This window comes from Thalia democratica, chromosome 1 (assembly GCF_965202585.1).
Source record: "Thalia democratica chromosome 1, ktThaDemo2.hap1.1, whole genome shotgun sequence".
Classification (NCBI taxonomy): Eukaryota; Metazoa; Chordata; class Thaliacea; order Salpida; family Salpidae; genus Thalia; species Thalia democratica.
In genome coordinates, this window is record NC_139165.1 from 55,710,420 (window position 1) to 55,995,670 (window position 285,251).

General features: G+C 25.0%; 10 protein-coding genes across 22 annotated transcripts; 8 read left to right on the plus strand and 2 right to left on the minus strand.

Moving 5' to 3' along the window:
• Positions 1-11,434: 11,434 nt before the first annotated feature.
• On the minus strand, positions 11,435-26,416 carry LOC145846280 (rabphilin-3A-like). Its single transcript, XM_082953161.1, has 17 exons — positions 26,298-26,416; positions 25,989-26,126; positions 24,079-24,214; positions 23,499-23,638; positions 23,234-23,298; positions 22,963-23,103; positions 22,441-22,512; positions 20,543-20,611; positions 20,207-20,338; positions 19,025-19,117; positions 15,707-15,786; positions 14,988-15,062; positions 14,639-14,772; positions 14,428-14,527; positions 13,953-14,116; positions 12,144-12,358; positions 11,435-11,778 (listed from the first exon to the last, which is right to left on the minus strand). Exons 1-17 carry the CDS (start codon positions 26,378-26,380, stop codon positions 11,621-11,623), a joined length of 1,995 nt encoding a protein of 664 aa, XP_082809287.1. The 5' UTR covers positions 26,381-26,416; the 3' UTR covers positions 11,435-11,620.
• Positions 26,417-38,902: 12,486 nt separating this feature from the next.
• LOC145843855 (putative histone-lysine N-methyltransferase set-23) lies at positions 38,903-44,554 on the plus strand. Of its 2 annotated transcripts, XM_082951114.1 has the most exons (4): positions 38,903-39,214; positions 39,718-39,908; positions 40,197-40,589; positions 44,141-44,554. In XM_082951114.1, the coding sequence occupies exons 1-4, from the start codon at positions 38,936-38,938 to the stop codon at positions 44,361-44,363; spliced, it is 1,086 nt and encodes a 361-aa protein (XP_082807240.1). In that variant the 5' UTR covers positions 38,903-38,935; the 3' UTR covers positions 44,364-44,554. The 2 variants fall into 2 exon arrangements, with proteins under 2 accessions (XP_082807240.1, XP_082807233.1); XM_082951107.1 differs by having other exon boundaries at positions 39,718-40,589.
• Positions 44,555-52,623: 8,069 nt separating this feature from the next.
• LOC145837780 (mutS protein homolog 5-like) lies at positions 52,624-94,560 on the plus strand. The gene is made up of 13 exons (XM_082945227.1): positions 52,624-55,170; positions 69,534-69,588; positions 69,778-69,905; positions 71,755-71,800; positions 73,798-73,882; positions 75,272-75,342; positions 75,415-75,476; positions 78,279-78,359; positions 80,068-80,271; positions 80,938-81,036; positions 81,331-81,393; positions 93,154-93,238; positions 94,508-94,560. Exons 1-13 carry the CDS (start codon positions 52,624-52,626, stop codon positions 94,558-94,560), a joined length of 3,579 nt encoding a protein of 1,192 aa, XP_082801353.1.
• A 4,678-nt stretch (positions 94,561-99,238) lies between these two features.
• On the minus strand, positions 99,239-113,519 carry LOC145833726 (uncharacterized). Its single transcript, XM_082940885.1, has 15 exons — positions 113,346-113,519; positions 113,092-113,139; positions 112,424-112,576; positions 110,755-110,916; positions 109,454-109,614; positions 108,771-108,909; positions 107,659-107,794; positions 107,386-107,468; positions 107,021-107,111; positions 103,732-103,947; positions 103,408-103,644; positions 102,946-103,224; positions 100,401-100,616; positions 99,907-100,107; positions 99,239-99,585 (listed from the first exon to the last, which is right to left on the minus strand). The coding sequence occupies exons 1-15, from the start codon at positions 113,437-113,439 to the stop codon at positions 99,489-99,491; spliced, it is 2,313 nt and encodes a 770-aa protein (XP_082797011.1). The 5' UTR covers positions 113,440-113,519; the 3' UTR covers positions 99,239-99,488.
• A 12,435-nt stretch (positions 113,520-125,954) lies between these two features.
• On the plus strand, positions 125,955-152,107 carry LOC145845588 (osmotic avoidance abnormal protein 3-like). Of its 7 annotated transcripts, XM_082952760.1 has the most exons (21): positions 125,955-126,071; positions 126,910-126,961; positions 127,973-128,071; positions 128,896-129,054; positions 130,601-130,747; positions 132,766-132,867; positions 133,754-133,943; positions 135,746-135,886; positions 137,433-137,601; positions 137,785-137,927; positions 138,944-138,964; positions 140,086-140,267; positions 141,310-141,433; positions 143,012-143,058; positions 144,142-144,195; positions 146,188-146,271; positions 146,562-147,032; positions 147,753-147,863; positions 147,950-148,109; positions 150,602-150,823; positions 151,753-152,107. In XM_082952760.1, exons 3-21 carry the CDS (start codon positions 128,000-128,002, stop codon positions 151,959-151,961), a joined length of 2,808 nt encoding a protein of 935 aa, XP_082808886.1. In that variant the 5' UTR covers positions 125,955-126,071; positions 126,910-126,961; positions 127,973-127,999; the 3' UTR covers positions 151,962-152,107. The 7 variants fall into 7 exon arrangements, with proteins under 7 accessions (XP_082808886.1, XP_082808888.1, XP_082808887.1 ...); XM_082952762.1 differs by lacking the exon at positions 126,910-126,961; XM_082952761.1 differs by lacking the exons at positions 125,955-126,071; positions 126,910-126,961 and adding an exon at positions 126,976-126,982.
• Positions 152,108-157,799: 5,692 nt separating this feature from the next.
• Positions 157,800-185,068, plus strand: LOC145850023 (eukaryotic elongation factor 2 kinase-like). Of its 3 annotated transcripts, none has more exons than XM_082955173.1 (16): positions 157,800-157,961; positions 158,713-158,782; positions 161,390-161,584; positions 161,671-161,708; positions 163,793-163,964; positions 170,625-170,774; positions 171,309-171,412; positions 172,093-172,263; positions 172,605-172,732; positions 174,270-174,320; positions 174,921-175,066; positions 176,247-176,543; positions 176,716-176,889; positions 178,788-178,912; positions 184,317-184,504; positions 184,712-185,068. In XM_082955173.1, exons 1-16 carry the CDS (start codon positions 157,813-157,815, stop codon positions 184,810-184,812), a joined length of 2,259 nt encoding a protein of 752 aa, XP_082811299.1. In that variant the 5' UTR covers positions 157,800-157,812; the 3' UTR covers positions 184,813-185,068. The 3 variants fall into 3 exon arrangements, with proteins under 3 accessions (XP_082811299.1, XP_082811291.1, XP_082811306.1); XM_082955165.1 differs by having other exon boundaries at positions 172,093-172,252; positions 172,600-172,732; XM_082955180.1 differs by lacking the exon at positions 174,270-174,320 and having other exon boundaries at positions 172,093-172,252; positions 172,600-172,732.
• A 7,891-nt stretch (positions 185,069-192,959) lies between these two features.
• On the plus strand, positions 192,960-211,400 carry LOC145849178 (uncharacterized). 3 transcript variants are annotated; one of them, XM_082954298.1, is made up of 23 exons: positions 192,960-193,035; positions 195,410-195,516; positions 195,963-196,144; positions 196,274-196,343; positions 197,172-197,259; positions 197,973-198,151; positions 198,389-198,550; positions 200,193-200,267; positions 203,496-203,588; positions 204,104-204,275; positions 204,428-204,533; positions 205,612-205,769; positions 205,876-205,934; positions 206,484-206,634; positions 206,695-206,766; positions 207,154-207,386; positions 209,108-209,206; positions 209,320-209,414; positions 209,523-209,681; positions 210,002-210,088; positions 210,357-210,440; positions 210,950-210,986; positions 211,059-211,400. In XM_082954298.1, exons 2-23 carry the CDS (start codon positions 195,451-195,453, stop codon positions 211,089-211,091), a joined length of 2,460 nt encoding a protein of 819 aa, XP_082810424.1. In that variant the 5' UTR covers positions 192,960-193,035; positions 195,410-195,450; the 3' UTR covers positions 211,092-211,400. The 3 variants fall into 3 exon arrangements, with proteins under 3 accessions (XP_082810424.1, XP_082810407.1, XP_082810416.1); XM_082954281.1 differs by lacking the exon at positions 192,960-193,035 and having other exon boundaries at positions 194,065-195,516; XM_082954290.1 differs by lacking the exon at positions 192,960-193,035 and having other exon boundaries at positions 194,065-195,516; positions 210,011-210,088.
• A 10,126-nt stretch (positions 211,401-221,526) lies between these two features.
• On the plus strand, positions 221,527-256,590 carry LOC145831445 (integrator complex subunit 3-like). Of its 2 annotated transcripts, none has more exons than XM_082938709.1 (26): positions 221,527-221,658; positions 226,442-226,525; positions 226,838-226,921; positions 227,329-227,445; positions 228,043-228,133; positions 230,031-230,164; positions 231,241-231,318; positions 235,811-235,918; positions 236,312-236,431; positions 238,225-238,379; positions 238,458-238,680; positions 239,428-239,593; positions 243,633-243,731; positions 243,932-243,979; positions 244,511-244,595; positions 244,767-244,896; positions 245,493-245,602; positions 245,851-246,036; positions 246,193-246,355; positions 246,911-247,064; positions 250,478-250,640; positions 251,368-251,565; positions 252,975-253,075; positions 255,586-255,709; positions 256,016-256,091; positions 256,340-256,590. In XM_082938709.1, the coding sequence occupies exons 1-26, from the start codon at positions 221,590-221,592 to the stop codon at positions 256,439-256,441; spliced, it is 3,168 nt and encodes a 1,055-aa protein (XP_082794835.1). In that variant the 5' UTR covers positions 221,527-221,589; the 3' UTR covers positions 256,442-256,590. The 2 variants fall into 2 exon arrangements, with proteins under 2 accessions (XP_082794835.1, XP_082794843.1); XM_082938717.1 differs by having other exon boundaries at positions 243,935-243,979.
• A 16,555-nt stretch (positions 256,591-273,145) lies between these two features.
• Positions 273,146-274,718, plus strand: LOC145831634 (UBX domain-containing protein 6-like). The gene has a single exon (XM_082938947.1). It carries the CDS (start codon positions 273,172-273,174, stop codon positions 274,423-274,425), a length of 1,254 nt encoding a protein of 417 aa, XP_082795073.1. The 5' UTR covers positions 273,146-273,171; the 3' UTR covers positions 274,426-274,718.
• Positions 274,719-274,788: 70 nt separating this feature from the next.
• Positions 274,789-279,200, plus strand: LOC145836261 (small ribosomal subunit protein uS17m-like). Its single transcript, XM_082944083.1, has 3 exons — positions 274,789-274,988; positions 276,754-276,941; positions 278,678-279,200. Exons 1-3 carry the CDS (start codon positions 274,833-274,835, stop codon positions 278,847-278,849), a joined length of 516 nt encoding a protein of 171 aa, XP_082800209.1. The 5' UTR covers positions 274,789-274,832; the 3' UTR covers positions 278,850-279,200.
• Positions 279,201-285,251: the final 6,051 nt, after the last annotated feature.

The following is a 285,251-nucleotide window of genomic DNA, read 5'->3' on the forward strand; positions in this document are numbered from 1 at the left end:
AAATGTTCTGCAATGGATGAACGTTTAGATGCATTTAAAACATAGACTGGTACATCATCCTTCCTTTCTGAAAAGCAAACTCTACACTCTTAGGGACATGCTCTTTTATCCTTTTCCTTAGATGTCTTGTTGTCAACCCAATATAGTTTGCTTTAAAACAGCAGCTAAATTTTTAAATTACCATACTTTTATTTAAGACAGGGGTCGGCATGCAGTTGGTGCTCGCGGGCCGAATTTCAAGTTTCCAAAATCTTCGCGGGCCGCAGTTTTAGTGACACTAATAAAAAACTTTTAATTTTATTCAGTTTTTTTATCTTTTATGACATTTAGCTACACATAGATTACCCATTTAAATTGTACATATTTAGTGGAATAAAATTTACAAAGACTAATATACTCAAGACTTAATAAACTATATACTATCTTTAAAAGTTGAGAAGAAAATCTTAATATATTTTTTTGTTTTACTTAAAACCTAATTCTCTAAAAAACTAAGCTTGAAAACCATCTATAAGTCACTTTTATATATTTTCTGTATTGTCAACCACTTTTTCATAATTTTAAAAATGTTAACTGCTGAAAATAGTTTTTACGTTTTATATAATTTGCATTTAAAAAAAATTTCTGTAGCTAGCTAAAAAAATAAATAATTAATGCTTGAATACTTTAATAAAATACCCTATTAAAAATTAGTTAGTCTTTTAAATGGTTGCCACAAAAGCAAAAATGTCTGAATATCATAAAACCAGCCTGAGTTTATTGAAAGTTAAAAAAGCCAAAAACTTCCTTTGAAAAACAAAAGGTTTAATACTTTAATACTTAACAAAAGTATCATCATAAAAAAGTACAACATATTTAAAACGAAAAGTAAAAAATTATAATTAATAAACTTCACTGCAGTCATAAAAACTATTCTGAGAATTCAAAGATTTATTCAAAGTGCTTGAAATAAAAATTTCAAACCTAAGTTTTCTAAAATCTCTTAAATAGGTTTAACCAAGTGTGAGTTTTTCAACTAGTTGACTTTTTTGGCCACCCTGTTTTGAATAAAACTCACGAAATAAAGAAATAACGAAGTTTTTTGACAGTGAAATAAATATATACAGAAAAAAAAAATTGTAAGCCAGCTTGAATGGACAGTTAGTTAAGTTACTTAAATAGTGTTAACGATAGTATAAAAATTTTTTAAGCCATAAATGAAGTAGAAAAGCTTTTTTTATTGATAATTGTAGCAATTATTTATTGCTTTATCTGCAATGAAAATATTGCTTATAAAAAAGAGTAAACTAAAAGTATAAGACAATTTATAAGAATGACAAAACGTTAATTAGGAGTTGTTGCGAGAAACTAAAAAAACAAATCGCTTAAGTCAGTTTTAACAAAGCACATGATTATCTTCAGTAACTACAAACTTTACAGAAAAATTTGTCAAGGTAAGTTATAAAGTGGTAAAAGTAAATACTTAAAAGGCGTCACCGTTTAGATTTGAAAACTTTTTTAAAGAACTTGTGTTAGTGGTAGTAAAAGTTATTTGTTAATCTCTTCAGTGACAACAAAAAGTCCCTTTTAGGCAATTTCTGATATTTCAAAGTCAAATAAATCAATTTATGACTTTAAACGATCTATTAAGATGAAAACAACAACAAATTCTGCTCATCTGAGAATATTTGTTTGAGGTGTTTTTAATAACTTAAGTATTGTTTAAGATTTGGTTTAAAAATGAGCATCTCTGTACATTGGTGTGCGTAGAAATAAATTTAAGATAAACAGAAATTTTCTAAAAAAATCAAAATGAGTCAAAACCTAAATTAAATAAAAACTATTTCTTACTATTGTGTTATTTAAAAAATTTTGTACACTCAAATATAACATGTAGTGATAAAACATTTATAAGAGAAACTTAGGTATAAAATACATGTCAAACAAAGTACCTAAGTTGTAAAAAAATGATATTTAAATTAATTTTTGTGATTGAAATTATAACTATGATAATTTTTGTATAAGGATTTACATGCATTTATTAAGAAGGTTAAAAACATTTTACTGCGAAATCATATGAATCTGATTACCTACAAGGGCTGTTAAAGATAAGAAAATTAAAACAGTTGGTCATTATACTTAAAATTACCATTTTTAATTATTTTCTAAAAACAAACTCCTATGTTGTATATAAATAACATATGTCAAACAAAAAATACTTGTGCTATTTTTAACTCTTAGAAAGAATGTAAACAGTTTTAGGGTTGCTATAGGTTTTTAAGAAATTTTTTCCATGTTTTCTCAATTTCTTTCATGATATTAAAAATGCAAGTTTTTAGTCTATTTTTAGTATAAAATTAAGTTTACAGTAAAAAAAAACTGTCTAAAATAGTAAAGCAATATTTAAAAGATACTGTTAGGTGACTTTTTTGTGTTTTTAACTAAATAAAATTGTTGAGAACAAAAAATATATTTGTTTGATAGATCTTTTGTGTAAAGTCAAAGTTTCATTACTTTACGTGTAAAAATTGTTTAAAACTCAAGGTCTTTTTCGAAGTTTCTCAAGTTCCAGATTCTTTTAGCCTAAACTGTCAAATTTCAAGTTTTTTCAAAATTCAAGGGTTTTCGGCAACAATGATTGATTACATTTGTATGTAAACAATAATAAAAGTAATATTTCCAATTTTAGCAGCTGCAAAACTTAAAACTTAACATATATCATAATTAAAACTAAAACTGTAAAGTGAACAAAACATACATCATAAGTTTAATTCGCCACTCTTCAAAGCAAAAAATTTTGCCTGAGTGATCAAAAAAGTATCCTTACATTTAAGAATAAAAAGAAGTTTAAGTCAAAAACTGAAAAATTCCTAAATTGGCATGATTTTCAAAGAGTTAATAAATTAGCCTGAATTAGTCTGAGTGTATTGCAATGTTAAGTTGTTTATTTGCTTAAATTTAAACAACTTTGATTGGTAATACACGGACTAAACAAATTTATCATCCCTAAATCTAGTTTGTATTAATTAGGTTTTTCCAATAAAAACTTATTTACTTACAAAAAAAATTATACGTCTTTTTTAAGATTACTTAATTCTTATGTCTAAAACTGTTCAAAAACTTTTAAATAATATCTATAAAGTCATTTATTTTTATTACATAATATTATTTTTAATTGTTTGTTTATTATTTTTTTAGAAAAACTTAAATATTTTTTTTAAGTAAAATAATATTTCTATAAAAACTTTAAAATCTCAAATCTAAAAAGCAACGTTACAATTTCCATTACATAATTTATTGTAACATATGTGTACATTTTAGTCGTCTTATTTAAATAGTTCAATTGTCGTAGTTTAAATTATCCAAATTTGAGTTGTCGTAGTTTGGATTGTCCAAATTTGAGTTGTCGGAATTTAAATTGTCTGAATTTGAATTATCCAAATTTGAGTTGTCGGAATTTGAATTGTCCGAACTTGAGTTGTCGGAATTTGAATTGTCCGAACTTGAGTTGTCGGAATTTGAATTGTCCAAATTTGAGTTGTCGGAATTTGAATTGTCTGAATTTGAGTTGTCGGAATTTTAATTGTCCGAATTTGAGTTGTCGGAATTTGAATTGTCCAAATTTGAGTTGTCGGAATTTGAATTGTCTGAATTTGAATTGTCGAGTTTGAGTTGTCGGAAATTGAATTGTCCGAATTTGAATTGTCGGAATTTGAGTTGTCAGAATTTGAATAGTCGTGCACCCGGTATTAAAACAAATTTTAATTAATAAATTTAATGGTATTTGATTAGCATTTTTGGGTTATCTGTTTTTATCTTAAAATATCTTATAGCTGTTTGAAGAGTATAAAATCTATAATCAAAATGCATAACAGTTTAATTTATCTAACACAATAACATGAAAACCAAAAACTTTATAAATAACAATATCATTAATAAAAGTTTATGATAAAGATAGAAGTACTAACAAAACTAATAATACCTCTAATAACGAAATAATAACAAAAGTATTAGTGTTAGGGTAGAAAATGTTTAGGATGATTAATAATAACCTTTGTTCCATTATTATACGTGTAAATAGTTAAGCTAAGCCTTGTTCTTAAACTGACAATAAAGAAATTAATATATCATTAGAAAGTAATTTGGCAGATCTACTTTAACTTTATTTAATAAATTTAAATATCAAAAGTTTAGAGTTTCTTACAGTCTAATAAAGAAAATTACCTGCTGAGGATTAATAAATGATAAAATCAATTAAGTATTTTTTACTTACGTTAATCTTTACAACAATGTCAGTAGAAGTATTTGCATTCATTTGTCTTGAGGTCGTTTCAAAGAAAAGTATGCTTTTCGCGATTATAGATTTAATCATATTAACAAAAAAAGAAACAGTATTCGATTGTCGGATTTCATCTAAAATAATTTCAACAGATATATAGGATTTGAATATTTTTTATCATTGGTGGCGCGAAAAAGATTTGCTAAAATTGCAATCTTGAACGCACTGCAGTATTATATGAAAACTAAAACATTTAATCAAAAGCAAGAAATGTCAAACAACTGTTTACACAACTGCCGGTTCTTTTCAAGTAACATTTTGCGTTTTAAACTTTTACATTTAATGCACACACATTTAAATAATTCGTATACTGTTGTATATATAATTTACTATCTAAACTTCATACTTTTTTTTAAACTTTGTTCTCGCTAAATACTATGTTGCTTTATGTGTTAACTTTCAACTCAAACCTGTATTTAAATCACATAAAAGTAGTGGTGCAAACTTACTGCAGGCTTAATTAACACATAATATATACTTACTCTAATTTAACCACATTTAGAAAAACTTTGATACAATTATACTTGAGAATTAAAGTAAATATAATAGTTATATTGTTGCTTACTAATTATAATACCTTAAACAGTAAATCAGCAATAAATTTTTAGCTATATAATTTTTACCAAAATATTTTTTTTTAGTTTTTAAATATCGTTTTAAAAACATTGTAATTTTGTTCAGTTCATTACATCTTTATAAATTTAGTGAACCATAACAATTTTTTTTCGTTTTTGTTCAATAAACTGTTTAGTTGTTTTAAACTTTGTGCACTGTTGTTTGAAGTTTACACTACTGTAGTACAACTTTATTAGTTTCTAACATAAATATCATTCTTTATCTATGCAGTATCATTTTTGAAAATTAATGTACTGTAAACTCATTTTACATCGAAATAATAATTATAGTTTATATATGTTTGTACTTATAATTGCAAAAGCACATACTTTTATCTCCTTGTGTGTATTTACATTTTTTTAGAACTCAGTTAAACAGCTATTCGTAATACAGAGAAACGTTGTTATTTAATTATGTCAAATATTATTTAAAATAACTTTCATAGACCTTATAGCTTACTACTATTCTAAATTTATTAGTAAAATAAAAAAAAAGCTAAATACTGGCTTTAAAATACCTGTTTTTTTCTAATTTCAAAGAAAAAATTAAGAATGTAGGGAAAAAATACCTGCTGGAATTTTCAGAAGTTTTACAACCTCTGTTGAATGATATTTTTTTGCTGTGTTTCACAATATTATCTTTTCAAAAAAAAATTTATTTAGAATTCTGGCATATTAAGATATATCTCTAGTTGTAGTTTGAAAATATCATACTGACTAGTTTACTTTTGATCATTCGTTTTTTTTTGTGCTTTTAAATACTTTCTTTAATTCTCAACTACTGAAGCCTATTTTATGTGATATATTTTATTTTTCTATATAGTGACGGTGATTGAAGGATTTAAAAAAGTTTAGAGTCAAGTTCTAGGAGCAACTAGGTCCTTATGATTGTTTGATCTTATACATAGTATTTCGGAATATGCATACTTGAAAATGAAGTACTAAGTGGATGGTCGGATGAAAACTAATAGTATACCGTATTTAATATTTTAATTAACATATATTCTAAGCTAGAGGTAGGCAACGTTCGGCCCTCGGGCCAGATCATGCTCGTGAAAGGTAAAAATGCTTCCCGCGAGCATGTCGATTTTGAAACTGAGATTTGTTCTTACACTAGATAATCTTGGAACTGAAATGAAAAGCCAAAAAAATCTTAGGTACTGTTTACGGGAGACTTGAAAATTTGTAAAGATTTAGTAAAAAAAAATAATTTAGAGTTTGTGTTTTATCAAAATAATTTGGAAAATTGAGTAATTTTCGTAAACTATATGGAGCTTCATTATCTAGCCCACCAAAAACTATGTTTTTCAGACCTAGTCTGCCAACTAAAAACGTTACACAATCTTTTCTAAACATCATTATAATGTTGTTTATTGAACAATGAAAAAAAAGCGCTCAAAAAGTTTGTCTAAGGGCCTGGTGTACGAAGAAACCTTTCGGTTATCGAGTCGTACACCAATTATAGTTAATTAGTTAATTTGTTTTCAACCAAATTTATTTTTTATGAAAATTAGTTCTATTTAAATTCCTTTAGAACAATCTCACAATTATGGTTTTTTTTATTTGGAAACTTATAAAATTGTTATAATTTTAACTAATAATGCAGAGCATAAGAAATAATTTTTGTTGAATCAGTTCCTATGCAAAAGTTTTCCATTTAAATTTTTAAACCAATTACCACCCAATCACTCCATATAAAATTTGTCAATCTCCAAAAATATTTCTATATAAATAAAACATTTTCAAACTTTTTATCCAAACGGATTTCATGCAAACTACTTTTATGATTTATTTTTTTTATAATAACATTTTTACTCGAGTTATTTCGCAGCCTCGTTGGTTGTAACCTACTTTTATATAATAGTTATGTTTATTTTTTATTGAGAATATTTAAACTGACAATGCCAGTCATTCATTACAAACTGTCAGAGATACTGTAAACGTATTGGCAGCAATTATTATACCTTATTACTAATAAAATTTCTTCTAAGAAGAAATCGCAATAGATATAACAATTGTTAAAACAATTATTACTTCGCTGAAATTATAACATTGTAGCTTTCTTTGAAAACCTTGTTTGACACAATAAAACTTCAAAAACTCTAACAACATAAATTAAAATGTTGATTATCTGTTTTAGTTGATCAAATAATTTCAAGACAAACTATTTGATGTAAAACATTACTCAACTAAATTAAAAAATGAAATAAAACGCTATTTTCAGTACATTTTTTTGACTTCAAGGTGAATATCGACTATGAAAAGCCGGGTAAGTGTGGGTGCGTACCTCTTAAAGTGCGTACCCTACCGATGGCTTGACTTTTTTAAAAGCACACTGTAGAAACTTTTACCGGGTAGAAATATATATTGAATGTCCTATAAAATTGGAAAAAGTTCCTGCGAATAATGTTGAACATGGTGTGCCCGACTCGTGCGTATATTGTTTATTGAACAATAAAAAAAGTGCTCAAAAAGTTTGGTCTATGGACCTGGTGTACGAAAAAGCCTTTCGGTTATCGAGTCGTACACCACATATAAACGAAAAGTCTTAGAATCAAAAATCACTGGAGAATGCTATTAATAAAGTTTCAGTTTTAAAACATGCGTTTATGGTTTATCAAGGTTTTAAGCTCTTTTCTTAACTATAAACAACAGTTGGTCACAATTTGAACAAATAAAAATCTACTACTTACAACATAATTCTAAAACATAAAAGAAAACATGATTAAAAATACAACTTTTTTAACTATATATGAGGGGATAAAAACGTGCAGACATTATAGCTTAATTAGATATAGGTGATCCCGATAGAAAGTTTTAACAATATCTACAAATTAACGTGTTTACCTAGGCACTAGATAGGAGCTTAATTTTGATAGCACTGATAAATTATATTACAAAAAGTACAGATTGCAGAGATACTGTTGTAAACTTTCTAAAATTAAAGATTAACAGCTCATCAAGTAAAAAAAAAACTAAATAGGTTGATAAAAAAGAAAATCATTTAAACGCATTTACTTAAAAAGAAAGTTATTAGTATAACAAAAACGTACCATTAAATCACATGTATTTTGATTTGATTGGATAAAAAAAAAAGAACTGGTTATTATTTGATTGGATGAGAACTCTTTCAGATGATTATTGATCAGTTAAATTGTTTACAAAATGCTTAACTAGTTGTATTAATTTTATGATGTGTATAAACAAACTCTTTAAATTTTTTGAATTTAATACAATAGATTAAAGCAAATAGAAAAAGTAATGAAACTTCATTGGCTTGACTATACATATTGTAAAATAGCTTATAAGTTAAATAATTTTAAGGATACTCCTTAGGTTTTTTTTTTCTTTGAGTACCATCTGTAGGATCGTTAATTAGTCTTTTTGGATTTAAGTAAAGCGTTTGACAGTGTAGATCGAAATATTTTACTAAGAAAGTTGGAAAGTTATGGTGTGAGAGGAAATATGTATCTGTTAATCAGCTCATATCTAGATGGAAGGAAACAATTTGTTAGCTTTGGAGGATATGAGTCAACCTGTAAAGAATGTGAAATTGGGGTTCCACAGGGGTCAGTATTAGGGCCGTTATTATTCTTAATACATATCAATGACCTACAAAACAACACTGGTCTTAACATCCTCAACTTCGCAGATGACACAATGTTGTACAAAACATATACAAAAGACACATATCTAAATGACAGTAAAAATTTTAACATAGAACTTAAAAAGGTATCAGATTGGCTAATGGAAAATAAACTTAAATTAAATCTTAATAAAACCAGAAGCATGATTTTATATCAATCAAAAAATATTTTTTGGAAAAATAAAGATCCTAATGTAAAAATAGGTAAAACAGTTATATCAAACACAAATAGCTATAAATATTTGGGAATAATTATAGACAGAAATTTAAAATGGTCAGAACATATAGAAACTATAAAAACAAAATTACAAAAAACATTGGGTATATTATATAAAACCAGACACTTCTTAAATGAAAAAGCATTATATTTGATCTTTAATTCTTTGCTTATGAGCAATGTTAGATATGGCTTGTTGTGCTGGGGAAGAGCAAATAAAAAATGTATAAATGATATTAATGTTCTCATAAACAGAGCACTTAGATGCATACATTATAAGAAATATGATGACAGTGTAAGAGAATTAAAATCTCAGAAAAAAATATTAAATGTTGAGAGTCTGTATTTATATGAATTAGGTCTTTTTATGTTTAAGTTTAACAACAATTTGTTACCAGATAACTTTAAAAATTACTATAAAAGTGTAAAAAATGTACATAATTATCATACCAGGTCTTCAGAAACAAATTTTTTCCTACCTAGATTCAACAGCAAAATAGGTCATAAATCACTATCCTTCCAAGGTAGTAAGTTGTGGACTAAGTTGCCATTAAGTTTAAAAAGTATAAGTCATTTTGGAAAGTTCCAGCATGAACTTAAAAGTTATCTTTTAAATAGTAATTCTCAAGGTCATTAGTGATCATTCCTACTCCCTATTTACTTTGTTTAAGGAGTTAATAGTACTTGTCATTTGATATCCAAATTTTTATAATTTTTTTTATATTTTAGTTTTTTTTTTTGTCCGAAAGTTGGTTTGTTTGGTCACAGTAACATTGGTTTAGACTGGATTTTATCATTTTCTATCTAATTATTTCTAAGATTGTAGTTAAAGTTAACTATTTAGTAATTCATTTAATATCCAATTTTTTGTTTATTTTTTAATTTTTTGTTAGAAAGTAGATTTGTTTGGTTACATTAACATTGGTTTAGTTGAGATTTTAGCATTTTCTGTCCAGTTATTTTTAAGACTATTCCTTAAGATACTTTTTTTAATATATACTTTATTATTTTATATTTTTTATTGCATGAAAATGTAAAAAGAATAGTTATAGATGTTTATATTTTAGCAGAAAATAAAGTATTTAAAAAGCAAGCTGAGATAACTGTTTCAAGCAAATTTATATTGAAGAAAAATCTCTTTTTGAGCAAAGTAAAATTATTCTTTTTTATGTTTACAAATGTTGTTTTCTTTCTATAATTTCAGTTAAGACTTAGACAAGTTTTTCAAAGAGAAAAGAGTTTTTTTTTTTTTTTTTTTTTTTTGATTGATTTAGTGGAAAGAAATTTGTTGTTGTTAATATCATTGTTGTTAAAATTATTATTGTTTTTTTTTTTTTTTTTGTAATGTATCTTCATGTTTTTATTTATAAAAGTTAAGTTCAGTTATTGTAAAAATCACTTCTTTAATATTCTATAAAAAAAAAAAATTTTACAATAGTTTATGTAGCTATTCAAATGTGAAATATTTTTATTTTCAACTTAAATTATCAAAAGAAAAAGGAAAAACCTTTTTAGCAAAAAATACTTAATTAAAATGATATATTTATTCTTACTTTTTATCTAGGTTAAGCAATTTTTTTATGGATACAGCTTTATTTTACTTTGTTTGAATATTGCAGTTTTACGTTATTTTTATTTATTTTTTCTTCAATGTTATAGTTATATTTTACTGTTACTTACTTTTTGATAGGTTAAAATAAGTTGGTAGTAGAGTCGAAATTCTTAAACACACATAAAAAAAGGAAATAACTTAATATATATATATATTTTTTTCTTTTTAAATTATATAACAGGGTAATTTATTTGCAAAGTTCTGGATTAATTTTAAAATTGAAATTTCAGATAAAAACTTAACCTTTTAACGTAAAGTTAGATATATATTTATGTGTATATAGTGTTAGATATATGAGTGTGTAAAAGTTCTTTAATTTTTTGGAAAATTCTTTTTTTTTCTTTTTATTTTTCTTAAGAAAAATATTTAATGTTGTAAAATTTAATAGAATCTCTTTTTATAGAGCTTTTCGTTTTAGAGTTTAAATTTTTCATTTTTTTCATTTTTAGCTCATTATAATATTGATTAAGTTTGGGTATGCAACTCGATGACCGAGAGGTCTTTTTGCTATCCAGGTCATTGAACCAAAACATTTTTGAGCAAAAAATTTTTTTTTTTTTTCGCTTTTTGTTCAATAAACTATTATTATAAAAAAAAAAAAATTAAATGAGTAGTACTGTTTTATACTAAAACCTTAGTAGTAATAGTACACCTAAAAACATTTAACAAAATATTTAAAGTTTTAAAATTAAAAACTAACATAATAAAAACAGCTCTACCAGATTAATGCGACAAACTACAAATGATACTTATTGAAAATTTACCTACAAATAAATTTTGTGGTTAATCATTACTTTTATAATAAAGGTTATTGAGTAGTTAAATAATATTTGATTAGAACTAATATTATGCTTTGAATAAACCGTTGTAACAAAATAAACTATTTAGAGCATATAGTTGAATAAGAAAACCTTTAATTTTTTGTTGATAAAGTTTATTTTTTAACTTAAAAAAAAATATTATGCTCTAGTTGTCTCTATTGATAAAGTTATATGCTAAAATTATCATAAAGTACTAAAAACAGAGTTTATACAAACAAAAAAAATCAAAATTAAAAAAACTATAATAAATAAAATTAATGAGTTTGTTGTAAACCATGTAATATTTTAATTCATGCCATTTGAGTATTAAAAAGCTTATAAACAAATTTTTTATGAAAAACAGTATACAAATGCTTTTAGAGAAAGGAGGTCTGTAAATCTTAATCACATATTCACTTTCTGTTTTCATATAACAAGTTTGTCAACGAGGAGTTATCAACTTGCAGTAATTTATGCCAATGCTCTATGTTGGTGCAAGGAACCTCGGCGATAGATGTCCACTGACTAATTTGCTCTTCATATCGAGAGTTTATACTAAAATGTACCGTACCTAAACAAAACAATTTTTACATTTTAGTACTTAAAGGTCATAAAAATTAGAATCGTTTAAATATTTAACTTTTCTTCAACAGATTTTGATTTTAATTATCTTAAAACAGTTAAAAACATTATATCATGCTTTTTAAGAACTCTTAAGATGATTGTTTGCTATATAATATTTTTCTAACTCTATTGAAAGTTTTTGCCCTAGGTTTTTATCAATTTGCTATCTTTTAATTAAATAGTAGTTGTTTAAATATGTTAAGTATGTGTTCTATATGAAATATACTGTAGTGATACTTTTTTTTTACGCTTAGGTTATGACTAAAATAAAGTAAGAAAGTTATTTTTATTTTTAAAAATATTAGTAGACACCTATTAATATTTCTTTTCCAAAACTATCTTTGTCCCAGATAGCAATGTCTAAAGCGCATTTGTTTAGGTTTTTAAGGCTTTTGGAGGGTAAAGGCAGTTTTAACTCTTCAGCAAAAACTATTAAATTAGAATTTCTTCCAGTAGTTTTTCTTCGTTCGGTTTTAGAAGTTGAAACCATTCTTGGAAAACTTCTATCACCAATGATTGATAATACTCTGTAAATCGAATTTTTGAAGACTATCAATATTGAAGAGCTTATAAGAGTTATAAGTTTTTAAGGTTATAGTTATTTTAGTATTTAGTTTAAATGATAAGTAATATTAAGAAATTGAAAAATTAGTGTGCTATTTTCCTTTTACTCTAAACTATTCAAGGTAAATTAGATTTTTAGAATCATATTAAAGTTTAAAGTTACTTTATTGGTTTAAAGAAAATGTATCTCTGCTTACATTACAATGAAATAGTTAAAAAGTTTTTTTAACGTAGACAACTTCGTATTTCATCATAAATAAAATTTTACTTTCTGTTTTTTTATATTAAAAAAATTTCAAAATATTTAAATAACATAAACCAAAAAACATATTTAATACTTATAATACAAAATTGAGTATTTCTTACTAATTGTTTTTGACAACAAGTTCTCTCAAGAATTTTTTTTATAAAATCTGTTTATTTGTATACTTTTCGTTAAATTCTAAAGAAAAAAAATCAGTCAATTACGTAATTTCTTTTTTTAACTTCAAAAGTTTAACAAAGTTTGAAAAATAGATTTTTCTTTACGTCTATTATTTCTTTTTAAACAAACTTTAAATTACTATTTGCATAAAGTTTAGTTGCCGTCTTATTTGTAAATTGTTTACAAGGTTAAAATCTATACTTTGAAATAGTATGAAAAACTCTTGAAGCTAATATCATCAAGAATATAAAAGTAATAACTAACTATAATATCGCTGTAACCCAACTGAACTTAATATTAGTTGCTGTAAACAAAAAAAAATGTTCGAATTTAAAAATTACACTTAAGAAAAAATCAAAAACTTGTAAGGAAAATATTTTACAAAAAATAAATAAAATTTTAAGAAATCGAAGCTTTGCAATATTTTAGATTTTAAGTAACGAAATTTACATTCAATTAGTAAATGAAAACAGTACTTGTACGTTTAAAGTTAAAATGAGTTGTTGAACCATCAGGTGAAAAACCAAACTACTAAAGATTAAATTGTGAAAACGTGTTTCTAAAAACGAACTACTGATTTTTTTTAAGTTGAAGTAAAAGAGAGTAATATAAAAAACAGTATCCACACATTTATAGTAAAAAAAAATATTTTAGTCATAACTAAATTTAAAAATTATTATTTAAAAGTATACTGAACTATACTTTTACAACATATTTAATCTAACTATTTATTGGAAACTAAACACATGAAGTTCTCATCTCTTTAAGCGCTTTTGATTTGTTAAACTTTTTGATATTTCTTAAATTTTAAGTTATATATTTATCTAGTTTTGATATTTAAAATTTTTTACATAAATTATGTTTTAGAAACGGATAAAAAAAGAATATTTTATTTAAAAACATACATAAACCAAGTATAAAAGGTTTAAGTTCGACAAATTGTAAGTTAGCTGAAAGTTTCTTTAAAAAAATTGTCGATAGTTTTTAGAGTTATTTTATTTATACACTAATTTGCTTAGCAAAACCTTTTTTTTGTCTTAAGGGAGTGAAATTATTACACCTATATTTCTATCTTTTTCAACAAAATGTATTTAAAAAAAGTGGAAATTAATTAAAAATTTCTGCTAACATACGCTTGACACTGAAGATTTACGCTTTTCTTTCGCTTTCCTATTGCCAATCCTGTTAAAATGGGAACTCGTACTTCAATAAAATGAGTTTTATTGTTGTACATGAGGTTGATTAAACACCGTCCTCTGACTCTGGCGTCTTCTTCGGACTCAGGAAAAACTTGCACCTGTGGAGAAATGAAGTCTCTGCTTACATTAATTATAACCGGTAAAATAGATATGCGATATACATTTTATACAATAATTATAACTATCTATGGTATGTTTAATTATAAGCTATTATTTATACTAACAGGTTGTTGAATTTGGTGTTCAAATATGAAACAAACTAAGTGAAACTAATTTAGATAAATTCTAAAACATCATTAAATAAATACAAAGTATCAAAACTTTAACAATTTTCTTGTTTTGTTAATTTCCATTTTAAGATGTTTAAAACGAAAAAATATCAAAATATTTATAATATATGCTGAAATACCTTTTTTCTACCAAGTTCTAGATCAAAGTATCTTGGTCTTCCAGATTCTAGTTGACTAAGTGAAACTTCAAGTTCCCCTAAAAAATCATCTTTACCGATTCTATAAAGAATTTATTCATAAATTTCATGCGTTTACAACAAACTGATTAACTTTTTACTTAGATTAAGTTCTTTTTTTCATTTAGTTTAAAAAAAGCTTACGAGTATTTACCTATCATGATCTTTAACTGTTAGAACAACTCGTTTATTTTTTACATCACGTGAAGTGATGCCAGAGTAAACAAGTGTTTCATTGAATACAGGATTTACATTACGCCTAACTACTTTCGTTCGCTGCCTTGTAGACTGTTAAAATATGTAAGCTGTCAAAAAACAAACTTGAAAGGAATTTTGTTTTAAGTCTTGATAACTTTAATGTATATTATAAGTTTCTATAGATCTTAAAATTATCATTTTTGTAGTATTTATAACCTTGTTTAAAAACTCGGTAATACATATTAAAACACTTTGAATGAGTTTTAAACACAATTACCTATAAAGTAAATACTTTAAACACTAACTAGTTTGTTTCCAGGTACCAAGTATATTTTTACATATGGATCTGAGCTTCCTATTATATCCATAGCTTTTAGTTGCTGTAAAATAAGTTTAGGTACATTTGTCTTCTTGCATGTGTATCGATTGTTAAAAATATTTTATATCTAATGTATAATTTATATTATACAACATATTTGTATCAGATTATAATAAATATTTTAATAAGAATTTCTTTTAAATTATATTTTAACTTATGACTCTAATAATTTTTAGTTAAAATTTTTTTTTACTTACAAAAAACAATTAAATAAAGTTTATAATAAAAACTACTTCTGATGTAAGATTATGTTGTATATATTTATTAAAATCCTGAAAAAATAAATGAAACATAAAACTTGTGAAAGATTTATTTTATTAAGAAATCATTTATTGTTTTTCTTTAACAACTTGGTTTAGTTTTGTCGTTTATTTCTTTAACAACTTAGTACTAGTTTTTAAACTTAGAGCTTTTACTATGTTTAACGAGTATTTTAATGTATTTTCTTGATTTTGTTTTAAAGATCAATCAATAATATTAATTCGAAACTAATTTTATATTTATAAAGACTATATAAATATACGTATATAATAAAAAAACGTAACTATATTATGCAGGCATAGCTAACATCAAGAGTTTTATTTTTAAGTTCTAATCCTGCTCTTAAAAAATATACTAAAAATGTATGTAGTCAAAACAGTTTACCTTTGCCTTAATAACTTTGACTTGTAAAACACACTTTTCCTTATCGTACAAAAGTGAAAACACAAGGTACCCAAGTTTTTCTGCAATTTTTACAATACAAGTAAATATTAAATAAACAAGTTAGATTTCAATGTTTTAAAATGTTTAATAAAATTCATTTCAGTTAAATATTCAAATAAAATCTACTATTCTCATCTCCTTTAGATAGTGGGATTTTAGATATAAAAAATATATACATAAAAAAAGATATTTAATAAACAAGTTGTAAATTAAATTGTAAAAATAAGTTTAAGGTAAACAAACTAACCCTTACCTTAATGAGTAATCAGTTTTATTATCATAGCTCATCACTTAAATATTTTTGTCACTACATAAATATTTTATTTTAAAGATCAACATCTTTGTATTCGAAACTAACATGAATTTTTTTAATTGAGTGGCGTAAATTCGTTGCTAGACCTCTTAGAAAAAGTTAGATATTTTAAAACTAATTAACTGAAAAAATATACTTTTTGTAAACATTAAAATAGATAACTTTGTTCAACATTAATGCAGCTATGTTAAAAACATTATTTGTTAACAGCTAAAATTTCAAAATAAATTCAAAAAATAAATACTCAATAATAAAAGTTATTTTTGATATTTGAACTCAACACTTGTTTTATTGTACTTTATGCAATTTTGAGTACAAAAAGTTATGTGTGGTACGTAAGTAGGAAACAAAATCAACTATTATATTAAAATTAAAATTTGATGAAAGTAAACTACACAATTATGTATTTAAGCCCTGATTCATTTACTTAATGTCCTGGACATGACATTAAACTGTATCCTGGTGTATGACTCGATAACCGAAAGGTTTTTACGTACACCAGGTCCTTGAACCAAACTTTTGAGCGCTTTTTTTTTCGTTCAATAAACAATACATATTTTAATACTATTCTTTTATAATATTTCACTACTAATTTTTAATCTTTAATTTTAACTAAAACTAATTATGTAAAATTAACTTCTTTACTTACTACAACATTTTTACAGTGACAATCAAATAACAGATTTAAATAAAATATTGAATTGATTTTACAGTAAAACTTCATGGTTTTGGCTTTACAGCGTTTAAATATCTTTTAATAATGTAGCAATTTAATTCAAATTAAGTTGAAATGACATCTAAAATAAAAAGTTAAATAAATTATGGCAACTTCGTGGTCAACTAAACTTTAGTATATTTAATAATTTATAACTGTTAAGTTTTTAGTGAGCTTTTATGATTAAAAGCTCTGTAACACTAAAGTTTATAAAAAACAATATAAATTTAGAAATAAAAACAATTATAACTATGCGAGAAATTACTTAAATAAAGCTAAAAAATTAAGGAGGTAATAAGTTTCAAACTTCTTAGAGTTTTTTAATTACATACACCACAATATATTAGATAATTTAAAAATAAATCTTTATTGTAATATGCATATTTAAAACATTTAATAAGAGTAAAATAAATAATAAAAATATTTTTCTTTTTTATAATTAAAAACTTTGTTCTACGATATTCTAACGTTTAAAATACGTTTGATGGCTAAAAAAAAATTAAACTATATAATACAAATATATTTTGGTTTAACATTCATAAAACTATAAGGATATTATAATAAAACTAACTTATGAGAAGGTTAATCTCTCTAGTGATAGAAAATATGAAAATATCATTATCTTATTTTAAGTAAAAAAAGTGGAGTACTACTTGAATAAAAAAAATGTATAAGTGCACATACAATAAGTTGTGTATTTCTTGATTTTAAATAAAACTTAGTTTAAGTTATGAAAACTTTGTTTTCTAAAATACAATGTACTTTATTTAAACTAATGAAGATTTTTTAACCACAATTCAAATACGTTTGTTGCTATATTTAAAGGTTTTTTATAAACGCTACTTACATTTATTTTCTTAGGTTTATAAGTCGTTTTAGCTACAAGTAAGTATAAGCCTTTTTTACTTTGTTACTAGATAGAAACTACAAACTTTAAATTACTATAATATTTGTCAGTTAAAAAAAAAATTTTTATAAATTTTCAATTTCAGAAAGTTTTTTTTTTTATTTCAAACCATACGTTAAGAAATTAGGCAAACTTTATAGCTTAAGGTCAACAAGTTAACAATCATGATCTAAAGTTAGAAAATATTTAGCAGTATGATAAGTAAATTTGGTTGTAATTTTTAGTTTGAGTTTTATTTCTTTAATGTTATATTTCAATTTTTTTGTAAACCTACAAACGTCATTTGTCGAACTCTCGGAAAATTTATAAAGACCCTAAAGTTTAAAAAAATTGTTACCTTAGTAATGTGACTTAAAAACTTCGTAGTTAATTTACCTCAGCTAGACAAAAAACAAAATAATGAAACAGTTTTGTTCTTGAGTACAAAACATGCTAGATTACTATTTACGATGACTAAAAGCTCAACGTATAACTTATTTAAAACTTAAAGCAGGATAATTACAACTTGTAATTAAATTAATAAAATTGCTACAAATAAGTGAGACAAAAGGCACACCATAAAAAAAGTATTTCTTGTATATTTTTTGTTTAATATTACCAAAAACTATTAGTCAAAGCAAACTCATTCGCAAGGAAACGATTACCTTTTATAGCTTTGAAAAAACTATAATAATACTAAGAAAACATTTAAAAAAAAGCTTACCATAATTGAAGACTCTTGTTATTATTATTTACATAAACTGGTTTAAAATTAACAGTGTCTATTTTTTAATATTTTGTAAATTGTTACATCCTAAATTTGGTTTGTACGTTTTATATTTTTTTTTTATATAAGTTAAAATGACTTCTTTTTAAAAGTTTAGTTGACTTCGAGTTTTTTCTGAAATCTTTTTTTGTTAGAAAATAAAGTTATAATCATAGTTAGAATCTTATGTTTTTATTTAAGTTGTTTAAGTTGTATAAAATGACTTATAATGTTTTAGTTTTGCTTAAAGTTCATGGCTAATGGTTACTTTCGTGTACCATTTTTATTTATTTAAGTTACTTTTCGTTATGTTATATATCTCTTATTTAATTCTATTTCATTAGCCTTTAAATTACCATAAAAACGTTAATAGTTAAATGTTTAAAAAACAATCTGTCAACAAAATTTTTCATTTTCTTTGTACTTCAGTTTTACATTAATATTGTAAAACAAACATGTTTCATAATATATAGAAGATTAAAAATTTCAAAAATATATAAAAATACATAACTTACTATACTTAATAAAAACAATAAGCTAGTTTTATAAGTGTATTTTGTATTTAAAAAAAAATTTACCTTTTTTGCTTGATTGAGAAGAGTTGTCTGCAGAATCACATTTTAAAGATAAATTGCAGGCAGAACCATTGTCAGCGTCGTAATACATCATATCTGAGTATAAACACGCACCAGTTACTTTTATAATAAAATTAAGAGTTTTTATTAAACACTAGAAACACAAAATGATTGTTACAAAGCACTTTTTTTGCGAACTTTGCAGGTGTAAGTAAAGTAGTAGCTACTTTTTGTTCAAACTTTAAATTTTTAAAAATTCTCTAAAAGAATTTTACAATAACTAAACCTTAAAAAAATATATAGTATTACAGCATAAACACTACACTTAATTTCTTTAAATCCTAAAAAGACCACTATAAACTTACTTAATGTGTGCTAATTTTAGAAGTACAAGTTAAAAATCAAGATTACAGTGACTTTAATCATAAGGTCTACGAAAATATAATAGACATATATCTATAACATTCTATTTTACCGATAGAAATTAAATCCTACATTCAAAGTAGCTTATAACTTTTAAATTTCCAAAAGAATACTTTTAAATTCATATTTAAAGTTTTTTGTTGTTATGTTTTTTTTAAGTACAATCAAACACATGCTTTACGTATGATTTTCTATGAATATATTAAGAATCTTATTGATATTAAATCTTTCCCATAACAAATTTCAAACACAAACAAAACGTTCTACAGAAGCATTAAATACCAATTATACGATGAAAAAGAGGCAAGCGATTTTTATAGTTATGAGCCACAACTTTAAAACTAACTTCATCATTTAAGCAAGTTTTGTACTTCTGATAAAAAGTGAGAAGGGACGAAAATAAGTCTAAGATTAAATTTATAACATAAATTTTCTATGAGTATTTACCATATGTAAAAATATTAGAAAATTTAAGATACTTAAAATTTTTAGTTTATTCTAAAATAACCACCATTTGATATAGTGTTACTTAAAAGTCTCAATATTGTTTATTTAAACTCTATGTTTTTTGTAAACAGTTTAAAAATCTTAAAACTATTGAGTATATGATTAAAAAAAAATCTTTTTAAGGAATCAGTTCAAGCTAAACATTATTATATTGAATAACACTAATTGCATTTACTAAGTTTCACCACTAAACGGATTATCAAACTAGTTCAATATTAAAACTACTTACTAAACACATTAATGTTTAATGTTTACCATAATCACTCTCAAAAGAGCTAAGTGAAGACAAAGATATGTGGGATCCATGCTTGTGAGCAGACAGTAAGTTGCTGTTGTCTATTTTTTGAGAAAGCCTGTTATTTAGATGTCTTTCAGGTTGTACATTTTCTGTCATTTAAACATTAGTTTTTTCAATTTTAAAAGTAACGTTTTTTTCCGAAAAAAAAGTAACATATAATATCTGAAACTAAAATGAATATTTAATTTTAGTTAAATATGTATAGAACTAAGTATACCATTTTAGTTTTCTAATTAAAACAAAAACATGAAACCTATGTGAAATATTTAAAATTTTTCAATATTTATGTTTACCTGTTTCGTCTGGGCTTTCAGTTGTAATTTCAAATGAGGGCTGAACTCGCAAACTTTTTCGTTCCAGCGCTTATTAATATTATATTATTTTTAGTTTATTTCTATAACATACAGTAAGAATATACTTTATAGTTTGATCTAAAAATATTACTATAGAATAAAATATTCAAAAAAAATTTTTTAGTAATAACTATTTCAAATAATGCTTTACCTTATATACAATAACTATTTTTTTCATAAAAACTAAAGAAGTGTTCGTAAAAAAAAAAGTTAAAGTTTTAGCTTTGTTAAAAAGTTACTTATTTATAAAATTGACAACTACGAAGTTTTATTCGTACTGCATGTTAATTTTCACAAATATTTAGTATTTACAGGTTAATTTATATCTTTAAGCAAGTTGAAATTTAAGGAGAAAAACACAATGTTATTTTCTTTAAACAAAAAATTAATATTTCTTTTTAAAATATCTGTTATTGGTAGAAAAATTATTTTATTAACAAAAATATGCTCGAGATGTTTAATATTTTGCAACAAAATATTTATTAACATTGGACTAATTTGTCTAGTAAAATTTAGGAGTTAAAAATTTAAAAGATTTCACAGAATGAAGTTATCAATAGTGTTGCTTTGGATTAGCTCCAATATGAAAAGTACTTAAAGTAAAATTTAGAGTTTATAAGCCATCACATATCGTTTGCCTTGCAGCTAGAAATAAAAAATTTATGATATTTGTAATGTATAAAAAGCTATAAATTGGTTTTTACGTTTTTAATTATAATTTTTCGCATACAGTAAAAGTTCTAACTGCCGCTAATATAAATATAAAAATCGCTTAAGTTACAAAATGATCAAAATTACAAATATAAGTACAAATTCAAACAAGTTATTATAAATTAAAAAAAAAAAGAAAAAATAAGCTTAAAGTTTTATATCGAAGTTTTTTCTTACCAATGAAAAATAGCTATTTGTCTTCTTTTGCATATTGTTAAAATAAAGAAAAATGCCAGCTACTCTTTTGTTAAAAGTTAAACTTTAAAGCAATTATATAGATGTAAAGCCGCCCATTAAACAAATACATTAAAAGTATTGTTTTATTATAATTTTCTTATTTTGTTGTTTAATTGCACTAACTGTTAGTGCAATTAAACTACAAAATAAGAAAATTATTATTAGTGACTAACATATGTGATTGTTTGTTTAACTATATAACAATTTAAATATATTATATATCATTTAATAAGCTATTTCAAAAAAAAATGTTATAGTGAGTTGGGCATTTACAATAACTTTTTTAATTAACTAGTTTAACTTTTTGCATAATTTTTACATACGTATAAATAAGCAAACAATATAGAGAAAAAGAACAGGAAATGGATATAAACAAATCAGAAGTGCAGAGGGAATATTTTTTGGGTAATAATTTAATTTTACTAAGATAAGGATAAGTTGTTAGAAGTAAAGACAATGGTTTGGTTTTATGCTTACTAGAGTATTACTTCTACAAAAGCATTTAAGGATCAGGGTTATATGAGCAAAAGAGTTAACATTGAAAGAGATAAAATTGCACAAATGAAACTGCCTGTAAATCTACCCCTTACCTCAGACTACCAAATGTGTTATTCAACTATTTATTAAAAACAACCAAACCTTTAAAAAATATAAGTAACATACTTATATCTTTATGTGTAGAAAACGAGTGTTAAATAACAAATATATTCAAATTAGAAACAAAAATTGCAAGTTAGTAAATTTATTTGTTTATATTATCTTTTATATTTTACGATGTTTACTATGTTTTTATCTTGTAGATGTTTTTAAATAAATATAAATTAATTTCTTTTAATTTTTACGGTTAATTTTTTTTTTGTTAAACTACGTTTTATGTTTTTTATGCTTACCTTTTTTGAATTTAATCTTTTTTATAAGAGGAACCTCTACTTTACGCTTCCAAATTGAGCTTCTATTTTTTTCTAAAAATTCACTAAATTTATCTTCAAAGTATACATTTTAAAGTTTTAATTTACAATATAGTATCTGGAAATAAATTAAGCTAGGTTTTTTGTAAAGAATGACCTGGTTATACATATTTTGCAGTACCTAAACATGATAGTTAATATTATAAAAACATTAAAACAATAAATGATAACCAATCCAAACAAAATTCTTCTAGTCATTCGCGTGAAAACAAACGAACAAGAACAACTAACTGTTTACAACATTAATTTGATACATGCGTATAATATTAGAAAACAGTTGAGTATTATTGTTAGAATTTTTCAATAGCTCTGTTATATTAAAAACAGAAATAACAATCAAGGCATTTATTATTTTATAGTTAAAAAAAGAGTTTTAAAAACCCTAAAACTGTTTCAGAGATTTAGTTATTTCTTAACAAATAGTTTATTTATTTTAAAACTCACTGTTGCTAGATTTTTCTACAGACGAGTTTGTTTTAGTTACAGCATCTTCACTCAAACTTTCACTACTTGAAGATGATGAATAGCTTTCTAATAGATAGCTATTTCTATTATGGTGTTTTAAATGATGGTTATGGTGTCGGTCTAAAAAGCTAACAACAGTTAAACATTTTATTAAAATAACTTACTTTTATTGTTTATAGATTAAAACAACATTGTATATAAATTATATAAATTAAGACATTTAAAATTAAAATGTATTTAAAATACTAACAAGAACGTGTTTGAAGAAGTTTAACTGGAGACAAGCAACAATGAATTTCTTTTTCATGCAAAAACCTTATAAATTATTAACTATTATTATCAATAATAATTCTGCTGTGAAAACTTTTTTTTCATAGGTTTTGTTTAGTATTTTTAAGTATGTATTGAAGTCAATCAAAAATTAAATAATATAATTTTTAGATTCAATATTTAAGTAATTTTAGAAAGTTGAAGGTAGTTATAATTTAAATACATTACAACTGTTTTTAACAAACGGGGGAAGTCCTTTATAAAACCAAGCTCCACTTCGTTTTAAGAATTCCTTCTTTTCGCAACAAATTCTGCAAATATACTCCTCCTTTCTTAGCTGTCCGTCAATCACTAAGTTCTCGCTACAACACCTTTTGCAGAACCTCTAAAAAGTCAGATCAAATAAATGAGTATAACACAACTTATTTGTACAAAAACAGAGTTAAAGTTACTTTTTGTATATATATTAAAGCGTATTTTAAACTGGAAAATTGTTAAACTATTTAATATAATTCTTTAAAAATATATATCTAGAACGAAACAATTTAGCTTATTATCGAAGAAAATTTTGTAAAAAAAAATCGTGTTAATTTCATAATTGATTTTTAGTTTATCAGACTTTAAGAAGATTCGATCTATATCTTTAGGTTTACGTATGATAAAAATTATTATAAAATAGTTATCTACTTTGTAACATTTAAATTGTTATAATTGTTTTTATTAAGCTTTATTAACCGTCTTACTAATCAAAACTAGAAAGTCTTCATATTTTTGTAATAAAATAGATCACAACTCAAGATTAAATTGTGGTTGCTAAAAACAAACCAATTTGCAGTATTTGCAAACAGTCGGTATTTGGTTCATTGAGAACTTTTTAAACTCATCGCCACACAAATAACAATTTTTAATCCCCGAGCCATGATTTTTTTTCGTTTCGTTTTCGACTCTATTGATCATTGTACTGTTTTTTAATAAAAGGGAATTTTTAAATGGTTAACAAAAAGAAAAACATAAGCATTTAATTATTACTTTTTATTTGTATCAAATGTACAGGAACAATAGAAGAAACTGTTATAACTAAATGCAATAAATATTTTTTTTTTCAATTTATTTTTTTAAGTACTTCTAAATTTTGTTTTAATTTAAATTTTTAGTACTTACTATATTAAAAGATATTTAATATAAAAAAGCGAAAAGCAAAACAAGCTGTGAAGAACAGTTAGAATTTTTAAGTGACTAAGTTATGATGTATGTTGTTATCATTAAAAAATAATTTTAACCAAACAAATTCAGAGGGTCAGAAATCTACTGACTCTCCAGTTAAAACTTTTGTTAATAAATGTATTTTTGTTACTGATGTAAATCAACTATTTTATATAAATTTTACTTTTATATGAAATAAAGTTAATTCTTATGTTCAAAGTAATGAGAAAAAATCAATTACTTCTACATATTTTAACAGAAACTTAAGACTGCAGCTATGATTACTAAATGAAAATTGGAAAAAATATCTCGTGCATATAAAAATACTATCATTTTGATACTAAAATTATCACTTAATCCGAAATAGATAACCGACATTAGTAAAACTTAAATACTAAAAAATATTTTATAAGATGTAATAGTTAAATTATTTCAAATATGATTATTCTTATGACAGTAACAATAAAGTTTTAGTTTTAGTCATAGTACTAGTCGTTTAGTCAAAATTGTATCATTAACTATAATCCTAATTAATTTTTTTTTTAAATTCATAAGTGATATTTAAAAACTTTATTACATAAGAAGAAGTATATGATTTAGACTTCTATTTGTAATGGTTTATAAAATTTATCAAAATAAGAATATACCCTTGTATTATGAATACAATGCTGGTAGTTTTGTACAACTTAAAAGTTATATACATGTTTTATAGTTATAATTAAGTTTGATTAATATAGCTTTAACTAAAAAATATAAAAGTATATTAAAATGCGAGTGGTCAGTTGATTATTTTTCTGCTGTCTTAAATTTTTCTTTAATGTGTAAGAATAACTCTTTTAGTATAGTTTGCTTGCAGCATAATTTTGTCAATAGTGTCACAAAATTAAAGAAACTATCATGATTGTGTGGAGCCTAGTTGTTATACATGTTAGAGTTAGACAATATTTTTATTTTAATATGGTTGTAATGCTCAAAGTTCAGTTTTTAATGTTTTAGTTTTTCAAATATTTTATATTTTTAAATCACTTTAAGTAAAGTAATAAAAGTCATAATTAACAATACTTATTTATTTTTTATTTAGAAAAATACGTATGTTTTCTATGCGTTCACCTAATTATACTAGTTAAGTTTTTATACTATACTTATACTAAAAATGTGCCGTTGTGGGTCTTTGTTCAGTACTTAAGTTTTTGCTTACTGCATTAAGAAGCCGAAAAAAACGAATTACTAAAATAACAACAAGTACTTAAAATGTTTCTAAACTGTTTCAGTAAAATGATAAAAATAAACAATAACAACATATTTAAATTGAATGTTTAAATAAAAACAAAATTTTAATTTTTATCATCTAAACGGTTTTATAATCTAAAATAACTATTAATGTTAGTTAGCAAATTTGTATAAAAGTATAAAATCATAAAAACTAAGTAGCTTACGGATATTAACCAAAACATACTTACTTTATATTTTTAAAGATAGCTTACTAGGTTAAAAAATATTTTTCGAACTGCATTCGTCTATAAGAAACTAACCTAATTCTTTGTTTTTCTCTTAAATTAAGACGGTTAGCGCGTTGAAGAACGTGCTGTATGCTTTTTATCTCGTGCTTGTTGATCTTATTGTAGTTTGTTTGTTCGTAGCTATTTGTAGACAACGAAGACCAGCCAGAGCTAAAAGTATGTTTATAGAACTTCTAAAATAACACAATTTCTACAAATATATTTTTTACTACCACAAATAGTTATAAAAACTAAAAGTTTTATATTAAAGGCAGTTTTTTGTATATAAGTAGAAGTATAATATAAATGTAACATATTATAACTAATTTTACGAAAACTTACTTTAACTTCGCTCGCAATAATAGATTTCTATCTGTTGGGCAAACCCATCGAGATGAAATGCTCTGCTTTCGAGAAGACGCCATTATATAGATAAGAAATTAAAATTTGGAAACACTTATAAAATTTTGTTTAATCAGGTGATATTACTTTATCTTGTAATAATGATTATTTAGCTTAGGTAAAATTTAAAATTAATTTTTAGAGCATTTTATTTATAGGGTTTTATCTTTTATATATCACCGTCTTCATAAAAATATTAAAAGTGCGAAAAAAGAAACGTTACTTGTGAATTTTAATGTGAGCTACAAAGGTAAAAATGAACATAAATCGATTAAAAAGCTGAGCAATAGATTTTCTTTTTACTGCTTTAATGAAATAAAAACTGCATTTGTACCTTTTCACGTACATTAATAGCTGTTAATCAACTTTGAAAATCTCAAATATACTTTAAATAATCATAATTTATAATTTTGTTAGATTCAAATAGAAATTAGAATTTAATTCATTCTAGCTCAAACCTACAAACAATACAAAAACTTTTTTTGAAAACTTTATAATAATAACTATAATATATAACTACATCGTAAAAATAACGTTGAGTGTTTATAAAACTAATCAAAGCTTATATAACAAACGTTAATTTAAAAAAAGGTTTAATCAAACTTAAATTGCTTGATTTTTTTTCATTCTTTAACAAGCTTAAAGACATTGAGACACCGCAAAATTTTACTACATCAAATTATTACTTTGAAACTCTTTGCTAAGCAAACAGAAAAATTGCTGTAGAAAACTAAAAGTCTTCTCATTTTTTCTCTTCTTCTATTTGGCGTCAGGCTTTGTTCACTTTTTACTTTCAGCTTTCTCGTATGACGTAACTTGCTTGTTTTCACGTCACAATTAGGTGAAAAATCTGATATATTGGAATGTGAGGTTTTGTTTCAAACGAAGTTATTTTTTAATGACGAAATAAAAAGTATTTTGTAAAGTAAAACACAATATAAAATAGTTAATGACTAAAACTATAGATTAATGTATCAAAGTATTATTAAAATTATAGATAAAAGTGTTAGCGAAAGTCTAAATATTTTGTATTATATATAGCCGCTGCTTAAAAAGTAAATTAAACAAACTAAGATTTTCATCGATACCAAATTGCATTACATAAAACTAACAACTAAAGATAATTAGTTATGTTTTATTCTTTTTTGTATCTATAAAGATATATTATTAAATATTTGGATTTTTTAAAGCATTTTTTGTAACAAAACAATGTTTTTTTTTTTCCAATCATTGATCAGTTCAGTTGTATACAGTATAAAACTAGTTTTAAGTTTAATGGTTATTTCTACAAGTGTATATGTTTTTATAAGCAAATAAGTATTTTTTAAGTATTTTTAAGAATACAGACTTTTAATTCCCTAGCCCAAAATGTGTATACTTTAGTTAAAAAGTTTATTATTTATATGTAGAAATTTTCGTATAAGTGTTAATTTTACGTTTAATATGGATAAAATCAAATAAATAATGCATTCAAGATATGTTATGCTTACTTCAATGTAACGTGATTAATATTGTTCGAAAACATATAATTAACAATAAAAATAACAATTAATTGCCTACATGTAATATTTGTTCTAATTTAGCGTAAAGTATTCAGCTGGTGTCATATATAGCTTTACGGGGCTATCTATTGCCACAATATGTAAAGTTAGTAATAATTACTAAAGTCATCACCAATCTAGTCTTAGTGAAGAAAACATATCAGATATCTAATTAAGTGCCTAATATTTAATACTATCATTTCAAAGCTATTTTATTCATTTTAAAAAAGGTACACTACAATAACAACAAAAGTACATTAATTAAAGTATTTCAAAAATAATACTAAGTTATTTTGGTAATATCAAGCTTGTCTTAGTAAATAAGTAATATGAAAATTTCTAAAAACAATATACTAATAATTGGTATATTTTAAAACGTTGTTGTAATAAGATAAAAGATTATTGTTATAACGACTTAAAGCTGTTTAAAGTAAAGTTAAACCTACTGATGTATAAAAAAGATAAATAAAAATATTCTTTTAACAATAATAACTTTAGTTTCTGTAATAAGCAATTTTAATCGACAACAATTAGTAGTTAAATACTTAAAAGAAAAAACTTTATGTAGAATATGATTATTACTAAATAAAAGTTTATCATAAATGAAAGATTAAAAGTCTAACTCCAATATATATTTTTTTATAATTAATGAAAATTTTCCTTTAAGTTTAAAAGTACAAAGAAAAATAAGATAGTATTTAAATATAGTAACGTTGTCAACACTTAAAATTAAGCTACCTAAAGTTAAAAAACAAAATAAAATTAAATTGAATGCTTTAATTAAAAAATATCGCTTCTCAAAATTATACAAAAGTCAATTGAAAATCGTTTTAAGTTTTTATTAAATAACCTTTTAAATACCTACCTCTTAACTTGCTATTTTTTAAAATATATTAAAAGGACTTAACAGCAGTGTATTTGTAACTATAAAAAAACTTTTTGACACTCGTGTAATATGAATACATCGTTGATTTTAAATGTTGAATGAACAGAGCAAGATATTCGTTAGACCTGACTAGACTGTTTCTTTTTAGGGAATCAGGAAAATGAAGTATGGTACTTTAAAATAAAAACTTTTCATTGTGGTTGAAAACAATGATCTAATGTTTAGTTTTAAAACTTATAACGAACATTATTAATGATAGCTTTTAATGACATACACAAACAAGTTATGTCAACATTTTTAATGCACATTGTTATAATAAAACTTTTATATCGTTTATTTTTATTGTTCTTCACCACTTTTTAGAGTCTTTAAAGTATTTGTTAGTCGGTCTACAGTTTAAGTTTAAATCTAAATAAAAATTATTGGTTATTTTATCGTTGCAGTGTATTAAATATTATTACGAGAATTAAGTTGTCCTGAAAATGCTCTTAATGTCCTTTTAAATCTTAGTAATTAATACATTGATATTCAAATACAGCATTTATTTTTTGTTTATTATCATAACAACTACTTTGTACGCCAATGATTTATTAAACTGATGGCGTTTCACAGTATATAAAATAAAACAACTCTACAAAGCCTGTAAATATTAAGGTACATTGAAAAAGTACCCTAAAATTTAAGTACAACATATAGTTTTTATATAAGATATAACTTATCTACTAAAAGAATATACTTATAAAAGCAAACAAGATGCAAAATCTATGTAGATCAAGTTATTTAAGTTAAAAACTAGGTTTAAACATAATTAGTTTAACAATAGTAATAACAAATGTAAACAGTACTCTTTCTTTGCTTACAGTATTTAATATTCTATAGAGCCCCGTTGAAGTGTGTTAACTTGTTAACACACAGAAGCATATGTTAGTTTAATAAAGAAAGAGTATTGTTTAAATTTGTTATTATTACATATTCTAGTAAAATTGTTTCGCTAGGATCTTTATTAGCAAACTACTAACTTTAAATTTTTAATAGTTATAATAATAATTGTTAATTAAAATTACTACTATAACAAAACTTCTTCAGCAAAGTTTCTACTCACAGTAGATTAATTTCTATGTTTATTACTGTGCATAAGTGCCCACTTTTGGATAAAATTAATATAACAAATTGTTAAGAAAGTTATTATTTAAACTATATGTAGGATTTTCCTTCTTGGTCATCTAACAACATAACCTTTATCATATTTTGACTCTGCTTTATTTTATTGGAAAATTTTGTATTTTCGTTTGTGTTAATGAACTAGCTGTAAGCAAACTTTAGTTTTTTGCGTAGTTACTTTTTAATTCATTACTATGTACAGCTTTTGAAATGTTAGCGAACCGCTAACTTAACATAACACTTTACGTAAATCAGAGATAAGGTAAAAAGGCTTGGATCATAAAGATCCGAACAGACAGACCAGTCAGAAAATAAAAACAACTGATTCCATACAAACTAGTTGTTTCTAAATTAATTTAAAAGAAATCTTAAAACTTAAAAATCATTAATCATAAGACGGCAATCAAGGGCGAGATTCTGTTTATCAACTACAAACCTCCGGATTGCTACATATTTTTTGCTTCAAAACAAACGAGCTTGAGTTTTTTTTAAAACATAACTTACATATATAATTTTAATTCGAAACTGATAAAAGAGAGAGTAGTATTTTTTATGGTTATTGTACTACAATTTTGCTGTCGTGCTGTTTGTATTTTATAGCATGTTTTTTTCAAAACTACGGCACCACGCAATTTATTCTAACTAATGAAGCCTGTTTTACTGATAAAAGTTAGCAGACTATGTTATAAATAGAAAAATACTATTGAAATGCTAGTCATTTCCTAAAAATACTACCACTTTTGAACTAAAGTTAGTTGCTACGTTACAAAGTTTTACAAAAAGATTTTTATTATTATTTTTATGTTTTGTGTCTTTGTCCACGTGTTTGTCGTCGCTTTTTAAACTTAATATGGATGCCGAAGATTATGAGCAAGATTATATTGTTAACTATTACAAAGAGGATGACTGTCCCTACTGTGTTCTTCCTGACAATGTAGCAAGTTTTACTAGGCATGACAACGCTGCTAGAGGGACGTATGGAAGACACCAGCCAACTGCATTTCACTTGACAATTAACAGAGCAATCAGCTCACAAATGAAGTCTTCATCATTGGCAAATAAAAACGTTCCTGACTGGAGAAAATCTCTGAATAGAATTAAAGAGTGGTTAGTAGTATTTTAAGTAACAAAATGCACAACTTAATTAGCGATTTCATCATTTTAACAACAGCTCATTACAAATTTATAGAATATCGAGCACATTACAAACACAAAATTTATTGAAAACAACTAATTAATATTAAAGTATCAATCAATTTTTAGCATTGTTATTATGCTGTTATATCCAGCCACATAAAATAATTTGTCTGTTCTTATGATAATAAAAAGTTTATCCAAGGTGTAGATGTAAAAATTGCATTACGCGAGAGACAACAAATGAGAATGTCTGTTGCATGGAGTATTTAGATTGTAAAGAAAAGTTAAAAGAAGCAGACTCAAATGGAAGTTGTAAGTGCATAACTGAGCACCCAGCATTTAAAAGTTTATGCTTAAACGAATGGGTAATTCAAAGGTAAAATATTCGCAGTAACTATATCTTATAAAACGTATTATATTTTTTATACTATAATTTATTTATGTCATACATATTTACATAATTATATACAGTTTATATAACTTATAAACTATTAACTAGTTCTTGTGTAACTAGATTTAGTTTTAGATTATAAACCCTTAAATAAGGAACAAAAATAAATTCGTTTTACGATATTCAAATGTTAATTTAACGGATAAAATAAATCATCCGATATTGTACAAGATCTATTAAAAATTTAGTCGGAACTTCTACTTAGTTGTTTCATAAGTTCAAACTTTTAGTTTGTAATAAAAATATAATGCAACTTACTTAAAACAAAAGCTAAACGTTTCAGGCATCATGGTTTTGAATTTATCGAAATTTACAGTATCTGACAAAAAATCATTGTTTTAATCATTTGTTGATTTTTTTTTGTTGTTCAAAGTTATAAAACAAAGTGTTTGAAAGTTTACTAATATTTTAGAATGTAAAAGGAGTAAAAATTAAAAAGTTAAACTTAGAACAATTTATTATTCTTAAATACTGAATAAACAAGTTTTTATTTGATACCTGCTATAAATTTTGTCTATTTTTAAACACTAGTTTGAAATTTAGCACTTTTTAAGGGAAATGCATGGTAGATTTTTAAATATAATTTAGTAAATATTTATTGTTTGTAAAACATATGTGTACAACAAAAATATTAGTGATGATAGACTTTCAATTATATAAATAAACTGAAACTTTTGGTACTTTAGAGCGTGGAAACTTCATAAGCAGCAGTTTGATGACCACACTTTTAATGAGAGTTCAAACCAATCTCAACGCTACAATGTAATGTCTAGGCATCAGTTCATTACTTGGTACTGGGGATACCTTCGCAAAAATGTCCGGCTGCCTAGTTGTGTTCTCACCGCTATCGAAAAAAGATTTAATAATGATCTTATAAAGTCTCAATCTTTTCCAAATTTGAGTTGATAAAAGTAGATGTAGTATGTCATACTTAGTTTTTCTTTATATTTCATACAGTAAATAAATTTTAAAGGAAAAATAAAAAGAGATTTTTCTCTACATAAGCACTGATAATTTTTAAATTAAAGTATATTTTCTCAACTCTCAGAATATTTCGTTTATAAAGCTTAAGATTTTAGATAACTACTATTAACTTGTTTAAAACAAATGGTTTTTTTATAAATAAGCATTCAAAAGTAGAATTTAAAGTTGCTAGAAATTATTTTTTTTTAAATATACGTGCTATGCTAATTAGTTAGAGCAAGTCCAAAAACTCCAACATTAACAACCATCAATGTCTAATAAAAATAACTAACGTTAACATAAAAGTTTATTAGAAGTATTTTTTGTTCAAGTTTTTAAATTGTTCATTGCTTGGTTTTATAAATCTTTATAAACTGTAAACTCGCAAATAATATATGAAGTTGTTTTAAATTTTGCATTTTAAAGAAAATTGGTATACATGAATTTAAATTCGATGAACTTACCTTATTTTTAAGTTAACAAGTTATTAAAGTTAAATTGATGATCAAAAACTTTTTGTACTACCGGCCTTTTGATAATATATTTGTCGTAGGACCTGGCGTATTTGATATTTTAATAAACCTTGAAGTATAATAAACTTCTAAATTATAGATACTTAAACAATTTAAGGAACATAATCAGCTTCATACCCTATTTATTTTAAGGTTCTCGAAATATAAAGTTTTTTGTTGTTGGTAAAACAACGAGTTATACATTTTATAATGCAATTAATTAGGGTTGTTTAAAACAATTGTTTTAGATTAGATAAATAAAATCTTATTTTGACATTAGTACATTAAAAAAACAGGGATCGGCAAATCGTGGCCCGCAAAGCAATAATACGCGGTTTGCAATGTACCTTTCAGCAAAAAACATTCATTTTAAAAACAATAATCAAATTTTTTTTGTGTATTAGCTTACTATTATGCTTTTAGTTTATTGACTAGTTAATTGTTATTGCTTATGTTACTGCATTTTTGGTTAAAAGTTTTTTTATACAGATTACTACAATTTTTTAAGCCTGCGGATGACTATGATCTTTAGAGCGTCGGTTTTTATAGGAAAATCGACCCTCAAGTTACAAAGGCTTACGACCTCAGTGTTAGACTAAGCTTTAAAAAAAGCTATTAAACAAAAACATATACATTAATTGTTTTAGTTTATAGTTTTACAATTATAATGTTTAATTATAGTTACTAATATATTAAGAGTAAGATATTGCTTATGAAACCAACAACCACAATGGGCTTAAAAGCTGACATTGATAATATTAATGTTTTTATTTTGTGGCTCGTTGTGCAACATTAGACTCAATAATCAAAACTACTTGAGCAGCCACAAAATCAGAAAACACTTGAAGAGCAAATAAGACAAATGTTTGTTATCAAATAGACACTTATATCTTTAATTTAAAAATATTATATAATTTAAATTTGTGGTGTACGACTCGACAACCGAAAGGTTCCTTTGTACACCAGGTCATTAGACCAAACTTTTTGAGCGCTTTTTTTTATTGTTCAATAAACAATATAATTAAAGTTAAAGAAAAAAACAGAAACTCAAAAAACTCATATAACATATCTTATAGTTGTTTTTAATTGAAAACAAAAACTTAGTATACGGACGAAGAATAAAATTTCATAGGAATTAGATATTTATAGAAAATTATACACTTAGTAAAAATAAAATTCCAGCATAAATAGTTAAAACACTTTCAAGAAGTCTTAGAAGCTTTATATTTGAAACAAATTAGTTTTTATGGAACTTAATATAAATTTCATATTTTCAAAATTGATTTTTTTCAACTTTAGTATTTTAAAAGCTAGGTAAGTTTCAGTTCAGTCAATTTTGATTTAGTTTTCAAGTTAAAATTTATACAAAAAATAACATATACCTTCTCTTTAAACTTATAATCCTCTGCTGTTACAGTTATGCCTGATAACACATCGTGTTGGTCAGGAACTGCATCAAGCTCGGGATTACTTTTATGAATTTGCCTACTAGTAGCTGATGTCTTATCGGCCGGTTGGGCACGCGTAGCGTGCTAAGAAACTAGCTTTGTAAGGCTATTTGCCGAGATCTCCTTGAGCTTTTTACTGGTAGTACTCATAGCTTACTATAAATAAAAGATCTTATTTGTGACTAAACTAGACCGTATCTACGTTTAACTAGGTGTCTTGAGATGTTCTTAAAGAAACGTTTAATACAACTTTTAATATGAACTATCGAACTTGTTTAATTTAGCCTACGAAGATACTAATATTTACTAAATATATGATCTTAATATAGACTATAAAGTAAATCTTTAATTTAATCTTAGGTATTGCAACGTATACTTCACTATATAATTTTAATAGAGAACAAAATACGATACACTAATTAGATTAATATTACACTTACTTAACTACTTTATACTGTTAATACTAAAAGTATAGGTTCGGCACTCTAAGTTTATTTTACAATGTTTAACAACAAGCGATAAAAAATAATACTCACACACATGCAAGTCAGAGCTCGATGGTTTGTTTGCAAGGCAACTTTTATTCAATGTATTAGCGTTTGTTTACAATACTCAGCTATTCTTACTGAAGTCAGAGCCAAGCTAGGAGTTAAAGCGTATGAAACGTCTAAAAGTCCGCTTTGGTTGAACTACAATAGAAGTTTGTACTTGAGAAACGGTTGTTAAAAAAAACAACGAAAGCTGGAAATAAATACCGGTCAAATGTACACTTGCTTCCGTTTTTTGGCAATTCTTACAGGAAAATAGTTCACTTGAATTACACTTGCTTTCGTTTCTCAGCGGTGTTTATTAAAGTCTAAGGACTACAAAATAAGTGCAATGCTGAGTAACAGTTACTAAAAAACAATAAAAGCTGAACGTATATTAATCGCTAAAATACAATCTAAGTGACGTTCACAACTAGACCGAAATAACTTTTGGTAAACGTTTTTCGAGATTCAGTTTGTTACTAAGTCAGATAATGTGTGATTCTAACAAAAAATAGTCAAGTCTGGTTCACAAAGAATCTAAAAAGTGCCTGCTAAAACAAAAGAGCGTTTGCTTTAATTGTAACGAATTGTAACTATGCTTGCCAACAATCTTAGCTAGCTGAAACAAAAGCGACAAAAAATGACCCTGCAAATGCAAAGCGCACTCGCTTTAAACAAAAAGCTGCGACGCTTAACTACGACGGAAGTTTTAACATTCTACTCAAGAATATTAAAACTGTAAAACCACTCCCCTTTTAAGCCGCGCTCGGCTTTATATAGTGTTAAGCTAGAGTAAAAAAACTCATTTCTTTTTTATAAGTGTCTCGGAACAAGCAGGTAATGCTCACAAACTTAATATCTGCTACAACTTAACAAAATAACTAATATTATTATTAATTGTTTATTGAACGCGAAAAAAGCGATCAAAATGTTTTGTCCTAGGAACTGGTGCATGAAAAAACCTTTTGGTTATCGAGTCGCACACCATTTGGAATTTGGATACCTTTTAACGTCTTGTCCAGGACTAGTTGTTACATTTTTATTTTATTTACATATATTTATGGTTTCTTTTAACTTTTCCTTTTAGGTATAGTAAAAGGTTACGAGAAGTAAGAATTTTTTTAGAGAGATTTTCATTAAATTTTTTAGCATTTTTTTATTTTTTCTATTTTTTGAATACCAAATAGTGCTTTTAGGGCAATTTTGACGTACATAAATGGTAATATAGGTTATTAAAACTCATATTTACATAAAAAAATATTAAGTTTTGTTTAGAAATTTAAAAAAAATTACAAAAAAAGGTTTAAAAAAGCATACTTAAAAATAAAACAAAAAATACTTTTACGGGGAAGCTAAAGTTTTGCAGATATACAAAAATAGATAATAACATTTTTGAACACTTATTTGCAATAAACAAGTATAATAAGTATAAAAAGAAACTTTTAAAAATAAAAAGTTAAACATGTAGTAGTTGCATTGCTAAACAATTTATTTTTATTGACATACCTTAGAGTTAAACTTTAAATCAAAAAACATTTCTACTTACTAAATTAATTTGGGTCGGCTGCAGTTGTAAGTTTTTAGAAATGTTTTCATTCATAAAATTGTGCAAGTTTATGCAAATGAGGTAAATTGATAATTCAGCAGAATATTAAGAACATTAAAACCCTGCTTATCCTTAACCCAACTTAACCAAAAACTTTAATCTACAACCTTATCCCTAATCCACCTTACCCAAATATAAGAAAAATATATCGAAAAATTTCTTCATTAATTAAAACTTAAAAGAAAAATAAATAAAACATTAGTTATTCAGAAGCGACCTTATAACTGCAGCAGGCAGCCGACGCAATTAATTTAGTTACAATATGAACCCAACATAAAAGTAAGTTAATTTAAAAGGGAGTTACCCTACTACAAAAATGCTTTAGTATATCTAATTTTTGAAATTAAAAGGTCCACAATGCATAAACATTTGTGAGGCAGTGCAAATTTACAAAGGTGAAAATTGGTTTTTTAGATGTGAGGGAAAAGCTTATTATAACATAATTTAGCAGTTTTTAAACCGCTATTTATAAATTAAAGCATTCAAGATCAAGAAATGTGTTTTTCAATAATATTTACATATTTTGTGTAGTCTGGTGTGCACAGAGCTTATTTACAGTAATTTAGTGTGAACAGGTTGAAGACCACTGTTGTAGAGACACTGAAGCTAGTTGGAAATTGTACCAAAAATTAGAAATTGTACCAAAAATTGACTCAGGCTTTCTAAACTTGTTTGAGTTTTTTCAAAAACCCCCAGCTGATTCATTCTTATTTAAAGGCTTGTGCAAACTCAGGCTAGTTGAAGTTTTGGTAATTACCTAGCATAATGTTGCACCAATATCAAGCTGAAATTATATAATGTTTGTTGTCTTTTTAAGCATAATTTTAGATTAAAAATGCAATACTTTTTTATTTGATATAATATTATTAAATTTATTATCTGAAAGTCTATATTTATTTTTAGCCTAAAATAATTAGAAGTATCTGGTAAAACTTTTGGTAATTACCTAGCATGATATTGCATCAATATCAAACTAAAATTTTATTTTATTCAAAGTCTACTTAAAACATAGTTCATGGCTGAAAATTGATAATTTGTTATTACATAAATTATACAGAAATCTAAGACAGGATTCATTCAAAAAAATGTTTATTAAAACAAACAAAAAATAAAATCGATTTTGGCTAACGCTTATAAACTACTTTTTTTAGCAACTAATTTTAAGATTAAATTTTGAGTAAATAAATAGTTGGAGAATTCATCAGAAAAAAAATCAATTAACATATCATAATTTATAAGTACAAATGCAACTGTGACAGTGTGTACATCGGCAGAATGTCCCAGAGATTTCATATTGGAAGAGACCAACATGTTTATAAATTCCTCAGAAGTTGGATGGACACGGGTTTTAAAAAAACCATTTAACAGATCATTGGCGTCTGCTGAACACTTACTAAACAATTCAGATTGTGCAAGGAAATATATTGATAGTAATTTTTCAATTATAAGTAAAGCTCGTAATGATTGTTACCTGAGTAAAGACAAGCTAAAATGATTAGCATTAGACTTAAAGCATAAATTAAATGATTATAAATAAAATTTCAGTTTGATATTGGTGCAACATTATCCAAGTTAATTACCAAACTTTGTAGTTTGGCTTACAAATATATAATATACAAAAAAATTTAATTACTTTAAATTAAATCTATTTATGTACTTATATAGATTTTTTAAAACAAATTATCTTTTTGGACTTAACATATTAAGCTAAAAACATTGGTTTTTTAGCCTAAATTTATGGTTAAAAAAGACATAAAGTGTTCTACAATTTCAGTTTGATATTGTTGCAAAGTCATGCTAGGTAATAACCAATTTTTTTTTCTAAATCCAAGGCCAATACTTTTGATTTTGAATTATTATTTTTTAGTTTTTAATACTATAATACTTTATATATTCATCCTTAATAAACTTTATTACTCTAGTCTTTGGCTCTTGCTATTTTAATTTTATTTTTTTCTAAACTCAGGCTGCAATAAGCTAGTTTGGTGTAACTCAGAATTTTTGCTTAAAAGAGTGGTAACCTTGTTATATATAAATAAATTTTATGATTAGAACTATCACTTTGAAATTATCTTTACTCAAGTCACTAGTCTATAAATATTTTGTAAGCTTAATCACTTGATTAAGCCTAGTTTTTGTAACTGGCTAGTTTTAAAAAAGAGTCAATTACATTTTAGTTAAGTGTTTGTTAAACACAATAAGTAATATACTTGTATGTATCTGTTGATTTTAATTTATTGTTGACTTAAATATTGATTTTTTTAAACAAAACAAATTTATTAACAAAAAAAAACTGTTTTTATAGTAGTTTAAAAAATTTGAGTTATAGATAAGTTGACCATAATGGATGAAAGTATAAAATCATTAGATAAAAAAATCCTCCAAAAATGTAGTTCCTGTATCAAAACTCCATCACACCTGGTTGAGATATTAAAATCAAGACAAATAAAAATGACAAATCAGATACACCATTTCACTAAAAGTAAAAAAGATATGGAAAGCTTAAATTATTTGCATACCCAAATGGCTTGGAGTACCAGAGAAGAGTTTGATTCTGAAATTGAAGAATATTTGACAGTTAACGCTGAATTTATAAGAGATATATACTTAAAAGATAACAAAGTAAGATATTTTGAAACTGATTTATTTGATAAAGTTCAAAGTTAATTTCTAGTTTACAAATAAATTCATTCTTTTTTTAGCGGAATAAAGTCCGAGTAATTTATAAATTATGAATCAAACAACAACTGTTAATTATAATAACTAACATTTATATTAAAAATAAAGTTTGAAAAACAAAAATAGTTAGTTTACATTTACATCCTTATAACATAAAAGTCAGTTATACAATAATAATTGTAAATATTTTCAAATGATTTTAATTTGTTTTATAAATAGGATACTTTTTTTTTCAAAAATTCCTGATAAATTTTAAACCAATTATGTATTTTTGTTTTCAAGGAAATAATAATCTTGTTTTTTAAAATACTAATAATTTATGGATTAATTAAGAAATATATAGTTCTGATTTCATAAATACTAAAACTTATAATCAGCCTTTTTGAGTTTAATACAGATTAAAAAAAAATAGTTACCTTATTGTGTTTATTAATAATTTTTGTTAGGTTGTTTACAAAGTGAAAATGTGCGGTGATCCTCTGAACAAGTTTGAGTATCACCCAGAAACTCACCTTCCTCACGAGCTTCTCAAAAACTTTTATGATGACTGCTCTGAGCAATTAACTAATTTTTACAATGGAAATATGCATTCTTTGATCTCCCAAAGATCTTCTAAAAAGTTTAACAAATTTATTTGGTTAGTTGAAAGAGCAAAAAAAGATGGCTTCAAATACACACCAAATTATCTTGTAAAAAAATGGAAACAAAGAGAAAATATTGAAGCTGTGGCTCAAGAATTGAATCAAATGTTGGAAACTCCTATTCCTTTTGAAATTGAAAACAATGTAGACCTTGAATTATTTGAAATTAATTTTGAACCTTTAAATAAAAACAAGTTTAGTCCTGATTTACATGTAGACAAAAAAGCAAATAACAAAATAAGATGCACATGTAACCCGAATATTGAATGTAAAAATCAAAACAGGTGTTGTTTTACCCAGTATGGAGCTGCTTCAAATGAAAACTACACTGATGAGGGGCTTGTGACTTGTGTGCCAAAATCTCAATTGTTCGAGTGTCAGCCTGACTGCGGATGTGGTAAAGACTGTAAAAACAAAGTTGTACAAAAAAGATGTCAGTTTAGACTTTCAATTTTTCGAACTCCGGACTGCAGAGGCTGGGGAGTAAAAGCATTACAAAATATTCCAAAAGGAGCATTTATAAAAGAGTATGTAGGTGAAATAATTACAAACTCTGAAGTTACACGTAGAATGAACACCTACTATCAGAGCAATGTTACTTACTTCTTTGATCTAGACATGGTTGAAACTGAATTGGACTTGTCAATTGATGCAACTTGTCATGGTAACATATCTCGGTAAGTGCTAGTACTGAATATTTGTTAGTTGATATCTTCTATAAAATACCTAAGTACTATTTTTTGATAGTGAAATAGTCTTTAAATCAGGTTTGCCAAAAAAACTGGAAAAACCTGAAATTCGACAATATGGGAAAAAAAAACTAAAAAAACATGGAATTTAAGAAATTTTGAAAATAACCTGTAATTTTGAACAAAATTTTTTTAAAAACCTGAAATTTTAAACAAAAAATTCTAAAAAAAAACTGGTAAATACTGGAATTTTAAACAACATTTTTCTGTTAAGTATTACAATTTAAGTTTGACACAAAAAAATTATTGTATAAATAAAAATTTACTGTCATCAACAAAATAAAAAACACATTTAAAGAAGCTTTTTAATGTTGTTATACTATTAAACACAGTTTTTTACCTTATATTTAATTTTTAACTAAAATAGACCCTAAAACGTGTAATTTTAAAAACCTGGAGAAAATTTTCCAAAAACATTTGGCAACCCTGTTAAATGGTCTTAAATTTTGAATGTGCTTTTGTGATAATTTCCACATGTAAAACAATTTCAAGCTAAAAACTTAAAGTTTGCATTTTTTGGGTCCAATACATTTTGCAATGGGGTGGTTTTTAGAAAACTAAAATTTGCTAGCATAAAAGTTTCTTCAAATCAATAAAAATTTTGCTAAAACATATTTGTGCAAAGTGTAGAAATCTTTTGAGCTTAACACTCAAAGGTTGCTGTTTTTTTAAGCACCATAATATACAGTTTTCCTTTTTATTATCAAAAAAAATATTATGATGTATAAGTGGTTTGTGCCAGAGATGGGATTTTTTTAATTTAAAATACTCAAGATAGTTTTTTTTGTCAATCAAAATAGATTTTTGACTCAAAGAGTGAAAACCCTGTAAAAGATTATGGTTAAAGACATTTAATATCTGCTCCTAAATTTTTCACTAAATACTTATCAAATTTTGTTTGTGTAAAAGGTTTTCAATTAAAACCATAATATTAAGGTTATTCTTTTTTTTTTAAGTAAATAATTTTTTTTGTAATTAGCTGTTTATAACCTTTTGGAAAATAATACAATTTTTTTTGAATATATTTATGTTATTTTGTTCTATTTCGATAGAATTAAGTTTCTGGAATCCAGAAATGATCTTATTTTCAAAGTTAAAGTAAGTAAAAAATGAAAATATCCTCACCTTTGAAAACTGTTAAGACACTTAGCTCAGAACATAATAGCTCAGAAAAAAAATACTATTATTTTATAAAGCTGCTGAAGAGTAAAACAAAATATTCAAACTGTAAGTAATTGGTAGTTTTTTAGTATAGACTCCTTTTTTTAGGGCGTCATATGTGTAGTCTTTAGTTTTGCTTTAGACCTTAAATATTTCTCTTTACGTATTCGCCCTTAAAATGCTCTGGAAAACAACACATCATGTTTTTTTATTTAAAAAAAGTTAGGTTTGTTTATATTACATACCATTACAAGTGACTTTTGCATCTTAAAATTGCATATAGTATACCATTAATTAGAAAGATAATATTACTACCTTTACCCGAAATACCAAATAAATAAACTTATTTAACAGTATGCAACAACACTAAAATCATTAAAACAAAAGAAAGTTATAGTTTGTACAATTAAATGTATAATGTTTGGAGTTAGATAAATGTTTGCTATCTACAATTTTTAGTTTAATTTAAAATTTTAGTCATTACAAACTAGAATTTACCACTTTTATGGATGTTCTTAAGCTTATTTATAATTGCACATTTTGAATGTTTTCTTTAAAAAGTTAACATGAAAAAATGTTTTCTAATCAAAAACTTTAAATTATAAATATAACAATAGGCCTGCTACCAGCCGTAATGTGCATAACATAATAAAAATAATCTATATTATTAAATTGCAAACACAGTGAGGCAATAAATAATACATAAATCAAATGTAATTAGATATGTAATATTATAAAAAAGTGGGCCATATAACCCACTTTCGGAAACCTGGTCTACAATCTAACTTTGTGTTGGATAGTTAAAAAATAGATTACACTTTCAGCTTGTGAGTTCTACTGTTTTTCCATTTAATTACTGTGCCTACAAAATCTTTAAGACTTATTTAGCTTCTTAATCAGCATGATAGAAGTAAATATGGTGCTGAAATTATTTAGTTATATACTTTTACTGGTAGATAAAGCATTTTTATTTAAAAAATTTAAAATAAAGGTAATGTGATTTAAAAGCTGTTAATTGTGTTTAATAAAAAAGGCAAAATAATGTTAAATAAATTTTATTTAAGAGTTATAAAACTAATTTATTAACAATTTTACTTGTAGCTATTTGTAGAATTTTGTTATCATACCTTATTGAAGTAGTTAGCAGCCTTTTAATAACTGATAGGTCAAGTTTAAAAGAAAAAGTATATTGAAGAAACAATTTATGAGAAAAAGCCACTGCAGTTTTAACAATTATCCTTATAAAATAAAACATTACTCATTAAAAAATATTTTTACTGAATACTTGTTGAATAAACACTATTGTTTATTAAAAATACAAAGATACAATCTATAAATTAAGAAATAAAATTACTATTTACCATAAAAGTGCTTAACTTTGTTTTTTGTCCAATTTTTTTGATGCTTAATAATGTGTACTTTATCTGTTCTACGGGCTGTATTTTGCCTACCCCTGCATTATAAAGTTCTGTCTTCTTTAACTGGTATACTTACAACTCCCACCCGCACAATTCCTACCCAATAAAAAATATTTTCTTTTTTATACTATCACTGTTACCCCTTACCGTTGGTCAGTAAGCGGTTCTCACATTTGATCAGGTGGGAATTGTGCGCGGGTTGGAGCTGAGAGGCTCCCCTTTAACTAAAAGTGTTAAAATATTTTGAGAAATCTAGGAGAGATATCAAGTGTTTCTTTACTCTATCTAATACTGACAGTGCACGCTAATAATTTTTATATCATAGTTTTAGTTCTAAATATATAAAAAAACAGTTCACAACTTACGGCTTATTTATTGTGAAGACAATGAGCCAAATACTTGATATATTTTTCGTTATAAATTTTGCCTTGAATGCATACTAGTATTAAAAAGTTATGAATAAAAAACTGGTCTAACATCATATTACTAATATTTTACGGTTTAGTAAAAGCAAATAATATACTCATATCTACACAAAACAACGAAACACTTTGACAGAAAATTACAAAATATTTAAATTTATATTGTTTAATAACTCTATATTTATATTTTTTAGACATTTTACTTTAGAACTATTGTAGCTGGACATAAAATACTTAAACTTATTCTCAAAAAAAAAATCTTACTTATTTTACTATATCACTATCACTTACAGGCCCTATTTGCAAATTAGTAACTGCAAAGCCTGTTTTTTTTTACTAATTAGTTTAAATATAGTTGTCTTACGTTGTTATCCATCAAATTATGTTTAAATAATTAGTAATTAAAGTAAGTATACTAATGCTTTAATTATTTTGTTTTGATAAAGTTTTATTTTTAATCTACACCAAATTAATTTAGGTTCGTAAATCATTCTTGTGACCCAAATTTAGGAGTGTACTTCGTCAACTATGGAGTTTTAGAACCATCTATTCCTTGCCTAGCTCTATTTACTATCAAAGAGGTTGCAAAAGATGAAGAACTAACTCTTGACTATAATCTTGGAACAAATGAGCCAGATAAGCATAAAACTGTAAAATGTCTGTGCAAGAGCAGCAGATGTATAGGTTATATTAGATCTTAGTTATGAAGTTTTTGTTATAAGCATTTTTACATTAGTATGAAGTTTCAGTTTGTTCAATCATTTATTAGTAATTTTGTTTTATAAAAAGTAATAAAATATGTTGAAGCTTACTAGGTTTTTAGGTAAAAAAATGGTTGATAATATTTTTTTTCAAATTTTTTAAAACAAAGTAGATGTACATTCTTACTGATTGTTAAACAAAAAATGCAAACTCAATTAATTCTATTTTTTACTGTATTCGTAAAGTAATAAACTTTGCTTAATAGATTAGTGAATTAATTATTTTGTTTAGTATGAAACTTTTTAATATATATTTTAAAACATTTTGAAATATCGATAGACACTTAAATTATTCATAAACAAGTCTAATCGTTTATCAAGCTAATTTTATTTAATCAATTGTGCTTGTAATTTTTAAACAGTCATTTGTTCAAAAGTTTTTTTTTAATTCTTCTGCTATTTTTAAACATTATTAGTAGCAAATATATTCCTAAAATAAATTGTATGTTTTTTATTCGTTGCTAATAATTGATATTTAGATTTTTAAACTATATCTTTTAACTAAAAATACGAAGTTCCTAGGATTGTATAAACTCTTAAAACACAAAAAAATATTTCATTTTTACTAGACATAAGTGATTTTTTTTCACTTAGCAGTCTTAAAAGTTAGTTGTATGGTTAAAATTAAGATATTTTGTGCTTTGCTGACCGTCAACAAAACTCCACGTGCTTGCAGATGATTGGCAGAGTCATTACTTCTAATTTAATAGCCGTTAGAATTAAGCAAAAAGTGTTTATGCTTGAAATTTTTGATAAAAAATAAACAAGAATTCATAATTTTGTTACTGTTTGGTAAAAATATCTAAAAAATTGTCAATTATCTAGTATAATACTTAGTTAGTTTAAGGACATAAGTGGTAGATTGGGCTGAAATCGCGCTGAACTAGACGTAAAAACAAGGGTTGGGTTGTGCTTAAAGAGTTTAAGAAGAGGATATTGGTTCTATATAGATTTTGCGTACTTTTATACGAGTAACTAATAATTTTAAATAATAAACACTCAGTATGGTTGTCTTATTCTTTGTAAACAAGCACTGCTCTAACTACTAAAGTAAGTTTTAAAAGAACTGTTATAAAAACCTACACAAGATAAATCAGTATAAATACGTTATAACCCTCAGCTCTTGATACTAATGTTTTACCTTTATTGTCTGACATCAATTTGTGTCGGTTTGATATGTTAGTCGGCTCAGGGTTACTTGTTGGTATGTGGTTACTAGCATCCAAAACCTATTCAGCGTCTTGAGCACACGTTGCGTGCTCAGTAATTAACCTCGAGCGGTCATACTCATATATCAGTGATTAGTGTTACTAATCATGTTAATGAAAGTATCTTACAGTTAAACCTACTCTGTAAGAGGCCTAATATAATCTAGCCTATAAATAAATGCTAGAAGTATAACTTAAGTTTAACTAGGTTAAATGCTTATTTGTAAACAAATGCGTATTAACACTCAATTTTACTACGATCTTAGAAAAGAAACTAAGTTACACGCTAAATGAAAATTAGTTATTTTGTAAAGAATATAAATCAATGCCCGATAACAAATAATGCTTAGAAGGCGACTCAAAGATAATCAAACATAGTGCAGGAAAACTAAGCACATACGTCTACACACGTTTGACCTTACGGAAACACTAACGCCTTTTCTCTCGTGGTGTTCGGATTTTTATACCGTTTTTGCGTGTTTTATAAAACTCTTAAGAACGAGAGATAGCAGATATGCCTACAACGTTAAAATGATAAAATAGACTAGGACTTTTTAATTCTATGAAAGGTTTGTTAAAAGATCTCGCAATCTAATAATTCACTTATAATTTGTATTTAGACGCGTTTAGCTCCAAAATTTTTCTAAACAAGTGTTTTAGCTGGTAACTCTAACAATAAAAGATTCGATTGTCCACAAATCGAGATATAAATAAAACTTTGATATTCTCCGTGAATTAAAACTATTTCTAATTTTGTTTACTTAACTAGAATAACTTCATGAGTAGATATTGATAGCATTTGGTTTTGTAATAACTAACGCAATCAAAAGTCAAGGGCCATTTGATAGGGCTGTTTTTTTATTTCCAAGAATCGTTTAAATACAAAATTGTATATTTTTACAATAATTTATTTACGAATACTTCAAAGGGTAATTATTTTCATACATGTTTTTAACTTTATTTGCATTCTTTAAAACTAATTAGTAAAATATGCGAATTCGCTATATAGGCATTTATCAATTTACTTTTTTTGGAAACACTAGTAATTATGAATATTTATAAAATCAAACTTTAATTTAGCTTCATTTTATATTCAAAAATTCTTACAAAACAAGTAGAAAAATTACTTATTGAACAAAAGTTATCAGACTTATCTTCTGAAAAGTTTTTTTAAATTAAATATAGATTAATCTGAAAGTGAAAATGGGAAAATTATGTTTTATTTGTGTCGAAACAGCTGATAAAGTAAAACAAATCTTATCATAAAAAAGAATATGTTTTACCAAGTTTAATATGAAGGTTTTATACAATAATGTATACAAAAAAATATTTTTTATAACAAACATTGAATTAATCGTTTTTGGTTTTTTTTATTTTCTTTATATAACAGTAACTTAAATTTATCATTATAAATAAAGGTTAGTACCAAGCCTTTTTTAAAACAAGAACTATTGTTATCAATACTTATCATTATTTGTTTTAGTTGTATTATATATAGAATTGAAAAACAAATTTTACATGTAGTACAGAAAAGTATAATAAAAATAGTACAAGAAAGAACAAATGTTAGTATTATAAGACTTATTTTTTAGTTGAAATATCAAATCGTTTGTCCACGTTGTGCAGTTGTAATCATTCAAAAAAATTTTTAGTGTTATCTAAATTATTCTAAGTTCAGATACAACAAATAAGATATTTATGTTTTTTGGGTTTTTAACTCGTATAACTGTATTAATGATTCTAAAAATATTAATCTCTATGTAAATATGAAAAAGACAAAATTATCTTGGACGTATTGTCCTGGACATTAAGTTAAAAGGTATCCAAGTGGTGTACGACTAATAGGTTTTTTCTTGCACCAGGTCCTAGGACCAAATATCAATAAGCATTATATATATTTACATACAATAGTTTGATAACACCAACAGCAATTAATATACTAAAAGAATCCTTGCTAGTTATTGAAACAAAAACTTTAAAGAAACCTTCTAGAGAGCATTAAATATGTAAGTACACAGACAATAATGCAACTATAAAGACTAGATGCTGAAATTATAAAACGCCGCTGAGGCTGCTGGAAACAAAACTCTGACTTAAAAAGTGAAGTTTGGATGGAACTATGCTGACGAGCTCTTCTTACTCGGTGACAGTATTTTTTCTAGTTAAGTCCTGTCTTGAGTAAACATCTAAACTAAAATTAAAATTTTAAAGTTACAACAGTTTCTGTTTTAGTGCTGAGATATATTAAATAGAATCGACTCTTAGTATCGCTAACAAATTATTATACATTAGAAACCTATGGCATGAACCATGCAAATAAAAAGCATGAAATGATCTGACTTTTGATAGTTACCTTTCCTGGGCAGCTACAGCAAACATTAAAAACTATGGCTTGTTTTTTTTAATAGATATGGCTAAGGAAAATTTTAAAACTTAATAAATTTAGCTTATTTTTAGCAACTATGATTTACCATAAAATTTTATTCAATTTTTTACCATGGTGTTTTTGTTAATATGACAAAAAAAGCTTTATACTTTTAGTTTTGTCGTTAAAAAAACTATTATAACTAAATTTTGAAGATGTAAAACTTTAAAATGTTTATAAGAATTTATCTTAAAGATAACTTCTATTGGTTTTTTTTTAATTACTTATCTTAAAACTTGGTAAATAATAACTAAACTTCTTTAACTTAAAAAAATAATTAACTTAACACTTTTATAAGATTTTATTTGTGTTAATTAAATAGTCATATATTAACCGAACCAACGTTATGAAAAACATATAAAAAATAGTCGTTTTTAAATATTTTAAAACACTTTAAACCTAAATAAATTTAAAATAAACAGAAATCTAATTTTATCCAAATCGTCAGTTTTAATAAATTAAGAACTTAAAAAAAGTACTTGTAAGTGTATCTATAAAAAAACTTGATTTATTTCTATCGTTTTGTAAATAACATAGTACTTTTATTATTTATTTAGAAATCATTTATCTTTTTTATAGATTATATGGTGTTTAAGTTCACAGTGAGGGAAGTGAACTACTTTTTCCTCACTTTAAATGATAAAAAAAAGATTTGTCTTAAACGAAAATTTTCTTAATAATGCTGAAAAAGAATCGTTTTGTTATTTATTTAGTAACACAACAAAAAAAAAGTTAAAAACTGCGAACACTTTAAATGATTAGCTTTTAAGATTAAAATGTGCTTTACTTAGTGTATTATAAACAGTAAAAAAAAACTGCTTTGGCGGTCCATTTTTGAAATAGGGCGAAACATGAATACTTTTCTCTAAAAGCGTATGGTCTTTAAATATATAGTGAAACACTGTTAAAAATTATAATCAAAATAAAACAACAAAGAAGATTTATAAGATTAATTTTGAATAAAAATTGTTGTAAGTGATAAAACGTTTCCGTCAAACTATATTATTAGGAAAAACTTTAAGTTAATAATTTTTTAAGAAATATTATCACTTATATGTTATGTGCAATGTGTTATGAGATCTCAAGGAATGCACTTTGAATGTTAATGTATTTAAGACTAAGGATTATTTATTCGATAAAGCATTAAAAAATCACAAAGTAGTCTGACTGTGTATTGGATTTTTGAAAAAAAAAGTTTCATATAAGAAAAATTAACTGTATAAGTAAACTAAATAATACTGATTAGCATTATAATGTAAAGTATAAAATAATACTGTAATGAAATTAATTAACAATTAAGGGCATTACATTAAAAACATTAAAAAGATACTGTAAAGCTACTTTAAGGGCATAGGGGGGGGGGGGTAAACACCCTTCTTGGTTTTTGATCTTATTTTGTATAGTTTTTACTAAGCTATAAGATGCTTTTTACCGATTTTAAAAGTTCAAATTAATTTTTGAGATATAGCCAGTCAAAGTCAAAGGCAACAATAGGTTCCTTATGGGATGCGCAAACTAAAACGGCAAAAATAGACTATTTCACTATAAATCTATCTTCTAAGTTTTTTTAGATAACTACCTCAAATTTCCTAAAAATTTGAGGTAGTTATCTCAAAAAGCGTAGGAGAAGATATATTTTTAGTGATTTCTAGTTATTTGCTGTTTTAGTTTGTGCCTCCCATAAGGATCCTATTGTTGCCTCCGACTTTGACCGGCTATATCTCAAAAATTAATTTGAACTTTTAAAATCTGTAAAAAGCATCTTGTAGCTTAGTAAAAACTGTACAAAATAAGATCAAAAACCAAAAAAAGGTGTTTACTCCCCTATGCCCTTAAAGTACTAGTGAAAAATGTGAATAAACTAGTTTAAATTGCTCCTCAACCTCTATGATCCTCATGTGTGTAATTGGTACTGGATCTTCCTTTTGAATGGTAAACATAATTACAAAAGTTATTATTGAAAAATATATTAATTAAAACATTTCTTGTCCATTTTATTAGTAACATAAAAAAATTGTCCTAAAATAAACAAGTATTTGTATAATAGTAAAATCAGAAACATAAGGTTATCATATATTTTAAAGTTGATGTAGTGTACCAGTCACAGTGGCAACAAGTAATGATTTGTGAAGCAACCTAAACTACCTTTAGTATAGCTTTTTTTTTTAAGGTAGAAAATTATCAGAAAAAACTCACTCTCCCCTCTGCAACAATAAACATTTTCTGAAGGTCAAGCAAGTGAGTTTGAGCTCATTACGTGTTATTCCACCTACCCTATCTTTAAATTAACTACAAAAAAAAATTACTTTTTAACTAAAAATAAAACTAAAATGTCTATGTAACAAAAAAAAAATTAACTAACTGAAATAAAAACTAATCCTAACCCTTTATTGAAAAAAACCTTTGGTGACACGTCATTTGGAAAACATTCACAAGGTTAAAATCTCAACACTAAAAACCACAAAGTGTGGGAAAATTATGAAGCTCAAATCCCCAAGTAAGTATTTGCCAACCTACAACAAATTTATACTAATTACTCTTTCATTACCAGGACATTCATAAAATAAAGATCCACACATCACAATCTGATGCCCAAATAACATGAATCAGAGTTCAACACAAACATAACATACATGTAGAAGCACTCTAGATCTAATCCATGTATTTATTCAACAAAAAGATTTTATATCTAAATTTAAAAGGATCTTTTTTTAAGTTTTTAAAAGTTTCAGGGACACTAGACCAAAACTTGGGACCCAAATACCTAAAGCAGTTTAGACCAAGTCTCGTTCTAGGTCTTTCAGTTATCAAATTCATTTTCTTTGAAAATCTTGTATTGTGTGGGTGAACAGAGCTAACAAGTGTAAATCTATTGTGTTTTACATCAAACCCTGTTATAGTATTACGCATCAACTTACAAATTTGCAATTTGTACACATCCTTTAATTTCAGCACACCAGTTTTTTTAAACAAATGGTTTGTTGTGGTCAAGGCAGGCACACGACAAACATACCTAATCACTGTTTTTTGCATACAAACAATTGGTTTTAAGTAACAGTCAGCAGCACTACCCCAAACAGATATACAATATTGGATATGCAAATAAAACAAACTACAATATACCATTTTAAGTGTAAATGTGTCCAAATAATATCTCAATTTTGACAAAACATAACAACTCCTAGACAATTTTGATTTCAGAGAACTCAAATGTTTCTTCCAGTCGAGCTTATCATCCAAAACCACACCTAAGTATTTTATACTATCACTCTGCTCAATAAGAAAACCATTAACCTTAACACTAAATTCACAATTTTTTGAAGTTTTATTAAAAAGCAAACATTTAGTTTTTGAATAATTTTCTTATACTTTAAACTCATGTTTTACTGTATTTTGAAATTAATTACAAAATGACTTTATCATTTTAAAGACTATAAATATAATGTTGTTTGTACATTTATAAGATTAACAGTGCAAAATATTAAAAAAAATATTATAAGATCAAAGCAAATGAAAATTGATAATTTAAAGTGTGGTTATTACAAGTATTTTGTCTATTTTAAGGCCATAGGGGGGATAAGCCATGTTTTTTACAAGATGATCTTATTTCATAGATTTTTTTCTAAGCTTCAAGATGCTTTTTATTGTTTAAAAAAATTTAAATTGTTTTTTGAGTTATGACCAGTCAAAGTTAGGATGCACAATAGGTTCTTTTTAGGAAGGGAAAACTAAAACAATGTTCTACAGCAGGGGTAGGCAGCCTTTTGCAAGTTGTGGGCCAAATTTCCTCAAAAAGTGTTTGTGGGCCACAGTTATTTTTAAATAACTGTATTAACCACTATAAAAATACTATTTTAATCTAAAAATTTTGAAATGTAAGCAATAATAGAGCATTAGTGATTCAATAATTAAGAGCCTATTTGCAAAAATTTTACTAAAAATTTTAATTTAATTTTTTTCAATAAAATGATTTTCCAGCTGTTATCTACCTTATGGACGGAAAATTTGGCTATAAGGTTTCAACTAGTTAATTCCTGACCTTGAGCTTAAAAATAAGCTGTCTATTGAAATAAAATACCAAACTAATTTTAAAATCTTTCGCATTTTTTGAAATTTTCAATGAGTATAACAGCTTATTCAAATAGAATATAATCAAATATAGTTAAACTAAATCTATTTTCATAATAAAGTAGGTCTTGGTAACCTATGACCAGATCTGGCCTGATCCAGCATTTGGTTCTACTACATATACCTACCTAGAAATGTATAATTGTTATAAGGCTGTTTGTGATATTATGTGATTAAACTTACAGCAAAAGAGTTAATTTTTCGACATATTTACTTATTCAAAAAATCCTCTAAAGTTTTTATATGAAATTTTTTTCAAGTCAAATAAAACTTTAAATTAAGTGTTTTTATGTTACTTCCAAAGTTAGAAAGGTTACCAATGAAAACTTGAAGGTTACGTTTTTATTATCCGTCTGTACATGTTTTATTTTATTTGTATCTTACTTCCGCAGTATTTACTGTATTTCATAAAATCTTGCATATTAGAGTTTTAATTAAAATGACCGAACTAGAAGAGTTACCTGCTGTACTCCAAAAATTGCAAACAAGTAAAGAAACCAGTAGTTTATATTTGGATGATAACTCACAACTAGTCTATGCTACAATAATACACTTTGATGGCAAATTTAGTGTTTCTTTCTATGATGCTGAAAGTTCTAATATTGTAGTTCTTCTTGATACAGTTGGTTCACATCCGTTTAGTGTTGTTGAAAACTTATTTAATGAAATTAAACCTGATATTTTAATTACATGTAATAAAATAAATAGCCAAATGTTTGATTTTTGCAATGAGTATTGCAAAAAATTTCATGAAACATCAAGCTCTACTACTACAGAAACTTTCTTAACAAGTTCTAAAAGCAATATGGCAAGTACTTCTAAAGTAGCTTTAAATGTAACTGATTTTAATAGTATTTCAAGTACTGAAATACATGGTATACAAACCACTTTAGAATTATTACCATCATCTGATTTTAGTTTTGAACAATGCAAAAGAAATGTTCTAAACGTTACCCTCCCTGGTATGAGTAAGGATATGACAGATATTGAAAAAAAGTTTTACATGACTTCTATTTTACCGTTTGACTGTGCATGTGCAGTTAGATCTCTTGGAGGTTTGTTAAGATTTTTAGAAAAAAAACGAATTGGAATTGGTCTAGAAGGCAAGGAAGCTCAAACTCCAATAGCTTCAATAGAAACAGTAACTTTTGAAAATTTGCTTTTTGTTGACAAACTTACATTAGAATCGCTCCAAGTTTTTTATCAAGTTGCTCACCCATCTACAGTTAAGTCCTCTTACAAGGAAGGTTTAAGTTTATTTGGGATATTAAACAGAGCGGTTACTATAGCTGGTAAAAAACTTATGCGATCCTGGTTTTATCGTCCTACAAGTGATGAAAATGTTTTAAAACGCCGCCATGATGCAATTAAATTTTTTATTGATTCAAAAAACTATGAAATAACTCAAGTTTTTGATGATAATTTGAAACTAATATGTAATGTATCTAGAATAATATCTCGCCTTAAAAGTGCACGATTAACTGTTAGCAACTGGAAAAGTTTGTTTAAAACTTCATTAAGTGCATTAAAAATAGCTGATGTTTGTAGATCTCTTTTTTCAGAATCTGAAAGTGAGAACGACTTGCCTGAAATATTTATTGATGTTTGCAAATATTTTACTAGTGAATTGAATAATATTGTTCATATGATTGATAATACCATTGATTTTGAACAAAGTAGAATAGATGGTTGTATACAGATTCAAACAGGAGTTTCTAAAGATTTAGATAAACTGAGACAAAAGTATTTAAAGATTCCTGGTGTTTTACACACTATAGCTGAAATGGAGCTAAATAACTTTAGTGATTTTATTACAGAATGCCAAGTTGTGTATCTTAGGCGCATTGGTTATTTACTTTTCATAGTAAAAGCTAACAATTGGAAAGTTGTAAAGTCTAGTGATGGAGTTTATGAATTACCTGGTGCTTTTTTTATTGCAGAATCACCAGAAACTATTTATTTTAAGACTCCATTAACTACTAAGTTGGATGAAGAGTATGGTGATGTTTTAGAAGATATTTCTGATCTCCAAGTAGAAATTTTGTGTGATGTTCAAAACACTCTTTCCCAGTACTGTCATGTGCTCCAAAGTGTGTCTAAACTCACATCAGAGCTTGACTGTTTACTATCTTTTGCAGTTACAGCTAAGGAATTTGATTACAATCAGCCAAAAGTAAGTGAAAAAAGAGAAATTAAAATAGTAGAAGGGAGACATCCTTTGCAAGAACATACTGTATCTTTATTTGTAGCTAATAATACTAACTTAAATGAAACTGATGGTATTGTGCAAATCATAACTGGTCCAAATGCTTGTGGTAAAAGTGTTTATTTAAAACAGGTAGGTTTAATTGTCTACATGACTTTCATTGGTAGTTATGTTCCTGCTAAATCTGCTAAAATAGGAAAAATTAATAGAATTTTCTCCAAAATTAAGAGTGTTGATTCAATTTCCACAGGCTTATCTTCATTTGCAAGTGATTTAGCTCAAATGTCACAGGCAGTAAATAAAGCTACTGAAAATTCACTGGTATTAATTGATGAGTTTGGCAAAGGAACTTCTGCATTAGATGGTCAGAGTCTGTTTTTATCAGTTATTTCATATTGGTTAGATTCTCCTAATTCTCCATATATAATTGCTAATACTCATTACACTAAGGCCTGCAAATTACTAAATTCAACTTTATTAAAATTTTTGACAATGGAAACTATAACTAACGAGCTTGGTGAGCTAGTTTTTCTATATAAGTTAGTTGAAGGTGTGAGTAGTAGAGTTAACTCTTCAGAGATAGCAATTGAAACTGGTATACCAGAGCATATTGTAAAAAGAGGTCAGCAAGTTTCTAAGCTCTTAATAGAAGATGCTCCACTAGAAAAGTTTATTTACAAGAGCTCATCTTCATACCTTGATAAATGTGATAAAGTTGTTGAAAAAGCACTTGAATGTGATATGAATGATTTCAAGCAAATTGAAAAACTTTTAGAATTCGTAAAAAATACTTTAGGTGACACTTTGAAAAACTAAATTTTTTCTTCTGATCAGAAAACCTAAATATAGTTTTAATATCTTCATACCATAATAAAAAAGTATTTGTATATTTTAGGTTTTGAATTAAATTAAATTCTTGTATTAGAAAAGTTGCTGAAAGTTTAACTTTTAAATAAATAAATTGAAAAAAACTGTAGTATCAATAAGTTTCTTTAGATAGATATTGAATAATTTAAAAAGCTTTGTTTATTAGTGTGTATAATAAAAAAATATAGTTAATCTGTTTTGAAATAGTTTAAATTTTTGCATAAATTTAATTAAATTTTTATAACTATCTATAGTTAAAATAAAAATTTTAGCTTAAAATAGATTAAAAGCATAATTCAAAAAGACAGTTTTAGAGCCAGGAAAGAGTTCTGATAATATTATGACTTCAAATTCAAAGAATGTTCAGGTTTATTATTTACAAATTACTGAAATAAATTTTAATTTAGATTAAATTTTTTTTTTATAATTTTATATTTTTAAATAAACAATAACCTTTGAAGTAGTTTCAAATGCTTTCAAACCCCAGTAACATTATACTAGTCATCTTTGCTAAATATATTTTATCTATTTTCGTTTTGTTATAAACAAATCTGAAAAAGTTTTTGAACAAAATAAATGGAAGTTATGTAAACTTAAGTAAACATTTGTTACTTATGTTACTTTTCGAATAATATTTTGGTTTAAATGGTTGATTTAAAACAAATTAAAAATATAATTTATAGCTAAAATATTTATTATGGGAACCGCTCAGTTCCAATCTGGGCACAATTCCCACCAAATAAAATCTGAGAACCACTTACTGACCAATGGTAAGGGTTAGGGGTAAAAGCAATAGTAAAAAATAAAAAAAAATAAATAAAAAGGAATAAAAAAATGGGTAGGAATTGTGAGTATACCATTTATTATATCCTTTTCTAAGTCAAAATAAAGTTAAAAAATCTTTCCACATCATAACAAAATCTCCTCAAAAATTTTTCAGTAGTTTAAGTTTTAGAAAGTAAAGAAAAATGTTAAATTCACATTTTATTTCTACTGAACAAAGCTTACAATTTATTAATTAATTTTAATCTATGCAATAATTATAGCTTATAATACTGATATATTTTTCAAGTATTAAAAAAAAAATATGCTTCCACTCAAAACTTTTAACTTAAGTGTATTATTAACGTGCAATTTTTTTTTCATTAGAAACACTTTACAACTTGATTTATATTTTATACTAAAAAAGCATAAACAATTCTCACAATACTTATAGCTGGAAAAATTGCTGAGCAAACCAAATGGACTTGAAGAAATTGATATTTTTCTTAACTCTGCAGATGCTAGTCATTTTCAATGCTGTTCTATAAAGTTTGAACCATGTCTCAGAAGAAATGTTCTACAAGTAATTTGTAATTTAAACTTATTTTTTAGTGCGTATTTGTCATAGAGCCTGGTAAATTTGTAAATTTATTTTTCAATAAAACAGTTTAAACCAGTATTTATTTCACAGAGTTGCCACTTTACCTGGAATCGTTGAAAAAACCTGGAGTTTGACAATTTAGGCAAAAAAAAACTGGAATTTTGAACAAAAATTGCTTAAAAAACCTGCAAAAACCTAGAATTAAAACAATTTTCACATGTTCAGTAGTAAAATTTTGATTTGATTCAAAAAATTTTTCATATAAATAAAAAAAATTTGTCATCATCAAAATTTTTTTTATTAAAAAACATATTTGAAGTGCTTTACAGTATCTTTTCAATGTTTTTATATTATATAACAGTTTCTTACCTTAAACTTGACTTTAAACTAAAAATAGACCCAAAAATGTGTACTTTAAAAAACCTCCTTTTTGAATAAATTTGGAAAACCTAGAAAAATTTTTGAAAAAACGAGTGGCAACCCTGATTTCAGCCATAATCAACAAAGTTGAGATGTTTTGCGCCATCAATAAAAAATAATGAACTTCACCACACGACCAACAACAACAGTTTTTTCAACTTGACCCACAAGCGTTTGCTTAAGTACTTTGTATTTAAGCCTGCTTGGTATGATCTCAATACTGACTATGCCTGCCTGATGAGATTGTAGGTTATCTCGGATGCTGTTGTTTATAGTTATGTGGTCAAGTTCATTATTTATTAAAAAGTTTGTAATAGTAAGTTAATGCATTTTTTTTGTAAATCAGTCAGCATATTTTTTTGTACGTTTGTATTTGTAAATTATTATTTTTGTTCCATGTGAAAGTTAAAAAAAAGTATTACTTAAATTAACTATCTACCAAGAAATTTTATTTTTTATTTTATTTTTTTAAAATTTATTATTAGTAATTTGAGTTATTGAAAATTGAAACTGAACTACTTTGCTTAAGCCAAAAGACTATATTTGAATGATTTTGTATTAAAGAACTGATGTATTTATTTCATAATTTCGATAAGAAAAACTCTTACTAAATGTGTATATAAATTCAATATATGCTAAAAAAAATTATTACTAGTTCAGACTAGTTTTTTTGGTTACAGCATAAGCAAGTTTTTTAATTAAAATAAACACTCTAATAATAAATTTTCTCTGCTGGTTAAAAAGTTTTTAAAACTTTATCTTAGGTAATTTATATCAAACATTAAACTTAACATTCTGATAATACTAATTCATAAAATAATCCCACAAATTAAAAATCTTCCCTCTTCTTCCTAATGCTATTTATTGCCCACTGACCAGCTAAACTTCCTAAAAATGTAATAATATTTAAACCCTGAACTATACAAATTTGTAGTTAATGAGGAAAATAGCTATGATGTAGGATAAAAAATAGTATAACATAACTATTTAAAAAAAAATATTTAAATTTTAGTGCTAGTCTGTATTTTTCCTATTAGTGGGGTCATCAATAGAAATATATTTAATTTAATCATTTTCTAATCAACATCCCGTTTGGTTCACTATTGATTTCAAGAAAATTACTTACGGAATTACACTTTACTGTGTTTGATAAAATCTTATTCACACTTTTATTACAACTAGTAGTATATCTTGTACATAATTAAAAGCAATATTAAAACTGAAATTTGATTGTTTATAAACTTACTGAGCTGTTTCTTTGTGTTTAGAAAGTGGATAACTAAATATATTCTATCAAAAATCTTAATATCTTAAGCATGTTTAGCGTGCACCTCTTTATTTTAGAAGTAACATTCTGTTTAAGTTTTAAATTGAAGTTAATTTGTAGTAAATAATTTGTTTTTATAAACAGATCCTGAAGTCAAAGCAGTTGATGAGATTAAAACCAGTTTTTAGACTTATAATGCATTTATGTAACCAAAACAATCCAAAAGGGATTCAAAGATTAATAAATACCGGTCTTCTAAATGTAATTGGTTAATAAAAAAAAAATATATATTCCATTTTTATTGTACATTGATCTGTTATTTTAGTAAACTATTTATAGGTTGACTTAAATGTTTTTATTACTTTTTTGCTAAACACTTGGTTTTTGATAAGCAAGTAAATTGTAAAAAACTGTGCTTTAACCTAAATAAGAACTAAAAATAATTATTTTGCTAAAATAAAAAATATTGTATCCTTTCTTTTTATATTTTATTCAATTGTTTATTTAAGTTTATTTTATTCGTTTCATTAAGTTAGGTTTGTAACTTGTTGCCCTTTATTTTCTAAGTTATCTTATAGGTAATACTTTTAATTTAAAGTTCGAATAAAAAGCTATTAGTACCTGTCTATATTCATATAAATGTTTATACGTTTTAAAATACTTCCTCTTACTAATTAAATTAAAAAAAAAGTTTAATCATGCTAAGTTATAATTTTATCAATGGTGATTTAAATGTTTTTTTTTACACTATTTTTATTTTATTTAAAACATTAGTGCATTGTTTGTTTTAACTTACAATACAGTAAATTTCATTATAAAGCTATTTTGATATACAGTTTACACACATGAAAATTTTGAGAAACACAGTTTTTATACAAGTTCACTACATCAAAACTACCTTTGTACCTTATGGTTTTAATGTCTATAAAGTAAAAATACATTATCAGTATTTATAATGCTTGTATCTAATCAGTTGTTATTTTTCTTTGAAGTAAATGACTTCAATTTTTAGATAAATTAGTTTTAAGTTCATTATGTTGAAAATGTTAACTTTATGAAGTTTTTTCTGTCATCTTTTTAGTAAACAAATTTTTAAGTATGCAACTTATACACCCAATTGCTTGAAAAATAACATGATCGCTTATATATGTTTAAGTTTAAGTTGTCACTAACTTTTTAAAATATATAAGTTTTTACTTTAATTAATGTTAAGTTTTTGTTTTAATGATTTTTTTTTTTTGATTTTCGAAATACTTACATAAAATGAATAGTTTAAGTTATTAATTTATGCTTTTATTTTCAGTTTTAATTAATAATCGTTTTTCATACAGACCAGATTTTTTCCGTGATATACAACCGTCTAATAAAAGATGATCACGATGTCATTGAAGACCTTGAATTGCTAGAACTTTTTCTTCAAACAATGTGTGAAATAATACCTTTAGTAAAAGATAACTGCAAGTGGTTCATAGCCAAGCTGTCAAAATTTTTTAAGCTTGTACAGATGTGTTTTTCAGATAGTGATATTTGTTATGAGGTTATATTTTTTCGAGTTTAAATAAAAAAAGTGAACAAATAAACAACTAAAATTTTAGCTTTTAATTAAAGAAATATATGAAGTTTTGTTAAATCCCTAATAATCACTTGTTAGATTCTGAGCAATGTAAACTTTATTTTGTCAAGCATGCCCAAAGAACCTTCCTACATAGTTCGAGAACATTTTCAAAATAATCAAAACGACCTGTTAGTTTAAAACAGTAGTTTTTATTTAAATTGTAATGACCAATTTTTAAGATAAAACTTGTATAAACCTATCCAGAATAGTTTAAAAGTTATTAAATATGATGCAAAAATTATTTATTGTGTATAATTTGATTTAAAATAAGTATAGTATATGTAAGTTTTATTAATTCATTTGTGGTTTAAACACAACAAATGTTTAGACTTAATTTTTTAATTAAACAATGTATACTACTAATCAGAAAACATTTGGTATCGAATTTGCAACAAATGGGAGACTATGAGACGCAAAGCGAAATAGTAGAAGTCGTCATAAGATGTATACCTTCAGCAAAACGTCAACAGTGTGCGCTTAGTTTTAATAACAACAATAAGAAGTTGACTGAACTCTTTGTCCAAGTGTCTTGTAAAAACTTTCCAATAGTAAGTTATATTAATTTGTTTATATTTTTGTAATGTTAATTATTAAACAAATCCTTAACCTTTTTTTTTCAGGTGACACGTGCTTTTTTGATTGAGGTCAACAAACAAGCTCCAAACTGCAGGTTCTATTAAATGTTTAAAATTTTAAGTGTTTTAAAAGCTTAAACACAATTTCGTTTTTAAGTTTATCAACTTTTTAGTTATTCTGCAATTAAACTTATGCTAAACAATTGTGAATACAAAACTACATATATTGATAAATATAAATAGAATAAAACTCACTATATTTTAAAAATACAATAAGGGTATAGGAAATAAGTCACTAATATTTTATGTTCTTGTTTTTTCATAAATAACTAAGTTACCAGTTACTTAATACAACAAAAAAAAATTAAGTAGCTTTTGAGATGCAATCAAAGTTCTAGAGTTAATTTTGGTTCTTTTTGGAAGGTTCAAACAAAAATTAAAAATATAACTATTTCATTAAAATCTATCTAAATATTTATTAGAAATACTTTTTTAGTTTAATGCTTATTAAGTTTATAGAAATATGTCGGAAGTAGTTTTCAACTACAATTTTATTAAAAAAAACGTTTTTTACTTATGGTCATAAAATATTCAAAAAAACAGTTCCAACATGTTTTTATACATGTTGCAAAAACACTTCTTGTACCTCAAAAAATACTTAACATGATTAACAAGAAAAAAACTAACAATTTCTTAAATACTATATTAAGCAAGTGTTTTTTAAGCTCTCTAGCCATCATGTACGTTGTATTGTTTAAAACAGTGGTCGTAAAGCTAATAAAATTCTGTGTACACCAAGCTGCAAAAAATAAAATCGGTACACCCCAAGATCTAATTTTAATACGCGCCGCTAGTGGTGGGACTACGTAACAGTTTTTATTAGTGCATTTCTCCATAAAAGTCTTATTTTTACAATAATATTTTAGTTTTTTTGATTTGTTTTACATACTTATTAATTGAACACTTCTCCGCAGTTACTACAAAATCCCCAGTACAGGTTTCTTTAAATGCTTTATTAAATATTAACTACATACTTAATATAATTCTATGTATTTTTTGTGTAATCTCAAAGAATTATATAAATCTCACCCCAAAAAAAGTTTCGTGTACACTAGTGTGCACCAGTGTACACCTTGACGACCACTGGTTTAAAGTAAGGGCGACAATGTTACAGTTTTATGTCTACTTATTGTTACTAGTTGCTCTTCTTATGAGTATTATTTTCTGGAGTACTATGCTCAACAAGTTAAAAAATATTATTTGAAATTAAAATATTAAAAGCCCCTAGTATGTATATAAACGTTTAAAACTATAAATTTGAAATAAAAACTACTCTTCACAAATACACCTGCTATATTATCAAGGACTCTTATTAAAAAAAATTAATTTTGTTTTACTAATTTACTACAAAGTAAGGTTTTGTTTAATAGTTTAAAGTACAATTAAAATTTAAAAGAAAACTACTTTTTATGCATGTATCTTGAAAGCTTTGAATTTTTTTATATAAAATTTAGTACATATAAAATGTAACTTTATTCAAAATGTTTTATATTAGAATAAGTGTTGTTAAAAAATTGCTTAGACCTTCTATGTCACTAGTATCATTTAATTAAAAATTATTTTTTTAAGGGTTTTTTCGTTTAAATACACCAAGCTTCAGTTAGATAATAAAACTTTTCTCCAAGACGAATACTCCTGGATTGATTTCAGTTTTGGAAGTAAAAAAGTTTGCTTTCACACTTCAGCAAGTAATCAGGTATTAAATATTTAATGCTAGTTTTTGCAATGTTTATGTAAAAAATAAATTTCAGCTATTAAACTCACAAAATATTAATTGTATATTATTATTGTTTTTAGTTAGATATACCTTGACAATAATACCTAAAAAATAAACAATAAACTATCGGATATATTTCTTCAACATAAATATTTTTAATGTACATATATATATATATATATATATAAGTTGTTTGTTTAGTCAGATGGAAAATCAATTTTTGCACCGAATATTTGTAATGTAAAATATTCAATTCTTACGTCATATTGTCTTTTGTTTTTTTGTATAACTTTTGCATCTCTGTTTACCAAGTGCTTTTTATTTTAAATTGAACCAGCTAAAGATTAAAGACAATCATTTTTTGTCTTTATGAAACATATGTTCTGGAGTTTTCAAAATTGCATTTTCCTAATAAATTATTTAAAAGCCCTTAAAGTTGGCTCTGTAGAAAGTGATTAAGTTTAAATAATCACCTTAATTTTTATAGACACATATATATTTGTTTTAATTGAGATTTTTTACAGAAGCTAAGTATATTTAATATTCAAGATAATATTGTTATCAATAGCTATGTTATATAATTAAAATACTCTATGATATTGACAAGAGGTTGTAATATGAAATAAAAGTGACAGTTACCAACATATAAAGTTGCTGACGTTGTATTTAACATTTTAGAAAATAGTTGTAAAATTTGTTATCTTCTAGTCAGATCATTATTGTTAAATAGAAAAAAGCTTTAAAATTAGTATTTATTGCTACTAGCAACGCTGTTTATTTTATACCAATGCCAAGTGCTTAAATTAGATCTATAAAAATACTTAAAGAGATGAAATAAAAATATTTAAGTACGTTGCATTTAAATAAAAAAAATATGTTGAATAGATCTACAATATTTTCTAAGAAGTCTTAAATAATAAAATCTCATTTTTTATCTAAATTTAAAATTTAAACTAAAAAGGGACAAGTGAAGAAAATTAAAAAAACTGAAAAAATTCCAGAAATCTTTTGGTCTATTATATTAAGTATAATAAAAATTCTTTACTACAAATATTTTTGTAAGTTTCATTGAAATCTACTGCAGTATGTCAGCAGTATAAGTATGTATCTGAATATAAAAACTAAACAGTTAATGACTTTGTTAAGGTAGACTATTTTAATTTTCTTTGCAGCTTTGTAATTTTTGAAGCTTGTGGTTTTAACTTTTTTAATTAGTGCCTAAATAAATTAAATTTCATATTTTTGTTATAGTTTTCTAGAATTTTTTTAAAAAGTTTAGTTTTAAACTTTAGTGAACTAGTTTACTTTAACTTAGTTTAATTAAAAATGTACTTTAACTACTTTGTTATAATAAAAGTTGAGTAATTTCAATACTCCAAACTTAAAGAATATTTTATATAGTTTAACATCATCTATCTATCATCTATATATTAAGTTTATGTATTTAAAATTACTGATAATGTAGCTTAATATAGCTGGAGTTTACATCTTATGCTTTTTTTTTCAGGAAGATTCATTTGCGTTTTCACTGAAAAAGAATACAATAACAAAGCCTTTGATTAAAAGTTTGATTTATTTTTAAAGACTATTGTTTAAATAAATGAAAATTAATCATAATTTTGAATTTAATAACTTATTGTTAGAGTTACAAGTAAAATAGTTAATAAGGTAAAAATTTCAAATAATGTAATGTAGAAAAAAATAATTGGAATTTTAGTTTAAATCACGTTGTAAATAATTAAACCCTAAATAAACTTACTACTTATTTTAAAACGTTGTTAATACAATGTTCTATACAAGAATTAAAATATATTTGTATACATGATCAGAAAAATAGTATTGTACCTTAGAAATTTTTAACTGCAGAGTACGAAAAGGTTATCACTATTACATTAGAAATTGAACTTCCTTTAAAAGAGTATGATGAAAACTTACCAGATTGCGAAGGAAGATTAATTTATATAGAGTTTGAAAGAAGCCGAAATGATGCTAAAGAAATTGTTTCCTCTTTTATGAAGTTCTTTCAAATTAGACGAAAAAGCCGACATGTAGGTTACTTTGTAATTGAATTAAGTTTTTACTGTACAAGTGCAAGTCCTTTTTATATATAATTATGTTTTATAAGGTATAGTTACAAGTTTTTAAATTACAATGAAAAAATTTGACTTACTGATAAATGCATCGGATTTTACAACAATAATTTTAAGATCACTAGAAAACAACTCCAATGTAAATACCCAACTAATTACGTAATTAAATTTATTCTTTTGATATGTTTACTTTTCATATTTTAGAAATTAGTATTATTTTTGAAACTTTTTATGTTGATAATCTTAACAATTTTATTTTAGTATGCTTTTGCTTGTTTCTGCTGTAACTGGACAGAGCGTTAATAATTTTGAAAAAATAAAAAGTAAATTAACAAGCTATGATCAATAATGTTTTAAATTTTATATTTCAAAAATTAATTGAAAATTTTGTTATAATATAGTAGTTTATATAAAGTTTGTACAGGTTTAAAAACGTGACAGTTTTTGTGCTTTCATTTGATTTTGAAACTTAAAATCAATTGCTGTCAATGTAACAACAGTTTTAGTGTTTAAATTGAATTAGTAAGTTTTTTTTAAGTTGGTATTAATTTTGTAGTATTTTAACTCAATTTTGAAATAATTTTTACAGTTTTTAACCTAATTAAAGGATCCGTATAGAAGTCACAAACTAGTATAAAAAAAGAAAACTTTTTTATTTCTAACTTTTCTTTATTTTTTCTTTTTCAACCAATATTATTAAAATTTTCATTCTTTTCTTACTAAATATTTTGTTGATTAAGTATTATTTTTCATTTAAGAACAGAAAATAAAAAGCAAAAAGTTTTTTTTTTCAAAAAAAAAAAGAATTTTGGTGGAAATATTGACCAGAATATCCATTTTTTTGATTTTAAGTAATCTAATGAAGTAAAGTTTTAAGTCTATTAAAGGAGTATGTCTTGAAATTTAGTCTCTACTTCAAAAAAAGTGTTGACATTTAGTAAAACTTGAGTCTCCTATGAATTTGACAGTTACTTGATTATTCATACCAGAGGTGAGCAGCCTTTTTTAAGTTGCGAGCCATTTTTCTTAGAAAAAGTTGCTCGCGTGCCGCACTATATAAAAAAAGTTTTCGCTGGACGCAGTTTCTAAAATTATTGTAATAACTTTTATAAAAATAATTTCATAAAACAAAAATATCAAAAAATAAGCAATAAAAGAACAATGGTAAAGAGTAACTATTAACATTTGATCTAATTGTAAGTTTTTACTACAAACGTTTTTTCTTTTTATCGTTTAAATAAAATGCGTTTTTAGTTAAAGGTTCCACTGGGCTGCAGTTATTGATTTCTGATCTATACGTTTGTATTATTTTTTTTACAAAATTGATCTTTTTGCAAAACTTAGTTTAAACTTGTATGTTTTAAAAATATGACATTATAGTTCATGCTTCAAGTTTTTATACGTTGATTTGAACATTTTAATTTTTTTAAATATAATGCCTTGACTATTTTCATGACGTCTAATCATTAAAGCTTTTTATAAAACAATAGTTATAAAATATGATTTGTAAAGCGTAACGTACAACTATTTTATTTTACTATGTTATTTTTTAATATCTTTGTGTTTTCATTGAAACAACTATTTTAATAGTGTATTTTAAAAAGGTTTATAGGAGAATTCATGTTAACACAAAGAGTACTTTTGTAAATAATACCATATTCAGAGTTGATGTATACAATTAGACCTAATATAGGCTAGCTTGAAGTTTAAAATATTCAGGTCAATTGTGATAGAATGTGATTAGAATACCTAAACTCATTTGATCTTTTTTTACAAGACAATGCTTATTTTTTTTCAAGGTTTTAGGTTTTTTTTGAGTTCATTATCAAATTGTAATTTACTTTCTAAATAAGCATTTAGTTTTTATATCCTTAATTTTACTAAATATTGAAAAATGTTAGTTTTTTGTTGGTTCAAATGCTTGAAATTTTCTTAATTAAAAAAAACATTTTTTTTGTGTAGACAATTAAATTGTGAATTTCTTTTCTCAAAATTATTTGGTTTTTTGAAGGTAAAATGTTAAGTATAGTTGCATTTTAAAGTTTATGAATTATTAAAAGCAGTTTCGGATTTTTTAAATTTTGTGTAGATTTATTAACTTTCTTACTAGTAATGTACTTTTCAATTGGAGCGTTCAAGTATCATTTTCAAAGAGGTGAGTGAAGTTGTTAGTGAGAGTGGACTAACATAATGTGAGTGTATCACTATTGATGAAATCAAAGTTATTTTTAAAACTAAGAAGTAAGCTAGCACTCTGAAAAAATAATATAAAATATGTCCTTAGCAGTTATGTAACATTTCAATTTCCAAAAATTAAAATTTTTATGATATTTCCAAGGGTCATGTCTAACTAACTAATTTGCAAAAAAAAGACACTAGACTAGTTCTATTATTAGTAGGCTACGCAGTTACAACTAATCTTCGTTTCATCTGTCTATAAGCTAAAATGATCGCCTACCAACAATGATTAGGAAAATCTTAGTCTAAATTGAGGAATGTCTAAAGTTGCAAAATTTTGTGTTCGAATCTTGAATTATTACTGTTATTACTATTTTAATTATAACACTGTTGGCAGTGTTTGTGGTCGTTTGTAGGTCACCATTTCATTTGAATTTAGTTGTCTTTCCCTTTCTGCCAGTCTAAATAAGTTTGGAAAATTTACGTTCAAATGCTAAACTGTTTCATTACTTTTTTTTTTCTTGGTCGGTTGTCTTAATTGATATTTTACCTAATACATATATATAAGAATTAATGTAAAATTTTGTAGAAAAATGCTTTAATCATACTATGAGCTTAAGTAGATAACTAAAATGTTTTATTATAGAATAAAATAATTGTAAATTCCTTTTTTTCAATGTTGTTCGCACAGTTTTCAACTATTTTTTTGTATATACTTATATATGTAAAACAATAAGTTTATATTTTTAACAACGAATTCCAAAGGAAAGTTACTATTATGATAAAGTTTAGTAAAATATTAGTTTTTATTATTAATAATAGTTTTATTAAGTTTCTTATCCATGTAAATTCGTGTCCCTTTTGAAAATAACTTGCTATAAAATTCTATAAACTGAATCAATTAACGACTTTTAGAAATTATATACTTTGGTTTAAACCTATTTGACCAGTTGGCATTTTTAACATAGGAAAGCAAGATAAACAGTTCTCAACAAATTTGTTCATCCCAGCAAAGTTCTTCATTTTTTAGTGAGTCTCAAGTTTCTCACAATGGTATGCTATTTTATTACTAATATATTTGTTTTTAAATTGTTTTACTAGTAGTCAGCCATATATCATAAAATATCTATTTTTCTTAAGACAAATTTTAGAAAAACTTATTATTACTGAAAAGAAATATATTTTGATTATTTAGCTAAGCATTTGAAGCCCCTATTCTGCTTGAAATTAGCAGTTTAAAATTTTTGAATCTAAATACAAATTACATAAAATTGTTTTTGTATTGAAACTAGTCGTCTGTATCAGATGTTGAAAGATAAAACTCAAAAAAACATCCTGTTTGTATTGAAAAAGTTTGAAAAAATTGCTATAGTAATTATAAATTTTTTTAGTTTAAGTTAAATTAAAGTTGTCAAAAAAAAATCAACAAAGTAGAAAATGTAAAACTTATAGTCTAGCTTTTGATACCTTTTTGTTCAGACAATAGTTTATTTTCAATATTGCTCGATCCGATAACCAAATTAAAATTTAGCGAGCAGACAATAGCTTTAGACAGGTACTTAAAAACATCAGTTTTTTACTTTTTAAGTAAGTTTGTTTTTCTTTATGTTGGTTTAAAAAGACTAGAAAATTGTATTGCTCAATTGCAAAAATACAAACAAATAACAAAAATGTTGAAATAGGATTTCTTATGATATCCGAGATGCAGAGTTTTTATATAAAATATGATAATGTATCACTACACTTCATAAACGGAATTGACTTATTTATCAAAATTAATTTCAGAACTTTTTAAACTTAGTTTTAAACTTTGATAATTTGAAATTTTTGTTCTTAAAGAGTACTTCTAGTTTTTAAGTATATAGTGATAATTTGTCATTCTCAATTTAAAATTATTCTGTTTTCTGCTGCTGATTTATGCGAGAAAGTAGAGAAAGTCTACAGCATTAAAGTAGTAGAAAAATATCAAAATTATTCATATAAGTAAGAAAAAAATAATTAAGGTTTACATTGGCTATTTTAGCTTCATATTTATTTTAACTACAATTTGTTCATAAAAAGTTACGAAAGTTTGTATTTTTACATATTTTAACCTTAGTGACCTACTGAAAAATTTTGTTACGCAAAAAATAACTAAAAAAAGTCTAAGTTTGTTTAAACCAGAGAAATAAATTATTTAATCTACAAATATAATATACACGTATGCTAGAACAAAAGTATAGTTTTTGTTTACGTTTTGTCAAGCAAGTGATTTACTTGCTAAATTTTATTGTTGTTTAATAATTGATTATTTTCTTGTTCCTGATGTTGTTTTAACTAACATTACATCAAATTTATAGGTTCTTATAAAGTGAGCAAGCCAGTAAAAAGTAACATTTTAAATCAGAGTTACAGCACAGCTGAAGCAGTACCAGACAACACTTCTCTGATTTCTGCAAAAACAAGCACTACACTTACTGTAACTTTTATTTTAGTGTAATTTGTTACTCAAAGTATAAAAATTGTTTAGACTTCATTTATCTCAAATTTTATTAGAAAACATTTCTTTGATTAGTCTAGATCAGTGTTTTTCAAAATTGCCAAATTTTCGTAGTAGTGTGCAGTATATATTTATTGTTTTGCACAAAAAAATTAAGAAAAATAAATTAATCCAATAATTTGTATAAATTCAATTTTATTTGTTTTAAAAATAGTCTACTTTTTTTAGCTTTTATACTTTTTTTAGCTTTTATAATTTTTTTATTCGTTTTAAAATTTATACAGAAAACAATGAAAAAAATTAAAAAATTTGAATTATAAAGATATATGGTTGAATAATTTTTATTTATTTGCCAAATAGTTATTTAGCAGTGATCATTTAGACACGTTTTTCTAAAGTTTGATAACCCCTTGTCTAGTTTATTCTTAAATAAAATTAGAAGTAAATACTGTTTTTTTATGACTATGATTAAATTTCCGTAAAAAAGATTAATGATGAATATTTTAAAACAGGAAAGCGTTACAAGCAATTCTGTAATGAGAAAAATTAGTAAAACTTACGACCTTGGTTTGTTTGAAGAAATTTTATTTTATAAACAATTAAAAATAATTTCATTATTTCTATTATAACGTTAAAATTAAAAAAAAAGCTTATTTTTTTGTGTAATTTTTAATGGAACAATAATATTTTATAAAAATATAATAATTATTATTTCTGTAAGGTAGTTTTTGAAGTATTTTAAAATTTTTTTTTTAGAACTCACCAATAAATCTAAATTGATAAGGAAACCAACTAACCCGACTCGAGCTAAAATATACCAAGTAGTCGAAATCGACAAAAATGCTGAAGATGCTGATGTTGAAAGTATGGCAAGTAGCAAAAAGGTTATTTTTAGTTTTTGTTATTAATTTATTTAGTAAGGGAGGTTAAATTTCAATAAATTTGAATAAGTATTTTATGTAATATTGTCTACTTATAAAGATATAATTAAAAACAAATCTAAACAATTCGATTGTCATAAAGAATTTTTTTGTATTCGAATGGCATTTGCAACTTAAAAGCACTATATTCTGAATGTTATATAATATATATTGTAGTGTATTTCTAAATGAGTTTTAAATAAGAATAAAAAATTATTAACATTTTATTAATAATTTTTAATTTAAAATATGATACCTTTCTTCGTTAATAAATTGACGTTAACAAAAGTTTTTTTTTGCTTTTTGTACCTATAAAAAAATTTTTTAAATAAGAAACAACAACTTCAAAAACGAAAAACTTTTACTTTAAACTGTAGTTTATTGTTTTTTATAACCACGGAGTGTTCTCCCTCAGAAATTTAAACAATAAACAAACATTCAGTGAATTTGTTACCTGCTCTTTGTTCAATTATGTTGTGCAAAGTATTTTTCTATTTGATAAAGGCTAATAAGTAAAGTATAGTAACAATTAAGGTGTATGTTAATCAGGGTTGCACAAAGTCGGAAAAAGTCAGGAAAATGAGAGAAAATGACAAAAGTCAGGAAAAATAGGGTTTTTCAAAAAGTGTCAAAAATATATGATATAAATATGCTCTTAATAAGAAAGTTTATTATCACTATAAACTGCATTTTGCTAATGTTATTTAAAAAAAAATTGCTTCTTCAGTTCTTTTTTTTTTCAGCGTTTAATTGAATTTTTAGAATAATTTAAAATCCTATATGATCTTACGTGTGTATTTACTATGTGATAAATATAGAAGTATTTTATTAAGAAATTTTATTTATATAGAAATGCTGTTTATTGCATATAAATCGATCGTACACAGATGGTTCAAATGGTGCAATGGAATTTATATGAATGAATCCAGCAAAATAACTGTTGTTTTAATCTGTATAAAATTAAGATTGAAAACTTTACATAATTTCAAGTCTTCGTAATGTATTTTAGAATCGGTTTTAATTAGGAATTTGATCAAAAAGTCAAAAAGAAAAGTCAGGAAAAATCAGGAATTTTTTTTCAGCTCGATCTGTGGCAACCCTGGTTAGAACAAAATCACTATTTTTTCATACTTTTCGCCACGAAATATTTAAATCGCCTTAATCTGCAAAAATGCAAATATTTGTAGTGTAAATAAACTTGGTTAAATCTTAATTTAGTTTTTGTCGTAATTCTCTATAAAGAGTGCTCAAAAAAAAATGCAGTTCGTTAATTTTATTTGATTTGTATCTTGTTCTTTTTTTGTGAATAAAATAACTTGACAACAAATTAGTGCTAATAATTTTTCTATTGAATCAAATAAAATGATCTGTATTTAGCCTAGTTTTGAGAAAAAGTTATAAATACCTCTAAGTATTTTTATATTTGCAAATAAACTTGTCTTTACCGTGCGCTGAAAATATTTTCTATCAAAATATGTAGGCGGCTTTTATAGAGAAACATCAAAATATTAGCCTATTATAGTCACCGACAAAAGGATTTATTTTCCGTGCAAAACCCGTAACTTGATAGCCCATTAACAATTTTTTTGGATATATAAAAATAAGTTATCTGGTTGCTTACTAACTGCTTTGCTAAACATAAAATTTAAGTTGCAATTAATCGTATTTTAATGCGTTAATTTTAATGCAATCGTGTTTTAATTTTAAGCTTCACCTTATAATACATTTTACAAATGTTTTATAATTTACCGATTCTCATAAAAATGATAATTTATTACAACTGATACTTAGTAAAATGCATTTAAATTTTCAGAAATATTTCAAGATTCCCTCGAGACCTGCTGAAGGATTTGCTCATTGTTAGTTGTTAGCACTTTATAGGTAGTCAAAGTAAAGTTGTAAGGAATTTTAGAAAAAAATAGTAACTTAAAATTTCATTAAACTTTTAATGCCATAGAGGGGGAAATCATTTTTTATAATTTGATTATATTTTGTAGTGTTTTAGCTAAACTACGAGTTGCCTTTTTTATATTCTTACTATTCAAAGTAATTTTTGATATATAGCCCGTTAAACTCGGAGAGTAAAATAGGTTATTTATGGGAGGAGAAAACTAGAACAGCAAATAAATAGAAATCAATAAAAATCTATTCCCTCCTACGTTTCTTGAGATAAATTTTTTTTTTTGTCTTAAAGTTCTTATTTTTTACTTTTTTTAAATTTGTTACAACATTTTTTTAAATATATTACAAGGAAGATTTCATAAAAAATGTAGTATTTATCTCAAAAAATGTAGAAGGAGATATATTTTTTTATTGATTTCTATTTATTCGCTGTTCTAGTTTTCTCCTATGAGGAACCTATTGTATTCTTCAATTTTAACCGGCTATCTTAAAAGTTATTGTGAATTTAAAAAATCTGTAAAAAGCATTTTATAGCTTAGTTAAAACTCTATAAAATAAAATCAAGTTGTAAAACAAAGTGATTTACCTCTCTATGGTTTGAAATTTATAGGTTGAATATTGAAGTTTAAAGTTCACCTGAAACCTAATTAGCAAATTTCTAGTTTTTCACAATGCTTAAAGAAAAACTTTCTTTAGGTGTCGTATAACACACAACAACACGAATAACACTTGATAATCTTAATTAAAAGTTATTTGTAGTTTTATTTAGAATTAATGTGAAAAATAAACAACTAGATAGCAAATAAATTAATTTAATGTTCACAGAATACTTAGAAATAGGGTTGCAAAAAAGCCTGGAAAAACCGGGATTTTGAGAAATTTTGAAAAATAACCTGGAAAAACCTTGAATTTTTAACAATTTTAACATGTTTAGTAGTAAAATATAGATTTGACACAAAAAATCTATCATATAGATAATTTTTTTTTGTCATCATTAAAAGTTTTTTTTATTAAAGAACATATTTAAAGTAGTTTTACAGTATCTTTTCAATGTTTTCATACTACTTAACACAGTTTATTACCTTAAACTTAACTTAAAACTAAAAATAGACCCAAAAATGAGTACTTTTAAAAACCTGGTTAAAATTTTAAAAACCTGGAGAAAATTTGCCAAAAATCATTTGGCAACTCTGTGAAAAGCAACAAAAATATTTATTTAAGTATGCTTTAAGTTCAGTGCTTATGGAGCTTTTTCTAGTGGCGGAACCCTTTTCTAAAGTTCAACTTTTCCGCGGAACCCCTAATTTTAACTTAACATAAAATGTTTAATTAAATAAATATTTTTTTTTAAATTTCGAAAAGCTTCGTGTAACCCTAAGGTTCCGCGGAACCCCATTTCAGAAGCACTGCTTTAGTTTATTTTAGTTTCTAAATTTGGTTTGGGTACTTCATTACGATTTTTTACATATTTTCTAAAATTATTAATACACCCAAGTCATAGTAATAGTAGTTTTTGTGTATAGATAGTGAACATTTTTTTAGTGAACTACTGTGCACAGCTTTTTAAAAGTTAGAGAACAACTAATCTAGGCAGCAGTTTTTTGATTCTTCAAATTTATAACTATACTTTATAATATACTTAAAATATTATAACTAAAAAAGTTGTTTTTGATCATTAAAAAATACATTTTTTCTTGTCTGAACTTATCAAAAAATAAAATTTTACTAATCTTTCATACTTAACTTATATACATTATTTTAAAATTTAAACTGTACTTGATACTGTAAAAATTTTGAAGTACTAAAAATAAATTAAGAACTACTACTAAATTATCATTGTATGAATGATTAATGAATTTTTTTTTGTTATATAATCAAATAAATTTATTATTTTTATTTTTTAATATTTCTATAAAGATATTTATAATATAATGAAAATAATAAACTTGTTCAGTGAGATCTTCCAAAGATGTAATTCCTGAAACTCAAACTTTGAGTCAAATTTTCGGTGTACCCCAAAAGCAAAACAAAAAAACCAAGTTAGTATTTTTAAGCTTCTAATTGCAAATTGAAAAATACATTGAACTGAAGTAGCTGTTTTATCAAAGACAAATATTTAAGACTTATAAAAATTAATACATCAAATTAATAAGATTCTTATTAATCTGCTGTATAAATTTTTATAAGTTTTAAATATTTGTCTGTGATAAAACAGCTACTTTAGTTTAATGTTTACTTTGTTTATAAATCGATAAATAATAGTAAACAATTAATATTAGTAAGTAGTTGCCTAAAGGTTTAAACAAAATTCCTGGTGATTTTTAGGTTGTAGGTTTAAGTATAAGTTTTTTATACTTTTTAAAAGTTTTGAAAGATTAATTTGTTTACTAAAATAGATGCATAAATTCACTTAATTCAAAAGACTAATAGTTTTTAAGAAAGTTTGATGACGTTCTAGGTAAGTTTTCGTTAAAAATGGTTAATAGTTGTACACATTACTTATATTGGAATATGTTTTCGAATTTATTTTTTTTTTCAAGGAATTTTTGTTTAATGTATGTGTCAGAAATAGAAACAAATAGTTTTTTAGTTGCTAAAAAATATAACTGACCTAACACCAGCTAGTTCTTAAATTTGTTTTTTTAAACATCTTTGTTTATTTTAATATTTTTTATCGTCAAAATTTAAGAATTTTTATAGTTAAAAGTTATTTGTTTTATAGTATAAATATAATTTATAGAACAAATGAGTTACATGTATTTTCCTGTATAATAAACTAACAAATAGTTACTCACAAATAAATAAGCAAACATGAGTTAAAAAGTAAGGAAATAAAGCAAGTAAGGTGAAAACGCGGGATTAAATCTCGAGATAGCCATATAAAAATATATCAATATAAGACAAAATTAGTAAAAAATTGGTATTTTTACATGAAAAATAAATCCTGCTCAGTTAAGTAGCATTACATATAACTTGTTATTGTGTTCTGGTGCTTTCTGTGAGACTTAAATGTTCTTTTATTGCTGGACCCCTTTTCAGTTCAATGTTTAAAGATTTATAAATAATTCGCAAATCGGTCCAGGACACAAGTCAATTGTTTTTATTGGTGATTTTTTTCCCCTGCATCAGTAAATACAAAAAATAAGTTCAATGTTTGATATGTTTATATTTTTAACGCTTTGTTTATTTTAGATAGTACTTCAAGTTGTATAAGGTTAAGAAAATACTTTGAATAAGTATATCGAAATTAACTTGTTGTTTTATATTAAAATAGATAACAGTTTAAATAACAATATATATAATCGAATTGTATTTATTTCTCTCCTAATACATTTATAATGACGAGCCAACTTATTCAGTTCGTTTTTTAGCTAAGTTTTACAAGCAAAAACCAAGGTTTCATAAATTTTATATAATTTTTTTTTAAGTAGCAAAAAATCAATAATAAAAGAAACTGAGGATGTTAAAAAAGCTGTGCGAATCTCTAATTGTGCTACAGGTATGCTTATAACATGGTGATTTATTATTAACATTATTTAATTTACTTTAACTAGTTCTTAATTTATCTTAGTTGCTAAGGATGAAAAAGACACTAGAGCTACGAAAGTTAACACAAAAGTTTTGGAAAATAATGTTAGTTTCTGTTCTAGTTAATTAAAAAAATTTTAATTAGCATTTACAATAGAAATTAATAAAAAGGTTAAAAACTCAAAACGTACGACAAAAAGTCGCAGAGTAAGAAAATCAGAATTAGAAAGTGTCAAACCAGTTTCTTCTAGTAGTCACTGTAAAGAAAATATAAGCAACATTGGTTACTTATCTTTTTATACTGACATTGTGTTTAAATATGTTTTGAAGTATTAATTGATTTATGATAATATATATTTTCTTTCTTGTATATTTCTATTTATCTTTCTCCTAACTGTTTTAAATTAAAAAAAAGTTTAAATAAACCTAGTAAGAAAAAAAAAACAGACTTTTATTTTGGTAACAGGTAGTTCAGTTTTGACGGAACAGCACAAAAAACCTATAGTTCAACAAAGAACTCCAAAAAGTATTACTTATGATAAGTTAAACAAGCCAAAACCAAGCCCTTCATTGTATAAAGTCGATAAAGAAAATGTTCCTAAACAAGTTAATACTGCTCTCAATGTGTGTTACTTATGAATTTCTAAGTAGTCAAGTTTTTCATTGCATTTTAAGTACGAATCATAAGCCATATTTTAACTAAATTTTTATGAAACTTTTTAGAAGTGATACTTTTATATTGTCGAAAAAGTTTGAAATTTGAATAATTTCTATAGGAACTTCGCAACAGTTTTTCTCCACAAGTTAGATCTATAGTAAAAAACTCTGAAGTTTCTCAACATTTCAATCAGGTTACATTCTTAATTTTTTATTTTTTAATATGAGTATATATTATATATCATTCCTTTTGAATATTTTTGAATTTTTGAAAATAAATTGGTATTTTGTTTTTGTAAAATAATTGTTTTTGTTACATAATGTTTACATATATTTTATTTTTTTACAATAAAAATTTGAAAGTACTCAATTTATTGTACTTCAACGAGCTTGCTTCGTTGAGGACATTTATTAGAAAGTATTACTAAAATTAATTAAACATTTGTAAGTATTTTTAACTGGTTTTAGATATTCTGTTTGAAAATACTCAATAGCTAGATATGTTGTTTGAAAAAATATATTTTTTAGCTTTATATTGTGTTACTAGAATAAATATTGTAATTAACAAATAGTACATACTTAACAGACGACAAAACGTGGATCCGAAAATGAAAATAATTTCCAATTGTCAGTCAAGAACAATAATGATAATTCAAAAGAGCGATCTAAATTTGTTAAGAGTAAATGTTGTTGATAAATTTAATATAACTTATTTGTTCTTACTTAAAAGTAAAAATAGTTTAGTGACCTAATTATTTAATATAAAGTTCATACTTGTAGTTTTATTTTTTTAAGTTATAGATTACTTGTTATGTTCTCTTTCATTATTAAGATACTTTTAATTTCATTGTACTCAAAAATTAGTTTTTATAAAAAAGTGTTCAAGACAGAATATTTTATTTATTTAGTATCTTGAAGTGATCATTGTTTTAATCAAAATAATTCTAACAAAAACTAATTAATTTAAGTAAGTAAACGTTAGTATAAACAAATTAATTAAATGTCTTAAAAAATCTTTTATCATTTGAATACACTTGTATATTGTATAGTACTATAATTAGTATTTAATAGTTCATTTTATTTTACTGGCTACTAATGCATTTAAGGGTATTTAGTTACCGTTAAACTTTATTAAAATATTTATTACGAAACTTTATAACTTAAAAGTCTAGTAAAATAAAGTATTTCAAGAAAGTAATTACAGTGCATTGATTTGGAATTTTATATACATTTTTATCTTTAATAAAGTGTGTTTTTAGATATTATTTTTGTATTAAAACAGCTAATACCTTCCATTATGTTTATAATTTTTAATTAGTTAAATATAATAGAAGTTGCAAAATGTAAAGTATAAATATCTATGTATTCAACAAATAAAATGTTGAAATGTATTTTTTTAAATGAAACTATTAAAATTAAAAGTTGTTATGTTCAAAATATTTTTTTTTGCACCGTCACTAAATACTAAAGTGATATTATTAAAGTTTCAATTGATTAAGATATTAGTTGCTTTTTTAAAATAAAAAAGAAATTAAGTATTTAACTTTTGCAACAGATGAAGTATTAAACAAAACGTCCGAAACATATGAAAATAAAAAGGTACAATTGTTCGAATGTTAAATAAACTTTCTGTGTTGATAATTTTATTAATTAATATTTTTTATCAAGGACTCTAAGAATATAACAAATAGAAAAAGAAAAAACCCAAAGGTTTCTTTCAGTCCTTCCGCTGTTAATAAAAAATCACCAGGTTTAGCTTCTAATTCTAAAAACTATTCTTGTCTTTTATAACAGGGTTGTCGTAAAACCTGGAATTCGGAAAATTAAAACAACATGAATATTGATTAAAAACTACTACAAAACCTTGAGTTTTAAACAATTTTACAAGTAAAATAATTGAATTTTGAATAGATATAAACAAACTATGATCTGCAATAATTTTTTTTAGTTCTATTTAGAGTTTTGTTTATTATGAAACACATTTAAAGACGCATTACATTATCATTTCAATATTTTTATACTATTAAAGAAGTTTTTTACCTTGAATTTAATTTTATACCAAAAATTGACAAAAAATATTGTTTTATTAAAAACCTGCATTAGTTCAGAATTGGAATGCCCAAATTAAAGTATTGAATAATTGATTTTAGTATTTTATATTTTACAGTTTTTTTCTAAAAATTGCTCATACTAAAATCTAATTTTTTAATCTTTGTACTTTTTATTCAATTTTTTTTTGAATAAAAACAGATATCAGCAAAGTACGTAAGAACAGAAATAGATCCAAAACACACCAATCAGTTTTTGACTCTACTGATGGTTATTCATCTGGTTAGAACTTGATTCATTTTATTAACATATTAATTAATCATGTATGAATTTTTAGAACTATATTTCATGTTCAGTAAAAAAAGTATCGTCATTCTTTTTTATGAAATGTTTTTTTTTTATAATTCTTATGTCATTTCGGTATTTTCATTGGCAACGTAGGACTCAGGCATTAAAAACTAAGACTTTTAAACAGAAGACACACAAGATAAAAGGAGAACAATTAGAAACGTAATAGTGTATTCTATAAGTTTTTCATGCAATTAAATAAAAGTAAAAACTTAGTATTCAAAAAGAGCATAACATTTTCAAGTTGATATATTTATAAAAGTATAACTAAAAAATACATCAGACTTAGTCAAGACAATTTCTAGCTTAACTGGTAATTATATAACTACAGTAAAAAAAAAAGAAGTGTGAAACATCTAAATTTATAGAACATTTATAAAAGAATTACATATTTTAGGATGAAAAATTTAGTTTTTAATAGTATGCAATCATTAGAAATAGTAAATGTGTATAAAGTTAAGCTATTTAGAGAACTTTATTTCATTGTAATATTAATCTATTACATTTATCGAATTTTACTAATAACAGGTTTGCCATAAAACTTGGAAAAACCTCGAATTTTAAAAATAAAAAAGTAAAAACTTGAATTTTCGAAAAAAAAGTCACTAAAAAATGGGATTTTAAACAATTTTAACATGTAAAATAATTAAATTTAGATTGGATATGAAACATCTATGATATACTTTTTTGTTGTGTTTTTAAAGTTTTATTACTTATAAAACAAATTAAAAGTTGCATTACATTATCATTTCAATACTTTCATAATATTTAAAACAGTTTTTCACCTGAAATTTAGTTTTATACCAAAAATGGACAAAAAACTTGTCCTTTCAAAAACCTGGAAGAAATTCAAAAAAACTCCGAAAAAATTACAAAAATCTATGTCAACCGTGTAACAGCTATTCTTTTAAAGTTGAATAATTTGTCATTGAATACTTGTAATTACCAACATTTTTAGTAGTTTAATTGTTAACTCATTACCAAAGACTAAAGTTAAAAATTATTAAAAAAAAGTAAACATATGTTTTTTGTATACTTGCTTACATATACAACTAAACCTTTTATTTTGATTCACTAATCAGTTTGTTTATAAAACTATGTAGTTCATAGTAGTTAAAATTGAATTTTTTAGTTAGGATAATTTCATAATTAAGAAAGTCAGCTTACTTTCAAAACTTTGTTCTAAACTTTGGCAAGTTTAAATCTTTGATAAACTTAATGTATATTTTTAATAATTAAATGAATTTGTAAAAAAGTTTGTTTTGATTTTTTGAAGTAAATTATTTTGTATAAGCTCAACTCTAGTATTAAGCTTAATCTTCCAGCTTGCGACTTACATTACTCGTTTGTTAGCATTTTATAAGCTTAACATCCAACTCAAGACTATTTTTAAGCTTCAAAGAATGGCAAGCCGGATATTTAAAATTAAATCTATACTTGTTATATACTTGTTTTAATAAAAAAAAGTAATTTCTTGATATAAATCAGCATTCTTGTTATGTGTAAGTTTTCGAGTTTAGTATTTTGAAATTGTTTAATGTGTTTTTACTTGTTACAAACAGCAACGAATAGCTCAATAGGAGATCCAAGTTGGATAAAAGAGCATAAAAGAAAATTTTCTGATAAGCAGTTGAATATACAGAAAAAGGAAAAGAAAAAAATGATCGAGTTCACAGCAAAGTCAAACAGCGAAAAGAAAGGTTGTGTAATAAAAAGTAAGCAGTTGGCTAGTTATCAGAAAGGAAGCGTACGAGAATGGTTAGGTTCTGAGAACTATGAATTCAAGTCGGATTGTAATACTGAAGATGTTAAGATTGGTTCTAAAAAAGTTAAACCTGGTATTAAGGTAATAAAGAAATTAATTTAGTTCTTTTAAACGTTTGTAGTCTAAAAAAAGAGATTGAAACTTAAGGGTACATTTATAATATTAAAATGTGATTTTTATAGAATTAAGCAGGGTTGCCACAAAGTCGGGAAAATCAGTAAACGTCAGAAAAAAAAAGACAGTCAGCAAAAAATGGTGTCTTTCAAAAAAAAGTCAGGAAATTTGATATAAACATGATCTTAATAAGAAAGTTTATCATTACTAAAAACTGTATTTTGCTAATGCTTTTTCTAAAAATTTATTGCTTTTGCAAAGGAACTTTTGTTTTAACCTGTGTAAAAATAAGATTAAACATTTACATAATTTAAGTATTTCGTTATGTATTTTTAAATCGGTTTAATTAAGAGTTTTATTTAGTAAAATCAGGAAATTTTTTCAGCTTGATCTGTAGCAACCCTGATTAATTTTTTTGCAAATTTTATGTTAGCATGCCATAAATATATTTCCAAAAAAAGACTTAAATCACCCTAAAAGTTTTTTGTTAAGTTTACATAAGTTTTTAATAAATAATTAATAAATTATTTCTTTAAGTATTCTGCGGTATAGTTGAGATTTTAGAACTTAAATTGAATGTTTTTGTTTTATTCCTGTTGCATAACATAGTTTGAGTAATAACATACTGAACAGAAGCAAGCTGACAATACAGACTTGGACAGTACAGGTTGTGAAGAAAACTACAGTTTTGAAGAACGGCAAATTGCTCGAGAAACAATGGATTCTAGTTTGGTTTGTTTGTTATACACAAGTTCAAAGTTGAGTAATTTTTATAGAATTCAGTATAAATGTTCAATAAGTCTATTTTCTAAGGATTAGTTAATCGTTTAGTTTGTTAATAACATATTGTTTGTTAAATTTTGGTTAAGAGTTCTCGATACTTTATAGACAAAGTAGAACAACATATATTTGATTTAAACAAAAACCAGTTTATATATATTTGTTTTATATCAATTAAAGAAAAAATTTTTAGTTTAATCATTTATATAAAGTTTTAACTGAAAGTAACTTTTAATTTTTTTACAGCCAAACAAACTAAGATTGTCTGACGAAAGTTTTGAAAATGGGCAAATAGATGATTCTATTAGAGTAAGTAATTTAAACAATCGTTTCAATCTAGTAAATATATTAGTGATTTAAGATGAGATACAACTGGTTTGAAATGTTTTATTGCAAAGTATATGGTGTACTTATTGTAATGATGTTTAATAGTTTGCTATCAAGTTATAAAAAAACATTTTTCTACAATGATTTTAATAAAAACCAGCTATACATGCTTTACTCATTCTTAATAATTTTTGTTAAAAAATAATTAAATATACTTTCACAAATTTTATAAAAATGAATTTACTTTAAACTGGTATTTTAGCTAAAATATTGTTAATTTTTGAGGTTAAGTAGGTTAAGTATTAACAAATGTAAAACGGTGTACAATACTACATATCAATTATTTTACTACGCTCAAAAAATTTGTAGATTTGTGATAGAAATTTTAAAAATGTTTGTATTCTCCTCTAATTTTAGTTATATTATTTTTTTTGGTACTTCGTAAAAATTTTTAACATGTTTTATTACAGTATTTATTTATACTGATAAGTAGTTTGTATTAAATTATACAGTTTAAGTATTCTACTATTTACAGGACATATTACTTAATGACAAGATGTGCAATTTTGTTAGTTTGTTACTAAGCTTGATAATTTTTTGTAACTGCATAAGAATACCAATTCCTAGTTTGCCGGTTAATATTTTTATTAACTTTCAACTACATTTATTTATTCTTGTCGATTGCAAGATTTATACAACAAATATGCAGTGAATGATCTTTTAAAAGCTTAAAGACAATAAATTAAAGTTTTGATATTTTTTAAATTTAATTCCATAACTTATTCACCTCGTTTATATATAAATTAAACTGATATAATTATTTCAGTAAGTAATGTCTTTGCATTTTTACCTTACCTTGTTCTTTTAATCCATTAAAATGTTTTTAAGATTATATGTATTGTTTTATAAATAACAAAATAAAATAAGTAGATTTTATAACAAAAAATTTTATCAAATTCTCTTTGTTTGCATAATTCTGGCTTGTTTAATTGAATATAAATAGCTTCTATTTTAATTAAATCAAAAATGTTCGTGCAACTTCTTAAAACTTTGAACTTTGTCTCACTGTAATTATTACCACATTTAGGATTTTTTACTAAGTGCTCTGAAATTGATGATCTTTTTGTTGCGTTTAAGGTTGCATTACTCATTTTCTTCGGTTGATTTTTGATATGGTCTTTCACGCACTTAGGTACGTGCTCTTTTATTCTTGTTTCTAAATGCCTAGAAGTTTGTCCTATATAGCTGTTTGCGCAACAGCATTTATACGTGTATACCACGCAACTTTTGTGTTTGTAGGATATTAGATCTTTACCTCTAGGATTTAGGATAGCAGCAGATGTAAAAATTACTCTTGGTTTAGATGCATGGTAAACTTTTTCTGTCATATTCTTGATATCTCTTTCAACTTGTTTTGATTTTTCACCCACATAGGGCAAAATTAATAGAACAGGACATTTCTCTGGTCCATAAGGTTTTGTGTAATTTAGTCTTTTCAATTCAGTTTTGAATACCTTATCAATCAACGGATTAGGATATCCGTTCTTTATTAGTAATTCTTTTATAACCTTAAGTTCATTCTGAAATACTACTGGCGAACATATTTTATTTGCTCTATGAAATAGGGTTTTAATCAAACCAATTTTTCTTCTTTTACTGCAATATGATTGAAAGTTAAGGTATTGACCAGTAAATGGTTTTCTGAAAATAGACGTTATGAATTTATTATCCTTTCTTTTGATTAAAACATCTAAAAATGATATTTGATCATTTTCTTCATTTTCTTTTGTAAATTTAATAGCACTATGCAAAGAGTTTAACCTCAAACGCAACAAAAAGAAAAGTTGCAACCTTAAACCCAACAAAAAGATCATCAATTTCAGAGCACTTAGTAAAAAAATCTAAATGTGGTAATAATTACAGTGAGACAAAGTTCAAAGTTTTAAGAAGTTGCACGAACATTTTTGATTTAATTAAAATAGAAGCTATTTATATTCAATTAAACAAGCCAGAATTATGCAAACAAAGAGAATTTGATTTCTCATTATCCTTGTTTAAATTAGACTAATTTTGTTTTGTTTTAAAAAATTTTATACACATTTTTATCTAGTTAAACTTTTAGTTTTATACTTATGCAACCTTTTTACATTTAGCTTTTGATAAAAAACTAAAATGTAATATATTGTTGTTTTTTATTACTTAGGGATATATTATGCACATTGATAAATAAAAATATTTAAAATAATTTTTATAACTATTTTATATAAACGACTTTTCCGGTGCATAACATATTCAAAAAATAGATCAAAACACAATTTATTTTTTCTTAAATTTATTTGAGTATTTTCAAGTAAGTCTATTCAAAAATTGTATCTTACTAAATTAAACTGAATTGAAATGAAACTATTCTGTAGTTACAACGTTAAAGTTTAAAAAGTATAAAATGACGTAATAATCAAGTGTAAAAATTAACTAAATGTTAATACTAAAGAACTTTGTTGTACTAACAAAACTTGGTAGATTAAAATCAAACTAAAATAAACAAGCGATAAAAACTAATAATGAAAATAAAACTACGCTTTAAGAAACCAATTACTTTCAAGTTATTTAATTTAAGGATTTAAAAAGTCTAGTTTGATATACGAACTTTTCTGCTTACATAAACTGGGCCTTAAAGATTGAATGCATAAGGCTTCCTTTTTTGAATTGTTACAGGTCTCTAGTGTATCTTCAATGCGTAGATAACACTTTTTTTTTGTTTGTTTTGAAAATAAGCAAGAAAGTACCGGTTTTCTAATTACCTAGATAATCTTCAAAAAAACCTTAAGTTTACAAAAGAAGAAGAACACAGCAATTCATTAAACTTTTTAGATGTTTGTGTCCAACGATCAGTTGATGGGGAACTTTTAACTAAAATCTATCGAAAATTAAATTCAGAGGCATTATATGTTCCGTGGGTATCTTTTGGTACAGTCAAGCAGAAGTTAAAAGATTCAACGGGTATGGTGGAGCGTTTCACTAGACTTTGTTCTCCTTGCTATCTTGAAGGCGAGTTGAAAACACTTCAAAATTCTTTCCCTTGGTTATCCAGGTAACTTAGTTTCGAAAGTTTTAACAAGAGCAAGAAGTTTAACAGCTTTAAAATGATTGACCCTCAGAAGTCTCCAGTGTACTTAAAACTTCCGTATCTTGGAAATATTTCTGAGAGGTTTTCTAAGAAAATTTCTGAGGAAGTAAAGCAGGTTTTTGGCTCTGTTCATTTAAGAGCAGTTTTGTATACTGATCGACCTCTTAGTGAAATTTACAAAGATGTTTCTTCCACCCAAGAAAAAAAGTAACTTCATTTATAAGTTTAGTTGTCACTGTGGTAGTGACTACGTGGGAAAAACATCTCAAATATTTCACGTAAGAATCGATCAGTATGTACCGAAAGTCTTGAAAAGCTGGTTTGATGGTCGTTCGGAGAAACCTACAAAAAAATACTTCTCTGCGATTGGAAAATCATGAGTGTGCGAGAAATTATATAGAAGATAAGTTTTGAGTTTTAGTGAGAGTAGAGAACTCTTTTCAGCTACATATTCTGGAAGCCTTATGCTAGGACTGGGCAACGTTTTTCAATCAAGGGGCCGGATCCAGAAAATTTTAGTCTTTTGCGGGCCGGAGCAGTTCAAACAAGTGATTTACCGGATCCAGATTCCGGATCTAACCGAATAATGACTTTCCGACATATGACATATGAGTAACGACATAATAATGACAGGTCCGAATCCGACTGGATACTAATTTTAAGTCGAGATCTTTATTCGGTCGGATTAAAATTTAAATAAAAGTTTTGGTTCCGGCCGGAATCTAATATTATAGATGCAGCTGATCGCTTTTTTGAATCCTTCAAATTCACAAAATTTTTCAACTCTGAAAACTTTAGGTGTAGATTGAGACATATCAGATGTTTAAATAATGTCTACAAAATAGAATTGACATTGTAATTGACAAAGGTACGTATGTAAAATATCGTACTTAAAAAAACTTTGCTTGGGGTAATTTAACAAAAGATATTCCATATAAGTTAGAACAACACAAAGTATAAAGACAAAATGGTGTAACTATTAGTACACATTAATTTATTTAGTAATTTTTTCTTTATGTGTTTTCAAAGTTAGACTATTACAGTTTTGTTTTATAAAAGTATAATACAAAGTTTAATATAAATTTTGTAATACTGACCCTTTGCGGGCCTGTCACTTTAATCGCGGGTCGGTCAGTTTCATTTGGGGGCCGGATCCCATTAAAGATTTAAAAACAGTTGGGGGCCGGTCATTTTCACTCTGCGGGCTGGATCCGGCCCGCGGGCCATACGTTGCCCACCCCTACCTTATGCATTCGATTTTTAAGGCCCAGTTTATGTAAGCAGAAAAGTTCGTATATCAAACTAGACTTTTTAAAACCTTAAATTAAATAACTTGAAAGTTTCTTAAAGCGTAGTTTTATTTTCATTATTAGTTTTTATCGTTGGTTTATTTTAGTTTGATTTTAATCTAACAAGTTTTGTTAGTACAACAAAGTTCTTTAGTATTAACATTTAGTTAATTTTTACACTTGATTATTACGTCATTTTATACTTTTTAAACTTTAACGTTGTAACTACAGAATAGTTTCATTTCAATTCAGTTTAATTTAGTAAGATACAATATTTGAAAAGACTTACTTGAAAGTACTCAAATAAATTTAAGAAAAAATAAAATGTGTTTTGATCCGTTTTTTGAATATTTTATATAATAAAATACTGTCTCTGAAATATAAAACTTAGTTGAGGTATAAAAAAAATCTGTATGCTTTGGGTTCATTTTATATATATATTTTTTTAAAGATTCACTCGTCAATTGATGATTTAATTAAAAAGCCACCGACTCAATCCCAATTAACGCACATTTCTGATATAATCAATGAAAAGGATACAGAAAATGTAAGTAATCAACTTATGTTTGAATAATAGTCTATTGAGGTTGCCTCTTAATATTATGTAAAACATGAGTGATAAAATTTTTATCTTTAATCAATACTTTTAGTGCAAAAATAAATATCTGGTAATAACATTTAAAAGTTTGCTCATATAATTTAAGTTTTGCTTTAATTTTTTTTTGAAACGTTTCACATAAAAAAGTAAGTGAGTTTATTTACCATAGATGTTTTAAGTTTTATGTACAATTTGTTGCTTGTTTGACCCCTAAAATATATTAAGACAACACAAGTCAAATAAGTATATGGATAAGTTTGCGACTATCTACCAGTAACTGCGCACAAATACACTCTGAGTACTGTGTTTAATATAAATGAGCCCTTTTAATGCGAATCTTATGCTTGTGTACAGCGCTCTATAGTGGATGACATTACACTATTCTTCCTAACAGCTTTTATTTAATGCGTGTTGTCACCTTTTTAGTTGTCTTAAAAGCTCTTACAGGCTTGCCAAAAAACTTGGAAATCTCGAAAAACTTGGAATTGGAGAAATTTTGGAAAAACCTGGAGTTTTAAACAATTTTACATGTTAAGTAGAAAAATTTTGATTAGGCACAAAAAATCTACCACATCGATAAAACTTTTTTGTCATCATCAAAATTATTTTTATTAAAAAACACGTTTGAAATATATTTACTGTACCTTTTCAATGTTTTTATGCCATTGAACACAGTTTTTTACCTTAAACTTAACTTTATACTAAAAATAGTCCCAAAAATGTGTACTTTTGAAAAACCTGGAGGAAACTTTTAAAACCTGGACAAAACTCGCCAAAAACATTTGGCAACCCTGTCTTATTATCGGATTACGTTACACATTAAGTAGAGCTATTTTTAAACTTTAGCACATATGTTATACTACTCCCATTGTAACACTCCCAGAAAAGTTGGTTATTAAGCTAATGTGTCCACAACCTGAAAGATCGATTTAATTCTGCCACAAGGCAGTGAATTAGAATGTGCACTGCTTGTTACTTTTTAAATATTTTAATAAGTTGAGTAAAAGTGTTATGAAGTGATAACCTTTTTATGAAAAACTAACTAAAATAAATTTAACTTTAGTTTTAATAAAGTAAAACAAATAATTTATAAAAAAATATGAGTAAAGAATTTCTAGGTTTGTCATTTTTTTTTTAATTTTTGTAATTTATCATTTTAATTTTTTTGAAATGTCTTTTTTATGTCTCATTTATCGCATCTACTTTGTTTTCAATTGACTCATTGTTATGTTAATTCAATTTTTAGATTTTATCAAATTGTAGTTATATTTAACAAAATTGTTAATAAAAAACATATTAATGTAGTTAAGTAATGTATTTTACTTTATACACCAAGTTTTATAAGTTAAACTGCTACCAAAATGAAACCAGGATTTTTTAATTTAAAACAAAAAGTAATTATACATAAAATACTCATTTAGTTAAAATTATCTACAATAGTAACTATGAATTTACAAAATAATTTAACTGTGTATTGTTTTTTTTTAGAATGAAAAGTCTAAAATACGTTTACATAACACACCAAGGCAGCCTTCAGTTCACGAGAACAAAACAAAAAAGAAAATTAGATACATTGAAAAATCAAAACCTAAAACCTCGAAGAAAAAGCTTAATTTTTCATCAATACCAAAGTTTTTGTATTTTTATTATTGATTTAAAACAGTTTAAGTTGTTTTTCAACAATTTAGTTTTTATAATATGTCAATAGATATATTTGATATATTTTTATAATTTATAAAAAAAAACTGACTCAGAATCAAACTCAGAGTATAAAAGTTCTCATGAAATATGAAAATGTTTATTAACAAAAAAAAAGTTTAAACTAAATTAAAACAGCAGAAAAAGATCTAGAACCCCTTTAAGTGACTCATCAACTAGCGAAAATGTAAGATTTTTAATGTTGCTATTTTACATTATTTTTTAGGTTTTTACAAATTATAATTTCACTTGTAGTTTAATATATTTTGTCCATAATTTTTTTCAGGTGTTATATAGTTATTTTTAAATAATAATTCTGTTACTGTTTCAGGATGTTGTTTCCAGCCATACTCATAAAGAATACTTGAGGTGATTCTTTGAATGTACATTTAAATTTTTATAACCGTTTAGTTTTAAACTGTTTCTAATAAATTAACTCAAAAAACTCATACGTAAATTGAAAAAAGTTCAATAAGATGATATTGTTTTAGTACCAATGTTTTTTTATTTATTCAGATTTCATAAGGAATTTCAAAGTTAAATAGGTTTTCAAACTTTCAATATTGTTGGTACGAAAAAATACTTTTATATACGCATAACATATTAACTTAAACCATGTAAAGCTTGTATAATATTGATTCAGTATTCTATAAGAATGTTATGCTGTAATTACCATTATAAATAATAATCAGTAACAATTTATAATTTTTATTAACATAAAGCTTACTATTAAACTTTTTGGAAAAACACCATATATAAATAATTTTATACATTAATTAGTCTAATAAATTCGAAATAGAGTATCATTGAAATATACAGGTTTATATTCTATCTTAATTAGTAATTTAATTTTTTGTATAAAAAAAATATTTCTAGCAGAAAGAATAACAATAGAAAACATGTAAAAGTTTCCAGTAGATTGAAGAGGCTTACATCTAAATTAAACAAAAATATTGGAAAATTAAATAAGAAATCGTTAGTTTATATTATGTCAAATTTTCGGTTAAGTAACTCAGTATAATGAATAATATAAGTTTCATTAACTGTGCAAAAACATTAACATTAAATGTGCAAAACTTGAATTGTGAAACTTTTTGTAATCTGGATTATACTAGAAAGTTTCAAGAAGTTGTGAAGACATAAGATATACTCAAAAACGATGTATGTTTAAAATATTTACTCTGTTAAAATAAGTCTTATATGTAAAACTTGCGGCTACCACTATATGCAGTTAATCTATTAGTGTTTTGCAAGTTTCGTTTCTTTAAAAAGAGTCAAAGTCAACACTGTAGTAGTTTAATTATACTGTACTTTGGTATTTATTTATATAGCTGTAACACTACTTATAAACAAGATTAACATATTTTTACCAATGTAAGAAATACATTCAAACATTAATTGTAACCAAAGAATCGTTATTTCATTAAGAAATTTAATTGTTTGCTTCAAACAGTGGCAACCCTAGTATAGAGTAAAATACAAAATACCAAAAACAAGGGTTACAGAGTTAAACTTCAAAAGGTTTAGTAGAAGTATTAAAACATGTATCTAAAACTAAAATGATAAAGCCAATTAGTTAAACGTTGGATTGAAAAGTTTAAATATACAAAGTGCCGTGTGTTAACAATATAAAAAATCTATATAGCTAGGTGAAATCAAAAACATACTTGTTAAAAAATTTAAGTAAAAGAAAGAAAAATTAAATTTGTTCATGCATAACCAACAATTTAACCATACAAATTTTATCATTTAGTTCTGCAAATTAATATTTTCTTGTTTATTAGAGCTATCATTGTTAATCATCCATATTTAGGAGATAGTTATGTTTACGTCATTAAATAAATAAAAAACGTAATTATTTCAAAAAAAAATTTTCATAGCTGATCCATAAACCTCTGAATAGCATAATTTTTATAATAAGTTTTGATAGTCTTATTAACTTATGAAAGAAAAAAAAACTTTTGTTCTTAGAAATTTGAAATCCAAAATTTTTGAAAATTTTTTTGTAGGTTTTAAAAGTTACAAGTAAATTTGAAAAAAATGTGGAGTAGTTTAAAAAATATGGTGTTGGAGGGTCTAAAGTTGGTTAATATTTTAATGTACGTAAGACGCTTATTTCCATGAGGAAAGGGTCTCTATTATTCAATTAATCCTTTTTTGGCTGTCTTTTAAAAATGAGTTTTTTAAAGGTTTAGGTTTTAAAAGACTAATGTTCTTAATGAAGTGTAAGTTACTGTTGTGTGTAACTCCTACAAAGTCTGTATAGAAACTTAATATAGTTTTTATGTGAATTGGAAATAAGCAGTATTTTAAGGTACTAAAATGTAATTCGACTACTTTAATTTAATAAATAATAATAGGTTTGGCTAGTAAACTGTACTCTACTTATATTTTTTTATCTGTTAGAGATTCTTATCGTATGGCCCATATACAAAATGTGAATGAATTTGAAGGCGAACAAACAAAAATAGTAATGAAAATGAAACAGCTACAGAAAGGCGCAAATTCATTTTTGAAAATTTTTCATCAACAGTTTGATACCACTGTTCAAAAAACTATCAACAAGTAAATTTTATTAAATAAATAAAATCATAGTTTTTAGGACCACTAATGCGTTTTATGTCTTTCTAAATTTTCGTATACATTTATTAGCTTACTTCACTAAACATTCGTTTTTTTATATCCAATTTAAGATGGTTTTTCAATAACTAATAATTGAAACATCTTTTAGTATGGGAAGTATGATCGAAAAACAAGAAAAGTTTGTCAAAAATCAACGTAGTATAAACAATCGATATGATAAAAATCTTCAAAAGTACAATAAAGTCATTATGGAAGAAATAATGAAATGTGTGAAGCCAAAAAAATAATATTTTAGTATTAAGTTTAATAATGTTTTATCATTCTCGTAGGAAGACAATTTTTTGTTTTTTTCTTAGTTAAGTTTTAATTTTTTTATAGATTTGTTTTATTTAGTTTTATTTAGCAATATTTTTTTATATAAGCTTTACATAAAGCCTTATTCCTGTTTTAGTTCCAGTATTATGTTTATTGTTGTTTTGTAAATTGATACTAATAAATCTCCGAAAATATAGAGACTTTGAATGAATTATACAGATTGTTAAAGTGTATGAAGCTTGGTTTTTTTACAAGTTTGATGTTTTGACCTAATAGTATGATAAATATTTTAAGACTGTTTGACTCAAACAATTTAGCAAAATTCTTGGGAGACTTTGAATTGTAGGACTGCCTCATAAACATTCAGTTTTATATCGATAAATGAGTTTTGGTTAATTAAGTTTAAAGGAAGAGTTTAGGAAAGGGTTAGAAAATACTATATAATAAAATTAAATTAGCAAACTTTTTCTAGCATATTGGTATAAAACTGCATATTTATACAGCAGTCCTACAAATCCAAGCCAAGCTTTTTTTCAGCTTAATAGATAGTACTTTAGTAAAATTGTTAAACTAGCTTCGTATCTGAGTTAAATATATGTTTTTTAATGTCGTTAATGATTTTTTTCGCTTTCAATAACTTAATGAAAATTTTATACAATTAAAGAAATTCTAAAATATATTTCGGTTGTAATTTTTACTATTATGCTTGTTCATACCAACAAAAAGTTGAGTAACTATATAAGATATTTTTTCTTCATCAAATAGTTACCTACTAAGATAGTTTTTATCTTAAGGATTATATCGGAAAAGTTTTTATTTTCATTTCGTTTTACTTATACGTAAAAAATATCATTACATATCTTGTACTAAAAATCTAACCTTTTTACAAACTAATTATACACAGTTTTTAATTTTTACGTCATAATATATTTTTTCATTATTTTTAACTTATTTGCAAAATTGTATTTTTGTTATTAAAGTTAATTGACAAAGAGAGTAGAACTCCTGAAAACGTTTTGAATTTATATAAGTATTAAAAAATTGTATATTTTTTAAACAAATGTTTTATTCAACACTCTATAGTTAATAAAATGGTTGATAATACCAATTCGATCATCAGCACTAAGCTCTTGGTAGACTGAGACCGGTTTATACCTATCCAAGCATCATCAGTCAGCCCAAACTGAAGATCTTACTGTTGTTATTCTACTAACGGTTTAAAAATGCAAGCATAAAGCAACCATTTGCTGGTAATGATCAGTGACGTCAGCACTGTCTTTTGCCGTAGAACGTTCAACACATTGTCCACTAGGCAAGACATCTGGTACGCTCGTGTTAGATACGATCAACAAAACTTCAGCGAAAGTCTACAGAGCAGAAGCCTGGACTCTCGTATGCTGTGAGACAAAGCTCAAGTTTATATACTTAATTGAGCATAATCTTTTGAACAAACGAAGTGCATCGTATAATCCACATCTTTTTTTTAATTCCAATTCAATAATTTATAAGTTATAGTTTTTGTAAATTTAAGAAAGTCCTATTTGTTAGTTTATTTATGTGAATGCAACTGTTTTCCAAAGACCATACCTATTCTAAAATTTTTCTGAGGAAAGTTCAATTCAAAAAACTTTCTCTAGACTAAACAAAACATAGAATCTAACTTTGTTATAAAAAGATAAACAGTAAATGATAACAATTTGTTGAAAAAAAAAACTATTATTAAAAGTTAAGAGTATTACAACTATTCTTTAAAAATATTTTACATTTGAAGTAAATGATACAACTACAAGATCACACGATGCTTCTACTGTTACTTAGTTACGCGAACCTGGATATTAACTGACTTATCGCGTTATAACAATATCGGTGACGGTTACTTAAATGTTTAGAATTGACTTAGCTAAGTTATTTAGCTAAATCGATATACGAAACGCGAATTAACCTTAGAATATAAATTAAGCTTAGCCTAATTAGGTTGTTAGAATGCTTAAACTAATAGTATATATAGAAATCGAGTCTTAAAAACAAAAAACTGTATTACGATGGATAGAAAATGCGATAAAAATACAACAACTGCTGACTGAAAGACACAAAACAAGCTACATTAATTCAAAAGTTCATATAAAAAACAGACGCCATCGTTACAAAGTGTAACGATGGAAAATTTAGACACGTGCTCGACTCAAGTCACTAAAACTAAGTCACCAAAACAAGCGCGTTATTGAATTTCATTGGTTTGAGAGAAAAGAAAGTAAGAAAACCGCTTTCGACTGAGAAGAACACTTTCGAAGTGTTACACCTATTCTAAAATTTTTCTGAGGAAAATTCAATTGAGAAATCTAAAAACTTTCTCTAGACTAAACAAAATATAGAATCTAACTTTGTTATAAAAAGATATACAGTAAATAATAACAATTTGTTGAAAAAAAACTATTATTAAAAGTTGGGAGTATTACAAATATTCTTTAAAAATATTTTACATTTAAAGTAAATGATAAACTCGTGATATATACATAAAATACTAGAACTATTATTTTTAGTGATCTACCGGAACCAAGTTTTCGAAAAATGCCTATTTGAACTCGAATCCTAATTGAAAATATTATTCGGATGTTATTTTGAAAAACCATCTTAATTTTAAAAAGTTTTTGAATCCGAAATTGTGGATTCTGAAAAAAATCACTAGACTTTTTATACCCTAAGTTATTACTTTGAGGCTTAGTAAAATCTAGTGTGTAAAAGTCTTGTCCGTTTTTTAACGTCTTATTATTTGAAAAAAAAAACATTTTGGTTATTATATTTTACAATTAAAAGTTAGTAATAATGTCTTTACAGAATAATGCATATACTTAATGAAAACAAACTTCACAGTTTCACACAAAAAGAGTAAAAAACTAAACATTATACATTTTATGCAGTTCCAAAACTTCAGAAATGTCAAGTTTTGTAATTGTTTTTTACTTGTGATTTTATTAGATAAAAACAGCAAAAAAATTTAGAAATATTTCAATAAAAAAATTTATAAATGCTGTTTTACAAAAGTTACGTTGTATTATTATTATAATTTAGTACTATACCACTTACTATTAATTAAGTGCTATACTTTAAATTATATAATTGCGGCCCGAGTTTGACTTTTGTTAGGAAATATTTTAAGTCTGCGACTTGTGAACGCCCTCCGACTTTTGGTTTAAAGTTTTTCACAGAGTATAAACACTATGATAATTATTTTTGTTTTTTTCTTAAATAAAACTAAGTACTTAGCTATTTGCATAACCGTTCTAACTTATTCATCATACATTTAGTTTATAACTAAAGATTTTCAACTTTGCTCGTAAACCTAATTCGGTTCAAGTAATGTTTTTGCTTTTTCCTAGGAGAATTTAAAAGATAAATACCCTTGTAGGTTATCTCAGTTCATCTTGAAAACTTGTCTGGAAAGTTTAGGCCTAATAAGGATTTTTCAAACAACTTTAACTATCACAGCTACCAAGGAGAACAAGCAACATGATTCTATCGATGAAGAGATTGAAGCATAAATTATGGGGTTTTTTGCTACATGAAATTCTAATTTAGAAACTGAAGTCTTAAATTGGTGGAACTTGAAAAAACTAAAATACTCATATCTCGCCAGATTTGTATGGAAATATCTTTCCGCGCGTATATTCTGATAGATTATTTTCTGAAGCTAGTAACTTGTACGAACGAAAACGTAATCGATTGCTTCCACAGCTACTATTTCTCCACCAAAACTTGAACAGCTTTTTTCTAGCATAAGAAAGTAGAGACATGTTTTAGAATTGTAGTTTATTTAAAATTTTTAAATAGTTGCTTAAGTTAAATTATATCTATTCTTCTATTTGTAATAGTAAAAGCTTAACCCTACATCAAATTTATAAACTGTTTGTTAAAATTGTAGTTTCAATTCAATTTAAGGCCGATACTATAGTTGATACTATATTTATTTTTATGATAGTTCGACGTTATTTTCAATTGTACTTTGATTTTTAATTCTAAACACTTGCAAATGTAAATTCTGTAATTTGTTTGTAGTGACAGTAAAAATTTATCTTAAAATGAACTTAAAACATTTTAACTTTGTTTTTTTTAATTTTAAATTTCAAGTATTTATTAGGGTAGATACTCTTTTTTTTACTGAATACAAATAAAAAACATACAAGTTTATTTTAATGTGGCTTGCATAAAATTTAAACAAAGATGTGTGTATGTTGCTTGACTTTTTTTTTCTTTTTAGCAAGACGTTTTAAAAATAAGTTATTCCAACAATACCAATAGATTTATTTAATAACACGCTAAAAATACTTATAAATTTTAAAACATAAATTATTAATAATAAAAAAAATTAGAAATTATAACTCGTATTCAATTTTAATTACAAGCAACTTAAAATTTTAGGATTCCAGTTATGAAAATCTCCGGATTCGGGTCCGGCCGGTTCTTAGTTTGAAAAAATGTTTGTGGATTGGTAGATCACTAAATGTTTTGTTAAGTGCAAGCTTATCCCCTGTATAAAAACTCTAGTACAAAAAGTTAGGTGCAATTTTTTTTCACATTAAACTTCTTGTTTAATATTTTCTCCAAATGCGAATATTTTGCTATGAAAAAAGACTGATTCTCAAATAAATCAAAGTGGTGTAGTTTTCGCGCTTACTGTAGTTTATCTTACATGTAAATTTAAAAGGTAAGCTCGTAACTATGTTTTTACGATTTTGGCTATATGCTCCTTTACTAAACAAGAAGTATATTAAAGTATCAGTTTATGATAAAGTGGCTGTAGGAATAAGTTTGTAAAAAATTTTGAAACAAACAGCAAAGTACTTTTTTTTCAAAATAAACTAATATGTCTACAATGATAGCATGTTTCTAGAATCTAGATAAATTTAGCGATAAAAAAACTACTATCAGTTTACTGTTTTGTAGAAGATCATTATTATTAACAGTAAAAGATCATTCACTTTTCCAATATTTTTTTTCTTACTTTCTTTAACTGTAAAACCTTATTTATAACTGTAAAAACAAATTTTAATATTATTAAAGACATAGACAAGTCATTACTTTTATTAAGCCTATTTAAAATAAACTAAAACGATCCATATTACTTTCTATAATTTATTAGTTAACTGATCTAAATGTTTTTTTTTTTAATTTCCATTCTCTTTATCATAAGTTGTAAAACTGAATATTGATTTTTTTAGTATTTTTACCTTTTGTTCTTTTAATCATTGTTAGTAAAACATTTTTTCAAATTTTTTGATATACTTTTTATTTTACTACTTTTAACTAAATAATTGACACCTTAGTTATAGTAAACATATATATTTATTTTTTTAATTATAACATGTTTATTGTTGTGTTTAAAATTTTAAAAGAATTATAATTTAAATATTTTTTTACACATGAAAACTGTTAAGATTTTTAATAGTAAAACTATTGATAAAACCCAATTTAATAACTAAAAAAAAATCATTAAAAAAAGTATTACCTAATAGCTTAATAGTTTAACCAAAATTAAAATGTTACTTTTTTGAGATCTGAGTATAGACAAGTACTTTCTAAGAATAAAATTCCTTTTAATAAAACAGTACAACCTAATAATAACATGATGTATAACTTATAGTTAGTTTATAGGTAATTCTGTGAAAAATTACTTGAAAGAAGCAACATAAAAGTTTTTTAATTTTGAGTCAAGATAAAAAGAAACAGTACAAAAGACATATACGCTAAATTGGCTTTTAAAAAAGAAACTACCGAAATACCTAAAAAAAGTACTCTTTCTTTTAAAACTTAACTATAGGTTTTTTCGTGCTCCAGGTCTTAGGACCAAACATTTTGAGCGCTTTCATATGTCCTTAAATAAACAATATAATATACTTTCAAACTAAACTTAAAGTACAATAAACAAAATGTAGAAATAATGTTATTTCAGTTTTAGCAGTTTTTTGTAAATAGTAATATACTTTATCCTTTTAAAAAGTGTTAAGTGTGACTGGAATAGTTTAACAACTAAGGTAACTAAGTATAAAAAAAAGCAGATTAATAAAAGTATATTAAATACATAAAGGTTTGTTGGTAATATCAGTTTGTTTCACAAAGTATTTCATATCAACTTTGCTAACAGTTTTTAAACAGTTTTATCAAATTAAACACAACCATTTAAGTTTAGTATTCCCAATTTACTAAAAAAGTGGTAGATCTATAAATTAAAAACATACTCATCTTTTGGAATTTATATTTTAAAAAATCTCTAATTTTAAATATTCGAGTATAAGAGTGAAAAATATGATTAGGGAACAAGACATTCAGCTTTTCAATAACTTTGGGTTGAATTTTTGCACGTCGTATAACCTTTCGATAACAACACATTAAAATCCATTTGATTAAAAAAAATATTTCTAGTTTTGTTCTAATAAATCAGCATTTAACTTAATCATATCATTCAGACGCAGAAAACTTCCACATAGTAAAAAAAGGCTACTGTACATTTTCCATCATTACATTTAGTAAGCAGAAACAGCTTGTATGAACTATATCCTATGCATGATGTTCGTAGAAATTATTTTTTCATACTAAGTTTTTTAAGAGTTATAAAGTAAGATAAAAATGAGTTCAGACATTTCAAAACCTGCTTTTATTAAAAGTATTATATGCTGTCTTAAACACCAACTTGCATTCTATTATACTTTATTTTTCCCCAAAAAAACTGTTCAATATCATTCTTTATCAAAATTCAAGGCAATAAAAAATATTATAGTAAACTGTATAAAAATACTGCAGTTAATGTCGTATTAGCAGCACACCTTCAAGTTTAGATCAATCGCATTGCAAATGAACTTATAAAACTTAGATTTACTGTCACCCTTTACCAAGCAAAACACCGTCTAACACAATTATTAACGAATTATAGCAGTGATGTTTGTTTTCAAACAATTAATTTCATTTTTAAATATTAATTAGTTTGTATATGAATGGATAATTTGGCAAAATAGTAGGCACCCTCAACTTTTACTGACTTCGAAACTCTAAAGTGAAATAAAAGTGAAAATCCCAGCTTGCTATAAAAACTAAGGAGAACCAGGTGTTTAGTATTTGTGTTTTTAAGATACTTTTAGCGAGTTCTGGACAAAGTATTTTGCTCAAGAACGTAGATTTAATATATTTCTTGAGATGTCAAACGAATAAAGATATTGTAGATCTCATCACTGGTAAGCTAAATTTCAGTCGTCCCTGATTGCACTATCAGGATACATACAACATTTAATTAAAAAGCTTGCAATGTATCTTATTTGCAAAACTTTTAAAAACTTGCCATGAATCTGTTTACAAGTTGACATCTTTGGACGGGGCAATAAACGTTTACTGCTTAAAATGAAAAATACATTCGTCATAAATTAAAACTTCAACATAAAGTGTTGCTTTTTTATTTATCAATGAAACACTAAAGCAAAAAATTCTCGGTTTAATGCAGTTACTTCATCGAAGGAGCTTCACTAACAAAACAACTAGTTTTCTATTGCCTAATTGTTTATACTTAAAACATATGGTTTTACTTTAAAATGCTGATAAAACGGCTTTTAAGGATTGAACGACTGCAGTTTTGTAAATATATATATATACTTGTGATTAATCTTATTTGTAGTTAAATAGTTTTTTATACATCATGACAATTAAACTTTTTTTTTTTGAATTTTGTTGTAGTTTAATAAAAGATTATTAGTATATATACTTTTTAACTTTAGAAACTAATATCGAAACTGTTTAAATTCAGTTTAAATTTAAAATCATTTAACTATATGTTTATATACTATTATGCTTAATGCGTTTACGCAGCAAAGATTAGTTTGTAGCGATTACTTACTATCTTTGTTATTCCAAAAATATATAACACACATTCAACTTAGAGACCGTTAGTTTCATCTTTAATTTTTTCATATTGTCTAAGATGTGTTTATTATTGTTTGTCCTTTATTAAAAATAAAAATATGTTTTCATTTAATGTTTAGTATATAGTATCCAATAAAAAGTTTTCGATACAACTTTTAAAATTTTGAAACAACCAAAACTATTGAATATAAACAATATCAGCTTTTTTTTATTATTACAGATGATATCAAAAAAATCATATTTAAGCTTAAAAATATAAAAAAATTCTTTAGTAATTTTTTTATACTTAATAAATGTTTCACAAACATCTGGTATTTACACAAAACAATATTACTACTAAATCTAAAAAAAAACATATATATATATAACTAATACAAACTATTAAAGAACTTTTTGTAATCAGCATCATCTTAGTTAAAATTAGAAATCGGTAAGTTTCTTTTATATAAATCAATAAAAAGCTATCGAAATTAAAACACTTTCAATTAAAATAACAACTACAATAAATAAAAAATTAAGAAAAGAAAACAACAGCAATTATTTTTATTGTCTAAAAATAAATCTTCTAACATTGTCCACAGCTTTTTTTGCAATTTATCTTCATTGTTATTTGGTAGCGGTTTTGTGAGCAATAGCCAGCTTTATGCCAGGAAGTACATTTGCTAAGTTAATATTTTAAATTATGTAATTAGCTTTAGATTAATTTACTAATAATATTTATAGCTAAATGCGTATATAGCTAAATGCGCAAAAATATATTTTATCTCTCATCAACTTAAACTTAAAAAACAAAAAGCTAAAAAAGTACATTTCATTAAGTTTAACTCTTCATAAACTAAAAAAATGTGTTTAGAGTGTTTTTAAAATAAAATGATGAACTTCAGCTTAATTGAGGATAATTTAAGAAAGGTTATGACAACTGATTTGGTATTTGTGACAAACGTATTCGAACATATTGCAATAGTATAAGAAAATGTTTTCACCTGCTTTTGTCTTCGCATGTTTTGTTTTTTTCTAACTTTACTTTTTCAGTTGTTACTTTTAGTTTAGTTTTAAGTTTCGTTGTTGTAGTAGCTTTATTGTGCACGTTACAAAATCCACAAGTGTTACTGCACTTACTGGTCATAATTTTTTTGTACTTGAGTTCCTCACAATATCCTTTAATCTTCCACGATTTACAGTTTCTATTTTGTTGTGTATTAAAATTAATTTCATTACACATAAACATTTTTTACAGTATTCTTATATTTTTTCATGTTTTAGATGTTCGTACCAAGGTAAGGTTTTTTTTAATTACCAAACTTTATATTCAATCAAAATATTTTTTTTTGTAAATAAAAGTATAAAGTGTATAACTTCTTAACTATACATTGACAAGAACCATAACAATCGTAATGAAAATTGAAGACTGTAATATCGATATTAAGATAACTGAATAAACTTTTTACTACTCTTTTACAAAAACTTTACAACTAACGATTCAATGTCTTTGCAACTTGTTGGTGAAACAGTGTAAGGTTTTGTTGTAGTTGTGCGTCTTATCTTAGTAGTTGGGGTTTTTGATGTTGTTGTAAGTTGAACTCTAACAAAACCTTCAGTGCATTGTTTACAAGTTTTGAAGCAGTTAGTGTTCATAAATTGTTTGTATTTAGCCTCTAAGCACCTTCCCTTTTCTTTCCACGTACGGCAAAACCTAAGTTAATTACAAATTAAAATTTAAATTACTGAAACTAGAAAAAGCTTAAAACAATAAAAAAATCAATAAAATAAAATACTTAAATTTAATTACTTAAGTAAAACTTGTTAATGAATTTCGTTAACAAGTACTAAAAATTTACATCAATGTTTGAATACTAATTATAACAATCGATTATACTAATCGGTAACCGAAAGGTTTTTTCGTGCACCAGGTCCTAGGACTAAATATTATGAGTGTATTTTTTGTCGTTCAATAAATTATATAATTAAAACTATATGAAGTCAAGTTGTTATACATAGGTGCAATTCGACGTAATAACTATTTGAGACGACTGATTAAATGGACTAAATAAAACTATAAACGATTACAGCAACTTAAAAAATATGCAAACGTCTCAAAATTAAGTTCTTATTTATTTATAAAGTTTGTTTTCGATTCCCTGGATCAAATTACTGGATCTCGTTTTTAATATAAAATCAGACTGATTCAGGTTATTTTGTTGTGATTTGGCTAATTTTTTTGCTTTCTAAAAAGGGCAGCCTTCATTTTAGAGCTATAGTAAGTTAGACAAAAACAAGAAATGTAAGTTGTTTTAAACAAAACTCTTTATACATGTAAAATTAAAAACTTATAAAAATGCAATATATTCTGAGAAGCGTCAAAATTACTTAATAATAAAGTATACTTCGTACAGACAGCTAAGCTTATACTTTTTATAATGACGCCCTGTTATTAAACTATCGGTAAATTTTTGAAAAAGTTTAAGGTACTTATAATTAACTTTAAGTTTTTACAATATTACAACTGTTAAAAATGTTAACAATCAAAACTGTTTTTATCAAAGCTGTGCATATTTTCTAACTATTTTTTACGATTTGTAGTACTTTTTCTACAAAGTAAACGTCAAACTAATTTGTGAAGCAATTATGGTTGTTGTAGGTATTTACTTTTTTCAATAGATTTCATTGTTTTAGTGTTTTTATAGTTCAGCTTAAAAATAAAGTGAGCAGATTTTAGGATAAAGAGTTTATTAAGTTCTCATATAGTCAAACTTTAGTATTTTAGTATTGACATACCAAAAATATGACTATTTTAACTTACATTTACTAATAGGTTTATGAATTAATTAAACCAAAATTAAAAGGTTTATTTAATTAATGTAAAAGACACATAACTAATTTTTACTGCATTTTTAAGGGGATCGGGTCTAATTTGCACAAAAGGTTACTAAATTGCACGAGAGGACAAAATTGCACGAGAACAAAATTGCACGACTACGATTTTGCACCAAGGGTCAATATCGTACGAGATAAATTTTTGTACAAGGGTAAAAACATACAGAAAAAAATTAAAATGTTAAACAAACAGAAAAAAAAAAACTAAAAAATTATTTAAAAAAAAAGGAAAAAGTAATTACTTACCGAGGGTAGCGTCAGGGGTAACAGTAAAAGTAAAAAAAAATAATAACATTAATAAAAATTATGGTAAGGGTTAGGGGTAACAGTGATAGTAAAAAAAAAAACAAATAAAATAAAAATAAAAATTAACCCGTGCAAAATTCTCTGCTCGTGCAAAAGTGTCTCCGTGCAAAATGTGACCCTTCGTGCAAAAGTATCTTTGTGCAGTTTTATCCCCTCGTGCAAAAGTATCTTCGTATAATTTTGTCCCCTCGTGCATTTTTGTACGCTCGTGCAATTTAGAAAGCTACCCATTTTAAAGACATCGTTTGAGAAATGAATATTGTATCGTCTTTTGCAAGCATATTTAAAGTTTGCATACATAAGGTTTAAAACGTTATAACAAACTATTCTTCACTAATCTTGTTTTCTCATCGTTCTTACAGTTATTATTGTTTTGTTTGGACCAGGATTTTTAAACTCAGCACATCTAAGTACATTTCGTCAGAGTAACTATTAAAGTTGTTCTCAGCACAATTAGATTGAAAATTTTTGGAAAAAAAAGTTTGTTTTCAATTAATTCAAATTAAAAAAAAAGTTTGTGTAATATTTATTGTAAAAATCAAATAAGAAAAACAATTTGTTCCGAACTAAGTGAAGCTTTTTAAAAAATTCTAAAATACTAGCAGCTTATTTCAGAACAAAGACGGTTCGTTTTTTGTAATAAAAATTATGTTTATGCGTTTAAATTAACACCAGTTTAACTTTTAAGGTATGTCAATATGTTCAGTTAAATGAAGCATATTGCTTGTAGTTATTTTTAGTTCACGTACAAAATTTTTTCTTTGTATAAAACATAAAAAAGTAGAGATAAAAGATTAAAGTAATAAGACTTTTTAAATTATATATAACAAAAGTAAACTAACGATGGGTGCTTTGTATCTTTACAAGAAACTATTTTAGAACCAGTATTTTTTGTTGTTGTTGTTGTTGTTGTAGTATATGTGGTTGATTTAGTGGTTTTTAGAACTTTTGTTGTGGTTGTTATTGGTTTAGTTGTTGTGGTGGTTTTTGGTAAACTTGTTGTTATTTTAACCCAGGTTGGACCTTTACAGATCTCACAAGTTTTTTTGCAATTTGTTTTCATAAAGATTTTGTACTTTTTTTCGGAACATCTTCCTAGTTGTTTCCATTTTTGACAGAATCTATAATTTTCTAATTTTCAATTAATTTTCATAAATGTTTTATTTTCTAATAGCAACAAATAAAAGTTTTTAAATATAAAAACTAAAAATGTTTAATATTTTCAGTAACAAGTTAGTTTATAGTCTATTTACTTTTTAAAGGAAGTATGTATCTTTAAAAGTAAAATTTATGAACAAACTAACGAAGGATGTTTGACATCTTCACAGGAAACAAGTTTATATCCTTTACTTTGTGTAGTTGTTTTAGGTTTTATAGTTGTAGTAGTAGTAGCTTTAGTAGTTGGAGCAATAGTAGTTGTTGTAATGCGAACCCATTTTGAACCAGTACAAATACCGCAAGTTTTATTGCAATTTATGTTCATGAAACTGCTGTACCTTTTTTCAAAACATCTTCCTTTTTCTTTATATCCGCGACAAAAACTGTTTAAAAACATACAGCTAAGTGATCAGAACTTAGTTACATCGTTGCAGTTGATGATAAAATATTATAAAAGTAGTACAACTTACGAGGGGTGTTTTGCATCTTTGCAAGGGACCAAAACCAAACCGTTGTTGCTGTTAGTAGTAGTAGTAGTTATTATACTAGGTGCAGTGGTCGGAGGCAAAATAGTTATCCAAGTTGGTTTCGTACAAAAACCACAAGTTCTATTGCAGTTTTTTTTCATAAAGTCTTTAAAATTTTGCTGGAAACACCTACCTTGTTTTCGGTAACCCTTGCAGAATCTAGTTCAAAATTGACGTTGGAGTTTTATTTGTTTTTAAATTGTATGAAAAACGCTGTTTTTAGTAAAAACAGTTTAAGAAAAACATAGATTAGAATTTAAAATAATTCATTTAATGTTTGTAACACAAAACTTCTAATTTTATCAGTGTTTTAAATACTAATTTTAAATAAATTATCCGTTTTTCTGATCAATGTTTTTAACCTAACATTTTTACATAAACTAGTTGTACGTAAATCTTAAAAGTATGATAATAAAATAAAAATAAAGATAAGTTAAAACTTATGTAGAAATAAAAACTTCTATCATCAAAAATTAGAGTTTTCTTAAATTTGTTTAACTCAAAAATAAAATTTATTTGGTTATGTTAAAATGAGTTGTTAAAAATAAGTAGTGTAAAAAGTTTTGAATACCACACAAAAAGGCTAGTTATACTAGTACGCACAACTACCCATTAACCCCTATTTGAAAAAACTCATTAAGTTTACAATTTAGCATTTGTTAGCTTTAATTCTAAAAAAAAAAATTTTTCATTGTTCTTGTTAACTTACATTTTTTAAACAGTTTTAAATGAAAAAGTTAGCTCTTTAAAAGTTTAGATTACTGTAATATATAATAAATATTTTACGATTAAAAAATGTAAAATTACCTAACTAGTTTTATTCTAGAAAGTTGAAACTTTCAAGTAAGTCAAAAGAGTTTTAAAAAAAGAACAACAACGCGACTAAAAGAAAAAATTTGTATATATACTTTTTAATGATTTTTTTAGTTTTTAGATTTTGTAAAAAATAAAAGACTGAAGTGTAATAAATGTTAAATGAAACATATATTATGCATAACTAGATTTAAATGAATAAAAAGGCATGTAAATGATACTTAGCTTGTAACACTTATAGTGAAAGACTTAGTATTAGTACTCTTTTCGAAGATTAAATTTTAATTCAAACTAATAGTTTCTTATACAGTACTCAATTAAGCTCTATAAAATGTTTTCTAGAAGTAGAAAATACCCTTTAGAAGCGTTTTTGCCTATCGTGGGGAGTAAACTAGTAAGGCAACGATAAAATATATGAATTAAATTAAGGGGCAATACCTAATAAATTAGGGAAGTGATAATTTTTTTTAAATTTCTGCTAAGGGGTTGTTTATGAAAACGATTTTAAAAGACCCTACTCAAAAATTTTGATCAACATGTTTTATTTATACCTAATTCATTTAACTTTAAGTTATGAATAGATAGTTTGTACTTTTAAAAAGAGCTTGATTATTATTTATAATTCACTACACTAAATTTATTTAGAAAACATTTTCATCTAATTCTTTTTCTATTTTAGATTTATCTTACAGTTTTTTATAAACTGCTGTACATAAATACTTTAACCAAACAAAAACTCATTTAAATAACTATTTAAGAATAAAAGTCAAACCTTTTTAATGACACTAACATTTTGAAACGCTTAGCATTAAAAAGATATCGAGAAAAAATTAACTTTGTGTAACAATTAGTTTTTTTTTGTATGGAGCTTTACCTTGTTTAATATTATACTAAGTTGCATGAAAACTATTTTTAACTATTGTCTATACTTTGAATAATAAAAAATTGTATGTATTGTTTGTAAACTAGAGTAATTTAAGTGTGTACAACTCATTTTCGTATTTTATGTTTATACTTTTAACACTTTTTTTACAATATGCTTATACATCATAAAAAATATCAACTTTTTTACCAAACTTTATCTTATCATTTTATTAATTAGTCTAAAAATAAATCTTTAATGTTGGTAATTCATTTTTTAAATTGTAATTTTGATAGTTAATTCAGTGTTTTATATAATTTAGTCGATTTAATGCCATTTAAGAGTCGTAAAGTTAAATTTGAGTTTAATATTGAGATTACCTTAATTACCTTAGAATATTGAGCATACCTTAATTATTTAGCTTAGAAGTTCATATATTTATTAAAAGAAAGAATTAGAATTAGAGTTCCTATCATGAAAAACTCTAATGTTTTGTTCGTTCAAAGTTTTTCTAAATACATATAGTTAACACTATATAATTAAAACTTTGTGGTTTAATGCACATATGTATTTTATTTATAAATTATAAGAAAATAATTTTAAAACTTTAAAGCGTTTTGCTTATAATATTAACTATCGAACCTAAAACATCGTCGTATAAGTACATTTTTTTGTATAAGTGTTAAATATAAGAACTTTTACATTTTTTAATACTAACATTTTTAGATTAATCAAATTTTATACGTTTCAGCAATAAATTTCAAACAAAGCATTAATAAATAAATAAAATGTTTAACGATGTATTTTTTTTCAAATCGTACAAATGATTAGTTTTAAATTAATTACAAACTGCCTATAAAATTTCTATGTAAATGTAATTGTAAGTTAAGCTTTTAAAACATAGTAGTTTTGACAAATACATTGTAGCATACTTCATATCTTACTACATTTACTTACAGTTTATAAATAAACTTCTGAAAAAATTAGTTTAGCGTTCAAACAAGTAATAAAAGTTATTAACAAAAAGTTTTTTATGACAAACTAGTATTGAGCAAACTGTGTTAAACCTTAATAACGCTCCTATACTAATATAAAAACATCGTAACTTGTGAGATTGATGAGTTCTTTGTAATGTATGTAGTTAGACAATGAGGCTTGCATTAAAAATGTTAGATAACAAAACTAATAAAACGTGAATGTTTTATGTTCTTTGATTGATGTTTGAAAGATTACTTTATCAAAACACTTTGAAAAAGTCTTGTCAATAATATAAGCATTAAAAACATGTCAATTTATCAATGATTAAAAGTTTTATTAAAAAAACTACTAAGAAAACTAGGTTTCGTATTGTAAAAGCTCAAAAATATTGTTGTGTTCAAAAAAAACTACTTTTTAATATAATTTAAAGCCATAAAGAACTTTCTATTTGGTAATTTTTAAAGGAATTAACTTTGTTTTAGTACTTTATATTAAACTAGATATACTTCTACGTTTCTTTAAAAATGTAACATAAAGTTTTACTACAAAATCATATAACAAAAATGTTTATAGACTTACGAAGTTGACTTGTAGTCACCGCAAGGCACCAGTATACGAGTTGGTTTTTTTGGTACAGTGTGAGGCTTTTTTATTTTATTGAAATAGTATTCTGTTAGGATAATTTAAAATTTTAGTTTTTTTTTAACTACTTTTTATCTGATTTTAATCTTTTTTCTCAAGGTTCAATAAACAAGAAGTTGAATTTTTACTACAAAATAACACTTAATTGATAATTCACTTATGTTTTGTAGCTTAAAATTTTTTACAAATTTTTACAAATTAATTATAAGTATTTTATAGTTTTTCGTCTATTAATAGTAAAGTTAAATAAAATTTAATTATTATTTAACTATCATTATTAATTGTATACAAAACTTTCTTACTTGAACATTTATACTTTTTATTAATTTGAAATAAATCTTCAGTTGAAAAAAAGTCTCTTTGTCCGGTGATCCAATTACCGTTTCTGAAATTTTTGAAAAAAAAACTTTTTGCTACTGTCGCTACGTTGTCTTAAATACAGTGGTGCTTAATTAATTTATTTTTTAACTTATTATCTTACTAATATTTAAAAAAAAACTATAAATAAAAAAATGGTAGACTTATTTAAAAAGTATTTTAATAAATAAATAGCGGTATAAAAAAAATCTAAAAACTTGTCTGTCATTGCTGGCTCACTATACTTTTTGTTTCCTGCCCAAGAACTGTAATGTAGAACTGATTTCATATCATATGGAGATCCATATGAGATCCACTTATATTTGTGCACTTTCGTAAAATACCCTTCAAAACCTTAAAATATAGATGAAACCATATAGAAAATTTATATTTTACAACAAAAAAAAGTTGTAATTTTTCTAATAACCAATCATATTTTAAATATTTTAGAAGAAAAGTTATATTGTACACATGAAACAACATTTGATATTAAAAATAAGATTTTATCTTTTTGTCTGAGAATATTTATAAAACTATCTTTTTCACTCAAAAAAAAAAAAAAATTCGCTTAATAAATTACGAGGTTTGAAACATGAAATTAAAGCTAAAAATACTTTTTTTATACCTAAACCAAACTAAATATTAAACGTGCTAATTTAGAATTGCTAGTATTGAAACTGAATTAAAAACAACTTAGTTTTGAACAGCTAGCTAGTTCTAGTTAGTTATATCCTTATTAAGCTGAGCTTGTAACTTTCAAAAAAAAATCAATTTTTCTGAAACATTTCAAAAATGCTTGGTTTTGATAGTATCTTAGTAAAAGTTGCTTTCGTTTTTAAGATTTAAATAAAACTAAAAAAAAATTAAATAAGTGTTAGTCAAACTTACTTGAATTAGAATAAAGTTACGTATAAATCATCTATTATAAGGGTGTGGGTAACTGTTCTAGTTGGCGAACCAGATTTATTATTAAATTTCTTTTGCGGGCCGTACTTATCAAGAAGTGTTGGAGCTCGAAGTTTTGAAAATATGAAGTGCAATTTTAAAATATAACTGTTAAGGACAAAACTGTAAGGAGATTAAAAATTTTAAATACTTATGTTTACTTAAAATTAGTTTAAAAAGAAAAACTAATAAATATTTCTTACGAAATAGCTGAACTTTTGCTTTGCAGGCCCATAAGTTAACCACCCCTAACTAAGTAGTAAAAACAGTGTATTTTTTTTCAGCTAGTAATTAAAAAAAAAATCAAACTTAAAAAAAAAATAAGTACTGTCTGTTTGTATTTTTACCAACACAATAGTATGTTTTTTAAATAAAACAAGTGTACCTGGTTTTACCCTATCCCAATGAATTGTGATGTACTTGTCTCTGTCCGGCCTATTTTGCTCATGTTCAAAACCAAGAGCATGCATTATTTCATGAAGAACAATTCCTATTGAGTTGAAACAGTACTCGCCTAAATTAACCTGTGGACGTAATATTCTATAGTAAGAATTTTCAATTAAAAACATTTAAGTAGTTAACAGTAATTAAACTTTTTATTTTTGTGAATTAAAATATGTACAAAAATAAAAATTAGACCAGTCGACAGCTTTTCGTGAGAAACAGTCTAGATTTATTGAAAAAAACTTTTGCAGGCTACATTAAAAGAATAAATTCTTTCGCTGCCAATAGTTTGTTTGTATAATTTTACTTTTAAGCAAAAATATATAAAAACTATGATTGTACAATAAACGAACAAAAAATAGGGTTATCATGTTACTCACAAGTTACATTAACTATTTGTAAAAGTTTCTTATTAAAAAGTCTTAACTTGAATTTAAAAAGTATTAACTATTTTAGGTAAAAATCACGTTCTGGGACAAATACTTTTGACTTGAGGGCTGCAGTTTTCAGACCTTTGACTTTTTGACCTTTGCTATCGAGAAAACTACTTTAAGAAATTTTTAATCTAAAATTATTTTACAAAGAACAACAAAAAACATATATTTATATATTTTAAAAGCTCACTGTTTGTCCACCACCAATTTTTCCAACATATGAGTTGCATATTTTACTTTCCCCATTAAAAATTATGTAGTCAGTTTGTGATGTTCTTGGAATTAATCTGATGCAAGTTCGATCTTTAAATGCTTCAATCGCTTTTAATAGCATCTTTTTATTTCGAGCAGCTGTCATAATGGTTGGTAAATAAAAATACTAAACTAGTTTTTTGAAAATTATCGTATGTATATTTTCACTTAAGATTAAACTGTTTTTAGATAATATTTTTAGTTTTTTTACTAATTTTATTTAGTTAGTTAAAAAAAAGGAAACAAACACCTTAAAAACTTTAAAAATGAACTAGCTTTTTTACGAAATGTGCTTAATTTGATATGTAATTAATCGTATTTAAGTACAAAAGTAGTAAATATTTTAGTAGATGACTCATCAGTCACATATAATAAAAAAAAAACTACTTTTAAGAACTTATCGAAAACTTTAATGTAATTTACAATTTCAAAGTGATATGTGAGCACAAAGAAAACAGTCAACTGTAAGTAATATGTAAAATTTTATTCATCATTAGTTGCAAATTATTTATTTGTAAAACTTTTAATACAAAGGCTTAAGTAAAAAACAAAGTAACTAAAAAATAATAACTTATTTATAAGTATAAAGTGCAACTATTTTAATTAAAGAACGTTAAAACCAATGTTTAGTAAAGCGGTTTGTTCTAAGTGCCAACCAATACTCGGATGCTAATGTGATAAACATATTTGTTAAACTTTTTTAAGACAAATAATAGTTCTAAAAAGAATTGCATGGTGCTACCATCTTTAGGGTGAGGTAAATTAAATTATATTCAAGTTTCCTTTTTATTACTTTTTGGTTTCACCTCTTCGTCTTTAATTATAGGCAGGTGTTAGTAATAATTGTTTAAAAGAAAATAAATTAATTATGATACTAAACAGATGATACTAAAAATAACTTAAAGCTTTTCTTAACTTTCTAAAGTAAAAGTACAAGGTTTTTTTTCGAAATATTTTAGTTTAAGACTTACATTAAACTTTTGCAGTTGCTGACAAATTTAATATTTAGTTTGTTTAATTTATCGTTTCAATGTAGGTATTATTAAATTTGTTAAGTATTAAAACTAAATTACTAAAAAAACTTATATCAATAAATTCTTAAATAACTAAATTTGTTTTTTAAAGTTAGACTTTAGGCTGGTAAGTATTAATTTTATATTTAATAATGGTTGAACAAAATTGAAAATAAGTTTTTACTGTAAAAAAAGTAAGGTACTCAATAAAAAAAATGCTACTAACATATGCCTTTAATAATGTACGGTATTACTACGTTTTTATTACTGCCAACTTTAGGCCAGTCCCAATAAGTGTCATATGCTGCCCTTTTTTGACGAGATATTTCATTTTTTGATTCACTGTTGTGTATTTCGTATTTGCTCATTGCCTCATCATAAATGTTTTCTAAAAATCATGTTCAATTAAAATTTACAACTTTTTAAATTATTAAGTTTTGCCAATTAACAAACTTAAGCTTTAGCGATTTAAGTTCAAAATTTTCTTTATTTCTTTATTATTCTAACTTTACTGTTTGATTTAAGATAAACTTGTTTTACAATAACTATTATTTATAAAAAAAAGCTACTTTGCTTCAAAGTAGAAGTATATACGAAGTTATTATACTAAAAATTTTCAAACCCCCGTCAGTGATTAACTAAACAAAAAAATGTATATATCTACCTAAGAGCTAAACAGCGTTTGCTTTTTTCTTTAATTATAAAAATTACATCTATAGACCACTTTAAACATTAAAAAACTGTCAATGCAATTTCATATCCACATTTATGATAAGTTTTTCCACACTAAAAACATAATTAAATATTTTAAGAACTAGTTCTTTGGCTTTACTTTTGTATAAAAGTCGCTGAGCTTCAACGTTATAAATAAATCTTAAAACAAAAACATGTTAAAGGACTTAATAAGGTATAAAACAACATTAAGTAATCACAAAAATACATATATTGTAAATAATTGTTTTTATGTAATAAGTAAATACTTAGTTGGCTTGCTTCACTGAAATTATTTATAAAAATAAAATGAAATAGGAAGCATTACATTTTTAATAAAGGTTAAATAAGTTAATTTTTGTTGTTAATTTAGACAGTAATGCTTATCTTAAAATTTTCGTAAAGTATTTAGAACTTAATTTTCGATAAATCCTTCGACTTTTAAAGTTGTAAAAGAAAAATGTTTTTTAATAAAAATAAAAAACCAAAAAAAAAAAATTGAAAGTTTTCAGTACTTTTTTTATTTATTTTAACACAGTTTTATATGTGCAAAAATAAATTTCGGAAATTAATTTTGGTTAACCAATGGTTTAGAGAGCATAATGCTGGAAAATGTGGTAATTCTATTTTTCTAATTTAGATACAAACTTTTTTGCTTTCCAAGAAGATAAAATACGTTTAAAAACATATTCAATCATTGGTAACATTAGTTTTTTTTTTAATGTACGGGAATTTGTTTATTTGATACATTTGGAAACAATAAAAAACCTGTATAATACATTTGATTGGCATTTTAGACTTTTAATGATTTAACCTTTTTAGAAGGAAACTTTGATAATAGTTTGTAAAGTTAAACTAAGGTAAACTTAAAAGTAAATAAGTACAAAAAAAGCCCGATTTTATTTATTGTTTTTAAGTCTATGACTTGTAAAAAAATCAATGATGTAAGATGTGTAATAAAATCAAATGTAAGATTTTAAAAATAAAAACAGTTTTAAGATTTTATCACTAAACTATAAATATAAACTAAAACTATAGTACTTTGACTTTATCTTTCCGAAGTTAGTTTTACGTTCTGATACAAAACTGATTAGAAAGTCATCTTAATGACCATAATTGAAATAAGATAAATTTTAATACTAAAATGATGGAAGTTTAATTTTTAATGATAACTTTAATATTACCTGTAATTAATATATCGCCTTGATAAACTCCACTTTTTAAGCATTGACACGTATTACAGCCGTCTCTATCTTTAACATTACCAAGTGGACAAGTTGTATTGCAACTTATTTTTGAACACTCTAATTTTTCAGCATTTTGACTTAACATACTTTCTGTAATTTCATTGACGGTTACTTACGAACTTAACTTTGAGTTGATAATAACACATTAAAAGTTATTTTTTATTGTTAAATTTAGAAAAAAAATAGGTACTCCTTTTAAAACGTTTATAATGTTTTTTTATTCATCATACTTATGTTGAATATATTTTATTTATGCAGAAAAAACAGCTGTTTCATTACACAATATCAATAAAGTATAATGTACTATAGCATTGAACGCTAAAATTTATTTACTATTAAAAAAATGACTTGTAGTTTGTTTTGTTAAGTAATTTTATAAGTTTAAAAACTTAAGTATAACGAAACTTAGCATTTATTTCAGGAGGAAAAATAAATTGAATATATTAGCAGATTAAGTTTAAGTAAACTAGAAAAAAATATATTAAAACTAAAGTTATTAGTGAGTTATTTTATTGTAAAAAACTTTATAAATTAGCTCCTACAAAAAATTAATTTTAATTTAAAAACTAGTTAAACAAAATTTTAAAGTTTTGAAAAGACTAAACCTTCCATCATTTGTACATACATTTCGTCAACTGGATGTTCCAAACTTTCTGATAATTTAAAGAAATTGAAGTGTTTAATTTCACACTAATCTAAACTTAACTATTTAAAAACACTATAGTTTATTAAAAATACTTTATAATTAATATAATTTTTAAACAAAAACTTTTAAAGCTCATTTAAACATTATACAAAATTTAATTTGTTTATTCATTTTTAGTGTTACGACTTTCATATAAACCGAAAAGTAGTTAACCTGTTTCAACTCCATACAAAGTAGAACATTGAATAAGACTAGCCAAAAACAGTTTTAACAGAAGCTGCATTGTGTTTGTTAAAATAAAATTCATGTTTTTTTGTGCTTCCTGGTTGTAAACTGATATGTGAAGGTAAATAAACTGATTATACACAATTCTAATCAATAAAAACATTTAATGACTAGATTAGTGAAATAGATCGTCATATCCTTGCTGAGTTTTATAAGCTCACGAAAAAACTATAAGAAAAAGTTTGCTATTTTTTCCAAAACTCCTAAAACGACCACGAAATATATTTTACATAGTTTCATAATATCACAGTATTGATGTAAGCCAAACACAAAGTTAATGATTTTTGTAATGTTAATAGCAATTGTTAAAGCATTAATTACTGAAAAATTTTCTTAAGTGACGTGTTTAACAAATAATATGTGCAAATTAATGCCTTATATAGTTTTTTTATTGTTTGGTTTTTTATAAAACATTGCTTTCAATCCAAACGTATTAGTAAAACATAACGATTGCTTCAAAATTTTATTTATTGTTTAAAGAAATTCTAGCTTAGTTTAAACTGTTATCAGTTTTAAATAATATTATAACTGTTTTTAAGTATAACACTACATTCAAATTCAAAAAAATAAAATGAAAACAACCTGTACTAATACTACTATTTAACCTAAATAAAAGTTCTTTTCTTTTTGTTGAACACAAAAAAATTTGTTTAGATAAAAAATAGCTTTAATTAATTTCTTTTTAACCTGATGGATTAAATAAACGCAGATTGAAACTTTTTACTAACTTTTTTTTATAATCTAGAGATATAAAAACTAAGTTAAAACTTGTAGTATATATAGTACGGGTATACAAAAAAAAAAAGTTTTATATTAGCCAGAAGCTATAAGCACGAATATACGGCAGTTTCAAAACGATTTAATCTATGAAGTTATTTTGTGTAAACATTGCAAGTTTGTTGTAAACATTACGTTATAAAGAAAGCATATATTATACCAAATTAAACACTTATACTTAATTATACTATATACATCTTTACTCGATCTACTTTTTATAATTAAGACATTTGTTTTTTTAATATCTTCAAGAACTACCTTGTTATAAACAATAAAATGCTTTCCACAAAATAAAAAGTTTTAGATAAATTTTAAGTATCAAAAGTATTATTAAATTTTACTAATTTTAATGTTAAAAAAAAAGACATTATAAAAACACCTATATTAGTTTTTATTATTCTTTTGTTGCAACTTAAAAACGAAATACATTTTTTTAGCTTGGTAAAAAAAAATATACCGTATGTATTTAAAAAGGAAATAATATAACTTTTGTAAATACAATTCTTTTAAACAACTATAAATTTTTAAATTTTTAAAAGAATATAAAACTTTAAATTTAAAACTATATAAAGTATTGATGCAAAATTACTTTGATAATTTTTATATATACATTGTTTTATGTAAATTTTTCTAATCACGATTCACGACTATACTAAAAAACGTTTACATTTAATCAACACTTATTGATATCTTGATTTTTTTGTAACTTGTTTCATTAAAACATTTTCGAAGTAATATAGAAATAACTTTGAACTTAGTTTTGACTTAACAATTTTTAAACTTAGATAGAGTGTATAAAATAAGTCATTTGTCTAATTTTATTTGTATAACAGTGTTCTTGTTTATCGTTATCAAATAAATTTTAATTTAAATCGTATGCGTCAAAATATTTATCAATATATTTTGTTTAAAATTTTTTACAATATAACAAGTTAAAGTAACACTATTTCATTTGAAAACACTTAAAAACAATTTGTTAAATATAATTATTTATCAGAAACTTCATTAAGAAATCAAAGAATTGTTATTATGAAATAAATGAATTACATATAACGTAATAAAAACAATTAGTTTTACATACTTATGAAGTTAGAAATGGTATGAAAGACATTAAAAAGTTATTCATTTGTTCTACATTTTCTTTTTAATGTTTAAAGGTGCGATGTTGGAGAAACACTTTGTATATAAGTTAAATTGTTTTTCACACATTAAATTTAAATTAGTTGTGTAATGGTATCATGAAGCTAATAAACTTTTATAAAACTTGGCAAGGTTTTAATTTTTAGAAGAAACATTTAAAAGTTTTTAGTTGTGACGCAAACAAAAATGATTAAAAAGTTTAAGTTGTAAATTAAAGTTTATAACAAGTTTTTCCTTAAAAAACTTAGCCAGTATTTATTTCAGCCACCATCAACAAATTTGAGATGTATCGAAATTTACCTGATTTAAAGGACTTTACCCAAAAGCAGTCGCTTCAGTGCTTTGTACTTAGTCCCGCTTGTTTAGATCACAACAGCGGTTTCTCGAAATTATGCCTTTCTGATGAGTCCTAACTACTACGAAACAGGTCGTAGGTTGTCTTGGATGCTGTTGTTGTTGATCGTGCGGTGAAGTTCATTGTTTATCATACTTAGAAAACTTGTTTAGACTTATGTTCAGTTGGTGACATATTATATTAATTTCAAGACTTTATTTAAAATAAACGTTTAGAAATATTTGTTTAACACTGTCATTGCTAAATTTAACATGTTTTAGAAAACATAATATTTTACAACAAGTTCAAAATATCAATAAGTGTTGATTAAATGTAAACGTTTTTTAGTATAGTCGTGATGAGAAAAGTTTACATAATACAAAATGTATAAAAAAAAATTATTATCAAAGTATCTTTGCATTAATACTTTAGAATCTTTTTAAATTTAAAGCCGTACACTGTTTAAATATTTTAATATTACATTTTCCATAAATTATTTTATTTGTTCAACATTTCAGAACTACAACCACCATTAATATTATTAAACTTTTTTTGTTCTTATTATTTTCATATTGCTATAAATATTATATAATATTCTTACTATTAGCATTATACACTATAAATGTTTTGAAAATTTTGTTATGCATACAAAACTAAACAAATGAAAAATCAAAACTGAAAAAGTTTTCAAGTATAAGGTTAAAAGTAATAATTTTAATTTATTTTTTGTAAAATCTAATTATCTAAACTCTTTTGTTTAAACATTTTAAATTAAAACTATATGTATGTATAATATAAGTTTTATATAGTACTTTAGATAGTCAAGACAAAGTTTCCTTAAAGTGAACAGAAACACGATTTTTATTGTAAATAAACACTAGTTACATCTTACAGATTTATAAAAAAAATTACGACTGATGAAGATTACGACTTTCAATTAGAAAGTGTTTTTTTATTAGTAATTCATTAAAACTTAAGTTTAATCTGTTATTAGTAAAGAAGAGGATAAATTAGACAGCTAAATTTAGAGAAAACTAGCTAGCAGAATCTATGAAACATTGTTATTCGTAAAATAAGTCTTTTGGAAATTGTGTAAATTATTTAATTTTATACATATTCTTTTACGAAAATAATACTTTATTGTACTACACATTACACTACGATTAAACAGTTTTATTCGTTGTTTAGATAATTTATACATTTTCAGTGCAAAACTTAGAATATAAATGTGCTTTTTTAACTACTATAGCTTATGCTTGTTATTAAAAATATATTTTTTCACTTGTTATTGTGTTGGGTACCTTGACACTTGCTTTTCAAACCTTAAAATTAACAGTGGACCTGCAACTGAAAATTAGAATATTTAATATTTTAAACTCTTATTGGAAAAAAAAAGATAAGAAATCCTTGTATATTATGAGTTCAAAATTAAAAACAAGGGGTGTGTCTAGGCTTTTTTAAGGGGTAGGTGTCAAATATGCACGAGGGTATACTTTTGCACGGATTGACACTTTTGCAAGGGTTAAATTAATTCAACTCTAATCTTTTTTATTAATTTATAATTTCTCTTTTAATTTTTTTACTATAACTGTTACCCCTACTGTATATATACTATCACTGTTACCCTTAATCAGTTATTTGTTTTTCTATCACTGTTACCCCCTTACCCTTGGTCGGTATTTGTTTTAAATTTATACTTATTTATTTTTTTTACTCTTGTGCAAAATTTACTCTTCGTGCAGAATTGACCCCCCGAGCAAAAATGTCGTTATGCATAATTGACCTGCCCCTTTTTAAGTGGGTTAGCATAAGTTTTTATGATCATATTTGAAGTGTTTTCTAGATTAACTAAAAAATATCTATAAGAGGTCTTTAGTTGTTTAATAGTACTTATATATTAATTCTTCGTTTCCTTATAGCTACACAAGCTGAGAACTTTCAATTGTTTAATTTAAAGCAAACTACAACATCAAAAAACTACTACTGTAATATATGGACAGGCCCATCATCGTGACTTTAGTAGAAGTTTTTCTTCAAGTAAAAGATTGAAAATTGAAAATGTTACAATTTTTTAGACTAATACTTAACTATTGAACGATAAAATAAAACGCTCAAAATGTTTGGTCCTAGGACCGTGCATAAACAGCCTTTTAGTTATCAAAATACAGAAGTTGTGCTAAGTAACTTACTCTTTACATATCATTTAATTAAGAACTCATGATTATAACTTTAATAATTGTTTAAAAACTTAATGTTAACTTTTAACAATTTAAAGGTATTGTTTATAATAACTTTAATTTTTTTATTTAAAAATATAACTTTGTTTTATGTACATACAAACATTAAAATTTAACTTTTTAAAGTTGGAAAGTCATTATAAAAAAAATGGTTTCAATTATACATTTTATTATCATAAATATAGTATTTTAAAATTGTAGAAAAACATCAAATTATTTCAATTATCTTTTTTAAATGTTTAAATGTCAAAAGTATCCTATTCGAGGAGTTGAAAAAAGATAACAGAAATTTAGTGAACTATTTAAATTAGAATAAAAGTAACTAATATTTTAGTAGAAGATGTAAGAGAATCTGCTTTAATATATCCCAACTTTTAATTCCTCTTTATTACAATATATTAAAGTTTACAACATAAAAACTAGTTTTTCACTATTAAGTAACTGTATTAAAACTTGAGAAACTAAACAATTTTGGATCAAAGTTGAAGATATTAGTGAATATGCATTTGATCAGTGATATTGCTGTTTTTAAGAACGGAAATTTTATGTAATTTAGTAAGAGTTTCCGTTCAAATATAAGCTCTCAAAAAGTTTAAATTAATGGTGACATCACAAATAAATTTCAATTAAAAGTTTGTTATAGCATATTACAATATGAGAACCAGCAAGTTAAGAAATTCTGATTTTTTCTTGTGTTTGTAAATTCAACATTCATAATTCAAAATATCAATAATAAAGTGCAAGAAAATTTATTAGCATTGTTTTAATATCTTATTAAAGAACATTTTTACTTTTTTTTTTGCGCTCGTTTAAAATTTTTATAAAGTTAAAATTAGAAAATCAACACTCAAAAGCAAAAGAATCTAAAAAACATTTTAGCTTGTAATTAACTGATTTCGTTTTTCAAAAAATATGTATAATAACAAAATTTCGTTCAAAAAATTTGATTTTTAACTTTTAAGAAATTTTAGATTTGATTATACTCAAATTTGAAAAATTAAATTTGCTAAACTTGTTTTCTGTTTGTATATTTTTGCGTTTTTTTAGCGCTAAACTTTGTAAACCTTAAAAGTAAAGAAAAAATTCTGGAAATAGTTGAAGTTGTTTAGTATATGAAGTTGTTTAGTAAAAACTAGTGATATACCGGACCCGGATCCGGACTTTTTTTTCAAATTAGAATCCGGCCGAACCTGGATCCGAACTTTTTTTTAAATTAGAATTTGGCCGGAATCGGATCCGGATTTTTTTTCAAATTAAGATCCGGCCGGAACTGCAATTGGATATTTTCTTCAAGTTAAATCCGTTGTTTCATAGTTTATATGTAAACAAATGTAAATTAGTCACGTGTACAAAATGAGCCAATCACGGTAGGTGTTTAATTTTTGAACGTATTTTCTGACGAAAATGACTCTTTTTTATTTACACAGGGTTTGTTTTTGAAAAAATATTTTTCTGTATGCTCTTTTTTACTAACTAGATCCGAACAGAGATCCGGCCGGACCCGTTTCCGGATTTTTTTTTCAATTTAGGATCCGGCCGGACCCGGATCCGGACTTTTTTTCAAATTAGAATCCGGCCGGACCCGGATCCGGACTTTTTTTCAAATTAGAATCCGGCCGGAACCGGATCCGGATTTTTTTTTTATATCAAGATCCGGCCGGATCCGGACCCGGATAGTGAGTCCGGTACATCACTAGTAAAAACCTATGTTTTAGTTAATTTAAGTAGTAATCTTAACAGCAAATAGGTCCATAGCCTTTTATTTGAACGTGTCAAAAATTTTGTTTTTAATTTAAAATTTAGTAAAAACTAACTTAGAGAACTTACGATGGTTATATACTTTATATATATATAAATGTTTTTTTAAGAAATACTTAGAATTTAACTTAGCATCTAAAAACCATTATAAAGCAAATATACTAAAATAATTATTAAATCTATGACGTTTTAATTTAAATAACTTTTTTATTTCAATAAAAGCATATGATAAAAGTATCTAAAAAACTGAACTGCTCCAAGGCTGACAACATTTGCTCTTATACAATTTTTTAACTTGCTTATAAAAATGTTTTAATAAACTCTTAGACAACCTAATGTTTTATATTTCGAAACGAATTGAAAATATGAATCTTTTATATTCGTTTCACCCAAATTAATTGCTGAGTTTAAGTGCTTAAGAATGATTACCTGTGAAATTACAACAAATCAAAGCATTAAGTGTTTTATAACATTTAAATTTTGAATAAACTATTAAAAGATTTTTCTACTTAGTATAAATATTTTATTTCGAATCATTAAGCACATTAAAATGTAATTTTGTACCATAAATTTATTTTATGACTTTAATAGTCTTATTTTGTATAAGATATTACATAAAATTTAGTAACCAAAAACAATATATATTTAGAACTGCATTGTTTTTTCTTTAGGTATAACCTTCGCTGCTAGATCGTTTAAAGTAATTGAAAAATTTGGACTTTTTACTGAAAAGTTTATTATTAATAATTATAAAGTAAATACTCAATTTACATAATTGCTCTCCTTCTAAATAATTCTATATAACAGTGATTTTAAGTTGTTTTCTTACAACCAAATTTAACATTTAATGAAGTACAGTAACTTGCCGTATAACTCTTCTTGTGCAATCCAAATGATCATTGCAAACATACAGGGCAAATTTGTACCATAAAAGCTCAAGATGTTTTAATTAACAAAAGTTACAAACTATTTAAGTTATCAAAAATGATATTTAAAATATTTAACTTAAGGTTTTTACGATAATAAAGTTAATGGGAAAATTCTTCATTTTTTTTCTGAAAAATGCCTATGTTAAGCGTTTAGTTTCTTTTTAATACTTTAGCTATAACAATAACTTTGTTTGTTTTAAAGAATTCACCTATGTCTAGTATAAATAAGTTCTTTTTAACGAAGAAAAAGTAGTTTAATAAAATATTTTAACAAGTTAAGGTGATACCTTTTAAACTGTTAAAATGTGTTTTTGATGGCAAGCTTTAAAGTTAAGGTAAACATTTCTATAAATTGAATTGAGAATTGAAAACTCGGTAAAGTATAAAAATATCAAATCGAAAGGCACATTTTGTAGAGTTATGACCAGTCTACTTATTAAGTCAACAACGTAGTGCAGTACAAAAAAAAATAATGATCGCACCATAAAAAAACATTAAAAAGAAGAAACATTAAATTCTATTTACAGAAATATCTTTATAACTTTGATCTTATCATTTTAATAACTAAAATCGTCTAAGTTTTTTAAATGAATTTTTTCAAAAACAAACCGAAATGTATGCTTTTTGCCATGTCGTGTACATGCCATATAAATGCAAATGTATTTTATTTTTGCAGCTTATACCTTTTACTGATTGGCAGCAGATTCGCCATAATTTTTCAGAAGCACGTATATTTACATGTTTTTATAAGGTTTTTAAAAAACGGAACCCGGGTTTTAGTCTACCGAAAGTTTGTGGTGTCTGATGATCGAAGTAATATGATCAAACATTTATGTTAATTTGAGCTTTTCTCGCGGCACACGTAAGTTCAAGATTAGACCTAATAAACTTTCGCTACATTTTATTTAATTGCTTTTACAGGCATGTTAATAATGAGAAGATTTTTGTGAGAAAACTATCACACAATAGCTCAAGCATATAAATTAAAGCAAAAACAAAGAAATGTTTTCTCAATGTTCAAATTTCACAACTGAAAGTGTTCTTTGAGGTCAGTCTGATCTGAAAAAAAGCTGATTAAGCAAACTTTTTTTGAAATTTTTTACTTATACCTTATCCCTCACTTACCCTACCCAAACATATTAAAAATTAAAAAAAAGTTTAAAACCGTTTAATCAAAATTATTAAAGTGCTACTACTAGAATTATTTTAATAAGTTTAAAAGCATTTTAAATTATTTTTCACGTTTTAAAATTGTAAAATTATTAAAAATACAGAAAAAATAATCAAAGTGAGTTTCAAGTAAAATATAATCTCTTAAAACCTTCGGAAATATTTGAACATCTCGAACACTTGGAATGGGTAACCACCTTAGACATGACGTAGTTTTGTTGCTGGGAACAGCAAGCTATCTTTTTTACTATTGTCAAGAGCAAAATAATATTTTATAAGTTTAGCTAGGTAAAAATGTGAACATAATTTTTATAACATAGTATTATAATTTATTTAACAACAAAAATAACCTGCTAAAAGTATTTGATCCTAGGACCTGGTGCACAAAGAACCTTTTGGTTATAAAGTCACACACTACCTATACCTTTTAATGTCTTGTCCAGGACAATATATAACTTAACTACTATAGTTTTTAACTTCAGAAAAGTATAAAAGTAACTTAAACAAAGTAAAAACTGTAATAATTCAAAAGTTGTTATTGGAAACATACCAATATGTTGAACTTTAAAAAAAAGTAATAGTTGAATTTTACTGATATAAAATATATATACTTATCATATATTCAATAAAATAATTTAAGTAGCTTTATGGTATTTTAAGCATTAACAAAAATACTTTTTATCTATGAACAAAAAAAAGATAGTAACATTGCCAATATTGTTTAAAAGACCCTCCTTAACATAATATAACTAGTTAACACCTACCTTACCTAAAGTTTTATCTCTAATAGTTAAAGTTTCATTATACTTAGGGAGTATAAGTGTGTAATTTAAAAATATTTAAATAACAAAATGAGGATTCCTACTATATTAAATGTATTTTACAACTGCAATTTTGTAAAATAAACACTGGTCAAAGAATTTTTGCTTAAACTTTGATAAAACTAAAATTATAAGCAATGCTGGAAATAAAATAATGCAATAATATATTAACTTAAAATCTCTGACTTATTTTCACAGTTAAAAAAGAAAATTTTAAAACATTTTATTAAAGCTTAACTATCAATTTATTAATAGAAAATAAATTTAGCAAAGTTAGGTTTATTGATATTCAAAATTTAGATACTAATTTTGCCAACTTTGTTTCCTGTTAATTAGCTCTGTTAATTTTTTTAATTGAGAAAAATTTCAAAACCCTTACTAGTAAATAAATCAAATTGTACAAATCTATGTATAATACTATAAATAGTCATGTATATCATTTAAAGTACAAGTTAACAAGTTTTTAAATTTAGACAACTGTTTCAGTGCCCTTTTTTAAGAGATAAAGCCTATGTAGTTATATAAATATGAAAATGTTTCATACTAGACTGAAATATCTAGAAAAAGTTGATTAAAAAAAAACACAGATTAAAATTAACTGTATTTTACTTGTTGAAAAGCATTTTATAAACAACATTCACAAGGGTTTATAATAAAATTACAGAGGAAGGTAAACTAATTTAAGTGTCACTATGAGTAAAACTGACCAAGTCACAGTTAACTAAGCAACTTTATTTGTTGATTTCTTATTTTTACAGCAGCAAACAGCATAGTAACAGTTATTACAACTTCTTCAAAATCAAACTTTTGTTTTCAAAAACTCAGTGAGAACTTTGTATATTAAGGTGTTTATAAAAATAGCAACCTTTGAATTTTTAGCTATTTTTTTTAAATATAAAAACTACAACAAAAACACTCTGTGCAAAATTTTAGATGATTTGAAAAAAACTTATGTCTTGGCGGAATTTGATTTTCTGAAAACCATCCCCAATCCCCATGCAAACTGTAAGGGACCCAAAATATATGACCTTAAGTTTTTTAGCTGGAAATCGTTTTACATGTGGAAATAATCGCAAAAACTTATTGTGCACAATTTAAGGCAATTTAAAGAAAGTTTTATGGAGGCACTTCAAGAAACCTTCCAAAAGTTATAAGTTTTACATAAAATTGAGAAATGCCTCCATAAAACTTTTTTTTAAACTGTATTAAACTCTGCACAATGTTTTTTGTGATAGTTGCCACATGTAAATCAATATTTAGCTAAAAACTCTAAGGGTGCATTTTTTGGGTCCCATTCAGTTTTCATTGGGGTGGTTTTCAGAAAATCAAAAAGTGCTAGCATGAAAGTTTCTTCAAATGATTTATAATTTTGCACAGGGTGTTTTTTTTAATATTAGCCAAATGTAAAAAAACTTAAAACTTAAAGTTAGCTGTTTTTATAAGCACCCTATTGTGTATAATTTAAAAAAATGAATGAGGATCTAGTCAACTTTTGAAAGCCAGTGAAGCAATTGTATCACAAAAGTTTAGTGTGTTACTTATAATTTTTATAACATCATATAAAATTTTTAATGTAGGCCAGATTGTCTATCACTCTGTTTGAGAAATCATAAAATAAACAAAAACCTACAAATTTAAACCTAAAAAGTTTGTAAGCATTATTACTTAACATCATTAATTTATCCGTTTCAAAGTAAAACATCAGAGTTGCATACATGTTCAAGATTATTAAAAAACACTTAGAAAAATGTTGACAGTTGGCAAAAAGCTCTTACCTTTCATTTATCTTTCAAAAATATTTTATTTAGTTTTGCAATCACATTTTTTTTTCAAGATTACAGCCATTTTACAAGTTAAAGTTATTTTGGTCCGTGTTAAAATTTAATTTCCCAGCTAAAATTAACGTCTTTAATATATAATTTAAAACCCCACTTTATTATAAATGAAATAGTTTAAGTTCGTATACACTGTTTTAAAAAGAACATTTATGCCTCATATATTTATTTTTTAACAATAAACCTGATGACAGAAGTATTTTTTTATTTTTACTTCTGTTACTACTGTTGCTCTCACATGAGATTTGTTGGTAAGCAATTGCCATCAACAATACACCCTTCTTCACAGTTTAACAACTTTAAGGCCATAGAGAATTTAATTTTGTTCTAAATTTAACATTGGTTTTTATTTGAAAAAATAGAGTATGTTTAAAATAGATAGTTATTTTTGAACAAAAAAAAAACTAATTACTTAAAAATATAACCAGTTTTGTAAAATAATTAACAATAGAGCGTATGGGACAAAAAGTTTTCTCTGAACTTGGAAAATTTCATTAGAAATCTTTCTCCTCATTGAATTTTAAAGCAGTTTACTTCTAACTTTCTTGAAAAGATTATTAAAACTACTATCAAGTTTCAACAGTTTCCACAGAAAACATATAGTCTTTTAATAAAATGATTTATTATATTATCTCAAAAACCATTAAGCTTCGTATTATACATTGATGATTGAATTTTGTTTAACAGATTAAAAAGTTATTATCATATGACGATTTTTTCAATATTTTTTGTTTCTAGTTTTATAAAAAACAAAATTATGAGAATCTTTTCAAGTCTTCAACTTTAAGTGATAAACAATTGTTACTTGCTGTTTTTTTAGAAACTAGTATAGAGTAAAATTTATATAACTGAATAAATTTCTACTTGTATACTGATCCTACTGTATATTAAAATGATAAATTGAAAAAAGCAAGTTTTTTAAAATAAACTAATTGTTTGACATTTTAGCTCCTCAGCTATTTAAATATGTTTGTTTGGAATCTTTTTTTAATAGCTGTAATAATACTTTAATTAATATTTTTTAACTTTATATCTGAAAACTTATTTTTGAACTGTATGTTTTTATACTATTACATAACAGCAAATGTTTGTATAGCTTTTAACTTTAATTTGTTTTATAAAAATGTTTTAAGTTTTGAATGTGTTTACAAATGTTCAAATTCAATATATATTGTTTTAAATTAGTATTATCAAGGACAGCTTAGAATTTTTACCTCTCTAAATGGTTATTTAACTCACAACAAAAATTTAAAAAGTAGTCTAATTAATGAAAACTAACAATCTTTTTCTATTTCAAATAAGTTACACATTTTTATAGAGTTCTAAAAAATAAGCCATTTATTAAGAATTAAAAGTAAATATTTTTTAACATACATAAACATATATAATTGGTATGCATGAGTAAACAAATTTTCGACAATTAGTTATTTAACATACATAACTATTTTAGAAAAACAATTTAATTACGTTAACTAATAAATTTATACTATATTCTTGTAAAATTTGATATATTACAACTTGAAATAATCTTTCAAAGCATTATTTAAAACCATTTAAATTAGGAATTATCTATATCAAGTTGGTCATATTTAAACTAAAATAAAACCAACTTACTCCATGAAGTGGATAGCAGTAATAATCAAAAGCTAAAGTGTTAGTATGGTAATAATATTTAACTAATGATCACTGCTTAGTATTATGCTTGATATTTCAATGTAAGTTACTGTCTAACTTGAGTTGTTGTTTGGTACCAAGTTAATTTAGGTATCTTATTTTATTTGTAAGCTAAAAAGCAAATGTATTGCTTTTTAAAAATTATATGTTTCACCTAATATTTGAAATATTATTAAAATTTTATTCTATGTTTTAGATATGTATTATAAGTTACTTTTAAAATATTTCAATTTTATGTTAAATTCTTTACAGGAAATGTGGTTTTGAAATATTTTATCTTTTGTAGTGACTATTTACAAAGTTTTTTTAAATGTACTGCACTAAAATTAATAAATTGTTAAGTGCTACTTTTATATACTTTTTTTTTGATAAATAAAAACTTATGTATTATATTTTAGATAAAACATTCATACTAAATTCTGTTGAACTGACTATATTTTTTGAATTTAAAGAAATTCAAAATCAACTTAAAAAGTTTTCAAAGTAAAAGTATTTGTTTATGTCAAAAAATTACTCAATTTTTTTATTCAATGAAAGAAATAATTACACTTTATATATCAGTACAATGTATTAATTTAAACTAAGTATATGCAGTTGAAACAAAATACTTTTTTTTCAAGCTTAAATTTAAAATTTAAACAACTTTTTAAGCTACTTTTAGTTAAAATAAATTGTTGAACTGTTACCCAGCCAAAAAATAAATACATAACATGTAATCACAAAGCAAAAACTTATTTATTTACTTTGTACACTTAATTACTTTGCTCTACAATGCAAAACAATTAAATTTTTTTTTTATTAAATCTGTGTTTTTTAGGTATTTAAATTCAAATTTTATGAAGTCCTAAAGGAAAGCACTGAAACATACGGTACAGTCATTTATTATTTATGTTTGTTTAAATTCTAAATACTTTGTGCTTTTAAAAAAGTGTATAGCTTGCCTTTTTTACTTTATTACAATTGACTTTAATAAATATGAGTACAATAGCATCAATTAGTTTATAAGTGCACTCGAATTTTAACAATCAATTCAAATTAACAAAATTTTATTTCAAAACTATAAATTGTTGTCGCATTAAGTTTTTATTTTTGAAATTTCAGTCTGTTTTTTTTTCTTAAAAATAATACTAAGTTTTCAAATATTAACCATTAAAACCTGTAAAGATGCTTAAACTTCAGCCATCACAGGTTTATAAATATTTTTTATTAAAATATTTTGATTGTTTAAGAAGTTTTTAAAACTCATAGAGTATTTCAAAAACATATTAATTAGTAACATATACGAAACTAAAATGTAATTATTGAAACTATATTTTCAAAGTTTTCTTGTAAAAATGTAATTTAGTTGAGAAATAGATTTATATATTGATTAAAACTTAATATTTGTTTAAAATGATAATTGAGAATAATTCCTTTATGCTTGAATTTAAATTAATTCCTTTTTATTTGTAAACATATTCTTTTGTTATTTTATCATTGGTGATAGTAAATATATAATGTATCAAGTTTTATAAAATATTTTACTAGTTTAAAAAAAAAAGCAATTAGTTCAATAAAAGCTTTTACCTGATTCTTTTAGTAGACAAGTAAAAGCTTTTGTTAAAAAATCTAAAGTTATCAAGTATTTAGCTCTTTTTTTATTGAGATGTTAAACATTGTTTACTAGTGACATAAGTATTGTTAGGGACTGTATGTTAAAAGTATACTTTTTGTAGTAAATGAACTTCTAATTTTTATAGTAACTTATAATAGTATAAGTGTTGTAGGTTTTTAAATATATGGTTATAATTGATTTTTTCGTGAATAAGATGTCATATATTAGTTTTTTTGTGTATTAACATACAGTAATATATTTTTTACCAATCAATAAAAAAAATTAGAGATCGGAATCACTTTTTCAAAGAAAAATGTCTGAAGCAGTCAGAGTAATTGTGAGATGTCGTCCTCTTAACAATAGAGAAACAAATTTAAATTGCCAAGTAACTTTTAACACTATTTTACACTTAGAGAATTTATTTCAGGTTATCTCGTACTTGTAAATAAAGTAAAACAATTTTTTCTAAATTTATAAAAAAAAATTTCATCCTGTTGAAAACTCTTTTTAAAATCAAATTTTAGACCATTTTTTATTGTTTTCATTAAACTATGTTATTATTTGTTTTTTTTAAACAGTTTGCTTTGTAAGCTTTCTTTTTCAGTTTTTAATTTTTTGTTAATTTTCTGATGAAGCCTAAATTTGATCAAAACCTTGTATCATTTATTTTTAAATAGCACCATACATTTTGAAACAATACTTCACTTTATCAAATTAATAACACTTAACTTTAATTTAAAGTGTGTAATTAACGTCGTGTAATTAACTTTAACAAAGTTTTGCAATATGTTTTTTTTTAATTGTGAAAAATTTGTATTCAAATTACCAAAACAGCTGTCATAAAAGTTATCCGTGTTTTGTTTTAAGCTTAAGTTTAATCTCAACTATTTCACTTTTATGAAATTAATTTTACTAAATTACTGTGATCAAGTGCTTTTATTTTGAAGGAATTTATCCAAATTAAATGTTTAAATACAGCACAGTTTCATCAAATTAAATTTATAATTCTCATAAAGTGAATTCATTTAGACAAAGTTTGATAAAATTTTAAAATATAATATAACTTTAAAATAACAATCGAATATAATTTGTTATAAAAAATCCTGAATTATTTTACTTTAAAGTACTTAACTATTAAACCAAAGTTTTAAAATTAATATACATTATGTACTTCAAATTATTAAAAAAAGTATAACATTTTTTGTGTAGGTTGTTGTGAACATTAATGAAGATCGAGGAATCTGTACGCTTAAAAAACCTGGTCAATCCGCTTCAACCGAACCGAAACAATTTACATTTGATGGCGCGTATTATATGCAGTCAACCACCGAACAAATTTACAATGACATCGCTTACCCTCTTGTAGAGGTTTGAGCTAAATTGAATTTATTATATCTCCTTAACGTATAAGCTAAAAATAGTTTATGCTTAAACTGTAGTTTATCAAACGATTCAATAAAAACAAGTTTTAAAAATTTAAAGAGCTTATCTGTGTGCTGTAGTTTTTTAGACCTCATATTTGTTAAGACTCTAGCGATATGGTGTTTAATAAGCGAATAATAAGTTGTAAGTTATCTTTTTTTTCTAAACTAAACTTTTAATTTTACTTGTATAAACAAATTTATTAGAATATATATAACAACAACAATTTGAAAAGTATCGAATTTATTAACTAACAATTAATGTTATATTTAAATGAATTTGTTTCGTTTTGATATTTCATTGTTAAACCTTATTGACAAATAACATTTTTAGAACTTTTTAATATAGTATTGCAATTTTAAAATGTTGTAAATTTTTTAGGTTGATTAGTCTAAAAGTAGTAACAATAAGTAATTTTTTACTACAGATTTGTAGTTTTTTATCTTTTTCCCATCATATGTATAAAAAGTCATTTTTAAATGTTATTGTTAATTTTATATATTTAACTTTGTACCCAATTAGGTTTCAACGAAAAGCAGCAACAAATATAATTATTGAACTTTTAGTCAAAAATATAGCTATATTAGTTTTAATATAAATTTATCTTACTGGAGCAATATTACTTGCTATACAGTTAAGGAAACTTTAAGAATATGAATAAAAAAAAAACATAGAAAAATTTACATATTTTACTTGCTTTTTTCCATAACAGTTTTCGTTTGCAAGTATTTATTGTAAAGAACTAATCTGCAAAGACAAAAAATATACCAGTAAAATAGCTTAATTTTAAAAGGCTAATAAAAAAAACACATGCAATTCTAAAGTATTAAATAGTTCGCTTAGTAACTGTAAAGCTTTTAGTATTAAAACTTTAAACACAAGCGAAGTTTCAATCTGATATTTATGTTTATATTTGCATTTAAAGAACAAATAGTAATTAAGTGTACAGTAAAATAATTAAAGCTAATATAGGGTTAAATGCAGCGTGTACAACAGACATAAGAAAAACAATAGGTAAAAGGAAATACCTTGTTACCAAATTCACTAAGACTTCTTACATTTTTTTTATAAATTGGTTTATTTTTTTAAAGTAGTGTTACAATATTAATTTATATGATTATAACAAAATTGAAATATATGATTGAAATAAAGTTATAATTATTTTCTAATAATTAGTTTTATAGGAGTTTGCCTTTTACCTGTTTTTATTTAAAGTTTAAAGCAAGTCGTCTGTCAGTTTATTTCCTTTATTGTTACTTTAAATGGCAGCAATGTAAAATATTTATTTTATCTAAACTATTATTATTAAAATTACTTTAATTTTGCATCTATATTGAATTTCATTTTATTTTAACTTTAGATTTTTTTTAATTGTTCAACACAATACAGCTTTGTTAGTACTATTTATCTATGAATTTGCACTCTTCTTAGTAATTAATAAAAATTGATATTAAATTTTAAAACATTGTTTTAAACAATATTATTTAATTAGGGTGTCGTTGAGGGATATAATGGAACAGTGTTTGCATACGGGCAAACTGGTTGCGGTAAATCTTTCACTATGCAAGGAATTGAAAATCCTCAGAATCAGAGAGGTGTTATACCACGAGCTTTTCAACATATTTTTGAATCTGTTTCTGTTAGTTTGTTTTTAAATCAACTTAAACTAATTTACGAACAAATGTAAAATCATTTTTGTTGATCATTCTCTTTATACTTTCAAGACTAGGTTTTTTATTGTTAGACTTGTTCTGAAGTTAGTCCTTTTTATCTATTATAGTGTTAGTACTTAACTTCCATCAAAAATTAAGTAATAAGACATTTAATCATATAACTATAATCCAGACTACTAAGACCTGTTGTCAAATCAAAATAATTGTTTTCAGTATGTTTAGTTTGGGTAACGAGTTTAACTGACAGTTTAAAAAATTAGTATTTGTATGAAATTCGAATAAGCCAGTTCTATTTGAAATTTTGTAGAACTGGATTCATAACTCCGTAGAAGTATTAGTTATCAGTTAGTTAAATAAAAAACTTATTTGTTGACTCTTATTTTATATTTAGTTTTCAGTTAGTCCAATAAAAAGTTTACTTATTGACTGTTGTTTTATATTTAGTTTTTATAAAAATGTCAATGTCTTTCTAAACACGATTTTGTAATAGTACAGTTTTTTAACGCTATATTAAAACAATATAAAATTATTATTTTTTGATTTATAACTAGTTTTGATGATTTCTAAGCTATTCATATAAGTAAAAAGTTTACTTAAATTATAATAAATTTCTAGGTTTATTTATTATTATTTTTGTGATTAAAAAACATTTTAAAAGCTTTAAATAGATTAAGGTCATTTGGAGACCAGCATTTTCTTAAATAAGGTAACAATGACCCTTATTTAAAAATTCAAACTGTATACCATAAATTAATTTTTATAGAACATAAAGACTTTAATTTAATTTTAAGTTGTAGCCAATTTATTACTTTTTTAATTAAGACCTTAACCAATAAATTAACTTCCTTTGCTGATTTTCTCTGATTTTGAAAAATTTACCAAAAATATAGTTTATCATTCATTTTTTAAGCAACTTTTTTTAAATTTTCACGAAATGATCCTTGCATTATAAAAAATATTTTTGCAACAATTAAAATAAAACACTTTATAACCAAAAATAAAAAAATTATAATTGTATTTTTTAAAGAAAACAAAAGATAAATTTCAATTATAAATATTAGTCAACATGATTGTATATTATTAAGTTAATACTGAAAAAGTTTGAGAACAGCTACTTGAAAAATTTTTGGAGAAGATAAGTTTTTAGTGAAATGGTTTTTTTTTCATCTTTTTGGTTTGGTCCTTTCATTAAAAACCTACCAAAATTTTTGACTTCGAACCTTTATATACGTTAAAGGTTACATATGTTGTCATACATGCAATTAACAAGCTGGTCTAGTTTTGTTTAGTTTTAACTCAGCTGCCATGTAATTTTATCTCACACGCCAGATATTATTCAAATTAATATAAATTTTTGAGATATAAACATAAAATTTAGAAAGTTTAAGTTACTTATATCAGGTGAAAACTGTAAAAGTGGAAAAAAGGTTAATCGTTATTAGTTTTTGATAGTAAGTAATCAAACAGTCTCTCCTTTCTTACAAACTTTAACCATTATTCTTTAAGTTTTAAGAATTTTTTTACATATTTTTCGAAAATTACAATCAGGTTTTTTTCTTTTTTGATAATTTTTTTGTAGTTACTATTTTAAAAGATAAATGCTGCAAATGTTACTAGGTTTATTATTTACTAATTAGAAATAATAGATATAGAAAACGACCTTATCCTTTTTGCCTGCTTTTTGTCAGTAAAATAAGTTATTGATGCTCATAAAAAATCTTTGTCGAACATAATCGTTGATTAGATTTTCGCCAAGTTACTACTGTCGACTATCAATATAGACCGAGTCTGTTATCATTCTTATAAAAAATCGTGCGGTCTTGTAAGTCCATTTACGCAACAAGTTCCTTAAACATATTAAATAGCTGAATTAGCTAGTTCAATTAACTAGAAATATATTTTTATTATAATAGCAACTCTCTTAAAATTACGATATACTACCAATCGAATCATATTGTGGTGTTTGTTAGATTGTATTGTATAGATTGCAGAGAACACTAAGTATTTGGTACATGCCTCGTATTTGGAGATTTATAACGAAGAAGTGAGAGACTTACTCAGTAAAAATATTAAAGACAAACTCGAGGTTAGTTTTTGAACTTATAAAAGTTTTACTCAAATAAATGTATATCTTATTTTCTGGATTTTTAGATGTTGTCTTTTTATTATAAAAATAAAGTTTTATAGGGTTTTTTTTTCAAGTAAGAATTTAAATGCTAACATAGTCTTTAACAAAATTTATAACAATCAAATTAAAAAGTTTTCTAAGCAAAATAATAAGTTTTTTATACAAACTTAAGCTGTACAATACAGTACTTAGTAAGTTAGGTTTATTATATAAAATTTCTAAACAGAAACAACTTGATTTGGTTTTTGTTAATACTATTTTGAAATACATCGTTTTAATTAAAGATTAGTAAGAAGTTTATTTACTGCCTTAAAGACTTTATTGAAAGTTACTTTGATAACTATGTTCTATTTCTATAGTTCTAATATCTTCAAAATGACATGTTTTAATCGATTAAACCAGTATCTATTTCGGCCATCATCAACAAAGTTGAAAATCAACAATAAATAATGAACTTCACACGACCAACAACAACAGCATCCGAGACAACCTAATTAGGACTTATCAGGCAGGCATAGTCGCGAGAAACTGCTGTTGTGATCTTACCAAGCGGGTTTAAGTATAAAGTACTGAAGCGACCGTTTGTGATTTAAGTTAAAAAAATTGACACAGCTAAATCATTCACAGCCCAACGTCTCAGACATTGTTAGCTTATTGTGAGATTATAGTCTGTGTTCGTTTGATCAGTTTTAACCAATATCTATTTCGGCCATCATCAACAAAGCCTGATGAGTCCTAATTAAGACGAAACTGGTCGTAGGTTGTCTCGGATGCTGTTGTTGTTGGTCGTGTGAAGTTCATTATTTATTAATCGATTAAATAAAAATTTAATATTCACTTTAAGGTTAAACAGAATCCTGATAGGGGTATATACGTAAAAGGGTTGCTAAAAAAGGCAGTTGGAAATGTGCAAGACTGTGAGAAGATCATGGCACAGGGGTGGAAAAACAGAAGCACTGGTGCTACTTTAATGAACGCAGATTCTTCTAGAAGTCACTCTATTTTCACTATCTACTTAGAAGCTTGCGACACTGGTTTTTAAAAAACTTATTAAACTGTTTTAAAAGTTACCTTAAAAAATGTGCATAGTTATAGGGCAAACTAGTTCTTTAGAGTTTGTTTTTAATATACAAATATATAAATTTAAATTTTATATTTTCACTAAATAACTTTATTGTTAGTTAAGAAAATTCTCTATATGAAGAATACTAATTCGTACTATTTTTTTCTATTTATTTACTGACTACAAATACAGAAATAGATTACAAACAATAAGTAGGTTTTGTTTATAATATGGAGTGAAAAGTGTGAATATTGTTATGTAAAATCAGCGTTACAATTTGAATTTTTGAAAATAACTTTTACTTTTTTGTTTACTAAACAGTGGAGATACTTAAAGGTAATTTTTATGTATTGCACTAATGTTTGCATGTAAAGTTTTATTTTACTTTGCTACGTTATTTGTCAGTTGCATAATGTAACAATGTACAGCTTGTGTTTTTTACAAAACAATTGTTACGCTGTTGCTAACAGCTCATCAGATGCAAGCAACACATTTATAGATCTAAAGAACTTTGAGTGTATAACTTTTAAAGTAACGAGCATTAGTTAATAAGTGTTTTTGCAATTTATAAAGTTGTAATAGAATAAAGCATAAAAGTAATCAAGCATATCTTATTAATTCTTAAAAAGTTGGTTGTTAAATAATTTATAGACTTAAAATTCTTATGAGTTTTCAAACATTGTGACAATAAAGCATAAAAATAATCAAATAAAAATAATTATAATTTCAAAACACGGATGATTCGTACTTAAAAATACTACGAGTTAAAGGATGAATTGTACACAGTTCCTTTTTTTTTTTACTGTTTACATTTTATCGTATTTTTGGATTTAAATCTAACAAAATTATAAACTACTTTTTCTTAAAAGTAAAGTAGTAAATAACTCATCATTTATTAGTCAGTTTGAATTTTGATTGAGTCCTTTCTTTTTGTTTTTAACTCAAAGTTTTTATTGTTTCTGACGTGGCTGTATTTTGTATATTAACACTATGAAAATGTATTGTGTAACTAAACTAGAAGTTAACAAAATGAGTGGTTGTACCTAATTCTAAGATAGTGAAATGGTTTATATTCAGTATTTTTACACTTAATAAAACACTAAGTAAAGCACTACATTTTTTTCTTATATACTCTTTTTACACCACTTTAAACTATGTTTAGAGTTCTATATCTTTTATATTAAGTTCATTTCTGCAATACTTTTACGGATATTGCTAAATTTTTAGTTTTATCGTACTACTTATAGATTTAGTATAATCACATACAATTAAAGTCAATAGTCTAATACGTTTAATTTAAAAACCTTACTAATACTAATTTTAAAGCTTTTGTAATAATGTCAGTTAGTTTAGTTTTACTTTAAGTTTCTTTTAAAAATTGTAGTACTTGTTTTATAAATTGTTAGGACTCAAAAATTAAGCACTGATAAGTTTCCCTTTTTCGTAAATTTAAGCTTTGTAAAATAATAACCATTATAATTTTTTTTATAAATTATGATTATGAAATATTATCAAATTTTACAACACACATTTAAAAAAGTATGCATTTTATACACTTTGATTTTTTTAGAAGACTTTTTACTGAAAATATCGAATTTATACACTGTAAAGTTAAAAAATGTTTCAGTCTATATAAGTATTTTTCTTTAAGCACAAATACTAAAAGTACTATTTTTTTATTAAAATATAACACGATTTTAGATGTTAAAAGACAAGTTTATATGATAAAAAACTACAGTGCAAAATACAAAATAAACTTTTTGAATTCATTAGGAATAGACGGTGGAGATCATATTCGGGCAGGAAAGTTGAATTTGGTTGATTTGGCCGGTAGTGAACGCCAAGGAAAAACGGGGGCAACAGGAGAAAGATTGAGAGAGGCGACTAAAATCAATTTGTCATTGTCTGCTTTAGGTCTGTAACTACGTATCTAGTCTACTATACTTTTGAAAGCTTTTTTCGTTAACTATATTAACATATCATGATAAATACACCAATTATAACTTTTTGAGTTATTACTACTAGATTTTTTTTTAATTTATCTAAGAAGTATTTTTTATTTTTCATATACAGTTTTTTTTGTTATTTGTTAAAATCCCAAAATAATTTCTGGTTAAAAGATAGTTTTTTAATTACAAATTTATTATGTTTACTGCAAATAGCTTAAAGTATATTAAACATTTTCAATTACTTTTAAGTTTGTAAGATGTAAGTTATTTATGCTCTTCCTACAAATTTGACGTTTTTACTGTGTTTTTTTTATGATAAATAAAATATATCCAGTTGAGACTTAATTACAAATATGTTTTTCATTAACTATTATAAATTTGTGTACTTCAAATATTACAAACCTTTTTTACACACATTTGAATTTTATCGATATTTTTTGTATTGAATTTTATAGTTAATTGTAGTTTAGATTTTTATTCCTGGGTAATAAAAAAAAAATTTTTTAATGTAGATAAATTTAAATAATTATTAGAAAAAAAAATTTAGTTTGATTACTACTAACTACTTTATAAAAGCCTTTTTAGTCATTATATCTGTCATAAACTATTTCAAATGACAACAATTAAAACACAAAAACTACTTACCAAAAGTAAACATACAAAAATCTTAATTATCAGTATCTGATACTTAAGCTACAAAAATGCCAATTAATAATCAAATACGTTATAAATATGTTTAGTTTTTGCTAACTTTTAAAAGTTTATACTTTATAACTTTCTTCAAACATGTGTGTGGAAATTCAAAAAATAAATAATTAATGGTGTTTTAAATCCTCTTTTTTTTCTGTAGAAACAAAAGCATGTATTTATTTTTGATTTTGGCAGTTTTATTTTATATGACTTATGTTATTGCAAAATTGAGTTGTTATAGATCTAAATGTTGTGTTTGTAAAGTGTTTATGCTTGTTAGAAATAAACCTAAAGAGAAGATACTAGTGTAAAAAAGTTTTTTTATTATTCAACTACAAAAAAGTATATAACAAACATACTTTTTGAATTTTTCTAAACTTTTAATTTAAACTAGCCAAGCTAAACCATCAAATTCATAGATGCACATAAGTAATCATACTATTCTAGTGTTTAAATTTATTTTAATAATTAATTTCATAAAAGTTCAATTTTATGTAGTTTAGATTAAAAATAATAAGAAACACAGACTGTTTGAAGTAAGCTTCAAGTTAATTAACTCACTATATTGTTCAACAAAATTTAAGTTAAATTATATTAAAATACAAAACTGTTTTCCTTCCACATTTATTATATAGAAAATTTTATAATCTTACTGCTGTAACATTTTATCCATAAATTAACAAATGCTTGATAAAAAAAATAAGTATATTTTAAATTGAGTTAGGTAGTTTGTAAAATACGACTTCTGACTAGTAGTTGCTAGAAGATTGAAAGTATCTGTCACCTCAATTCTTTATTAGTATAAGCGAATAAACTGACAGGAAATGTGATATCGGCACTTGTTGATGGTAAATCAAAACATATTCCTTATCGAGATAGCAAGTTAACGAGGTTATTGCAAGACTCGCTGGGTGGAAACACAAAGACTCTAATGGTTGCATGTTTGTCTCCGGCTGATAACAACTACGAAGAAACACTGAGTACTTTGAGGTTGTTTACAACAATTTACTGCGCTTACTTTCAAGTTGAACAATAATTTTTAAGCCCATTTCTATACAAAATTTCCAAAACAATTAAATATCTGTTTCGAAACAGCTTGAAAAGTTTTTGAAATTCTAAATTAAAGGTTTAACTTGCCTTATAGCCCTTTTTTGCTTACATTAGTTTATACAGATATGCAAATCGGGCGAAGAATATCAAAAACAAGCCAACAATTAACGAGGATCCGAAAGATGCCTTGCTCCGTGAGTACCAGGAAGAAATAAAAAAGTTGAGGGCTTTACTGGCCGGACAACTTGGTGCTGACGGTATAAAAGGTTAGTAGGCTACAAAAAGTAAATTTATTAAATAACTATATTTGATATCAGACCTTTACATTCATTTTAATGGTGTTCATCATTTAGTTTCATTTTGACATCATAATCACATTAGAAAAACTAAAAAAAAAGCTTTAATCTTAAAAATGCTATAAGTCATCTAATTAGTCGAAGTCTTTTATTATGATAATGAAAGCTGTCAAAAATTTTATAAAAAGTTTTAAGAATACTTTTAAAACTTTTATTTTGTATTTTTCCCTTTATTGTTAATGCTGACATATGTTTTTTTTTTAATATATGTCACACTATAAAACTTTGATAAAAAAGTTAAGTAGAGTTTAAAATCTTACAAACCAAAATAAAAAATTATATAATATATTTGTGTTTAAATAATCAAAATTTGAGATTTTAACCTAGTAGAAAAGCGTCAGTATTGACTGTTAGAGAATCTAAGAAACTAAAAACTAATAAATTTTTTTTAGTTTTATTTAAGGTTTAAAATTCTATTTTTTTAGTTTATTCTGATGTCTTACAAAAGATTAATCTTGTTTAAACAATTATATAAATCTTAATAAAATATGTCACTTTCTGCATTCAAACCTTAACACAAATGAAATAAATAAAAAGTACTTATTATAAAATTAATAAAAGTTTATTAAGTTAAAAAGACTCATTTTATTTCAATAAACTACTATGTATTTTTTAACGTTTTTAAACTCAATCTAATAAATTTTTAACCTTTTTAATTTTAAATTGTCAAGTATACCTTATTAAAATAAAAAATATAAGTTTTTAATCAATGTGAGTGTTATGTTCACATTTTTAAACCTTTAATGTCGTATAAATAAACTTAAAGCTAGGATTAAGATTTAAATCTAAAAACCAACTTGTAAGTTTAATATAATATTACGTTTTATCCTAAAGTAAAAATTAATTATCTATAAAAAAATTTAGTTAAATTTAGAAACATGTTTATTTAACCACATTCTTAACGAATCATTTTCAATTTCATTCAGGTTCACCTTATGCTTCAGATGGTTTGTTATCTTTTGTTGCTAGAAGCACTTTTTTTAGTTTAACACAGCACAATGTTTTATGTTCATTATTTGCTGTAAATATGTTTTACAATTTTTTTTTACGAGATAGTGATGCTTAACCTTTAATTTAAAGTTTATAAAATATTTCATCAATATTTTTTAAGAAAACTTATTTTAATTTTGTTTTACAATAAAAACTTACTTTTTGTCAATTTTTTTACTTTATAGCAAATGATAACATCACAGCTTTTGTTTTATTCTACACGAATTAAAACATTAACAATTAGTTTTTTGAAACTCAGTTGTTGCATTAGCGTTGTTTACAAAGTTAGATTTTAAAATATGACTATGATTTAAGTTAAAATTTTTCATTTGGTGTAAGCTTAATTTTGACAGCTATTTTTTTATAATTTTATTTTTTTTGCAATTGTTAGTTACTTAAAAACAATAGTTTTTGAACAGTTTTAAGTTAAAGAAGTTAGCACTAATGTTTAACTAATCGTTTGGAGATTTAACGAAAGTTTATTTTCAAAAGTCAATTTTTTTAATGAGCTAAAATAAAACATATTTCTGTACTACTACTAGCAGTTTTGTTTGTTATGCACCACAGGTTAATTAAATTTACTCACCAAACTTGGAAATATATGTTAGTTTATTTTTACTTGTGGTAAAGTACAGAGTAGCTTTTTTTATTTTTCTCTTTTAAGCCTTTTAATTTATTTTCTAATATTATTTGAAACTAAGTTCATTTTAAGCGTTTTTACTTTAGTTTTAATTTTTTATTTAATAAAATTTAGCTCAATAAATTAAATAAAAGAAGCTATTCAAGATTATTTAAAGTAATTTTGGATAAGAATTAAAGTTATTTAAATATTGATAAGTGCAGAACCTTATTAAACAATCAAATATTGCTTTTTTTATCAAATATTGAAATATTGAATAACGTTTAATTAAACAAAATACTTTCTTATTATTACATTTTTACAATAAGTTTTAAAAGTTTTATAAAAGTTTTGGCTTAGTGAGTTTTGACCTTGTATAACTAAACTGTGCTTCAATATATCAATCTGCAGCAGATTAAGTATGTACTTCATCAAAGCAGTCAAAATATTTAAACACAGCTTTACTTGCTGGGCAATCTCCGTCTCAGATCAAGCTTAGATCTCAAATGAAAGAAGAGGCTACTTTGCATGTTGGTGTTAAATCGCAGTCAACAACATTAAATACTGATGGAATTAAAAAAGCAGAAATGTTGGCTCAAAGCATGAAAAGGGAAAAAGAAGAAGCTGTTAAACTAAAAATGGTATCCTTTTTTTAATTCTTTTTAGTGTAGTGCTATCTGCTACTTATTTTCAAATTGGTTCTATAATTTGTTTTAAGTTAAACAACTACTTCTTCTATCGAAATTTAAACTGTTTTGTTGAAGTCTACTTTACCTGTTTAGTTTCAAAATTTTAAAATTAATTTGAAATATTAAAATGTATTTTTTAAAAGGTTATACAAAGTAAAACAAAATACAATTTAAAAATAGGCAGCATTTTAATTGATAATTACAGGGTTGCCAAAAAATCTGGAATTTGAGAAATTTTGAAAAAAAACCTGGAATATTGAACAAAATTCACTAAAAAACCTGGAGTTTTGAATAAAAATCACTAAAAAACATGGAAAAACCTCAAATTTTAAACAAGTTTTACATGTTAAGTAGTAAAATTTCGATTTGACACAAAAAATTTATCTTATAGAATTAACACATTTTTTACCTTGAACTTTATTTTAAACTAAAATAGACCCTAAAACACGTAACTTTAAAAACCTTGAAGAAATTTTAAAAACCTGGAGAAAATTTGCCAAAAATATTTGGCAACCCTGTAATTATTGAATAACTTTTATTGTCTTTCTTAGAAAAATGTTTGTTAAGTTTTTGAAGGTTTAGATTTTGTTTATTACATTTTAGTATTGAACAAGTATTTTACAAAGGGTTTTTTCAACTACTAAAATAAAATTTAATTGATTTAAATTTTAGAACCTTGTTAAAACATCTACAGTAAAAAACATTATTGTATTATATAGACTAGTTTTCAATAAAATACTACTACTAAAAGTCGAAAATTGTTTAAAACTTTTTTCTAAGTAATTTTTGCTCGCTTGCAACAAAAAAATAAATTAATTTTTTACTATCTTTATTTTGTGTCTGTGCAGTTTACTTTTTATCTTTATTACGTGTTCAAGACTTGTTGTAAAGTATAACAATATAAATTTTCTATTGTTTAAAAGTAATATTTCCTATAATGTTACATAATAGACACTTTACTTAACATCTGTTTTTTTACCTAAATTTTCAATAGGAATACGAAAACAAACTAAATACAATAAAAGAGCAATACGAAAAAGAACAATCTAGCAATATTAAATTACAGCAAGATATTGAACAACTGAAAACACAGTATGAACAACACCTTAAACAAGAAGGTTATAATTTTATTTCAATGAAAACTTGTTGCGATTACTTCTTATGTAGATAGTAGTTTTAGTACCACTTAACTTCTAAAAATAATCAATTAGTGGGTAATATTTTAATGGGATTCTAGCTAATTTTACAGAGTTAGCTTTGGTTTTCATTTCCGACATATTTTTTACTAAAAATAATATTGAATCTTAAATGAAAGCTTAAAGTACAAACTACAAGCCAGTTTTAATAGAATTAAAAACTCTTATTTAACTTTTGAGATATTGTAATTTTTATAAAAAGTTTCCGATACAAACTTATAGACCACAAGTTTTTCGGGGTCATTTTTCTTGGAAATTTTAAAAATCACTAAAAACTTATCTTCTCCTTCGTTATATGAGATAGAGATCTCAAAATTTCAGGAAACGTTTCTTTTTACAGTTTAAAAGACTTTGAATGTTGGAATATATTTTAAAATAAAAATTTTAGATAAAAAAAACAAAAAAAATAGATGGTTTTTTTTTAATAAAAATTTTATTTTTCAAAATTAAAAAAATCCTGCGGTTAATCTTTTTAAAATTTAATACTACACTTTCTGTGAACAGGGTTGCCACTTTACCTGGAAACCTTGAAAAACCTGGAATTCGACAATTTAGACAAAAATAACCTGAAAAAACCTGGAATTTGAGAAATTTTGAAAAACAAACTGGAAAAACCTAGAATTGTGAACAAAAATTCTTAAAAAACCTGGAAAAACCTGGAATTTTAACAATTTTCACATGTTCAGTAGTAAAATTTCGATTTGACTTTAAAAAATCTATCATACAAATAAAAAATTTTTGTTATCATTAAAATTGTTTTTATTAAAAGATATATTTAAAGTAGCTTTACATTATCTTTTAAATGTTTTTATACTATTTAACACAGTTTCTTACCTTAGACTTAACTTTTAACTAAAAATAGACCCAAAAATGTGTACTTTTAAAAACCTGGAAGAAATTTGGAAAACCTGGAAAAAATTAAAAAATAAACAAGTGGCAACCCTGTGTGAAAATTTGAAAAAGATTGCTTAAAAAATGAAGGAAGAGATAGATTTTAGTGAAATGGTCTTTTTTCGCGTTTTTAGTTTGCGCCTTCCATTAGGAACCTATTGAGGTCACCGATTTTGACCGCTCATATCTCAAAAGTTAATTTGAAATTTTTCAAGCAGTTAAAAATATCTGATAGCTCAGATAAAACTCTATAAAATAAGATCAACTTGTAAAAATCAAGGTTAACCCCCCCCCCCCCTAATAAAATATATAAATGCCCTTAAACGATGTAATTACAGGCTAAATTTACTGCCTTAATTTGAGTTATGAACAATAAAATTATTTAAAAGTGCTTAATTTTTTTAGTAAAGTGGTAGCAAGGTCTTGTAGTAGAAAATATATAGATTTTTTTTTTTTTCATAGGTGTATATTGTTTTTTATAAAAACATATTTTTTTTTAATTTAATTGTTTTAAGGCCTTGTAAGTTGACTGCTTTTTTATGCTATAGCCTTGTTAATTTGCTGAAACATTGTTTCCAAAACTAATTAATAAAATAATTCTAAATACAGGGCTTGCGACTCAAAAAACACTAACAATGGAGCGAATAACTCAAGAAGTTAGTTTCTTACAAGTTTACTCATTTGTTTTTCATAGGATTTAGGTTATACAATGTAAAAAAAAATATCTGTAAAATTTGTTTATGACTAGCTTTGAAGTCTGATGGAGTTTATTATTTTGATATCAATGTACATTTTGTTATTTATATATATTACTATTGAGCATTTCTATATGTATATTGTATAATACTTTAATTAACTTTTCAACTAATAGTTCTTAATCGTTTAAAATATAGTTCTAAAGGAGAGTAGATTGTAATGTAAAGTTGTCTACTTGTGACTTTTTGTGCAGCTAGCGCACCTCTACACGCTACGAAACTCTTTTAACTATGAAAATTCATCATCTTCTTCGTACGACGCTAACTCTTCTCCCACGACAACGTCATCTGACGAATTATCTGATAATTCGGTAATCATGTCATACTCAGATGATGACGTTATCAGTACTTTTCCTAGGAGAGCCTTATTAAGCACTAGGGATGAAAGAAAAAGTTTCCTCCCGGTGCCTGTGCGTAGGAGCAAATCAGCAGACTCGATCGAGTCCAATGAAGATTCACAGGGAGACCTAAGAGTGTTTCGACAGTCAGCAAACTTTATGCTTAAGCTTAGCGAGATTGTTTACAACCATGCACTTCAGCTTTCTTTAAAAAGAAAAATGAGTGACAGAAGAGGGATAAGAACCAATGAGGTTTTTGTTATTGTCGTGGAATAAATGTTGTACTTTTGTTGTAATATTTTTGTTTTAATGTTTTTTAAATAAGATTGAATATTTTTTTCTTTTACTCTTTTATAATAGCGTTCTTTCTCAAAGAATTAGAGATTAGAATCGTTAATACTTTCTCATATGCAATGATGTAAGTTTCATGTTGTGCGTTGTATTTTTTTATTTTTAATGATGTTTGTCTCGTTACCTAAACTTATTTAATTTTTTTTAAATGTCATAACAAAAGTTTTCAGCTAAAAGTTGTTCTTTTAATCTCTACTTAGGCATGCATGCATGCTTGTTTTTTTTTTTTTTAATTCTACGATTATTTTGATTTGTTTTCTTTTTGATTTATCCTTAAACTTTATCTTAACTAAAGGTCGAGTTTTCAAGCAGAACAACATCTTCAGGATTTAGCGAAAATAGACATCTGGTATATTTTAGTAGTTTGAATATTTTGTTTAAAACCTTATAGTTTTAAAAGTTACATTACTTTGTAAAATTATTTGTATCTTTTTATACTTACGACGTTTGTCCATACAAAAATAATTAAATATGTAGTTCTAGGGAATTTTGAAATTTAAAAAGTGCTGATTGAGAGTATCATATATAGTAGAGTTAATGTCAAGTTGTGTTTATTAAATTTGTTTTAATTTGCTTATTTGAAAAAGTAATTTAGTAAGCATAACGTATGATATAAGTATATCTATACTTTAAATGTATATACAAAAAATAAAGTCATTTAAATTATATAACACATATTAAATAAATTTGTTGTTGAGTTGATAAATTAAAACATATAAGTTTTATTCTATAGTAATATCATAATAAAAATAAAATAGTATAAATAGATATTTGAATTTTAAGTACTATTCTAGAGTTTACAACAACTAAAAACTGTATAAAAAACATACGTATTCAAACATAGGTATTTAAACACTATTTACTGTAAAATAAAGGTTGGTCTATTAATTTTAGTATTTATAATAAATAATGTAGAAACTATGACTGTTTAACAAATAAACCCAATTAATTAAAGTTTTATAACAGCTTCAATATAAATGCTGATGTGTAAAGATATTTAGGATAGTAAAAAAGCATTATTTTTGATATAGATAACCTTAAATAAACTATATAGCTAAAAACCAATATGTTCAAAAACATTTTGTAGTTTACTTATTTTGTCTAAGGATGTTGTTTTTGTCTTTAAAAATTGATAGTAGGCTCGCAAACTATTTTTTGAAAATTTTTAGGATATTTGTTTATTAGATAACAAAAATATCATAATATCACACAACTTCTGCCCTGATAAAAGTAAAATAAAATACATTAAACTTTAAATAATGTTACTCGTTTTTACATGAGAAATATGTAAAGTGTTTTTGAAGTAGGGAAGTTAGATTTTTTTTAATGAATTAAAAGTATTTATTAAATAAGACTAAATGTTTTCAAGCAACTACTAGTAGTAGGCTCGCTATCACCCGAAATCAGTCAAACGTATTATGTTCCTAAAAGCAATAATCATGAACATAGTACACTACACTAAAACCAAATACAGGTACTGTGATGCAACAAGGTTATGAAAAATAAGAAATAAAAAATGATGAATTTATAAATGTATGTTGAAAAAATATTAAACATATAATTTATATGACTTCTTTGTTGCTTAGGTTTCTTAATGTATTGCTTCTTTTTCTTTGATTATTTTCTAAATAGAAGATCGCCATTTTGCGGTTATTAGCAAGCTCCTTTCACTAATCGGTGCAGAAAAAGTCTATACGTCTACTAAACTATTTATATGTTTACCTTCTGTAAGCTTTTAATCTTTTTTCTATTTACCGTTTTAAAATAGCTTCATTTTTTAATATGTAGTTTTGAATATTAATGTTTAACACTTCGTGAGATAAAGACATGAGGTAAAAGCAAAAAAAAATGCAATATGCAAAACTGGCTGTTTTATTATCCGGGTAATAAGCTGTGCCGGATCCAAAACTTTATTCTAAATTCACATCCAATTTGAACCGGAAACAAATATTTTTAACAAAAAATTTGGTTAGATCCAGATCTTAGCAAGTTATGGCCAGATCTGGCACTGTCCGGCGTTACTACCCTGTAGATTACATTTTTACTATTCTCTTGTAGTTGTGTTTACATTTTCAGATTAATCAAGTCTGCAAAACGTCATATGGAATTTTTTTTAAGTTATTTGGAAAATAAGTTAAAAATTGTTGTTATTATTTATTTAATAATTTAATTAAGTTCGGATCGTTAGTATGTAACAACTGAACTCTCAACTCTTAAGTTAAAACAAAATTATTAAGCTAAATTAAAATCTTAAATATCTTAGTGCTTTGAAATTATTTTTCTTCTTAATTTAATATGCATTTATTTAAGTATGATTTTTTTTTAGTGTTAATTTTTACAGAGTATTATGCCTGATGTCAAAGATTTAGAAACTGAAAAAAGTCCTCGCGAAATTGGCGATGTTTTTGTCGAAGGACTTAAAAAGGTTATTTACTAATTTAATTTTTCATTTAAAAAGTTTGATTATAATTGTAAGTTTTACATTTCAACCATGTTTATTATCGTTGTTTGGTATTCATAAAACCCGGTTTACTAACTAAAACTACCATTTTTTGATTAGAAAATTGTTATAATGTTTTAAGTAGACGTTATTCAAAGTTTATAATTAAAAACCAAAACAAAAACAGGCTTTAAGTTTACAGATTGTTCATTTTATATTAGCTTGATTATAACATTTTTTTTGAGTTATAAGCCTTTAATTAAACATTCAAAAAGGTAGTGGAAGACAATAAACCAGAAATACGTCAACCCGAGAAAAACACAGTTGATGAGCAAAAAATAAAAGAAGCTGACCTTAAGAAAACAAAAGATGTTACCGAAAATGAAATCGAAAATCTCAAAAGTTCTTCAAGCAAAACTTCAGAAGACGTCTTAAAACATGATGAAACAGCTGCAAAAAGTAGTGTTTCCACTCCTTATGATGATATCTCAAAAGAAGATATAGTTCGCCAGCACGAAGAAGCGTTAAAGAGACTGCAGCAGCTTCAAATGAACATGGTTGGTGGAGAAAATGTGTCCGATGAAGAGGTAAAAAGAAGACGAAAGAAACGGGAAGAACATTTAGAAGGGAGAAGGGCAAAAAGAATGGAGTTAAATGACGACGATGACGTCATAATGGGTGTTTATGAGGACATGAGTGAGCAAGTAAAAGTTAAAGACAAACTGTTTCAAAAACAAAAAAAGAAGGTATGAAAATTGGGTAACTTTTTTACAAAAAAAAGTGTCTTTTTTTACTTTTTTAGTAAAATCTGTGTCTGTTAAATCAAAGCATTTATATACAGGGTTGCCAAAAAACCTGGAATCTCAGAAAAACCTAGATTTTAACAATTTAGGGAAAAAACCTGAAATTTGGGAAAATTTGAAGAAAAAAAACCTTGAATTTAGAACAAAAATCACTAAAAAATCTGAGAGTTTTTCACTAAAAAGTAAAGTAATTTCGATTACATACGAAAAATATTTCATAGAAAAAAAATTGTATCATTTAAAAATGTTTTCATTAAAAAGCACATTTAAAGTAGTTTTACTGAACCATTTCAATGTTTTTATATAATTAAAGACAGTATTTTTTATAACTTAAGCTTAATTTTATACTATAAATGAACCAAAAAACGTGTTTTTTAAAAACTGAAAGAATTTTACAAAAAAACTTTTGGCAACCCTTTATTAGTTTATATACATTTTATCTATCAATAAAAAATCACTTATTTTTAAATATTTATTCAATGATGAAAGCTTTAGCTCATAATACTTAAAAATTTTTCATAATTAAAAATGTATTTAAAAGGTTTATAAATAAGTATAGACTTGTAAAAAGCTTTCTTATTTTATTATGTTTATCGTTAATCGTCGTATCTATAAAGTTTTGTAGTATTTGGATTAAAATGAGCTGTTGAATTTTAACATTAGAATGAAGCGTTAACAATGGAGATAGAAGATTTGAACTATGAGTTTGAGCGTGACAGGTCGGAGTATTTAACTACTATTCGAAAACAAGAAAGGGAACTGAATTTGCTGAACGTTAGTTTATGGCTGATTTAAATTTTAATGTTTAATTTTACGTAAAGTGAATGATATATAAAAATAAAGTATGAATAAAAACCTAGGAGATTTTGAATAAGATCCAGCCTACAGTCCGAAGAGATTGTAATTATAGTAATATGGACAAAATTAAAAGCGAAGCTAGTTTTGACGAGGACTTAAACAAGTGGAATCTCCCTGAACTTCTACTTATCAGAACAAAATTACCCAACACGAGTGAAAAAGGTCATTATACAAAAACAAGTTGAATATATACGTATTATAAATATAACTAACATATCTCATTTTGACAATAATTTTAAAACTACTTTTTATATTATAATTATTAATTAAAACTTCGTGAAACTGGATTAATTAACCTAAATATTCATATTACAAATATAACTAACATATCTTATTCTTCAAACATTATTAGCTAATTCATTTTTAATGCAAAACAAATAATAAAACACTCTCTCAAGTTTTTCTGTGATAGTTTATACGTATTACACTACTTTTCGTCAGAACTTAACAGTAGAACAAATTTAAAATTATGAATAGTTTTTTAAACAAAAACACAAAAAGTTAAAACTAACAAAGTGATAAGCACAATAAATAATCAGTGTAAAGTAATAAATAATTAAACTCAAATACTACTAACAGATAAAAAAGGATAGTTTAACTAAATAAAGACACTTTGTAATCAAGTTCCTTCTGTTTGCACAGTTCTGGTTTCTCGAAAAATATAGAGATAGCCTCCAACTTCACGAGATCAAACACACTATTGCAATGATGGATTATTCTAAATCTGGATATGTCATTTTTCCTAGCACAATCTCCATTATTTGTTAGATGTTCTGCAACTGAAGATCTTTTTGCTGCGTTTTTTGTTGCTGTTGTCTTAATTTCAGGTTCTTGTTCAATGAATTTCAAAACACAAGCAGGTAGATGTTCTTTTATCCTGTTTTTTAAGTGCCTAGAGGTCTGACCGATATAGCTCTTTTCGCAAGAGCAATTAAACTTGTACACTATACAACTTATGTCTTAGTCTGGTATCGGGTCCTTCAACTGCACTTTTAATAAAGATTTTGAAAGAAATATAACTCTTGGAAGCACTTGATTGTAAGATGTTTTTGTTATGTCTTTTACTTTGCTCTCAAATACTCGTGATTTTTCTCCAATATAAGGTAGTTTTAAAATTGCTGGGAACTTCTCCGGTCCATATAGCCAAGGTTGATTTATGTTACTGTGGTGTGATTTTATCACCCTCTTTATCAAATCTGGTGGGTAACCATTTTTTATTAAAATTTCTTTTATTCTTTCAACCTCTGAATGAAGTACATCTGTTCGAAAGAATTACTTCATTCAGAGGTTGAAAGAATAAAAGAAATTTTAATAAAAAATGGTTACCCACCAGATTTGATAAAGAGGGTGATAAAATCACACCACAGTAACATAAATCAACCTTGGCTATATGGACCGGAGAAGTTCCCAGCAATTTTAAAACTACCTTATATTGGAGAAAAATCACGAGTATTTGAGAGCAAAGTAAAAGACATAACAAAAACATCTTACAATCAAGTGCTTCCAAGAGTTATATTTCTTTCAAAATCTTTATTAAAAGTGCAGTTGAAGGACCCGATACCAGACTAAGACATAAGTTGTATAGTGTACAAGTTTAATTGCTCTTGCGAAAAGAGCTATATCGGTCAGACCTCTAGGCACTTAAAAAACAGGATAAAAGAACATCTACCTGCTTGTGTTTTGAAATTCATTGAACAATAACCTGAAATTAAGACAACAGCAACAGAAAACGCAGCAAAAAGATCTTCAGTTGCAGAACATCTAATAATTAATAGAGATTGTGCTAGGAAATATGACATATCCAGATTTAGAATAATCCATCATTGCAATAGTGTGTTTGATCTCGTGAAGTTGGAGGCTATCTCTATATTTTTCGAGAAACCAGAACTGTGCAAACAGAAGGAATTTGATTACAAAGTGTCTTTTTTTAGTTAAACTATCCTTTTTTTATCCGTTAGCAGTATTTGAGTTTAATTATTTATTACTTTACACTGATTATTTATTGTGCTTATCACTTTGTTAGTTTTAACTTTTTGTGTTTTTGTTTAAAAAACTATTCGTAATTTTAAATTTGTTCTACTGTTAAGTTCTGACGAAAAGTAGTGTAATACGTATAAACTATCACAGAAAAACTTGAGAGAGTGTTTTTTATATTTGTTTTGCATTAAATATCTTATTCTAACGACAATTTTAAAATTACTTTATATATCAACAATTGTTAATTAAACACTTATTCAAACTGCATTAATTTACTTAAAATAGAGAAATTAGGTATTTTAAATGTTATTATTGTTTTATTCTTGTTAATTCATTTCATTCATACCTTTATTTAAAAAAAACTTTAAGCTAATTTTGAAACATTTTTTAGTATTTTTTCTTTTACATTTTTACTTATCAGAATTTTATAGGTTTATTTTTGATTTTAAACTGGATATGCGGTCATTAATACTTGTATAAGTTTTAGTTACTATATTTTTAAAACGTATATGAATACTTAAGCTTGTTAAATATACAATAAAAATTAATTTTAACTACTTTTCTTAAACAATTTGATCAGGAACAATAATTTTCCCTTTTTGAATAATGTTTGCTCTTATTAAGTTCAAGTTTTATTATTTACATTTAAAAAATGAAATGTCTTAATACTATTTTAGGTTTCATAAGTCAGAAAGCAGCTACAATTAGTCGTTCGTCCGAAAAAATCACAGACCTGTCTGGTTTAAGGTCTGACCACCTTAGAGGGGATACTTTAACAGAAGACAAATATCTATTAAAATTAAGAGGACGCGAAGCCTCGAACTATTTTCAACCGAAACGCCAGTTGGGACACATACTTGCTTCTTCAGCCCATTCAGACCCTGGAAGGGGAACTAATAGTTTGTTTTTAAATCGATACCTTTGATAAGTTTAATTAAATTTTTTGAAATGGTCGATCAATAAGTTCATATTCACTGTTTTATGTGGTTGTATTTAAATCATAGTTGTATAAAACTAGAACAACTAGAATAATTATTACTGTCAATACATCTTCATTAAATTTATTATGTTTTCATAGGAAAATATATTATTATTGACTTATAAAAATAAATTGATAGGCTAATTTAAAAATAAGCTGATTAAACTTACTTGAGTATTTAACAACGAATATCAATTCATTCGCAAAGAGTTGTTACCAACAACAGCTCAAATTACTTCAAATAACTTTTTGTGTATTTACTGAATTTTTATACCAGACAATTTAAAGCTTATTTTGTTATTATTTTAATACGTTTAACAAGTTTTAAAAGGCGCCTAAAAGTTATATTTTTTACTTCCTGTTTTCTGAACAACTTCGACTTCAAGTTAAAAAAGTTTGTATCTTTTAGTTTTCTCTACCTCCACGATCGGTATTAATACTAATGTAAGTACTGATGTATTTTTTTAGCTTTAAAAAGACTTTAAACTTTAAATGACAACTCAATATTTTGTAAAAAAAACATATAAATGATATAAAAATTTAAACATAAAAGCATCAGTCTTAATTTTTAAATAAAATTCAAATATAAATATTTATCTGTTTTAGTTTTTTGGTTTTATTTGTAACAAAAATCATTTAGTATCTTTTTTTTATGGATGTTTTAAATTTAAAGCATATATAGTTGTTATTTTTTTTGTAAATTATAACTGTTACTAATTAAAGCTATACATTTTTAAATTAGTTGCTTCTACAAATGATATACTGCTACGCATTACAAACAGGTTTAAATTAAACATATTTAATAGAATAATAATAATATTTTTGAGATTAACTCAAATTATATCACAGCAACTAGCAGATTTTACCCAACACCCCCACCTGCTCAACAACAACACCATCTAATGGCCAATCCTGACAACTGCAGGTATCTCCATGACAACCACGAAAACGACGTTTTGTCTCGCAGGCCTCATAAGCTAGAAGCGCTTAATATGACGTCACAAAAACGAAAGAAAAAATCTTCTAAACATAATTTAAACTCTGCAGGCTGGCCTTGAGTGTTTTTACAAAGCCATAATGGTATCTCTATTTTTTTTATTAAAGCAAATAAAACTAAATAAAAAAAACTTAGTTAAACTCACTTAGTTTTTTTCTACACCTTTAATAAACACATACATTCACCTTAATAGTTGTTATAAATAACACAGTTGTTATAAATGATTGCCTTTCTGAATTAATTTAACTGTTCACTCATAAAACTTTAAAAAAAATTTAATTCTATAAATAAACACATTTATATTAATGTACAAATGTTTAACTGTTAAGCTTTACAAATGCTTTTCTTCTGTTTATATTTTATAAAAACTGTGTAAAATGTTTTTATTTTTGCATTAAATTATTTTTAAACTTAAATTTTGAAGTGTATAAAACTTTAAACTAAAATATGTTATATTTATATACTATTGAATGTTTTCAAGTGCAATAAAAAAAATTATATAAATCGATATAAAAATTGTAAAACAATAAAGATACATTAGGTTTAAATTTTATGATACATTTAAGTATAAAAGCCTCTTAATATACAAACGTACTTTCAATACTAATACTTTCAATAATTTTTTTTTTATTTTTGTTAAGTTTTTACACTCTCCTAGAAGGTATTCACATACAACTTATACTTTATTATACTAAATTACTATTTTTATCTTGCCTGCCTATTTAACTAATTGCTAATATATAAGTTTTTCATTAATTCATTAATTTATTTTTTTCTGCACTTTTTTTGTGGTTTTTAACTGTAAAAAAGGTAGTAACGCTAAAGATGTTAGTAAAACATTTAAGATACTACCTTTCACGAATTTTCATTGTTTCTTTCATTATTTTCGTTTAATATAAGCACAGGTTTTCAATCCAGTTGTTTTTGTTCTAAGTTTAAGTATGTTTTCATTTTTTAATAAATATAGCCAGATAAACACTTTAAAAAATAACTGTATGTTATATGTTTACGTATTTTATAATACACATTAAAATTTCAATTCCCTTAGGCTAACTAAAAAGTTATCAGAAACACAGGCTAAAGCTAGTTAATTTTATGTAAGTTTGGCTATATTTTATGCATAATTGAACGAAAAATTTTAAAAATTGTTATACAATAAAATATACAAGACACACAATTTCAATAAAACTGGGTATATTTCGAGCAATTCTCATCAGTAGAGTACAAAACTAACAAAAGATAAAATTTTACAAACTTATATATTAATTAATTATTTATAAAGTAATCAAGAGATTAATAAAAAAGCAATTAGTAACAACCAAAATCACTTAAGTTTACTTACGTTATAATTAGTTTACAGTAAAACTAAACCATGGTATAATGAAAACAACACTTATAAAGTGTTACGAAAATAAAGAAAAACTATAGTCAAAATATTTTTGCTTACATAAAAAAGGTTTCCTTAAAAAATACAAGTAGCTTTTGGTTTAGTAAAATAGAAAACACTACTACAAGTTTTAAATCTGTTTATATATAAAAGCAAGTGCATGTTGAAATATTAATTAAAAGTTCTGCAATAAATGAAGCTTTAGATGCGTTTTTAACCTTGACCGGTATATAATCTTTCTTATCTGAAAAGCAAAAATTCTCTACACTTTTTGGTACATGCTCTTTTATCCTTTTCCTTAGATGTCTTGTTGCTAATCCATTATATCATGCTTCACAACAGCAGCTGTATTGGTAAATTACAATACCTTTATTTAAGTTTGATATTGGATCCTTACCACCTATTACTTGCTTAACCTATAATAGAGGTTAAGAGGTGAGGACGATTCTAGGGTTTGCTGCATAATAAGTATTTCTTATCAATTGTCTAATTTATTTTCTAACATTTCTGAACTTTTATTAATGAATGGAATTTTTAAATTAATTAAACATTTTTTAGGTCCTTTTATTTTATCTAAATTAGACAGTTGATAAGAAATACTAATTATGCAGCAAACCCTAGAATCGTCTTTACCTCTTAACCACTATTAACACCAGGTGGTAAGGATCCAATATCAAACTTAAACAAAAATATGGTAATTTACCAATACAGCTGCTGTTGTAAAGCAAGCGATATTGGTTAGTATTTATATTGGATATTGGATCGTATTTATAGCTTTGTTAATATTTTTTGATACTATAAATTCAAAAGTTTTTTAGATAGTCTAATTTAAATTTTTACTTGCTGTATCAATTTAATTTTTAAGCAAGTACATATTTTACCCAATTTTATACTAGAAATTGAAAGTTTTGAATATTTATCATTACTGATTTGTTTAAATTTTATTGCGTAAATAAGTTTTAATTCTCATTACATAAACATAACATCATTGTCTACTAGACTAGTGCACTTTACTGTTTTATTAATATTTGATACATCAGAATTTTTCCACTAAAACCTGGTAACAAATAGAATAATTAGTTTTTACTTTTGTTATTATTTACTGACGTCACTAGAAAATAAACTTGACTTGTTTGATAAAAGAAGCATGTCGAACATTTACAAATCGGTAACCGTAAAATTATCGGTTGCAAAATATGAACATTAATTAAGTGTAAAGCTTATAAAAATAAAGTTAAAAATTACATTATAACAATTTAAGCCCTGAGTTTTAGGCTAGTTTTGAGTCTAAATTTGATTTAAACTTATTTTATTTGGTAACAAATAGAATAGTTAATTTGTACTTTTGTTATTATTTACTGACGTCACTAGAAAATAAACTTGACTTGTTTGGTAAAAGAAGCATGTCGAACATTTACAAATCGGTAACCGTAAAATTATCGGTTGCAAAATATGAACATTAATTAAGTGTAAAGCTTATAAAAATAAAGTTAAAGATTGCATTATAACAATTTAAGCCCTGAGTTTTAGGCTAGTTTTGAGTCTAAATTTAATTTAAACTTAAATAGACGAATCATATTTACCTAAAAATATAAATTAAAAATCAGCGTTGTTTATCAATAGGTTTGTGACTTATATATCAAAAATTTTAAACTATTTAGCTATTCTACACTTTTAAAACACCTTTTAAGTAGTTTTATTACTTTTTAAATTTAATTTTTTTCTAGAAATTAGGACTTTTTAATCCTTGAACAACAAAAATTTTTTTGATTATTTCGATGGTGTATGTTTGAGCTATCTAATAAAAACTTTTGTTAACTGAAAATTGATTTTTGAATAAATAATTAAACAAAACTCCAAAAAATAAAGCTTTTTTAAAACCTAATAATAAGTTTTACTTTAGCAAACTTTAGAAAAAGTACTTAAAAAGTACAAATAATATTGGAATATTAAATTTTGCTATGATATTATTTAAATTTGCCTTATAAACGAAAATTAACAACATACAATCACTAACAAAAATATCTTATGTAGTTTAGTAATGGTTAGCTTTTATTTTATTTGTAATATTGAAGTTTTAACAAATGTAGAGTCAAAATCACCGAAATATTTTTTTGAAATAAGTTTATGTTAGTATAGAAGAAATGAAACTCTTCGGTAACTAAATTTGGTCATTTTTAAAATAATAGTTCAAGGTTTTTTTCAGAACTCTAATAACCTGCTACATGACAATTAAAATTTCGAAAACTCAAGTTCTTTAAATAAAAATGTATAAAGGGCTACCACAACACAGCTAAAAAGTTATATATATTTAAAAAAAGCATACTTAGGTTTAATATCTAAAAAGCTTTTTTTTTTTGAAAAAATCGATTATTATAACATGTTTACTTATTATTAAGAATTACCTCATTTTAGAACTTGTATTAGTTGTATCTAGGAAAATATTAAAATTTTGTAAGAAGGAAAAACATATGTAAATATTAACTAGACCTACATACGCATTGAAAATTTGTTTTTTAATTTTTTTATGAACTTGAATTGTACGAATTTGAATAATCGTGTTTCCCTTAGAACCATCATTGCTTATCTTTTTAAAAGTTGTGTTGTAGGGAATCTTATTTTTAATAATAGTTTTATAAACACATGTTATCTATAATATCATTTTTGAACTAAGTAGTTCAAGTTAAGTTCTCACAAATGTACTACATATAATATATTAACATACAAAATCTTTTAAATAAAATAAAATTTTTAATCAATTAAATTTTAACATTAAATTAAATAAACTATAAGAATTTTAAAATTAAATATTTTGTAGTCTTTGTTATTGATGTCTTATTGGACTAAGTTTTAAAAATATATTACTGTAAGTCATTATATTGAATTACTTATTGTAGTGAAAAATTTAGTAATTGGTAAATTAACAATTACTGCTTAAATAAACAAACTTTTTAAAAAGACCAATTAAATTTCATTGAAGAATACAGTGACTAATTATGATTAAGTTTAAACAAGTACTTTAGTAGAAATTGATAAAAAAGTTTTAACCTTATTTCTAACTATTCTAAGTTTTGGATGCCACTTAAGCAAATTTTTTTACCATTGTGCAAATTTTAATTAACAGCTTAAAACAAACTTTCACTATTCTGGAGTTAATGATGAAGAGCAAAAGTGGCGTTTTTAGTGGAAGTTTTTTGAAAAATCCTGTTTGAGGGGGCCATAGTTTTTATATTTTCCTTAACAGGGACCTTTTGAAAAGAAGTTTTGGAAACCCTGCACTAGATATTACGGGAAAATTGAAACTCATACTAGATATGGGGGAAAAGAGAATTTTAATTTTGCAATTTAGGGTGCACAGATTTTGATAAGTTAAGTATTGCAACTAACTAAGCAAAGTTGATATCATATGTCTTGTTCATATGTTTCATCTTTGATCTAATGCAGGGTTTCCCAAAATGGGCAGTACTACCCCCCTGGGGGCGATTTTAGTAAGTCTGGGGGAAATAATTAGTAATTGGGCTAAAGGAGGGGCAATTTTAAAATTCTGAAACTTACACTAGATATTATTGAGTTGCAGATGAAAAGTAAAAGAAAAAAAGAAAAGGTCTTAGGTGTATTTATTGGTAATTTTGAAAATTACACTAGATATACTTGAGTTGCAGATGAAGAGCAAAAAATAAAAGGATTAGGTGTTTTAAATGGTAGTCTTGTTAGAGGGGGCAATCACTTTTTTTCTTTCTTCAAAGGGGACAATTTGAAAAATAAGTTTAGGAAACCCTGATCTAATGTCTGATTGTTAATCTAGTACCTCATATTGACAAATGTCTCATTAAAACACTGTGAAATGAAATCTACCTACTAGGAGTACACTGCAATTATTCAACATCTTAAGGCTAATTTAAATTTTTATTAAAACTTGGACTGACTCAGGCCAACACAGGATAGTATAAAGTTTTTTTTATATTATTTTTTAAACTATGGTTAATTTCGATTTTTTTCTTATTTTTTTGCTAGTTTTAAAGACTGATTTTTTTTCAAGCTCTACATTTTCACAATTAAACTCTTTTATTTATATTTCATTTTTGTGGCAATATTTAAGCTTGTTTAGCAGTAAAGACTTTTTTTTAATTTTTTAAATAGCTCAAAAATTGTTCATGCTAGTTTTTGTTCACTCAAGCAGGCCTTTTTAATAGCACTTATTATTACTTTTCATTTAATAACAGATACTTAATAATTATTAAGTTTAATAAACTTTAAGGGCAAAAAAACATGATACTCACTTTAATTTAAAACATTTAGTAATTTAAATCAAATTTGTTGAAAAGTCCTCCCTTAATGAAGTTTTTAAAGAGGCCATCGTTACACATCTTAAATAATACCAAGTGTCAGTTATTAAATGAAAAGTAATAGTAAACATAACTTAATTGTTTATTTGTGTAGTAAGTTTAATACAAACATACAATTGCTGTTTGATTCAAAAACTTTTAAATATTAATATTAAAAAAGAAGAGTTAAAAAAATAGAAATGGAATCTTCAGATGATGATTATTCAGATGATGAAGACATCAGGATGGATGGTGCACTTTTTACTGATTCTGAAGATGATTCTGTAGATCCTGTAGTTAAAGCTAATGATGATGGTGTACTTAGCAAAAATAAAAAAGAAACTATGTTGTTAGTTGGTTTCCTAAAAATGTCATGTACAATTTAAATTGTGTATAGTTCAAAAATTCAAAAAAAATTAGGTATTAACACTTCTTACTATTGATAAATTAATATTTTACTCAAAAACTAGTCAGATAGATTTTTATTAAATTTTTTTATAATATAAATTTTTGTCTACTATTTAATTATTAAATTTTTCAATATTTGTTTGTTTCAATCCAACACAGTATTATTGGTATTTAGAAATATTTAAACTAATTAATAAATATTTATTACAATGTTTTATATGTTTAATAACTCAGGTATTAGAAGATATGTTTTTGTGAGATTGACTTATTAGACATTTTTGTAACATCTGGTAGACATTTTACTACTTAATTAAAAGTTTATTATTTACAATTTAAAACAAAGCACTCTTTATTACAAAAATTTCTTTGTTGTTGTTTAAAATAAGTTTAAAATGACATTCTTTAAAATAAACAATTTTTATAGTTTTTCTAGAACTGAAGAATAACTATGTATTAAGACATAGCTGGTTGTGAAATGTTTTAAACAAATTAAGAATAAGTAAAGCAAAATGTTTTATTTATGAAAGTAGTTAGAAAAAAAAAATTTAACTTTTTCTTCACAGTAAAAATGATTTAGTTATTACATATTTCCTACAACTAGTATCCAAGGAAAAATAATAAATTAAATTATACTTGAATTGTAAGTAAGAATTGATTTTAGTAACAACTTTAAATAATTTTCTTAAAAACAGAAAAACATTTTCGAAGGAAAAAGTTCAAAATGATTTTCGTCACAATGTGTTTCATTCTCTCACTAATAAAGTAAGGGTCAAGTTGTGATTGTACAAAATTCTTAATAATATTTTTTTTCATAAACTAAATTAGGATTTAAAGTTACCACACGTGGCAATAATGAAAATAATGTTTATATAATGTTGCCTCTTTCAAAATACAGTTTAAAAGTCTACAATATAAATTTAAGCTATTATCTAAAAAAGTGTAATATTAAATCTATGTTTCAAAAAGTTTTCTAGGTTAGTAGCCTTAAATATTGTATTAACTTTAATAAGTTAGTTGTTAGTAGAGTTGTAGTTTTCAAAAATTTTGACTTATTTAAATTACATATATCTGTTTCCAGTATTTTGTACACATCATGTACTCATAATGATTCGTATTTACATTCTAATAAAATTCGTGTTTACATTCTAAACTTTATTAATAAATTTATTCCGAACATGATCAAATTTAAGTTGTATACAAAACGTACTTTTTGCTTAAATGAAATACTGTACTTTTTACTAAATTTTTGAACATGTAAATTTAGAACTTTTAAGTTCCTTTCTCTTACATTAAAGTTTACTTTGTATAAGTAAATCATAAGTAAAAGATACAAATAGTTTAGTCAAAGACATTCTTAATTATGTTTTGTCTGAGTATTATTAACTGTTTTTGTAAACAGTTAAAATGTTTCAAATCTTGTTTTTTTTTAATGGTGAATTAAAAAATATAATGCTGGGTAAATTCTAATGAGAATGTTATGTGTTAAAATTTGTTAAAAACGCTTATGAAAGTATATTTATCAGTGAGTTGTGATCTTTTAATGATTTAATTCAATTCAGCAGCTAAGTTACATATTATTCTTTCTTTTTATGAATAAATTGTTTTAATTGTTCAAATGCTAAAGTTATTTTTTCGTTTTAGTATTTTCTAAAAACAATAAGTATAAGTTTAAATAAAACATCAGCATATAGGTATATTTTATTTTTATATATTAAAAGCAATTCCCGAATGAAATATTAAGATAGATATTGTAGGGTAAGTAAAAAAAAAACATAGTTTTCTTGATATACTAGTTGAATTTTCATTTTAAAAATTATTGTAGCTTATCTAAATTATTTATCTAACATGTGTATATATTAATGAAATTAGTTTAAACGAATTACATTCTAAGCTTTTATTAGTTTAACAGTTTTTAACATATTATATGATAATTCTGCCTATTGAATATATGTTTAAAAAAAAAACAAAACTATGCACTTTTACTATAGTATATTTGTTAAAACCATTAATACAAGAAAACACGTAATGCAGTAAAATTATTTTGATAAACCTCTTTACTAAAGCACTTAAAAACTACTTCAACTACAGTAAAGTGCTACACTTTAATATTTTTCCACAAATTGTTATAACTAATATGATTGATGCATAGATACAAGTCACTTAAATGTTTTTTTTGCAAGTTTTTATGCAAAAGACTTGTTTGTTTATTTTTGAATATAAGTCATGTATTAATCCGAAACATTTTTTAGATAGTTCGTAATTAGTTTTTTTTTTAGTACTTTTTGTTTCACTAAACACTATGTACCTTCGAATTTTATTTTAGAAAATTAAATTTTTTGTTTTTAAGCTGTAGTTCAAAGTCTAAGTAGTTTTCTGTAAAATAAAATTAATAGTTGTAAAAAATTACTTCAGCTTATTATCAATACAACTAAATTCTGTAATTTATTTTTTTAGTTTTTATTTGTGGTCTACCAGATCCAATAGTGGATCCACCCATATATTGCCAAAACTTTCTAAGATCCGGAATAAACAGATTTTGATTTAAAGAGAAAAATTTGAATCTAACTTTGACTGATTTTCTATTTGAAAAAAGGTCCTATCTCGTTTCAGTTGGATCTCAATTTAGATTGAAGATTCGGAATTAGTTAAACTTATTTTAAACTGGGCTTAGATAGATCTGGTTCTTTTTTAAACTGAAATACCACTGATACTAGATTTGAATATTTTTATATAAATCAAAATGTAGTCGAGTCAGGATCTTAGCAAGCAATAGCCATTTGTATACAATAGACCACTTGCTTCTTCTGTTTAAATTTTGACAATTTATTTAGACTACATTGAAAAACAATCGGTTATTAAACAAAAATCAAACAGTTCAATATTATTATGATGTCTTATGTTTTTTTTCAATTAAACCTCATAAGTAAATTAATTTAAGTTGGAAACTCATTATGTTAGTTATATAAATACCTACTTGATTTTTAATTACTGTGACTTTATATTGAATACCAATTAAAAAAATGATTAGTTGACAAACTTACATAATCCTTTATAAATCTTTTAAGTCTTAAGGTTATGTTGTGACAAATTATGTAAAACAAATTCCACTAACAAGTTTTTCAGATTGTGAACATTATTGTGAACTTTTTATTATTATTTAGTTAGCTTTGAAATCTTTGTTAAACAACTTAAAGTTTTATTTTGATACACAAAATAGTTATTCTTTTTCTAAAAAAAATATTAGACACTTTTTAGCTCAACTTATTTGTAATTATAGGTAATTGTCTATGCTGTATTTATAATAGCTGTTATGTATTAATTTTTTTGTTTAGTGTTGTACAATCTTAATTTTCATTTAATATTTATCAGGCTCGTAATATGAATAATAATCACAAACGATCAAAACGTTTGTGGAAAATATCAGCAAGCCATGCTAGGCTGACCCACAATGATAAATGGTTTGAAATAAACCAGAGGCCAACTGAAAGATGTAAAAGGTACCGATACTCACCCAGAAAAGGAGTATGGACTGAAGATATTATCTTAATTAAGATACAAGAAAAGGTTGTTTTTTTGCCTTACTATAACAGTGTTTTGGGTGTTTTAAATAAAATCAATTAAAATAAAATAACATGTTTCTTATTTAACAGCCGTTCAGCCATGGTGCAATGAGAGAATGTTTCTTAGCGTAAGTTTTGAATCATTTAAAGCTTGTTTAACAGCAATTAAAAGTGTTTTCCAAGGTTTTATTTGTTATCATATCTATTAGCTTTCACTTGAATATTATTTGTAAAAATAGTTTCATTGGTCAGCCTTTACAATTAAAAATACTTACTTATATCAAAGTAAAGTTATACATTAATATTATTATTTACATTTATTGCTTAAAATTAAAGAATTTAAAGTTAATTGTTTTTTATCATAAAACTTTTCATGGAATAAGTTTACAATAAGAGTTTTATAACCTTTTTAGCTATAAATTTTATATCAAAATAATAACAAATACTTTCTTGCGATTTTGATAAAGTTTAGTAGGATATTTTTCTAGTCTGCTTTTATCAATTACTACTGTATACAGTTACTACTATATATTGTTAACATTTTTAAAAGCTTGATTATAGATATGTCATTTTGAGTTAAAATTTTGTGCTTGAAATAAATACTATACAGCAAGAAGTTACTGAAAATAAGTTAACAAGACTTATTAAGCATAAAGATGTTAAAAGTGTATTACAACAAAAATATAAATGTTTTAAAATGTATGAATATTAAAAAAACGGCTATAAAAACGTGTGAAATTAAAATTTTAGTTATTGGAATTTAGTTGATGTACTTATTTTAAAATAAATAAAGCTTAAGTAATACAGACTTGAAATTTCAAAGCAGTTACAACAAAATATATACTATACTCAATTAAAAACAGATTTTAAACTAAATTGAATGAAAAGTCTAAAACTATAACAAAGAAATTAGAGTTTTGTTATTAAAAATCTAATTGTACAATAAGTTTGTTTTGTTCTGATGTTTCTTTTGTATAAAGAATTTATTTTATTAAATTCAATCTTTTAAACCCTTTATACATCAGCGGAACAGTTTTTTTTTTGTAATATATAAACAGAAAATATTATGGTTAGATTAAACTAAATCACCTTCCTCAAGCCCACTTTCAGGAATTTAAAATAGTTTATTGCGAATATTTGAATTAAAAAAGAAAAGTACATTTGTTTCATACAAACAAAAAAATAATTAGTAATCCTGTAAAAATGCTGTTTCAATGATACACTTAATTTTGAAAAAACAGAGCAAAAAACTAAAACGAACAATAAAAATAAGGGAAAACTTATATAGTTTTGTATTATCCCATATTCAGTAGCTTAGTTCAAACAAATACTGGCTGAGAATTTATAAATCTAGTAAAAAAAAATTCAAGAAAAACTATCCACTATCAAAAATCTTCAACATAAATTATATGCGAATTAGTTATTCATGTACAAGTAATTTGGACAGACTAATTAAGTCACATAACCAAAATATCTTAAACAAAATTCTTCAAATTCAGAATTAATGTAATTGCGCTGGTGTCTGCAAATATGACTTGAAAGGGGACAATTGCTGTTCACAGAACATAATTTACAAGACAACAGTCAACTCTGACCTTGAAAAGAAGTTCCACATTGGCTTATACTCAACTCAGTTCAGATTCCGATATGCTAATCATAAAAATATTCAAAGGTGGTCTATATGAAAATAAGACTGAGCTGAATGTGGTATATATATACTTATAGTTTATTACGAATACTTGAATTAAAAAAAAACACATATGTTTTATACAAAAATATTTATAGAACTTTATGAATAAAAGTTATTAAAATAAAAGATTGTAGTAATGAGGAAATGATTTATTTAGAAAATGCTCAGTGTGACACTACATACATATTATATATGTTTCATTTTACTCGATTAGTATTGTTCAAAAAGTTCATTGATGTTTAAAAAATTTATATGATTTGAATCTAAGAAGTAAATTTTTCAATTTTTTTTTTTTAATTTAGTACATTATGTCAAAAAAATCTATTATATATAAGCTACTATTTTACTAGGGAAGTTGAAAAGTTTTGCGCAACTTACAAAAGTTAAGGAAGACCGAAATAGAATTGTCTAACACGTATAATAAAATAAACATAAAAGTTCTAAAAATGTTTGTTAAATGTTAGATAAGTAGAAATGTTTTGTTTTAATTAAATTTTATATCTATTTATTTATAACTTATAGTAAGAAGTTATCAAATTTCTCAACGACAAATGAATGGTCTAATGCTACTGTGTGTGTAGTTAAGAGGTATATGGAAGCAACTGACAAAAAAAGTTTATTTGATGATGTAAGACTTCAAATGGATGCTAAATTATGGGGTGAAGAGTTTGACAAACATCAACCTCCAAAAAAAGTATTTTTTTGTAATCATTCACCAAATTAACTATGAAGGATAAATTTTATCAAACTTAGTTTTACAAAGTTTATTTATTTTTTACTTAATTATTATTTTTAAAATTAAAAAAAAGCAAAGTTAACTCAATTTGATCTTTTAAATTTTATATTGCATAATAAGTTTAAAATAAAAAATTCAAAAAATACTTCAGTTTTTATTTAAGTTGAAGTTTTTTTTTATGACAAGTATGTTTTTGAACTTTTGTGACCTAATTAATTTCCTATGCTAAATTATTTTGTTCTTTTAAAAATTCCCATATGTGTTTTAACCAATCTATATTTAAAATAGGAATGATTTTTTGCTATAATTTAATTAATAAGCCATAAGAACATAAAAGAAAGGACTATGTCAATGTAAAGTATTAGAAGAACCGTATATAAATTTTAAGTAGTTGAAATTTCACATAGACCGGCATTATTTTTTACACTCCATAGTAGCTAATAATTGATATATAATGGTAGGAATTTTATAGTTTCATAAAGTTTTTACTAGATTAAAATTTATACTTTAAAAGTATTTTGTGAATCTTTCTTTTTTAATATTTTTGTAAAAAATTATAATTTAAAACTTGTAACTGTGTAAAGTTGTTTTCTACAAGCTATATTTCATTACTTTGTTAATTTGTTCTTGATAAAATAAACTTTCAATTTATACTTATTAAACAGTCAAACTAGTATAAAATAGCATTATTACTATACACCATAACTGTTTTAAAAACTTAAATTTGCGATTTTTAGATATAGCTTATTTGCTAGCTTAATAGAAATTTATAAATAGAGTAGAGTTTAGTTTAGTTTTTTTTTTAACGTATGTTTGTTTTTGAGATTACTCCTAATTAGCTGTTTTTGAGTACATTTTACTAAATTATAAAATCTTCAAATAAACATTTCAAAAACATTACAGTACAAAAATATTCATTAACTTTTAAAATATCTAAACAGTTTCTTTAAAACTACGTTAAAAAAGTGTCAATATTTTATGTAAGTATTTCAGTTATATTACATGTTATTTATTGCAGTATACTTGAAATTTTAAGGTGACTAAAATTTCAAATAAATAAAAACAAATTATAAAGCATTCTTCCTTTATTGTACCAACATATGTTTCTGTGTGTTAACGAATCAACACACTTCAACTGGGTTCTGTAAAAAAATAATTACTGTAATGTAAGAATAGAAGCAAAAAATAAAGTTGGTGTATACATGTTTTCATTTAAATTAAAATAAAATAAGATAATTTCTACAGATTTTCTACAGGTTAATATTTAATAATAGGTAAAATACTTAATGTTAAATCCGACTGTTATAAAACTATAGCATTTACAGAACCCAGTTGAAGGGTTGAATTATTGATTCGTTAAAACACAGAAACATATGTTGGTACAATAAAGCGTGATTGCTGTATAATTTGTTTTTATTTATATTCCAGTGAACTTGTTTCACTAGGATCTTTCGTTAGCAAACGATTAAATCTATACTTAAACAGTTAAAGTTTCAAATATTTATTTTACTTATAGTCTTAATAAACTATTTAAAAAATAGTTATTCCATTATTATTAGCAAAAAAAAGTTAAAATGGTATTATAGATTTTTATCAGGGTTACCATTAAACCTGGTATTCTTGTAAAACCTTGAATTAAATATTTTAAAAAAGTGTAAAGACCTTGAATTTCTAGCAATATCAATAAAAAACCTGAATTTTTGAACAATTTTTATGTGTAAAATAATGAAATATGGATTAGATAAAAATTCATTATTATATAATTTTTTTTAAGAATTTTAAATAATTTTACTTTTTGTTTAACACATGTAAACAGGGTTGCCAAAAACCTAGAATCCTTGAAAAACCTGGAATTTGAGAAATTTTGAAAAAAAAAAAGAAATTTTAACTATTTTTACATGTTAAGTAACAAAATTTTGATTAGACACGAACAATCTATCGTAAAGATAAAACATTTTTTGTATCAATTTTTTTTTAACTTAGTTAATTAGCTTCACAGTATCTTTTCAATATTGTTTTACTGTTTATAACATCTTTTTTAACTTAAGTTTAATTTTATACCAAAAATAGACCAAAAAACTAGTTTTTTTAATCCCGGAAGAAGTTTAGAAAACCTTGAAGAAACTTACTAACTACCTTTAGCAACCCTGTTTAAAGTGTAGCGTTACGTAAAGTTATATTTACGTTTTATATGTTACGTGTGTACTTTTCAACATTTTTACCTACAGTTTAATTTTGAACTAAAAATGGACAAGAAAACTTATATTTTCAAAACTATGAAAGAAAATCTAAAAACCTAGACGAATTTTTTAGAAAATCAATGACCGATGATAAAAGTAAAATTTATATCTAAACGACAATTTCTTTTAAAATACATAATTATTCCTAATCCTTGGAACCGCAGAAAAACTGTTAATAGCCGTTTTTCGATGGCTATCAAATTATTAAATGTACACGTACATATAACTTCATTACCATTTCTTTAAAAATTCTGCATTAGAATTATACACATAAATTATAAGTTTTATTACTAGTGATATGTTTTATCTTCAGATTAGTTAACTAAGAATAAAAAATCATCAAAGACTAGTTTACATTTTTAGTAATTAAAAGAGTATTTTAAAAGTCTTAAAACAATTTAAATTATTATATGATTGAAAAACTTAAATTTTGTTTTATTTAAAGATTTTTACTTTAGATTTTGTTAATATTTATAATGTGTATTTCCTAACAACTAAATTATATTAAAAAATTTTTAAGTACTAATCAAAGCAGATGATATAAACATAGATGTTCAAAACATTTATATAATGTTTTAAAAACATTTTTTGAGAGTCTTTTTAATATAATTCTAACTCAAGTTATACTACCTTTTAAAAAATAAAGACTTTAAGATAAACGAAGTATGTATTTCAACAAAGATTTAATTCGAATTTCGTCAATATATATAGAAAATTAAGTTTTATCAGTTAGGTTAACATACTTTTTATACTGACTTAATGCAATTATAATTAAAAAAATAAAAATAATAATATATTAAAAAAAAAATATATATACATAAAACATGAAGTAAATTGGTCATATAATTATCAAGTTATACACAAATAAAAAAATTGTGAATTTAGGGTAAAGTTTTTTGAATTAGTATTAATTTTGTGTTTATAAATATCTGTAGATTTTATAGTTACATAACAACTCAATTTCCGACAATTCAAGTTATTTTTTTTATTTAAGATAATAATTTGTTTAAAATAATCTTTCTCAAAAGTTAAAGTGAAATTCAAAAAAAAAATTAAAAAAGTTCCATACGTTTCAGTTACTACAGAATATGGTTAAAAAAATAAGAATGAAAAGTCATATTTTATTCAGTTTATTTTAGCTATATCTCAAAGTTTAAGTATTGTACCACAAGATACTATTAATAAAGTTATGAATAGTCAAAAAGATTAAAAGACGTATAATAATTAATGTCCACAATAACTCATATTTTGAAATGTCTGCCACCTGATTTGGTTCAACTCTTTTTTTATCTACTTTTCAAACAAAAAAGTAGCATTTATTTCAAGAGTTCTATAGAAATTTTAATATTTTAAATTATATTAAGTATTTAATTTTACTCAGAATTTTAGTATCAATTTGAATAAACAAAATCTGAATATTTTATAAATTTTGAAATTGTACTGAAAATCTGTGTTTCTCAAAGCTATTTGAACAGCTTTTTTCCGGTGCATAACTTATTTAAAATATATAACAGAATACATTTCATTTTCTTTAAATTTATTTTAGTACTTTCGTAGTAAGGCTCATCAGAAATAGTTTCTTACTGAATTGGAATGAGTACAAATTGAAATAAAATCATACGAAGTTTAAAGATATAAAAGGACGTAATAATCAAATGTTAAAAATTAAAAAAGTGCTTATGCTAAATACATTTGGAATACATGTATACCTAATGTATTTAGCACAGGGTTTCCTAAACTTTTTTGCAAATGGCCCCCTTTAAAGAATTTGAAAAAGCAATGGCCCCCTTCAACAAGATTACTCAATTACTCATAAACTACAATAAAATACTCATAAGACCTTTTTTTTTTTGCTCTTCTTCTGCAACTCAAGAATATCTAGTGTAAGTTTCAAGTTATGGCCTCATAGCCCCCCTGTGGCTCCTTTACTGCTCATGGCCCCCCCTCTTCCCCCTTTGCTGCTCGTGGCCCCCTAGGGGGCCACTTGGCCCACTTTGGGAAACCCTGATTTAGCATAAGCACTTTTTTAATTTTTAACATTTGATTATTACGTCATTTTATATCTTAAAACTTTAAACTTCAGTATGATTTTATTTCAGATTGTATTCATTCCAATTTAGTAAGAAACTATTTCTGATGAGCGTTACTACAAAAGTACTAAAATAAATTTAAAGAAAATGAAATGTATTCTGTTATTTTTTTTAAAGCTTTTTCTTGGGATATAACAAATAAAAACTGTGTCTCATTAGTTTTGAAAAATATTTTATTTAGTTTGAGACTACAAATTTGTAAAAGTCATGATATTTTTCCAAAAAAAAATATTTAGTATTAGATAATTAATGTTTGACACAATTTTAAGTTTTTATGAGCAAATAGCAAATAAAGATCGAAATTTCAGCCAATTATTTAAGATTTATAACAGAATTTTAAGTAATATATTGCTGGAGTTATGTACATCTGATTAAGCTACATGCATCTTTTTACACTGCGTAACCACCGATAAATGAACTAATACATGATAGTTACATACTTCTATACAAATAATAAAATAAAAAACACTGTGAGTTTCATTGAACAGTTATGATACAGATTGACCCAAAAACTATTCAATACCTACAGTTAAATGAATTTTAAGTGAATAACTAACTGTTATTATTTTTCATATTTATATACCATTTGCAATTTATTATTAACAGATTACTCATTTTATTTTATATTTTATTTCACAAAGCGTTTCAAAACTATACTAGTTTCATTTTCAAGTGATAAATGTTAAATTAATTTGAAAAAAATTTGGTTAGTAAACAGTTTAAAAAGTAAGTCTAAATTATGACGTATGAATAAATTTAAATAAAAGTAAACTTTAGAGATTTAGCAAGTAATACTAAAGTAAAGATATGTTTATTAATAAATTGCTTAAGAATCCGTATCGAACAAACTTTATAGAGTCCAAAATCAACAAATTCCTTGAAGTTCAAAAAATTGACAACTCAACATTTAAACAAAATTAAAACATTAACACAAAAAATTAAAAGAAAACAGAAATTGCAAACTGCTCTTATTTCACAGAAGTTTACGTAGGTAGTTGTTAAATAAAATTAAAAAACGAATAGCATTCACATTTCTAAAACACAACGTTGTTATTAAACTGGCCTACTCCAGCAAAAAAGTTTATGACTACTTCAGCAACAAAAGTAAATGCTCGGAATTATTTGACGCAAATGTTATTTATAAGAACACCTGCTCTGCAGATCAGAGCATCTCCTACATTGGAGAAACATCACGGCAAATCTTCCGACGAATTACTGACCACTGCGGAACAGATAAAATTAGTGCAATATTTGAACATCTTTTTAATTGCACACACTGTCAAAACTCTGGCATAGTTCAAAACTTAAAAGTTTTGAAACGATGTAAACAAAGCGAACTCTACAGTCTGGAATCAACATTGATTGAGGAAGGGCGACCTAAGTTAAAAACGCAAATAGCATTAAATGTAAAAGCAAATTTTTATCAATTTATTAAAAAACATATCTTTACTTTAGTTTTACTTGCTAAATCTCTAAAGTTTGTTTTTATTTAAATTTATTGATACGTCATAATTTAAACTTCTTTTTTAAACTGTTTACTAACCAAAATTTTTTCAAACTCATTTAATATTTATCACTTGAAAATGAAACTAGTATAGTTCTGAAAAGCTTTGTGAAATAAAATATAAAATAAAATGAGTAATCTGTTAATAATAAGTTGCAAACGGTATATAAATACGTTTTTAAACCTTCCTATAAAAGTATATTAATTTTCAGATTTTTAAAAAATATTGTTGCTTAAAAAGTCTACAAGTTTTTATTTGAAGATGCGAGGGACTACTAAGCAAAATATTTTTTTTCATTTAGGCTTGTTTAAGGAAATTTTGAAAATTATTTCTGCAGAGTTTAATTGATTGTAATGCAGTGCCTAGAAGCTATTTTCTAATAATTTTTGAGTTCAAGTAAATAAGTTTTTTTTTTCAAGACTTAAAATTTCTTTAGTTCTTTGAAATATAGTGTGTTCTTTTTGTAGTTGAATTTTTGTAACAATAAAAATAAAACTTTAGTAGAAACTTATGTTATAGTGGTAAAAGTTTTTTTTTGTGCATATTTTTCTGCCGAAAATAAGCCTCAACTATAACGCCTTTTGCACAGTAATCTATAATATTTCTAGCATAAAATTTTGTAGACCTTTTAGAAAATAATATTTATGTATACATTATCTGAAATATTTATTAAAGTCATTACTTATTTTCTATTTTATTCAATTGTAAGTTAAGAGTGTTTTTATGTGTCACCTTGTAAGTATAAATTTAACTTGATAAATAAGTGTTTTATAATAACAACAGGTAGATATCATGCAAATGTGTGTCGTTGAAATGATAGACAGGGAAGAACAGACATTTTATCACCTTGAAAACTTCATTGAAGGTGACTATGTCAAATACAACAGCAATAGTGGTTACGTTCTTGATGATGATGTCAGATATACTCCTCAAGTTTGTTACTTTATATGAAAATTTTATTTTTTTCAGTAAAACCAAAATCTAAAAACTAGTTTTATAATACTTGAAATTTTTTAAGTAAAATTTTTTAATTTGAAATACTCTTAAAGTTTTAGTTTTTTATCTCAAGTAAATATATTTTGTATCTTACCACTCAAATGAGAACTTTAACTGTTACTATTTAAATAAACCAAAAATATAGAATCTTAAAAATGATGTTTCATTCCTTTTGTACGGTCAGTTATAATAGTTTTTATTCAAATCTGTTTCAAATATTCTATTCGAATGAGAAGTGTAATATCTGATGAACCCAGCAGAAGAACATCAATCTGCATAGTGTATACAAACTTTTTTTTGTTATATTTAGAAACAATCAATTCAAATTTATTTGTTACTTTATATTTCTACTAAAAACTCAGAGGGTTTTAACAAAAGCTCTTTAAGTAAAGCTTTTTGTATAGTTTTATGTTAAAATCTGAAGTGATATATAATATTTGTTTAAGAATTAGTTTTATGTATTTTCTTTAGGCTTTCAGTCACTTTACTTTCGAATGTTCGCACCACAAATTGATTGTTGTTGATATTCAAGGTGTTGGCGATCTATGGACTGACCCACAAATTCACACTTACAAGTTCATATTGCTATATTGAAATTAATTTTATGATTTCTGTTCATTTAATTGTAGTTTTGAATAACATAAGCATATATATATTTTTTTTTTCTAATTCATATGATTTTTGTTTCCTATTTTAAGTTGTGGTAACCATTTTCTATTGAAATAAATCTATTATTTTTGAATTTATAACCATCCTATACATTTTTAAAATTTAGTGTATACTATAAATTAAGTTATAAAACAGGTTTAAGGCTTTTAGTTAATAATTCGAATTTATAGAGGTTGTTAAGTTGTGACAAGAAGAATGTAGACACAAACACTTTGTGAACTTAATTTGAAATTAATCGCTTTAATGATATAATATAACAAAACGAATTTAAATGATAGCACACCTAGGTCAATCTAAATTCTAAACTGAATATTTAAGTTTAATTTATTTTATTAGTTTATTAAACAAAATAGAACAACGTTTAGATTGTATTTTGGTATTTTAAAATATTTATTATAACCACGGATACTATGTTTATAGCCAATAGAATAAGATGAAGTTATATCTTTTATTAAACGTATAAATAATGAACACTTTAAATTGTTTAGGATTGCATTTCAAATAATTTTTATGCATTAAATTTTCATAATTTTCAAAATTCGTTAGGCATAAGTAAAAGAATTTGATTGATTAATTTTTGCATTAGAGGAACGGAGTATGGTAGTGGAAATCTTGGAACTAGAGGCATGGCGCTTTTCTTTTATTCACACAAATGCAACAAAATCTGCGAAAGTCTCAATTTGTCACCTTTTGATCTTAGCTTTTATGAAATTAACCTAAAAAAAGAAAGCAGAAGCAACTCTGAAGTAAGTAAGCGGTTAAGCTCATATTAAAACTAGTTACAATAATCTTCCGCGTAACTTCGCATGTTGAACCCAAGTTAAACGAATATATACGGCAGACGCGAATAATCATGGCAGTTTTAGACTTGACCTGTAGAATAATTTTCATTACGTTCATTTTACCTACACATAGCTGTAGGTATAAAAATTTATAATAAAAGTAAATAGTTTTGATAAAATCAAAAAACGTTGTTGTTTTATTTTTTTTATTAACTATTAACATATACATAACAATATTTTCAAAATTAGTTTTTACACAAAGAACGATTCAAAATTTAATTTAAACAGTAAATTTTTAAACTTAATTATAGAGAAGAGGTACATTACCTACTGGTTGTGAAGAACCTCTCCAACTTAGCTTGGAGAAAGAAACATTTTTGAATGATATTAACGAAGAGGATGAGGAAGGTGGAGAAGATTATCTTCCTCCGCGATGCAATGAAGGTAGTCATGCAAGTGTTTTATCAATTTTTAATGGTTTTACTTTTTTAGATGAATTTTACTTTAAACTTTAAATAATATAGCGGAAAATGCACACTTTTTTTAATAATTTTTCTTTCTAGTAAAAAAATAATTGTTTTTTTAATCTCATAAAAACACAACTTTAAAGCTATATTTATTTAAGGAACAATATTAGTTAAAGCGTTTAGAAGGTAAAAAAATAAAAACGAAATGAATATTTTAAAATCACTCCATGTCTTATGTCAAGAAAAATTTAAAAGTTTCATTATTTTTGTTACGTCTAAAGGGGAAAAGTATTTTTTTTTAATCTGAAGTAGTATTGTTCTGCATTACTTTAGCATTTTTTATGTTTGAGTATCAATGAAAGTTAGTACCGAACTATTAAGTAGTTTCAAAAAGCATTAAATTCCTAAACCAAGAATGAATAAAGTACAAAATTAAGTTCTGAATGAATTTGTTTAAACTTCAAATTTACTTTGACTGTAAAAACTTTAGTTTAAAGTATGGATAGGCAATGTACAGCTCGTAACGTGTTATTAGATTGAAACAACTTGTACAAATCAAATTAAGTTTATTTTTTATTTATTTCTTTTTTTATATGTGCTCTTAATTTAATTACTAGAATACAATAAAGTTACTTCAATAACTACTTTATTTAAGTTTGGACTTAAGAAAGTTTTTTTAACTTAGATGTACTTTTTTTACGAGCAAAAAATGTACTCAAATTATTTTTTTCAAAATCTTGCCCGCCTGCCCAACCCTAGTTCAAAGTAATTTACTTAATTATTACTTAAATGAAAATAAGCTTACTAGTATTTTTATCCCAAATATAAAAGTAACAATTTCATCTTAAACACTTAAGCAAATTGATTAATTTACGTCCTTTGTATTGAAGTCTACCTTTTTCAGTTGAAAGATTTTAGATGCTATTAAATAGTTTAAAAATAAATTATCAATAATACTTTACGAACAACTGGTACAATATCTGTAGTGCATAAATAATTTAAGCTTATTTTGAACATTTATTCAGAATAAATGGAAATAAATTATTAAAAGACAATATTAAGAAAAATTTATATATGACATAAATTTACTAATTTAGACATTTTACAAAAAATATGTTTGTTTTTTATAACATAAAAAAATAATAAGTTACTTTATTTTGATGTTAAATATTTTTTAGCGCTTTTTTTACATATTAAAAACAAGTAACGACTTTTTTTGTTCCAAAGTTAAATACTTGTCGTATTTTAAGTTGTTCAACTTAATAAACTCGAAAAAGATAATAACATTTTTATTGTATAAAATTAAAAGTTTAATGGTTTTGTTTCTTTTAAGCTATATAGACAATTATAGAACAAAGAAAAGTTTTACACAAATATATAGTAACAAAACGAAAAAAAACAATTGTTATTGAAAGAATGCTTAAAACAAATTTGTAATCGCTTTTGTCTTACTTTTATTATATGTTCTCGTAAATCATTATGTTTTTTATTTTTAAATAAAGATATTTATTTAGATCACTTGAAATTTCGATTTCAAAAGAGGAAGCCAAAAATAACAATCAATGGTAATTTTAAAGCATGAATAGCTTACCCAAATTAACTTAGAATAAACTTTGCCTGTTTATATTGTAAAACTTTACAATTAACTTATCAATTAATACTTGTACTAACTTTAGAAATAATAAGACTACTAAAGCTGGAATAATCTTAGTCATAACTAAACAACTCTAAGCTAATAGTTAATTGTAAAAAATTAATTAATAATTTACGAAATTGGTAACTGCATCCCTAACATATTTAGTTAATTATTTTTTATTTCGCCTGTTTATTAGTTTTCTTTAATTTAACTAATGTATATAGTAGCAAACTAAAGTAAAAAATTAAAAGTTTTATTTTGATATCAGTAATTCTTGCCAATAAAGTATTACAATGATTTAATTTTTTTTTTATTTACACTTTTATTTTTTAACATTTTAGTCAGAACATAACATAAGAAATATCTTTTAGTCTGTTGAACTGAATTCTAGGATGAAGTAAGCATCTACTCACTCTAATTTTAAACGATCAATGCGTTCTCAGATAATGTTAAAAAGCACATTTCGAATATAACTACCGTATATTACTACAATAAGTTGTAAGTTTCTACAACTAAATATTTTCATTAGAAAACGATGATGACTACATAATAGAAGATGATCTTCAACGTGACGTCATCGTTCGTTCTGAAAGTGGCGATCTTATTTCTTGTGCGTCGTCCGGTTACGGATCCACAAGGAGAACTCGTTACATAAGCGGAATGTCCGACCACCAAGTTAGTTTACTTATAATTTTCAATTGAAGTTTATTGTATTAAAAGCTCAGTTTTACAAAACAGGAGTTGAAAAACTAAAAAGCAAATACAACATTTAACATTTTATCTTTAAAACTTTTGTAATTAGCTCTATAAAAAATAAGATTCAAAAGAACGTTATATCTTATTTATCACATGTTGGTCCTTTAAGCAATTAGTGATTTTGAAACAAAATTTTAAGTTACATTCAGTTTTTATTTATTTAACATTCACAAATATTTAATTATCAACCTTACTAATTATTACTTTTTATAAAAGTTACGCTGTTGTTAATATTTTTTATTTGTTTTCATCTTATATATTGGCTAAGAAGTTTACCTCAGCTAATGCCTCCTGTTTTTTTTTTTGACAGAAATACTTAGTATATGATTAACTTGCTTTTTTTTAAGTTATTAATATTATATTACGTAAATTTTTCAAAATTATAAAAGCAACATACCTAGTAAAATGGAATTAAAATTAAAATAAATTAGCTATATTTACTACATGATTTTTATTTCTGAATTAGACAAAACGGATGATTAAGAGCAAAGTAATACTTTTTTAGTATGTTTAAGGAATTAATTGCTTACTAATTCAATATGTTTAAATTTTCTGTAAAAAGAAGACACTAATAAATTTTTAGATAGTTATAAAATTCAGAAAAAAAATAAAAAATTCGGTCAATCCGTATTGTTTATAGTTAAATGAATAAAGCAAAAAAAGCGCTAAAATTTTGAAAGTAATTTTAATACCCATACTACTTGACTTTAGTTTACACTAAAAAATGTTAGGAAAAGTTTTTTTTTTAATTTCTTGATTTATTTCGAACAACGCGTGGCTACGCTATAACATTCAGATTAATAATTTTAAAACTGTCTAGAAAACATGTAACTTTTTTATTAAAACTTTTAAAACTGTTTTTTTGTTTTGAAACTTTTGAAAATGTATTTTGTTATACAAGCTTTTATGTCAACTAACTTACTCTTGTTTTGAAATTAGTTCAGGTATGTCATTTGATCTATAGTTTTTAAGTGAAACTGTTCGTTACAGTTAGCCAAGTAAAATGTATTAAAATAAAAACTTTTGAGTTGAGTTTGATATAATTTGTTGTCTTTTTTTATAATCTTTAAGTTTTTTGAAATTAAGTTTTGTATTTCAGGAGTATCATGAAATGTTAATGAGTCCACCACCACTAATTACAGTTGAAGTCGCTAAAGAAGAAAAAGAAGATTTTAAAGAATGTAACGAAGATATCAGAAACGTAGATGCGATTGAAAATTACCGTTCGGGGGCAAACAGGCTTTCACGTCGAGCTTCGTGTGTTCATAACGAATTAAAAACACTTAAAATAATGGAAAAAATTAGCGAAAACGAAATTGATAAGCAAGTTGATGAACACGCATGCAATAAGATAAAGTCGCACACAGTTCAAGTCGGACAGTCAATATTAGGAAAAGTCAGTTTTTTTTTTTATAGCTGTAAAACTATAAAATTGGTTAAAGTCATCATTTGTAAAATGTTTTTAAAAAACACAAAAATACATTAATAAACGTATTTATTTTAAATATATTGAATAATGCATTGTTTTTATAAGTAAAATTTTATAATATAATTACAAAAAATAACAGATACATTATGACATGGTTGTTTATTACGATTGTGGTCGATTTGAGTTCGATGAAGATTCTTCTTTTTATCATTTACAAATAGCTGCAGATTGTGGTTCATTAGAAGCAATACAGAATATTAGCAAAATTTACATGGGGCTACCTAGAGATATGCTTTCAGATCTAAAATTCGAAGTAGTTATATTCGTTTTTAACTAATAGAATATTTTCATATAAGAATAAGTTATTACAAATTATTAATTAATAAACTTGTTAAACTTTGTTTATCAGTATAATTAAAAAATATAACGTTTTAAAAGTAACAAAAAGCTAAAGCATGCTAAGGTGTATTACATAATTTATTATTTATGAATTTATTTATTTCTAAATTTGCTGTTATAAGATAATTTTTTATGGACTAAAATAAGTTAGATTTATTTATCCGTCGAAAATAACTTAATGGTGTTGTTCGAATAAAGATAAATTATAAAATTTAAAAACAGTTAAAAAATATTTTCTTAAAATCGTAGTTATAAAGATTTTAAACTAAACAAGTTAGCATGTATAATGTAAATAAATAAAATTTATCACTAGTTTTAATATACATGTCGTTTTAATTATAGTTTTTTCAAGATTTTATTGAGCAGAAAAAAAAGTAGTCAAATTAACTAAAGCAATAAAAACTATAATAATAAATGTATAATAGTTGTAAAATCTAAATTATAATTTGTAGTAACTACATTACCAAACTAATTGAATTATTATAATAGTTTCATTGATCAGGGTTGCTAAAATACTTTGAATCCTTGAAAACCCTGTAATTTTACAATTTAGTTATACAAAAACCTTGAATTTGGGAAACTTTGAAGAAAAACCTGGAATTTTAATTAGGTTTTACATGGAAAGTAACAAAATTTCGATTAGATACAAAAATCTATCATGAAGATTTAAAAAAAATTCATAAGAAAACACATTTAAAGTATCTTTTCAATGTTCTTATACTTTTTAAGACGGTTTTTTATTTTAAGTTAAATTTTATACTAAAAATGGATCAAAAAACTTGTTTCTTTTTAACCTGGAAGAAAATTTCAAAAAGTTTTTTGCAACCCTGATTACTAAAGTTTAAATGAATTATTCTATAAAACCTTACGCTAAAATTTGAGTAATTTATAGTACCATTAACTAAAAATTATTTTAAATGTTTATGAATAGCTTTCAAAGCAAATTAGTTAAGTTATTTAATTATTTTCAGACAACTGTATAGCTTATGGTAAACGTTTTTAAAAGCAGGTAAATGAATTATAGTATTTGAACTGATTTCAATTTTACTTACTAGCTATACTAATATTTGAAGGCGTGTAATGATAGCAGTTAAGTATCTAAGCTTTTAGTTAAGTATACTCTTGTGGCAGAAATGTAGTCGTAGAAGTACGACAGTATATTTAAATTTTAATTAATTTATACTTATAACTAATATCTACAATTCGTGCTGTAAATTTTTAGTTGTTACTGTTTATTTTCAATAAATCTTAACAACTGAAACTTGAAGCTGATATAGCCAAAACTAACTTTTATATTTAAACAAAATGAAGTATTTTGTTAACCATATAGGTGAATAGCTTTTAAATTCAGTTAAATATAAATAAAAAAGAGCCATTAAATGTTAGAAACATAATTTGGATAAATACATTTAGAGTATACATTATTTATAAAAGTTTAAACAAATAGCATAAAGTTTTTTTTTTAACATGAAAGTTTAAAATACGTGTTTAGTAATTTTTATTAGTTATTATATATAAAAAGCTTACTAGAAAAACTAAATTAAAGTAGTTTTTTATACCTAATATATGTATGTGCTTTAGGCGATTCTTATAATAAACCGCTAGCCTTTAATGAAAAATAATTATCTTTTAACGACAATTGCAACAACAATGCACATCTATGTGTTTTTTGAAATATTGAAGTCACACATTTCTGTTATTGACAAAACAAACTACTTTTGCAAACTTTTTAAGAAAACTAACTTAACTAAACTAAATTCATTACATAAAAGTCTTAGTAATCTTAAAATTAAAAACTAAACATTTTATTAGATGACAGACGAAAACAAATCAATCGGTTTTAGTTATATGAGCATGGCAGCAGATGCGGGTGATAAACACGCCATGTTCACTGTTGCAAAGTGTTACTTCAACGGAATTGGCCTGCCAAATGATAAGTTGGTTCAAAAATAGTGTTTTTTATTGTCAATAATATACAGTTGGTTAAATATTTTTTTATTACTATGATGTACGATAAATATTTTGTTGTTTGATAATAGTTTACACTGTTTTATATTTTTCTACCGTTTTCTTACATTTAAAAAGAATTTAAATAAACAAGACTTTTTGATATCTAGTCATTTATATTTGGATAACGATTAAATAAATAGTTTTATAATAATTAAAATTCAATTTATTATTATTTTAGAATATTACTTATTATGTATAATTTTTAAGTTCTATTTTCAATGTATAATAAAAGTCTAACTATTTGTAGAAAACACTGCTAATTATCATCACTGAAATTAAAGTTATTTCAGAAGCCTAACTTGACAACTCTCTTTAGCTATTAGATTTTTATTCTAAAAGATGTAATTTTTAAACGGTTTCTATAAACATTTGAAGTTTCTGATATACAGTAATAAATAATAAAATATCTGACAGAATTTTTTTTTGTAATAACATTTTATATATAGTCACATATATAGTTAAAAAATATTTTGGTTTTCGTGAAAATTTTTCATAATTTGGCTAGCATTTACTATATGTATATGACCTAAACCTTTTGCTGAGTGGCCTCTCTATTTTGTGGGTAGCTGTCAAAGTTGATCGAGTGCACAAAATTGCACAAAGATACTTTTGCACGAGGGGATAAAATTACACGAAGATACTTTTGCACGAAGGGTCACTTTTTCACGAGCAGACAATTTTGAACGGAAACATTTTTGCGGTATACTATCAAAATCCACCCAAGTTCAAAATCCACCCGAGTTTTTTTTTATTTTCTTTATTTGTTAATTTATTTTATATTTTTTTGGTTTTTTTAAACTTATTTTTATTTATTTTTCACTATCACTGTTACCCCTAACCCTTACCTTCGATCGGTAAGCGGTTCTCGAATTTGACTGGGTGGATTTTGATCGGAATTTTGAACGCAGGTGGATTTTGATCGCGGGTGGATTTTGAACTTGTCCCATTTTTGCACGGTTTGAGATTTTTTATTTGTTTTAGTTAAGTTTTTTTTTCTATCACTGTTACCCCTAACCCTCGGTCAGTACCTTTTTTTTTTTTTACTACCGCTGTTACCCCTTACCCTCGGTCGGTAGCTTTTTTTTGTAATAATATTTTTTTTTTTTTACTATCACTGTTACCCCTAACTCTTACCCTCGGTCAGTATTTTTTTTCTTTTAGTTTTAGTTTTTTTTTTCTGTTTTTTTTTTTACTCTCTTGCCAAAATTTAACTCGTGCAATTTTGACCCTTGGTTTAAAATTGTCTTCGTGCAATTCTGTGCCCTCGTGCAAAAGTATCTTTGTGCACTCGTGCAATTTTGTCTTCGTGCAATTTTTACCTGTTCCCCTAATTTGTATACAACAAATATTGTAAACGTGTTTTAACTTTTTTATATAGCCTATGTAAACAACTAAAACAATGTTTGTTTATTGCAACAGTTGTGAATTAAAGTAATAATTAATATAATAAAGAGTTTAAAGTGTGTTACATTATTTATCTTCATACGATATAATATGTTTTTGTTTAGATTTCATTTATTGAAAACGTAAAAAGATAATTTTATAAATTTATAAATACTTGTAGGTATCATTTGTATATCTAAGTACGCCAAACTTTTTTATTAATTCTTATATCTCGTTTTTATACAGCCTTAGTTTTACAACCAGATAAATTGTTTTATGAAAATAACAAAGTTTTAAGTATGCGAAAATTTAACTTACAGCCTACAAAGTATAATTAAAACTTAATATGAACCAATATTTTAATGTTTGTTTGTTTTATTAAATTAACTACTAATAACGATAATATATATCTAGTTAGTTTTATAAAAGTTTAATAAGTAAAAAAAAAATTCTGATAGAAAAATTAATCTTAAAAGTGTTCCTAATTTATTATTTTTAAGCAGAGTTTCAACATCCATGAAATACTTTAGCTCAGGGTTTCCCAAACTCATTTACTAAATCGCCCCCTTTTCAGAAATTTTAAAAATAATCGCCCCCCACGATTTTACAAAGTAGTTTTTCTCTTGAGTACAAACTTTTGAGCCAAAAAAGTTGTGTTTGAAATGTAATTTAGTCTGGTATTTCTTATGCAAGAGTTTTTGTGGCTGTTTTCAAAGTAGTTTACAGGGCTTGAGAAAATAAGTTACAGTTGTTTTCTTATACGCCCAGTAAAGTGTATTAAAATACTTGATTATTAAAAAGCCTTGTGTAATCTGTAATCAATCCTGTTTAAATATGAATTGTTTTGAAACTAATGAAACTTTTAGGGTAGTGGTGGACAACTTTTGTAACCAGCAATTAATATTTATTAAAAAAATATTTTCTAGTTTCAACTCGTTAAAAAAATGTAGTTGCGGGCTGCATAATTTAATAAAATAACATTTAAGAAAATCAAACAACTCGATCAAAATTGTAATAAAATAATTTAGTATTATTGTGATCTAGGAAATACTATTGTGAACTGAAAACCAAATTGAAAGTGTATTTTAAAATATTAAGTATCAAAAAAATATTTTCTTTTATTTTGCACAAGTAGTTTTCAAGTTATTTAGCGGGTCGAAATTTGAATGTATCTTAACCGTACGTTACCGATCTGAAATCTTAACTGAAACCTGACATTTTAATAATCTCTCATATAACGAATTTCGGACATTTAGAAATTAATACTAAATAACTTAATTAAGCCGTTAGTTATTAGCCTATAATAATTTACTAGAAGTAGTGAAAAACTAAAAGCTAGTGTTGAACTAATAAAATAAACAACACATTCTAATTGTTTATATATTAAAAATTAAGATAAAACAAAAAACAGTTGTATTAATAGTTTAAAATTCCTTAGTGTACAGATTTTTTAACAATAATAAATCAAGTTAGAAAATAATATTGAGTTTAAGAATCTTTCAAATGAAAAGTTTGAAGTCATTTAAATAGAGACTTCAAATCTATACTCTTTTAAAACCAAAAAAAAATTAAATAAAAACTTTAATGGTTATCAAGATTGTTTTATTTATACAGATTAAACAAGTAATAACAAAAGTATGTCAAATAAATTTCTTTTAAACAAATACTTTTATTACTACGCTATAAAAACTTTTAGTGTAATATAAAACGACAAATATAAACTACAAAATTAACCAGGTCAAAATAAAACTATTGACAGATTTAAAACATAAACCATTTAATAAATACAGTAGACTTCCGCTCGAAATCGCACTTTGAACAAAATAAAAAAGTGCAAAATCAAAAATTATTAACTTTTTTTTTACAAAATGATAAATTTAAATATGTTATATGCAATAACGTTATAAATAAACATAAAATCAACTAAAACATAAAACGAACATTCATTTAAAAAAAATCTATATAAGATATTAAATATTATGTATTTTTTGTTTTATTAATACTTAGTTAGTAATAGACTTTATTTAAGTTAAATTTTAGAAAATATAAATTTGCAGTTTTTTTGGGTAAAAAGTGCGAAATCAAGAGGAAGTCTACCGAAATTAATATTAATTAGGCATTATTCAAACATGTTGTAGAATAAATAACTTAATAATTTTTTTATTAAAAAAAAACTTTTGAAACACATTACAAACCAGGTGAAATAAGAAATATTTTAAAAGATCAAATAAAATAAAATAAAAACTTCAATAAAATAATGTCTGCTACTGAAGTCTATTATAATGTTAAGGATGAGGTTCATGACTGCTTGCAATTTTTTTTTAATCTGATTCTTAATCAGTAAAATAAAGCCTCCTTTACTAATATCTAGATTAGATCTTTTGCTCAAGATGTTGATACTGAACTGAAAGTTTTTTCAACAACATAGCTAGAAGGAAAAACTATAAACAACAATCTAAATTAATCTCAAATGATTGGATACTTTTGCCTTTTTTTTGTTGAGTCCAAAAGCTTTCATATCGTTCTTTGGAAAAATTTACTTTAAGTTTAAGGTTAGTTTGTAAGTCAGAGAAGGTTTTCTGTAAGTCGTTTACTTCAAAAAGATCTGCCTCGAGAAGATCCATATTTTTATCTATATGATAGCTTTTTTAACAAAAGGGTTGATCATGTCAATTCGATCATCAGACCACAAGTTTCGGTAGACTGAGACCATTGTACAAGTTTTTCGGTTGTGACTGACTGATGAGTCCTAATAAGGACGAAACCGGTCTCAGTCTACAGAAACTTGTGGTCTGATGATCGAATTGGCATGATCAACCCTTTTGTTAAATTTTAGCTTGTCTCACGGCAAACAAAAGTCCGAACTTCTGTTCTGCAGACTTTCGCCGATGTTTTTTGTTGATAGCTTTTTTGTGTCAAATCAAAATTTTACTATATAATATGTTGAAATAGTTAAAAATTCCAGACTTTTTAGGTTTTTTTTTGCCTAAATTGTCAAATTCCAGGTTTTCCAGGTTTCTGGGTAAATTGGTAACCCTGTATAGTTTTATTTCTTAGTCTAACTTAGTGACTTTTCAAAAAACAATTGAAAATGTCATGAGGTGATAGTTGATAGTTGATAATAGATAACATAGATTTTTACAAACCATTTATGATCCGAAATAACATATATGTCAGGTTATAAAGTGGTGAGAGGGATTCTGATCATCTATGATCTATGTAATTGTCAAATAAAAAAACATATAAATGAAAATATGTAATTTACTTGAAAGTAGGAGTCATAAGTACTTGATTTTTTTCTCTATATTTTACATAAAACAAAATTTTTCATTTAAGTGTTATCTCAGGGTCAAATATTTTTAGCAAGCTAAAATTAGTAACATAGCAAGACAAAAAGTAAAAATTTTCTGACAGCCAAAAATTTTTAAATCGCCCCCTTTTCGCCCCCTTACTAATTATCGCCCCCAGGGGGGCGATATCGCCCACTTTGGGAAACCCTGCTTTAGCTGTTAAATACACATTAAAATACTGTGTAAAAATTACACAAGAATTATTTTATTCTCAAAAATACAATTGAATTGCCGAAATCAATTATTTGTTTTAAACAGTAGGTTATGTAATTCTAAGTATATAGTGTTTACTTAAAAAGTCTGTTAAATTTTTATAACAGAAAGTAGTTTTATAAATTAAGTTAATAATATTTTATTGCAGTAAATGTAATCAGTATTCGCATTTTATTTTTAATAAAAGTTGTATTAAATCAAATTTATAGTTTAAAATCACAAAAACTTTTTATTATAAAAAAACTTGATTAAGCTCCATTAAAAACTCCAGTAAAATTAGTATTCAGTTACATAAGTTTTGAAAAACTTAATTCCTATAACTGTATTAACAACAAAACTTTATAGCTACTTTTAACAACTGTTCTAATTAACATTATTAATTTAGAACAAAAAACGGTTCAAAGGCGTTAAAACTGTTCAACAAAATTTTAGAAGACGATTCTAGTTTAGATGCAGAGAATAATTTTGATGATGTTCTAAGTCGCTTAGCTCCACGATATGAAGTTTTAAGTTACAAAGCTCAAATATATTTTCATGGTTGCGAAGGCGTAGCAGAAGACAAAAATCTTGCAGGTTGTTGATACTACATGATTAGTTTAAAATACTTACTTTTTACGGAACTGAGTGGAAGCATTATTATTGACTTTATTAACTCTGTTTTTTTATTTTTTATACATATGTCTGTAAAATAATCACTTGAATTATATTTTTGTGTGTATATGTGTAAATTTTTTTTTGTTAAAACTAACTTAGCAAATAAGTATAATAATCTTATGACAGGCGAATTGTATACATCTGCTGCTGAGGATGCAATGAAATGCGGTAAAGGAAAGCTAGCCACAAAATACTATATGCAGGCTGAAGAATGTTGGTACGATTAATTCATAAAACACCTTTTTGTTGAAAAATATATTTAAAGTTAACAATAAAATAATGGTTAGGTTTAGTTTGTGAAAGTATTTCTTTTAGTGTAGTCGATTTCGTTTTGTCAGAGGTTCTGTAAATTATGTTTGTTATTTATTTTACTGTTTCTATAGACCGTGAAAATTATATGCAGCTTTTTTTTCATTATAGTGTCTTTTTTACACAGAGAACTGTGTCTTATTTTACATTATGTTTTCTCTATGGCTTTTACTTATCGATTATTTTTTTTTTAAACATTTAGTTAATTAACAAATTTTGTACTTAATCATTAAAAGTTGCTTGTTACTGATACTTTTGTTTTTTATATAAGTTATTTTAATTTTACTTTGGCTATATTAGGAAGCTTATCTATAACTTTCAAATGTACTTTTTATTAATTGCAAGTATAAAAATGTTTACTCTTTATTGAGATAATAGTATCATTCATTAATTTTATTTTTAATAAAAACTATACATCTTACAAGTCACCACTTTGTTAATTTTTTATAATGTATAAAACTATAAATAAATGTATTCAAACAATTATATTGAGTTCGATTAATTTGCAAAAGCTTTCAGATTAATTTAAAATTCCAAAACATTTTCCTTTTGCAATATTCTAAAATAATTAAGGTGTATATCAATAAATTTAGTTAACATAGTACATATTGTTTAAAACTTTTTAGTCGTATCAATAACTTATATGACTTTAGGGTAAAAAATATACAAATTGTTTATTACCTAAAGAAGGGTTTCCAAAGTGGGCCATGAGTACCAGCAAAGGGGGTATGAGGTCATAAATTAAAACTTATACTAGTTATTTATGAGTTTATGATGAAGAGAAGATAAAAAGGTGTTAGGTGTTTTTAATAGTAGTTTTGAAACTTATACTAGAGATTATGGAAATAATTTAGGGGCAATAAGCCTTAAAAGGGGGACAAACAAAACCATAATTTGAAACTTACACTAGGTATTCTGGAGTTGATGATGATGAGCAAAAAAAGGCGTTTTTAAAGGAAGTTTTTTGAAAAAATTGTTAGAGGGGCCGTAGCTATTTTTTATTTCTTTAAAAAAGTTTAGAAAATCCAGATCTAAAGAATAAGAATAATTTTGATTACTTTAATATTTGAAAATGTTTTGAATTCGATTTTATTAATATTGCGTTTTTCTATTACTAGTTTTGAATATTTTTTATGCTAGTTACTTTCATGATTACTACCTAGTAATTCATGTACACTTTTTTGTTTTAAAAAACAATATAATAGTAAATATTTTATAATACATTTGAATATTCATATGACCTGTATTATAGAAAAAAAAATTTTTTTTAGAGGATCTTTGCTTAGTTCTAAAGCTATAACCTTACCAAACCCATTTATTATTTTAGGAATTTTATTGAAAATTTAATAACTATAAAAACAGTTAGTTTTAAAATTATTGATTAAGTATTTTATCTTACTAAAACCTACAAGTTACTTGCACCTGTTTTAACTTAGCATACTATAAAATTTAATAAACTAAATTTATAATTCGTGTTACAAAAATATCATAATTTTATAGTAGAAAACCTTTAGAATCACAGGTTTTAGTCATACAATAGTGCTTTTTTATTTTATACCTAAATTAAAAAATATTTCGGTTATATGTTAGAACTCCGATTAATTAATTTATAAAATATATTATAATTATAAAGGTAACGTAGTTGAATTAAATGTTTTTAAATTGTCGAAAGTGAAGTGCATGGTTGCCACAGATAAAGCTAAAAAAAATTTCCTGACTTTTTACTAAAATTTTCCTGACTTTTCTAAATCAAGCTCTTAATTTAAACTTATTCTAAAATACATAATCTAACACTTGAAACTATAAAAAGCTTTCAATCTAATTTAAATGCAGGCTAATACAACAGTCTTTTTGCTGAATTCAATCATGAAACTTCCATTACATCATTTAAACCATATATAATTGATGTATTTGCAATAAACAGCTCTATCAGCAAAATACTTGTATTATTGAAATTACCTTATAAACACAGCTTATCTGAAAAAAGGACACAACTTTTCAGCATTTCCTAAATGTATCTAAATAAACGAAACTACATAAGAAACTTTTACAATTACAACTTTAAACTAATAACGAACTTTTACAACTAAAACCTTAAAACAATAACGAACTTTTATGATTAAAATAAAAATAATAAATACAAAAAATTAAAATACATAAAAAAGTAAACTATATATCTGTTGTATACAATATTTCCTCTTATTATTTAGTATAAAAGTTAAAACACATAAGTATAATTTTATTTGCATTAAAAACTTAAGTTATTCTCCAAAAAATATATAAGTAAACTTAATCTTGACATATACCTCTCTTATAATTTATTTTACTAATTAAAGCAACTTTGAAAAAATTATAAAGAGGTAAAGTATACACATCAACTTGTTACATAAAATACTTAACTAACTGCTTAATTATAAAGAACTCAATTATTTACTTAAACAAAAACACTTTGATTCTAAATTTATGCTAGATAAACTTTTGTGTATATATCACAGTTGCACTATAGAAATGTCCTTGCTACAGATCATCAATACTAAAAAGCTTACAAAATCTGCTTGTTCAAGTAGGGTACTTGTTTAATATGTTAATAGAAAAATTTTGCAGTTTTATGAAGGAAACTTTACTAATATTTACCAGATGAAGGCATTGGAAGTTAAATAATTTTGTAATTTTTTTCTGACGTTAAAGGATTTCAATTAATTTTTTACCATTTGAAGGCTTTGGAAAATAAGGAAATTTGTAAATTTAAGCTGACAAATCTGTTTTTTTTTAACTTTGTCAAATTTCCTGACTTTTTTTCAAAAAGCCCCATTTTTTCCTGACTTTCGTCATTTTTTTAGTTTTTCCTGACTTTTCCTGACCTTTGGCAACCCTGGAAGTGTTTCCAGAATTCCTAACCCTTATCAATTTAAAACTATTTGTAAAACAACAAATTTTTTCGCTTTTACTAATAATAATTTTTTTTTTCGTTAATCTAAGGTTTTAGTACAATAGTTAATGAGATAAAAATTTTATTTAAAAGTTTATTTCAAAAAAAACTATTAGTTAAAAACAAGTATTAAAGATTTAGTTTTTTAACATATCTTTTTTAAAATTTTAAATACACTGCATTTAAAGTAACTCTTAATCTAAAAAACAATTTACAAAATACATAAATTTCGATACTTTTAAATTATTTTTTGTATTATTTTACTTACTTTTAGGTAGCTAGACCGTCACCAAAACTTTAAGTGCTTAAATTAGGAATATATAATTTTTTTAAGGCAATTAATATTACTTTTTTTCATTTGTTCTAGACCTATTTACTAAAAAATCACTTCAATGGCTGTTGTTTTAAAGTTGTGTCTTCATAGTAAATCTGTTAATAATACTTTTGTATTATTCTTTGTTCTATTTTTTTAAATATCAATAGTTTTTCAAATTTTTTAAGAAATTAACACTATTTTACTCACTTGTTTATACATTCTTTGCGTTTATACTATTATGTATTAGTTTTTTAAAAAAATTTAACCAACATCATAAAGACTCAGAACTAAGTTTATTTGTGTTTGGCGATTTTTATTTTGGAACTGTAAATAAACAAGAAAAAGTAGTATATTAAAGTTAATAAAGTAAAAAGTCTTTGTTACTAAGTAATATAAATTTATTTTACTAAAGACAAGTTAAACAAACACTTTAAGTTTTTATGGAAGTAGTTTCTAATAACATAGAAGACACACTATTGCTTACAAAACTTTTTAAACTATGATTATTTTATTTTTGTTGAGTAATTAACAGGGTTCCCACTAAAATTTCGAAAACAATTTATAAGGAAATTATTAAAAACAAAAAACAATTAATTTATACGTTACGATTTACGAACATATTTTTAAGGTACATAAAGTAAAACATGTCATTAACCGTTTATAAGCAAAGTCTTAATAATAAATTTACGAAAGTTCGAGGGCTTTTGAGCTCTAAATTTAGTTAAATAAGCAAACTTTAGATAAATTGTATTTAATATAATAATAGAAAATTTTCATCTGCTAGGTGGCGCAAATAGAGTCACAGTCTTGTTCTGAGATTGCAATGGTTTTAATACAGAAAAATAATAAATTTTTTTAAACGTATTTTTTTTATCTTGTGGTGCTGCTGTTTTGGCTTTTAAATTTCTTAATCAAGCAAAAAAAAAAGCGCAATTTATAGGGATTTCTAGGGATTTTTACATATTTTTTAATTTTTTCTAGGGATTTATAGAGATTTTTTAGAATATTGCAAATTTATAGGGAAGTGGGAACCCTGTATTAAACAAATTTAAAATAGGATTTGCAAAATTACAGAACTCCTGAAAGACCATTTTACTATAGTGAAGTTACTGCGGGTTGCTTCAGATTTTTACTACTTTTTTTGAGTAGCTTGAAAATCATGCAAACCATTTGCATATTTGCTGAGTCAGCATTGTATTTTTCTTATTGTTTTAAATTTTAATAATGAAATTTTATTTTTTGATTTATTTTTTAAAAACGGGTAAGGTGGGTTATTGATAACGGTAAAAAAATAAAACAATCTTGATATAAATTTTGCTGACTCAGCAAATATGCAAATGATTGCATGATTTCCAAGCTACTCAAAAACAGTAGTGGAAATCTGAAGCTACCCGTTATTGCTCTATAAAAGATAAACTCTGATATTGACTTTCCAACTAAAAACTTTGATAAATTATTAAGAAACTAAAGTAAATTAACTTACAAAATTTAATTTAACGCTTACACATAACTTAAAAAAAGAAAATTTTTGCGAAAAAAACCTTTAAAAAAACTGGACTATATATGAAATCGTTTAGTCATTTTTAAAGTAAAAGTTAAAATCAAAAACTGATAAAAAATTTGAATAGTTTATATTCTATAGAATAGACTCTATGGTTTATTGAGCGACAAAAAAAGCGCTTAAAATATTTGGTCCTAGGATCTGGTACACAAAGAATCTTTCGGTTATCGAGTCGCACACTACGGATACCTTTTAATGTCTTGTCCAGGACTCTATACCTTTAGTATTCTCAAGTTGACTCAAAATAATTTTATTTATCTAAATTTACTAGCATAATTTTTCAAACTAGAACTGTAAAATATTTTTTTTTTTTAATTAAAGGCAGCAGACTTATATAAGCTACGTCCCTTCTGGCAACTAACTAAATTTGTTCTTTATTTAGTTTGTATTGAATGTTGAGTACTAATTTCTTTCTATATTTATTCAAGCGAAAATAAGCATAATGCCAAGTTACATTAGCTTTAAATTTTTATTACCAGTGGTTAATAACTTATGTATGCTTATTAAATTGTGTTTTTATTGTAAAGTTTAAGTTAAAATTGTCATTATCCTTTGATTAAGATTCTTCGGTTATTTGGTAAGAAATGTCCGCACACATTTTGATATCCATTATTTTATGTATTCATGTTTGTTATTTCATTATTTGCTTAATAAACTTTATTACAAACTGTAAAGATTAGTGTCTTTGTAACAAAAGAAGATGATGTCATTTCAACTTAAATTTATTTTGATTGTGCTTAACTTAAGATGAGCACCAATATCAAACTGAAAATATACTACACTCAATGTCTTATTTAACCATAATTTTAGGCTAAAAAAATGATACTTTGTTTTAAACAAGCTATATAAATACATAGAAAGAACTAAATTAATATATTATAAACTTAAATATTAAATCAAATTTATTTTACAATATCATAATCAATATAAATTATTGTATTGATATAATCACTTAATATTGTATAATAAAAGCAATTATATATTTAAGTTTATTAGTTTATGATATATAAATTTAATTTTATTTATGTATTTATAAAACATAAATTTTTAGCCTGAAATTATGATTATATAAGACATCAAATGTATTATAATTTCATCTTGATAATAGTGCTCACCTAAAGTTAAGCATAACCATTTTTTTTAACTGCAAACATTAAGATAATTAACAGTTAAATATTTTTAAGTTAGCAGTTAAATGTTATTAGAAATTGAAATGAAAACTGTTTTTAATGTAAAAAAGACACTAAAGATCACAGTTAGTAATAAATTCTTTTTATTTAACCCTGGTATTAAGCAAATTCCAAAATAACAAATATAAATACATAAAATGATGAATATCTAAATTCATGCAAACCTTTTGTACTCAATAACCAATTCTTTATTAATTATGATTTCCTAGCTATGTGTCTATAGCAACTTTTATACTAAAACTGTTTTTTCAATGAGTACAAACATATTTGTCTATTTAAAGCTTAAAAACAGGGTTGCCAAAAAACTCTGGCTAGTTTTTAAATAAAACTTAAATGAAGTTAAATTTTATTTACAATACTATCAACAATTTATGTTCTGCCACTTAATTTTGATAGTTGTTTTTTCACTAGAAAAAATTAGACTGGACAAATATAGATGTTTTTTATAGTAAATTTCAGAGAAATAAAAATTTGGTTCTACTTAGTTTTAAGTGCACACACTTTGATTCAATTTACAAGAAAAATGTGAATGTACATGATCGTAAAAATTAAAATTTAAGGGGAGGAGACGGTGTGGTTCCAATGCTAGATTATGGTTTCCATAGTTAATATCTATCTTTCTCTCTTTCAATATAGGCAGAAATCAGTATAAAAAAGAAAGCACAACAATTTTTCTTTTGAAAATAATTTTGTTTTGAGTTTATTTAAATAATAATACTTAAAAAAAAGTTAATAATAAAAATCTATTAATTATTAATAATATTGATTTTTCTTTGATCTTAAGTTTCTTTTTTATTGTTTTAATTAAAACTGCTCAAAAAATGTTATCAAATGTATGGTGTGACTCTTGATGACCAAAAGGTCTTTCTCCACACCAATCCATTGACCATATTTGTTAGCCTCCACTATACCATTCACTATAGCCTTCACTATACCTTCACTATACAAAAATTTTTCAGCTTACTTTCAATAACTTTATTTTTCTCAAAATAAAAACTAAAGTAGATATGTTAATGAATGTCATTTTAGCTGGAAACTTGGAAAATCTCTACAACTATTAATGATAGTGTCTTTTCAACAATGAGTCGTTTAAACTTTTTTGTTTTTTTATTGTTATTGTTTGTATAAACTAAGTATTGCTAATACTGGTAAACCCATTTTTAACAACAAATTCATTTAATTAGTTATAAATTCAGTTTTCAAGATAGTGTTATTTTTAATTTTTGTCATTTCTACTTACTAACCTAAAAAAATCAAAAGTTAAAATAATGCATTGTTGAAATGATACACTAACAGTTAAAGGGACGCCTAAGTTTCCAGCTTAAATTATATTCGTCAATGTATGTACATTTGCAAAGCAAAGCTTTTAACTTGAGAAAAACATAAAAAAAATTCTGTAAATTAAATCAAAGTGTGCACACATAAAACTAAGGATAACCAAACTTTAAAATAAATTAGCTAGAACAATAAAAAACAAACAGGTTCATAACTGTAAATTTTACAACATATCTGCAAAATTTAAGCAGTTTTTATAAAGAATTGTTTATTTTAGAGTACTTTTCTGATATTGTGAATTCTAGTTTTGTCTAATAAAAAATAAATATCTTAATATGTTTTAAGTTTATTAAGCTGGTAGACAAAATTTTCAGTCTTATTGATAATAATTGTATTTTATTATAAAACTTTTTAAAATTTAATTAATAATGAAAACATAAACATTAAATAATGAAATATTTTGTATATGTTCTAACAAAATTAAATGATTTAAAAAAATAAGAATACAGACCTGCTATTAGTTAGTAATCAACATATAAATATCTAAGGTCAAAATAATCTGTGGTTGAGCACAATTTTTTTTTATTATAGTATTTTTTGCTAACTTAAACTAGTTTATAAGGACTAGTTAGTTTTTTGATAAAAAGAATGGCAACCCTATTAAAAGTTGTATTATATATTGTTTTCTACCATTCTGTCTAAAACTCAAAAGACATAAAGTATGCAAAAAAGTTTCATTTATCTAATAATAAATTATTATATTGTTTTTAAAGACAAATATTTTTTCTTTTACAGATATACAATAATGAAGAAAATGTTTTATGCAGAACACAAGTTTAATTGGTATAAATCTATTTTAACATTCCTCAAGTATAAATTTTTATGTTAAAATATTCATTACAAAAAGTCAAACAAAAAATGTCTAAAAAATAATAGTTAGATGTAAATCTTTTATAAGAAAATACAATTCTCAGTAATTACCTAGGATGATGTTGCAGCAATATCAAGCTAAAATTATATAATATTCAATGTCTTTTTTAACAATAATTTAGGGTAAAGATAAATGTTTTAAGCCTAATATGTATAATCTAAAAAGAAATAGTTTGTTTTAAACAAGCTATATAAATACATAGTAAGACTGAAATTTAATTATCATAAGTTAAAATATTTAATTGATATTATTTTACAATATCGTAATTGATATGAATTATTATATTGTAAATTAAAAGCAATTAAGTATTTAAGTTTTGATAGTTTATGTAAAATTAGTTTATTTTTATATATGTATTTATAATATATAATTTTTTTGCCTAAAACTATAGTTAAAAAGGACATTGAATGTAATATAATTTCAGCTTGATGTTGGTGTAACATCATCCTTGGTAATCACTCAATTCTCAATGATGTGAAGATAATGACTATTTTTAGTTTTATTAACTTAAATCAAATAGAAAATAAGCAATGAGTTTATGTAAGAACTTCCATTCTTTCAGAGAAGTTCCAAATTATAAGAAAGCTCAATTAATTTGGTTATTTGTATCAAAAATCTTTTAAATTTTACTTATAATTTTATTTTAATGAAATTTTTTTGAAAATTATATGCTCATCTAAATTTGTTATAATTAGAAATGTTTATATTTTTTGCATAACAGTAATATGAAAAATAGTTTTATTTACCACAAGATACAGGGAGAGTTTCTTATATACTATTAGTTTTATATATTTAAAAATTCAGGCAAAAAACACCTTAAGTTTAATGCTTTTAAAAGAAAACCGGATTTTTTTACTAAAATCATAAAAAACTTGAGTATTTAACAGTTTTTATGTAAAATAATGAAGTTTAGAATAAATAAGAAATAACCACTTTACACTATAAAAAAATTGAGGAGTTTTATGCATTATAAAACACATTTAATTAATCATTACTAAATTTTTAAGTAGTTTTATTCTTTTTTTTTAGTTTTAGTTTAATTTTCTACTAAAATATAAAATTCAACTTGTACTTAAATAACCTGAAATAAGTTATTGAAAAACTAGACGCCAGTCTTATAATTGAAAAAAAAACCAAACTAAAGAATTTCTAAGAAAATTGACAATAGAAATATCTTAGTTCATACTTTATGGTGGAAACTTTTTACAGAACTAACTATATCTCAAAAGTGTAATGAAGTTAATATTTTCTTTACAGCTTCTTTATAGTTCATATCTTACACTATCATATAAGAGCTAAAATAAGTTTTTGTTAAAAAAATACCTTGGCCCCTTAGAGCCTTAATGTTGGACATAAGTTTCAAAAATAGATTTTTAGTAATGTGTATGATTTAGTTTCAGCCTAATTTTGTTTTATTATTCAATAGTTATTTATTTTTATTGATTCCTGTTCATAGAGTATTATAATGTTGTAAAATTTAGCATCAGGCTAGAGTACACAAAAAAAACTTAGATACTGATTACGAAAATATTGTTGATTACCAAATTTAGCTCACACAAAAGTTCAAAGTAGATTTGTTAAACAAATACAAACTATTGTTTTTTATTTGAACTAAATTACAATTCTAACAAGGTTGCTTATACATTACTGTGTATTAAGTTATGAAACAATAGTTTTTATTTCTTGTGAGCTTTTACATTAAAAACTTAGTTTAGCACTTGGTAAGTACAATTAGATAAAGTTATACAATAAATATAATCTGTGATTCTGTATATACATATTGTGAAAATTTTTAAGTACTAATTTGTTTTTTTTTAGCTTTTTATCTCAGTAAAATTTTTGTGCTTTAAAAAGTGGCAACTCTTAAACAAGTTAAAGTAGAGTACTAATACTCTGTATAAGTGTTTTACTTTGTCTATTTTTATTAGTTCTTCAATATTTTCTGATGCTTACTCAAACTTGTTTCTAAATTTGTAGAAAAAAAGACAGCTTTGAATTAAAATATATTTCATTTTATATATCACTATGTTACAAATGTTTTTTTCTCTTTAGTCCATACATTATTAAGTCATATTAATAGACTCCCTTGTTGTTTTACATAATACAGAACAGTCAATGGTATAATTGACTGTTCTGAATAAGTCAGCACTTTTATTTTTTGAAAGATAGTTTGTATGACTTGAAAAAAAGTTTACTTGTTGTAAAATATAATGTATCAGTGGTGGACCCTTAAAAAGACTTTTTTGACAACTACTAATATACTAAAGTTGTTTAACGCTTGATTTTAAGTAATGCAGCTTTTAAAATTTTCAGGTTGGTCCCATTTAAAACTTCAATATATAGAAGTTATTGGAATGGATAAGAGTCCAGTTAAATATCGATCAATTTTAAGTAAAACTTCTTATAAAAACAGATACAATGTTAGTTAAAATTTTATTTTTTTTATCAAATATTTTTATATCTTTTGATTGCTTAGAAAATATAAAAGTAATTGATTTTTTATAATGTTTTATTTATTTCTATATAACAAACTGCTTGGGAAGTTTTTTGGTATGCACAACAATTCAAACTCCAACATTTAAATTTTTAATAATTCTTAGTTATTATCTCTTTAAATATTTTTTTTGTTACTATCATAGTCTTTATTAGTTTGACCTTCTGGTGTATTTTTGTTTCAATGTCTAATTGTTTTTGAGACTAGGATATAATAATTTTTTTTTAATTTACTAAAGGGCGTGTGGTCTAATGATGATCCCATGTGCTATTATCAAAGGTTTAAGTGAACTATGTTACTAGAAGAAAAAGTATATATGTAAATACTATATAATAAATAAATCTTAGTTTTTAAAACTATATTTGTTAAAAGGTTGGTACCTCACTTCAAAATCGAAATCATAATCTGTTTGATCAGAATAAAGTTGATGTTGACAACTTGCTAGTGTTTGGCTATGCCTGCAAGTTGTTTCCACCTGATGATAATTCCAAGATGATTAGGAAAATGAATCATCTTATTCCATGGAATGGCTGTGAAGAACTTATGATTGACAGGTATATTTCTAGCCAGCAAAGTTTCTACAAAAGTTTTAATATTCCATTGAAATCATTTAAAATAGAAAAAAAGGTTGTTGTTAGTATGCATTCAACTTTTTTATAGTTTCATGTTTTAATATTTTTAAGGTATGATTGCCGTGGATCATTGACAGATTTATCTGATTTTGCCATAGAATCATGGAACAAAGATTATCAAGTAAGCATTAAATCATCATTGTTTGTATGAAACTATGCAATTGCTTATATCTAAATTTTTTTCTTACTTGAAAATAATAAGTTATATAATAATGTTCTCATATATTTTAGTCATCATCAAAAATGTTTTAATTAAAAAACACATTTAAACTTTAAATATTTTTTGAGATATAGCTGGTCAGAGGCAGCAATGAGATCCTTATGAAAGGCGCAAACTAAAAGGGCAAATGACTAGAAATCACTAAAAATCTATCTTCTCCTATGTTTTTGAGATAACTACCTCAAATTTTCAGGAAATGTTCCTTGCAATATTTAGAAAACAAATTTCAAAAAATTAAAAAATGAAAACTTTAAAACAAAAAAAAACAAAAAAAAATTTTTTGTTTATTTTATATATAACATTTTTATTTTTGAATTTAAAAAAAATTCTTTTCAACAGAATTTTTTAAATATATCAAGGAACATTTCCTGAAATTTTGAGGTAGTTATCTCAAAAAACGTAGGAGAAAATAGTTTTTAGTGAAAAAGTCTATTTTTGCATTTTTACTTTGCACCTCTCATAAGAATCCTTTTGCTGCCTCCGACTTTGACAGGCTATATCTCAAAAATTATTTTGAATTTTTATAATCTGTAAAAAGCATCTTGAAGCTTAGTAAAAACTATATAAAATAAGAGCAAATTTCAAAAAAAGTGTTTTACCCCCTTATGCCCTTAGTAGTTCATTATTTATAGAAAAAATCAGAAAAAAATTATATTAAGTACAATTTAAAATAAGCTACTTAATTCAAAATGTCACTGAAAATTCGTGAGTTTTTTTTAAATTCTGCAGGTATCAGAGGAAGAGAGAAGAATAGAAGCTAAACTAGACGAAGAAAGATTTAAAGATTTGTACAAAACTGAAGATGAGCTAAATCCAGGTTTATTTACTTATGTAGCATTATAACTTGTATTGTTTTGTTCTAATGCTTTGAATTAAGGTAACAATGTATTATGAATATGTTTAAGTAAATAGAGGGATAAGATTTAAAAAGTATCTAAATTATATATTTTGAAACTGGTAGCTGTATTGAGTCCTGTGTTTTAGCGAAATTTATTAGCATATTTAAAAAAATTCTTAATTACAACAAACAAAAAAACGAATTTGTAGTAATACAAAAAAAAAGAGTTTATAGATTTTTTAAAACATTATTAATTTTGCTTGATATACAAAGACAAAGTATTATTTTAGTTTCCATTTATTAAAATTTTAAGGGTCTAAAATTGATAAATTGCAAACAAATTACAGACATATTTTAAAAACCGTTTGTTTTTACACATATTTTCCTTAAATAATATTTTTTATTATAGATAGTTTAAGATAAGTTAGTTATAAAACATTAAATTAAGTTCACACTAAAAAATAAAAGTTCAAAAAATCTTGTTTGCAATTAGCTTATGTATATAATAAATTGAATATTTATGATCCATAAAATTTAATACCAAATTGAAAGAAAATTGTTGATCATTTTATTAATGGCAACAAACTGTGCATAATTAAAAGTTAGTGATAATAATTATCTAATAGTTTAACACACTAACTATTTTTTAAAGTTACTCAATTAAGCTCTAATAAATCTATGTTGAATCACAGAAGAGGAGTTGAAAAGACTTCATGCATCAATAGCAACAGATGGCTACAACCAAGTGCCAATGAATTATGATGCCAAAAAAGAGGATGTTTACGATCCAATGGAGCCTACAGAAGAGTTTGAAGAAGAAACTCCCTTTGTTGCTCCAAAATCACTTGCTGTTCCTTCAGAAATGGAAATTGTCAGTTTTCATTAAAATTAAAAGATTTGCTTATTTCTGTGATTTTCTTCTGAACTTCTTTTTTTTAATTGGTGCTGTATTTTGTAAAATATAATATTAGATTTTTTTACTTTTATCAAATTAATATACAATTGATTATATTAATTATTTTATTATGATGGTTATGATAAATTTATAAAATTGACAATTTTGAGAAAATAAAATGCTCAGTAACTTAACTTTTTTTTTGTAATCCAGCCAGCAACAGAAAAACTAAATGCTGTCATTGAAAAAACTGCTGTTTTTGTCAGCAAGCAAGGTTTACAGATGGAAATAGTCATTAAAACAAAGCAAGCCAATAATTCTCAGTTTCAGTTCCTAAAATTTGACCACTATCTTAATCCCTACTATAAGCATATGGTAAGTAGTTCAATTTTTTATTATGTTAGAAAAAAGTCAATTTCTTGTAGCACCATAGATATGTTTAAATTACTTTATTTAAAAAAATTGTTAATTATCCACAGCTACATTGTCTAGAAATTTACAGAAGAAATTATACTTGTAATACCTTAAATGACTGTTTTTGATAATTTTTTATTTATTATTTTTATATTTTTGGTTCACTATATGATTGTTTCTTATTACATTACTTTGCAGCAGACACCATTCAATAAACTAAAAATTATGAGTTGTTATTATTGTAACATTATGTTTAATACCAAGTTTTATTTATACAAATTCTGATGATGATGATTAAACTTATATCAAAGCTAGCATTTAATGAGTTTTTTTAATAAGTAGTGATCTACAGGATCCAACTGCCGGATCTGGCCTTAACTTGCCCATACCTGAATATTACAAAAATTTTAGTTGAAAAAAAAATTCCGAGCTGGGTCTCGATTTGAAAAAATGGTCCTATCTGATTCCGATTAGACATTAAATTTAGGTTGAAGTTACAGATCTGGCAAAGCTTGTTTTTCTACAATTTTTTTGGTTAGATCCAGGTCTTGGCAAATAATGACCAGATCTGGCGTTTTGGTTCGGTAGTGCACTATTTAGCAGTTTATTAATTTATTACATACTAAATAAAGTGTATCTAGTTTTTATTTAAAAATAGTTACTTAACTACTGTTATGATATATTATACAATTTTTTTTCAGCATTCTTACATAATAAGCTTTAAAAATTTCAAGTACTAAAAAATTAAGCTGTTATAAGCTGCAAAGAAGTTTTTGTTTATACATAATCATACCATTTGATAATCAATGTAAAAATTGAGTTCAAGGTTATTGTTTTCTAACTATATAATTTTTTTTTTTTTTTGCAGCAATATTTATTAAGTCTGTTATGTTGTTTTAAAGATGTATACATTGAAAGGCCTTAAAAACATATTTTTTTATTATTTAACAACTAGACCATCAGTTATATCACTTAGATCATCGGACCACAATATTTCTGTTGACTTAGATACGGGTTTCGTGCATATTGAAATTGATCAGTCTGTAATTATTTTACAAAAAAGTTGTTGTCAATCTACAAACAGTTATCATTTAAACTGATTGTTTTAAAGAGAACAAAACCTGGATCTTAATCTACCAAGAGCTTGTAGTCTGATAATCAAAGTGATATGATTAAAACTTGTTATTAGCATTTTTTGAGCTTGTCTCGCGACGTATGATAGTCTAAACTACGGCTGTGATGAATTTTGCCTATGTTTTCTTTGGTTTAAACATTTTACTTATAGTATAACTAATTATTATTTTTTCACTTTAGTGCTTAACTTGTAAAGTGTTAAGTTATATGCCTCCCATAATACTATAAAAATGTGTTTTAGATTCAAAAAAGTTAAACTTAAAAGCCTGTAGTGTGGATAAAAAGTGTGTGATACGCACTAGTGTTACTGCAATTAGCTACTAGTTTATTAAACTAAAATTTTAAACTTATGAATAATGTTTCTTTATTCTATTGGTAAAAAAAATTATTAATGCTCTTGTTGTATTTCAAGAAGAAAATCAATTTTTTTATATAGTTAACAATAGCATTTATTATAATATTTTAAAAGGTAAAACAAGTTAAAAGCGGGAAGTACAATCCGGAAAAAAAGTCCGAAGTTAATGAAGAATGCAATACCGAAAGTGTAAGTTTTTGCTGAGGTAGTTGAATGAAATGATCATATGACTGTTAAAAACATCTTTTTTTTGAAAAAAAAAAGTAAATTTTTGTCATTGATGAAATTTATAACAGTTTTTGAATTAGAATTTTAGTATACTCAATGTATAGTATACCAAATATTTAAAATAAAAGTAAATACTACGTATGTACTTTTCTAATTTAATATTTACAAGAAACTATCTTTAGAAACAATGAAAGGTTGATGCAAGTATGATTTTATACAAAAATTACTAGTATAAATGAATTGATCAGTAAAAGGTTGATAAACGTTTAAACTAATAAAAACTGTCTCATAATTGTTGCTTCAATTAATTTTACAGTCATTGTCTTATATTTTACTGAAAAATAGTTTTTTGTAATGAACCCATATATTAACAGGGTTTCAACAAGTCAAACTAAGTCAGTTTTTTTTGGAAAAATTGGAAAAATTCAGGCTAAGGCAGTTTTTTTGGGGTCTAAATTACCAAAAGTCAGTTTTATAGGTTAAAATAGCAAAAAGTCAGTTTTTTAACTCAAATTGACAAAATATCTGAACTTGTCAGTTCTAATTTACAAAGTCCTTAATTTTCAAAGCCTTAAAATGGTAAAAAATTAACAAAAAATTCTTTATGAAGTCAGACTAAAGTTGCAAAGTTTTTAGAGAAATATGTTGAACTATTACCCTATTTGAACAAGTAATTGTTGTATGTAATCTTTTTAGTATTGATGATCTGTGGCAACGACACTTCCATAGTGAAACTTTGATATATATGTCTATTTTGCAAAATTTCAGAATCAGACTGTTTTTGTTTAAGATAGTTATTAAGATCTTTATAATTAAGCACTTAGTTAAGTATTTTATGTAACAAGTTGATGTGTATGATTTAGCTTTTTATATAATTTTTTGGTATATGTAAAGAGTATTTAACGTATGTAAAGAGTATTCCTTTAGCACAAAAGGTCTCAACAAAAGTTATTTCAGATACAATACTAATAATAATTTTATTTACACCAAGGCAACGTCGTTTCACCCAACAGGGATCTTCAGGCCTGCAAAGAAAAAATACGACGATGGATAAGTTTAATAAAATAATAAAATAAGACGATGGATAACATTGTAGGCCTGAAGATCCCTGTTGGGTGAAATGATGTTGCCTTTGTGTAAATAAGATTAATATTGTATAATTTTTGACTTATTTATTTTAAGATTCCAATAACTTATTATTACAGTTATCTTTCACTGAAGTTCACATTCTGAACACAGCAGCTACTCAATAGAAAGTTTGTAGATAAGAATTACTAGTCTAAATAAAAAAGAAACCTGATATTTTTTTTTTGTTTTAAAATATGCGTACTCAGTATGCTAATTTAACTGAAAGTGTGTACTTAAAATGCGTACCTAAGAGTCTATGTTAAAGTCAGGTTAATTCGGTCAAAATCTTGAAAAGTCATGCTAAATTTACAAAATTTTCCGTGTCAACCCTGATTAAGTCTTTCGTCTTTTATTAATTTAGATTTGTAAACTTTTAACTTTATTTTTTAGTTTCAGCTGATTTTCGAATTGATATTAGATCTTGTTCTGCTTGTTGCAACAATTTTATGTTGAAGGTTAAGTCTTTGTCCTTTAGATTCCTCATGTATGATTCAAAACCTCTCTTGAATGATTTTTTTAATGTCGACCAGTTTATTTAAAAGAAGTATAATTATTTATACAATTAAATAAAAACTTACAGTTCAAAAAACTATACCAAAAACTGTAGTGTATGTATATTAGTTCAAAAACTTTAAAATTTCTGTTTCTTATAATGCTTTTTCTTTGCTTCTTTTATTTTAGTATCTAAACCAGTGCTTCTGAAATGGGGTTCCGCGACGCCTCTCAGGGGTTCCGCGAAGCCTTTCGAAATTTAAAAAAGAAAATTGAAAAAAAAACATAAATCATAAAACTTCAAAAAAAATGGAACACATAAAATGGTAAACATATATAAATATAGCATTCATTGATTTGCTTAGTGAAGCATGCAAGGGAAGAAAAATTCCATTTTTGTCATGACAGACAAGATTGAGGCATTTAGAAATAGAATTAACTTTTGAAAGAAAAAGGTTAGCAATGGTAGTTTTGTGATGTTTCACCGGTTTGATGAAGCCCATGAAAAATTCAACTTCTCTGACGAAATATACAACCACCTAACTCTTTTGTCTATAAAGTTTCAACATTATTTTCCTGAAGATGTTCGCATCAGAAATTTATGGATTTTGACTCCTTTTATGTGTGATTTTGCTTCAGAAGAAGTGAATCTTCCTACAGAAACAGAAAACGAATTGCTGCAACTCACTAAAGATAGCAATTTAAAATTGAGTTTCAAAGGGAAGGAGCTTTTAGATTTTTGGATATGTGCAATTTCAGAGTACCCCGTCTTAGCAAAGCTTGCAGTAAAATTTCTTTTACCATTCACCACCATTTATCTTTGCGAGTCCGGCTTTTCGCATGTAACAAACATTAAAACGAAGCAAAGGAACTGTATGCTGACTCCAACCTTATCTGCCTGTCTCCGTCTCAGTCTATTCAAAATCCAGCCGCGCATTGACATGATTGTTGCTAAGAGACAAGTTCAAGTTTCGCACTAAATGTTTTTTATTTATTTTTCGTTAGGCATCTTACCCGTTTAATACAGTAATCTGTGAATTCGATTAGGTTCATGTTGATTTCGTTATTCTTTGTAGCTCTCATTTTGTTTTTGTTATGCAAGGAAATATTTTTATGACGTTGATATTAGTCAAGTTTGTTTTCGTTTATTTATTATAGAATCATAAAATACTTATGGCGCACTTTGAGTTTGACTCGACTTAATGCTATTACAATTGATATGATTTCTAACAATGATATAGTTTTGCTATAAAAATTCGTTTTTCACTAAAATTATTTAGTTTTTTGCAGGAAATATTATATTAAACATTTTATTTAAAACTAAAATTAGGGGTTCCGCGAAAAATTGAACCTTAAGAAAAGGGTTCCGCCACTAGAAAAAGGTTCAGAAGCACTGATCTAAACTTTAAAAACATGTCAAAGTCAACCGCTTTAAAAACAATGACTTTATTAGAAAAATTTTAAAGCTACTATGTTATTTAAGATTAATTGTTTTAAATTAAAAAGTATGTTTCAAGTTTTATTTAGCCTTAATTGATGTAATAAATATTTAGTAAATTATATTTACAGGATTCTGATTCAGACAGTGATGGTGGTTATTTACATCCAAGTTTGTTTGCTAACGCCAATAAGAACAAAAAGGAAGTTGAAGAAAAAACTAAAGTTTGTTAAATTTTAATGTCTTATGCATATATTGAATTTTTTGTTTTTATTTATATATATATGAAAAAACTTTAAACTAACTTGTTTCATCAAATATTTTTTAATTAATATCACTTGTATCTATATTAGAAGAAACTTTTTAAACAATGTGAGACTAATTAATATTAAGTAAACTTTTAATGTAAATACAATTATTAATACAAAATTTATATATTAAGTTTCAATGTTCGAAATTTTTGCATTTTGTGTAGAATATTTCATTGTGTATAGCAAAAAACATTTATAAATTATATATATTATATTGTATTAGAATTGTTTTACGCAAAAATTGTACCTATATTTTAATATTGAAAAAACCTTATAAGCTAAACTTTTGTTTTCTTATTTAAAGTATAACATGTAAAAAGTTTTAGAAATCGTCCGTTTCGTTATACCTACTTGTTTAATAAGGTAGTAAATTTAAAAATATTGCGTAAAAATCCCGTTGAGTCTGTTTTAAAACTTAAATAATTTAGGTGATAAACAAAGTAGACTCTAACCATCCATTAGCAAAGTTGATAGAGTCCAGAAAAGCTGTTAATGCAATTAAAAAGTTTGAAGAACAAGCTAGAAATCCACAATTGTCCGCTAAATCAATTTCATCAAAAAATATAGACAACGATGGTAGTACTTCAACCATTAGCAATGGTAATGACTTAGTAAATTTATTTTACCTTTGTAATATTTCAAAAAATTATAAATCATAGTGTTTTGTAAAAATATTTATTAGAATACTAGACAAGTATTTTCAAATTATTTTGTATGGGTTTGTACAATTAAAGAATAACTATTTTTTTAAGGAACTAACAATTCAAACTCAGTTAATAGCATTATGACGACACTGAAATCAAATCACATAGTTCCACCACCACCTGATATACAAATTTTTGTTGAAGAAACTGTCAAGTAGTTTTTTTTGAAATTATTTATAAGCGTTTTGATTTATTTAAGAAACTTAGTAGCTTAAAAATATGAAATATTATTTTTATACCCTTCAATAAGTACATATAAATAGATATGTTACTTTTGTGACTTTTAATTTTTTAGAAATATGTTCATAGTTGTAATGTTTTGATAAGATTTCCATCATGTTAGTAAAGCATTATAAATTAAGAGTTTTGATTTTATTATTATTTGAAAATTTATTTTTTGTTTTTACTTCTTAAAAAAGTTTCTTTCTTCCCAGTAGCTTAAAATATAACAGTAGATCTACATAATATTGTTTTTAAATATTTTTTGTAACATATTTTATATTTATTATACAGTATTCATAATAAATTTTATATATTATTATTATTATGTTAGCGACGTTAACATACTTTTGAAAATATTTAAAAAAATTATGTCACAAAAAAACATTTGTATTTTTTGAGATAAAAAACAACTATTTGGAAATTTTCTCGGTGCTACTTGCACCAAAGCAAATTGTTTTTTTAATTTTTTGAACTATGACATTTTTAAGACCGTTACTGAGTAAAACAAAAACTATTTTAGATCAAACTTATTAAGTGCTACTGAGTTGTGAATTTACCTAAAATTAACTTAACGTAAAAACGTATATTAGTAAGCTCCTATTTACAAACCAGAAGGACGATTTAAGAAACTTAAGCCTTTTAATATTTTTACTTTACATTACTAAGCTCAAAATAATAAAGTATATGTAATTACAACGGTTAAGCTAAATTAAAAGTACGATGCTCTAAATTTTTAAATTTTTCTGAACTCCTTAGGTTGTTTGCAAGAGCATTGATATAAACTTAATCCTTTAAAAAAAGTTATAAAAACACGGTACTAAATTGAAAAAAGTAGAAATTCTTATGGACTAATTTTAAGTTGCTTCAGTAAAATTGATGTTAAATAGTTGCTGGCCTGTTTGAACTTTTATAAATTATTAAACAACATCAATTTTCGTTTTAAGATTTTTAGTGTTCATAGTCTATATATACAATGTTTTAAGATTTATTACTTAAAAATTTCATAACAGGCGCGTTGTTTGTGAAGGGGAGAATTTGGAACATTCCCTACTTTCGTCAAATAGACACAAATATGGCTTTTTACAAGCATGGCATGAGTATCATGGTTATTATAGAATGCGCAAAGTTTACTGGCTTGAAAAAGTGAAACCTCCACCTCCCCCAGAAGGTAGTTTACTTTTATAATTTTTTTTTTTGTTATTTGACATTACAACCTTACTATTTTAAATCATGCAAGAGCAGTACAATAAAATATGCTTTTTGAATTTTCACAGAAATTGAATTAGACAAACCGGAAGAAATAGTAACAGCTTCTGAAACAGTAGAACAAAAAGTATGTTATTCATATAAATTATGTATATCATAAAAAAATTTATGCAAGCTAAATAAATACTTATAATAATTGTTGTCTAGAATTTAAAACTTGACCTAACTTTAGTAACAAAAATAAAAAGCATATTTAGTATATTATTTTTAAAACTTAAAATAAAAGATTCCATTACAATTATGCGTTTTTTATGTAAAAAATACTTTTGTTATGATAAAACAAAAATTTATTTACGACAATTTTTCTTAATCGTCAAATGTTTTGAATGTAGATTTAGTGTATTTTGTATGCATAAACTCAAAAAAATTATTTGTAAACAAAAGTATGAAATTATGATAAAAAAAGACATTTTTTTAATTTTAATCACTAAATTATGTTCATAGCAGTGGCGACGCGTGGTTTATTTGTTAGGAGTGTGGAAACATTTAAAATTTAAAAAATTCCTTTTTCTTGATTTTTTTAGCTAATTTCGCAACTTTTTTCAAGTACTACAACTACATTTAGTATTTTACATAAATATATATGTTTATATGTTTATAATATTTAAATCAATAGTTGAGTGGGCCAATTAGTTTTGCAATAAAAACAAAGCCAGTTGTGTCAAATAAATTGCTACAACAAACGCAACTACAAGAAGAAGCAAAACTGGACGAAGAAATTGAAGAAATAGAGGAAGCAATTGAAGAAGCCAGGAGAATGCACAAAGGTTTAAAAAAATAGTGTTTAAGCTAATTGAATATTTGCTTTTTTAACTTTTTTTTTACAGAAAAACTGAAGGAGGAAGAAAATATTGTTTTCAATAAAGTTCAAGCTTCTAACTCTCAACCTCAAGTTTTAGGTTAATATTATTATTATTTAAGCTGAAAAAATAATAATTTAATACAAACTTGTATATAACAAAATTTTCAATGTACCTAGTTTATTTAAAACTAACGACGTTTTTATGTTAAATTAATGTTATAGTTCATCAGAAATCTTTTAAAAAAAATAGTTATAGGTATAGAAAATATAAAAAAGTTAAGTAAAAATCTTGTTATCAATATTTACTGTTCGTAATATAAGTTAATAATCTTACTGCTTATAAAAAATATCAATTCACTAAAATAGATGCTAAGATCAATCAGTTTTGTATTTTAAATACTATATTTTATTATTTTTATTTTAAACTTAGCAATAACATTTTTCGATTTTTTTTATTTTAAACAATTGCTTGATTTTTTTGAAGGTGACGTTTGCCAAACCACCAACCAGAAACAAGAAAAAATCACAGTTTCCTCAGTAAAAGACGTTCTTGAAGTTAAAACCAATAATCAAGCCTTTAAAATACAAAAGTCTCATGCTTTTACTGAAGGTTGTACATTAGATGCTATTACAGGAGACTCTCCAAAGGAAATTTATAGAATTCAAAAGCAAGCTCAACGCAGACAACAAGCCTTACTGTTCATGAAAACTAAAAAGGTATCGAAAACCTATACTAAGTACAAAACTTTATACAATAACCACTTTATTACCAATGTTCAACTACTTATTAAAGTTTACATTTTTTTATATTTTAAGGACTTGCTTTCGTTCCTTAATGATAATACAGGGTGGCTGCAAAACCTTGAATTTTTTAATCATTGCTTTTTTTTGAAAATACAGTGCTTATTCACTTATCCGGACACGTTGGGCAAGATTTTTCTATAAACATGTCCGGATAACTAAAAATCCGGATAACTACAAAAATCAATTTTTTCATATAAATATAACTGCTGCATATAATGCAATGCATAATAAAAGTGCTATGGTAAAAAGAAATATATATTAAATAATTGTGAGTAATATATAATAAAATGATAAATAATAAAAGCTAATTTTTAGGTTAATGAAATTAATTTTGTCTAAGGTAGAAAAACATCAGACTTACTAAACCTCTGCAACGATATACGTTTTTTGAGGGTCAAGCAAGTAAAATTCATCATTTGTAATTTCGCCTGCCCTAAATATCAATTTAAAAAAAATATTAATTTTTGTTTAAGAGAAATCTTTAAAAAATAAAAATAATGGCAACCTATCTCTCTAAACAAAAAAATACTTTTTAAACAAAGAAAAAAAAAAATAAAATAAAAACTTTGATGAAGTTAAAAGTCCATTTAACGGAAACATATCTAGTTTTTATTAGAAGTTTTACTTTGACAAGAAAGAATATACGTTTGTTTTAGTTTTTCCACGTTTAACATTTGTATCAAACAAAATTTTTAGTGTTCAATATTGAAAAATTTTTGAATTTTCGTGTGACCGAAACTGTCCGGATAAGTGAATAAGCACTGTACTAGAATATTTGACTTAAAAGAATTTCCCACCTGTATCTATAGTTTATTAAGTTTTTCAAATAAAAGATATAAAAAAATTTTTTAATTTTTAGTATTAGTGTTGGATCATTCGTTAAAAAAAATAAGGGTAAGATAGATTTTTAGTGAAATAGTCTTTTTCTCCTTTTCGGTTTTACCTTCCATTAGAGACCTTTTGAGCTCACCAACTTTGACCGCTAATATCTGAAAAATTACTAGAAATTTTATTAAGCAGTTAAAAATTCTCTGGTTGCCTAGGTAAAGTCTACAAAAATATATCAATTTATAAAAAAAAAGGGGAACCCCCTATTGTCCTTAACTGAAAAGTACCTGTCGAGCCGCAGTTTGCCAATCCCTGGTATAGGTCGTATTTTTAATTTACTTGTGAAAAAATTAAAAGCTTTCAAGACGCCCAAAACTACAACCAACATCTTTACAACCTACCCTAAATTAGCTATACTTTCAGACTATTTATGTTTTATCAGTGCTATGGCTTTAATGCAGTCTTATGACAAGGACTTTGAAATCTTTATTTTAAAAAGTTGTAACATTCAGGTTCCAATAGTATAAAACATACTTTATAAACCAATACAGTTTATTTTCATTAATTATAAACTATTATATAGACCTCTTTTCATGTTTTATTTAGTAACTCCTAACTTAAAAACATGGAATAAGATCCTGGGAGAGTTTTCGTAAATCTTGAAAAAAAATCAAATTTCAGTGGTTACCATTACATATATTTTCACATGTTTATATATAAGTAATGATTGATATATTTCTAGTATAAGTAAAATCCATCCATTTATGTTGTTTGTAAAATGTTTCATTTAATGTAACTAAATTTAGCAAACTTCTCCGAAGTATCAATCTGTTGAAGAAGAAACGTCTAAAAAAATTGAAGATATTTTTGATATTTCTGATGATGACGAGTTAGAAGGTGGTAAGGTCAGAATTTAAAATTGTTGAAATTTATTCGAAAATTTCGTTAACAACTTTTATTAATTTCTTAATTCACTAGTCCATCACGTTTTTTTTTTTGACATTTAACTTTTTTACAGCTTCAATCAAATAACGAGAAATCGAAAGAAAATTTTGAAAGTGTGTCAACGAAAGCTCCTTTGTTAAATACTAAAGTTGAAAAGCCTCTAGTTTGGTTTGTGCTTTTTAATATATATATATATATATATATATATATACTTAATATTTTTATTTATTTATATAGTTTATAAATATATATATTTAAATTACACGAAATTTTTAGTGAGGTACCAATTGAAGTTCTTGAAGACTTAAAAAATGGAAACGATTGTAAAAAAGATGAAGAAAAAAAAACAGAAACTCAAACGGTTAAAGATGAGATTGATACTTGCGTAAATAACGTTATTTCTAACAAAAGCAGCAAAAAACATAAAAGAAAAAGGTTTGCTTTTAAAATTTTGTCGAAATAACTAAAATCTAAAAAGAACTAGTAGTCTGTTACTTATATTTTACTGAAACATATTTTATATGTATTTTTGTACCCTGTTTAGCTGTTTTTTTTTAATTAGTATTTTGCGTTGTATGATTCTTTACGTAAATTTAGTCATTAAAGTATACCTTAAATCGCTAATATATGTTGTTTTAATTTAGATAAGATATGTGACTTTAAGAAATATTTATTTATAAATTGTAAAATAAAAAAAATGATTTACCTTATGTGAACTAGCTTTTTTTTTGTGTTTAATTATTAAAAAAAGATAGTTGTTATAGACACTCTAGCGCTAGTTCATCTGGGGAGGAAAAACATAAAAAGTCCAAAAAAAGGTCAAAGAAAAGTAAAAAATCATCGTAAGTTTTGTTATGTTGTTTTTACAATTTGACCTTTTATTCTATTTAGGTGAAATGACAATAAAAAATATAGATAATCTCAACTATACTTCCAAGCAGTACTAATGTTTTAATGAGATAAGATGCAGTATTAACAATTAATTTTTCTAAGTTAAATTTTTTGTATGGTCTCATCTGTTTCATAAAATTAGACCTTTTTTTGTTAATGTATTAGAGAGACAATTACTAAGTGTATTAGTTCTGACTAACAATTTATGAAAAAATCTAGCAAAAAGAAGAAAAGTAAACGAAATGCAGAACTAGAAGTTTTTCATGACGGAATACCTTCAGCTTACCGCGATGCATCATCAAGGTTTAATATTTTATTTGAGAAAATTGTTAAGAATAACGAAATGAGATGTTACAGTGTTTTCCTCAATATTGTTGTTACATATTTAATAGACTTACATATATGGGTTATCTGAACATGTTCGAACTAATCTGACTAAGTAAATGCATTTAATATAAATAAAACATCATTATTTATAACATTTAATATTGACACTCATAAAAAATTAACCTGAAACATGTTAATTAAAAATGTAAAAATTCGTTTATAGTCAGAAAATTATATTTATTAGCAATTGAGAACATTTTTTTCGATGTTATATTTGTTTAAAACAAATTTTAATTTAAAGGTAAACCATTCTTTTTAAAAGCTTATGTAATAGTTTGCTGCTGATAAAAAAATGCTAGATACTTTTTTCACTAAGTAAACAATTTTTTTTTAATTGTAAAAAAATGTTTTATTATTAACTAATGTATGATATGATTAAAAGTTATAAACAAATAACTGAAGTAATTAACATTGTTATTTTGCAGTGATGACGAATTTACCAATAAAAGCAAAAACAAAAAAGTAAGTTTATTTAACAGTTTAGTTTTTTATTTTTCATCACTTTCCTACTGTTAATTCAACATACTAATTTAGATGAAAAAGTCCAAAAAGTCACATTTGAAGTGAAAAAAAAGTTTCGGAAAATTTTTTCATATGTATGTGAAAATGATGGAGACTATGGCTCAAAATTTTATTACTTCTGCTGAAATAGGAAATTTCTAATGCATCAATTTTTATATAAAAAACTTAGTATAATTTTTCATCGTAAAATTTAATAGCATTAAACTTGCATCTATATGTATTTTTACAAACTTTTATAGTTATATTTATTTTAATGGCTAATTCATTTAATAAACTAACTGTTATATTTTAAAACTGTTTTATTTATATACAATAGATAGTGGTTATCCGCTGCTAATTTTTACTTTTACAAGTTTCCAGACAAAATTTAATGTTATAAAACTCAAACTTAAAAGTCATTTTTTAAATAAAGTGTTTTACAGTTTATAATCGTTTTGTTTTTAAATAAACTTTAAGTGTTCATATAGCGGTTAATTAGATTATCATTAAAATTTGTCTATTAAGTGTCAAGATGTTTTAAAGTATATTTAGAAGAATACTATACTAGTGCACTTTGAAATTTTTTTACCTGTTAGTTTAAGTATTTTTAAAAAATTTGCCATTCTTTTATTATGTATTTTTATTTGGTATAAATACAGTTTTAATAAAGAGTTCAAGTTTGAAAATTTGTTTATAAATATGAACCGTTTTAAATAGATGTATAATATTGTTAATATGTGTATTTTACTGTTTTCTTTTCTAATATAGATAAAATTCATTTATTACATTTTAGCACACGTCTAATAATATGTATATATATATATATACAAGTTTCATTTGAGTTTATGTACGTCTGTATACTTAGTTTTGATTATAGTAAAAGCTTTGTTTAATCTCACTTGCGCTTTGATCATTTTAAGTTATTATTTTTCTTCTAGTTTTAATATTTATTGAAACTTTTTTTATAGGAATACATTAATATTGAAATAATAATATATAGTGCTATTAAAATAGTATTGTATTATTTAAAAACAAGTTCAATATAAATCAATTCATAAGTTATTAAATATATAACTAATTGATAACTTATTTTAAGCTTGAAATCTTGAACTGTTTTAATACTTTTATTAACAATCTAATAATACAATAAAATCTTTAATCATTTAAACATCATATTTTTATTAGTACAAAAATTTGTGTTTTAAAACCGAATAAATAATGAATAAATTACGACTTAAAACATTTTAAATCCTTTTGAAACATAAACTTTTTTATTAAAGTTTTTCAAGTTATCACTTATATTTGAAAACTTAAATCAAAGATAACCCATAGTGTAAAAGATAGTTTTAAAGTTAACTTATTTTTACATTAATTATGTGATCAAAATTTTGTTTATTAGAAAATCATTTGAGATATTGGAATATTAAAACTGTATTTTAGAATTTATTTCTTCTAGTTGGTTCAATATAATATGAAAAAAGGTGGATAATTACCTCAATTAACGGTATGTATAAAAATTAGAGTATCTTTTAAGCTGCAAAATTTTCACTTATTGGCAGTATATATATTTTAAATTTTACCTGTTTATTTCATTAAAATTTTTTTTTTATCAAAAAGAATTAGTTTCAGCTACTTAAGAAAGTTATAACATGTAAAAAATTTAACGTTTTATCACAAGATGAATGCGGTGGTCGACGAACAAGGAATAAAACACTTATAAAGATTACTTAGTAGTTTTTTAACTAGTATTTGTGCATTATTTAAAATTCTGAGAAAGTCATTATTTTAATAAGTAGTTATCCTTGATTTGACACATAACCCTATTATTACATTTCATTGGTAAGTACTATATAACATAGGGATGGGCAACGTTTTTAATCGGCGGGCCGGCACATTTCGAATTATTAACCTACCGGAATCGCCAGGATAATTCATTTTTAGATCCGGATCTTAATTATAAACTAATATTATCCGGCCGGACACTAATTTTATGGGTCTGGTAGACCACTATTTTGAAACCATTTTATTAAAAATTAACTCTTAAGTATGACATTTTAAGTTAATGTTTATTGAGTACTCAGATTTCTATGTTTATTATAATCCTGGGTAGAAAAAAATTAAAATGATTACTAAAATTTACTCGAAAAAAACTTTGACTTTTTAAGTTTAACATAAATTTTTTTAATACTTTTAGTTATGAACTTTTTTAAGGGTATTGTCAAACTGAAGTTTATCGTCACACCAAACTCATTGTATAGTAAAACTATGATATTAATGTACTTTTCCGTTGGTATCACTGATTTTTCTGTATTTGCAAGTGTTGCAAAATGCGTCAAGTTATTCCTACTAAAATAGCGAGAAAATAGTTAGTACTTTATGCCTTTACTACAGAGAAGATTTCTTTAGCATGAATGCAAATTCTGAGGGACAATCGCTTTTGGAAAAATCTTTATATTTTTATTTCATTGAAACAAATTAGGCCGCAAACGCGTCTTAAAAATTTTCTCAAACTTTATTAAAATGTAAAGTTGAGTAGTTTGACTGAAAATAGTTGTCAATTACTTATTTGAAAATATTAAAAAAAACACTTTTCTTAATATTAATATAATCAATTCTCTATTTATTCGGGAAGACTATCATTATTGACTCGTCTATTTTTTATAAATGTCTTTAACACAGTAAATTGCCAATGGTAGATATGTAAAATATTAGATTTAAATAAAAATTTTGCTTTGGGTAATTTGACAAAGGGATATTCCAAATGAGTTTGAACTAAACAAAATATTAGGACAAAATGGTGTTTTTATAACTAAACAAAGAAAAAAGTTAAACATGGTTTAAAAGTTTGACTACTACATTTTGTTTTGTGAAATATGTTTTAAATTGAATTTGGTCACTTCACTTGCGGGCCGATCATATTCATCCGGGGGCCGGATTCCATTGAAATTTGAAAAATGTTAGGGGGCCGGTTTTTTCATCTCTGCGGGCCGGATCCGGCCCGCGGGCCGTACGTTGCCCACCTCTAAAATATGATATTGAATTTAATTAACAACAAAACGCCTTAGCAATAAAAAAACTCCGTTGAAGTATTTATCCAGTTACAAATTGTTCATAATAATGTGTTTATTAAATAACTGTCTTATTCAAAAAGCATGAACTCATTGATGTACAAATTGAGCTTACAGCGAGATACCAATGAACAAATTTTAAAACAGATATTTCTATGACGACTTAGCTTTAACGACAATAAACAGTTTACACTAATAGTATCAATAAATGTATGTGACTGGAGAAATATAACAAACAATAACAATAAATTTTATAGTTTTTTTTTCAAACTCTTGCTAACATGGTCATTCAGTATAAATGCGCATCATGTAATCAGAATTATAATATAAAATCTCACTTCAGTAAACTTAAGTTTTTGACCATCTCCAGCAAGGTTGTTCTACTTAGTTGCTTGAACTACCCTTTGTGGTGGAATTTTATAATTGTTTCCTGAAGTGAAACTAAATTAAAACTTATTAAATATTTTGCTTAAACTTATTTTGCAAGTATACTTACATTTCGAAAATTAGTTATGTACAACAGGAAAGAATTCATTAAGCCAGTGTTCAGCTATCTTTAAAAATCATTGACAACAATTTATAAAACAAATGATTTGCTGATAGAGTTTTTGGAAAAAGTCGACGCCAGAAACCGTTAAAAAATAAGTAAAACTTACTTTTCTAAAAGAATATATTTTTTAGGATAAAACATACATCGCGGATCACATACTTCTAACCGGAGCTATAGTCTGCATTAGGCTCAGAAGGTAACAAGAACATAAAAATAGTGAGTAACTACTTAAAACTACTGTTTTTAAACGATAAAAGAACAACAGTGACTTTCTCGTAAACTATTTTTGACAATTTAATATCAAAATACAACTCATTAAAGAAATTACACAGTCTTTGAAATTTTACTCATACTTTAACCTACACAAGTTAAGTAACTTTAAGTAACTTTTAAATTAATTAAAATATTTAAATGAATTTTGCTCAATTAATACAAACTAAAATATAAATAACTAAATTTAGATGTCTGAAGTATATCAATTTTTTTTTTTACTAGAAATTACTTTATGTTTACGAGAAGGCTTAATATAATGTAAGACTTCAAATAGTAGTTTAACTTTTCAACCAAAATTTCCAAATACTGAATTAATGACGACGTATTTTAAAATTACTTAAAGTACTTTTATCTGATATATCTGATAAAATTTTAGGTAATTAACCATTTATTAAAATTTATAAAGAAACACCTCCAAATATATTATTTTTAATGATTTCCATTAACCTCAAAGTACAAACGATTTGGCGGTTCAGCAAGACCGTTGCTTGAACTAGTTAGAGTCTAAAACAGGGGTCGGCAAACTGCGGACCGCGGGCCAACTGCGGCTCACAAAGGGTAAATCTGTGGCCCGCGAGCACGTTTTTATTTATAATGGAATGCGGCCCGCAAAAGAATAATCTGCGGCCCGCGACCATGTAAATATGGCCCGCCGAACGAAACTGTTTTTTAAGTAGATTTTTTTTTCGCACTTTTTAAGTCACTGGAAAACGATTAAAACTAATTAAAAAACTTTACTGGTTAGACTTAAAAATGTAAAAAAAGACAGATTGGTTTTTTTGCAAAGTTTTTTTTTAAATTTAGATAATAACTTCCTTCTTTAAACAGTAACTGGTGAGCTAAAAATAAGTTTTAACAGCACTTGGATTCAGTAAGTTATTTATGAAATGCATGTTAAATAAAATAACTAAATGCGAGTGTTTTCTATTTTGTACAAAAGTAATGTACAGTAATGAACTAAAAATTGATTTCTTTAAAACTTGTGTGTTTTGTTTAGCATGTAAGTTTATACCGAGCTTTCAAATATATATTTCCACTATGTTTTATATTTAAATGTACGTAGAAACATTCAAAATATCATAATAAAATGACATAAGGTAAAACTGTTTGTTTTTTGATTCTAAGTCGTTTTGATTTTTTTACATAAGTTTTTTATGGACTTTAAACTAATTTTTATACACACTAAGGTGCTTGTATATACGGTGACCTTTGAGTTTTTATCTATTTTTTTTTAGTTTTAAATAACACAAAAATAACAAACAAAACCCTGTGTAAAATTTTAGATGATTTGAAAAAACTTTCATCTTGGCGGAACTAGTTTTTCTAAAAACCACCCAGATGCAAACTGTATAGGGCCCAAAAAATGAGACCTTAGAGTTTTTAGTTGGATTTTTTACATGTGGCAATTGTCACATAAACACTTTTGCCCAATTTAAGACGAACTAACGAAAGTTTTATGGTGGCACTTCTTAATTCAAAAAAAAAATTCAAGTGATTTTTTTTTAATCTCCGACTAGGTTTGATCATCTTTGATTTTTGGTTTCAAAATAAGCAAAGAAATTTATGATGTATGTCTTGGTAGTTTACAGTTTTGGTTTAAATTATATGTAAAAGTTTAAGTCCTGAAGGTGCTATGAGTTAAAGTTATATTTATACCAATTGTACATTTAAGTTTGAAAAAACGCACACTGGCTTTAAAGGCAACTGCATTTAAGCCTAAAAACTTTTTTTGAAGTATTTTAATAAACCCAAGCTAGTTCAAGCTATGTTTTAATTACTATAATATTTTTTTTACCTTAGAAGAGTGTAAGCCCTGATTCTCTTAAACTTGAATAGCAATTTTAACAAACTATAATACACTTAAGCTTTATTTTTAGAACAACGCTGTACTTAACAATGCCTTGCTTTGTAATAAAAGTATACGAAACTAATTTTACTAAGAACAAGAATATATAATAACAGAGTATTAATGACCTGTTTTTGAGTTTACATTCTTTCTAAGGGTTAAAAACAGCACAAAAAATGATTTGGTATTTTTTACATATGCTATGGTTACCACACAGGAAAAACGAGCTTTCACAAATTAAACCAGTAAAAAAAGATGGTAAAATAAAAAAATAAGCAGCTTATTTCTATGATTAATTCTTTTTAACTTTATTTTTTTGTTTTTTCTATATTACTATGTAAAAATTATTTTGTTTAAGTGTTTAAAGAATTTAGTATTTAAAAAAAATAGGCTTTAGTGTTGCTATACACTTAGAAATTCTCAGGCGTGTGTTAAATTTTGTATAAATCAGGCTAGCTTATATTAGTTTTAAGTTTAATATTCAGGCTGTTTTATATTTTATTTTTACTTAAATGAAATGAACAAAACCAGTTTTCAACTGATTAGTTATTAGAAGTTTAAAATAAATCATTCTTTAGTCTTTCTTTAGTTAATAAAGCATTAATATTTTGTCATAGGGTTGCCACCTAGTATTAAGTGTATTATTTTTTTTAAATAGTAAATAGTTTAAGATTTAAGTATATTAGTCAGAGTAAACTTTAGTTTAATTTAAAAAAGCCTTGTGTGTATAGCTAAAAGTCATTTTTGTTAATAAAGTGAATAAAAGTAAGTACTTAAACAAAACTAAAAGAATGTTTTATTGTTTGTGACTAAAACTAAAACCTAAAGGTTATTAAAATGTGACTAAAAATAAAACAGCGGCCCGCGAATAATTTGAAACTTAAAATTTGGCCCACGAGCACCAACTGCCTGCCGATCCCTGGTCTAAAACAAATGCTAACACTTGATTGAGTGCTTAGTAAAAAGTACTGTGTATACAATTTGTATTATTAATATAAAACATTTGTTTTTGTACCTTGGTAGACTTAATAGTTTATTTAACGACAAAAAAAAAAGACAGACAAAATATTTGGCTTTAGGACCTGGTGCACAAAGAACCTTTCGGTTATCGAGTGGCACACTACAGATACCTTTATACGTCTTGTCCATGACTTAGTAGACTGACGAAGATTTGCTGTCGAAATAGTGTAGACAGCTCCTGTCAGAAATAAATTTTTCAGAGTTTGTGAATAACAAGTAATAAAATAAAATTTAAAAAGTTTTGGGTAAAGTTTATATATAACATATAATAATTTATAGATTTATAAGATCTATTGAGCTGTTTTAGTTTTATAAACAGCAATATGTAGTCAATCTAATAAAGTATTATTTTACAAAGATAATTATTTTGTTCTTTTCTTTCGATTGGCTTTACTTGTTTGGATCTCTAAAATTTACGTCTCAGGGTTGCATGAATGTTAATGAGTATTCAAGCAAACTGAAAATGAATGTTTCATTTATTTAACTTAAAATGGCATGCCCAAGTAACTTTTGTAGTTTTGTTTGACTATTAAATGATATGCCTATAAAAACGACTAATTACGCTATATCTGATATCATATTTACCAGAATATTTTTTTAAATTTTATCTAGACTAGAACTATTTCCTTTTCCTAAGCCTAACTCTATTTTCAAAAAAAAGAGTCTTCATACATGAGGTTCTAATAAATCTTGATGTTTTAGAATGTATACGTTTTTTATCTTAACTCGTCAAAACTAGACGCTTAACAACCTAAGGTTTAGCAAAATATCATTAACTACTTAGTTTCTTACTTAGTTATAGAAGCCTTACTCAAGTTTTGACAACTATACATATAATAAAATATTTTATAAAAAGAATTAATTATATTTATAATTAACATCATAGTCACCATAATCTAAGTAGTGGTGGTTAATTGAACAAAAACGAAAAATTGCTCAAAATTTATGGTTCAAGGACCTGGATACGAAAAAGACCTCTCGGTCATCGAATTGCATACCCAACTTAATCAAATTTATAATAAGCTACAAATGAAAAAAAAATTACAGTCAAAATTTAGACTCTAAAACCAAAAACTCTAACTAAAATGAGACTATTAAACTTTACAACATTAAATATTTTCCTAAAAAAAAAACAAATATATATATCAAAAAAATATATAAACACATATATATCTAACATTATATACACATATAATATATATTGAATTCTACGTCAAATGGTAAAGTTTCTATCTAAAATGTTTTTAACTTTTTAATTTATCAATAGTTTTAGCAAAAAATTTAACCTTTTATATGATTTAAAAAAGAGAAAAAGATTAAATAAATAAAAATTAATAAATAAATAAATTAGAAGTTTTTTTTTAAGTATGTTTAAGAATAATCTGCTATCAACTTATTTCAACCTATCAAAAAATAAGCAAATATTAATTAAAGCTATAACATAAAAAGAAAACAATAAATAAATAAAATAAAGCTGCAATAACAAAAATAAAAACAGTAAAATAAAGCTGAATCCACAAAAAAAGAACTTTATGCTTAAACTAATTAAAAAGTATAAAATAAATCTGTCCTTTTAATTTAAACTACCAGTTTTTACAATCTTGAATACATGTCTAAATATAGAAGTTTAACTATACCAAAACAATCATGTAAATAACCTCAAAAAACACTTAAAATAGTAAATAAGTTTTTTTCTTTAGAAAAAAAATAAAATAAATACTAATAAAATAAATAAGATAAAAAAAACTAATAATCATAAAATAAGTCAACCTGTTACTAGTTTTAAATTTTATCAGTGTTTTCAGCTCATGATTTATATATTTAACTTTCTTTGTTTTCTGGAAAAAATATATTTAGAGACTAATAATTTTATTTACACAAATAAAATGTAGACAATGAAATTGATTACTAATACACTAACAAACTACAAACAGAGAAAAAAAAAACATATATATACATATTACAACTTTTTACAAACTAGACTGAACCAATGCTATTAAAACCCAGTTTATATACTCAAAAAAATATAAATACCTATTCAGATGAAAAATAAATACTAATCTAATGTTAAAATAATTAAATATAAAAAAAATTACGGTTCATCTTATGTAAACTCTATTGAATTAGTTGATCATTTAATAAATTATTCTTAGTTAAACGTTGAACCTTCCAAGATGACTCGGGTCTTTAAACTTAATAGGTTGGTCTGTCCAAAGTTTATTACTTTGATAAGCAAGTAATTTATGACCATTACTGCTTTTAAATCTTAGTAAGAAAAAATTGTTTTTGAGGACCTTGTTGAATGTTTAAGCATGGTGTAAGTTTGGCGGTTGTAAGTAAAATTTGATCTTCTTTAACAATAAATGCTCGAAGATCAAATTTTACGAAACCATAGCACTTACAACCGCCAAACTTACACCATGCATTCTTTAACAATAAATGCTCGAACTGAGGTCATAAAACTAAAAGTACTAAAATTTTTAGAGTAAACTTAACGGAACTTAATTTTTAAGAAATCTGCTTTCAAAAAAATGTTAGGAAAAAAGTCCAGAACAAGTTATTTTAATTTTTTCTAGCAAGCACAATTTTAGCTGTTACAAACTTACTTGTTTTCAAATTACTCTCCTGGACACGACGTTTAAAGGTATTCGTAGTGTGCCACTCGATAACCGAAAAAATTTTTCGTGCACCAGGTCTTAGGACCAAATATTTTGAGCGCTTTTTTTTCGTCTATTAGACTGTATTTGTAAAAAAGGTTAGTTTTTAAAGTAAGATATTCATCTATACAATCTTGAATTAAGCTTTAAAAGCATGAGTCGCAGAAATAAAAAATGGTTTAAAGCATAAATCATAAACCTAAAGAGTTTTTTGTATAATATCTTTGCTTTAAAAGCAAACTTACAATTGGCAACAAGCTTGTAGCCTAATAGAAACTAAGCTAACGTGGCTAGTATGATTTACATTGTTTTACTTATTTTGATAATTTGATCAGTCTAACTTTCATACAAAGGCCCTTAATTTTTTTTTTCTTAATTAAATTGAGCTGATTCGTAATCTAGCGCTAACGGCGACTGTAAAATAGTCTTCACACATAAGTTTTTTATGTATATTTATGTAGACATTTTTTGTTTAAAATTCTAATTTTTTTTTTAAGATTATACTATAAGCTATTGTTTATTGAACGACAAAACAGCGCTCAAAAATTTTGCCCAAGAACTTGGAGTACGAAAAAACCTTTCGGTTATCGAGTTATACACCAATGATACAGTTTAATGTCATGTCCAGGATAAAAAAGTTATATTTAACTCAAATAAAAAAATAACCAAAATTACTTTATTTAAATTGTCGTTTAAGTTGAAAAATGTTAAAAACACAGTTGTATTCAATACTTTAAATAGTTAATCTATACAGTATAGAAGTTGTACTGTAAAAAGTTAGTAGTAATTAAATTATAAAAAACCAAGAAAAGTTATCAACAAAAACTTCTTAGATAATTTGAAGTGCAATGGAATGGAAGTGTGAACATAAAATTACATTTTTCATTTACTTTTTTGTACTTAAGCAGGATGCTATACCGAAACTTATGTTTAAATTAAATTCCCTGTTTTATAAAGTTTCTTTGAAATGGTAAAACTTTATTGTTTTAATTCCAATAAGCATGTGTTCATAATACAATCTCATATTTTCAATGTTGCATTTCATTTATGTTATTTCAATTCATATTTCTAAAGATTATGTTCATTATTTTGTAACATTTAATGCAGATAATTTACATAAAAATTCAATACTAAATGAGGAAAGACTAAAATGAATACTATACAACACAATATACTTACCAACTATACCTCATTTGAACGTAAAGAACAAATTCATGAAGTAAGTTTTGAATCATAGATATTATTACTCATATTAATTATTTTCCAATTTCTACTAGTGTTGTCACTCAGGCTGGTTCAAAGTTTTATTGTAAATCTCTCACTACTTTTTATGTTATCTTTAAATTGTTTATTTATATATATATGTGTATATCCCAGTTGTTTAAAATTGTCTTAAGTATTACCAATATTTAAATCAGGTTCGAAAACAGTTCCAGGTAATTACAGACCAATTTCACTCCTGTCAAATATCAATAAGATCATTGAAAAGGCTATATATAATCGTTTATATAGTTTTTAGTATATTTAATATATTTAATAGCTACCAGTTTGTTTTCAGAGCAGGACATTCTACTACTCTGGTTTTTTAGAGTTTGTGGAGAGTACACTAACTTCTTTTGATAAAGGTAATGCTGTTTGTGCAGTGTTGTTAGATCTAAGTAAGGCATTTGACTGTGTAGACAGAAACTTTTTATTTAACAAGTTAGAATACTATGGAATTAGGGCAAAAATGCTTAAATGTTTGGAATTGTATCTCACTGAAAGTAAACAGTTTGTAGATTTTGCAGGGTATACATCAACTTGTGAAAGCGTCAAGGCTGGAGTGTCACAAGGCTTGGTTTTGGGACCCTTGTTCTTTCTGGTGTACATCAATAACTTACAGAATAATACAACACTAAAAGTCATAAACTTTCCTGATGATACACTATTATATACAGCATTTAAGAAAAACACCTATAAAAAAGATAATGGATACCTATACTCCCAATTGAAAAACGTATCAAGATGGTTGATTTACAACAGGCTTAGACTAAATTTAATTAAACAACATACATGCTCTTCCACTTTGGAAAAATTGATATTTGAAAAACATAAATTTAGATATAAAAATTGGTAATACAACTATATCAAAGATAAATAATTATAAATATTTGGGTGTCCCAATTACAGTAATCTTAATTGGTCTAACCATATTGAAATATTAAAAACAAAATTATTTAAGACAATAGGTATTTTATACAAAACATGGTACTTTTAAATCAAAACTCTTTGTACTAAAATTTAAATTCACTTCAGATGAGTCATGTTAGATATGGATTACTTTGTTTGGGTAGAGCAAGTAGAACTAAAATTACTGAGATCAATAAACTTATAAATAGAGCAATAAAGAGAATGCATTTTAAAAGTTGGAATAAAAGTATTAAAAAAATTTTAGATGTTAAAAACATGTATTGGTATGAGTTAGAAGTCTTTATGTATAAATTCAAAAAAAGTATATTGCCAGTTAGTTGCAATCCTTACTTTACAAGTATAAATAAAATTCACAATCATTTAACGAGATTTTCAGAGACAAATTACTTTTTACCTAGAGTGAATAGTCTTTATGGTTCTAAATCCTTATTCTATTTTGGATGTAAGGTATGGGAGGCTATAAGTTCTAAAAAGCTTTAAAAAAATTTGGACTAAAAAATGTATTATTCAAAAAAAATCAGACAAAAGTCAATCTTAATTTTCTGTTTTGTATAGTATCACAAAAAATTATTTTTTGGTTATAAGGTTTTAACTTTCTATTTTTTCTTTTTAAAACTGTTCAATTGCAGTTGTGTATGCTGGGTGTGAGCAAAGTTGATTTAGTCTTGGTTGTAGTTTTTGAACATGCAGTCTTCATTTACTAACTTAACTTTATTTTATTTATTTGTTTATAATGTGAGTTTGTAATTATGTATGATTATTTTTTTTATTTATTATTATTATTTTATTTTTTAAGTAATTGATAAATTTATTTTAAATTAACAATGTTTTTGAACATGTATAGTTGAAACTTATTTTGTTTATTTTATTTTTAAGTGAGATTTACTAACTAATTTTCTATTTACTTAAGTAGTTGTTAAATTTTTTCATATACTATATTTTATTTTATAAAACACTTAGTTGTACATTTATAAATTTGATTTATTTGTTTTTATTTTCTTACATGTATCTAGTATTTATTAGCGTGAGGAATAGTTTTTGTAATTGAGTAATTTACATATTAAATAAGTATAAGAAAATACTGAATGTTTTTGCTCTTTTGTACTTAGCACATAGATCTGTAGATCTTATTAGAACAGGTTATGCTCTACAGCTAATACTTATACTCATGTTTGTTTTTACATATATAAAAGGAAAATATGTTAGTTATAGCAATTTAACCACTTCTCCTTTTTTGTTTTAATATTGACCTTTTTGTTGCATTTTTCAGGGTTGCTCTTGTAGAGAGGGCAACAAGAAAAATGTTAACGTTCTAAGTAAAACTTATCAAAGTTATTTACAAATATATTGTGTGAGGCTTGATAACCAAAAGGTCTTTCTCCACACCAATCCATTGACCATAGTTGTGAGCGTTCAAGTTTTTCTTTCTTTAACTTAAGCTTAAAATCAAACTTTATTTGAAAGCTAAAATAATATTACAACTTAATTAAATATAAAGGTTTCTTTTTCTTACAAAATCAAACTGATATAGAAGCTTAAATATAGATATAGAAGTTTAAAGGCAAGCTCTGGCTAAAATATTTGCCACTTACTAACCTACTTACTGAGAATCTTATAAACTTTAAAAAGATAGTATTCAGTTTTTTTTTAATTATATTGCTTAAATGTGTAAGTTAAGGAGTTCTTCTGATTTTATGTTGTATTTAATGCATTTGTATGGGTACATGTTGTATTTATCTAATTGTCTTAAGCTATTTAAGTTTTAAGTTTAGAGTTTTTTTTCTATTTTGTACAAGTTTCCTTATCTAGTGAAATATTTATCTCTTTTAAATAGCATATACTATCTTTACATTGATAGGTTCATCAACTTGGCAGTTGAGGGCCAAGTTTAAAAAACAAAAATGTTTGCAGGCTTCAGTTGTAGTTTTAATTTTTTATCTTAATTTTAAACCTTAGAATATCTAGTGAGCGTTTACAAATTTCCATTAATTTACCTAATACCTTTTTTTCATGGGTCACAGTTAACACCATTCATAGGCAAGCCTTCATCCCATGAAAAGTATCTTTTAAACTTTATGAAAGACAACTCGCCGAGCAGTCTATTTTCATATAAAATGAAACCAGGCTGCTTGTGGGCCACAGTTTTCCAACCCCTGGTTTATAATAACAATGATTTCTCTCTTTTATAAAATAATTTGTTGTTCAGACTAGATAATATTTTAGTTTTCTTTGTTCTAAGTAAGCTATTAGTTAAATTTTAATTGCAGTAGTTTATTTTGAGTTTACATTGGTGGCAGTAATATCACATAGTTTAAGGTTGCCAGACACTCAGGCTAGTTTGAGCATTTTTGAAAAAAAAACTCAGGATAGTTTTTTTTTACTTGAATTGTTAATTTTCTAATAAATTATTTTCGTAAAAGTCTGTTTGTAATTAAAATAATATATTGGATATATTATAGCAGACATCTGCGCGCTTTTTAGCGTGTAACTTGATAATTTATTTTTAACTTTTCAAGTTCTATCTTACATTATGTTTCCCAACCACTCAGGCTACTCTAAAATTTTATAAATTTCTGGTCAATTCGGGCTAGTTTAATATTTTTCTAAGCATGATAATTATTGGTAAGATTTTAAATGAGTTATATTAAATTCAGTGTTTTATAATTTGATAGTTAATTTGTTTAGTAGTTAAGTTATGTTCTCCTGTTTAATCTTTGTTAATTTATGAATGTTGGTTTTAATTAGATAAATTAGATAGAATTTTCTGGCTTTGGGGTAGCTCTACTTAGGTATGTTTAGTACATTTGTCATAACCTTCTGTAAACATAAAGTATGAAAGTATTTATGGGTAACTGTAAGTTCTGCTCTTGGTGATTTAAAAATTGCAATTTTGTTAAAGCCAAAAGCAGTAGTTCTCAGAATCTTTAAAAATTGTTAACAATAAATTACTGATAAATTTCTAAATTAAATAAGATAATTTAGTGTGATACTTTTGAGTAATAAAGAAATGTTTTAAGTTTAGTTGTCTTTATAGTTGCATTACATGTTGAAGCTTATGAGTAAGTATAAAGTAAACTGAAAAATAAATCAATACTCTTCAAAGGAAGTTTTCTTGTGCACAATATTAGATGCTGTATGCACTGCACACTGAACTAAAAATAGTTGTACTGATGACACAAAAATTAAGAGATTTTTAATATATTACATGTCTTAATAAGTACTTTAAGGTTGGCTCAGGCTAGTTTTTAGTCATTAACTTTATGTTAACTATAAACTGATGGTTTCATTTCAGCTATTAGTGTTGACCATGACATTACTATAATAGTAATTTGTTTTTTTTATAGTTATCAGTATAATTAAAAACTAATGTTGTTTAATCTATTATTAAAAGCCTACAAGCCTATCGTTTAAGTTAATGAAATGGTCATTTTGAATTTAAAATTTAGTTATCTTAACAAACTACAAGTTGCTTTTTACCAATTAGAAATTTTTAAGTAACTTAGAGATATAATAGATAAAAGTTGATAAATTTAACGCGGTACTTTTGAGAAGGATAAACAACTAAAACAAATTTAAAAGCTCTCAACAAAAAAATATCCTATCCTACAAGTAATCTTTATTATAAATCTATTATAATCCTATAATTAAAAAAGAAAACTAACTTAAAAATAAGTGATATAGCCATCTGGGTTTGAAAATATTTTTTTAAATGTATAAATTTTAATTAGAATAAAAACTACTTCTGCAGTAACAATAATCTATTAAAACTTATTTTTAAACTAACATTGTGTAAATATTATATTTGTTTATAGAGATTGGAAAAACAGTTGCAACAATTTAATAGCAATCTAGAAAATCTATCTGAAAATGAAATTCAAAATTTTTTGAGTTTTCATGTGAGTTTAAAATTGTTTTAAGTTAAGTAAATATTAGCCTGTATTTCACAATAAAATTTTAATCTTATTTTATATTCATTTTTGTAAAAATAAGTACAATAAAGTCTTTGGTTTATGAGTCTTTATATAAGTACTAAGTACATATGTATATTAAATTGTGATTAATTAAACCAGCATATTAGATGAAAATTTAGCGTTTTACTTAATTACTTAAATGATTTATGGTCTTATTAAGTAGTTGTACATAGTTATATAACTACTTAACATTTAAAAGTATCATTTAAAGTTTACACGTATATAACTTTCAAACAGAGTACTAAGCAAGGTGGTCAAGGAGAAGATATTTGTTTTGGATTGCTTGCAAAAATTCTTACAGACCCTAAAAATGCATCAAAAGTTGATTTTATAATTTAATTATTTTGAAAAAATTATAAAGCATAAGAAAACTTTTATATTAGTTTAAATCATTTTAAACTTTCTAGCATTAGCTAAGTTTGCTAAGTTATTCTAAAGTCCTCGAATTAATTTAAACTATGTTAAATGATTTAATTTAAAAGTGCAATGAGATGTACTAAAATTAATTAGTTTATTAATTTACTTAAGTAAAACTTTATTTTACCCTGAAATAGTATCTCATGGTTGTAAAGTGTGTATTAAAAACTAATTTAAAGTTTTAAATTTAGTTGTTTGAATAAATTTTGAAAAATTATATTTAGCATAGGAATACAACTAAAATAATCTTGTTTATTAAATGTCTATAAACTTGTTCATATTTGTTTAAACTATTTGTCATTATTTTTTAGTACATAAACTACCTGACCAACATATCAAACGACTCAGTTACAACTGTAGCTAATATCGTCAAAAACCTTTGCAACAATTCAAAATTTTCCAAGTTTCAAGAATTGCCCACTTTACAGGTTCAGTTAAATGTTTTTATTTGCATTTTTTTATAATGGCAAAAAGTCAAACACTGTTTTTAGATCATTTTAGGTTAAATTCTAACAACCCATCTTCTTTAATACTGTAGAAACTCTAATGTAGAAGATGCATATATGTAAAATTTTTGAGTGCATAGTCATAGTGATAATTTGAATTTAGCTAGTTAATTTTGTAAAAATGCTGGGCGATTATTAAGATTTTATTTAATTGTAGAAATGTTATTTACTAGATATTTTCCAAAGTTGTTTAAAAAACAATCAATATGTTAATTATTAAGTCCTAGTTAATAAGGAGTAATTAAGTATATATGTGCGAATAAGTTGGTTAGAGGATGTTTGTTAAAAACTCAACTTAAAAAGTATATAAAACAGTGTTTATTTTAATTTTAGCTTGAATTGGCTTTTTTTTTCTATAGCATCAAGCATGCTTAGCCAAACAATAAATCATAAACACAAGACAAAGTCTATTTATGTTTTAGAATTGTTATGATAAAAAAGTATTTTTTTTTCATTCATATTTTGATTCTAATTAATATTTTTTTATTTAAATAAATTTAGTTAATTGTTTTAAAACAGTTCCTATTTTTGCTTCAAGAATTTATAAGATTACGATTAGAAGAAACAATTTGCGAGGACCTTTGTACAAACCTACTTCGACAAATTACTGGTTAATATTTGTCAATGATCTTTCACTTAATTTATTATTTAAAATACCAAAGTTTAGTTAAAAACATTCTTACATAAAGTTTATGTTGTTTTTATTCTATAAGTAATAAAAACAATAAGCTGACAATGTCTGAGACGTTAGGCTGTGTCAATTTTTTTCAAATTTACCCACAAACGGTTGCTTCAGTACTTTGTACTTAAGCCCGCTTGGTTAGGTTACAACAGCAGTTTCATGCAACAATGCCTGCCTGATGAGCAGGGTTGCCACAAGGTCATGTAAAGTCAGGAAAAACTAAAAAAATGACAACAGTCAGAAGAAAATGGGGGTTTTAGAAAAAAAGTCAGATTTTGTCAGTTTAAATTTACAAAATTCCTTTATAAAAAAGCCTTAAAATGGTAAAAATTTGATTAAAAATCCTTTAAAGTAAGACTAAATTTGCAAAATTTTCCTAGAAATTCACAAAATTATTTAGTTTCCAATGCCTTTATCTGGTATAAATTAATTAAATATCCTTTATAAAACTGCAAAACTTTTCTATTAACATATTGAACAACTACTCTACTTGAACAAGCAGTTTTTATAAGTTATTTAGTATTGATGATCTGTTGCATGGACACTTCCATAGTGAAACTGTGATATACACAAAAGTTTTTCTAGCATAATTTTGAAATCTAAGTGTTTTTTGTTTAAGTAAATAATTAAGTTCTTTATAATTAAGTAGTTAGTTTAGTATTTTATGTAACAAGTTGATGTGTATAATTTTCCTCTATATAGTTTTTCAAAGTTGTTTAAATTTTTGAAATAAGTTATAAGAGAGAGGAGACCAGATGAAGGAAACCATATCTTCATTAGATGAATATGTTGAAGTGCTAATGAACAAACGGAGAAAGTAAATTTTAGTACATATAATAAAAAAACAGTGTTAGATTATTGTTCCTCAAGAAGAGCGACCTTAGTTAAGTACGCAAATAGCCTTAAATGGAAAAGCAAAATTATTAACAATTTACTATAAACATACCTTTACTTTAGTTTTACTTGCTAAATCTCTAAATCTTGTATTTATTTTATTTTATTCATACACCATAATTTAAAGTTATTTTTTGAGCTGTTCACTAACCAAAAATTTTTCAAATTTCATTTAACATTTATCACTTGAAAATGGAACTAGTATAGTTTTGAAAAGTTTTGTAAAATATAATATAAAACAAAATGAGTAGTCTTTTAGTAATAAGTTACAAATGGTGTATATATACGTTTAAAAACCTTCCTATAATAGTATTTATATAGTTTCAAGTATTAGATTACGTGTTTTAGAACAAGTTTAATTTAAGAGTTTGATTTAGAAAAGTAAGGAAAATTTTAGTAAAAAGTCAGGAATTTTTTCTCAGGTTGATCTGTGGCAACCATGGATGAGTCCTAATTAGGACGAAACCGGTCGTAAATTGTCTTGGATATTGTTGTTGTTGATCGTGCGGTAAAGTCCGTTAATAAATATTTTATAAGTAAAATTATAATCTTTATTTCCTAATGTTTGAACTAAGTATTGTATGATTTCTTTGTAATATGTTAAATTGTTTTATGATTATAATAGTTACCTGTAATTCATCGAGATACATTTTATGAAAGAATTTATTAACTAGTTTATTAATCAACAACTTAGTTTTAATTTTTATTTAATTTAAAAAAAGATAAACGTTAAAACAGTATTTCAGTTTTTTTTAAACTATCTTTCTTGCGCAAAATGGTTTTTCGATCTTTAATAATGTATTGAGTTGATGTTGTATAATATAAATTAACTAAATAAAAACTAATAAAGAATAAAATAGATCTTAATATAAAACTATTAAGCCCTTTAAGAATATTGTAATGTAAATATATATTTAATTTTTTTGTTAAGGTGGTGATTTGTCAGAAAAAAACGTAAACTTTTGCAAAGAAATGTTTTCACTTTTAGAACGTAACTATGTTTGGTTGTTAGAGCACCCAATGCTTATAAGAAGAGTAGTTTACACTTACCTACGTCTTCTACAGGTTTGTTAATTCAACACATTTCGAAATTAAGTTTTCAAGGGAGTGTTATAAGTTGAAAAAATAATCTTACTAATTCTATTAACACTTAATAATTAATTCAGAAAGCAATTTTGTTTCACGACTGGTAACTTTCTGTTTTTGTTTTTTGTCATTTAATTAGTCTTCAAAGAAATTTTAATGTCTAAAAGTTCTATCTCTGCTTTCGAATGTTTTTTTTTATAGTTTAACAGTTTTATTATAGTCAGGATTGACAAAAAACCTGGAATCCTGCAAAAACCTAGAATTCGACAATTTCGGCAGAAAAAACCTTGAATTTGAGAAATCTTGAAAACAACTTAGAACTTTAGACAAAAATCACCAAAAATTTTTGGAAAAACCTAGAATTTTAAACAACTTTTACACTTTAAGTAATGAAATTTAAATTTGACATAAGAAATATATCATATAGACTTATTTTTTTGGTTTTCTTTTTTTTTATAGTAAAAAGCTCATTTAAAGTAGCTTTACAATATCTTTTTAATATTGTTATACTAATTAAGACATTTTTTTCCTTGAACTTAATTTAATACTAAAAATAGATCCAAAAACTTGTATTTCTGAAAACCTGGAAGATATTTCTCATAAATATTTGACAACTTTTTATAGTGTTCACAAAATTAATATATAAAACTTTTAAAGATATTTTGTTAAGATAAGAAAAATCAAAGCTACATTGCTAGCCAAAAAATAATTGAGCACATAGTTATTAATTAAAGAAATTGTTGTTTAAAGGTATCACTGAGTTAATATTTTTAAAGAATTTTTTGTTTTAAACGTTGTATCTCGAAATAAAATAGTTTGATTTTGATTTTTAAATAATACCTAAAATACAAGACGTAGTTCTATAGATCACAGGGAGAAACTAATGTTTATTGACATTTGATTTTTTTTGTTACGTTTCTTATAAGTTTAAAGTAAAAAGTTTACTAAGTATATCGTATTTGTTTTTATTGTGTATAAAATTTTATTTGTAGCTTGTTTAGAACACTCTTGATTAAAGCAACTACGTTTTATAAATATTATGTACTTGTTTACAGGATCACATTAAAGTTCCAAAGCTAGAAACTTTCAAAAATAAAGAAGTTGCTTTCTTACTTAGCTTGATGAAAATTAAAGTTTGTTTTATATAGTTCTTTCTATAACTCACATTATAACAGTTTATACTAATGTTGTTTCCAATATTATACCCGATTAGACAGATTTAGTAACGAAAAAAATTTATATAACCTTTTTAAAGTTTTTGTTCTAATATCATAAAAACTTTGCAGTTTAAAAAACACTCATATAAATAGTTTCTAGCTAACACTTCTATAACTTATCCACTTCTAAGTTTGTTAATTTTTGTAGTACAAATTTTTAACTAATATAATAACTTATTCTAAATAATACAATAACATTAATCATATATCTAAAGACGTTGGTGTAAAAATTAAACAACTTTTAGTGAATATTGGGTTATAGACGGTGTATTTGTTAACATAAATTTTTGCTGGTCAACCAATTTTACTTGTATACGATTGAAAATATTTGGATTTATTCTGAAATCAACTTAAATAAATTTCAATTTAACTATGAATATAAGAATATTATATAAAACAACTTTAGTATAGCGAGTTTTTAGCTTTCGTAGTATGATAAAATAACAAACTTCTCGTACTATTTAGATTAAATCTGATAAATGTCTGTAGAGTCTATACATTCAAATAAAAGAAATCTAATATTGTTTTTATTTTACTATGTCAAACTTATTTGCTTGAATATGAAACTATATCAAACTTATTTACTACGTTTAATGTTGGATATACAACTCATTTTGTTCTGAAACTTTTGTTTCATATTATACAATTACTTTTTAATAAATCTTATAAGTAAATTATACTTAAACACTACTTATAAAATTGATTAATTTTTTATTGAAATCTTATCTTTGTGCTATTATCAAACACAACTTATCACAAGGTTGTCACACACTTAGGCTAACTCGGATTAGTTTTAATTTTTTTAGAGTTTAAGACTAGTCTTTTTTTGTTAAATGAGTTTGAGTTGATATTATACAATTAAGACAAAAGTTAAATTGAGTTTATTACTTAACAATTGTTTCACGCTAAAGCGATGATCACAAGTAAACAAACTAACAAGTTGCAATGGACAAACACTTTATATAGTTTTAGATGAGTAATTAATTGATCAGGTAATTAGTTAATAAATTAAATTTTAGTAATTTTCAGCAAGATAAATTATCATTAACGTAAAATACAATAATAATATAAAATTAAAACTTCAAATAAGATTTTGTGAAATGTCTACAAAGGAGTTGATATTAGCAAATTTATGTTCTATTATTTCAAATTTTTTAATAAAACACTGATTTTAGTTATTCGATAACGTTTTTATCTACTTAAATATGACATTTTATACTTTCACCGGCACATAAAGTATGAAAGTATATATTTACAGTCGTGCTCTCTTAGATTGTAAAATAAAGTATATTATAATCCAAAAGCAGTGGTACTCAGCAGTTGCGTAGCGTGGTATTTTTGTCAGGGGGTGCGCAAATTTTTTTCTCAAAAAATCCTCTAAATTAAAACTTTTGTAATTAGCTATAAAAAAACTTTTTATAAGTAATATAATTGAAATAAATTTATTAAGTAAAATAAGTTCGTTAACTGTTTTAAAAAATATGTATACATTACAAAATTAAACAATTAAATAAAAGTATAAATTTTATTAGAATTACTTATACTTGCAAAAATGTAAACTTACTAAATAAAAATTGTTTTTATTACTTACGTTACAGTAAACTTTATATCTTTAAAAATTAATATATTCAATAAAACGAAAGTATCTGTGTTATTTACGAAAAAAAAATCAATCTCTTTAATATACAATACAACAGTGATAACAACACCTCATTGCACATAATTTTTATAAAGTTACACAGAAGTTAAAAAAGACCAACTTTATAACTGTTATTACAGTTTATTACAACTTTGTAAAATAGTTAAAAGTATACTTTTTAAATTTAATTCATTTGATTATATTTGTTAAAAATAAAAATCACAAACAAAGTTTATTTCTCATAGGCCGACACGCTTTTTCTTGTATGTTTACAAAAGTAAAGTTCAGAAAACTAGCAGTAGTCTTAACAATGTAGCATTAAAAAAAATTTGTAAAATTGTTTAATTTATCTTTAAGCGTGACGTGTTTTTGTAAACTTTTTGTAGAAAAAGAATCTGCCATAAGGTTATACTACAGCGGTGCGCTATATTAATTGCGTGCTTTTTGAGTCTAAATTCTTATGAAGTTAATGAACTTATGAAATTTTTCCTTGCGGAGTTTTTCATCAACATCGGTGCGCATTTGCAATTACGCACCGAATCAGTATATTGAGTAATAACATATACTTTCCTAACTTGTCACTAATTGGTATTCAAAATTTCGTTTAACTTTTTGAATACTAGATAAACATAGTTGAAAAAAGGTAAATTAAGCAGAAAAAATTAACTATAAAGGATAAAGATATTACATTCTTTTTTTTACATTTTTCTTTTTTTGGGTGGCACGCATGCGCCAGTGTCCCTCCCCACGCTACGCCCCTGGTACTCAGTATTGTGAGAAACTGAACAGTTAATCACGGAGAATTTTACGTTTACGAAACAGTAGAAAATATAATTTATACTTGAAAAAATGAATTAAACGAATTTAACGTTTAAATGTCTATAAAGTTGCATAATTTATTTTTAACTTATTAATAGTTATTAAAAGTAGAACAAAACTTTATATGCATATATTTAAGCATACTTTATAACTTAAAATTTTTCATGTCACACTAAAATGCACAAAACCGCAGTTTTTTATTTGATTCTTAAATACACTAGTTTCTTGTCTCTAAGAGTGACATCTCAGTAAGTCTGGAAAAAAGAAGTTGTGTATAAAGTGTACTGTTTTTTAAAACTCTAATGTCAAACGAAAAACACTTAATACTAAATAAAATAAAATAATTTTTTTTTGATAAATAACGAGATCTTCAGTTGTTTAAAGTCTGTAAAAATTTACATACTAACATGTAGGAAGACATTAGGCTAAACTTAAAAAAAACAAAAATTATAACAAAAAACTGAATAAAATCTAAGTAAAACTTATAGCTTAATGTTACTAGTATATGAAGATTATAATGTTGTTAGATTAGATTTAGAAAAATGTAAGTTACTTAATAGTTATATAATCTTAAAACTTAAACAAATGAATAAAAATAATTATACTAACATTTAGTAGCCTTGCGAAATTTGTAGATAACTAATAAAGGAAACAACTCTTCAACTAAATAATTAAGTTAAATTTACTAGTTTAAAAAAGTTTGACTATCGTATTGTGACGTAATTAAATATTGGTTTAAATATTTGCTTGAACAAATTAAAATAGTGATTTGCTTATCAAAATGCTCTTAAGTTTTAAAATAAAGCTTTTTTAAATGTACACAAGAGCATATTAATTCGTTCCTTTTATTTAAAGAAGTTCCCCCGTCAGCGTTCACTATTTCCATTTTTTCATAGGTGCAGGTCCTGCAGATTCTCTGCGGTTTCCTTATGTGCCCGATGTGGTGTAAAATTTCCCATTTGACGTTGTAGTTAGTATTGTTGCGTTTTAGCTTCCAAACATATTTGGACAGTTCGGTTCCGTTCTCCTTGTAAACTTTCATATTACTATTATGGCTATACCACCTTGTTTTGAAAGTTCCTCCCGTGCTCCCTACATATTGCTTAATTTCTTTTTTTGTCGTAACCGTAGCTTTATAGATAAAATTGTTGGTTAGGCATTTGCTTTTTAGCGGGTATAAATTCTTGTTTCTACAATTACATAGAGGCTCTTCTTTGTCAGTATTTTCAGTTTTTTAATAAAATTTATAATTGATCATTCTCCTTTTATTTAAGTTGAGAACTTTGATTGCCACCACAAGTATAAAGTACGCAATAAAATTAGTAGTATAAATATATAACTTTTGAATATGGCAAATTGCTGAAATAAATTGAATTGCTTTTTAAATTTGTTCGAAGTTTTCTTTGTTGACTAGTTGAAATTTACAGAAATACTCTTACTAACAATAGACTAACATACTCAAAAATAAACTAAATGTAGGTTTTTTTGTATGGTATGACCTTTATTGTTTTTTACTGCTTTGCTAACACATAAATATACTTCCATCTTCACTTCAACTTGTTAAAGTTTTATTACTTTTAAGCCTTAATATCTCACGGAGTTTTTATGTATCAATAGAAATTAGGCTATTTGTTACGTTAATATTAAAGTTATTACTTTTGTTATGTGTAAAAAGACTTTAGAAATAAAGATTAGAATATGATTTAAGTTATAGTATTAAAAAATTAGTTGAAGACCACAAACTAAAAGTTATTTTAAACTAACAATTGTTAAGACGAATTCTAAACACCTTTTTTTATGCTAAATTAAAAACATTTCTTTGAATTAATGCAATTATTTTAGCTACTCAAGTCTACCTATAAGTAGTAAAGTTATCATTATTTTTTGTTACTATTATTTTAAACTAAAACTAATATCTAATTATATAATTACCGTTAAACAAAACTTCAGTGGGATGAAGTGCAATTAATTGGAAGAGATTTGTTTAGGTTGCTAGTATGCCTAAAAAGTATTCCTTCTTTTCAAAAGTTAATCGAAGAAATGATAAACCAACCGCAGGTTAAAAACTAAGTTTTCTGACAGATTAAAGTTTGTTATTACTTTTTTGAGCTTTTAAAATGTTAACTTTAGTATTTTTTATTATACTGTAACCTTATATATTTAAGTTTTAAGTTAATTCACATTTTGTATGTAACTACTACAATTTCTTGATTTTTTTAAACATTTTTACAATCAAGCAAGTGGTAAAAACATAAAAAAATTATTAAAATATTGTAAAACACTTATATACGGTTTTTTTGGTTTAATTTCCTAATTAAATCACAAACTTCTTACAGTTTTCATTATAAATTGACTAAAATAGTTTTTATTAAAAAGTTCTTTACTTAAGTTATATAAATCGAAATGTAAACAAAATAATTGAGAGTTATAGAAATTACAATTGTACTTTAGGGCATCTCACCTAATTTTATTGGTTTGCAAGCTCTTCTTCAGCAGCGCACCTCGAAAACTTATCATTTCAACAGAATTCCATTCGATCTTGATGAAAAAATAAGATTTCTTCTCCGAAATGTTTGTTTATAACAATTATTCTAATATTTTATAGCATAAAAAATTCAAACAGACAACTTTCTATATATCATAAGTGTTGTCTCAGGTAAACGACACTTAAACTAGGATTGCCGAATCTCCATATTTATCAATGGAACTAAGCTAAAGCTAAATGTTAACAACTAGTTTTTTGTTTGATCTGTTTATACTGTGTACTTTTTACTGTTGAGATCACAATAAAAGATTTCAATTTAATGGTTAGAAGATTTATGAACTCAAATTTTTAAATTTTATTGTCTAGACTATGTTTTACTCGTTTGAAATAAATCAAACGAGATCCTCAGTTGAATTATAAAATCTCATTCAAATTGTCACCTTTTCCGATGGATGACGTATTCACTAAAATTTTATTTTGTATCAACTAAAACTAAATAAAATATGTACAATTTCTTTTTACCATTCCTACTACATACTTAATAAAGTAAGTTTTGATGATAAAACATCAAAGTATTTTGCCAGGCAGTGCAATGATAAATAAAAGCTACAATAATTAAAACAATATTGAGTTTGACATAAACTATAATATCATGTAACTTATTTATATATTTAAATAGCTCTTTGTCCTATAACTCATATAAATTAAACTTGTTTTTACATATATTGATTGATAATTTATTTAATAACAGTCTGTTTGGTAAGTTTTTTTTGCGTTTTTGTGATAAAAACAAAATGGCAAAAATATGTTTAAGTTTATACTTTTATTATGTATTTGAATTATTTTACCTAGGAAATTTATATTCATCTATTATAAATTTTAAAAGTATTTCGATTTGCATTCAAATGAATTTCAACAATCTTTTACAACAAGTTTTTCTCAGGATATCAATTAATTTTAAAAAAACTTTGGTTTAAATTGCTAGTTTTTATGGCGTTTTTAATACAGATGATAAACATAGTGTTGTATTGTTCTATTACATATATAGTTGTTTAATATGCTTTAAAGCAAAGTTTTCAAAATATTATTACTAGTGTTTACTTACTGTGATAAAATTTCAAAAGCTCTCAATGTGAAAACTTGAAATCTTGAGATTAAAATTACAGTATTATAGAAAAGTTTTTATTAAAACAACAGTAGATAAGTAGAATAAAAAAGTAAATAAAATAAACGTAAGCCTTTTCAAAGCAAATTAAACAGTAATAATATTCAAGTTTCTCAAATCGTCCTTCTGGTATGTCAATCGTTATTTGAGTTTTTTTGTTTCTTAACTGTTTTTTAATTTCTTGTCTTAATCTTAATTACTATATCTTTCAGTTATTGTTCTACTAGCATGGTGACGACGCATTTGAAAGTACTTCAAGCGTTAATAATGATTACAAAATAAAAGCTTTTTTTTTGAATTATAATAATATTTTATTTATAGTAAGTAAAAATGAATATAATAATCATGTAACAACTTTTAGTTTATTTTCTACACAAGCTTTATATTTAGGATGTATATCAACAATAAGATAAATGTAAGTTTTTGTTATCAAAGTACATGAATTTTTTTTAACTTATATAAAAATTTTATTATAACCAGTTTAAAGAAAACTAGTTTAAAATATCAAACCATCTAGTAAATGGTTATTGTGCTCTATTCTTGTACGCGCCAAGGTTGAGCACTACTGAACATTTGTTTTTATAATGTGTTTTTTTTTTTTGTCTTAATTTTGTAATAAAGTTACAAAAAGTAATAACTTCTTAATGCTAAACAAAAGTTATTATGATAAATTAATGTATTTTAAAGAAATTTAATACTTTATATTACATTAAGGTCAAAAAACATCAAGCTCCAACGTACTATTCGTGGATACAGAAAGAGTGGCTATCAACGGAGTTTTCAGTTACATTAAAGCAAGATATTATTCGATTCGTAGTGACCTGTATACACCCAACTAATGATCTTCTTGCCTCTGACGTAGTTCCTAGGTTATAAGTTTTACTACATCTTAAATATTTTTTGAATTTTAAGTTGATGTTAGGTAATTACTAACTAGTTAATAACAGGTACGAGTTTTTGAAACTTCTTCTGATTTACGAACCTCCACAAAGCCAAAACTTAACTGCTTTGACATGGGACTGGTATTTTTCAACGAATAGTAAACAAATTATGGATGTTGAGCCTGGGGCACTATTAATGGCTAGAAGTGCCCCAAACCTTAGTTTCAACATTGTAGTTGGCATGTGCAAGTATCTAAAGTACGAGTTTCCACCCAGTTTGTATAATCTGGTCAGTTTAATAGTTTTGATGAATAAAAATAAAGGATTTTAAATTAGTTTGACATATGTTAAATAGCTAATACTTCCATAATAAATAAATGTACTAATATGTCTACATTTTAAAAGAAGTAAACTATTTTGATGTAAGTTATACTTCTATGTAAATTATAAAACTGCTTCACATATGTCAACTTAAGATTTTCATAGAGTTAAAGTGAACACTTTTTTGGTGTACTGTAGTCTCTGATATCTATAACATTTTGAAGCTTTTTAAAATAATGGTTTTACTGTTATATATTACAAAAAATATATTTACATTAGTCTATGAATATTTTCTAACAAAATACGGCAAGTCAATACAACTGTAATTTAAATTAATTTCATAAGTAACATAATATAAATAAATTCAAAAAATTCATGAATTAAAACTAATTTTATTTATACAGAATGTTTTTTTCTTGATAAACTTAAGATAAATTGTATTAGATATTAAAAAATATTAATATTGCATCAGGTACTTAAAATTTGTTGTAAAAGTATAATATTTAGTTTATTAAAGACACATTTTTAATAACTCTAATAATTTTTTGAATGATCTTTTAAATAGAAGTTTTTTACAGTTAAAGTGTTGACAATTACTGTTATGTAGAAAATGCAAAGGCAAAAATTAAAGTTATAATAAAAATAATACACAGGTTAGTTTAAAAAAAATATCTACATTTTTTATTTAACATGCGATTTAATTATAACTTTTCAGCTTAACAATGGTATTCAAACGACTCTAGATTTTATTATGAAGCTCCAGGTTTTGAAAAATATTCAGCCTATACTTCATACAGTTCAGAATTTTTCCAGAAGTAATGACGAAATTACTCAACTTGTGAGAACAGTTTTTGGGAAGCACTACAACTTTGATAATCACGGTAGTGATTTTATTTATTAGATTGAGTTTTTCTACATGATAAAAAAAATCTAGTTGTTGTATTCACTTAACTTGATAATTTTTAATGTATGGAAAATATAGTTAAACATTTTTATTCACTGTATTTAATTTGTAGTGCAGTAAAATACTTTTAAATTAATAAGTAGTTAAAGAAAATTATATTACTCATCTTTTTTTTATTTAATCCAAAATGTTTTAGATGTAATTAACTTGCTACTTTATCAAGCAACTCCGGCTTTTTATAGCATAAGTGTTCAATAATAGTAGTATTTGTAGTTTTTTAGCTGCCTAACAAAATATGACATATGTCTTCAAAAGCATATATATGATTTTAATTTAAGTCTTTTTAAGAGGAATTGACTGCTTTTCTAACTATAATTCTATATAAACTATGATTAAAACAATGTAGATCTACATTCTTATAAATTTTTGTAACTTAATTTGTTATTAAAATTTCTATTAAAAGCTTAAATAACTGTCACTAGAGCAAATCATTATATTTCTATCAATAACTATGGTACTACAAAGCTAATGCAAAGATTTTTAAAGCTCAGGATAGTTTTTGCTTCAGTTTCACCTGATTCTGGTGTGTATTTTGACTATTTAAGTTATAATTTATTTTATATTTAAAGAATTTAAGATATCAATTTGAACTATCAATTAAAATATTGCAGTGGAGCTACCACTATTGAAGTAATAATTAGTTAAAGAGCTTAACCCTTTAGCTCCGGTTTCTTTTTTTTGGTTCAAAGAGTAACAGCAATATAAAGTATAAGATCAAGAATTAAAAAACGAAATTTAAAATAGTTATTCTTTTAATTGTAATAGTTGAAGATTTAGGGTACAATAAATATATACCCATTGAATTTTTAACACTACTGAAAATAGGAACAGTGTAGAAGTAGTGCAATAAATGTTTGATTGATTAAAAGCTTCAATTTAAATATCTCAAAATAATACAAAAACTATTTGAAACTATTGACGTATATAATTGTAAGTATTCTGAAAAAATCTGTATGACTTTTGTATAAAAAAGTTAGTTCAAATACGTTTTTATTTAAGATATTTTAACAGAATATAAATATAGTAATATACACTTATTGGACATTTATGAGATAAATGTTAATGTAAAGTGTTAGTAGTATTTTAAATATAAACCGTTTTTTCTTGTAAAATTATTCAAGCACTAAAGTTTTTAGCTATAAAAAAGCACCCTAAAGTATATTTTGATAAATAGTTTGTTGTTTTATTACACCCTTTAAAATTAAAGATAAATTTTTGATTAAAAAAAAGTTAATAAAATAAAAGTACTTTTTTTAATTTACTTAAGTTTAACACCAAGTTATGAAATACGTTTTATAAAAAAGTTAAGGGCATAGGGGGAAACACCATTTTTTTGAAATTTGTTCTTATTTTGTATAGTTTTTACTAAGCTACAAGATACTTTTTACAAATTTTAAAAGTTCAAATTAATTTTTTGAGATATAGCCGATCAAAGTCGGAGGCAACAATAGTATCCTTATGGGAGACGCAAACTATTTTATCAATTAACAACTATATTCCATAGTTTATTGCATATTATCTCAAAAATTCAAAACATATATTTATAATTTTCTATAAAACCTAATTAATAAGTAGCTTGACATAAATGTAGATGACATTATTTTATCTACAGATTAAGGCCATAGGGGGGGTCCGACATTTTTTTTTACAAAATTAACTATGCAGGGTTGCCAATTTTTAAAAATTACAAAAGTCAGGAAAAAATGGGGGGTTTTGAAAAAAAGTCAAGAAATTTGATAAAATTTAAACAAAAAAGTCAGATTTTGTCAGTTTAAATTTACAAAGTCCCTTATTTTCAAAAGCCTTCAAATTATAAAAATTAATTAAAAATCCTTAAAAGTCAGAAAAAAATTCAAACATTTTCCTAGAAATTTACAAAAATATTTAATATTATTTCCAATGCCTTCATCTGGTAAATATTAGTAAAGTTTCCTTTATAAAACTGCAAAAATTTTATATTAACATATTGAACAAGTACCCTACTTAAACAAGTACCCTACTTAAACAAGCAGATTTTGTAAGCTTTTTAGTATTGGTGATCTGTAGCAAGGACACTTCCATAGTGAAACTGTGATATATACACAAAAGTTTATCTTACATAATTTTAGAATCAAAGTGTTTTTTTTTTAAGTAAATTATTGAGTTCTTTATAATTAAGCAGTTAATTTAGTATTTTATAAAATAAGTTATAAAAGAGGTATATACGAAGATTAAGTTTACTTATTATTTGTATTTTTTGTAGAGTAACTTAAGTTTTTAAAGTAAATGAGAGTATATTTATTTGTTACAAGTTTTATACTAAATGATAAGAGAAAATATTTTATACAACATACATATAGTTTCCTTTTAAGTCTTTTTTTTACAGTTACTTAAGTATATTCTTTTTTAATTGATTTTTAATTTAAGGATTTTATGTTAAATAGTTTGGGTAGTATTTTATTAAACTAAGTGAACAATTTATATAAGTATAACATGTTTAGATATTTTTAACTTCTAGGTTATTTTACAACTTATATGCTAAGTCTGACTAAAGTTTACTTTTTTAGTTATATAAATAGCTTATTACTGGTACTACCAGCAGATGAAAGCGATTTAAATAAAATGAGGCAAATGATTTTAACTGCCAAGAAAAAGCGGGATGCAGACCAGATGAAGGATACTTTCATTAGATGAAGAGGTTGAAGTGCTAATAAAAAAACGGAGAAAATAAATTTTAGTACATAAATTAAAAAAAAAAACAGTATTTGATTAAGTTATTTATTGTTTTAAGTTTTCAACTGTAAAAGTTCGTTATTGTTTTAAGATTTTAGTTGTGAAAGTTCGTTATTAATTAAAGGTTTTAATTGTAAAATTCCTTATATGTCGTTTGTTTATCTAGATACATTTATGCTAGGAAATGCTAAAAAAATGTGTCTTTTTTCAGACAAGCTGTGTTTATAAGGTAATAATACAAGTATTTTGCTGATAGAGTTGTTTATTACAAATACATCAATCATACACAGTTGGTTCAAGTGATGTACTGGAAGTTTGATGATTGAATTCAGCAAAAAACTGTTGTTTTTAACCTGTATTAAAATTAGATTGAAAGCTTTATATAGTTTCAAGTGTTAGATTATGTATTTTAGAATTAGTTTAATTTAAGAGTTTGATTTAGAAAAGTCAGGAAAATTTTGGTAAAAAGTCAGGAAATTTTTCTCAGCTTGATCCGTGGCAACCATGACTATGGCTTTTATATGTAAGCTTTAAATACAAACTTACAAACTACAAGCTAGTTTTTATAGAATTCAAAAATATCATTTAACTTTTGAGATATTTTATTTTTTGTAAAAATTTTCCGATACAAACATATGGACTGCAAATTTTTCGGGGTAAATTTTCTCGGAAATAGAAAAAATCACTAAAAATCTAAAAAAACTAAAACAGCAAAAAAAGACTATTATATTTAAAATATATCTCCTCCTTCATTTTTCAAGCAATCTTCTTCAAATTTTCAGGAAATGTCTTTATATTAAAAGGAAAAAACGTTACTTTAGAATTTTAATAATGTAAAAAAAGTAAAATTTTATCAAAAAAAAAAAATTGTTTATTTTTCCAAAAAAAAAAAATTTACTTTTTTTAATTCCAGAGTAACGTTTTTTGTTATTGTTAAAAGATTAGACTGTGAAAGTTTGAAGAAGATTGCTTAAAAAAAATGTAGGAGGAGATAGATTTTAAATATAATAGTCTTTTTTTGCTGTTTTAGTTTTCCCTTTCCATAGGGAACCTATTATGCGGAACGACTTTGACTAGTAATATCTCAAAAAGTAATTTGAATTTTTTAAAACAATATAAAACATCTTCAAGCTTAGAAAAAACTCTTTAGATAAATCAACTTGTAAAAAACATGACTTACCCCCCCTATGGCCTTAACATTGCTTTTTGATTGAATTCCAAACTTAGATTTTTAAATATTTAAGGTTCAGTACCTCTGCAATTTAATCAGTCACCATTGTTACAAGTTCTAGATCAAGGTAATCAAGATAAAAGACCTTCCAGTTCGCCAATTCAAGATCAACGTTAGTTTTATTTTATATTAGTAAAAAACATTACAAAAGCCTTTTATTGAGTACTATATTAATTTTGTATTAGTTGTTTTCACGATTAAGAACAAGAAGTAAATTTAATTCTTATAAGCTAAACGATTTTAATCATCGTAAAACAGTTCTTTAGTTTGTAAATGCTTTTAATACCTATAACTTTGTATTATAATTTTCAGCAGGTGAAGAAAGTGATCCAGCAGAATTCTCCAGCGACGAAGATACAGGTTTCTAATTTATTTTGATAAAACGTTGATTATTTTTTATAAAAATAGTCTGAAAATTGGTACTTTTGGAATTAACTATAAATTGGTCCAAAGTTAATGACTGAAGTTTCATGTAGTTTGTTTAGTTACTAACTTGAGAAGATTACAAAAATTTATACTAATATTTAATTTTTATTTAAAATATATGTGTATAGTTTTTTATAGAAACTTAAAAAGTTTCAAGTAGGTGTCTTATTTAGGTTAAACTGAAAAGTTTACTGGTATGTACTATTACAAATGTACTATAAAGTAACTTTGTTATAGCTGTACTTACTAACTTATCTACAACTATTTTTCAAATAAAATCTAGTCTAACTTTCCACCATTATATTGTTTAAGCAAAATTTTAAAGTATAGTTTAAAAATAAATTAAGACTAATATTTTGATAAATAAAGTTTTTTTTGATAAATTTTTTCTATAGTTTTAAAAGTTAAATTTGATCATAGTTTATTAATTATCGTTCAACTAGTTTATATAAATATCTTCTACAGATATTAAACAAGAACAAGGTACAGAACCAAGAGATACTAATCATTTTCCTGATGATAACATAGAACATCTTGAAGCTTTACCAAAGTATTTATTTATTTCCTAGAAAATATTTTTTTTGACTTAATTAATACTTTCAACATTAAAATCGTGATTATAAATTTTAAAAAAATATAAAATAACTTTTTTGATAACTTAACATTTTTTATTGCACAAATTATTCATTTATATCAATAACTAGACCTGAATTTTAAACAGTTTACCAGATGATAAACAACTATTAAAACTACTTAAAGATTTTCAACTTCCATTGGATATTTCTAATGAAAAAGATGACGATAGCAGAGAACAAATGATAAGCATTTGCAAGCAAGCTGAAAATACTTTTGTTCGTCTTATTATAGACTAAATTTATTCAGAAAAATTCAAGATTTTGAAATTACAGTTCATATAAACAGTTTATATTTTTAATAGTTAATAAGAAAAAGGATATGTACGATGTGGTTAACTTTGAAGCAAGGTCTTCATATCATATTTTTTACTTAACCAATTTGTACGTTCATTTTATTGATTTGTTTGCAATCAGTTAATAAAACTAGCAACAATACAACATTTAACTTTTACAAACACGACAAACTGTTGAAACTAAAAATGAGTGCATTTTTCTACACATAAATATTTTATATTCAATCAAACACTAAGTTGTTAAAACTTAATCTGTTAGCTAGGCTAGCTTTGTTTTTTTTTTTGTTTTAGTCGAGTGGAGGTAAGATGTATGTACTTAGAAAAATTTTTAAAGCTGAAAAGTTTTAACTTGGGCTCGTATTAGACATTTATAAAACCAAGTTTTTTATTCTAGTTCATTATTTAATCTTTTAATTGTAGGTTATTGGTTACTAAATACTTTAAAAGCCTTTGTAAATAACTACAAAATTTTTTCTTATTTCAAGCTTTGATATATTTTTTATGAAACAAATATAACAGGTAAATTGGAATAGTAATCAAGAAAAAGGTTTTGCGAGATGTCTCATTAACTTGCATAAGACTCAACTAAAGAAACTAAATTTTGAACAATTAAGTGAAAGTTGCTCACCGTAAGTCATTGGTCTTAAAGTTAAAAAAAAGTTAAGTTATAAAAGTAAAATAAATAGTGATTAATGATTATATTGAAATATAACTTCTGCAATAACTTATTTTGGCTATAAAAGCTTGCGAAAGTTTTTATACCTTAATTCCTCATTCCACCAAAACTTTACAACTTGAAAATTTTGTAACTTGAAAACTCTTTGGCGTTGAGAAAAATTTTACAATAAATTTATGTATATATTAACAAAAAAAACAGATTTGTGAGCAGTTTTCAGAAGAAGAGCATTTACCAGGTGTACAAAAGCGTGCTGACAAGTTTCAAAAAACGCAAGGAGGACACTGATGCAACAAACAGATTTAAAAAGTGGCAAAATATTTTGGTGGCTATGCGTGAAACAGACCGATTTACTAGCAGTCTATTACTTTTCTGTCTTTCAATTCAGTTAGCTTTTTTACTTACAGTGATTAAAACTATTGTAACTTTAAAACTAAAACTTAAAATAGTATAGCTAAAGCTGTAAGTTATGCAATTTTAAGTATAATGTTCGTATTTTTTTGTATCATTATTATATTTTTAATTTATGCTTGTACCATAAAGAAAGCCATCAAAGCAACCGATAGACGGCAGGTTGTTGTACAGAATGTTTGCTAAACACACGATACTTGGTGAAATATCGAAATGTTTAATCGACGACTTTCAGTTTATGGAAAGAGAACAGCCTGTTTTACTAGTGCACATGGTTCCTTATTTATACAAAACTGTTAGTATTTTTTTCTTTCTTTGAAATAAATTTTACAAAATTTTAACATTCTTTATTAGTATTTGTTATAAAAATAATGCCAGAATAACTTTTCAGTATACTTTTTTTACTTGTCAAGTTGAATTTTATAGAAACATAAAAAGTTGTTCACAAAATGTTATAATTTTTTTATAAGTATTTAATTATAATTGCTATCAATTTAAATAATAACTTTGTTGTATAGTTGTATGTTAAACCATAGTTTTTAAACTTTAAATCGTTACTAAAAATTACACCAAGGCTTTTTTTTGTGAAATAAAAAATAATTATTGTGATTAACAGATTTATTCTATTATAAAGGGAGAAAATGACAGAATTTTTTTTTTTTAATTTATAAATAAAAGTTATTTTATTTATTTTTTGAAACAGAGTTCTACAGTTTCAAATCAGTAATATTTCTAGTGTCAACCTATAAAACACTTATAATTGTATTTTTTTAAATTTTTGCTAGTTATGCATACCAAAACTGCTCAGTGATAAATTTTATCTCTTTAAATGTTATTTTTGTAAATTTAGTTTCGTGTTGAGCTAGTGGACAGTAAGGATTGTCATCAGTTTATCAAATGCGTTGTTGGCGCTATATATCCAAAAAAACTCGAACAGCTACAGTTTTCAATCATGTGTGGTGAGCTTATAATGACCACTGAAGATAAAGCCATGCAAACTTTGGGTTAGTTAATTCAAACTTTTTATTAATAAATACACCCATTATTTACAGTATGTAATAATTTATATTTGAATACGTTTATACTAGACAATATTTGTTTTATTTCGAATAAAGCATTAAATGTTACTTAAATTTAACTAAGATACTTATTTGTTAAAGTATTAAGTCGACTTCTTCTATTGATATTTTTGTAGTTATTATACATATTTACACATGTACCTTTGCGTAATTTAATGCTTGTTACGTTTAAATTTTGTTATTAAACATAAGCCATTTTTTTCTCATTTTGTGTTTTCTGTTTAAGTGACTCCGGTTTTGATCTAATATTGCACAATAAACAATAATTAAGATTATAAGGTGTACGTTCACATAAAACTAGTTTTTGTAAACAGCTTCTAGCTTATAATACTTTGTCTTGCTTTTTTTTCCTTTGGTTATATCATCATTTTTTTGACTAACCTATTCAAAAAGCATTTTTTTTTTTTTTTAAACTTTATAAAACACTTTTAGAGAAAATAAAGTAATGGAAAAAGTCAGTTATTGGTATAGTTCTTATTTTAGTTTTTAAGACCTCGCTCTTTTGTAGAGGCTAATTGAAAATGGTCAATAAATATAAGTTGTTTTGATTTTTAGTTTTTTGTGTAAATTTTGAACCAGTGACTAAATGTGCAATTGTACTTATTTTAAAACAGTCCATCGTTTATTTTGTAGTTGTATATATATATGTATAGAATTAAGTTATTTAACTTAATAAATTAAATTTTTCACACTGAGCCCACCTTGAGGGCTTTATTATTAAAAAGGTTTATTTAAAGATGCAAAACTCAAAGGACTCAAGTTTCGTGACTATTCACTCATCAGCTTCAAAACAAGTTAAAACAAAAGCACAAAACAAAATCACTAATGAAAGTTAAAAAAATTTTTACATAAATAGATTTTGACGTAATTTTGAAACTATCAAAAATCATGCAAAACGGCTTGTGCAAAAATTAATTTACCAATCAACAATAAACTGGCAAAAATTCATACAACTTCAGTGAGTAACTATATATTAGGACAGATAATTGAAAAAGATAAAGATAAAATTAAGATGCAAATTGAAATTTAGGTTTTTTTAAGATGAAATTAAAACTTGTTAAACTTTAAAAGCGACTTTTTATATGTCTACAAGACGATACAAACTCGCTTCTTTTGTTTAGGCATCTCTTGTCTTTCAGTGCATATACAACGGCTGATGCTTCTTTGAGACACAGCCTACATATTGGGCTATTGCCGTCGGCTATAGGCTGTGCCCTTTTTATAACTTCCTAGGATATTTCGAAGTCAATGCCGCTGCGCTTTAAGCCACAAACATACTTCGAAAGTTCAGTGTCATTTTCATATATGCCGCCTTTAAAAGATTTTTTATGATTGGCATACCTGAATCTAAACTGAGTCGAGCACAAGCCGACATAGAACCTCGTCTTAACGCCAGAGTTAACGCAAGTTCAAAGTCAATGTGGCTGCGCTGGTAGCTGTAAATATAATTTGAAAGGGGGTAATTGCCGTTCAGAGAACATCGTCTACAAGGCCACAGTTAACTCTGGCGTTGAGACGAGGTTCTATGTCGGCTTGTGCTCGACTCAGTTTAGATTCAGGTATGCCAATCATAAAAAATCTTTTAAAGGCGGCATATATGAAAATGACACTGAACTTTCGAAGTATGTTTGTGGCTTAAAGCGCAGCGGCATTGACTTCGAAATATCCTGGGAAGTTATAAAAAGGGCACAGCCTATAGCCGACGGCAATAGCCCAATATGTAGGCTGTGTCTCAAAGAAGCATCAGCCGTTGTATATGCACTGAAAGACAAGAGATGCCTAAACAAAAGAAGTGAGTTTGTATCGTCTTGTAGACATATAAAAAGTCGCTTTTAAAGTTTAACAAGTTTTAATTTCATCTTAAAATAACCTAAATTTCAATTTGCATCTTAATTTTATCTTTATCTCTTTCAATTATCTGTCCTAATATATAGTTACTCACTGAAGTTGTATGAATTTTTGCCAGTTTATTGTTGATTGGTAAATTAATTTTTGCACAAGCCGTTTTGCATGATTTTTGATAGTTTCAAAATTACGTCATAATCTATTTATGCAAAAAATTTTTTAACTTTCATTAGTGATTTTGTTTTGTGCTTTATTTTAAACTTGTTTTAAAGCTGATGAGTGAATAGTCACGAAACTCGAGTCCTTTGAGTTTTGCATCTTTAAATAAACCTTTTTAATATATTTATATAAGGTTATTATTCAAACTTCAACACCTTCTACTGAGCCCACTTGAAGGGCTTTTAAATAATTTATTGAAATGTACGATTTTAAAAATACTGGTACATATGTTTCATAAGACTAGACGCCTTAATCATCAGCCAGTTTAATATAAAATAAAAAGCACTTTACTAAACATAGATGCGAAAAATATACAAAAAAACAAAAAAAGAGTATATATACTTGACTGATGATTAAGGCGTCTAGTCTTATGAAACATATGTACCAGTATTTTTAAAATACTGGTAGTGTAAAAGGTGTTCAAGCTTGAATAATAACCTTATTTTATTTATATATATATATAAATTATTTTTGTTTCATAAGCAGTCCATTATTTTCTAATATATTTTACAATTTTTTTATGATTTATACACTTATTAAGCTTTATTTTTATTACTTATATCACAAAGTATGGAATAAATATTCTTGTTTATTTTTGATATTTGAACTATCTTATAAGGTACTATAGGACAGTACATTCAAAAAAAAGAGATATAACTGTTTAGTTTAACCTAGGTGTGGCCAGCGTATATTTTGTATTTTTTTTGCAAAATGAATGAAGTTAAACTATTTATAGAATATTTAAAAATTTGCCTAAATTAAATATTTAGTATACAGTAGTGTTTTTAGCAGTTTTTATAGTACAATTTTTTTTAACAACGCGACCGTCTTGAGATTTTTAAAATAAGTTCGGGTCGCAAAAAACTTTCTGGATAATTTGACCCGCTGTCTAGAAGATTTGCTCAACCATACCATTTTTAGTAAATAAAATTAAACTTAAATGAGCACTACTTAGGTTTTATAATAAAATAAACGTGCTAGTATACTAAAATTAATCAAATAATGCTAAAATTCTTAAAATCATAGCCGCTGTCTTTAGCTATCAGACGTTTTAAACTTTTATTTTTTAAGGTCAATTTTGGTGTGTTTTAGATAAATGCTTACTTAGTTTTAAATACATAGTTGATTTTAAGCAAATTTTTGTTGATTATTTTTATTGATAATAATAAAAAAAAACGGTATAAATGTTGATTAAACAAACTTTTAAATGTTTACAATTTTAGTATGTTAAATAATCTTTTATATGACTTATAACATGTTTTTTTTCTTAACAGAAAAAAGTTTGGACTGGTCATCTTTTGAACAGTACTCGATTTGGAAATTGCTATTTTCCCATGATATTCCCCTTGATCCTGTTCTACCGCTGCTGGTGAAACTTGACGAGAATCACCATCCTGAGGCACTCACTAGTGTGCTGGCTATACTTAAACATGTTAAGTTAGTTTTGTTTGAACTTGATATCTTTTGTATTGCATTTTTTTAAACTGCATATTACTGCCTGATTTCAAAACTGTTTTTGAAATTTATAGTTTTTAGAAAAAAAATTTAACTTAAATTAGAACGTTTATATACAGATCACTCATATTGAATGTTTCAAAAGTTATTTAATATTTTAGTTTAGCCCTCTTCAAAATAAATTTGCTAAGACTGACTTTAAGTTTAATACTTAAAAAAAATAGTATAGTAAAAAATCATGTAACCATTAAAAATGAATATATTGTAAATTAGTTTTGAAATTTTTTTATAAAAACAATTCTTGCAACTCAAATAAAAATATCAAGCGTACACTTAAAAACTAAGGAGAATAAAAATTTCTGATAAAAATTATTTATATAACTTCTAGTTTGCACCTTTCATAATTGGTTTTATTTATTGTTTTTGGTTTTTATCTTGAAAGAATATTATAACTTAGTATTTATAGTATCTTGGAACTTACATAAAAACTTACAAAGCAAGATAAACTTAGAAATAAAAAGTGGACTTTTCATAAGACTTAGAAACAGTACATAATTCCTTAAGCATGTTCTGTTTATTTTATAAATTGGAAATTCAATAAAGTTTTGCGTACTAGTAGTACTGATGACAAGTTTTTTGCAGAAATGGTTGTAATGATATACACTGTTTATTATACTTTGTATTTAAGTTAGTCTATACCTTATAACAGACCAACGCAAACCATTCTCCGTCATATATTGACACGTAGATGTGTTAATGAAGATAAATTCACTTTGTCTTTATTACGTCATTGGGCAATGAATTATAGTAATGAGTTAGCTGCAAGCGTTTCAACATTGTTGACAAAACAGAACAAAATGCAAAATCCAACAAAAAGACCAATGAGATCAAGAATTCTAAAAGGAAGGTAATAAATACATATCTCAAGCTTTAGGCAGTTTTGTAAATTTATGCGTTTTTTACTTTTATGTTATTAAGCAAATTATTATCAATTTAGTTTTCATTTGTTTATGTAATTTAACTTGAATGCATTTGATTATTAAGAATTTTTTTTATTATAAAAGAATTACCTAAGTAAACGAGCTAATTTCATTTTTAATATTTTCAAAACGTTTAGTAATTTTTTTTTAAAGCAAATATTAAATAATGTTTTATCGCTTTTAAGACTTATCATTTTATAACAATATGGTTTTCATTGAAATGGAGCATTATAAATTTAATTTGAGTTGTCATTTTTTAGTTTCCGAGTCAGTATCAAATAGGTTTTGTTATTTATGTGCTAATCTAAAGTCGTTATTGACTATAGAATATGTATACTACAGTATTTAACTAGGACCTTTCACTTATGTTGATTAATTTAAAATATCTTATTTAAATAACTAATAATTTTTTATCTTATAATAAATTAAATTCAAACATTTATAATAAAAGAAATGTAATACCTTTATTTTAGAATAAAATCATTTTAAAGTATTACTTTATATGTTTTTAATTATTTGAATAATCTTTTTAGAAAATTATGAAACAGTGTGTAAGCTGAAATAGGAAATATTTAAACCAACTTTTGTTCTTTTCTTCTAGTTGATAAATAGACTTATAGCATTTACTAGTATGTAGAAGTTGTATAAGAAAGAACATATTTAAGGCCATAGGGGAAATATATCATCTTTTTCACAATTTAGTCTTATTTTATTAAGTTTTAATTAAACTACAAGTTGCTTTTTACAGATTTTTGAAACTTAAAAAAGTTTTTGAGATATAGCCGGTCAAAGTTGGAGTCTACAATAGGTTCCTTATGGGAGTCGCAAACTAAAACGGCGAATAACTAGAAATCACTAAAAATCTATCTTTTCCTACGATTTTTGAGATAAATACCTCAAACTTTTAAGATATGTACCTTGCAATCTTTAAAAAGTTTTGTAGGAACAAAAAAATCCATGACAAATTTTTTTTTTTGTTCATGTATTTAGTAAAGTTTTTATCTATTATTTTTTTTTAATTCATTCCGTAAAATTTTTCTAAATATTGCAAGGAACATTTCCTGAAAGTTTGAGGTATTTCTCCAAAAAAACGTAGAAGAAGATAGATTTTTCGTGAAATAGCCTTTTTTCGCGATTTTAGTTTGCGCCTTCCATAAGGAACTTATGGTTGCCTCTGACTTTGACCTGCTATATTTGAAAAAAAAAGTTAAAAATCTGTAAAAAGCATCTTAATGCTTAGTTAAAACTCTATAAAACTATATTAAATTATGAAAAAAATCTCTCCCCTATGCCCTAAATGTTTATATTTACTAAATTAACCTAATAAAATTTGTAGAAGTTCAAAGTCTAATTCAAGCTCAAATCAAAACACAATAAATGACATGTTGAAACATTTGGAAAGTTTAAGAAAATGCAATCTCTCTAAATCATGTAAATGTAAGTTTATCTTATTTAACTGTGTTAATAAAAGCGATTAAAATTAAGTTTAGCTTGTTTACTTGTATATCGTATCTTTAACTTCATATATATATTATCAATTTAATTGAGTATAAGAGGATTTTATTTGAATTTATATTTGTAGAATAACTTCTTATTTAGTTTATTAAATTTTCAAGGTTTAAATAATGAACGATCTGTAAAAATAATAACAGTTAATGAAACACGTAACAATGACCTACATAGCTCGACATCCCTCCTGGATCATTGAAGCACAAATATTTTTTTTAAGTAAATGCAATTCAAAAAAATACTATTTTTAAGACAGAATTAGACTCTAGAATAATTAAAATGAAATGTATATAGGTAGTCTGCCTATATAAGGATCGGACAGTTTATGATAAAAATTAGTAAAAACTGTTGAAAAAACATTAAAAATGACTGTCACAGTTTTTATTCAAATTGAATGATAAAAAAAATGTTTTTTTTTATAAAAAAAGATTTCATGCTGAGTTTTTTTTCAGTTTAAGGCGTTGTGACAGTTATTTTAATTGTTTTTCAATCAAATTTTATTGAGAATAGTTGAAAAGTTTTATTATAGCCTATTTTAAAAATTTAAAGGAATAATCTCAATTAAAAAGCTATTAAACGCACAAACAAATAGATAAAATTGTCTAGAAGTCTATGCTAAGTAGTGATGTACCGGACCTGGATCCGGACTTTTTTTTCAAACTAGGATCCGGCCGGAACCGGATCCGGATCTTTTTTTCATATCAAGATCTGGCCGGATCCGTTTATCAGACAACAGTGGCAATATCCGGCCGGATCCGGACCCGGATAGTGAGTCCGGTACATCAGTAGTTAGAAGACTCTTAGTTATTAATTTTTAATACAATTGCTATTATAAACTGACATTATGTTTTATTGATATTTATAAAAGATAAGCCTGAGTCAGAATGAGGTTTTAAAAAACTGAAAAAAAAAACTTTTATCTAATAATTAGTAGAACAGCTAGCCACAAGGTGAAAATTTTAGGTAATATTTACAGTTAACACTCTGAAATCAAGTTCTTGAACAAAGTTAACTAGAAAATCACAAAATATTGAAAACTGGATCAGCTCAAACTCATTCAAAATCTAAAAGAAAACTAGCCTTTATTTTAAAAAAAAAAATCTTAAAATTAGTCCCGAGTTTTTATAAAAAACTAAACTAGCCTGAAGCAGCCTAAGATTTTCAAAAATTTTCAAACTAGCAGGGCTGCCACTGTTTAGGTCAAAAAAAACTAGCTATAGTGAGTATAAACTAGCCTGAGTCAAAATGAGGATTTTTAAAACTGAAAAAATACTTTAATCTAATAAGCAGTAGAACAGCTGGCCATAAGATTGACAATTTGGTAGTAAAGTTTTTAATTTTACAACTAAAAAGTTGCATTTCTGAAATATTTATTTTATAGTTAAAATGTAAACAAATTTAAAATAGTCACGTGTACAAAATTAGCCAACCACGGTAGATGTTTAATTTTAACAGACGAATATGAGTCTTTTTAATTTACACAGAGTTTGTTTTTGAAAAAACACTTTTCTGTATGCTCTTTTTTACTAACTAGATCTGAATCGGCCGGATCTCTGTTAGGGTCCGGCCGGACCCGGATCCGGACTTTTTTTTTCAAATTAGAATGCGGCCGGATCCGGATTTTTTTTTTCAAATTAGGATCCGGCCAGAACCGGATCCGGATCTTTTTTCGTATCAAGATCCGGCCGGATCTGGATATCAGACAAAACTGGCAATATCCGGCCGGATCCGGACCCGGATAGTGAGTCCGGTACATCACTAATGCTAAGTCTATCCTTGTTAATTAGGAACACCCATCGTCCTTCGTGACTATTTACTTCACGTTCTAGCTTACCTGGCGCATTTATTCCTTAAGTACTTTGCAAGGGTAGCCACAAAATCAGAAAAATCTAAGAAAAAATGATAAAAGTCAGGAAGTTTGATATAAACATGCTCATAATAAGAAAGTTTATCTTCACTAAAAACTGCATTTTGCTAGTTTTATTTTCAAAAAAAATGCTTTTACAATTCATCTTCTATTTCAGGGTCTAATTGAATTTTTGGAAATTAAATCTTTCAAGTCTTTGTTTATGTAATTTTGAATCAGTTTTAATTGAGAATTTCATTTGGAAATTTCTTTCAGCTCGATCTGTGACACACCTGCTTGGCACATCATTTCTTTTCGTTAATGAAATATTAAGTATTTAAATTTTTTTATATTAAACATTTTGAAGTGATTCATTATGTTTAACTCAAATAACAAGAGTTGCTGAAAACTTCAGCTTGTGATCCTTAATTTAAAGTTTCACATCGAGTAATGTTAATTCAAGTTCTCAGACAAAAAAGTGTGAGACTGTTGAGGTGTGCAATAGAGTAATTAATAACCATTTAAATTATAATATTTAAAAATATCAATATGAGTTAATGCCAGCTTAAAATCAATTTTCTATTTCAAATAGTTTTCACGGAGGACTCGTTGTGTGCTGCTTTTTTCTACTTAAAAGATAATCTCGAATCATTCCAAGAAGATCACAAAGATCTTATAAAAGCCGTGCTTCCTGATGAAGATGACTCCGAATCACCGTTAGTTGTTTCAAATTGCATATCTTTTAATTAAAGTTTTACTTGAAATGTTAACAATTAACATTATATTGAAATGTACCATATTAAATACATATTTTATAGTAAATATTTTGGTAAAGCTAAAAAAACATTTAAATAAATCTTTTCAAACGTCAAATAAAAGTTAGCTTTTTTAAATAAAAATGTATAATCATTATAATGTTTTTATCTTATATATTTTTTTATTATTAATTTTTCTATCTAAATACTTCATTTATTGTTAAAAATATATTTTATGTATACTTATAAAAAAATGAAACTATTTAGAGTCTACAAGTCAAAGAAACGGAATAACAATCGTAAGAAAGTTTACCAAGAAGTTTCTGATGAAAGTGAACATTCGGTAATTAATTGAAACTTTTAGTGATCTTAACGATTTTAAACAAAGTTATTTTTAATTCTAGACAAAATAATTACTTGTTTGTTATGAAGAAAATTTTCATAAATACGGTGTTAAAAGATTTGAACGCTTGTTCACTGTATAACTTTTATTTAAGAAGAAGTATTTATTTAAGAAAATGTTTAAAAAAAATACAAGTGTTGATAGGAAGAAATAATACTTTGTTTTAAAAACAAAATATTTTTCTACAGAGTGAAGAAGAAAACAATATTCCGCCGAAAAAAAGAAAAAAGTTGAACAATTCGTCTAGCAGTAAACAAATAATAAAACTTTCTAGTAGCGAAAGTGATTAGACTTATTATTTTACAACATCATAGTTCACTATAAATGTAGATTAATTTTTTAACTGTCTTCGAGTTTGTATTCTTTTAATGTTGAAGCTATCGTTTTGAATAACTCGTTTCTTTAGCCCAATGAAAGAATTTATGTATTAGTTAATAAAACATATACAAACTTATTTTGCACTTTAATTGACTTACAATGTTGTTAGACTTCTAAAGTTGGAAAAAATAAATCCAAACAGAATATGTAATAATTATAGAATATATTATTAGTCCGTCTAAATAGAAATAAAAATATTTTAAAATTTTAGATCAATGAGAGTTTAATCAAACTCGCATTTTTAAACCAATAATACTTAACTTTGAAGTAAATATAAAAATGTTTTTATACACATGTTTCAACAATTTTCTTAAAAATAATTTAAATTTTATAAAGAAATTGGGCAAAATACGCGCTAAAATGGATAAGATTTGTTTTTATAACATCATTATAATTTCGTAAGTATACTATTTAAACTAAGGCAACACTGATATATTAAATAATAAATTTATTTTTAATTACTCTTAAAGTAATTTAACACACGGTTTCTATCTTTGCATCAGGGTTGGTATTAAGGTTATACGTATGTAATAGTACAGATTAACCTAATGTAAAATTATACATTCTTGGAAATTGTTTATATAATGGATATTTAAAACTATTTATAAAGTAAATTATCTTAAGTTCTTTGTATAATACAGTAAATTTAATTTGTATAATTTTTAAAGATAAAAAATCATCCAAACTTATTACTAAAAGCTAGGATTTTCTAACCTATCGTGTAAGTCTCCGACCTTGGTTTTAAGAAGAGAAGTTGCACCATAAAGGACTGTACATATGTTGCATACTTTCGAATTTATGTTTATTGCATACTTATTAAAGTACAGTGAACTGCCATCTTAGTACGCACTGCCGGTAGGATAACCGCTTTTTAGCCGAAAATCGTTTTGTTCCAATTTTTTTTTCTTTGAATTAATAAAACAAACTTTCAAGTAGTAATAGTTTTGTTTTAAATTTGGAAATATAATTAAAACTAAATGAACTAGAAAAAATTAAAGTTTTGAAATGTTAACAAAAATATGTTTATCAATGGGTGAACTTATATTGTTTTTTGACTAAGCAAGGATACCCTAGTTAAAGACAATAACAAACTGTATCTCAAAAAAAGTTTATACTAGAAACAAAGACACAAACTTTTAAAGTTAGTTCACTGAAGTAAAAAATCTAGATATAATGGGAGGACTAAAAAAATCGAAAATAACCTAACTTTTCTTTTTGCATTATCACTGACCCAATAAACACGAACTCAAAAATATATTTTTTTTATCGTTATAACTAGCCTGTTAAACTTTGTATTAATATACGTTAATAGATAAAAAAGAAGTTGTTGTGCTTTTAAACTTTTAAGTTAAGAAAAATGAGTCAGATTTTCCCATGTATTAGAGTGATTGTCGTTACTCTTATTATAAATACTAGCGTTAGCGTATGTTATGTAGTTGTTTAAGATACAAACAAAATATTTTTAAAATACTTAGCTGTCTTCGCAAATTTTAAGCCAATCGGTTATCAAAATATTTATAAGTTTATCATTTTATTATAAAAAAAATTTTAGTCGATTATTTTTACCTTTTTATTATAAACAGTATCTCGATCAATGAGCTTTTTAGTACAAAATAATCAATTTAATAAAAAACATTAACTAATTCAGGTTCAAAAGATAGAGTTAGTAGACTTGAACTATTAGTTAAAACTTGAACATAAAACAAAGCAATGTATAAATTAAGTGCAAGTACTAAAAAAACTATTATTTGCTTATATTAAGATATGTTAGTAAATATTAACGGTTGGTTAAAACTTTAGGACGAAAAATCATAAGTTAGAGACTAGAATTTAAAAAATAAATAAGAAACTTTTTTTTTAAAGTTTTAGTTGGTGTACGTAAAATATTTATGATTGTAATTAAAGTTTTAAGCCAAAAATGATAAAGTAATAAACAATAATTTAAAAACTTTAGTTAACTATGAATTAGTAAAAAGAAGTTGATACTTGAAAGCTAAACGTATCAAGTTTAAAAAAAAAAATAACTGTTTAAACTTTAAAAGTTAATATGAAAAATTAAAACAAAAAACATCGGCGAAAGTCTGCAGAGCAGAAGTCCGAACTTTCGTTTGCCGTGAGACAAGCTCCAGTTTAACAAAACGATTGATCATGCCAATTCGATCATCAGACCACAAGTTTCAGTAGACTGAGACCAAAACTTTTATAAAAAATTACATTGGCATTATTAAAGTACTTTTAAACGACAAAATAACGTAAAACAGTTAACTTAATGCTAGTTTTAAGAATATATTAAAATGTTACTTAATCAATATCATGATCAAGTAGTTAAAACGACAAAATAAGTTTTTGTAAACTATAGAAATATACTTATAAAACTAAAAAAATAAGTAATTAAAAGTAAAACTTGGTGCTAAAAGACGTGCGGGAATCTGCTTTGCCTTATCTAAAAAATTATTATACTTTCGTTTATAATATGTTTTGGTTTTAAGAAAACAAATAGAGAGATCTCAACTGCTGGAGGAGAAGTAATATATTTATTCTTTCAAAAATTTATTTTACAAACTAAGTTTCGGTCAAAGACCTCTTCAGTGCTTAAATAAATCTAAAAAAAGATATGTGACAGTCATGGAAAATAGCAATTGAACAATTAAATTAAGATAAAAACAAAATATTACTGAAAATTTTTACTTAAGAAACTAAACAAATCAAATTTTAATATTAAGACTGAGTTTTAGTAGAAGTTTAAATTTTTAGCTAAGTTTCAAAATCAATATAACAACAATACTAACAATAATCAAAGCTGTATGTAGCTTTCTTTTTTCTTCTAAATAATTTACAGACTAAACATTGCTTAAGTAAAAGTGTAGTTAATGAAATGAGCTTAAAATTTAATTGAAATTGGTGTAGCTTATTTTAATTGTGACGTAATTATTGAAAATTTGAACAATTTTGTGCTTTTAATCGTTATTAAAATTTAAAATTCCGCTCAAATGCTTTATATGAAAGCTTACAGTTAAAACAAATTTTTACCTTAAAACAAAACAAGTTAAATTATGGTACTAAGTTTGAATTTTTGGCAAAGTTTAAATTCTAGTTAAATTTAAAAATCAAAGAACAACACAAATAAATAAGAATAAGGTTAATAGTAATAAGTAGGCTTAAGTTAAGATGCATTTTAATCAAGCTGAATTTTATTGTGACTTGAATATTGTAAATTTAAGTAGTTTTGTGCTTATAATAGTTACCAAAATTTTAAAGTTTTGCTTGAATAATTTAGAAAAAAAAAAAAAAAAAAAAAATTAACTTTAAGAAAATTATAGTTACAAAAATTAAAAAGCATGCATAAAGCCTGTATTACGATTAATTTAAGTTTTGAAGTGGAGTTTTCGGAAGTGCGGGCAGGAATAAAAGAGTTCGTACCGTTTGTTTAGATTATCCCTTCTGTCTGCTTTAGCGATCGCGACCTTTTCTAATATGCAAGTACTGCAAATGCTTTGTGGGTTTTTTGCTTTGCCAATGTGGTGGATAATTTCCCAATCTATTTTGTATTCGATGTTCTTATTTTTAAGCTTCCATATATACTTCGATAATTCTGTTCCGTTCTCTTTATAGTTTTTAAAGTCATTAATATGGTTGTACCATCTTTTTTTAAAAGTTCCACCCGTTGATACTTTCGTTTATACAAATTTATTTTTTACAGGTAGGTTGTGTAGTTTAATTTTAATAAATATAAAACTCTAAGTAAAACTGTAATATCTACTTATATTTTAAAGTGATTAGTAAACTAGTATAACTAATCAATTTAAGATTACGCACAATTTATTACTAGTTTACTAATCACTTTAAAATGTAGTTAAAAATAGTTAAGAATTTTATTTTACAAATAGGCTCTTTAAATAAAAAAATGTTATGACATCATTTTAAATTTCTAATTTAAAACTAGTTTTAGCTGGGTTTCATTTTAAAAATAAGGATTTGGCCTGGGATCTTAATGTAAAAAGACCGGGTTCATCGAGATCTCGTAGATACCGCAAATATTGAGCTTGAGCTTGACTATTGATTAGCGACTGGCTGGTAGATGTAGAGGTGCAATTATGGTTGCCAGCTAATACTTTTGAATAATACAATATTTTTATGGAATAATTGTTCTCCTAGTACTAATATTTTATGTATGTCTGATCTTTAAATCGGTATTTTTTTTAAAATAAAACTAAGCATATAATAATAAGTAATAAATATTTAAAATTAAGGTAAAGTTTAAACTGAAATATTTGTTATAAGCTTCGTTAATTTTGTCACTGTTATCATTGAAAAAATTTATTTAAAAATAATTTCAAGTAATTAAAAAAAAATAAATTAAATTAACTGTATGGAATCAGGGTTGGATTCAAAACTCTGTTTTTTCTTATTAAGCCAATCAGAACAAAGCTGCTTTTATCTTTTCTAAATAACAAATATTTGCTTCTGCTTTGATTTTCAATTGATATAAATACAACAACCAAGATAATCTATACTTCAAATTGTAACAAACATAATAAAAATACAGTTTAAGCAGAAATGATGTAAGTATAAGAAATATGATATTTACATGATAAAAAAAAGTTTTAAAGACCTGTAAAAACAATTAATTTCTGTTATTAGTGTAATAAATTTTTTTTTGGTAATATACTTTATTTGTTGTAAGTTCTAATACAAAACTACTAACTTTACAATTTTGTGTGATTTACGCACTAAAAAAGTCGTATTTCGTCAATTTACATTTCTACTTTTACGTGATAGTTAATTTATCTTCAATTGTTCTACTAAAACTGCTCTAATTTGAATTAATAAATAGATCAAAATTCATGTTTTTTTTAACATTGTCATTTATAAACGAAAAGGGTCATCTAAACGTTTTTTGTTTTTTTTTTTGTTTAAAGAAACAACTAATAAATTTACCTTGTTTTAATCCACTTATACACCTGATTATAAAACTTTGATTAGGTTTAAATATTTTTGTTGTTAATATACTCCACTTTAGACATTTTTACATTTTTATCTATTTTAAATAAAAAGTCTTCTATAATCAATATATATATTGTTTATTGAACTACAAAAAGTACGCTCAAAAGGTTCGGCTCAAGGACCTGGTTTACAAAAAACCTTTCGGTTATCGAGTCATACACAAGAACAGTTTAATGTCCTACCCAGGACTAAATAATAAATAGTTTCGTAAAAATAAGCTTTTTTAACAGCTTTAGCCGTCTTTTTATAATTCATATGTGAGTTATAAAATAAAAGATATGGTTTAATTTAATAAAACCTGATCAAAATAGTCAAAAATCTTTTCTTTTATCAGATTTAAATATTTTAGTAAGTAAAAATAGTTTTTAACTGTGTTTTTATTTTTAATTTTACAAAAATCACTTTCATTGTGAAACTATTATATGTAACAATTTAAAATTATAAACATATTCTTATTAACTCTATAAAAAATGCTTTACTTAAAAAGTTTATTTTGAATAAAAATTTTATACTTATTTAGTTTCAAGTTTGTTTCAAGTTCTATTTTATAAGCAACTTATGCTAATTATCGTCTTTTAAATGTTTGAATAACTAAAAGAAACGAATCAACAATTAAAAAAAAAAGAAAAAGACTTATTTTATTTTTAAAGTAATAATTTTTTAAAGTTTTACTAATTTAAACCGAAAATATTTTTCAATTTGTAGTTTTGATTTACGTGAAATTTTTTTGTATTTAAAATAAAAATAAAACTGAAGAAATAATAACAAAATATATAAAAAGTATTATTATTTTTATTTTATATTTTTAGTGTAATATAGATTTCAAATACATAACTTTATTCACCAAAAGTGTGTAAACATTAAAAAGTCTTATTTTTGTTGTATTAATTTTAGTCATAACGAGTTTAACTAAACTTTATTTTTTATGACATTTATGTGGAGCATGATAATCAATTTTTTTTAAATGTATTGAAGAGACCATATCTTAAAACATAAATATTTAAAAAAAAAAGCTAAAAATAAGTGTGTCGGTTTTATCACTATCTACAAGCCTGCATTTTGAATTTCTTGTTATTAAATATTTAAAAATTATAAAAGTTAATCTACAATAAAACATGTACAACCAAATCTCAAAAAATATTTAAAGTTTTGCAAAAAAGAAAATTAGCTTTTAGATATCAGTAAGACATACATACGTATTTTTTATTATTTTTCAAATATGCAGTACATTTTGATATGTGGCAAGAAATAAAAAAGAATTTGAATTGTCCAAATTTAAATAGTCGTGCACGACTCGTGCACCCTATATATGTAGATGTTTGGATTTGGACCTGGTATTAAATTTATAATTAATATCTCATTGAAAAACGTTACTTTAAAGTTAGTTTGAAAAGATAGCAATAAAAAAACCGAGTTTTCAATCTACCCTGGAATCATATCAGAGTTTAACAATCATGTGTAATGCATACTTGAAAGTTTCCAATTAGAGCTAAAAAGCTTGAGCTACAAGTAGTGGTACTACTGATACATTTTATAAACTTTTCGAAGTAAAGTATATTGTAATAGTATTATTCATTTTCCTGTGAGAAATAATTTCTTCGAGCCAAAGAATAGTTTTTATTCTGTTATTGCATTTTAGTTGAGGTACATTACAATTTCAACTACTTGTTTGTTTATTGATTATGCATTTGAGCTGTAAGAAAAAATATTTTTTATAATAATTTGTTGAAGTGTTCAAAAACTCTACAAGTTAAACAAATATAAATTTATAAATAATTAAACTTTTCTATATTTCTAATGCAAATTTATTATTAATTGCATCCTTAAATAAAATTTAACGTTGTTTTTTTCTTGAGAGTTAAAAAAAATCAAGCATGAAATCTTAGTTTGTTTAAAATGTTTTAATTTTAAGATTTATCAACATACATAACACTGTTACATGAACAAATAAAAACATTAGTGTAAATTTAATTTTTAAAAAAACTAACAGTGACTATTCTTATTATTGAGCTTTGTACTTCTAAACTTTTACAATATTTATAATTGAAAAAAGGTTAAATCTGACGTTTAAGCAGATAATTCAATGAGAATAAAATCAACATATTTAGTATGAAAAAAGATATTATGTTAAGTATTTTTTAATCTTGAATTGTATTTGAACAAAAGTTATAAATTTGAAAGAGGAACAAGTTTATATTTGTGAAGCTTTGCTTATCATTAAACAACATTGATAATGCCACTTGTTAAAAGCATGAGCTGTTAAAAATTTGATATGTTTAAATTGAAATGATACTGAATTTTCATAATTTTAATAGAAGTTATATTGCATTTAACTAACAAATGTTTATAAAGTTAAAGAAATACACTTTTTGTACTCCAAATACTTATCAAATAAAAATTTAAAAAATTACTTTAACAATCAATTGTGTATACAAAAAAAAGTTAAGTACATGTATTAAACTTAATACAATTTAGAAAAGTACAGACAAATTATTTTTGCATTAAGTTTCACAAAACAAATACTAGAGACACCAAAACGCACAATATTATTAGTGTTCATTATTTTAAAATATTTTTGAAATTCACTGCAGGTATATTTTAAAAAATATTTTTCTACTGATTCTAATAAAATTCATCATAACCATATGCAACATGACTTATAGGTATATTAAATCATCAGCAATAGGCACTAGTTTTTCATTTAACTATAACTACTTTTATAGTAAAATAAGCATTTTATATGCATATTGCAATATCAGTGACTTACTTTATAAAATATATGCACTAAGAAATAATTTATTTTAGCTTATATAACGTTTATTGTTGTAGAGGGAAGAGTAAGACTGATGTTTTTTACTGTTAAAAATTATGATTTAAATGAATAAGTTTTACAACACAAACTTTCAAAAAGTCGTAAATAGTTATATTGGTTGTTATTTTCTAGGGGTAGGGAGTACAGCTTATTTTTTGATCATATTGTAGTATTCATTCAAGTACATATGATTTAGATGTGTTTTACATATGATTTAGATGTGTTTTTGCTTCATTAAGAAGAATCTGAAAAAAAAATTCAAAAAAAAAGTTGGCTGCCCAAAAAACCAATTTCAACCACCAAAACCACAAAATATTATACTGACACCAAGAGGAGATGTTCTAAATTGTATGTAAAAAATATTAAAAGGATATTCAAAGAGTAAAATGAGTAATGGAGAGGCATGTCGAATATAGAACTTGTATTCAAATGTGTGTCTAACTTTAGTAACGTCATATTGTAATATTCATTCAAGTACATTAGATTCGAATGTGTTTTTGCTTAGTTAAAAAGAATCTAAAAAAAAATTATAGTTTTGATAAAAAAACGTTGCTGCCAAAAAAACTGATTTCAACCCTAAAAATTAAATATTTTTTGATTTTCAACTTCAACAGTAAAAAAATTACTTATACATGTCCTATACTTATAATTTATATCTTGAATGAAAGTTTATAACTTTAGGCATAAATTAAAGACATTTCAACTGCTTTTGTTGTATTATGACGTCATTATTACACTGAATATGCAAATTTTGTCTGTAAAATCGTACTTTTTTTTGTACTATAAAATGTAAATTCTTCTACTGTTCTGTTTTAAGTTTTTTGATTTAGAATATAAAATGTGTTGAGTCAGCTAGGCAGAAAGATATTACTGATGTAATGTCATTTCAATTGCATGATGATATATATATAAAATACATTCTAAATCACTTATTATTAGAAAGTAAGATTATTGAGAGCACCTGTCTAAGAGTAAAAGATCTAGACTTGTATATCATAAAAAACACATATAAATTTATAAAAATTAGTGTAATTTGTTCTTTAAATTTAATTTTTTAATTTAATTAAACAATAAATTATTATCTGTATTAATTTTTTTTAGCTTTAAGTATGTTATTGTTTTCAAATTACTATTAGTTAAAGTATATAAAGTATTGTGCAGGGTTGCCACACACTCAGGGAACTCAGGGAATCTCAGGGAATTTTCAAACTGTAGAAAATCTCAGGGAAACTCAGGGAATTTTGGCATTTTTCTTTTAACTCAGGGAAGTTTTGATTTTTTCTCTAAATTTCAGGGAAGTTTTTGGAAATCTCAGGGAAATTTTTTTCTAGATCTAGAATGAGGTTTATTTAATCCAGTTTCAATATTTTGTTCAAAAGTAGTAATTTTTATTATTTAAGTGGTTATTTAGAATTTTTTTAGCCTTGCGGCTAGTTCTTCAATATTTTTAGTATTAACATAGTAGTTTTTTTAAGTTTTAAATTTTTATTTACTTGAGTAAAATCTAACAGTTTAGAGAAATGAAAGTTGTTGTTATAAACTTTATTTTTAGTTACTTATGTAGTTTAAAAAACACTATGTTGTACTATTAGTTCTTATTTTTTCTCATTAGTTAAGTTGTACTTTGATATGAGATATTTCATTAGCTATTTCTTAAAACTTTCTTTTTGAAGGTTTTTTTACAATAGTGTTAAGCTTTTAAGTTTTATTTACTGCATTCAGAACAGTTGCTAGGAAAGACATACAAGTCATAATGAAATTATTATGTATGCATTTAAGTGAGTTCTTCATGTGAAATTATTATTGTAGTATAATTAAATTTTGTCAATTAAAATGTCTAACAAATTAAACTTTATTCTTTTATGTAGAAAGTTAACTAACAAGTTTACACAAAGTTGTGCGAAAATTTAGTTTTTAATTTTTAATTGGTTTAAACCTTTTAAGATTAAGTTTTTGAAAACAGTTTTTTTCATAAATTTAATGCAGAAGCATACACATACAACCTTCCTTTTATTATTAAAGAAAAAAAATGAGAATGAGGTATTAATAATTTGTGTTAGAAGAGAAAATTTTTTTTTTAAGATTTGAAAAATACTCAGGGAAATTTAAGGTTACTCAGGGAAATTTTTGGTCACTCAGGGAAGATTTTTTGGCTCAAAGAGTGGCAACCCTGATTGTGTATCTAAACAAGTTTAAACTTAATTTGTTAGTTTGTTTAAATGTTTTACTTCTCTAATTTTAATGCTTTTTATCAAATTCATAGCACTTAATTGTTATTGTATTTACTTATATAAAATGCTCTCAGTAATCATAATTTTTAATAACAGAAAGTGATTTAAAATGTATATTATATGTATATCAGCATGCAATTGAAATGATATTACATCAGTAACATCATTTGGCTTAGCTGACTTGACATATTTTATATAAGAAAATAAAGTACAATTTTACAGACAAAGTTTGCATATTTAGTGTAATTGTGAAGTCATTATACAATAAAAGCAGTTGAAATGTCTTTAATATATGCGTATAATTATAAGCTTTCATTTTAATGTAAGTTGTAAGTCTAGGACAGTGCTTCTGAACCTTTTTCTAGTGGCGGAACCCTTTTCCAAAGTTCAACTTTTCCACGGAACCCCTAATTTAATTTTACATAAAATGTTTAATATAATATTTCCTTCAAAAAACAAAAGAATTTCAGTGAAAAACAAATTTTTTAGCAAAACTGTATCATTGTTAGAAATCATAGCAATTTTAATAGTATTAAGTCGAGTAAAACTCAAAGTGCGCCAGAGGCAATAGGTATTTTATGATTCTATGATAAATAAATGAAAACAAACATGTTTAATCGCAACATCATAAAAATCTTTCCTTGAATAATAAAAACAAAATAAGAGCTACAAACAATAACGAAATGAACAAAAACCTAATCAAATTCACAGATTACTGTAATAAACGAGTAAAATGCCTAACAAAAAAAAAAAACAATTAGTGCAAAACTTGAATTTTTCTCTTAGCATGTCAATGCGCGGCTGGATTTTGGATAGACTGAGACGCAGACAGGCAGATAAGGTTGAAGTCAGCATACAGTTCCTTTGCTTTGTTTTAATGTTTGTTACATGCGAAAAGCCGGACTCGCAAAGATAAGTGGTGGTGAATGGTAAAAGAAATTTTACTGCACGCTTTGCTAAGACGGGGTACTCTGAAATTGCACATATCCAAAAATCTAAAAGCTCCTTCCATGAAACTCAATTTAAAATTGCTATGTTCAGATAGTTGCAGCAATTCGTTTTCTGTATCTGTAGGAATATTCACTTCTTCTGAAGCAATATAACACATAAAAGAATTCAAAATCCATAAATTTCCGATGCGAACATCTTCAGGAAAATAATGTTAAAAACTTTGTAGAAAAAAGATCAAGGTGGTCGTATATTTTGTCAGAGAAGTTGAATTCTATGCATTTTTCATGGGCCTCATCAAACCGGTGAAATATCGCAAAATTACCATTAATTTTCTTATAAAAGTTAATTCTATTTTTAAACGCCTTAATCTGGTCTGTCATGACAAAAATGGAATTTTGCTTCCCTTGCATGCTTAAGTTAAAAGCGTTCAATTCTTCAAAAATATCGGTGAGATAAGCTAGCCTAGCTAAAAAAAAACATCATCTTCAAAGAACTTTACTAATTTTGAGCCTTCATCTTTAAGAAAGGTGAACACCTGTTTCTTTAGTTCAACGAGACAAACGAGTTTCCGCTCCTTCGACAGCCAGCTAACTTTGTTGTGATAAAGGTGTTGCATAATTTTAGGTCTGCTGGCCTAATTTTTTTTAAATTATAGTAGCGTTTTTAAGTAAAAAATAAGCTTTTTACATATTAAATTTTAAATCAAGCTTATAGACATCTTTTTAAACATTTTTACAGCATTTGAAACAATATAATATACCAGAAATAAGTTTCTGATAAAGATTTTTTATTTAGTTTTATTGTGTAAACATTTAGAATTTGTTTTGATTGCACCTACATTGTTTGCTTTAGTGATAATACCAGTATTTTCATGACTTCACTAAGAATAGAAATTCAAAAAATTTGCAAAAATTTTTGCAACCAGGACACCTATTTATAATAAATACCCATTAAAAGTGCTACCGCTAGATACACACTAAGCAGATCAATGAATGCTAGAATTATATATGTTTTTAATTATTTATGTTTAAAATTTCCATTTTATGTGTTCCATTTTTTTTGAAGTTATATGATAAATGTTTTTTTTCTTTCAAAATTTCTTTTTTTAAATTTCGAAAGGCTTTGCGGAACCCTAGGGTTCCGCGGAACCCCATTTCAGAAGCACTGGTCTAGGACATGTATAAGTAATTTGGTTACTGTTTAAGTCAAAAAATCAAAATTATGTGATTTTTGGGGTTGAAATCAGTTTTTTGGGCAACAACTTTTTTATTTTGCAAAATTATTTTTTTTTAGACTCTTTTTAACTCAGCAAAAACACATTCGAATCATATGTCCTTGAATGAATATTACAATATGACCAAAAAATGTGCTGTACTCCCTACCCCTACATTTTACTGACAAGTTTTGCACATTTAGGGTAATTATGATGTCATAATATATCAAAAGCAGGTCTTTAAATGTATGTCAATAAGTATAAGCTTTCATTTAAGACGTACATTATAAGTCTAGGACATGTATAAGTGATTTTGTTACTGTTAAAGTAAAAAAATCAAAAAGTATGTGATTTTTGGGGTTGAAATAGTTTTTTGGGCAGCAAACTTTTTTTTTTTAATCAATTTTTTTTTTCAGATTCTTCTTAATGAAGCAAAAATACATCTTAGTAATTTGTACTTATAAGTCCAGAAAACATCATCCAAGTACTCCCTCCCTACCCCTATATTTTTTATATTTATTAATTCATATACATTGTTTAACTTCACAAAATTTGAATTTTTGAATCCAATTTTTTTACTGAACAAATATAAGTATTTTTATAGGTAAAGTTTAGGCAGTAGTTAAGTGTATATATAAATTACTTAAACAATAAAAAACGGTTCATAACTTTAAATTAAACAACATTTCTACAAGACTTTAACTGTTTTTATAAAAAAATGTTTTTTAGAGAGCTTTGTCTGATCTTGTCCAGTAAAAAAACAACTATGCTATTATTTGACTAAGATTTCTTTAAATAATACAGGGTTGCCACACACTCAGTATAACTTAATATATTTTGATACTTTTTCAACTAAATTTGACTCAGGATAATTTTAAGATTTCTAAAAAAATTTAAGACAATATTTTTATAGATTTTTAATTACATTATTTTAGTTAAATATTTTGTTAATTTATATTCAGTTTTGTTGAAAAACTTGATTCCTATCAGTTTTTACAAGTGATATTTTTTTAAAGAATTATTCTTAGGATGAGTCCTGCAGTTTTTTGATTCAAAGAGTGGCAACCCTGATAATAGCACTTAAATAACATTGAAAAAACACTTTATTTTTCTATATCATGGTTTCTCAAACTATTTAAAAAATACCCCATTGAAAGAAATTAAAATACCTGTTGTCCCCTTCAACAAAATTTCTGAAAAAAAAAACTACCATTAAAAACCTCTAAGACCTTGATTTTTTTTTACTCTTCATCAATCAACTATAAAATATCTAGTATAAGTTTTAAGTTATTACCTTGTGGCTCTCTGTTTAACGGCATTTGACCTCTAAATTTTTCCATAATAATTAGTATAAGTTTCAAAACTACCATGAAAACCAGTTAAGACCTTTTTTGATCTCCACTATCAACTCAAGAATATCTAGTATAAGTTTAAAAACATAGCCTTGTTGCTCCCACTTTTATGGCTTGTGGCCACTAATTTTTTTCCGTAATATCTAGTATAAGTTTCAAAACTACCATTAAAATCACCTAAGACCTTTTTTTTTTACTGTTTATCATCAGCTCCAAAATATCTAGTGTAAGTTTCAAGTTATGGTCTGATGGCCCCTTCAATTACTGTAATGGCTCCCAAGGGAGCCACTTTGACCACTTAAGGAAACCCTGCTCTAGATAAATCATAAAAAACACTGATTTTTTCTATTTTTACCTTATTATATATACAACAACTGTGTAAGATAAAAATTATATTTGTTGTAATAAAGTCTACTAATATAAGCTTATTAGTTAAAAGCAAAACAATAAAACTTTTTAACTCAAATAAATTTTAGGAGAAAGTATACAACATTTTTTTAGCTTAATGTAAAACCATAATTCAATATCAGAGTTGCTACATACTTAAGCTACTCCAAATAACTCTGGCTAGTTTGAACATTTTTGAAAAACTCCTGCAGGCCCAGTCTTGATTGATGTTTTTCAAAACTCAGATTTTGAATTTTTTCCAAAATTTTACGCTAGTTTTTTTATAATAAAAAATTTTTACATAAAAATAGCAAGATTGCCACGTTTTCAGGATATTCAAGATACCTTCAGAGAGTTTGAAATTTAAAAATGTTAGGTGACTAAGGCAAACTTAGAATTCTTAAATATTTTTAAACTCAAAATGACTCAGGCCAGTTAAGGGCATAGGGGGGTAAACACCCTTTTTTAGTTTTTGATCTTATTTTATATAGTTTTTACTAAGCTACAAGACGCTTTTTACAGATTTAAAAAAATCAAAATAGTTTTTGAGATATAGCCGGTCAAAGTCGAAGCCGACAATAGGATCCTTATGGGAGGCGCAAACTAAAACGGCAAAAATAGACTATTTCACTGAAAATCTATCTTCTCCTACGTTTTTTGAGATAACTACCTCAAACTTTCAGTAAATGTTCCTTGATATATTTAGAAAATTCTGTCGAAAGGAATTTTTTAAAAAATAAAAAATAAAAATTTTATATAAAAAATAAACAAAAAAAAACAGTTTTTTTTTTTTTTTTATAAAATTTTAATTTTTTAATTTTTTTAAATTCTGTTCGACAGAATTTTCTAAATACTGCAAGGAACATATCCTAAAAATTTGAGGTAGTTATCTCAAAAAACGTAGGAGGAGATAGATTTTTAGTGATTTCTAGTTATTTGACGTTTTAGTTTGCGCTTCCCATAAGGATCCTATTGTTGCCACTGACTTTGACCAGCTGTATCTCAAAAATTATTTTGAATTTTTTAAATATGTAAAAAGCATCTTGTAGCTTAGTAAAAACTATATAAAATAAGATCAAAAACCAAAAAGGGGTGTTTACCCCCCTATGCCCTTAAGTTTTATATAAAATCTCAAAATAGTTGAAACATTTTTATGAAAAATTGCAGTCCAGTTTTTATCTTCATATCAAATAAGTTTTAGTTGTTACAGTCTTAAAATTTTTATATTTTATAAGAACTTTGTTCCAAAACTTGATTTATTTTGATTCAAAATAAAGATTATTGAAATTTATTCGATGTTTTTTTAAAACTCTGAATTACTCTTTACAGTTTAAGATTACTCCAGATAGTTTTTGGTCACTTGGATAGTTTTATGATTCAAAGGTAGACAACCCTGATATTGTGATATTGTTTTTGCATTTTAAAATATTTAAGATTAACTTAAAGCTTTTTTTTAAGTTTTTTGAGTATATTTATTAGTTTTTTATTTTTCTATAAAGTCTGACTAACTTCATGCAACTCAAGCTAGTTTTTGTTATTAAGGCTGTTTTTTGCCTAAAAAAATGACAACCCAGTTGATTAAAAGATTTGTAATTAAATTAAAGCTGTTATATTTCTCTGTAGAATCTATAATAAATATTAATTTTTACTAATTAAATTTCTAAATGAGTTCAACTAATTAAATTTTAAAATCTATCATTATAATTGACAAATATCTTGGTGGCATAAAGTTTAGCTATTGTTTATAAATTGAAATGACAGCAGTATTGACCCTCACTTAAATAAAATAGTTTTCAACATGTTTATTAAAAAGTTGTTGTTTTAGATAAAAACTAAAATATTTTTATTTTTTTAGATATTAAAAATACTACTAGAAGTAAATTTGTTTAATGATTATGACATTAACATGTTAACTTAATTTAAAAAATTACCATTATCAAATCAAATATTGAGCTGGGTTGCCACAAATTTTGGGAAAATCAGGATATTTTGACTTTTTTAAGCTTTTAGATGACTGAAAGTAGTTTTGATTTTTTTTAATCTCAGGATAATTTTATGATTTTTAAAAAATCTCAAAGCAATATTTTTTCTAAATCAGTAATCAGGGTTGCCAAAAATCTGGAATTAAAAAAAAACAAATTTTAAACTGTTTTTACATGAGAAGTAAAAAATTTTCGATTTAACACAAAAGATCTATTATGTCAATGCATTTTTTATTAGAATTTTTTTTCTATTAAAAAACACATTCAAAGTAGCATTAACAAATCTTTCAATGTTGTTATACTATTTCAGACATTTTTTTATCTTAAACTTAATTTTATACTAAAAATAGACTCAAAAACTTGTACTTTTGAAAACCTGGAGAAAATTTGCCAAAAACATTTGGCAACCATGTATTGAAATTAATCTTGTATTCATAACAATAATTTTGATAAAAAAGTTTGTTTAACAAAAGTTACTATAAACTCTAAATATGTATATAAAATTGATAATTAACTTTTTGTGAATTGTTTGTTTAGTTGACATATGTTAAAACTACTGTTTGTTAAATTATTTTTGTACTTATACCTCATTTATTACATGTTCTTGTAACTATTTTAAATATTAATATGTTAAATTATGATCAATAAATTAAAGATAAAAGTGATTTTATTTTAGCTATTTCTATACTATTTAGATATTAGAAAAAGTCATGAAGAAGATTTTTAAAAAGCTAAAAACTGATGCTAAGTTTGCAAGAGCAGGTCCTGGACATAAGCTTGGTGATGACTCAAGCAAAAACTCGCAGTCTGCTTCAAACTCGTCTAGTTCTGCTAACCTACCAAGAAAACAAAGTACAAGTAGTCAACAAAATGCTGGAGCTGCAGCAGCTTCTAGGTTTCAGTCTATTTCTGGAGGCATAGATATGAAAGCAATGAAGCGTCAACTTCTTCTTGAACAGCAGTCATCTGTTAATAAAAGCAGTCAGCCTCAAAGAAAGTTAGAACCTTCATCACCTTATGATGAATATGTTATGTATTTTTCTCCATTCAATAACAGTTTAGTAGTTTACTCTCAATTTAGAGACCATGTTGAAACAAATCTAAGACTTATGCTAAACACAGAGCCTCTGAAAGCTGCATGCATGATGATAAAAAATCTTAATAAGGATGTGAATGCTTTAGAATGTGCGTGTAACTTTTTAAAAACTATTGTAGATAACATTATTACCAACTCTAAAGAAGAAAAATATAGAAAACTGAAAAAAAAGAACAAATTAGTAAGTGTAAAAGTTCTTCCTGTGGTAGGTTGTGAGGAGTTTTTGTTAGCAATAGGTTTTACTCTTATTACAAACGAGGAAAATGAAGAATGCTATTTTATGAATGAAGAAAGTTTGGATATTAGTTTTCTTGAAAATAGTATAGACTTGTTAAATAAAACAAAAGTCATAGAACCTCAGCTAAGCAGAAATAAAAAGATTCAAGTTCCTGAAAAAATACTCAATGCAAAACTTTCACAGAGTAAAAGTTATGAATCTCAAGAAAGTTTTTACCAGCCTACTTCAGCAGAAATAAAACAACTTCAAATTCAAAGGACAAAAGAAATTGAAGTAAGTAAAACTTTGAGAACAAGAGCTATGAGAGAAGCTGATTCAAAAAAAGTTGAACACAAATTTTGTTTGCTTAGGTTTCAGTTTTCTGATCAAATGTCCTTGCAAGGAGTGTTTAAATATAATGAAAAAATTGAAGATGTGAAAAAATTTGTTCTTGAAAACTTAAATAACCAATCTGCTGTTTTTGATTTGACATGTGTTGGTGTTGATGCATCTGTTATAAATAGAGATACAGTTGTTCTGAAGCATGTAAGCTCGTTTTTCCCTAAAGCTAATGTCAAAATAAAATTTCACAAAGAAATAGAACAAGAAATTTTAAGGAATACTGGAGTACCAATTGGTTTAAAACTTTAGAACTGTTTATTGGGGTTTTAAAATGTATTTTGATTCTTGTTGCAATAAAATTTGTTTAACTTGACTTACCGTTTTTCATTTCTTAACCAACTTCTTGTTTTTAAACATTTAATAGCCAACTGAGGTACTGTTTATGCAAAATTAAATTTCAAGTTTTAGAAATTAAACTTTCATTAGAGATTAGCTATTGAAAACTTGAATATTTTTATAGGTATCATTTATATCTATATTTTTAAATATCAAATTAAAATTAAATTGCTGCTGTTTGTAAGATGTAAACTTTTTTAGTTCAGTTTTAATTAGGTTCAAACAAAATTGTTTTTCTAGTATTAAAATAAGTATAGTAGAACTTTGTCACAATGATTATTAAATTGCTAAAAACGTATTTAAAATGCAGAGTTTAAACTATGCGTGGTCATTTGTTTAGTAAAGTTCATAAATTCCTAGACCCAGCAAAGTATTCTGAAAAAACACTTGCTGTAGGTAAAGTTATTGGTAAAAAGACAACTGGAAGAGTTAGTGTTGCAGTTCAGCTAAATAGATTCAATGCACATATGAATATGGTAAGTTTTCACATCTACTAAATATTTATCAAGTGTAAATTAACTTTGTAGGCAATACAAGTACTACACTGAAATTAATTAATAAAATTTAAAACTTAAGACGAAACTAATGATGTAGTCCTCAAGATAACTAAATCATCTTGAAGTAAAGTTAAAAAAGATTAATTTAGTTTTTCATTATTTTGGAGGCGTTGAAGCATATCAAATTAATTAGGGTAACCAATTCTTTAGGCTTAGTTAAACAATTTAAAAATTTTAACAAACATTGGTTTGCTTAAGCTTGTTTTTTATTATTAATTCTAACTAATATAGTTAGTATTACCAGTCAAAATCCCTCTGTTATTTGTAAATGGTATTGTTGAAATTTAATTGTTTAGTGGCAATTGTTCCAACTTATTAACTCTTAGTTAATAACTATATTGCTGTCAAACTAGAAATTTAGAATAAACCAATAAAAAAATATCACTAAAATTTCAAGTTTCCTGAAGGTTGGTATTCTAAAGATACATGATTAGTTGCCCTAACTATATCACTTTTGTCTCCGAATTTTTAAACAAATATTTTAAATATCACTAATTGTGTTTTGGAGTATTTTGTTAACGGACTTGAATTTTTTTTACAACTTTATTTTGAATACAAGAAAACCCTGTTGTTTTTTTGTACTGGTTTGTTAATTAAAAAAAAATTAACTATTGAACTCCTATTTTGTTTTTTTTAATGCAATTTTTCTCCAACTGTGCACATATACAAAATAGTGCGCATAAAATTGATTAAACTTAGTACAGAATATTTTTTAATAAATGAAATAACAAAAACTTTTATACTATTAAGTATTTTAATGGAAATGTATGTAAATCTCTCCTTTATGGATATTGAGCATACTTAAAATTCTTATAAATACTTAAAAAAAATGAACTTAATTGTAAAAATTGACCTATGCTTTTAAATAATTTAAAAGTGTAAAGATTAAAGGTGTGATAAGTTTCTATCGAGCATACTTGTTAATACAAAAAATACAGCAATAGACAACTTTACTAAAAATGTATCCCATTCTATTTATACAAGGAAAAAAAACTCGAACTTGGTATTTGGTTTTAAGCTTTATTGAAAGTTTTTATTTAGTTTATAGATATTTTTTATTCTACTTGGTGAAAAGTTAGGCTATCTTTTATAAACATCTTGAAATATAAGAAATAGTATTGGTTTTCAATATACCTTTAAAAATTTACATAAAGTTGTTTACAATTGAAGTAAATGTTTTAGAACAATCTATAGGAGAAAGAGTTACTTTTTGGTCACTCATTTTATTTTTTGATTTATTACATCTATAAACCGCATGAAGTTCTCAGTTTATTGAGTATAGTTATATGTTTGTTAAATATGAAATTAAAAATAATTTTAAAATGTATAAACAAAAATCAAATTTCTGGTTTTTTCTAGCTTATAAAGTAACTATATATTTTACAACGTAAAAAAAAACAAAGTTATAGTTGTTTTGAATTTGTAAAGTTTTAGTAATTTTTTTTGTCACTGAATGTATTTTTATCATACATACAGGCACAATTTTTTTAATAACTTCTAGATTTTAAATACGCAATCTTTAATCAATAATTTTGTTTTGCGTTTGTTTGGTTTATAACTAAATCATTTATTAAATTTATTAAACTCACATTTCATATATTTTCATTTAATATTTTTATGTATAATAAAAACAACTACTTAAATATTACAGCTAATAATTTAAAATCATTAATTTTTTTAACAGTATTTTCCTGAAAGCAGTAATTTACATGTATCAGATCCTCATGACTTGAGCTTATTGGGGGATATTGTATTAATTAGTAAATTAGATTCTGCGAGGAGAAATGTTGAAACGCATGAACTAAAAGAAATTATTTATCATGCTGGTCATTATGTTGACCCACTCACTAACATGAGAGTTGATAAGGAAGGGTAGTTGCCTTTTGTAATTTTTTAATTAATTAAATTTGTGTTAAATGAACTAACGCATTTTGATTATTATAGAATAAGGAATTTCCAGGATATTATTATGATTATTTATAATCAAAAGTTTTACAAAACCCCTATTAGATCGCTTTTTTTTTCGCTTAACTCAGAATAACTTAATTTTGTATACGATGAGTTAGTTTTTATTAACAAGCAAGTTTTTAAGATTTTTTAACGTTTTTCAAAAACTGACGAACTTTTACTTTAAATTAATGTTTTTTTATTTTAATTCTTTTAGCTATTGTAATAAGTTTTATTTTGTTTTATACCATATACAATTTTAAGATATATTGAAGTTTGTTTTTAAGGGGGGAGAGTTTTGAACAAATGGGAAATTGTATTTTGAAGGTTTTTAGCAATTTGTTAAAATATAAAAAACTTTATTTTCGCCTTTATCTTCGATTAAGTTGAAAAAATTTACAAACATGTACAACCCAATTTCAAATTTGATTTTGAAATATGTTTAAAACATGTTATCGTTGTTTTGCGCAGGGTTCCAACTTCCCTATAAATCCCTATAACTTAGCAATATTCTGGAAAATCCCTAGAAAAAATAAATAAATATGTGAAATTCTCTAAAAATTTTTTTTTTTTTTGCTTGGTGATTGAAATTTGAAAGCGAAAAAGCAACACTGCGTGGTAAAAAAAGCACAAAAAATTAATAAAAATTTTTTAATCAAACTCTGCAATCTCAGTACAAAAATGTAATTATATTGCGCTAACGGATACTTTTTTAAAATATTAATTTATCTAAGATTTACTTATTTAACTAAATTTAGAACTCAAAAACTCTCGAATTTTCGTAAATATTTTATTAAGACTGTGCTTAAAAACGGTTAGTGACATATTTTACTTTCTGTACCTTTAAAATGTTCTTAACTTTAAAATTCGTTTTTTTTTTTTTTGATAAATTCCCTATAAATTTTCTATGTTTTATAGATTTCCTTATAATTTTTTGTTGAATTTTTAGTGGGAACCCTGTTTGCGCTATATCATTGACTTCACAAGGCTATTGACTCTTTCAACAATAAAAATACGTCTTCTTAAAGTTTACACAAATTGTTTTTTCATAAAAATAACACTTTCATCATTTTCAAGTTTTAAAACCAATTATTGTATTATTGAAACATTACAAAAATATATAAGCTCAAGTTTATCTCAAGTGAATATAATAATAAATAAATGAAAGTTTAAGTAAGTTTGATAAAAAAAAGGGAAAGCAGTCATGATGTTTTATGAAAAAAATATTGTTATATAACTTGCAGTAACATTAAAAAGCCTCAACTTATAATAAGGTTGTCGAGTTTGCAAAACTTGGTCAAAGTAATTTGTTTGTAGTTTTGAATGTACGAAACTTTTTGTTTAAAAAAATTAACATGGGTAAACATAACAATTATAAATAATTTTTATCTGCTACTTTTATCTAAAGAAAAATATAATTATGTTTCGATCGTTTTTGTTTTAGTATTTCCATACATAACTTGTATACAAATATATATAACTTTAGTTGTATAAGTTTTTTAGTATAAAACTTAAATACTTAACTAAGATAAACTTGTATATTTAGGAGTAGGATGTTTACTTTAAAGTAATTCCAGTTTCAAATAAAACTAAATCATCAAGTTCCAATTACTTATCAACTCAATAGTTCTACCCATAGTTTTTTAATTTACTTTGTAAAGATTCCTTGGTAAACCATTAAAAGAAGAGGAACTAAAAGAAGTTCGTGCCAATATGCAACCGAGAGAACATAGTCACGAGTACTCTTTCGAACACAGTTCTACAAACAGTCTCCTTAAGCCATATCGACCTTTGAAAACGGAGGCTCTACGAAAAATTACAGATGAATTATAGTTTGATATTTGTGAATTCTTTTTTAATGAAAGTTATTTTTACCCATTTAAAAAATTTATTATTATCATAAACAACTATTAAAAGCTTTTTTTTTTGAAACTTCTACAAAAGTATACAGAAAAAGATGTCTCAAAGTATTAAAGTTCATCGATGTTTTTTAACTTTCTTAAGCAATGCATGATATAATTAGTTTTTATTCTGTTGTTTAAACTATTGTAATTATCAGGCAATTTTTTTTTGATAAAAAAAAGTTTAAAACTTGAAAAATTGTTATTGTTTTTAGAAAAAAAATATTGTTTATGTATTATTTTACTATTTAGATACTAGAGTTACTCTAATAATAAATGAAGTTGAAAAATACAAAACCGTTTTTTAATTGTATAAGTTTTTTAGTATAAAACAGGGGTCGGCAGGTCAAAAAGGAACGTTTTTTTAAGTGCTTTAAAAAACATATTTAAATACATTTTTTTTAAACAAAAAAATTTAGGCGATAGAATATCTTTTAAATATAACACTAAAATTTTATTTTTGTGTTTTCGAAAACAGCAGTATATTATACTAGTTGAATAAGATTTTTAATGTGGCCCGCGGGCCGCAGTTTGTCGACCCCTGGTATAAAACTTAAATACTTAACTAAGATAAACTTGAATAATCATAAAAAAAGCGAACTGTTACAGACCATACATTTCCATTGCATTTAAAGACTACATTAAAACTATCAAAGTTTTAAAAACTATTGATGAATTTAAATTTTGTGTAAATAGTTTAGTTACTTTTTAAATTGAGTATATTATACTAAAACATGGTATTTTTCAAATTTGCGCAAGCGTACAAAATTGCACGAAGACACTTTTGCACGAGGGAATAAAATTGCACGAAGATACTTTTGCACGAACAGACATTTTCGCACTGGTAACTTTTTTTAAACTTTATAATTCTTTTTTTTTTGTTTTTTTTTTTTACTGTTACCCCATAACCTTGGTCGGTAAGTTATTTAAATTTTTTCTTTTAATTTTATTAGTTTTTTTATTATTACTTTTACCCCCTAGCCCTTACCCTCGATAGGTAGCTTTTTTAATTTTTTTTTTCATTATTATTTTTTAAAATAACAATTTTTATTAATTTATTTTTTGTTTTTACTATTACTGTTACCCCTTACCCTCGGTCAATAACTTTTTTCTTTTTTTAATTAAAATATATTTTAGTTATATTTTTCTGTTTTTTTTACTCTCGTGCAACAATGTAACTCGTGCAAAATTTACCCTTGATGCAAAGCTGTCTTCGTGCAATTTTTCCCCTAGTGCAAATTTGGCTTTGTGCAATTTAGACTCGTTCCCACAAAAACAAGTTTCGGCAAACGGTGTACCGCGGGCCAAATGCGGCCCACGAGCATGTAAATCTGGCTCACTTAACCAGAAATTGTTGAAAGTTCGACTAAATATTCTTTGGTTTGTAATAAAGAGTAAAAACGGTCCAGTCATAACTACAACTGCGGCCAGCGAAAATTCTTATTTTCGAAATTTCTTTTGCGGCTACCAAATGCCTGCACTAACACATAATTCCCCTTTTATTTTAATCATTAAATTGTATTTTCAGGCGCTATGTTTATCAAGCTTAGTTTTTCGTTTGCTGGCTAAAGTTTGTAATTAATTCTTGTTTACACATTTATTCATTTTGTAATAGTTATAACAAACTTTTATTTTGAAATAAGTTGTGAAGAAACAAACTTTTTGATACTTTAAAGCACTTATCTACTAATTTTAAAAAATAAATTCTTGTTTTTTTCTAAAATAAGTATGTAAACAACTCTTAGCACTTGAGAAACAAATCCCTCAAATAGCTTTGCTAAGAATTTAGGTAAAACTTGTCATATATTTTATAAACAATAATAAACTGGGAAAAAATATCATAACATCATAAAACATAACTATACAAGTCTCTTAAAAATTATTAAAAAAATATTTTATTTTTGCATATAATGCTGAGCATCTGAAAAACAAAAATAGTATAAAATTAGAGTTTTTCTGAAAAATTTATTCAGGCTTATGGTAAAAAAAAAGTTTACAACATCATTAACTCATTTTAGTAAGTATGTTTAAAAAAAAACTTGAAAAAGAATTTTCATTTTTCGAGAAAAGGTTTTAAAAATAAAAATAGAAAAACTCAAAATTTTTAAAGGGGCCCCACTCAAAAAGTCAAACCCCAATTCAATGGATTTTTTTTTAATTTAAGACAAATGACCGTTCTCTAGAACAAAAGAAAAGTTTTTGATTAGTTATTAAGATAATAAAAATAATTGGGTTTTAAGTTTAGACTTTTTGATAAAATCCCTAAAAAACGCTGTCAACCTAAGTTCACGCTGGTGTCTTATGTGCACTAAATTTACTTTAAGTACAAAGTGGGCTGGCAAGTGGCCATTGACTATTTTCGCGACTAAACAGTTAAAGCAAGATTTTTATTTAATTGTTTAGAGCGGGGTTTCGTCTTGTAAAAACTGGGTTTGTTTCTGTTCTGCTTAAAGTATACTAAAAGTTATGTAAACTTAAATGTAGCCAAAGTTTGCTTTTTTTAAGTTTAAAAAATGCTTAAATTTTTGTCAAAATTAAGGTCTACATCTACTGTTAAAAAACACCTTAAAAGCTTTTATACAAATACTTTTTTTTAAGTTCTTTCATTTGTTTGGTTTAGTGTTAGTTGAAAAAAGTCAAAATTCTTTGAATATTTAAATGTAAAAGTATATTATTTCTCATTTAAAAAATCTTCTATTCTCACCGAAAATTCATGGATGATTTTCTGGCAATTTAGGGTATTCTTCAGGGTTTATTTTCTCAATTTGCCACCATAGAAGCAAAATTATTTTTTTTTAATGATTTAGTAAAAATGACAAGGAATCTATATACAAATTTACAGACAAATCTATCATGTGAAACATAACTATTTTTTTAGGTTTTTACAAGCGATATTTCTGTTAAAAAAATTGATATAATATCCTATCCCTGGTTTTTCACTGAATCATATGACAACTGCGGGATGTGAAAATTCTCCAAAAATAAAAAAAATTACACAACTTTACCGTTACCTTGAGCAAAAAACAAACTAATGTTTTTTTTTGATGCTGAAATGACAATGGTGGATGGTATGCTACACAGTTTGCTCACTGGTCTAGGAGGTGCCTTCTGTTGCCTATGCAGGCAGTTATAGCAAGGAACAATGTAATACTTTAGATTATGTTAAAGCAGGATCTCCCGTTGATCGTTCTCTTGAACAAACAAAACAAATATGTGAAGAGAAATAGCACTTGCTTGAAAATCGAAAACCAAATAACTATAAGGTTAAATAGGTAATAACTAAGCAACCAATTACAAATGAAGAGCACTTGACTTTATATCCGCTTCACAGTTTTCGGATGGATCTATAAAATATGTTATCATGCAGTGGCTGGACAATTTGATTGGTCAGAATCGTAGTTTAAAGGAATATCTAAAAGTCAAGGTGTAAATAATTTGATTTAGTCAAAAAGAAAAACTCAGAAATGTGTAGAAGAAATTAATGTTGCTCTTGAAAAACCGTATCCCACAGGCCATGGTGGAACTTCTACAACAGGTAACGTAGTCAAAACTTTGCTAAACACCAATAATAGTACTCTGCTGACGAAGCACGTTTTTGATGTTAGTTTAAAAGAAAACATTGACAAAATTATTTTGTATGTTTCCATTATTTTATGCCTCATAAATTCTAACAGAAAGATTAATGTAGAGAAAAACTCAGTTTTATGTCAAAAAACAATGATGCTGGTCATGTCGGTTAAATGGATTCGCTTTACACCAACTGTGCATACTGTTCTTGCACATAGTGCTGAACTAATTGAGCAAAACAACGGTAGAAGTTTGCTAAATTACACCGAAAGTGGATTGGAAGCTAACAACAAGTTTCTAAGACAGTACAGAATGAACTTTTCAAGGAAAACCTCTCAGTATGAAAATTTAACAGACTGTTTAAATCGATTATGGGACAAGAGTGACTAGGATGTTTACAACACTTTAGACAGACTGAATTGCACTTAAAATAAAGAAGTTGGACATACTGCGCGAAGTTGTTTGCAGTTAAATGAAAAAATTTCATCATTTAGTTCAGAATGGGAAAAGTTGTTACATATGCTTTGTGCTACTGAATAGAGTGTTTTACTTGTTTTAGAAACTTAATTTCAAAGAAATTTTAAGAACTTACTGTTTGACTTATATTTTCTAGTAAATTTGAAGTACTTTTTTTAATCACAGGCTAAATTATTTTGTTTTTTGCACTGTTTTGCAACGAATAAATGTTTTTATTGTTTAAAATGTTTACGGTTTTTTTCTTTTGATAAACTAGTACAAATGTAACGTTATTAATAATACAAATATTTATATACAAAGATCAGCCTTAAATTAAAAATAAACTTTTTTTAGAGTATAGTTTCACCCAGCTTGATATTGAAAATTCATTCATATTTAAACTAAAATGGGAGTAAATGTAACTCTCTTGAGGTAGCCAATTGTTATTTTCTTTTTTTTTTAAGTTTCTTTCTTTAAAGGTTCATTAGAAATTAAAATTTTAACTATTTTTTAAATAAAAACAAACATTGTTCTTATTGTAACACTATGTGTTACTTTAAATTGTATTATAGTGCTTTTTATGACAGTTTTATGTCAATGGCCGCTTGATCCCCGTTTTCAGCCCACTGTGAAGTAGTTTACTCTAACTGCTTCTGAAGAGTTTGGATACCATGGTGCTAGTTTACCGCTTTAATATTATAAATTATAATTTAACGGGTGATTTTTGCACAAAGTCACTTTTGTGCGAAGGTCGACTCTGCACAAGAATTTTTCCTAATGAAGACATTTTTACATAGCGTAATTTTTGCACGAGCCATCAACTTTGCACGGAGCGTCATTTTTGCACGGCTAACTTGTTAAAGTCATCTTGTTAATCGCCGCTTTACAAGCCTACAAAAGGGGTAGGTACCAAAAAAGCACAGCGTCACTTTAGCACAGAGTGACACTTTAGAACGAAGTGTCACTTTAGCACGGAGTGACACGTTTGCACGGAGTGACATTTTTGTACGTAATAATTTTAAACCTTTTAAAATGGTTATTTAAATAATGTTAAACTATCTGAAATAATTAACTTAACAAACAAAAAATTGTGAAAATTAGTTCTAACACTTTTAAAAATATCGTCTTAAAAAAATTATAAATAAAGTTTTTACTATGGGCGCTTAAAATGAAATAAGAAAGTTTTTAATCTTTATATATCTCGCTTTTTATTAAAACTTACGCTTAAATTTTAGTCTTATTAAAATTAGTTAAGCATTTAATTTTTTAAATAATCTTAGAGCTTGTATTTATTGCCAACTTTATTAAAATAGTTCTATGCCGAAAACTTTAAAGTAAAAGTATCAAAATATTTTTATCTAAAATTGAATAGTAAAACAAATTAATAAAGTTTTTAAATTAAACTTTGTCTTAGTTTTAGAAGCTTAAACTTGTAACTCATTTAAAACTTGTTAAATTTTAGTTTGCATGTTGCATAGTTCGTTTTTAGATTTTTTGAACAATACAGTACCTAATGTGTTTAAACAAAGAAAAAAGGTTCAAAATAAATTCTGTGCTAAAATTTCACTCCGTACTAAAGTGAAGCCGTGCTAAAGTGACACTCTGTGCTAAAGTGTCACTCCGTGCTAAAGTGTCACCCGTGGTTTGTTGACCCGTTCCCTGCAAAAGGGTTAGGGGTAACAGTAATAGTAAATCACCCCTACAACTGTTATTCGCTGCTCACCGGGCCGTAAGGAGAAACCTCTAACTAATTCACTGAAAATAAGTTTAAACCCGTGCTAAACTGACGCCATGCAAAAGTTTTAAACCGTACAGAAGTAACCCTTTGTTATGATTTTTGTAATGACTTTTGTAATGAGCCCCAAAAAAGACTGCTTGTACAAAAAAGACGACATACAAAAATAACAATACGTGAAAAGTTACTACTCTTGCAAAAATGTATTTTGTGCAAAAGTGACCCTTGGTGGACTGAAAATCTAAAGCGCTTCAGGTTTGATATTACTTTACTTATTTAAATATAAAGTTTTAAGTTATCTTTTTTTTCTTGGTTTTTTAAAATTTATTAAGGTTATAGTGGGTTAGCGATAAGGTTTTAAATCAAAATTTTTTGATAAATTTGGTTTAGAATAAGGGTATAGACTATAGATGTTTTTGAAATACTGCTGTGTTATAATTTTACCTAGTTTTAATAACATTATTAATAAAAAATAATCCAAAACTTTACAACTCCATCCATCCCCTACCCTATTAAGTATACCAAAAAGTTTTAAAAAGGAGAATTCCCCTAAAAACATTTATAGTCTTTTTTTCT

Coding starts and splice junctions, on each gene's coding strand:
- LOC145849178 (XM_082954281.1), top strand. CDS start 195,388: ATGCAGCTTTTAAAATTTTCAGGTTGGTCCCATTTAAAACTTCAATAT. Junction 198,152..198,388: donor TTCCTTCAGAAATGGAAATT/GTCAGTTTTCAT, acceptor TTTGTAATCCAG/CCAGCAACAGAAAAACTAAA. Junction 209,415..209,522: donor GTTGAAAAGCCTCTAGTTTG/GTTTGTGCTTTT, acceptor CGAAATTTTTAG/TGAGGTACCAATTGAAGTTC.
- LOC145833726 (XM_082940885.1), bottom strand. CDS start 113,439: ATGAATTTTATTTTAACAAACACAATGCAGCTTCTGTTAAAACTGTTT. Junction 103,948..107,020: donor GGTGACTACAAGTCAACTTC/GTAAGTCTATAA, acceptor ATTTTGAACTAG/ATTCTGCAAGGGTTACCGAA. Junction 103,225..103,407: donor GAAGATGTCAAACATCCTTC/GTTAGTTTGTTC, acceptor AGAAAATTATAG/ATTCTGTCAAAAATGGAAAC.
- LOC145845588 (XM_082952758.1), top strand. CDS start 127,257: ATGCTTAAACTTCAGCCATCACAG. Junction 140,268..141,309: donor AAGCTGTTAAACTAAAAATG/GTATCCTTTTTT, acceptor AATTTTCAATAG/GAATACGAAAACAAACTAAA. Junction 148,110..150,601: donor ACCCAACACGAGTGAAAAAG/GTCATTATACAA, acceptor ATACTATTTTAG/GTTTCATAAGTCAGAAAGCA.
- LOC145843855 (XM_082951107.1), top strand. CDS start 38,936: ATGGATGAAAGTATAAAATCATTAGATAAAAAAATCCTCCAAAAATGT. Junction 39,215..39,717: donor TATACTTAAAAGATAACAAA/GTAAGATATTTT, acceptor AATTTTTGTTAG/GTTGTTTACAAAGTGAAAAT. Junction 40,590..44,140: donor TGTCATGGTAACATATCTCG/GTAAGTGCTAGT, acceptor AAATTAATTTAG/GTTCGTAAATCATTCTTGTG.
- LOC145846280 (XM_082953161.1), bottom strand. CDS start 26,380: ATGGCGTCTTCTCGAAAGCAGAGCATTTCATCTCGATGGGTTTGCCCA. Junction 24,215..25,988: donor AGAGAAAAACAAAGAATTAG/GTTAGTTTCTTA, acceptor ATTAAAAAACAG/TACAATGATCAATAGAGTCG. Junction 15,063..15,706: donor TCAAAGTTATTAAGGCAAAG/GTAAACTGTTTT, acceptor CTTATTTTACAG/CAACTAAAAGCTATGGATAT.
- LOC145837780 (XM_082945227.1), top strand. CDS start 52,624: ATGACCGAACTAGAAGAGTTACCTGCTGTACTCCAAAAATTGCAAACA. Junction 71,801..73,797: donor TGCTGAAGGATTTGCTCATT/GTTAGTTGTTAG, acceptor AAACTTGTTCAG/TGAGATCTTCCAAAGATGTA. Junction 81,394..93,153: donor AAATAGATGATTCTATTAGA/GTAAGTAATTTA, acceptor TATAAAAAACAG/ACGCCATCGTTACAAAGTGT.
- LOC145831445 (XM_082938709.1), top strand. CDS start 221,590: ATGAATACTATACAACACAATATACTTACCAACTATACCTCATTTGAA. Junction 243,980..244,510: donor CTCCAGCGACGAAGATACAG/GTTTCTAATTTA, acceptor TATCTTCTACAG/ATATTAAACAAGAACAAGGT. Junction 244,897..245,492: donor AGCAAGCTGAAAATACTTTT/GTTCGTCTTATT, acceptor CAAATATAACAG/GTAAATTGGAATAGTAATCA.
- LOC145836261 (XM_082944083.1), top strand. CDS start 274,833: ATGCGTGGTCATTTGTTTAGTAAAGTTCATAAATTCCTAGACCCAGCA. Junction 274,989..276,753: donor TCAATGCACATATGAATATG/GTAAGTTTTCAC, acceptor TTTTTTTAACAG/TATTTTCCTGAAAGCAGTAA. Junction 276,942..278,677: donor ATGAGAGTTGATAAGGAAGG/GTAGTTGCCTTT, acceptor TACTTTGTAAAG/ATTCCTTGGTAAACCATTAA.
- LOC145850023 (XM_082955173.1), top strand. CDS start 157,813: ATGGAATCTTCAGATGATGATTATTCAGATGATGAAGACATCAGGATG. Junction 158,783..161,389: donor TTCATTCTCTCACTAATAAA/GTAAGGGTCAAG, acceptor AATATTTATCAG/GCTCGTAATATGAATAATAA. Junction 161,585..161,670: donor TAATTAAGATACAAGAAAAG/GTTGTTTTTTTG, acceptor CTTATTTAACAG/CCGTTCAGCCATGGTGCAAT.
- LOC145831634 (XM_082938947.1), top strand. CDS start 273,172: ATGAAGAAGATTTTTAAAAAGCTAAAAACTGATGCTAAGTTTGCAAGA.